This window comes from Strix uralensis, chromosome 6, assembly GCF_047716275.1.
Source record: "Strix uralensis isolate ZFMK-TIS-50842 chromosome 6, bStrUra1, whole genome shotgun sequence".
Taxonomy (NCBI): domain Eukaryota; kingdom Metazoa; phylum Chordata; class Aves; order Strigiformes; family Strigidae; genus Strix; species Strix uralensis.
Genome location: NC_133977.1, coordinates 29167092 through 29402830, shown reverse-complemented (window position 1 = coordinate 29402830; position 235739 = coordinate 29167092). Strand labels below are relative to the sequence as shown.

The window sequence follows — 235739 nt, the reverse complement described above, 5'->3', positions numbered from 1 at the left end:
CTAATACTTAAAAAAGCTAAGTGAGGAATATTACTTAGAGATGCTGGCTAATGGCTATATCAGTCTTCGTTAGTAGTCACGATTACAAAGTGCTGTACAGTAACAAGTGATTAATCTTAGGTAGGTGATGGTACAAGTTTGCTGCTGTCTTTCCTCCTGCAGCTGAATAGCATTCTTCCTTGGTTTAAGAAATTCGTACCACTAATTGCTATCACCGATTGTCCATGCTCCTAAATTTATACAAATTATTCCTGGATCTTTACAAACACAAAGAGAGAAATTTACATGCTTGGGGGTGAGGGTATCTGTAAGTGAATCAAAACCCTGATTTTAAAAAGGAAGCTGAAATTTCAGAAGATTTCATCCTTTAACATACCAAGCTATTAGGGGACCCAGGTAAAATGCCTTCACCTCAGCCCTGTCTCTTTGAAAACCGGAATAATCAATTGACCCGCTTGTCTCACAGGAAGATTAGGATGGTTAATAGTTAATGTTCTTACAGAACTTTGAATGTGCTGTGGTAGCAGCTTTTTACACATTTTTGAATTTGCACAAGAAGTTGGATTCAGCATGACTGCATAAGATGGCTGTTCCAGTTCAGGAGTAACAGTGACAGGGCAGTGGGGTGCTTTCTGTGTCTCCACTGCAGAAGACATTGCAGTGATGGGGCATTTACCAGAAGAAAACAAACCATGACTGCACAGAGCTCTTTATATGCCTAACTTCCCCTGAATTCCTGCTACCTGAGTCTGTATGGTATTACTCTTCAGCTGTGACTCAACTGCTTTTCAGTGTTGTTGCTCCTGGCCCACATATGCACTCTACCCCTTGCCTGCCCTTGTCCTGGACTTCCCAACTGCGTACGCTGCAGTTATGCCACCACTTTCGTCCCAACGGGGCTTCAGTTGTGCTTTGCTAGACGTGCTGTGCAAATACCTTTCGTGAAACTCTATTCCTTTACAAGATAGGACAAAGCTCTGCTTCCTGGCATGCAGGAAACCACCTCAGCGCTGTTATTCATATGCTAATACTGAGTCCCAGAGCTCCCATCAGTTCCACACACTGGGGCTCGGTCAGGTGGTGGGGAAGCTTCCTTCCTATCCTGCACACTCGTCTTAGTTCTTTGCAGGAGCTTACATCTGCTCTGTACGCATGTCGTAGCCAGTACAGTATCGACCAAACCAATGCTTTGCAGGCAATTTAGATATTTAAGGAACTTGCATTTGCCTTTGTTTAAGATGGAGACTAGCATCTCTTACACCTATTTTAACAGAAAGATGGTACCAAAACCCACCCGTGTTCCAAGATGATTTCACACAGTCTTTAATTTGCGAGATGAAGACTCTTACCTCCAGAGTTTCACACACATTGGGAGCAGTATAGCGCTCACTGTTGTGATCTAAAGCAACAGAACAATGTTGAGGGTGATTACTTGAGAGAGCTAGGCCAGATTTTTCATCTTCTATCTCATTTACTGTTTCCCATTTCTGCTTCTGTACTACTTCTGTTCATTCAGAACTTGGAATAAAAATGATTGTTTTTAGAGAACCTGTTGATACCTCTTTGTGAGGCTTTGTGAGACAGTGCCTCTGCATTTCTTGCCTGTTATGACAATGGCTTTTTATTTTTTTAATGACAAAAGCCCTCATTCAGAAATGGGTTTAAATCCATGCTATACTTCAATTACATCAATAGACCTACTATTCCTATTTAATAAAATACTTAGGCATGTGCTTTGGTTGTAAATGAGAGAAGTGCAGTGATATAAGACTTTCTCAGACTCAAGCATGTGCATACCTGTGATGCCACACTGTATTGCGAACTGCAGTTTTATTAAATTCCTTTCTGGCATTACATCTAGTATTCATGTTTCTGTGTGTTTTTCTGTAGACACACAACAGTGTATTTGCCTCAGATGAATCTCAATTATTCCATAATTTCAGCCTTACTAGGTATTTTCATATTTTCTTGTCCAGTATCATCTATAATTTTGCAACATCTCACTGCTCAGTATCATCTGGAAACATAATTAATATCCCATTTTCTTTGTCTCTTACTCCCCATCTCCTCCTTAGCTGAGCTTTTAAGAGTGAAAGATGCACATGTGGTTAAACATTTGTAACATCACATTTAAAAGAGCAGATGTTTCAGGGTCAGAACACATTCCTCTCCACCCTACCTCATCTATTTGCTGCTTCTGCTTAGGTCTTTTCTTCAGTGAAACTGGTTTTGAAGGAATTTTTGTCTGATTACGTCCTTTCAAGTGAAAAGCGAATGACTGTAGCACATAAGCTGAAAAGACAGTCCATGGCAAACATCAGACAATTGTGAAACAAAAGTGGCCAGACACACACGTTCACCACAATGAAAAATGATGACAAACTGTGTACATTTTAAAAGCTGGGATTAACAGCAAGCATCCACCTCTCAGCATGAGTCATTTCCCAGTTATTTCTGTGCTTGATTGGATCAGCACCAAAGCTGCAAAGCATTTGCGGGGCTCCAGGTGTGTCGCAAAAGGTATTCCCCTAGCATGACCCAGTGAACATCACATACTATGTGTAGCTGTGCATTTGAATGAATATATGAGCCATTTTAGCCAGGTGATATATGCTGAAGGCTGTTGCTTTGTGAACAGGAGAGGTGTCAGTCTCACGTCTATCCACCATTGTTCTGATCTCAAACTTACAGTTTTTTACAATCTTACAAATGTCAATAATTTCTTATGTCAGTAGGACTGCACATAGTAATAAACATACAGGCTAGCAACTTAATGCTTATGTTCATTTGTGCTTTGTGTCATTGTGAGGCAGAGCTGTCCAACCTTTACAAACCCATTAGTGACAGAATCTGCACCATTAGAGTTAAACAGAACTTGATGCTTATATCCATCTCCTGCAACGAGATTCATCAATTTCAATATGTGCATAGTTGTGTCATTTATTCTAACACTACACCCTAGGACACTTCATTTCATCTAACTGTAACCAGCTAAAATGTATCTAGTTTAATTTAAGCTGAGTCACCTAGGCTCCTTTTATAGTCAAAGAGAGAAATCAGTATCTCCAAAGGATGATAAAAGGTAAAACAGCTTCTAGAAACATCTCCCTTTCCCCTTAGCTACAGAGGGAGATTAGATGAATAGCTTAAACAGCTAAAGTTAAAAAAGCCTGGTGGGTTATGAAACCCACCTGTAGTCCATCTCCCTGGTGACAGTATGATTAATTTTCACAGTTCATTGGGAAGAAGCAAATCTGTCAAACACAATAGCACAAATGCTCATATTCAACATGTACATACCTACCACTGCTTTTCTATTGCTCTCATAATTGATTAATACTCTAGTCAATAATGCCTACGTTAGGTCTCAGCCCCATAAGTGCATTTCACTTCTCAGTTTTGTCATTAAAGAGAGATGAACAGCTCACCTGTTTACAGTTAAGCATATGCTTAAGTGCTTGCTGAGTTGGAGTCTATTATTTCGTAGTTTAGGTACAATTTATTCCCTCACTGCACAAATTGTTGTTACATCTTTTTTTTTTTTAATTGTTATTATTCTTCTTTTGCCAAGTTTGCCCATCTGGGAGCAGGATGTTTTCTTCATGATTCCTAATTTAAATGGGTATAAAATTTTACTTTTTAAAGAATGATTTCAGCAATGTATCCATTAACATATCTTTCTTTTTTCTAACTTGAACCTTTTAATTGTAGCTTGTGTACTTAGAGCTACAAGCTGTGATAATCAAAATGTATCTGCTTCCCTGCTACTGGTGGCAAAATTGTATAAAATACAATTCATTTAAATAAAATAATTTTAAAATTACAATAGTAGTGCTCTCTACCATTCATGGAACTAGAAGTATAGATTCTCTGTTCCAGTTACAGAAAAGATTAAAACCCAGTAAAATTCATTTTTGTTTCTTTTCAGCAAGGAGTTCTGATTTAAGTTTTAATTATTGGGGGTTTTTAAAAATATTTAGTAGATCTCAGTTAATTAAAGATGTTTATGGTAAATATAAAGATACCCTTACTGAATTCTTAAAATGTTTATATTCATACTACATAATGTTATTTGCAATAAATTATTCCAAGAACTCTAAAGCCATTCTCCTCAAGTACTAATATAACACATGATGGGTCTATTTCAATCGTGATTACCTGTTTGTATTCAAAGCTGAGGTTCACATTTTAAACAACCCCAAAGCCTCTGGTTGTTTGGATCCCTAGTCTTGTTCCGGCTCTAACTCTGGCCATAACACTACAAGTCCGTTGACCTCACTCATTGCCAACACCACTCCCTTGCTTTAATGACGTTAGTTGAAGGATTAATTTAAGACAGTAAATTCAACACCTTAAAAACAACAAACTACACAAAATATATTATGTAGCAAAATCTAATCAAGTTCTGACTCCAACCTTGCTTGCCTTAAACAGTCTGCTCACTTTTTATTTTCCACTGCAGATCATGCATTCTTCTGGGATGACATTCAGGAAGAGCTTGCAAAGGTGACTTCTATCTTTCCTTTTAACCTGATAACATTATCAAGGGTAATTCAGACATCAGTTTCACCATTATCTAGTTTTCCTTAGCATTCCTTTCTGACTGACTATATTCTCATGCAAAGTCTCCCTTTGTTCTTCCACAGAAAGGTGTTGGGAAGGATTAGGAAGTTTCTGCCATAAAAAGAATAAATAAAACCTTTCTAATTACATGTTCTGTCCCTTAAAACAAAAGCAAGATGATTTAAAAAACTTTGATTTAAAAATAGTGTCCAGACGGTATTCTCTCCCACATCTCTCAAACTCACAACTTCTGCTGAATCTCTTCACTATCTTGTTATGAGAAACAGAAGATGCTACCTAAGTGGCTCTTCTTGTGTCCCAAACACAACAAAAAACCCTAATACCATAGCACAGGGAAGGCTCCAAAGCTGAGAGCTTTGTCAGTCTAGTTCAGACAGATTCACCTGCTCAGAAAGGGGGAGAGAGGCAGGAAATAAAATGGCATTAAAATTTTGTCTCATATCTGACTGAAGACTGTCTCTTGATTACAAGCTTTCTTGAGTTTTTGAGAATTATGTGGTGTTCATGATATATCTTACCGGGACCCCAAAGCTTTGGCAGATTTTTCATTTAATTTCAAAATTCTGATCAAATTTCTTTTCCATCCATGTGCCATTTTGGATGCTTGATTCAGCTGCATGCATCTATTTTCTGTTTCCTGTCTGTGTGGATTTGGCCACCTCAAAGGCATTTTAGGCCCTGCATTTGTGACAGATTAGCTACTTTTCACTAATAAATGACATGAGTAAAGAATGGGAATGGTCCTTAAGCTTTGCACAAATATACTTTCAAGAAGATTACCAAAATTTCTGTGTTCCCCATTGTAAAGGAAAAGAAGGGATTTGGCACACATGAAACATATTTTTTTTTAGTTTTCTGTTATCATCAATCAACAAGGAGGCAGGTAAATGAATCGTGTGCTTGCTTTGGAAATTATTCTGAGAATTCTGGAAGCATTCTACTATTTATTAAAATATTTAAAAACTGGAAATTAATTATATACTCTGATAGACAGGCCAGTTTATCCCCTCTATAGCTATGGTAGAACACATGGCTCATCTGGCAGAATCATGCAAAGGATACCATATCAACATCACAAAACACGAGTGAAATCCAGAAAATATTTTCTATAAAACATACCTCCACCAGGTTTCACACTGGTGAGTGATAACCATACCAGCTAGACTTGTGTAATGGTAACAGTTGCCTCAGTTGCAGTGTCTTCCTTCTTGCTTCCCTTTAGCGATAGCCTCATTTCATTTCCTTGGTAACAAAATTGAGTGACTCCTTCGCTACAGATTATTTACAAGAGCTATCTCACCTTTGTTTACTGTAAGCTCACTATCATTTCAGATTTGTTCAGTTTTCAAAATTATCCAACTTGTTGCTTTTGATTTGATTTTTCAGAAAATGAGGATGGTAACTTTCTGGTTTGGACAAGTGCAGTTTTCTGCATGTATTCAATACATCATTACTATACAATCTATTCTAATTAATAATTACTGACATTTATAGCAATGTTTTCCTAGTCCTGGACCAGGACTGAACTGCAGAAAATACAACACAGACAAAAGCAAAAGAATTATTCTTACCTGTAGCAACTCAGCCATTTCCACCAGCTGGTTTTGTCAACTCTGTTAAAGACTTTGATAAAGATTCAGTGAAAAACAGTGAAGACCTCAAAAGAATTAAAAATCCACAGTAAGTAATTTAAAAGTTAACTATACATCTTTACAAAAAGTGCTCTCGAAGTCACTAGTTTTTATTAAAGGTATATCAGTAAAAATGTTTGCATTTCTAGTAAACAAATCTGATAGAGAAAAGCAATGCTTTTGGATATTATAGGGACTTTAAGGAATTTCTCAAAATATGCATGTGCTTTATTCTTGATGCCATTATTTGGTTCACACCAAAGGGTTAATTTCTAGTGAAAAGACAAGAACAGGCTCAAGAGAATTAAAGTAGATGTTTACTGTATGTAAACCTTCATGCATTGGAATAATTTATATTATCTAAATGCCAGCCTCATCACTCAAATAGTCCACCTTAAAAATAATGTGGGTCCATGCACTGTGATACGAAACCAGGCATGAAGAATAAGCCATTCTGAAAGCAAAAAGCAGACAATCCCGTCAAAATGGTTTTTAATGTGAACAGCTCTTTGCTATTCCAACCTGGATTCTTACCTAAATTCTAAATACTGTATTCAATCATTGCAGATATGTAGCTGTTTCCAGCCTTGGTAAATTACCAGTTTTCTTTTGTTCACGGACGAATATTTGATCCATGATTGACAATGGAATACTATAGAAACATAGAACTAGGTGTCACCTAGTTATAATTGATATATTTCTCTTCACGGATTATGTGACATTTTTACATGTCATTCAATGCTCTGACATCTTGAAGTGTCCCTGCCAAATATAGCAGAAAACATTTACAGAGTCTTAAAGTAAGCATCCTCGACGGTTTAATGAGTCACAGCCTTGTGTATACACATATCAGGGTCATCAGCATGCTGGAAGGAATAAACAAATGTCAAGCTAAATTTCGGTTTTGTTTTCAAACTCTGCTTTGAAATGAGGCAACTCTACCAGATAAACCAACCAAACATCTTAAATTGTGAAACTTTTTCTTAACGTGTCACTGTACAAGTGATGGAAATGCATGCTATTTCTACTACTTTACTCTGAAAGCCAAAGAACAAGTCTGGAAATGTTGCAGCATCTCAACGTCTTTACTAGGAATTTTACAATACAGCATGTCCTCTCAAACACCACCTTTTGGAATCATGTGAATAGGTTTCCAAACAGGAAGAAAATGTCAAAATCTGAATCCCAAAACCTCGAAACCAGAGAAGGGCAGGGAGAATTAAGCCATCGCTTCAATGTTTTCATGTATTTTAAGGCATTCATGGTCATTTCTTTCCCTGCATACTTTGATGATAGTGACATTAAGTCATAAGCTAAGAGAAGACATAAGACCTGATACTTCTGTCTTGAATATGGAGGTAAAGATAAATTTAGTTTCTATATTGCAAAAATGTGCTGCTTGGAAAACAACCAGACAACCTCCTACTCTTCCTCCGACTCCTCCTGATGTGTTGAATAGGAGCAGTAAGCCCCTTCCCTTGCACATGTGAGACACTGGTCCCTTTACTGTATGAAATCCTTAAATGCTTTGTTCTCCCCATTTATATCTCTTCATGCAGACTTCTTATAGCTATTGCAGGTACAGCCCTGACACTTTAAGAGGAGTGAGGATCTCTTTCCTGTCTAAAAGTGACAGGGGAATGTGGTCACAAGTGACATCACCTGGTTTGATATTTGGCAAAACCTTGCCAAAAACCAGTACAGTGATGAGAAAGCTGAGAAAGACCAGCACAAAATGAGGAGGCAGTCTCACATCTCCACATCCAAAAAATATCCCTTCCTACCATGCCAAGACTCTCCAGGTTTACCAAGACGTACATGGTAAACATTTAGCAAGGCAGGGAAGCCTACATTCCCTAGACAGAGCAACAAATATGTACAAGTCAGTAGCAAATCCTACTAATATACTACATCTACTCATAACCTCACAGGGGTGTGAGAATCCTAGAAAGCACACAGTTCTTCCCTACTGAAATTACATATTCCCATTGTATAGAGGAAGCTTTTTTTAAGGGGGGAAGAACCAGAAGGTTTGACCTTGCCATTAATGAAATGTGTCCTGGAGATAATTAATTAATTATCCTACCCACAAAACTCACAGCAAACAAGTCTTCATCTTCTTATAAAAATAACAGAAAATATATATATAAACACACACAATATTTGGTTTTATACCATATGGGATGGAAATGTGCCCTAGACATGTTTTGATAAAACTAATCATATCAGCTATGCTCTTTTTTTAAAAAAATATTTTACAGGCTCCTGATCATTGATACGGAAATGTAGAGACAGTTCTTTGTACACAAGTACTATTCCCCCATTCTCTTGCAATTCGAGGTTCCTATCCATCTCGTCAGAATGTCCAGCTGATCACAAAGCATATACTGAATCATTGCTGTCTTTGATACCTGTTTCTCTTGGCCTTTTGGTTACAAAAACACTAGTCACTAAAAGCACCAGTCAGCCTCACAGAAACCAACCAAGGAAAGTATCTTCTAGCTAGCAGTTCTTACCTTTTTTTGATTTGCCATCCTCTTAAAAAATACTCCATCAAAACATTAAAACATGACACAATAGGTTTCCTTGTTTTAGTTCTTCTTTACAAATCCCTGAGAAATAAATAATGGATTCTCACAGTTCCCTGGTCCTGAGGCTAAATATCACTCTTCCAGTCAAATTGTCCAGCATTAGGCTTCTAAACTTTAGATGTATATGTTGATAACCAATAAAGAACTGGAGGGTGCTTCCACTTGTTGCATTATTTTAAAGACATCTAAAAAATAATTAACTCTTTTCTCCTAACTTTTTTCTAACATTATGCAGTTGAAATACTAGTCATAAAAGTGAAGGAAAGGCCTAGGAAAGATTTTCTCCACTGAGAAGTAGCCAGTACAGTGGAAAAGCCTTAGGACCCTGACCTAAACCATCATCTGGGAAACATAAGATTATTCCCCATCCACCACACATTTTTCTGTCATTTAATTCATTTTAATTTTACCTGGATTGAACAATTGATATTTTATTGCTTCTTGTGGCAGAAACTCATTATAGATTACTATTTTCTGTGCCAGTAGAATGAAGATATTTGTAATTTTTTTCTAGCCAGATAATTCCATAAATTTCGTTTGCTCTCTCCCTCTTCCACAGTATTAGGTGGTGAAATGCCAACATCAAAAAATAATTATAAATGCACATAATACCAAATTATAGATCACCATAATTGCAGTAATTACTCTTGCATTCCTGTGTGGCCCAATGTGGCCCAGTGTCATGACAGATTGAAACATTAATCTCTACTATACGTTCGCCAATAATGCCATATCAATCAAGATGACCCAACATCAGAAGATGCAGAAAGTAGAATTCAATACACAGAAAATGTTCACTGTGGGCCTAAAATCTACAGTCTTGCAAATATACAAACATTAGAGACATTTGCTTTGGTAGAGTAGCATGGCTGGATTAGATCTTTCCTGCATCAGCTGTATCTCACATAGCAAACGAATCGATAAATGTAGCCATTCCCTGCAGTCTTAGTCGGTGAGGAGGTGATTGATCAACTGCATCATGGTACGAGTTAGAAAGCTTTACCGGTTGAGATTAATGTCTCAGAAATCTGCACAGTTGGGAATTTTTGTAACCACCTTTAAAATACAATATAGGATAAAAGTGAGACAAATGGCTGCCCACACTTTCTAGTGCTGATACCTATTTATATCACAAAACTAAACTGAGTAACAACTAGTAAATTATTATTTCTTGGATGAATTTGGAGCCTTCATTCTGTGTGAAAAGAATTGTGTGTTATTTCATACAACTTAATCTGAAAAGAACTGGTGTTTGATTAGTGTTATCATGATTACTATGCATTTATTATCTATGAATTTGTGACAAGAACATAAAAGAAGCATCCAGAAATGTGATGATAGTGAAATTTTGATTGCCTTTTCAGTGGTATCTTAGATGAAGATTCTTCACCAAGCCCTTCCAGATGTGTAACTAATTGCCCACATACTTTTTTGTAATCATCTCGAGTTAATGCTTTTTTTTCCATCTGGGATAAGATTATCTCTGCAGTATTTGGGAATCTTCAACCAAGTTCAACTCTTTACCCCTATCTGCATAAAGGAGAAAAAGACCTTAATGAGCTGAGCTAACTGAGAGTAAAAGAGACTTGTCTAAATGGTTTTTTTAATCTTCTTTGTCTACACCTGAAATTGTAAACCAAAGTAAGCACTAATTCAGTTAGAAAAACAAACAGCTGATAACCAATTCCGAAACGAACCTAGCTGCTAATGTAAACATGGCTGAAATCTTACGATATTACCTAAGAAGTTATTTGAGGAAATTTCTTAAGCATCCCTTCTTATCAGCTTCCCTTAGGTCCAGGGCAAAGGTTTCTCTTCTATCATAAATAATCATCTTTAATGTACGTTATAGATGTTTTACTTAATGGCACACCCTAGATTTTCCATGTTACAATTTCTTTCACCCTAAATATACTGATTTTTTGTTTAAGACTAGATTGCCATAATTGTGGATGTGTTGCTGTATTATACGTTTCTCCATCAACAGTTCCTCTAGCATGTTAGTTATGTTCTCTGTCTACAGTTCTTTGACATTTCCCATAAACACTTAAAAAAAATGGCCTTCATATGTTGGCATGCTTTCTGATTTTAAGAACACCAACATTTGCTGTTGGGAAAGATACCACGTGATGCTATTTTTCCTACCACTCGTAACAATTAGTTGCTTTTCTATGTTTTTTTTTTTAATGTATGTCCTATATGAAATACCTCCATATGGGCATCGCTTTATCTCATATTATTATACCTTTTTCAGTTTGTGTCCCAGCATGCACTTTAAAATGTACAAATCTCCCATAAATGCTAATATTCAGACAAGTGATTAAGATAACGCATATCAGGTCAGTTTGGTAATTGCCTACATTCATGTTCCTGACTCATGACAAGTTTGCTTAAATATTCTCTATTGCAGGTTATTGGCATTATTTTGTATTTGTCAGGAGCTAAGAGCCCCCACAAACTTTCTGCAGTTCAGCTGACAAGTGGCAACCTGAATGCAAATCCTCGTCTGCATTTTGCAGACAAGGAAATTTAACTTACTTTAAACGTATCCCAGAGAGCTACTATTGCTTACTGGTTTCTTGAAGTTGCCTGAGCAACTTGCTTTCTGAAAAAATAATGGTTAACTTGAGCAAAATTGGGCAGTTTCATAGCTCATGTCCTGCATGGGGGAAAGCACACAACTTTTTGCCTTTAAGAAAAATGTTTCATTCATATTTTCAAATTTTTCCATGTTTTCTTCTCAAAAACAAAGAAATAATGCAATCTGAACAATCTGCTCACACCTTTCAGCTTCAGGTTTAGCCACCAATTCTACATTTGACTGATTTGAAACAATAAAATGGTAAAAGCAGATTTTATCCTGAAAATTCAACAAATAATCTCTTGCAGTTGTTTATCCCTTAGATGCTTCCTTCCAAAATCCCTGACTCCAGCCTTCCTTTTATCTGAGTGAAGTGAGCTTCTTCAGTGAGCTTATGCTTCAATTTAACTGTTTCCCAACTAGATAAACACTTGGCAGCAAACAGCATGTTTCAAACATTGCCAAGATTGGTACAATACCCTTTAAATAGTGTCAAAAGACCTGCTGTTTACTGCAATGCAGGACTGAAATTTACCATAGTGCCTGAAACGCATAAAAGATCTCCCTCGATTATTTCCTGTTTTCTTTACTCTGAACTCACCCAGACTGTAATCTCTTCAGAGTAGGAACTGTCTTTATTTTGAATTTTGCATGATAACAGGTGGAGTGTCAAAGCTCAATGATTAACAAACTCAGTTAAAGATAAATCTCAGCAGAAGACATACAGGACTGCAAAGGCTGGATTTTCTCTAAGGAGGCCTACGTGCAACTTTGGACATACTGTACTATTAGTTATATGCAAATTCCCATTTTAAGGAAGCATATGCAAAAGATGAACACAAATTGAGCACATTGACACATACAAGGGCTAAGCATCCTTGTCAAATAAGTATAACAAAACGTCTCTATCTTTAAGAAGCTATAGTAAGTACATTGCTTTTAGATACAATTTTTTTTTGTTTTCATAGATAATCACGGATTTATCACTAAGGAATACTATAAAGACAGCACCACCTAGTGGTACCAAAACCACAGTGTAGTATTTTCTGTGGTTTCCTTGAAGAAAATTACTTCAGAAACCATAGGGGAAATTTTCAGATTAAATTATTTTTAAAATACCCACATGACATCTACATGATTTGGGTTTGGTTTTTTTAAATTCAGCATGAACATGAATAAATAATATTTGTGAGCTCTGGGTATACATTTACTTATTTTCTGTGTTAATACCATTTGAAAAGGAAAAAGATACGTGAATGTATTAATCACAGAGGATAAAATATATTTTTTTGTACATAGATACATATATCTATAAAAATATACTTCTAAAATGATGAGGTATTAAAATAGTTACTACTCACATCTTCCCACCTAACTTAATTATTTACTACTGCTGGTGTAAAATTTAGATCAAAACCTATATACGGATAAGAAATATCCAGCAACTTTGGACCTCTTCCCTAATATTTTCCAACACACATTCCAGTGAACTTTAGTTTATCTTGCTTCAATATATACAGTCCATGACACAGATGATCACCTTGCAAAAATCAGAAGGGCCCAATGTTTAAGACCAGTGATTGTATTGGCACATGTATTTACATCTGTCCTAAGTAGCTGTGCAGCACTGTGACTATAACTTGGTAGCATTTTAAATCATCTTAGTATCTGCTTTTCACATGATCCTGTAAATCCTCTATTGACACTTCAGGAGGTGAAAAACTCTCTCATGCATCTGCCTCCATGGGACCCTGCCAGTGCAAGCCAACATTGTTATGGAACACCAAGAATTCATGATTTGTTATATCCCTTCAGAGTCTTTCTCTGGCACACAGAGTGGAAGTTTGGCATTACCAAAGATGTAATTATATGATAGCATTTTTAAAGTTATGAACACTATAGAATCATAGAATTGTTTAGGTTGTAAAAGACCTTTAAGATCATCAAGTCCAACCATAAACCTAACACTGTCAAGTCCACCACTAAACCATGTCCCCTAAGCACCACATCTACACATCTTTTAAATACCTCCAGGGATGGTGACTCCACCACTTCCCTGGGCAGCCTGTTCCAATGTTTGACAACTCTTTCAGTGAAGAAATTTTTCCTAATTTCTGACCTAAACCTCCCCTGACAACTTGAAGCCATTTCCTTCTTGTTCTATCACTTGTTACTTGGCAGAAGAGGCTGACACCCACCTCGCTACAACCTCCTTTCAGGTAATTGTAGAGAGTGATAAGGTGTCCCCTGAGCCTCCTCTTCTCCAGACTAAACAACCCCAGTTCCCTCAGCCACTCTTCATAAGACTTGTGCTCCAGACCCTTCACCAGCTTCGTTGCCCTTCTCTGGACACGCCCCAGCACCTCAATGTCCTTTTTGTAGTGAGGGACCCAAAACTGAACACAGTATTCAAGGTGCAGCCTCACCAGTGCCGAGTGCAGGGGGACAATCACTTCCCTAGTCCTACTGGCCACACTATCTCTGATACAAGCCAGGATATTATTTGCCTTCTTGGCCACCTGGGCACATTGCTGGCTCATATTCAGTCAGCTGTCGACCAACACCCCCAGGTCCTTCTCCACCAAACTACTTTTCAGCCACTCTTCCCCAAGCCTGTGGCATTGCATGGGGTTGTTGTGACTCAAGTGCAGAACCTGGCACTGAGCCTTGTTGAACCTCATACAATTGGCCTCAACCCATCGCTCCAGCCTGTCCAGATCCCTCTGTAGAACCTTCCTACCCTCAGTCAGATCAACACTCCCACCCAACTTGGTGTCATCTGCAAACTTACTGAGGATGCACTTGATGCCCTCATCCAGATCCTTGATAAAGATATTAAACAGAACCAGCCCAAATACTGAGTCCTGGGGAACACCACTTGTGACTGGCAGTCAACTGGATTTAACTCCATTCACCACAACTCTTCGGGCCCAGCCATCCAGTCAGTGTTTTATCCAGTGAAGAGTATGCCCATTCAAGCCATGAGCAGCCAGTTTCTCCAGGAGAATGCTGTGGGAAATGCTGTCAAAGGCTTTACTAAAGGCTAGATAGACAACATCCACAGCCTCTCCCTCATCCACTAAGTGAGTCATCTTGTCTTAGTAGGAGATCAGGTTAGTCAAGCAGAACCTGCCTTTCATAAACCCATGCTGACTGGGTCTGATCACCTGGTTGCCCTGTACATGCTGTGTGATGGCACTGAAGATGATCTGCTCCATAACCTACCCTGTCACTGAGGTCAGGTTGCCTGGATCTTCCTTCTGGTCCTTCTTGTAGATGGGTGTTACATTTGCTAACTTCCAGTCAACTGGGACCTCCCTGGTTAGCCAGGACTGCTGATAAATGATGGAAAGTGGCTTGGTGAGCACTTTAGTCAGCTCCTTTTTTTTTTGGTATATGGTGCAAATAGCACACACATCAGGTGCCCAAACTGCTCTTGCCTCATCCCATTTCTCTTGTCCTCCCCCATCCTACATGCAGTTCACAGCTCACCTGTCCAGTTCCTTAACTTTGATCTCATGTACACTTCCATAGTTTACTTGGTATAGCCCCAAAGCCCCCACTCTGTGTGGCTCTTCTACTCCCCTTCCCCAGTCCTGTCCACAAACACACCTCCAAACACACCCCCAGTGCCTACTTCTCTCTTGTTCACAGCTGCCAGGCATGCTACTCTTCATCTTCACAGCCACATCAATGCTGGGGTATTAAAGGAGCTCATAAGTTATATTCACCATTGGCATACAATTTTGCTGGAGTTGTGACTACTTCACCATTGACCTCATAGATTCCTTCCACACCTATGTACCTACAAGAGTAAGAAAAAACAAAGAACAGACTGACTGAATACAGTGATTCTAGTTAAACAGTCACTTTACAGAATTCTTTTCACTGTGCTCCATCATTTTGTGTCTGGTTGCAGATTATTTTTTTTTTGTCTTCACACCATTTCTCACAGTAAATTTATTCTAAACTCTCATTCTTCTGATGGCTTGAAACTGTCTACACCTGTTTATTCACTGCTAGCTGGTAATATTTGTTTTGGGCAAGCATTGCCCTTTACCTTAACGAGTAAACACCTTAACTTGAAGGCATTTGAAGAGAACATTTATCTCCTCTCTCAATATTCACTTTTCTAGACTATGTGAATATTTTTGAGGACACATTTAGTCTCCTGCAGACATCCGTGTTTCTATGACCTGGTATCTAATCCAGGTGGAAGGAGTGTAATCAAGTCATCACAGTTTTGTGTCCAAAGAATCAGGTTCTCCTAAGCCCATGGTTACACAGCTTAGGTGCCAGGGCTTGATCTGCCAGCTTGTGGTCTGCTTAAACCACAGGGAGGCAGAGCAAAAAGGCATTGTAGTATAACCCTTTCTTCGCTCATAGAGACTTAATTAATCTGATAATCTTAGTAGTTGTCTTACCTGTTCAAATCAAACTGCAGCTTTCCTGAACACATAACCACACTGTACATAGCACTTCAGAGGCAGTCTCACCTATTCTTCCCCAATCTCTATCAGAGATACTTCATCTCATACATTCTAGACTGTATTTTTCATTATTCTAACACACTTGCAATTTCTAGTCATCTGAGATTACCTAGATCTTCCTCCACACATTTCATTTTCAACATGCGAACTCCTCAAATAAATCATTTTTATTCCCTACATACATGACTTTTGCTATTAAATTCCATTCCATCTCTATTACATTCTGGGTTCTGGGGTTTTTTTGGTGGGTTTTTTTTGTTTGTTTGTTTTTATATTTTATGCCTTCACGTTTTGTAACATTAATACTCTTCTATGTATTAAGCAATTATAATTACTCAAAACTTTACATTAGAATCAGTCTTAGGGTATTTCCTGAGTAACTTTGCCAGTAACTTTCTTCCAGAATGACAGTACTGTTAATATAATATTATCTCTCCTTCAGCCAGGTCATTACACACCTTAAATTCTTGTATGAATCCCCATCTTTTCTAGCTGAACTAGTAATTTCCCATGTAATAGTGAATCCTCCAGTTCTGTCCAACAAGTTAAAAACTTTGAGATGCTAAAGAAAAATGCAATTATAAGTAGCAATTAAAATGAGAACCATGACTTGTAAATTCTGCATAAATATTTTATTATGTATAAAAGGCAACTTACAAGGATAGATGCTCTAGTAAAACAAATCACAGGGCTTTCTGTTTTCATGAAAAGATTCAAATGCTTTAAAGAGCATTTTAGAATGCCTCTTCCCTCTTCTACAGTGATATATTACTTAGTGACTGATACCAAGTAGCAAATGTACTGCAACACAGCAATGGCTGGTGTTTCTAATGATGCCATGACAATGCGAAAAGAGAGCACCATACAGAATCCAAGTTCGGATTCATAGCTCTTCGATCCCCAAGTCAACAAAAACAGGCAGAGTTATGGAGTCAGATACTCAATCTGCAGACTTTTAAACAGACCTTTGCGATGTAAAATGGCTCTGGCAAATACAACTCTCTTTATTCTATTTAAAATGGGGACAATTGGAAATGACAATGGGAAAGAAAAAAAGGAAATAAGATGAAGTTCTGGAAAACAGCATCAGAAGGCAAGCTCATTCAAGGAAAAAACCCCCACAGACTACCTGTTTTCTTAGAGTACATATACATGCTCAATACAGGATTAACATTTTAAAGTCATCATGTAAACATTTAACCTTCTCACAGATCAGATCAATTTTGTTTAGTATTGTTACTTTATATACAAGATCCATACAAAGGAGATTTTTGATTTTTTTGTTTTTATTTTTCAAGACCTTGAAAAGGCACTACAAAAAGTAACCAAAATACCACAACGTGACTGTAGTAGTTTGCTCTGTGGAATGTCATGCACACCATTAAAAGTACAGGTGTTATTTAATCAACCTGTCTTTGACTTTTTATAGCTAGATGAGCAAAGAAAAGTGTTGTCATTTTAAAAACTGAGTTGCACATCTTTTTTCTAACTGCATATGTCTGAAAAGTTTACGATTATCAGTATGTAAACTACCTCACAAACAACAGTCAGAGCCTGACATGTAAACAGTTAACTATACATAATTACATAGTTAATTTCATGTTAGGATATGCAGGTTTGAGCATTGTTCAAGGCATAATATGGTCTCAAGGTATAAGGTTTCTCTCAAAAATGAGAACGTGAGTTATTGCAGCGATTCTAAAGCTTTCTAAAGACTAAAGTCTCATGCAAGAGACTTTTCTGTTAGTTGTCATAGGAAAAATAAAATAATAATTAAAAAAAAACCTTTCAGGTGTCCACTCTTTAATATGACACTAGAGAGTAAAAAAATCTCCAAATACTTCAGTAGTCACATTTCCATCCTACAGAAGGCAACTGTGCACCTGCTTATGGGTTCAGCATGTTATAATGACAAAAATGTAACAACTACTTCATTTTTATTATTTACATTTAGTTTTGGCATAATATTACCTAGAACAGTGAAAGTGGCTTGTGCTATTCCACTCAGCTTATGCTTTGGTGATGAGGACAATGTCTGGGTTCATAACTCTACAATGTGACATTTAAACTTTTATTTTTAAGATTTTTATTTTTAAAAAAAGATTATATAGAAACATTTTATGGGGATTATGTTTGGATAAATTTTTAATTGTTCTGTATTTTGAGTCTAAACCAAGTGACAAATTGTATTTCTATCTTTACTTTTCATACTACTGTATTAATTTTTTAATACACACAGAGTAAATACTTTTACAGACAAGAGAAAAATGATCTCATAATTTCAATGTTAGGTGGAAATTTTTAAAAAACACTGGAGAACAAGAAACAGGAAAACACAAACTCATAAATGCAGCTAATTTTCACATATTATATAGTAATCCTCTTGCTCTCAAATAAACTCACTGAGTAGCTGACTTTTATGACAAAGCAGTGTAACAAAACCACTGAATGATAGTGCCATATCTGAATTTAATTTAGGTTTTTTTTCAATGCATGTGTTGTTATTACTAGAAATCTTTACAGGTAAAAGGGGATTCCTAGTGCAAGAAGGAATTTTTTCAGTATATATTTTCATATGTGTAGTTATCTATTACAGGAGAGGTAATTTCTCTTATGTACTGCTAGAACTAGGGCAGAACATAATACTTGGTCATTTTACCAAATACCTACAAACCAGAGAACAAGCATGATTAAACATCCACAAGATGCAAGTCTGCTCCCATGAAAATCACACAAGTATTCCTAAAACATCTGAGTCTCACTTTCTATCAGAAAATCTCACATTGATGGAGTTTCCAGGAGTCAAGAGTCCATGGGTTTTGGCATGAACTGGTTCGGTTTTGGAAGAAATTTTGATCTCAAAATTCTGAAGCAACTGTGAATATAAACAGGACAAGTATTAGAAAAGTTGCAAAATTACAGATGAAGGTTAGACTTTGGAAAAGACAACAAAACAGACAGTCACAAACAAAATTTCTGTTGCCAGTTCTGTGGAGTTTAAGTACTGTGATTCCCACAGAGTAAAGAAAAAATAGTTGTTACAAGGTGAAGATTATAGTTAAAAATCTTCCTCCTCTGACTGAGGGAGGACTCAGCCAGTGCTTTCTGAAGAATTTCCACACAACTAGATTAAGCAGCCTGAGCTACCAAAGAAACTATGGCTTCTTTCAAACCTCGTGAGCTTCCTCTCTACATGTTTTTTATTTCACTTCAATATAAATCACTATATTCAATTATAAAACAAAGCAATAAAAGAATCCCAATCCCATGCATACATTTCTCTTCCTGGGCAGAAGGAAACAAAACAATCATGAGACAGCAACTGTCCAGCGCACGAAGTGAAACAATCGTAATTCAAGGAGTCAAATATTAGAACCTCTCCTGAACAGAATCACTATAATTCTATCACACAGGTTCTCTATACATTAAACCTCTATTTCCATACATGGAAAATACAAACATCCTCAACTTTTCCTAATACTAAATCTCAAACACTTTTTCCTATAAACCAAGCAATCTTCTCTTATCCTTCTCCTAGTAAGCATGATGAACAATGCATTGTTTTCCTGTACATAACTACCTTTTCAGCGTTAGATGTTTGATCAAATTTTTTTCTCATTCTTCTTTTTCAAACCTCTCATTCTTGTTATCCTGTCTGCCAAATTTCCTCCAATTTGACTATATTGTCCTTAAAATGCAGTGCATCAAGTCAGTTGTGTATCATTGTCTAGCTGAGGATTCACCAGTATTTGGTGAGACTGAGTAATTTAGCTCCTCTTTCTGACATACGACATGCTTGCTAATACTGGTAAGATACCCAAGAATTACACTGCCTTGTCAGAATTAACATCACTATTGTTGACGGATTTTTTACTATATCACTCCAGCCTGTTTCTACGGTACTAATTACCCAGTCAGTTGGTCAGCAATCTGTATTTATGCATTTGATTTCTTCTCAAGAGCGATAACTTGCAACTGTCCTTAGTGAGCAATTTTGTGTTGATTCTGGAACATTTCTCCAGTTTTTTGTAATTCTGTATTCACATCCTCTGATTCTAACTTAATTCATGTCAGCTTGGTATCCTATGCAAACTCTAAAAGTATTCTCTAATCCACCATTTACACTGTTAATGAAAATACCAACCTAAATCAAATACAGGACAGACTCTTACAGAATTTTAATTAAACGCTTTCCCAGTTCAACAGCAAATATTAGACAGCTACTGCCTCCAGCTATTTCTTTTTTCCAACCAGTTGTGCATGCATTTTATAGGTACTTCCATCTGGAACAGATTTTATTAATGTAGTTGTGAGAACAATGTATAGGATGTGAAAATACTTCCTGAAGTCAGAATACATGATTTACTTTACGTCCACATTAGGTAAGTGATCAAGTCAAAGAAAGAAATCAGACTGGTCTGAAACAATTTCTCTTTGATCAGTTCTATGCTTCATGTGTTTCTATTTTTAAATCACTTAAATATCGTCTTGATGCCTGAAAATAGGTTGTGTGCTATTTTGTTCTAGTTTCTTTCCAGAAAACAAAAGCAGTCTCTCTATTATGCTTCCCTGATCCTCCTTTTCAAAAAGATGCAAGTATGTTTGTTTTATCCAGCCGCCTGAGAGCTATCTCACTTTGAGTTCCGAAAGACAGATGCTAATTGTTCAGAGATTGCTCTAGGAGTTTACTTAAGGAAGTTCTAAGGCAAATTCAATCAAACTTTGCTGTCAATACATATAATGGGTCTAAATATTTTTATAGTTAAGTAACTATAAATAGTTTCCAAATCTTTGAGTTTTGATTGCACAATCTGATCTCAGTATTTGAGTTAAAGGGTGTCTTGTAAATGACAAAAAATGTAGCAGCTGTTGGGAAAGCTTTCTTTATGATATGAAGCAATGGAAAACAATATATATCAATATGCACTAACTACTTATATAACTATAAATTATGTATATCTAAAATGATAATAAATTTAGGAGAAAGAACAAGAAGGGATGGAAAACCACAGAACAGAAAAATTCTACTATTTGATATAACACTGGGGTCAGTACAAGGATATAAAAACTATTTCACGTCTTTTTAAGTACTGAATTCTTCAGAACTAAAATACTGAAACTGAGCAGGCAACCATTCTAATATACATTAAGAGAGACTTCCAATGCTTACAGAAACCTTCTGTACTACATCCATATATTTCCTTAACAATCTTACCTTTAGTTTTATTTCGTTTGTACTATAAAGATTTTTTCTTTTGCAATGTAGTTTAACTAGCATGCTACATTTCAAGCATGATTATTTTCAATATTTTAAGCCTTTGCAGGATGAGTATGCTAGACAACACTCCAAAACAAAGTTTTTGAGCACTCTAAGATATCCAGAAATGGTATACATAGAAAAGAATCATACCAATATATTTTTCTTCTTGTAATGCTGTCACATAGTTCTAACCTGAATCAGTGCAAGATGAATTTCCAGCTCTGCAATTCTTTTTCCTATACAACTTCGAATGCCATAACCAAAGGGGATGGAACCAAAATTGTCTACTCTGTCCAAATTATCTTTCCTCAGCCAGCGCTCAGGTCGGAACTCATTCGCCATTGAGAAATTTTCTTCGCTGTATGAAGTAGTATAATGACAGAGTGCCAGCTGTGTCTAAGGAAATAAATTATATTTCTATTTAGCTTAATTCAATACATATTAGAAAATTTAAAAAAGCATTTGTAATTACTGTAATTTCTGCAATATGAGGTGATAAAATTAAGTATCTTTGAGTAATTCTAGAAGAAAAAAGGATACCTAGAAAATCAGATCCCTTTCTCAACTGGTCAAATTAAATAATCTTAAAATTGTTTTAAATGTTGCTGGATATATTAGAGAAGATGCAGCGGGGAAGGAGATGGGAACAAAAGTCACAAGTATTGGTAACTGTCTCAAAAAGATAATATGAGAGGAAGGGAGAAGAGAGTTATAAGACAACGGAAAAGTTAAAAGTGAAGGATGGGAAAGAAAAAAACCCACACCACCTCAGGGAAAAAAACCAGCTGTAATTGATGTGATGAGGTTTACAAATAAATGCAGGGAGGGAGATGTGTGTGGAATAACATTTAAGCAAGCATATTAACAATTAAGAATCCTGACTGTTTTAAAATTACATTGCTCTAACACAGAAGTGCTGTCATTTAAAATGGAGCCATACAGTTCTACCGTGATCTCTGTGTAATCTTTGAAAGGAAAGATTCCTAATTTAAAAAGGAAATTAAACTCTTTCTACAAAGGGAATTAACAGGCAAATAATTAGAAAACTGCAAGAATAATGAAATTCATGCTTTTTTAATCCAAGTTGTAATGTTGCACAGAAATGTTATTAATAGACTCCACTCTCAAGAATATTAACAACGAGTCATGATGGCAAATTTGATTAGTGGTTGAGGACCCAAATCTAAAAAAAAATAAACCAACAACAAGAAGTCAATTATAAAATCCATATCCACCCATGTCATATAAATGGGTGTTATTGAAATACTTTGGTCTTAATGCTCTAGCTTGGTGAAATCTTCTGTAATCAATGAACTGTATACATGTTGTAAGAGATCACATCTCATACACAAAAATTAAACTGTGTTCTCTGCAGAGGACTGCAGTAGAACCTACCCCTTTAGGTATCAAGTATCCTCCAACGATCAAGTCTTTTTGAGTTACTCTTCCATTTCCTGGCAATACTGGGTATAACCTAGAGGCAAATATTTATGAGAAGTTCAACAGCAATAACTGATACAACTTAAAAAGTTAGGATTCAATTTGCATTCACAAATATGCAGTATGAATGCAATATGCATTCACAGCAAAAGGGGTTTTCAAAAGTACAGAACACCTTGGAGATTCAAAGACCTTGAATCATCTATAAGAATATGAGTAAAGCCTGAGAAAAGTTATTTACTAGTAACTGGATGTTTGGTTCATATCGGTATTTGGTTCATATATTTATTTGCTTTACACATGTACAAACATTCAATCAATTGGTCAAGCTGGAGATGCTTTAGCACTACTAGGAGCTGAAAAATCCTTGTTGATGCCTTCTCTAAAATCCGCTTACTCCCCTCACCTCACTATGTATGTTTGGTATAAACATATAAAAAAAGCATGTCACATGCCTTCAATTTAAGTCAAGAAGCTTAAAATTATTGTAGTGGCACTGCAAAGTACCAGTGTGGGGGCGGAGGTTCTTACAGTCCATCATACAGACTAATACTTAAAAGGCAAAAATTAAGCTTTCGATTGCCTACCTTAACAGACATATCTTACATATGTGATACTACTCCTACCATACTTAAAAACATTAAACATTATATAATATATCAAATTTCATTGCTTAGGCATCCTTGGACACTACTGCTACAATAAATAAAAGCAGAAGCAGCAAACAACAACTAAATACAAACATTAGCATGGACTCAAAATCCATTACAACTACATGGAATTAATTTTTTTAATTAATGATTGCAGTTGTCTGCTACTTACCTCAAGGTTTCTTTCAGCACAGCTCTAATCAAAGGCAATTTTGGGACATCATGAGCAACAGGAACTTGATCTTTCCCCAACTTATTGACTATTTCCTCATAAACACGTTGTTGAACCTCAGGGTGCTTTGCCAACAAGTATGTTGCCCAGGACAAAGTAAAAGAAGTCTAAGAAGAAACCACAACCATCATCATCAAGTCCAACAAGATTAGATTAAAAATAATTTCAAGCCAAAAAACCCAACCAGTTTTCAACTATGTGTTTTATATGTTTAAAGTTATAAAACAGACTGGCAGTGATTCACATCTGGACTCAATGGGATGTTGTCAGACTTCACCATCCCCTCCTTCATCCCTTTTCCATCTAAAAATCCCCCACATATCAAAACAATCCATGCTGATATTTTCCCAGTGAAATATAAAAAGCAACATAAAAATCAAATGCAAACAAAGCTACATAAATAATACTGAAACATAAACACTCTAAACAGCAATGGATTAAGTTAACCATTAGTTTTCAATATGTGAAATTGGTTGTTTTCATTATACAAGTTGAAAAAAATACATTTAAAAATAATTCAAGTTTCAAATTACAGTTTCACTTTTCTTCCCAACAAAAACATTTCACAGGAAACAAGATAAGAAGAATACTACTCAGAACACTACCAAGCCCTTTTAAGCGTATGGTGGTCTCCTCATAGCATCCTCACAACAGAATTGATATTATCACTGCTAAGATTATACTTTATCCTTTGGTAAGCAATGCCACCCCACAGTTGGCACTTTCTACCTCTTGAAAATTTCCACTTGACTGAAATTCAGCATCCTATTGAAAGCTTTCTTAAGGAAGCTCGAAGAGGAGCTTATATATTTAAAGTGGTCCCATGGCCCCAAAATGTTAAAATACACTCCCTGCCCATAATTAATGATTCTAATAATCATCAAAGCTCCAGAAAATAGGTACTGTGTGCAAAATCATTTTAAAATATTTTTTACAAAGGAAGAAACAGAACACAAGCAGGAGGCAGTTCAATTTGGAGCACAAGATGATTTAAAGCAACCCATCATCTAATTCTCTTTGACCTCAGCTGGAAAATTGCACTTCAGTGCACATTTGTGATTTAGGACACACTCTGAGAGCATGAACTCACTACACCTGTATTAGCATGGAACTAAGTAAAGTATCTCAACTCAAGTTTTTGTGATCCAGTATTTACCATTCATTTAACCATGAATCTCTCTGTTTAAGCTACCTGAATTTCAGGGACTATCCCAGTCAAATACTAGACAGACTCAGGACATTTTGCTTCTGCGTATGAGCTGCACCCAAGACATTAAGGTCAAGCAAATGGCCTTACTTGAGCCCATTTCCCTCATAACCATCACTGAAGAAAGAAAGTTTACCATGAAAAATGTGTTTTCGGTATTTCTGAGTAAGTATGGCAGAGAAAGTGACAGTGCAATCATACTGTTCCTTACCTGCGTTGTGCTTAGTATCTTAGAGTGTTTAATAGAGAAAAATTGTAACCTCTACTGTAATTTGCTTGAATTATTTTTAAATGTATTTTTTTCCACTTGTATAATGAAAACAACAAGTTTCACTGTTTACGCAGGCAACAGTTTTATTTTCAGCTTCTCATTCATTACCACAACAAAGCTTAAGGTTATAAACACTGTATGGGTAAAAAACCCAACTTCTGGAAATGTCATATTTTGGGCTTACATTTAAGATGAATTCAGAATGCAAATTCATCATGACGGTGACCTTTTATGCCTTGTCTTCAAACTGAGGTATAATGCTAGAAGTATCATTCTCGGAACATTTCTTTTTTTCTTCTTGTAATATTGAGTGGCTGTCCCTCACTAAAATGCAACCCTGTTCTCTTCCTCTCAGCTCAGAGGAGCTGGCAATTGTGCCAGCTCTATACAGAACTTCTCTGATATAAACACTGTTTCTTCCCAGGTTCCCAGCTCCTTCATAACCTCTTAAAAATTAGCACTGTTCCAGGGACAGCCAAAATGCTTTGTAGCCAAAAACTGCCTTACAATTTTGTTGAAAGCTTCTATAATCCTCTAAACCTCTTTCAGTTTCCATGATAAAAAGAGATCTGAAGTGACAGCAATAGGGGGAAAAAAAAAAAATCCCTCAATTTCTGTCTTGTGCTTGGAAATGAGGAAATCAGAAGTACTGTCCTCTCACAAAAAGATTGTTGCCAGCTGAGAAAGCTGAGTCAAATGGAAAGAGAAACTCTTGTTGGCATGAACTTGAACATTGTCCTTTTATTTTAATGAAAACTGTCACACACTAAAAATGTAAAATTAATGGTCTGAAAGATTAGAAAATGAATGGGATGAATAACTGTGCTTTACTTAAGAACCAAACATCAAAAAGCTCTCCAAACTCATAAGCCCTTGGGATATTTAACCAATGGAATAATCTTCAGCACATAAATAAGTTTTACATATGCTCTTTATTTTGGAATTCAAAAGTATTATTGTTGGGGATTTCTTTGTTTTCTTTAGAAACCTTACAAACTTTCTTAAATAAAAAAAATCTGAATTCAATTATCCAGAGAGGCTTTTTTCTTTAAGGCTACTTTAGTTTTTTACTTATTTTAATCTTTTCTACCATAAGACTATTAAACACAGGACTACACAGCACTTTCTTTATCAAATTCATACAGATTTCTTTAAAAAAATTGTTCTGTTATAATAATTTACAATAATAGTGTTCACTGATATTCTAAATAACACCATATACATTTTATATACAATACAACAACTCATTTTTATCTTTTATTCTTCTGGTTGCCATGCTGCAGTGAATACTAAGCTACACCGATTTCATATGATAGGAATGAGAGAAATGGAAGTTATATACATGACCTTAATGTTTCTTCAAATGCTCTAGATGACAAATCAGAAAAATAAGGAAAGATGGCTCCTTAAAATGCTTCACTAGGTGTTAACATATTGCATATATATTGAGCCCCACTACCACAGCTCTCTGCCTCAGACTGTATGTTGTCAGCACAAGCATGGGTAGAGTGAACTTACCTTACCCACATTAGTGCTGGCCTAACATCCCCCTCCTAATGGACTGCAGCAGAAACCAGGTATCTGATCCATAATGTGTACCCCAGTTGATGTAATTAGCCACATGTGAAAATCCTTTACCAAATTCTACATATGAGTTTACAGATTAATTTTTTCACACTAACTTTCAGCTGTCTTTCCTATTGTCATCTACCTAAAGAAGTACAAATACCAACCTGATATTCAAACTACTAAAAGAAAATGCATGAAATTCAAGCCGAATATAAAGACAAATGTCTGTTTAATAAACTGTGGAACCGACTCCCAAATGATGGGTTCCTGTCAACCACAGCTAGAACAGAACACTGACTTCGTTCCAGTAGAGAGATTACACAGTGCTGTAAGTATTTTCTATCGCTTTAAAGATGTCATGACTTAAATGTGTCAGAAATTATGTCCTTATAAACAACATAACCCCCCTGAAGATAGCTGTGAATGTTACTGGTTTACAAAAACAACTGTGCACAAGAGAAAGGATAACAAGCTTACTGTGTCCACTCCTGCCAGAAGCATTTCAGTCATATTGGCATATATCTCTTCCAAAGTAAGTTCCTTACTCACTAGGAGGTATGTAAGTAGCCCACCATTCACTACTTCTCCTTGGTCCAGCTGAGACTGAATAGTCTTCAATTTGTTGTCAACATGGATTTGACCTTTGGGATTAAAAAAAAAAAAATTGTTAACCCTCCATTTTTATTTTTCTTCTGGTTCCATTTTCAGTAATGACATTTCTCCCTTACACTACACTACACACCCAAAAAAAAAATTATATATTTGAATCTATTTTCTCAGGGAAAAGATAATAGAGTGCTGGTGGAGGTCCTTGGGTACTCCTGGTAAGGAAAGACTGAGCTGACAGGAACCTTGGTAGCTCACAGCATGAGAATGCTGAGCACAAAGAAAGGACACAAGAGACTACAGTTTCTGACAGGGAGCGAAGGAAGATCAAGGTCAAGTTTTTACGCCCACCTGGCTTGTTTTCTGATGACTCTGCGAGAAGTGGTGAACTCTGCAGAGCATGCTGCAACTCAGAACACAGAGGCTGCTACAAGATGTTAGCAGCAACCAGAAGGTCGAAGCCACAGAACTGAATTACACTGAAGACAAAGATGAGGAGCATCAGGTAATTACAAAAATTGAAAAACTTCAGTGAATGGCATTTTGAGCAAGTTCACCCACATTCCCATTTATACTTTACTGACTACAAACAGCATCTTCAGTGAAACAAGGGCTTTAAAAAGAGGAAAACTCCTCAGAAAGTTAATGCCTTGCAGAATGAGCTTACAAAAAAGTGAACTAGAAACAACATGTTCCTTTATGAAAACTCCACAAATACACACATCACATACAATGATCTTCAGCATTTAAATTCCTTTTTCACAAAGGGATTAAAAAACCAGACAAGTTTCAAATGGAACAAATTCCTCAAGAACAGTTTTTCAGCTGCTGTCAGGATAAAGCTGAAGTCTGCTGTTGTTTTTAAGCCACAAAAGGGAACATGAGTACTTTATCATAGGAAATAATTTAAAAGTGGCAGTGTAAAAAAGTGCATGTTTCACAGAAAACACACCTGTATGAGCATTAAATGGATTCCCTAATGTTACCACAGGTACAGATCAATGCATACTAAGAATTAAGCATATTAGGCATATTAAAAGTTAAGAAACTAAAGAATCTACCCTCAAGAAGATGTATACAGCCCTACCTAGACAGTGTTAATAAAATAAATCAAAAAATACGGGCAGCTTTCTAACATTGGAGAGGGAAAGAGGGTTCAGGTTTTTTTAACACTCCAGAATATTAAAACAAAATACATATTGCAAAGACAACTCCTTCTTACTTACATGAAAGCTGATTCATAAAGTAGCCTGAAATGTTTTATTTAGAAAAAAACATATTGCAGTACAGCAGTGTACTTTTATGTCAATTTATATGCTTGTACGTGTATATATAAACTTCACAAAGAGTTTAATTAATAGCTAGAGAATAATTTTTTAACTTTCTAGTCAGTTTTAGTGGTGATTATTTGTCAAAGTGCCTGACTGAAAATTTGCCGAAGTCAACAAAACTACCCTCATTAAAATTTGAGTGGCTTAAGATAAAGCCCTGGTAAAGAACTCGCTCCTGGAGCGAGGACTGGGTGCCGACACAGATGAAGACAAGTAAAAGAAACAGCAGTATAAAATACAGGAATATTTAAAGCGTACTGGTAAAATTCTTTTTCAGTAGAGTATTATTTAAAACAGTTCCCTTGGCCAGTCTGCATTTAATATGAAACTTACTTCTGCCACAATGTCTTCTTATAATTGTAGAAGAAAAATGCAGCAAGTCCTGTTCAAACACACACAGAACCTGCAGAAATACAGCTGAACTTTTCTACTACTAAATCTTACTAAATTTGAAGAGTCCATCCCAGGATCTGCAGAACTCTCTCCAGGGTTTTGGAATAAGTGGACGAAGCCATTTGGGAATAGCACCTGCATACATAGTGGTCTTAAACATACTAAACATCAACTCCAGAGCCTCAATATATTCAACAGTCTGCTGTGGGACGTTGTTTTCCAGGCAGCCCAACCGGCATTCATACAGAATAGTTGCCACACCTGCACATACGAAATCAAAGAATTTGCTATACAGATGCATATATACATACTAGTAATTTAAGGAATTAAAATGCTAACATAATGGAACTACCATCTAAAAATGTTTAGTTATTATTGCTGCAGTTGGAAGCAGATAAAATAGAAATTTAAAACACGGTAAAAAATTCCAGCTAAACATTGTAGCGAGACAGTGGTTACTATGTCAATAATGCTCAGCATGAGAAGACAGACAGGAATTCCACCAGAAGTAGAGCAGCCCTCCAGCATGTTTGCTGTGTTTTGCACTGCACCACAAATCCTGAGCCTGCTGTGTTGGCCTCTGAACACACAGGGACATACAAATCCAAAGACATTTCTGATAACTGGTGATAATGCAGGAGTTCTAGCAGTGGCTGTGTCTTTCTTCATCATATGCTGGTAATAAGCTAACAATGAGTAGGCATAAATGGATAAGGAGCTTGCACTCCAGACAGTGATTTTACTGCACACAGTATATACTCGGTGTGGTTCTGAAAAACAGCAAGTGTGTGACGCTGTTGCAAGTAACAATATTGACTCGTCTCTTGTTCCTGACTTGCTGTTACTACTTCAGATGTTTTTCTGCAGCATTGCAGGGATCCCTATTAGAAATACAATTTCTGCCCCCAAAGAACAATACTTAATATATATTTTTATTAAATTATTATTGTTCTTCTTCTCAATGCTGGATCATTTATTCCATTTATCAAGTTAATTCTTACCCATCCATTAGTGTCCCTGAAATCTCTCGGCTCAGTTTTTACAAACATACCCAAATTATTAAATACTAGTGACAACTTACCCAGAAACTACCCTACTGTAGCCAAAATGTTCTCTCAGTTTGACAGCAAAGCATTTTTTAATTACTTCCTCAACACAGGTTTCAAGCAATTTTTGCTCCCAACTTGCAAAATCTAGATCATATTACCCAGTTTATTTACGAAAATATCACCCAGTGCAGTGTAAAAAACATTCCTATTAACACAATAATCTTATTTAATGATTTTTCTAAAATCCAGTGGGGCAGTTGGGTAATTTAAAAAGGATTTAGATAATTTCTCAAAGCCATTTGCATCAAATCAAATCTTTTAAAATAAATTTTGTGCTTTTAAATTCCTTAGTTAACAGTTTGTCCACATCTTTCCAGGAAATATTAGAATAACTGTCAGCTAGATAATTAGAGTAACTGGTCTATTAACACTCTAGTATCTTTTTTCTCCGTTTTTCCTATTAAAAACAGGTACAATAGATAATGATGTTTAACCTTGATCTTGTCCTCCATTAAACTCTCCATAAATTCTCAAGTATGTGTATATGTGTGTGTATATATATATATAAAGAAACTGTTCTTTTTGCCTGTTCTTTGCTTTGTATTTCTTCTTTATTGATAAAAATAATTTTAAAATCTGGCTATTTTCAATTCACTCTTTCTTCCCTAATTTCCTCCCTGGGAAGATATTTTTCTGTGTCTTTTATTTCTCTTGTGCCTCTTTCAGCAACTGCTGGTTCTTACGCATGCTTTTGCTCTTTATATGATCCTTTAAAAAAAAATCTTATGCATTTGTTCCCTGAACATTTGACAGTCTAAGTTAATTAACACTGCAGTTCGTATAGGAAAAAAGTATGTGCCAGGCACAAGTTATAAATGAAAAGCTAGAAGAATGTGAAGAATTTAAACTAACCCATCAGTTAAAGTGAATCTGTAGGCTCAGAGTTTAAAATTCCATAAAACTGGTAACTCTTAGTTTAATGCCATTTTTAGACACTATTAATGTAGAACAGTCTCAGGTTAGTTTACCAGACAGGCAGCCAGCAATTTGATACAGCATCTTCATAGGTGAGCAATTTGGAAGTTCTTGCAAATCTCAAATTATTCAGCTGCCTGCCAGCAAAGAGCACCAATGTTTTTAAAAGACACTACATATAACAAGATCAGGTTGTATGCAGTCAGTTAAAGGAATGCATGAATATGAATCACCAGTAGATTTCTGTAAGAACACAGGAAATGCCATACTAGCTCGGGCTGAAGTTGCGCTTAGCCTTCCCTCAATTAATGCTAGCCAGTGGCAGATGATTTTAAGGCAAGCATAACAATCCCACACTTGGCATGTGTAGGCAGGGGAGAGAAGTACCTTTTCCCACATTAAGCTATGAACAGATAGATACATCACACAGTGATCTCCCACCTGGAACTTGGCCACTATGTTGTTAAATTAACATGTCTTAGAAATCACACTGTTAGAAGGTCAACACCCTTATTCTCGAGAAATTAATACAGAATTACAAAGTACTCAAACTGCTCTGGGCCTTGATTGTACCTTTTGCCTGTATACCAGCATTTTCACAGGAATTGTCCCTTAATACAAGGTGTCATCTCTTCAGGCTGTACAAAGGAATTCTACTGATATCTACTGCAGAGTAGGAAGACACCTGAATGCAGAATATCAAGCTTCCCTTTTCAGATTAATCATAATGGGGCACTAGGCATTTGACAAAAATGCCTAACCATAAGCACGCTGCTTTACACCCATTCTCTTTACAGATGTTATACAGCCTGGGCTTACCTTCCATTGAATACTTGAAGAAAACATTGTTAACATTGGTCACTGTTTCCCCATCGTCCTCTTGACTTCTGAGGGTGTGGATTCTTTTAATTAAGTCTGTGATAACTTCATTGACTCCTTCAGAGTAAACAGCCACATCTTTGGGTTTCAGAATTTTTTGCCTCAGTACACTTCTCATTTTTAGCCATTGTTCCCCCTCCCTAGAAGAAATTATTAATAATGTCTATACACAATTTTCCTTAACAACCATCAGCTGGGCAAGAGCTCCTCAATGAAACTGTTTATAATTTTTCATGTCAAATGAAAGCAAGTGGTGAAAAGAAGATGATAATGTATATTTGGTATTATGCTCATACATTTTTATTCGTATGTCCTCATTATGCATATCCTCGTTAAATTTCAGCGTTGCAATATGTATGTACATGTGTAAGTCAATCTCTGGTTTAAGTGACAGAACTTGTCCACTCAGTGTTCTGAATTTGACTCTACATTAGCATTTCAGTAGTAGTTAACACAAGAAATTAACAAAATTTTCTTATTAAAATTATTTTAAATAAATATTTGAATGGATAATCTCTAAAATTGCTTTTACCTAGAATTGGTGCTTAATTACCAAAGAAAGGTATCGCATTCAGATGTGACAAATCAACGATTTGAGCCAGTACCATAAATTCCATTACTGATACATTGCTTTGTTACCTTAATTCTAAACGTACAAAGTAATAGGATAGCAGACCTAGCTATAGAGAAACAATTTACAGCTAGATTCTCCTTTAGTTGAGCTATCTATTGAAATCTTTGTGCTGAAGACGAAAAATCTGAATTGTAGCATCTGCGTGCTTCATATGAGCAGAGTATTTGGGAACAATGGTTCCAGGGATACTTTTCAATTGCTTTATGAAGACAGGCAATTGTATTTTATGCATTTATTTTAAATTGCTATGTATTTCCCATTAAATTTTGTCACCTGGAGCAATGCTGCTGCAAGGTACAGAAACTTATTGGCCAGCAAAAGAATTTAATCTCTTCAACAGATATTTTCTGGCTATCTCTTGATTTAAGATCTCATTTCACAAAATATCAAGGAACTATTAGTTTGACTCTGAACTGCAGCTTAAGATTTGAGTCTGCAGTGCAATACATAATGCCTTTTGCCACCATGAAAGAAACAGACTGTCCATGCTCAGGAAATTAGTTTCCCTCTAAATAAACATCCTATGTCAGTGGGGACTGTGAGTAGTTCCCAGTGGCAATTAACCACACCCAGATGCACTGCCAGTTTGTACAAGCTTTAAAGACAGATAACTCTTCTAGAATCAGCCTCATACAAAAATATCTGTGGGGGGATGCACTACAGTGTGAATTTACCATACAGTGACTTCTCTGCATTACTCTACTGAGGCAGGACTTCAGTGAACAATAAAGCTAAAGCCAACCTGAGTCAACAGGTCAACACAGCAAACTGCCAAGGGGATGCAGCAGTCTAGATCATGTGAATTTTCCATACAGTGATTTCTCTGCATTAATCTACTGAGGCGGCACTTTGGTGAACCATAAAGCTAAAGCCAACCTGAGCCAACAGGTCCACGCAGCATACTGCCAATGAGATGCAACAGTCTGGATCTGAAGCACCACATTTGTGCAGCATTGTGCCAAAGTTTGTAAGCCCTGTTCTGTAATACTGCTTGCAGGTAGGTGAGTCAGCTCAGACAACTCTAGTTGATACACATTCCCCAAGAATGTTTTATGCAAGGTAGCTTACTCCACATTCAAACTACGCATCATTACCATCCCTTTGAAAATTTACAGCAGAACAGACAATTCACCATAAATCTCTACCCTCTTCCCACCACTAGACACACTAATTTGCCCACACAGAAAAGCCTGAATTCGCAGATGACCTGTACAGTCCTTCAGAATATCACTAAATTTTACAAGAAGATAAAGAAAATGAAGGAATAATAACACTTACGCAGAAATAAGTCCCGTGGCTCTCCCTCGTAAGTCTCTGTATTCCTGCCACGATTCCATGTTAGCTCTTTGTGGTGCTCTACCTTCTGCTCGGAGGACCTGAGCAACCATATCTCGATCTGCAATGGATACAACAAACTGGGGACCAAAGTGAGACTTGAAGATCTTTCCATATTCCTGAGTGTGTTTTTGCTACAATGTCACCAACAAAGAGAAACAGAAGTAAAGTATTACTAAGAAAAACTGACAATTTGTCATACAGTGAATCAATCTATCACATCTAGAATCTGATCCCCAGCCTTCCAGTCAAGGAATGGTTTGAAATGCCAGGAGAAAGCATCTAAACATTACTGTGAAATATTCAGAAGGAAAACAGAGAGGTCACACCGTTCAGGACCTCTGATTGAAAAGACCCAAAGCTCTAAGGCACAAAGCGTGAGTGAAACCAAACACTGAGAAGATGAAAGGACTTGGGGCACTTAAAAATACATCCCTTCAGATCAAACAGGTTAGAAAGAATGTGAAAAAATGGAAAACATGGAAGTAAATAGGGTGAAATTAACAGTATAATACAAAGATACAATAATTTACTTTCAATGTCTTTTGTAAATAAAGACTTACTCTACCATCTTATTCTTTACAAAAAATACTTATAAGTTTCTCACACCTAACTGAGGACGATGATAGCATAGCAGCCTAGTGAAAAACTGCATTCTGGGATGGCTTCTGCAGCAGTGAACTTTAGAAAGACACATTAATTCTGCAAAGGGAAGGAATGGTGTTCCTTCCAAAAGTTCTATGATTCAAGCCGAAGGCAAGCAATAGGCAATTAAGAAAGAGGATTGGAAAACATTAAATTTTGTATATATATAAAAAAAAAAAACACACAAATTTTTCCAGTAAGATTGCACTATCACTGTCCCATGAAATTTTACTGATTATTTCAAACAAATTACATTCTGACATGGTCATGAAATGAAACACCCAACTCCCATGAATTCACTTGGAGTAGAGGTACATCATCATTTTAGGGGAGGGGGGGGGGGGGGGGAAACAACCTGCAAAGGAGTTGTTAAAAAGATAGTATTAGGACTTTAGATCTAAGAAAGCTTTTAAATTTTAAAGCCTTTATTTCAGGTTAAAAGTAGCAAGACAAGTTAAACTGACCAAAGTTTAACTTTGACACATTATCTGCATCTAATCCAAAGACATCTGCTTGAAGAGTTGATTATAAACCAAAGATGTCTGATACAACTACACTAGTGAAAGTCTACTGTTGACCCAAGACTAACTTATGAGAAATATTTTTTTAATCAGTCTTGGTTACAGAGATGAATTGTTTAATTGCCAACAATAAGTTTAAGACACATGAATCGCTCTTCAGCATATGGTACCAAGTGCTTATAAAAAATGTAACTCTCTGCCTGGTTTCCAAATAAAACAAGAGTTGTGCAATTGTGGTCTCTGCCAGTCTCCTTTTAACTACTTTTGGAACACAATGGCCAATTTCAGCCAAGTTTATCGGAGAGTTAAAGGTCTCTTACAATGACGCTCTTATCAAAAATCAGCATCTAGATTCAAATGAGACACACATATTAGTCACCTTGGTGAGGGAATGCTACAGTAGGAACTCAACTGTTATCATTTCTGCTTGGTCTGTTACTAATCAAAAACCACATGCAGACCAATGTACGAACAAGCACTCCCAAAACCCAAAGTATCTCTTGCCTTGGGATATTTTAGGGATATTGAAACTGAACTTGGAGACAACTGAGGGCATGAGTCTTCAAAGGGAAGCATGAGTTGGGAAGTAAGTGCTGCAAGGAAAAGGCAGTGGAGTGAGGGGGTACAGGTCACCAGTCACAAACAAACAGGTTCAACAAATTTTGCTATTTATGGAGCAGCTTGTTTTTTTCCACCGATGGTGAGGTTTACATGGGAGGATAAACTTCAACAGAAAATAAATCAAGTGCCAAGCCATCCAATCAAATAAGTGAAATATTAGTTTTAAACCAGAAACAGACAAGGACAAGGCATTTGGACATCTCTTGCTTTCAACAGAATGATGTTCAGCGTATCAACTTCGTGTTTAAAGAAATGCCTGGAATTTCTCTTCCATATTTTCTATCACAACATATGTTTTCTTTCCAAACCTTAAAAATATTGCACTTCAATGTCTCACATACCACTCTCACACCAGACATTCTTTCACACATCATAAATTCAAACTGCCAGCATCCAAACCCTCCCCCCTCACCTTTCTTTTCTTTATACGTGCATAGCACTGATGAGACAGAAGAGATCTAACCCCATCAAATTAGAAATACTTTCCCTTTGTCATAAATGCTGTAGGCATTACTGCTTTGGCCAGGACTAACTGGAATCATGTTACTGAGAACAGAACCTCCTTTGTGAAAAAGCACTCGGCTTCCCCACCCCTTCTGCATATAGCGTACAAATATTTGTGTGCGCCGAAGGACATCGTTTAAGTAGCTGTGCTGGTTACCGAAGGGTTTCAGATTAATTCATTCCTGATGTTCACTGTATTGTTAAATTTAACAGACTGTTATTAATCCCGTTAATGCCTATTTGCATCCAGCGTGTATGCAAACTGGGCATCCATGACTTGTAAAGTGATTTTTGAGAGTCTAAACAGAATAAAAACTAGTATCATGTTACAGCTCCTCCTTATCCTTCCTCCCACTTTCCTTTTTATGAATAACATTCATTAAAGAAGAAAGTATCTGTATCAGCTAGTGGTAGTGAAAAGCATATACTGTTTACCTTGTCTTGTCTTCCTTTTAATATTTTGAATAATTTTCACTGTTTTGACAGTGAAAGAACTTGAATTCAATGGCAGTATTATTTTTAGTGTTATGAGACTATGGTGAGTGCCTCAGAGATTCTGTACACCACCACAGAGGTAAAGAAAAAAAGAAATGCAATGCAACAAAAAGCTTTAGCTGTCATGAAGTTTCATCTGCATGTGTCTTGATTAGCAAGCAATTAAGCTGAGCAATTTGTCATTAGCAATCTAGTTTGGCTGCCATCAAACACAGCACACACTGAGGAGACTAACACTTCTTTTTAGAAATCTAAGTGGTAAATACAACAGACAAACCCGAGCAACTTAAGTGAATTTTTTTTTCCTGTTTGCTGTCTCTTTCTGGGGTTTTTAGGCCCTTTGTAAATCCTAACTTTTAAGTTTTGATCTTCAAACCATTGGTTTGGAAGTTCTGTCCCGTTGTCTTTGGTTTCCCTTTTCTGTTTTTACTCCCCCCCCTTTTTTTTTTTTTTTTTTAATTTCAGTGATTTTCAGGCAGTGAACCTCTTGGGGTTGTCTGTGAATCTCTTCCTAGCAATCTGGCAAAGGTCACTAAGAAAAGCAAAATAATAAATGCCACATTTGAGGTATTCCCGAAGAGATGTGTACTGCCAGTGGAAAGCATTACAGATCCACAGCTGCAAAAGGGTGAAAACCACTGCTTTGCTCCCTCAAACACAAGTACTCAGTTTAGGATCACTTGGACTACACGGGGAAAGGGCCCCAGGAGATGCACTGTGACTTTTTAGGAATGAAACCCACATGTTTGGCAAGCAACCAAAAAAATTCATCTTTGGATAGAGTCAGCCTTATAGTAAGACAGTTGCCCATGCCAACATCCAAGAAACGCTGCACAGAGGAGGGCTGCTCGTTCGCCCAGCTCCTGCTGTCCCCAGCAAGGATAACCGCGCTGCGCCCACCTTCGCCGGGCGCGGCTGAGGAGGGGGACAGGCCGCGGCCCGCGGACCACCGCGGGCGCGGAGGTGCCCGACCCCAGAGGACACTTCTCAACCCGCCCTCCGACTTCTTGCTCCGTCTCCCACCCCACCGCGCCCTCCGGAGGTGCCGCCCGCCAGGTGACAGAGCCGCTCCCCGCCCTCCCTCCTCTCACCCCGCCACCAGCCGCCCGCCGCCATCGCGCCCCGCTTCCCGCCACCCGCCTCCCCTCCCCCCCGCCCCGGGCCAATGGGGGCGGCCAGGGGAGGGGGCGGCCGAGCCCCGGGCGGGCAGCGCCGGCTGCCGCCGTCGCCCCCCCCCAACTCCCGTCCCCCCCCCGCCCCGGGGAAGGTTTCGAACCACCCGCCTCCTGCTGAGGGAGGGGGGCGGCAGCCGTGGGCCGGCCAGCGCTGACGGCAGCGGGTCCAGGCGCATCTACCGCCCCCTCAGGGGACCTATATATGCGACGTGTATTTATGTAAGGGGAGGCCAGGGTAGAAGCGAGGGCTGGAGGGACAAAATGGTCTCTGGGCACAGCGGAGGAGCGCCGGGCTGAGCTGAGGAAGGGCAGCGGCCGGAGCCCCCCGCCCGCACCCCGCAAGCCGCGGCACGGCTGAGGCGGTCCCGGGTGGAACCAGCCCCGGGCGCCGGCACGGCCTCACCGGCGGGGCGGGCGCTGCGCTCCGGGATCCGAGGAAAGGAAAGCCCACATTTCCCGGCTCCGCCCGCCAAAACAAGTCCTCTGCAAGTCTGTGAAACAGCCCGGTTCAAAAAGACGGGGTTGTTTGGGGGTTTTTGTTTTTTGGTTTTTGTTTTGGTTTTTTTTTTTTTTTTCAGTCTAAGCACCTACCCGAAAGTTCAAAATACGCATAAAGATGAAAAGGGAGAGAGCTCACAGATGGGGGTGCCGGCTGGGCAGTCGCCCCACGCACGAGGGAGAGGGAGATCGCGGGAGCGGGGTGTCGGCGCGGCTCGCCAGCCGCGCTCCCCGCAGGCTCCTCACGGAAACAAAACTGCTACAACCTCCCGGCGCTGCGGGGACGGAGAAGGACGGGGGGATCCTGGGACTCCCGGCTCCCTCAGAACAGCGGCAATGCGGCGCGGCGGTGCCTGGCGGCGGCGCGGGTCACCCAGCCGGTGGTCAGGCAAGGTTTTGTGAGGGGAGAAAAAGAAAGGCTCAAGTAATAAAATATTAAATAGCCGAGTAGGCTGTACCTGGATTTCATGAATGCGGCCGAAGCCGTCCTTCCAGAAGAACTCGTAGAGATTGTAGAGGGTGTTGGGTCCCGGCATTTCTTGCAGGCTCTTCACCCTGCCAAGCTGGTGCGGGGTGGGCTGCAGCAGCTCCCCTGCGCGCCCCGAGCCGGCCACCATCGCCTCGCCTTTGTTCCCTGCCGCCGCCGAGTTGTTCTGCACCTCCAGGGACTGGCTGCTGGAAAGTTTGGGCAGTTGGTGAAACCTGCTGACAAAAATCGCATGGTAGAAGTAAGTTCTCTCAGATTCAAGCGTCTGCCTGCATTTCATCGTCAAAACTCTCGTGAAGAAAGACATGTCTTAATTTCAGAAAGGTCCACTTTGCTCCTGCAGCTGCTTTTTATTTCGTTGCTTTCTTCACTGCCTGCTTTAACTTGTACAAGCAGCACTTCTCCAAACTCTTACTGCATGAGCATCAGTTTACACAGACCATTATTTAACGCTCCCTCCCCTAGGGCTGGAAAAGGGGGGTGGGCCTGGGATGAGACTTGAATAGAACGAACCTATTATTTTGTATAATTCAAATCAGATAAATTTACCCATTAAGCATGCAGCCAAAGTTTAGGTTTTCCCTCTTTCCCCAATTGGTTTGGCAGAAAGCTCACATATGGATTATCCCATCTTTCTCCTTCATTAAAAAGGTGGGTTTAGGGCTATTTTTTCTGTGGCATTAATCAGTTCCCATGTTAGAAAATACTGTATTTCCTGCGAGAAGTTCTCTTAGTACCATTCATCATCCTGTAATATGAAAGGAAAACACGTCTGCATCCACATACAAATAGCAACAGTTTTACACAGTAACCTTACAAACAGTTCCTGCAAATTACAATATCCAGGGATGTTACTTGTATTGCAGAATGATTTATCTTTTGGACAGGATATACTCCATAAGCAGCTTGTGTCAGCTTTTGTAGAAAAGAACCAGTGCCCTGTAACCGCCTAGTGTCCCACCACAGTTTTTCCTCAATTCTGCTGCATAGATCTACAATCCCACACAGAGAGCTTGAGCTCCAACTTGTGTATCAATTTGTTTTGCACAGGTTCAAAAGTGTTTGTTCTGTCTTCATACATATTGCTGCATAATTCGAAGGTGTTAGTGATAATCTGTAAAACGTTGATTAGTTTCAGAAATTATGTGGAAGAGACCACCTTGGTTTTAACTGAATCAGAAGCTCAAGTAAAACTTGAGGACAGAGGAAAGTCTCAAGAAGGATCCACATTTCCAGAACTTTGTTATGAACAAACTGCTGGAAAAGTAAGTCTAGTGAGAGTCAAAGTTATTTGCCTTTGTTTTCCTTCTGTTTATTTTTCTACATTTATATTTTTGAGGCTGCAATCCATTTAAGTTTTGTGTACATGCTTAATTTTACCACTGATAACTCCACTGAAATAAATCTACCTCAAGTTAGACATGCACATCAGTCTTTGTAGATACAGCAGTAAGTAAGTAGGTATTATAGGAGTAAAAGGCAGATGGTAAACAGTCTTAAAATCTATAAAGTACGTCTTGGTTTAAGCTAGAATAATATCTTTAAAATGGGCTTCATCATAGTTGAAAGGGTCCAGAGAAAAGCAACAGAAAAAATCAGAAGTTTTTTTAAAATTACATAAGGAGGAGGTTGAGAGAATTATTTCATCTGGGAAAGATGACTTCCAGGAACACGACAACAGCCTACAGATGCGTACATCTTTTGTTAAAAGAAGATGCATGTCAGAGAGGGAAGACAGAAAATAGTTTGCACCTATAGATTTCTTGCTTAGATTTTCAGGTAAACCTTGCAATCTCAGATATTTTTGGGATATCTCAGATATTTCAGATAACCAGGGTATCTCAGGAAGTTATGTAATTGCTATCACTGAACTTTGTAAGAACAGGTTTGAGAAACATCTGTCAGGCACATCTGGGTATATCACAATCTAGGTTACCTCTGGAGTTTCCCTTCTCATCATACATTTCTATATGGTGTGGCTACATTATTTCTTTAATGTTTATCTAAAGATGCTTTGAGACACATAGTTACTCACAAAATATATACTTATGGGGAAAAATATTAAAACCAGCTGGTGAGTGTGAAATTCAGAACAACTAAGTGAAAGGCTAATTCCATGTCTCCCTTAGGGACAGTGGAGGACAAGAACAACAAAGAGTATCTCCCAGAGAAAGTAGATGTACTACGAGATGTCTGAGGGGGAATTTAAAAACAGCACATTTATTTATTTGACAGGAAAGATGCACACAAGTCCTAGAACATGCAAAGAACAATCCAAATTATTTAAAATCTGCACCATCTAAATTACATTTGCCATATTCTATGAATGATAACCACAAAAATTTAAAGGTATTGAACAACAGATGTCCCTAGATTGTAAGTCAACAAATAGAATGGAAAGAATAGGAATTGACTTTGTAATGAACACCAATATAATCCCTTAGCTATACATGTTAAAGGTTACATCAGAATTAAAACCAATAAATTCTTAAGCTCAGTATTAATACTTTGAAAATAATTTTTTCAAAAGGTATGCAGTAATTCTCCAGCTTTAAATATTATATTCATATTGTAATTTCTAGATTGATGGAGGGACTATATGCACCCTTCCTAAAAACTGCTGCTCCCAGCTATCAGTATGGTAGGTATTTTTTTATTATTTTAAAGACATACACCAATAAGATAGTGTAAAGCATCTGCTTCTATTAATATGCTAATGACATAAACTCAGATACATATGCTGTAAAGGTTACAGTTTTGCAACTGGCAGTAGCTTTCTCTGGCTGTACATTTTTGCAGTTAATTCCATATTTGGACCTTCACTCTTTTCCCACCATTACCTCTTTTCCATGAAAATCATTGTAGGAGAGAGTGTTTCTAGCCAAGCTACTTGAAAAAGAGTTTCAGAAGTTTTGCCCTGTAAGTACTTCACCAGAACAGTACCTGTTTTCCCTCCGAGGAATTTCTGGAGGTGGCAGTAGTCCCAGCATAGAAACTGTGTTGTATAACCCCACTTTCACTCAGTCTTCCAGGCAGTTTACTTATTGTTAGATTTTTGTTGGTTTGTTTGCGCTAAAATGGTCTGAAACACAGATCCCATTTAAAATAAACAGGTACACACTCAGAGAATACGTGATTTCAGTAAAACAGGGAGCTGAAGGCAGCACTAATTATCCATATGTAATTCACTTCAGAAGACACCAAACCACAGAACTTGGGTACAACGTGCAAGGCAGCAATGCAGGACAGAGAGTGAGCTGTCTTGTCTTTAATTGCAGCCAAGGCAGCTATGCTCCTTCACATCTGTAGCGTCTTGCAGGATTATTCATTACATAATTTCTACCTTGCCAAGCTGTTCTTAAATAGTTAATCTTGCTCACTAATACATCCTCCAATGTAACGGCTACCTATATACATTTACATATATTCTTTATTTACTGGCTCACCTGGTGCAGCATGTAAACCAGCTGCAGACATTCAGATCTCATTATTGGCAATCCTCAACAAATCTTATTCAATATTCAACAAATATTAATCAAACATTCTGCGATTACCAGCTATTAAGTTTATATATGCAGCTTATGCAATACAGTAAAGCCAATTTCAGGAAAAAAAATATCTAGCTATGTATTGTGCTAAATCTGCTGAGGAATTTGATGCTCTCTTTGCTGTCTGGATAGACTTTGTTGTTGCTTTTTAAGATAGCATTCAACAGAGGAAAGTCTGAGACAGTTTCTTCCATTATTCATATGCAAATATTTATTAATGTAAAAAAAATATTACAGGGAAATCTTAAAGTATATCATTAACTTTGAATAAGATTTTATACTTACCGTCTGTCTGCTTTTAAAGAAAAAGTGGAATGTATGTGCCATTTGAGAAGTGTCCTAACCAGGGAGTGCCTATGAGACACCTCCATTACTACCTACTATCTTGTATTTTTATTAGAAAGTGCCATCAGTGTTTTACAAACAAAACCAAAACCACCCCATCCTGAAGAATTTCCAGAATAGGTTAGAGGTGACAGCTGAGTATAGCAGAAAGAAATAAATGAAAAAAGCACAAAGTAGCAATGCATTAATGATGAAAATTGCTGAATTTCTTGGATATAACAGAAGAGGATTTAAAGGGGAGTAAGGATGCTGTTGTGCAAATCTGTATAAAGATCACCTTCCTTGTACAAAAGGCGGTGTGAGTGGATTGACATCCACAGAAACAAAATTTTTACGTAGTGCAGGTGGTGGACCAGTAGTAGGTCTGAGAATCAGTGGGCCTAAAAGGCTGACATACTGTAGTTCAACATAGGTAAATAACAGATGACAAGAAAGGTCACAAAACAGGTTATCAAATAACCCTGTTTTAATGTTCAAAAATATTTACAAATAATAGATATTTCTAGGAGGTTTGTTGGATGAAGTAGAAATGCAGAGCCACTACGAGATGCAGGCTCTGGTACACTAATGCAACACTACAGTAACTATCAATAATACTATAGTAACCCATCAGTGCGGGTACAAGTCTGGTTTTCTAGGTAAACTATAGAAAAAGAATACTCCAGACAATAGCCAAATCATATGGTAGTTAAATAGCCCAATACAAGAAGGGAATATCTATGAATGTAAATGAACACGTGGGCTACCACAACATGGAATATGTAATTAAACTATTTGCTTCTCTTTGTTGTGCTAGATCATAATTGTGTGGTTTTGTTTGACTTTCAAATTAGAGTTATTAATGTATGTATATGCCACTGAGGTTGCTGCTTTACTGACACACTTAGCATCCTTACTACTGCGAAATCCGAGTTGGAGGTCAAACTTGCAAACTGCAGCACGTTAAATGATCAACATCATGAGTAATCCCCAAAATTTATGCTACAGGAGATAGATGAAGCTCAAATACAGTTTCCTAGAGTAGACTTGAAAAAGAGGAAGAGTGAAGGAAAGAAACCAACAAACATTTGAAAGAGCAGCAGAGTTTTACATAGTGAAAGGTTTAGGGTGTAACCTAAACTGGTGGGGGGATCAGCAGTGCCTGATCCCATTTTCCTCCTGAATATGATCACAGACTTGTTTCAGGTAACAGAAGTCCAGTAGGATTGTTACAGAATTCCCAGGACTAATGGTGAGTGTAGTAGCCATGATATAAAACCTCCTTCCAATCCACATAAAACCACCAAACCATAAAGAAGGGAGAAGTTATGCCATCAGCACTAGCCAACCAAAACACATTTATGTGACTTGGAAGATAAATATTTTCTCCTGCATCTACGATCTTCCAGGGTGTATATTTATCAGACATCTTAACACCTACTTGAAAACACACTCACAGTTCTTTAAATTTAAACAATGACGTTTGTCCTAGCCTGTCGGTCTGTTGATTTGAAAACTTGTTTTATGTACCAGTTTGGACTTTTGTTATTTCAAACAAGTTGGAGCACATGCCTCTTCACAATAGAAGTGTTTCAATTTTAGTTAACTTTTGGTATGTAACGAGATCACAGTATAAACTAAACTTGACTACTGACAATTTAGATTGTGTATTATTTTTGGATGATAATTTGTCTCCAAATCCATAGTCATACTGTTCTCTCAGTCTAGACCCCCTAGTGGGGTCATATTAATTGTACTTTGTTACCCCCACTTGGTTATTTCTAAATCCATTTTAAGCTTGCCCTCCTCTTTGCATGAACTCTGACAAAGTTCAGTTGAAGCTTTCTTTGTGTCCTAATAACATTGGTATTCAGAGTCAATGGTTACATTATCATCTTACCAGGAATTCTGTTTTCTTAGAATTATTCTCACTTTTTACCAGTCTTAGTTATATCTGGCTTGTAATTATTTGAATGTTATTTTATGATATACAGTATAATAAATATTGTACTGCATGTTTTAAGTAACTGTTTAAATAGCTAACGCATCTATAATTTATGGAAGTAAAAGAGATTTGATCAGAGGCATTTAATTCTGCCCAAGTAAACCTCCAGCTAAGACTACAGATAGGCTCTTCAGAACATTTGCAAGGAAGAAAAAGCTGAAAAGGTGCTGAAATATCAGAAATGTAAACAAAAATTTTCAGTGCCTTTTGAAACATCTCTTCCATAGTCATGATTTTTGCCTTTTCTGATTATCCTCAAACCAATCTTCTGAAAGATCTTTTCAAGTTGTGAAGTTATGTCTTTGGAATTCTAAATGCTTTCTAAATTCCCATGTTTTTTGCTGAAAAGGGGACAAATTTGAATTTAACACGCGATGAGGTGAGAACAGAGCTTACAGGTAATTTACTATTGAAGCAGCTTTAGTTTAAAAGAAAAATTAAAAATGCTTCTCTCAATCTCTGGTTTCATCTACCATGTGACAACAGTCAAAATCTTAAATCAAATATTCTACAAAAAGAAGGTATTTAAATCAGAGCAAGCTAGACATCCCCAGGTGTTGATAGCTCTGTGCATGATTTACTGTTCAGTGCTTAACAAGAACCCCATGAATCGGCTGCAACAAATAAAGAATCCAGCTCTACTGATAGACTTTTTGTAGCGGGTTTATATTCTTATCCTATGTTTCTTACTGTGTACCACATTAAGTTATCCTGAGAACCACTCACCTTGAAGTCCCAAGTTTTTAAACACACTAGAAAAAAAGGTGCTACTAAAAATTATGGCCATCAGAAGGGCATAAGGAACCAGAGAAATAGAAACTGGGTGTAGTTTAGTGCTTTGCCGAGCTGTAATGCTGCTGAAATTGCCACTCCAATGTCACTGTGCCCTCTTAGTCTAGAAGGCCATCTGAATGAGTAATGATATCCTTCAAGCATTAAACCCTCCACAGACAGACACTTGCTGGTTTACCATGAAGATGAAGAGCACATAAACACGTTTCAGTATTGTAGCCTAACAGAAACACAAGGAACTATTAAAAAATGACAATTCCTCAAGAAGATTAAGTTTCCTCAGTACAGAATCCAGCCTAACTAAGGAGGTGGCCAGAGAGCAGAGAAAAGGCTTTTATTTCAGCAAGGAAACCTGAATTACATCCAAGAAAAATCGCACCTCCTCTGTCCACAGACTTCCAAGAAATAATGTACTTACCCCAGAGTTCACCTGCCTCTGCCATTGCTCATGGTCTGAAACACAGCTTTGCCACACCGATGTTATTTTGCCCCAGTTCAGCTGGAGCCCTACAACAAACAAATCCTTTCCGGGTAATCATCTAGCTATCACTGTTCATTTGCAAGTCATCTGGATCCATGAACTGTATTGCTCCGTGCTGCTGCTAGGAAACACACAGTGTTGTGCAAGCATACTCCCGTCGGGACAAAGGCAGCACCTCAGAAGGTTACGTACACAGCAGCGCAATGGCAGAAAGCAAGATTTTCTTCATGTGCACCATTTTCAAGGTAAATGTGGAGCTCTCAGCCATGTTGTTTCCACAGTCTACTTAGCAAGGGATCTTGCTATCCATTTGTGCAAGAGAAGCGTTGGCCAACAAGAGCGTCTGGTAAAGCATGTGAGGACCTGACTGCACTCCAAGAGAGCTAGGGGCCCCGATTCTTTGGATTCGGGCCTCAGGGCAGCGAGAGCCCACCACGCACCGCCTGGTCATGGTGAAGCATTACGGCTGGAGTCTACAGTACTGCTTCAAATAATGACGCCCACCTGACAAAACGTAGCGCTGAGTTTTGTGACTGCACAAGACAATAGAGTTTCCTAGAGAGCTGGGATTGCAGACTATTTCTGGAGCAGTCCTGTGGCCGTTGGGTCAGGAGCTCTGCCAGACTGCGGGAGCACCTCAGCACTGCCGCACTGCGGGAGTAGTGAGGGGCCAGTAGAAGAAAAGCCCCAGGAACCAGTGATGTTTCTTGGCGACTGACCCCTGTCTGGAAAGCAGAACTGACTGACCATATTCCAGTACAGATGCTGCCATACGCAGCGGCAACTGTTTTGTAGTAAGTAAATGCATACCAGTCTGCCACATGCAGCTACAGTCTGGAGTAATGGCAGGCAGTAATTACTGCAGTAATCATATCAAAGTAATTAAATCTAAAGTTTGAATACCAACACACTATTACAGAAGCATGGAGTCATTCTTACCTCATAAAATCATTATGCTTTATTGATGCTGAAAGTACTGCATCCCACACAGACCCATTACTTAAAAGAGTAAGATCATCAGTCATCATAGCAAAGATTTACGACATAACTACAGTGCTGTCCTAAATCCAGCTACTACTAGTGCCACAATTACAAAAATTAGTACTACTATTAAGCCATTTCCACATTTAGTAGGTTGGTTTTTTTCAAGTTTATGAAGAGTGGAGAACAGTTCCAAAGCAATTCTTAAAGCATCTTAGAGAGAATTATGCAGAGGGACGTGGGCTGATTTGCCCAGCTTTCCCATTGTCACAGAGTCCTCCCATTATACTAAATTATCATTTTTCTAACTCTTGCCACAAGAGCTGGTCTGAACTACTGTTAGAAGTAAATAAAGCTTTAAAACTGGGGAGAGGAAATCAGCACCAGAATACTGCACATTAATCTCTTCCATACAAGCCACTCAAGCACTGTCATGGCTGGTCCCAGTTTGTGAGGCAGAAGACTCAGAACAAGAGAAAGAACCAGGCATTATGGAGTAGGGCTCAGACAAAACAAAGTTTAAACTGAACCAGATCAGTTCTGTTTTCAAAATTACCTGACCCTGGTACAGAGACTGAAAACAAGCACCATGCGTTCTGAATTATGCTTCCAATATTTCTACATTCTCAATTTGTGAATTTATGGTAGTAAGAAGCAGAATATTTTTCTGAAGCACGTTTGTCATATAACCAGGATAACTCTACCATATACACTCCTTTCAGTACGGTAAAGATTTATACTAACCTATTTTGAACCAACAGATCAAGATCAATGTTATTTCATAGGTTGCTCCTAAAGCTCTACAAACTCTCAGCAAAAACCCACCTCATAATACAATACCAAGTAGCATAACCATTACAATATTAAGGAGATGTTATTTAAAAAGCATTCTTCTGCCACAAACCACACCCACCTCTCCTCAAATTTTCTAGAAACGCACTGCAGTCTTCATTAAGAAAAAAACCCCAATCTCAGGAATCACCTCTGCTTCCAACTCACCTTTTGACAAGTCAAAACACTTTTTGATTCAATAACTTCTGCAGTGACAATGCACTGTTTGGCACTTATGATGGTTTTATTGCATGGTTAATAAATAGAATATAAATGACAAGGGTAACAGCTTTTATTTCAGCTTCTCGACAGCAGCAAGAAAAATGAGGAAAATGGAGCACAGAACTTATTTGTATTTACTAATGCTTTACTTGATTTCACTTTGGAAACAGAGTCCCTCTTTCTCCTTGTCTTTGAACTCCAAAGTATTTCCAAACAGTTTGTTAGAATTTTAAGACAGGTTAAGTCGTAAGTATAAATTAGCTCCCAGTTTAAAAATATGATGTAAAGTGCTCCTATCAGGATTTGTTCAGCTCAATGAATGATTTTTATTTAAGCATTTTAAAAAACAGTATTTTGTTGGGCAGACACAATAATCAGATAAATAACATTTCAAACATCAGTACAAACTTCATTTACAAAACCTTTCCAGAAGTCTTCTGGAAAAGGGTCTTTAGCTGATAAAAATAAATTCTATTAATTACCCTGAAAAACAGACAGGTATAACCAGGATCCAGTCACTGGATAATATCTTTTCTATGGTAAGATTTAGTTCCTTTTTGCCTTTCACATTCACCCATGAAAGCACATATACTGCTAAGTAAATATGTGGCTATATAGATGCATATAAAAAAAGTCTTTTAAAGGACCTGTCAGAAATTTCAACTCCATATTTTTAGTTATGGAAACAGGTACATGGATCCACAGTCTTAGCAAAATGCACACATGAAGGGCATCATTTCCGGAAGCGTTTAAATAGTGGATGGATGTGTTTATTTGAAGATGCCTTACTCCGTGAAGAGTGGTATTCCATGTAAACCGTATCATCTGCTCCTGACATAGAGCTCATCGTGCCCGTACGACGTGACACCTGCAAGTAAGAGGAAAAAAAATAAGTGCTTGGTGTGTGATTAGACAGACTGACTCTAACCACTAAGTGACCTCAATGCCAAAAAGCCTTCAAATTTTTTTTCTTAAGAAGAATTTCTACAATGAAAGTCACTGCCTGCCACTCACGGTAAGTATACAAACATATGTAAGGTTTAATATGGAAAGACACCTTAGAGTGGGAATTCCTAACACATTTCAGCACAATGCCATTTAACTAAAAATTAATTACCACACTGTAGTTTGACTTTAACTTATGTACCAACAAATGTTTCAGGCTATTTTTTTTTTTTATCTGTTGCTGAAAGTGTCAAACTACTATCTACAATAATAGTACTTCTCCTGAAAATGAACGGAAGTGGCCCTTACGCTTCTGCCCTCTGGGCATGAGGAAATCAGGGCATGATTCAAGGAGCATAGTGCCACCACAAAAGGGTAGGTGCTGTGACATCTGTGCATCTTAAAAATGTTTTAAAATATTTTCATCGCTTGTGACTTAGAACATTTACTTCAAATTCTGTAACAATAGATCTGTCATCTCCTCCTTCAAATATGATGGAGAAGGACATGAATTCCACATCTAACTTCTTTCTAGTGCCCAACTACTCAAATAGCTAAGTGGTAATGCACCTTAAAAAAATAAATCTGTTCTCCAATGTTTCACAAAGACAGTAGGGCATCAATGATGGCATCACATTTAGAATTAGAATGGAATGGTCCGGTTCTGTCGCATTTGGTCATCCTTTTCAAAGCATTCTTCATTACCTGAGCTGACTTTGAACCATATTCTCCAGCGACTACTTCCTCCTCAGCATCCAGGTCAGAGGCTTGCAGGACTTTCTGGAGAAGCTGCTGCTGTTCTTCTTTGGATGAAAATGAAAGTTCTTCTTCTTCCATGCCAGCAAGCTTTGTTATTACCTAAGAAGCAGAGCACAGTACAAGGTGAGGGCTCTTCCTCCTCACTGTTAGCTATTCAAAACCAAGACAAAGATTTCTCATTCCATATCCTGTTGGAACTGCCTTTTAACTTTTGTTAATGATCTGAACAGCTTAACACTATGGGTAGCACAGATACATATAAAATCTTGCTAAGTGGTGTGCATATATACACACACACACATCCCTTGTTATCTTCCAACTGGAAATGCAAAATAGAAACCTTTGGGGGCAAAAAAAAAAACACGGGAAAAAAGAAAAACAAAAGCAAAGCTCTGGACAGAGAACGTCAGACAAACACTGTCCATACCAGCTTAACCAAGAACCTGACCAAAGCACATATAGGTCAGATGCACATTCAACTCGCTGCAAGGTTAGCTTCATGCTGTGGGATCTAGATTTGTCTAGATTAAGAACTAGTACTTTATATTATATTTAACAAAAATAATCCACTAGCCTTCCAGACACTGAGAATTTTAGCAATAAACATCGAGGAATATGGGAATAAAACCCCTAACAAATTGAGAGGTATGATCAGTTGTTGGGAGTCCCTGCCTCAACCTGCAACAAAGCATCATCAGCAGAGCAAAACGACTCCACGTTTGTGTACTTAGACACAAGGTAACTTTGCTGTTATGTTTGCTCTCTTTGAAACTCTTAGTAACTCATTTGATAACCATGGATGCAGGGCACATGCCATCTACTGGCAATATAGTGCCATTTACTCCATTAGCTGAAAAACCTCTTCCAAAGAACTGAAAAGCTCTCAAATTTCTGTTATAAAGCTTTACAATAGGCAGCTTGCTTTCTTAATTAGAAGTATTTTTAAAATTTCATATGAATTTTTCCTGCAGTTAAATGCATTCTGGTAAACATATGTTTATACATGAGAATCTCAGTTTTCCCATTAAGTTTCCAACTTGAAGAGGTTTTGAGAAAGACATTCTACTTGATTATGTAGTGTTTCCCCTCCTCATCTTCCTTTTTCAGTCTATCTCTTGAGCCACTACAATTAGATACTAATTGCTTCAGTAATCTGGGGGATCTGATCACAAAGACAGATAAAACAATATAAATACAGTTTAAGGCAAAACAAATCCACATTAGACACAAAGTACTGTTTTTGAAAAACAGGGTAATGAAACTCTAGAATGAATAATCACTCTTGTGGGCTGTTGACAATGGCAATTTCTAATTCGAAATGGATGTCTTTCTGAGAAATTTCCCTAAGCTTTAAGAATCCATTCAGGGGAGCAACCTGTCCTACTATATGGCTAAAGGAACACGGTGGCGTCCCCTTCTTGTTTATTTAGAAGCACATGTGTTATGATCATCTCAAAAATAAAGGAGTCATGAAAAGCAATTTTAAACTGCATTAGCCTGTTTCCAGTTGTGGCTGCAAAACAGTGCTAATGTGATTCATAGAACGGAAAGAGTTCCCACTGTGTCATCTTTTGTTTTAAGCTGTTCAACAGATGCCAAATTTAAAGTTATCCCCAATTCTTTGATAAAGTGAGGAGTTCTGCTACTGGTTTAAAATTTAATATACCCTACATTCAGTCTCTAAATAAAAACATAAGTAACTAAACTATCGTTAGCTAATCAAAAAAACCCACTAGATAATTAGACTCCAAGCAGTAAATTGTGATGACAAGGCTCCTATTTAAGAGTCAAAGACAAAATAAGTGATCTAGCAAAAAAGTCCTCTTTTTGATGCAAAGCAGAGAATGCAGCTTTTGAGAGATGGCGAGAAGAAATTAAGTCCTCGGAAAAAAAAGTGAAAACTCTTACCCTTTTAAAAGGAGTAATGAATTTTTAGTAATTTATGCATTAGGAACAAACATTCTGAAGGAGAGGACATCAGCACTGAAATAATTACCTAAAGATGAGATAGTCTCCAGATTTGGAAGAATAAGAAGGCAAACATGCTGGGGATGACATATACATAGTTGATCCTGCCTTGGAATGAAGAAACAGAATAGACGGTTTCCTGGAAGTTTCTTCCAGCCCTATTATTCTTTGATGCCAGCTATGGCTAAAGCTTAAAGTCTGGCAAACAGCAGAAAATAGATATTCTAACATTTTGCTCCTAAACTTCAAATAAAGAACATTCCACTACTGGTCAGCTAAAATGTTGCTCCAGATACTCAGCTGACACTTGCACTGTTTTTTTTTACCATATTACACCAAAACTCCTAGGACTAGGTGTTCCTTGCAAAACAAAATCCCTCTATTTTAGCCTCTTAGTTCTAAAATCCAATGCATTCAAATATACATAAAGGGATTTCTCTAATCTTCTTGGCTATAGCCACATAGATGCATTTTCTGTAATTAGTTGCAGCTTAGTACTGATCTATAATTTTGTCAAAATACATTCACTACAAAGCAAAACAAGGTTTTTACCTATAAAGACTGTGACATGTCTGTTTTGGTGTAAGGACCCCCTTAAATCTCTCTTTAATAGGCCAGTGATTACAGAGCAATTATTTATTTCAGCATAGCAGCAGTTCAGAGAGGTTTTACCCGTTGGGATGTCCCGTAGTGCCTGTATGCCTCAGGAGGAAAAGCTCTTGAATAGCTATGCTCAAGTGCAATCCCGTGGAGGCTGCTTGCCCTTGCACCCTGTGCAATCCTTGCATGATTCTGTCAATGCCCTAAGCATGAGCTTGTTCCCTAAAGGCAGATATGGGAGCCTTATCTTTTCTTCTTCTTCTCAGCAATGTTTCTCATTGGGAAGGCTTCTAATCAGAGCATTAAACTCCAGTTTTGTAAAGGAATAATTTACCTAAAAGCAAGAGCTGTCATGACACTGCTGCCTTTAACAACCCAATAGATGAGCACATGGGGCAGCCCATGGATTAAAAGAAAAATAAATGAGGTACACTGTGAAATCTATAAAATAGAGCTTTGGTGGAATGAGATTTTATGTTTGGAAGAAGACGACATATAGAGATCCATAATAAACCGAAGTACAAGGGATGATCAGTTTCCCAGTATGTCTGGAAAAAAGAGACATTAACTCCTTTACAAAAGGGAAACTTCTGACTCTGTTACATTGTCAACACTGCAACCGTTGTCTATTTTGAGGAGCAGATTTAAGTTGTAGGTAGGAAGATTTCTACTCTGCAGTAACAGTCTTTTCCAGCAGTAAATTCTGTCATTTCTTAAACAATTAACATTCAACCCAGTGATTTTGGTGATATACTTCATTCAATGCAGAGAAAATTACAAGTGGAAGGTCAAACTGTTGGTGGAAGATAAATAAGCACAGTCTGAAGACCTCCGTTAGCCAGAACAGTTTCTGCTAACACAGAGCCACCGTATCAACACGTCTGCATCTTGACTGATTTTCTGTACCACTGTAGGCTTTGGGCAGCACTGTGGAGACGGTGCACAAGATTAGTGTGTGGACAAAGATCCCTGAAAGGTATTTGTTTTGGAATGGGTTGGTAGACGCTTCAGACACCTAACCTTATGATTCCCAGAGTCAGATGTATGAATGTAGAGTGAATGAATCCTGCCCGTTATATGTTGTCATTAGCCACAATGAAAAAGATTTTCTCCCCGTAGCAAAATGCTAGTCTGAGACTGGAGTTCTTTGGAAATTACTTGTGATGTTTTGCATGTTTTCTGAATAGCTACTGGCCACTCTGACATGAAAACCTACCAACAATGCATAACCAGTATGACAATGCATAATAGGAGGCCTGCAGAGGTGAGCAACTGTACAGCATAAATATAAACCAACCATGCAAGTAACGTTCTGCTTCACTCCCCGGTGGGTGCTTGGTTTGAAGTTCAAATACTTACCTTTCTAGAAGCTGTGCTAAACTACTTGTATCTACCCTCACAGTAATACAGATGAGAAAACAATACTGGAAGTTCTTGCTTGCAAGCAATACTTTCATTAATACATTACACAACCAGAATTCTCAAGTATTTGACCTAATACCAACATGAAAGAATATGGAAGTTATATTCTTAGGCCCCAAGTATAATAAATAGAAGGGACAAGTTACCTTGAAGCTATAACCTTGATCTACAAGAAACCGTTGTCGCTTTGTTGAATATGCCATTTCCTGAGTGTCTTGGGATACAAGAGAATAAAAAAAGGCATTGTATTCCTCTGCAACCATGCCTAGGAGACAACAACACTGAGTGATTAGTCCCATTTGGAATGCTGCAACAAAGAACAAAAAAGGACTGAATACCGAACACAGGTGTTTAAATAAAGTTGTCTCTCCACAAAAATAATTTTCAAAGTTTAGCTGCACCCAGACCTTACAAAAACTGATTGACAAAGTACATGGAAAGAATGGAAATTCCTACTCTTGTTCTTAATAACTTGAGAATGGGCAAAAAGGAAAAAATGGAAATGTAGACTAACACAATTACACTGGTGCTCTGAGAAGAACTGCTAGGCAATGTGAAAGATAAAATTATTTTAAAGTCTATTATGTAAAGAAGAAGTAAAAAGTCAAGAGCAAGTATTGAAACAAATGTCAAAAAAATTCAATAGAAAAAGACAAAGCAAAAGTTTTATCAATGTAAACTGGAGTTTGAAGTGGTTTCACATTAAAGAAGGTGAGACAAAGATATTTAGCTAAGAAATCATAGCGCTATTTAAAGCCCAAGGATATACCAGGCTGAGTATAGTTTATTTTTTTAAACTTACAGTCCATAAGATCTATGACCCAAACAGCACTGGGTCCTCTTTTAAAAACCAAGGTTTTACTAAGACTTCGTTCATTCACTAACATGAATGTTTTTCATGTTTCTGTAGGCGTTTTTAAACAAAGTCTCAGCTGTAACAAGCATAAACTGCACATAAAATAAGCGTATGCAGATCTTAAATCCAAGTAGAAGGTATTTTAAGAATCATTTTTCTAAACAAAAAGCTCCTTGGTTATGCTTTGCAAGAACACAGCTAGTTGGAAACTAAATCCCATTTTTAAAAGAAAGTAATCTGCAGTATCAAAAACCTGCTTTCTAGAGACTTGCTTTTTAGAGTAGTGCTATGATTTTTTTAAAAACAATTTCATGTTGAGGAAATTATCAAGGAATGAAAAAGTGAAAGAACCACCAAAGAACAAAAAGTTCATTTTCCTTCAGCATTTTTTATCCTTTGGAAGTTTTCCCAACACAAAGCTTACTGACCCAGAAAATGCTTCATTTCCATTCAGTGGTATATAGGCATATTCTCTTTGACTAAAACATAATCCAAGGGCAATATAAAGAAGTGGCATGAACATCCAGTTTCTCTGCAGTTCTACAATACTGTGACCCAAGGCCCGCAGCCCAACACACGCTACATTTACCTTTTTTGGCTCTCAGCACTCGTCCCAGTCTTTGAGCCTCCTGTCTTCGAGACCCACCATGGGATGAAATCTGAATCAGAACATTGGCTTCTGGCAGATCGAAGGATGTGTCACCTACCTGTAACAGAGAAGCAGCCTCTGAGCAGTATCGTATTTCCATATGACATCAGCAAAGACTTAATACAAAGTACACCTTTGTGAGCTGCGATACAAAGATGTCAAATGGACAACATGCACATATAACTTGCTCTTAAATAAAGTTAACTCGGAAGATGGATACAGGGACACGCTGAATGTCCTCACTTACCTTGGAAATGAAAATAGTGTTGATTTTTGGATTGTGCTTGAAGTTTTGTAGAATTTGCATTCTTTCGCCTTGTGCAGTGGGACCATATATATAGGGTCTGAAAAGAACAGAACATATACAAATTAAATCAATTCAAGATTTCTCAATCATTTCTTATGAGGTACTAAGATACCATGGCAGGGAGCGCAGTACACATTTGAATTATACAAAAACAAACCAGACTTTGCTACAGCTTAGTTTACTTTTAGCTCGTTTGGCTCTTTATGGCATCTACCCGGTTGTTTGCGGAACCCTCTGCAGCAACCCAGTCTGCCAGAAATAAATTCTGACAGTTATAAATGTTTTGCAATTACATGCACCAGTGAAGCTGTATATCAACAGACTGAATACATTTGCTAAGCCTACATGAAAGACTGAAGGCAGCTGTTAAAATAAGAGATTTTTTTCCCTCAAATCTACTGAGTTAGCACATTGACAGCTGCAACCTTTTCTTACTATTTAAACACTTGAAAATCCAGGCTTCTCTACCAATGATATGCTGAGTGTCACAGGCTGGCTCCTGGATGTTGTTCTGGGAAAATTATTCTTGCTTTTGAAGTTAACTTCTTGCCACTCCTAATACCTTCTGGACCTACTGAACTAAGAACAAGGTCCCAAACATTCCATAGCCACGAGCAGCTCACAGTGGCACTTCACCTAACGTTTCTAAGGTTTGATGATGAATCACCTGGAACATCTTAACCCAGAAGGCTCACACAAACTCTCAGTCACCCACAGACTTCATGAGTAACTTGGGCTACTATGAATTTTCCAAGAAAATTTCTGGCTGTTTTCTTCCTGCCTAAACAGAGGGGTTTTTTTTAAAAAAAGCAGCTAGAAACAGCAAAGCCCACATAAAGAATGAGCGTGCATAGCCACTGCTTTTTCATCTGTTGCACTACTTTTCCAAATGCTCATTAACAAGCATCTCCAAATACCAGGAATCAAGTTCTACGATTTCTATTTTGTTCACACTTCCATACATTATTTCTAACACAAGGAACCAACCTCAAATGTTTCATTTAACTTTTAATATTGCACATACACAGGTGGTAGCTGAACATAAACATGCAGTGCACAGCACTAAGGTTTTGTATTCTTATCAGCTAATTCCTGTGTGTTGGCTCCTCTTGCTTTCTTCACTACAAACTTTATTCCAGTTTTTCTTCTAACAAACAATCCTAGTCGCCTCTAATCTAATTCTTCTATTTAGTGTATTTAACCAGATTTTTAGAAAAACACAGCTAAAAAATTAAAGTGGCAAATGAGTCAACTCTGAAACAATACTGTTATTATTCAATTAGTAGTATTCAGTAACATTTTAAGCCTTATTTGAAATTTCATTTAATATTTAAATTGTGATGATTTTAATCCCCAAGAAAACTTAAATGGAAGATTTAAACTGAAATTAAAGCATTTGTGAGCCTTCTGTTTCTTAAAACCACCAAGAAGGGGTTCAAACACATTTTTTAAGAACAGAATAACCTGGAACTCCTGGCTATCAATCCTCTATTTTATGGACCCTACTTGACAATAATTCATTAACACATAACTGAGTACCTTCCTGAACCTACAACATCCAATGTTAGACTGATTTTTTTTTTTTAAACGACTCCTTTTCCTCACTGCAAAAAGACATTTGAGGGATTTGCAAAGATAGATCCCTCTTCCATTAACTGACATAACTGTCAAAAACACAGAGGCACAAACCTTCAGAAACAGTGATTTAAACATATTAAAAACACCAGGAAAAAACAGTCAGCACATGAGCTATACTATACTGGCTGACAAAGCAAAAGCTGGCAAAACAGATTTGAATTCTGTGGCCCCAAAGTTATAGTGAAAATAATTCCTGTCATGTGCATGGCCTTTCCCTGCCAGTACCCAGGGAAAGGGGGGTAAGGGAGAAGCCGCAGAGCCACACAGAACATGGCCATCTCTCCCTCCACACAGGAACCCACCCACCCCACGTGCTTCACTCAGGTCACAGAAGTGCAGTGGGAACTGTCCCACTGCTGGGCCAGCACAGACCAGGCAGGCAGCCTCGGCCACTACTGCTGCATCTGCCGGGCTGCTCTCTCCTCCTTACACGTGTAATTCCTGCCCCACCCAAACCAACAGCTCCCTTTGTTTCAGCTTGCTCACAGCAAACTATGAGAGAATATTCTCTGGTTAAAATAAAGACTCCCTCACCTTTACGCAGCACTGCAAACCTCCTTTCTTTCTAACACTGACAGCCCTATAACCTGGAGCTCCATACATGATGTGAGGAACGGAGAATACACTCAAGAACACGAAAAGCAAGCACGTAATATTTCTTCAACTGGTTTTCCTGCCATGCTTCCACAGCAACTACTCCACTTAACAACTGCTGTGCTACTTAGCAAGCGCCCCCTCCCAGCATCGTCTTTGCTAAAGGCTTTTTTGTGGTGCACTGAACACTGCTAGAGACATTCCAGAGGCATCATTACGGCTAATCGCTGTCCAGACAGATTAAAAAACCAAGGAAAGAGACCATGGGTCTTGGAATTCATCCAGCACCATTAGCTCTGCTTACTGTTTGATGTCACAGCAAGCCAGCACAACACGGCTGTTAAACTACAGTCAAAACTGATCATGAATTTTGGGAAGTGTTAGGCTTGTTTGTGGTTTTGCTAAGAAGTACTGCTGAAATTCCTAGACGTGAAATCATACACAGTCAAAATGCCCCACGGCTTCCAGCAAGCAAGGCGCTATTTGGGCTTGTCAAAGAAAGGTTGAGGCCAGCTTCTATGCTTATTTTCCCCAATAATTGCTCTATACCTGATCCTGGCAAACATTCTCTCTGATCATCCCTCCCCAAATCCCACAGACACACTGATGCTAACCCCTCATTCAACTCTATTTATACAAACTTCTGTAACCACGCTCAAGTTAAGAGTCATTTAAGGTAGCAGAGAAGCTCATGGGAGCAATATCCTTTCATTTATCAAAAGATTACAGTAGCTCTAGGCAGTGCACTGCTACAGCACAGATTCCCCAAAAGTTTGTCTTAGGTTTTTTAGACAAGGTTTAGACCAAAAGAACCTGAAGAGGAATGTCTTGGATCCCAAAAGATCTTGAAAGATCCAGGGAGTGTCTATTTAAAAACCTTTGTCTCGGAGAAATAGGGAAAGCTACCATCTGTAAAGAAATAGTTCTAGTGATATTTTTAAAAGCCCCTCATTCTTCCACTGGCTTTTAATAATAATAAAAAGGATGGAGAAATACTAACAGTCTTTCAGAGAAATCTTGGATGAAAACTCCTCTGAGGCAAGTGCTAATCAGAGATTCTTTTCAAACAGTTCTACACCAAAATAATATTGCAGTGCCAATAAAATTCACCAAAAAAAAAAATACCCTCCCAAGCTCCTTTTTATATAGGAGGACTGGAGTTAAATCAAAGTATTACAAGAAATATCTAAAGACTCCTGAACGCTGTGAGATTACAATTTTCCAGGAAGGAGGAAAACAAGTGCCATTGTTGGTTGTGAACACTTACTTCCCAAGTCTGATTGCATACTCCTTCAATGCAAACACATTGTCAGCAAATACGATGATTTTATCATTCCGTCGCTCATGAAACTTAATCAGGAACTGGCAGGCTCTGAATTTGTTTGGGTTCATGGTGTACAGCAGTATTCGCTTCTTCGTTTTGATAGCTACATATTCTCTATAAAATTCAGGTGACATTGGGCACCAAACCTAGAATTAGAAAACATAGACACACACACACTAAGTAACCCTCTGTTATTTGTTTTATTCCAGCAGGAATTGAAAAGATATTTGGGAGATGATAATGCATTATGGCTTTCCGTATGGTGCAGGCCACAGATTTTAACACATTAACTTCTGTACCAAAATGCAAGCTACTCATTGGTGCAGTCTCCAGCACTGCCAAATGTTTAACATCATTAATATTCTGGCCTTCCAAAATGCTTTGGCAGTGAGATCCACAAGAGAAATAGGCAGTGGGATTGGGACAGGACTGGAAGATATTTCCTTTATGTTTCATACTTAATGATTTTACTGTATGTTACTACTTTTTACAGCGCAATAATTAAGGGAATGAACTGTGTAATCTCCCTGTCACAGCAGTCAAAGCTTTTCCCATAAAAATTAATTTTCATCCATATTCTGAAAGCTAAGAGACACATTTAGTCTTCATTACAGAACAAATTTACCAATCTTATTTTCATATACCCACAAAGGAGTGAACTTTAACAGCTGTTGAGTCTACAACTTCCAAAACACTAGGATTCATAAGAATCTTTCAATAGGTTTTCCTTAGCAATTATTTTATTACGTAAATACAGATCACAGTACTGCACAATTCTAGGCTTACTGAGATTTTTTTTCCTACTGTAGCATGAAGATAGAAGAAATTATGAAGTTAAAAAGTTTATGCCAATGCAATGATATTATCTATAGCATATAATGACACTCTACAGTGCATATAATTTAGAAGATATTCCTTCTGTTGTACATGGGTTATTCCCCCATATCCATTGCATGGTACAAATTAACAGAATACTGCAAAGAAAAGCCTCTTCCATAACCATCATTCAGCTAAGGAAGTTATGTGACAATTCACAGGAGTTTATTTAAACAACCTCAATTGTTCTGTACTGTTAAGAACTACTTTTTGTTTCAAAACGTTTTTTTTCCAGTGAGTTGAATGCTAGATGAGGCTTTTTTCATCCCCTGACTACATTAACAATAAATTTATGCATTGAATAGGCTCCACTGTTATTGTATGCTGTCTACATGAAAGAGATAAAATTGTTAAATCAGAAGAGAGTATTTCAAAGTGAGAATGAGATAAATAACATTTGATTGTAGTAAAATAATTCATCTATTGCTTAATGCCTCTGACTACATGGCAAAGTGAATATATTTTGATTTGTGTTTGCACTCTCTTCTGGATTTGGAAATGGGTAAGATCTACTTCTCACCCCAATGATCTTGTCATTTTTATATTTTGCAAGATGCGTGCTCCAAGCCAAAAACTTAGTAAGGTGGCTAGAAAAAAGAGTATTTGTAAATTACAAAACTCTGAAAAATACAGTTAAAGAACAGGTTTGTTCTCTTTTTTTAAACTTCTTTTAACTGTGCTGCTTGTTCTCTTTTAGAGCAGTGAAAGACTAGTACCTGCAATGACTATGACCTGCCTTATCAGACAGCAGCACTGCCCTCTCTTGCCACCTGGAAAGAATCGCCCTTAAAGAACAAACCAGATGTTTTCCTTGGCTACTGGGAATAAGCCAAGTTGATTAAAGATGCTACCTCTCAACAACACGTCAAGAAAATCCAAACAAATATGCAGTGCAGTTGTGCATGTATTAGACTTGCTACTTATCAGTCATCAACATTGCTTTTTTTGATTCTTTGCTTTTTTCAAAGTCTAAAGGGCAGTTCAGAGACTGAGAAGAGTTATGCTCCCAAGGCAGAATTAACCAAAGTGCCTAAACAGTCAAATTTGAATTTGCAGACTGGTTACTCTCCCTTCAAGCTAGTTATTTTCTAGATGCTCTTCACTTGCATTCCATTACTTAAAAATAGTTGTGGGTTTTTTTCCTTCTACAAACTCCAGTTTATAAAATATATAAACTATAGAATAGCTCACTTGCATCTGCATCTTTTATTCCAGTACCAGAGCTAGGAAGAAGTGCGTGAAACTAGCAAGACAGCAAAAAACACCCCAGGAAAACATTTACATTATGAAACTCCGTCATAAGCATGTTGTAGGTGCTAAAACTTTAATTCTATTCAATGGGAGTCTGGACAAGTTCTGAAAAAGAAACCCACTGATGGTTACACAGAAACCACATACAGCTCATAAATGACTGATGGCTTGGAGAATTAACAGATTTGTTTGCCCTGTTCTTATATGCTTCCCTAAGTATCTTCCTTGACAATTATCAGAGACAATAGACTAAGTTAGACCTTTAGTCTGACCCAGAAAGGTTACTTTAACATTCCAACGTGCCTGTGTGAAAGGTTTCCACTTTATCTATAACAGATTTTCCTCTCATCCACACACTGGAAAGAACAGAGGTCACACCATTATATTGTAAAGAAATAGTAAGATTCGGTCCTATGTTTTCAATTTTCACCTTCATGTATTCAGACCTGAAATACGCAGGTGTTTTCTTATATTTTTTTAAACTGTCTTTGTTTTAAGAGTTGCAAGAATTTTCCTCAAACAACTAAAGACTGTCTACCCACAGAAGTCTCTATAAAGCATCTTCCAGCATACCACCTGACATTATGCTCATCATAACACGATGTTACGCTACCACACAGAACTGAGCTTGAGGTAAGAAGTCAAGTCAGACAACACAAATGTCAACTGCATCCAACTAAGTCTACTGGAACCACTGTTCACATTTCTGAATGCTGACTTGGAGACAGCTGATCAAGCACCACAATCCCCACAAAGAGGAAGAGTGCTGAAGTCACTCTGAAGAACAGGTGGCTACTCCATTTGCCACCTGTTCGTATTGACCAGCGACAGCCTTGCCTAAGCTACAAAGTAAAGGAAAAGTCATAAGGGCACCTTTTTTCCCAGTTAAATACTTACTATTTTATACATCTTCCTTACAGAAAAAAGTTATAAGCATACTAAACAAACACTAGTAGTACCAAAAAGCAGAGCATCACCTCAGCACACTGGACTTTAGCAATGTAGCCACTGTTCTGCAGCTCCATCCAGTTGGCTTCATAGAGCTTTGGTCCGATCAGGAAGTTCAGGTCAACAATTTTATCATCTTCTCTGACCAGGGTAGCAGTCAGCCCCAGTTTACAATGAGCTTGTACAATAGTGAGCACACGTCTGAACATTTTTGCTAAGAAATGCAAGACAAATTTTCTGTTTACTTTCCTGAATGGATTTAGAAGACAAATACTGCAACTTAAGAAAAACACTTTCATCAACTCCTGAACACAAAGCAAGCACAGTCTGGGGAAATTTTACCCCATTTCATACACACTTCTAACAAATCTGTGTTACAGCAAAACTTTCTACTAATTGCAGCTTTAGTTTACATCTTCAGTGCACTCTGAAAATCCTAGTAAGCCTTCTGGTAAATTTATATTTTATATTTCCCAAAATAAAATTAATATATTCAGAGGTCACATGGCTTGCTTTAGGTCATATAGTATTTCATAGGAAGAAGTATGACACAAGGACTCTTTAGTATTGCTAGAGATCACAGAGGGGATTCTAAGCCTTAATTTTTATGAAACCAATAAAGAACAAAAGTGAAAGAACGGTGGCAGCAACACACTGCTTGGGTAAAATGGTAGTTAATCATCAAGATCTACTTCTAAAATCCATCATTTCTGCAGACACCAAATTATATTCAAATGAAATCATGAGAATGAGGTACAGCAGCTAACAGAATCCTGGGCGATATTTTTAGCCAGGATTACTCCACAGACACTTTAATACTACATTATGGCTTTCCAAGAGTATAGATCTCAATTACATAGTAATTTCAAATCCAACAGCTATTTCTGAACAGTAATCACTATGGTTACTCATATTTTATTGAGTAGAAATAGATATTAAAAGCTACCCAACAGTGCCGCTACATCTCAAAAGAAAAGAAGGCAGATGAATTCCTCTCCTGTTCAAATTTGCCTACATCAAAATTATACATATGTAATTCAGGTATCTTAAGAGCAGTTTATCAACCTACCCAGAATGAGAAGGCACTTATATTTTACACTGCCATTACAGAAAACACAGCGCCTAATTTGAAGGGTTTCAGAAAACTAATGGTCAGCTAAACTCTGTAGTATCAGGGGAAAAAAAACAAAAAAAGAAAGAACAAGGCAGTTTACTTGTCTCAAAACCCAAGGCCATGGGTTTACTCACTATATTAACCATGAGAAAGACAACAAAAACCCACCACTTCTAAAAGAGCAGAGTAACATTAACAGTGTGTATAACATGAAAGGTTTGCACACCGTTTCCTTACCAGGGATAGTATGTACTTCATCAAGTATCATAAGGCCCCACTCTTGACTTTTAAGCCACTCCATTACTCTTTCTGCTTCCCAGGACCTTTTAGTTGTGTGCCCCAACATGGAATATGTGCTGATAGCAATGGAACAGCCAATGGGCTTGTCTTTGGCATCAGAAGTGAACCGGCAGATCTGACTGTCGTCGATGGTGGACCACATCTTGAATTGAGCTTTCCACTGCTCTACAGACACTGCAGAATTACCAAGGACCAGGCACCGCTTGCGGACGGTACACGCAGCCGTCACGCCAACTAGAGACTTGCCAGCACCTGCAGGGGAAGAAGAGTGATGTTCATTAGTCATCTCTCAGATATCACTGGAGTAGGAGGGAGGGAAACAAAAAAAGAGCAAAGGAAAACAGGAAAACTGTGAGAGGATATGGAATGATGTAAGGGCATTCTTCATCGTTTTTTTTATAGTCTTGTATAGTCTTACAGAAACGGAGTATTCACTTCTGAAAAACCAGGTGGATTGTCTACTGCACACATTTCCTCAAGAAAATCATTGTAAACAATGGCTTTGCCAATTAGAAGCAATCCTTTTAATGCTTTCTTAATTTCAAAAGCATGTTAAATTCCAAGTGGCTACAGAAAGCTTCCCCTAAATGTGATCTATCCCACTGCCCCCACCAGCTATGTTCGTTCCCTCCACAGGAAGTCCTTAAACCTTTCCATTCCTCCTTCACGCTTCTTCCAGCATCCCTTACGCGCTCTCTCAGGCCCTCGCTGTATTTCCTATATGCTTCCTCCATCCCCAGCACCAAAGGCACTGGGACGCAGTCTCCTGTTCTCTCCCTTTTCCACTGTTTCCTACAGGTTGTCCCAATCATCACATTCCTTATTTCTTTCTCAAGAACTACTGTTTGAAATTTAAGCAGGTGTCATATTTGGAAGTTACTTTACTACAGATGAATAAAGAACAAAACCCCTAAATACCAACCCAGAAACTTACCACATGGCAAGACAATAACACCAGATCTGGCTCGCCCATTTCCAAACATCTTCCTTAGACTTTTCTCTTGATAGGGCCTGAGGACAGCTGTAGGTTTCAAATCGATATTAATATCAGGATTCACAGAATCATTTCTGAAATCATATTCTGCCAGCAAGGGGTACTCCAAATGGATACAACGCTTCTGAAGTTCTTCAATCATCTCCTGAGGAGGAAACAAAGGTTCAGATGGTAAATTCTCCACATCTGAATTAAAAAAAAAAAAAGAAAAATCGTTTTTTTTTTTTTTTTTAAACAAACAGCCAAATTATATATAGTAGCATTTGAAGTTAGATTTATTTTTTATGGTCGTGAAGTCTGCAAAAGTTAAAGTTACTTTCAAAAACTTTATTTGTGATCACCCCTGCCCCCCTCAAATATTTTAAATAACAAGTGATAGGAGACAGGACTATTTAGACAGATGGAAGAACACGACACATTAATCTCAGATGTGTTGTTTATCCAGCAGTGACTAAACTACACCCTGAAGTCCTGCAACAAAGAGCTCAGTAACAGACACAAAAGGTTTAGTGTGTTACACAGAAGGACCTACCAAAGCTGCACATCTCTTATCTGGAAAATCTCCATACCCTGTTAACACAGTTATTCCACCACAATGTCAGCTGATTCAATCACCAAGAGGTTGTTGGGTTGGGTTGGGCTGGGTTTTTTAAAATAAATAAAATAGCTACTAAGTTATCTTTTTTAAAAAATTCTGGTTTTCCCAGTAAGGCATCATTAGAATCACCAAGCCCAAAAACAACTTGAGAAATTCTACAAAAGCTCTCTGAAGGTCAAGCCAAGACTGCTCCAACCTCCAGCTACCCTTCTCAAGCTACGAAGTCAGAACCACCAAGAGTTCCTTCTACATGAATCACAAAACAAACAGGAAAAAAAAGAAAAAATAACCCCAAAAGCTCTGAAAGCAACAGTAGATTTGCCCTCCACTGGATTCTCACTTGTCCTGCACAAAACAACACTAAGCTGCACATGGGGGAACCTCCCTTAGTCTCTGGAGCCTTCCTCTGGCCTCTGAGCACTACGCCTTGTGAGCAGGGAAGGAACAACACTCAGTCTGTAGCCCTCTACAGAAGAGGAAGACTCTTAAGATTTTGGAAGGTAAAAGGAAAGAAATGTTAATGACTTCCAGCGAGCTCCCCTATCAAACAAAGAGCCACAGTACTTGACGTTAAGTTCTCATGCTTATTTGGAAGTCCTGGGCACACTCCCAAAAGCTACAAATGCGGAGACTAAAATTTTCATACTTGCTTGACTTCAAAAGACACTGTCTGTGTTTCCTCCTCCTCATCATCATCATCTTTGTCCATCTGTTCATAAAACTCAAATAAGTCAGCCGCGACATCTGGCTTAATCTGAGCATCTGCTCCCTGTGATGTGGACGGACCAAACCCACTTTCACTGGATTTGGAAATCTGAAATAGATGGACAGGAATTTTCACCAAGGGTTTCATTAGAGACACACTCCACCCCCATCCCCCAATTTGAGCTCATTAGGGAAGCACAGATCATTGCTGACAGAACTGAAAGCAACTGCTGATACAAAAAACAATAACCACTCTAAACTACTCAAACAGTTTATCCACTCTTAATTCAATAACTTTAAAACACGCCCAAACATACCGCTGATTTACTTGTGAATGTCTCTGTAATAAGCTCTGTTTCTTCACCCTCAGCATTTCTCAGGCGACAGTCTCTGATTACATGGTCTTGCAGAAGCTGCTGAATGACATCAGGATGGGTACTTTCCACAAAATACCTAAAATTAAAGAACAAAGAAAAAAATTTTTATGAACTAATGAACTGAGTAACTTACAGGAAGAGTGATATAGATGCTTAAATATATAACTATACCAGATGCACTCTCAAGTATCCAATCTTGGGGGTGACAATTTAAAAATAAAGAAATTATGGCAATCAAAATTTTTAAAAGATGCCTCATACCAAAAGCATCATGTGGTTATTCATCTTGCTCAAATGTTCTCTAGCATAATACGAGTGGGAAAACTCCAGAACTGCCTAGAGAAAGCTCTCACATATGTATCTTATTTGTGACATGTGACACAAGGCAATTTTTTGGAGACTGAATTGAGGTGAGTCTGTGGAAACACTGGATGTTGTGCTTTAAGGTCTTGCCCACAGGACCAAAAAAGCCTAAAAGACAAAAACCCAAAACCTCCAAAACACAAACCACCTAAAAATTCAAATTAGTGCATCCCAAAATTGTTTTTCTCCCTGGAGATTCATCAACACTGATGCTGGTTAGAGATTACAGTTAAAATATGAGACAAGAGAGACTTAAGTCTTAAGTGGCATGGAAGAAATCTTTTTCTCAGAAACACCTAGGAAGCAGACAAAAACCTGCTAGTAATACTAGCATTAGTTCTACGCAAAGCAGCAGGTTCAGAAAAGCAGCAGCACAAGCAGAGCATTATATTATAGTTCCAGGGCTTATCTGTGCCTGTCAAGACAACAGAGAACTTTGCAAAAGAAATAAAAGGAGAAAGAGAAAACAAAGGCAAGGTACAGACATGGGCTTTAGGTTTCTGCTGACTCCTTCCTTTCCCTCTCCCTATCGCAGAATCATAGGTTTAGATAAAATTGGTGAGCTCTAAACTAGCTGACCTCTCAAGATCCCTTCCAACATTATCCTCTAGGTTTAAAACAAATCAGATTCAACCCAGCAACACACACGCACCTCTTGCCAATGGATTTGTTTATCCTTCCTGAATAATGGATTACAAGTCAGAAAGCACAAGACTGAAGGACACCTTTAGAAAAACTTGTCTAACCTGGCTCACGTAGATTAGGAAAGAATGAATAAAACAATTGTCTGAAAACCTTAAGGATATATTGCAAGTCCAAGCAACACAGAAACAAACTAGAATATAAAATTTGCAATGTAGTTTTAAAAATGTTGTGATAACCAGTAGTAGCTCAGGACAGCCAAACTGAATTAATTGACTAACGTATTGAGCGCTTTCAACAACTGAAAAAGTGCTCTTGTATTGACAGATGCCACACTCAGCTGGGAGCTCTAAGACTCAACAGCTACTGAGACCACTCATTTATGCACAGCTGTGCATTTGGAGGACTTCCTCTGCCACACTAGTTAATGAAGAAGACACTTACCTGTTATGTTTCAGTACCAGCTTCACCTTCCCGTAGCTGACAGTACACAGCTATGAAAGAACAAGAGCAGTCATTAGGAATATACAAAAGAGTGATTCTACATTTGGAACCAAATGCTGCAATGCAGTTTAGGTCTATGTGGGGAAACGTGGTATGATAAAATGTTTACTCGCAATGTCGTTATACTTATGGAACAAACCTGAAAGGGTATTTTCAGAAGACGCACACATCATTTCACACAGATCAGTCACTGATATTCAGTTTTGATACCCAACTCCAATCTGCTTCCAAGACTGCAAAAACATACTTGCAGGATAAGGTAGGCTATGTTTTATAGCGCCCAGCTATTCCAGACTGCTTCCCACATTCACTCTTCTTCCAGAGCAAATCTGAAGAAACTTTCCCCACATACAATTTCTACTGGCTGAAAGCATGCACAGAGATGCTTGGGTACACGTTTTTTTTTTTAAAAGGTATAAATCCCACACAGAATATATTGTGAAAATAATATGTGTGCAGCAATATACTATAAAAAGAGACAAAAAATTAGATAAAGCCTCTGTTTTCTTGAAACAGTGATGGAATAGAATAAGAAGGTAAAAACAATGAACGATTAAAAAAATAAATCAATTAAGCAGAGGCAGCAGGAAAGTGTTTTAGTAGTAGCAGTAGATATATTTCCAATGCCGATAAAATAGTCTTACCTTGATAAATTGAATTATTCCATCTGGGACACCAGTTTTGCTCAGTTTTTGTAAGTAGTCTGTGATATCACTTGTTTGTAAGCCAACGCTAACAGCAGCGTACAGTGAGTAAGCAGTCAGCTTGTACTCGTGAATGTGGGTTGGTCTGCACACAGGCTCAGCAATAGCAACCAAAAAATCCTGTGCGTACTTGTAAACTGGAGAAAAGGCTTCCAGAAAAATATGGCCATCAGGAGCCTACAGAAATAAAAAAAATTGCTGAAGGCACAAGTGTTAGTTGAACAGAACCAGGAATTTCCTACAAAGCAGTCATTATGATATAGAGACAGTCCCCTATTTAGGGAGTAATGCATCACAGGGTTTCAAAATAAAACGTTTGCCCTAACGATAAGGTTACAAGAAGAAAGGAGACACAGAAACACACAACTTTTGTCTTCGGCAAGGGTCCAGACATTGATTTGTCCGTGTCTCTTCTATAGCCCTAAGAATAAACCACACCCAGATCGATGGAGCTTTTCCAGATGGACATGTTGGGTGTTTTTTCTTTTTTAATGCTAAGGAAAGGAAATTGCTTGAGCAGAAGCAAACTTCCAGCCCTATTCCCCTGAAACCAAACTCCTCATTTTACACTAATTGAATGGAGGAGGAAAGATAGCATTTGGGCGTCACAGCGTTCAGTAACAGACACCCAGCAGATGCTGGCAGGGCAGGCACCTCTTCTCTATATGCTTGTACTAGTGGCCAAGCCTTGGACAGGTTTATTAACGTCCCTTTCAGCACAGAGAAAACAGATGGTACCAGCTGCAGAAGATGAGACCAGCCTGTCTTAAAGCTGTTTCATTCTAACACACAATCCCCACCGCTGTGTCACAGCAACAACAGATCCCACCTGTGTCACGAGCCAATGCACTCGCTCCCACAAGCCGTTTCACATCTCCCTCCCAGAAGCACCCCTCCAGTCGATGGCGCGCCCACAGCAAGGGATGCGGGACAGAGAGCCGACCAGCGGGGAGGCTGCTGGGAGGGGAGTAATTCGCCCGGGCCTTCCGTGGGGCTCCCACGCAGGGGCTGGTGGCCTTACCTGGGGTGGCCTCACGCTGCTCACAGCCCGGCTGTGCCCGCACAGGCGCTACAGGTACCGCGCTCTCCCGCGCCGAGGCCAAGGCCAGGAGCACGCTCCCTCCACGCAACCCTTTTCCTTGGTGTCCCCACTTGACGCCGGAGAGCCCAGCAGGCTTTGCCGGACGGCCCGCGGCACAGCCCCGGCTTCTTTATGGGGGGGGGAAACCCTCAAACACGTCTCTGTCAGCTTCCCTTAAAACCCTACCGGTAAGGGACGGCCTTATCGGTACAAACCCTACCGGTGAGGGACGGACTGACAGCCACCGGTCACCCGCCCGGGCCCGCCGCGCATCCGACTCCCCGTCAAACGGCAGCGGGCAGGCGCCCAGAGCTCATGGGGCAGGCGCAGGCCCGAGGCGGGGGGCGCCCGCCCGCACGTACCACCCAGAGGGGCCGCGAGGCGTGGTCGGCCTTCAGGGGCATCTGGTGCCTGTAGTCCTTCGCCCCGTACTCGTCCACTTTGGTGCCGCTGTCCTCCACCTGCTTCCCCGCCGCGGACGGCACCGCCTCCTGCGACTCCTTCCCGGGAGCTTCGTCCTCATCGTCGTCGTCATCATCGTAATGGCGCTTCTTGGACTTCTTCTTATCTGGGAGCAAAGCCGGAGCTGTGAGAAGGCGGCGCGGCCGGCACCCCCGGCGGAGCCGCCCCGCCCCGCTCTCCCCCGGCCCCGCGCCGCCGGACCGCTGCCGGCCCCGGGCTGCCCGCGCCGCGCCGCTCACCCCGCTCCTTCCTGCCCATGGCCGCCGCGCAGCGCCTGCCGCCCGCCCCGGACGTCACTTCCGCCGCGCGGGAGGGGAGGAGGCACGCGGCGGGCGGCCCGCGCCCAGCGCCGGCGAGTTTCTGTTCCCGGGGCCGCCCCCGCGGCGGGGGGAGGCGCGGGCGGGCAGGACAGCGCGGGGCGGGGACAGCGGGCAGCCGTACCCCCACCCAGCCACCTCCCAGCCGGGGAGAGAAGGGGCCAAGGTGGAGAAAGGGGCTTTTCAAAAAAACAGTAATTAAAAAATACAGGCTTCCGCAAAGCACATTTTAAATTAGGAAAAAAAAAAAAGCGCCAACTGGAAGATCCGCATTGTTCTAAAGTACAAAATTCTTAAAAGAGAAATGACACTGTTGTCCCTACAGAGTGTTTTAATATATTTCTAAGTACAATTCGTGTCTGATTTTGGAAATACAAATACATTTCGAATGGTTAAAAACAAAAATTAAAAAAATATTTTGAACATCAGCCAGCTGAAAATATATTTATCTAGTAAATCATCTCTCAAAGCTTTTATATATTTAATTATTCTAACTAAACATAGTACCCTTAAAAAACAAGTTCATAAAAATGTAGAAATGAAATTGTGGAATAAGATTACTGGGATATATATATACACACACACATTCAATGCATACACAGAATTACAAGGGGGTTGTTTGTTTAAGTTTGGAAGGTTGTTAGACAAACGGAACTAGTAAGCAATGCTCAACTCCTGAGTTCCTCAACCAAGATAACCATAGGCTAATTTTTTAATTGTTTTTCTTTTTTTTTTTTTTTTTATACACAAGATATTCCATGTAAAGCAGCAACAGCAGTGCAGTTACTGGTAGCAACATCTCAAAAGTAATAAAAAACCCCATACATCCAGACAGTAGTACATTGCACACACACGTGATTCTCATACACCCATCAACAATTGGTCAGAGTATTAAATCAGTGTACAAATTAAATATTTCCAAAAATGTGCAAAAAAGTCAACGTTGATAGAAAAAAACACCTTTGTGTACATACATTACAAACTGTGCCCAGCATTCAACTGAGAGTAAAAACATTTACAGTGAGAAACTGATAGATTAAATAGAGAATTTAATGGCTACATAAAAATGTACATTAGATTGAGTAAATTTACAAATTTTTATTCATAGCTTCATGAAAACTAAAAGCCTACATTCCAATTCATCTAAGTCTCCTCCATGTATTTACAGTGATACTCCATTATACGACTCCTGCGAGGTCTGAGATGACAGACACTATGCTTTAATAAACCACTCCAATTTTAGGATGACACCCTTTTTTGACTGGTATTAACAAGAAACACTAGGGAACTGACAATCTAATGCCTGCTCAGAAAAGAAAATGCAATCCTTGTTTTTAAATCCACGTTATATAACCTCTGGGGAAAAGGATCATCTAGTTTTGGGGTAAAAGACATGACAAACCTCTGAAATATTTCCTATGAATATCCACTCTGGAGTTCGAGTATCCTTTTCCTTATCTCTCCACAACAGACCCTGACTTCCAACCCTCATCAGTGGACTCAACGTAAGGGCCGAACCATGAGATACAATTTTAATGTGCTTTAATCCAGTTCCTCTTTTAAAATAAATTTATGAAAACTAAGACTTAGCCAAAGCGTGACTGCTAGCATCAGTGCTTTGAAACATAAAAAAACCTCATTTCCTCCATCTCTTCTAACCCTCAAATACGTATATGTATGTATTGCTAGAGAAAACCCAAGGGTTGCTCCAGCAAGTGGGAAGCTGCAGCGTCCTGGGTTCAAGTGACAGGGCCCTGGTATAAAGCTGTACATGAACTCGCACCTTATTCAGGAGCTATCAGTGGCCACCACCTATGCAGTATTTAAGTTATGCCAGCTGGAAAGAACAACAAACCGTGCAGGCTAAGTGGGGTAAATAAAAAGAGAAAGGAGCTCCTTTGTTTCTCATCAAGGATTTTGATTCAGAAACCCCGGGCTGGTAGCAATTCTGACTGCTCCCTTTGGTGTGTGTTTGTGGCTCCTCCTGAAGGCAGCATCGACACCCCTGTAACTGTGGGTGACATTTAGCTGCCACATCAAGCGGACTCAGCTTTGAAATGTTCTCACTACGGTGCATAGAGCAGTTCAGATCATAAATCTGCTTATCTTCATGGCATTCCTTAAATGTCCCAAAGCTCAAACCTGGCTATAAAAGTCACCAGGTTTAGTCACCAAGCCTATGCATTCATTTTAGAACGACAACAATAAGATTGTTAGAGTTTTGCAACGCAAACTCTTCATTTTAATGCTGGCATGAATTTTGCACATCAAAACAGCAACTATAAATACCCAAATCTCTTAAATATGGGCAGTGTCTACCACTTTTTACTAGTACCTGCTTTATTCAGTTAGCAATAGCTTACTGATGGAGATATAGATATCTATAAGTAACAGTACTAATCCATGAAACATCAGTTTTGGCTATATGTATATGGGGATAGAAAAGCTTTGGTAAGTGTATGTGATTTTACACTGCAGACTTGTCATTAATGCAGGACAGCAAGTTACCAGCAAGAAAAAAATGATACTGGTTGGTAATACTTTTGCTTTTCCAGAAACACCATAGGGACTTACATTCAAGCACACAACTAATGCTTTTCTATATGCGTGACAAAGACTTTCAAGATGAAAAAAGTAAGCAATTGGTTATAAATAATGGTAGATCTGACCAATTTGCTCAAATCTCTGAAGCTGCAGTTAGACATTGCTCTGTATTTTCCAAAAGAATGGCTTGCTGTACTGTGCTGTACCTACAGGTGCTACGGGGCTTTCAGTCAAGACAACAGCAGGATTAGGATTATCCAAAAGGCACAGGAAAGCATTTAATGGGCATGATTCACTGAGAAATCTACTGATTTTCTTAGACACATCATATTCCTGTGTACTGGAAGTAAACAGCTTTTAATACAGTACCAAGTTTACATATGTACCAACTATAATTTCAAGTCCATTCAGAACTCTGCTGAAGTCTCTACAGTAAACCCAGAGTTGAGCACCCAGAGCTAGGAAGCTAAATCTCAACTCTAGTAGTATTTCTGTGAGTGCAGAAAAGTCCTTTTCCTGGTATGCACATCAGCGTGTGATCTCCAAAATGCAAATACAAAACCTTATTAGCACAGGAAGCCTTCTGGAAGTGCTCTAAACCCCACTTTTTAAAAATCTCAATTCAAATGTCTGCAGCAGATTATAACTAACATACACTTTTCAATGCAGTTGGGCGAATTCTGGTTTGGGCACTTTGAAAAAACCCACACTCTAAGACTCTTTTGGTGACATGGAACTGTATGATGTATTTCAATATGGTGTTCAAATACGAACAAAATTAAGGCATACAGATAAAATGGCACTAGCTAAAAAAACAACTTCTAATTTTGTTATACTGAAAGGACGGTTTAGCTACAAATCAAATTGCAAATCAAATTAAAATTTTAAGACTATATTTAAACTGTCAAGAAAAAAGTCTATGTAGATTTAACTTTGCAGTTATTAGATCCATACCTTTTTAAATTTTTGCATGAATATTTCTATCACCCAAATTAAAAATAAACAACGTGCTCTAACAACTGAAACTTTCAGTCGTGCTCTAACAGGTCTGTTAGTTACACCTTTCAAACTACAGAAGTAGCTTGACTTTTGTTAGTTAATACGTGCAACAAACAGAATAATAAAATTCATTAGTAGGTAAATCCTTTGAAAACACACACTCACTGTGAACCTCGACCCATATTTCTTGAGAGCACAGCTTCATCGTGGCATTTAGAGAAAATCAAAACAGTATTGTTTTCACTGGCATTTTCTAGTAATTGGATTGAACAGTTAAGAGCAATTTATGATTCTGAAATGCTGGTATCTTTGTTAGTAAAATATCAGAAGTTGTGAGCAAGGATCTTATCTCTGCCACCCTCCTCCAATGGAGTTTTAAGTATGCAATTCCATGCGCCCTCTCAAGTTCTAGAACTAGGGTTTGTTCAGCATCACGCTAGTAGTCAATGTAAGTGTCTTACAGACATTGTATACAGACCTACTACATTATATAATGCAGCTTGTTTTACTACATTACCCCAGTAGGGGATAAATATTAGCTAACCTTTTGGTAAAAGTCTGATTTAGATTCAGAATTATTTCTAGCTCGAAAATTTACATTAATAATTACCTAATTTACTGTAAGTTGCTTAAGTCAGTGGACAAATTCTCCATAGGGTGAAAAAAAAAAAAAACCAGCTCAAGACTGATCTTGGTTAAATTCATAAAATTTTACTAGAACCACTGGCAAATGTCCTCTTCATTTATGAAGCACCATACTTACACTGGCAGCCTTCTAGTATGTCAAGGAAATTAAGGAAAAAGCATTCTGAAAATTCTTTTTTTCCTGGCTCCAAAATGCTTACTGTTGTCATGACTGAATGCCATCTTTAGAAAAGGCATAAAAGCAGCAAATTATTCAGTAATTAAAAATCACAATGAGGAAGTGATATTGCAATATACATGAGCCAGCACTGTCTCACAAAAAGGACACATTATAAGAAAACTAGATTCTGAAAATTTTCAAGCTTCAGAGAGTGCAGTTTCTTTTTAGGATAGTATATTTAAATGTTACGAACGCTACAGATAAACCTGGTTACATTTTCCCTTTAATGTCCTTTTTTGGTAATATAAAATTTCCTTACCTTTTCATATATCACTGTCCACTACTGATTTTTATATACATTTTCACCTTGGTTTTAGTACCTTCTTAATCTGTTTGAAATCAATCATTTCAATTATATGATCTTTAAATTACCTACATAAACTATTAGGCTCTACATTAAACTTCCCATCCCTGCTGTCACTAAATTTTGCTTATAAAGCAAAGATCCTTTACAGCAGAGTACACATCAATTCTTCTTAAAGGCTGCTTTCATAGCTTTTATCTAGTGACAGAGAAGCAAGCTGACTTCCCTTTCAGCCTTCTAACTTTCCCTGGTCTGACTAGTTCTTCCCATGCTCAGAAAACCATGCACAGTTGTGTACCCTGACTGAGAAAATTATAAGCTGGGTAAAATCCTCACATAAACCAAAGAAGCCACCACTCTGTCTCAGGAGAGACCGTTTCAAAAAAAAAAAAAAAAAATTCAAAAAAAAAATTCTTACTCCACTACAGGTAAAGTGATTAAGATAGATCCATACTCCTGCTTATGCTCTGGTATAAAACTTGAAAACAGAATAAGTTCAGAAATCTCATGAGTGAACTACCATGGGAATGGGTAAGCTTATTGGTCTATCTCCATGCACTTCATAATTCTGATAGTCCTCTAAAGATGCAAAAGGGGTAGAGCCTTGTCAGAGTGGACAAGGTTCACAGTACCAGCCCGCTCTGCCTTTACAAAACAATAGCAAGCATTAATGAATCATCCAAACCAGTATACATTATTTCAGTTCTGTAGTCCAGTAGTTTATATCCAAATGCCCTTTTAAATTATTTATGTTGTGTTCTTCTACAAAAATATGAGAGTTTGACTTCTCTGTTGTGAGGAGTCAGTTATTCACTACACCTGATCAGTACCTGGACTTCTCAATTGAGAAGCAGTATTTCAGAGTTTTACTTTTGTTCTTTTATTATACTCTTTCAGAAATGGAAAAAGTGATTAGTGTACATTTTATGACAGTTGGAAATCTGACAAACACCAATCTTCTGAATTATCAGGCTGGAGTAATCATGCTCATGTTATTTAATTGCTGGGTCTCTTTGCACTTTTGGCCTATACTTCGTACAATCTTTTGTGCTGTGCCGCCTTCTTCATGTGGATTTATCATTGCTACCTTATTAAAAATGTAACTGGAGTTCTATCCTTCTCAGCGACTTACTCCTGGTGTTAAAAGATGTTTAACTTTATTTCAGGAATTTTCAACACATCCTAGATGACTGAACTGTGTTACTAAAACAGGCTTTTTTAATGCATAATGGGAAGTATTTTATATTATTCAGGCACTTGATGTTGACATACATTCCATCCTAGCGCCTCTTGACAGCTTTGAAAACACTATTTCTTATAGCTCATTCCGAATTAAGTAACTCATATACTGCACAAGGATTAGTCACTTCCCTTCCCCCCCTCCAAGCATTCATGGGATTGTGGAGGAGAGTTGACTCTCAATGTCACTATTTTTTTTAATCTAAGATAACCGTCTCCCTCCAAGCTTATGCAACAGAGGTTCTCTTTGGCAGATACAGCAGGAGGCATTCTCCTAACTATTTACATCCAACAGCTGACCCTTGTCTATTACAGAAATTTTCCCCTTGCAGTATAGTATTCCTAGGAGTGTGGGTCCATAATCTGTTTACCTGTAATTGTTTTCCTATTAAGATAATACAACAGTTCTACACCAAAATCTCTAACTAGTACATCAGTGTTGAGTTCTTTTTTGTTGTTTTCTTTTGGTCACATAGAAGTACCGGTTAGACACGCTGCTGTACAAAGAGTTCTAAGTTCTTCCAGCTTTATCATTAACTCTCAGAATTGTGTGTTCCAGCTTAAACCATAAAATCCAGAAACTGATTAAAATGCTAAAATATAGTAAGAACTTAGAACTCTCTGCCACAAGTACCTACAATATAAAGAATCACAGAGAAGTAACCGTCTTGTCTTTTAGCTGCATGTCTGTTTTTCCTTGCACCCTGAGTCAGTCAGCGGTGTCAGAAAAAGTCACACAGTTCCTGACTGTCCAAGCATTTGTCTTTTTTTTTTTTTTTTCCACTTTAAATAAGGAACAAATATGTACTAAAGTGCTTTATCTACAGGAACCACATCAGTACATTATAGAAACAAAAAGTTCTAGTCCTGGTGGGAGTGGGGGAGAGAAGATTCTCATTTTAGATACAAAATTTAGATTGTTTACAATCTAAGTGAAACAAAGATTCAAGAGAATATTCTCTCTCTTGTCTTTTTCTCCTTTTTTTTGTAAAAAATAAAAATAAAAGTGCAGTCAAATAGAAAATAAATGCAGTAGATGCAAGCTGAGTTGAGGCAGGCTGTTAGTGATAGTGTGCAAACGTGTGTCTTAGCAGTTCATCTGCAAACGGTCGCAGCTTGGCCTCGATAAAAATCCGTTTCAAGAAATCCCGAGCATGGTCAGAGACATGAGGTGGTAGCTGGGGGTTGGTTGGCTGAGTGGCAATTTTAAAGATGGCTGCCATTGCTTCGAACTCTGCCCACGGGGGCTTCTCCGTGAGCATTTCTACCACTGTACAACCTACGCTCCTGAAACAGAGGCAGAAGTGAAACAGCAGGTTACAACAGAGTCATGCCCTTCCAGGAACAAGCAGAGAGATACTAAAATACCACAAATAAATAGCATCCACTTAACTCTAGAGAGCAACTTCAACGGTACAAAAATCGCATGTACAGCTATACTCTTTATCTCCAAGTTACATAAGTCACTACCTACACCTTCACTTTATTACTTCACTGGGCCAAAAGTGACTACCTCAGTGAAGAAACAATTAGATATTTCTGTAGGCGATACCAACTGCATTAAGGCACTGCTGCTGTTCAGTGCTCAGCAGGCTGATACAGGCCATGAGCGCTGCACAACCCTTGTACCCAAGCTCTTCAGATACCTGCAGGATTTGAATGCATGCAAAAGCTTTCTCATTCATTAAGGCCTAACAGAAATGCAAAGCAACAGAAATGCTTTAAGTCAGTCTATACTGTGTATTTTGCTAGCTCATCAGAAATGCACGTTACCACCAATGAATAATGCACAAACATGACATGGAAGTTTAAAACCATTCTGCAGTGGTATCTTCCTCTTTTAGGTAAGGACACTAAAAATATACTTGGATTGCCAAACAAAATTTTAAGATCCTAAACAATCTTTCTATACAAAGCTTAAGTTTAAAGGATTTAGGAGGGCAGAAGGGCAGGCATATGGCCACAAAAACTTTGTTCCGTATGTCCTGCAAGATCAGCATTCTTCCAATAACAAGTGAATGATACTGCAAAATGGAGAGGCTGAAATAATTTTCTAATTTTCAATAAGTTTTATGTTTTTTCAAGATGCCTACAAGAAGTTTTATGGTTAGACAAGGTACGTTTCTTTACACAATAAGGATTTACTGAATGACACAAGTCCAGCTTCAGTACTTTTTCTTAGTTTTAACCAGAATTTTCTCCAAAAAAATATATATTAACCTTGGTACAAATACTTGAAAGTTGAACAAGTTAACTGCCTGAAATCTGTAAGGTTGTTCTATTATTCAAGTATAGCTTGAATAATTACTAAGTGATCTGAAGTAGGCTAAATTAATTTCTCTGACATTAAAAGCATGGCCATAGGTTGGATATAATATAGTTCCTTTTTAAATACACAAAGTGTTACTACTCCTGCATATCTACCGTTGCCTACCCATTATTTTGTGTGTTTAGAGATCACCTGCAGTGCAAGGAGTCTAACTGCTAAAATCATCTGTCCATTGGGCTGGAGCTATGTTAGGCTATGTCATATTACACAATGTATCACAAACATTTATTTTTGAAAATTACCTTTCCCCCTTAAATCTCAAATATTAAATAAACCAAGTGATTTTTTGATACTTCCCATTTAAATCTGGTTAGTTAATTCTTATGTGCTCATCTTTAAAGGACAGCATTTCATTTTCTGCCTTGCATCAAAGGTATTTCAGTGATAGAGTTTCATTTCAGGACATTGACTTAACTGATGCTTCAAAGCTTCACATGTTGCTTTCATCCAGTACCTCTCCAGGATTTACAAAGAGTCTGGTAATCTTAACTTCACCCAAGTTTGGTTCAAAGGATTCTCTTAAGATCCCTAAATCAATGGGCTGTGGAACTGCCAAATGAAAAATTCCCAAATTTCAGTCCAAATATGACTGTCAGTGCTCACATGTGCCACGTTCTTCAGCATAAGCCCCAGAATGAAACTCCAACTTCAGATAACAAACACCTACATTCTCTGTTGAAACAGAGCCCATTCTGAAATGAAGATTTTTTTTTTTAACATACCAGATGTCTGCTTTTCTGCCGTACCCTTCTCCACTAATAACTTCTGGACTCATCCAGTATGGAGTTCCTGTGACAGACTTCATTCCTGTACCAGAGAGACAGATAGTCTGCAGTCGTTTGCTGGCACCAAAGTCACCGAGCTTCACGTTGCCTGCTGAATCTCGCAGAATATTTGCTCCTGGAAGGAAAGGAACACAGTGTTACATTCATGAAAGGCCTATTAACATTTTGGTGTGGAAAATGGATAACAGAACTCTGTTTGGATTCAGTGGTACAATGAAAGATCAGCCTAGTATTTCAAGCCAGAGAATTTACTCTCTGCTCATTCCTACTGTTCTATTCTGAGGCTTAGAAAATAATGAATTGTACAAACAGGTTTGCATCCTAGGTCTTTTCCAGGAAGTGCCAGACACTTTGTAAAGCCTTCCTGACAAAATAAGGAATGTGCTGTACAAGAGAACTAAAAAGAAACAGGAAAGAAGTTTCCAAACAACTGAAAAAGTCTTTAAAGACCAAAAGCAAAAGAGACTTTAAAGCAAAATCTCAAACTGTGTTAGAGATTTGTTCAAAACACTTATCTGCATAAGCATGTACAAATTGACTGTGATAGCTCAACCTTTTTTGGAACAACACGCTATTGATACAAAGCGACAGGAAAATTGTAAAAGTTTTAGGGAATACAACAGCATTGTGTTCAATACATCTATTTTGCATATCACCATCTTCCTACATATTCATAACTTGCTTATGCAGCACTTGCAAGCCACCAGTGATCTATCTGCAAAAAAGTAACTACGCCTGTTTCCACAGGTTTCCTGGCAGTAAAATGGAAGAAGTCAGAGTCATTCGATCAGGCAAGTCACCTCTGCCAGTCATTTCTTGTACCAGTGAAGTCCTGGGTAGTCTCTACATAACTGATGAAATAAAACTGTAAAAATAACCTTTCGAGTCACGATGCTTTTCTCTCCACATTCTGTCTATTTGTAATGACATCATCCTTTGATATATTCAAAACTATTAATACTAAGATAAAAACGAGATAAATTTATCATGATTTTTTTTCAGACAGAGACTACAGAAACATTGTTGCAAGTCTGCCAGAACATCAAAGATGCTTATTTTTTTTCCCCCTCAAGTTACAACAGTGACAGGAATAAGTGATGGAAAGAAATCTCATTGATTTTAAGTCAGTATTTTGGCATTTTAATCTTACATTTTAGTGCTTCACAAAGGACTGGAAAATAATCTGTAGTAAAGAGCACTAAACTGTGCACAGAACTATCATTACCTTTAATATCTCGATGGACAATCATATTACTGTGCAAATAGTGAACTCCTTCCAAAATCTGTCGCGTATATTTACGAGTCACATTCTCTGTGAGTGCTCCATATGATTTCAGTTGGTCTTTGATGGAACCCTATGGCAAACAAGAAGTATAAAACACTAACACTTCTAGAATCACAAGTAGGCTAATGCTACAGTTGAACTTCAATGAAATTTATGCCAGAAATGTACACATTTAAAGTTGCAATACTCCTCTAGATCAACTTAAAAGCACAGATATAGTTTTACCTCCACTGAGAAAAATACAAACTTTGACAAGAAATAAGCTGGACAGAGAAATGACATGCTGAAATGTTAAGCTATTAACTTTAAAACTGTCAAGCAGTTGACTAGTTGCAGCGTGATGTACCGAAAAAGAGAACAGCAGTACTTTCATTCAAACACCACTCTCAGCTTTTGTGATGGGTAAATGGTGATAAAACACATACCTTTCACCCTAGTTAGTTTATACTTGGGAAGAAAAAAGGTAGTCAAGAAAAAAACACCACATGCTGGAGAATGGTGCTTTATGTAAAAATTAAGAGGTAAGCAAGTCTTGACTTAAAATAACATTAAAACAAGAATTTGTAACTATTTTTTGTAACCTGACTTTGTCATACAAACTGCTAAGGTTACTTCTGTGACACTATCCTCTAAATATCAGAAAAATTCAAGAAGCTCCACAAAAAAAAGTCCAGAATTCACCTAGAAAAACAAGGAAACAAACAAAAAACCCAGCACCACCACCACAAAAACCCTCACACACTGCTCAGTAAAGTAGAATGCTGTAATTATTCAGAAATACAGAGCCTATGTTTTTATACAAGCACATTTTATTTAGCTTTGCTGACCCCACTTGGTGAGAAAATGAAAATCTACAGTTTTCTGATCTTATAATATTTCTTAACAAAACAGTAGAAGAACAGTTCAGCATATACCTAGGTGCCACACAAAAAACAAGCACCAAGCTACTTTTTGTTTTCCTGAAATAATTGAGCACTTGAGATTATGTCTAGAAAACAGCACAAGCTGAAGCGCAGCAAAAAAACATTGAAATTCAGGAAGATTCAAGAGTTTATTAATGATAATATTGTCTTTTCAAAGACATTGCTGGGCACTTCTTATGCCAAAATCAAACACAAAGAATTTTTCTACAAACCACTGTGGAATTCTGAAAACCCAAACAAATAATGGAGAAGATAGACTGCTGTAAGCACTTGTCAGTACCCGTCTTTGGATATTGTTTTTAACTTGGACATTTCCTTAATATCTGTGTGAACTTCTGCAGAAGCTGTCTACGTGAGTGCTCGTCACACATTGTGTAGAAACGATGGATGAAGTGGACTGGCCTTCTTGCTTACCCCAGGCATATATTCCATGAATATAGAGAGTGTTCTTTCTGGTGGATCTCTCAAGAAGCCGTAATACTGAACAATTCTTTCATGCAGCAGGTTTTTCAGCAACTGAATCTCACATTCAAGTGCATTTACTTCCTAGAAGGAAGAAACAGGCAAGATCTACCATGCTTGATGAGGTAATAATAATGTTTCGGATTTGGATTTTTTTAAAGCAGGTCAGTATGTACATATTGAAGAGTTATGCAAACTATGTAACAAAATACTCTTGTAGCTTTTGTAAAGTTTATGTATTTTATAACAAGAAAATATCACCATTACATTGAGGGAAGTAAAAAAAAAAAAACTATGGCTTTTCTATAAATTGACTTTGGGACAATTTTGCTGTTATTTCATTGTTTCTCTTATTTTGAAGTTATGTTTGTTTCAGAGCACAGCAGAGATCACAAGTCGGTGATCATTATGCAGCATATCACCAGCCTCCAACTGATAAATAAATAAATAAATCTTTCTAGTGGGATAATTAGCATGAATTCTTAACTTTTCAGGATGACAGACTATACTTTAAAAATGCCCTTGAGGACCACTTAATATTGTAATAATGAAATACAACAAAGGAAAACATTAACACATATGGTGCTTTCTCTAGAGCTATCTGAAATACTTCCTGTTTGCAAAATTTTTAGTAAGATATTTTGAGATAGACTGTACAGTAAGATGCTGGAAAAATATTAACACACGAAGTCAAACTTGACTGGATTCCAAATTTCACCTAGAAATCTTTCATCAAAACTTACTTCTTATCCACCACAGACTATTACTGATACCCTTGCACTTCTGAGGTTAGAAGGAAAACAGATTTTTTGACATCGAGAGGCACACATGACAAAATGTTATGGCAAGTGAGGTCACAAAACTGTTGCTACAGGAGAGACTATTTTATATTTACAGCAGAGAGTATTTTATATTTAACATTTCCAAAGCATAATCAGTTGTTCTGTTACATTTTAAAGTAGCAACAACTACACTAGAAATCTACAGCACAAATGATTCTTGGCTTTTTTTCCTTGATCCTACATCACTAGTAGCAGCAACTACGACTGGTAGCCACTCAATTCTGCAATCATGCTTACACCCATTGTTTCCCCGGCCTTGCTCCCCACAGTGCAGAACGCAGTCCTAATGCAGGAAAAGTAATAATTCTTTTTCCATCCTGTAAAAAGCAGCAAGTATGGTTTTGGAAAAAAATAAATAGAAGATTGGTGCTACTATTAAATAGTTTCTCTCCTCAAGTGCCCAGTACTTAAAGGAGAACAAATTAAATTTCAGAGAGACAATAAACTGACAATGAAACTTTTGCTCCTCAGAGAGAAATACAGTAACAGCTGCTAGCCCTCATATCCAAAACCAAAAGCAAATCCCTCTAAAAGATAAAAAAAGATAGGAATCTCAAACTGTCTTCCATAGCCAAAGTATCCTCAAGAATTAATTTTCAGGAACACTTAAATTACTACAGATTTTTCTGTTTATAAATGGAACTTGTTCTAATTCCTATAAGTATAAATAATTATCTATTTCAGAGCACACTTCATAATGGATTGTTTAATTTTAGAGTCTGAGACTACACCAAATTAAGTTATGTATGCTCACTGCATAAGGATATGTCTGAAAATTTAAAAAATGGGATGTAACACTAAAATCAGGTAAGTAAACACTCTCTGAGGGACTAACAAAACAGGATTCCTAACAAGGACATGAGAACACAACATGTTTTAAAACATCATCCTGCTCAAGGAAAGGAACGTCAGTGTAGTCTAGAACACATCACTTCAGCAGAAGCCCTTTACAAACTGTCTCTTTGGTATCACTTACCTTGCTGGTTTCTGGACTATCAGGATCAAACTGAACTTGTTTAACAGCCAGTTCTCTTCCAGTATCAGCATCGTAACACAGATACACTCTGCCAAATGCACCTTGACCCAGCAGTTTACCAAGTCTCCAGTTAGTTGGAGCTCGTGGTGCTGAAAATATAAGTATGTTTTGGTTTTCAAATGAGCTTGTTATTCAGCTGATCGAGAAAAACTGGAATACACAGAAAATAATTTTTAAACGACTACTTTTTTCAACAACAGACACTGTGTGTCCTAAACCTCCCCACATAAGTTACAAAGCAATAAAGCTTCCTGTAAGATGGAAAACATGAGCTACTTGTATTTAGTCACAAAATAATTTGTGGTAGATAGACATAAAACAACTAGCAACAGCTAATCTGAAAAACAGAAAAAGCATGTTAAACTTAGTAACATTTTTTTAAAAAATCGAGTCATGATTAAAATGTACCAGCTACTGAAGTCATCGTAAAGTATATTTGCTCCTGAAAGGCCAGCACAGATATAAAGCAGTACCACTTAAAGTCTACAATTTATCAAAAAACTTGACCAACATCTTCAAAAACAAATAGTAACTGCAACCTACATAACTCTTGGTCCTCAAGAGTGTTAACAAATCATCAAAAATATTTTTACAGTGTTTTGTTATCACAGATCAAATTCCATGTGAAAATCTACATGAAGGTTGGCACAGTAAACAGTGAAAAAAAACGAGCACACAGTCTTGCCTTTTTCCTATTAGAGACATAAAAACATATTATTCAGTTGCATGTATTTTGATGACACACTTAGTTTTATGATATACTTGAAAGTTAAGAGTTTTACAGTGGAGTTCAAAAAATGCCTTAACTTACAGCGACTGGGTGGGCTGATGTCCATGACTGACAAGGTAGGATTGTCTATGTCACTTCCCCTCCTCCTCATTCGGTTATCTTCATATTCTGGTGTAAAGACGCTGCTTCCACTACTGGTGCTCAGTGAGTGATCAGTGGGACTGAAACTAACTGGTGATCGGAAGCTGTTCCCCTGAGTCCTTCTGGCTCTTGGAAAAGTTTTACGACCTTCAACGATAGGCAAAGAATATTAATGTTACACTACAAAAAATACTGCTATGCAATGTGCATATGCAAATACTTTATGAATTCCACATAATGCAATTCAAATCTTCCCCAGTGTATGATAGGATGTAATGATCATGAAATTTACTAGTTTAACTTTCCACCTAGGAGAAAACAAACATTCATCACAGATGTATGTAAGGATTAGACTGAATCTTATTATATATTTAAGTGACCAAAATTGGGACCAAATTCTGGAAGTGTTCTGAAATGTAATCAACATGCTTCAGAAACCTAGAGGGCTGTGAGAGGAGAAAGGAAAATGCCCTGCCTCTACTTTTATTGCTCTATTAAGGTGTAAATACCAAATTCCTGATAAATAGGGCAGTAAGAGATATGTTTATATTCCAGTGGTGCCCAGGCTGGCATCTTCACCCTGTAAACTAATAAGAACTAAATGCAGATAAATACCTACACATGGAGCAACAGGAAGACCACAAAAAAATATATTTAAAAAAAAAAATTAAAAAAAAAAAAACCACAAGCAATGCATAATTCAGAGATGCTTACAGCATTAGAATTAAAAAAAAGGGCACTGATTTTCAAACAGGTTAATTACAACCAGATGACTAACACAATTCATGTTAATATATTTAGATAAGATGAACATTTTTAGGTCAGCATAGCTTGATGAATTTTCATTCTACAGAACTCAGAAATAGCTGAAGGAGTCTCTGATTCATTAGGTATTATACTAGAGGAGTAGTACCCAGGGGACTGAAGAAGGCAGAGAAAAAAATCTTTGAAAAAGTGAACTCAGATTTATATACTAGTCTGACCAATTTAAATTCCAAGAAAGATATGCAAACAAATTATTAAGCCGTTTTATAAACCACAGAAGATAATAAGGTTATAAACCAGTCATAATTGGTTTGTCACATGTAGCTTATTCAATTTCCCCATTTCATCAGGACATTCTCTTAAGGTAACTAGTGAAGTGTTGCGTAGACCCATTTACTACATAGAGTATGCCCAAGACAGATTCAGAGCAGTTATCAGTGATTTCTCATCAAAGTGGAGGATAATTTAAGTGGACACCCAGAGCAGCTTACCTGCAGTCCACTTCCATACACTATTTTAACTCATGATGTATATATGATAGAACATAATACACTGAAATATTGCAGATGACATCAAGTTAAACGTGGCTGGAATTCCATTTAAAGATAAAAATCAAAATTCACAATGATATTAGTAAGTTGGAGATGATTCAGAAATCAACAAACTGAAATTCAGTAAGGAAGTACAACATACGTACTTAAAGAGAAATAAAATGCAGAAACCACAAAGGGTAAAGTAATTGGTTGGCTAAAGGTCATGTAGAAAAGGATATAGGAACTATAATAGACTGCGGACTGAACAGCAGTCAGTATGGTGACTATGAAAAAAAGTAAAGTGTCATTCTGAAACGTATTAACATTACTGTTACATACCAAGTTATGGTTATATCCTATGTTATACATAAAGCGGCCATGAGAAAACCTTCAGCTAGAGTACTCTATCGAGTTTCGGCCACTACAAGAATGAAGAAGAGGCCAGAAAGAAAAAAAAAAAAAAAAAAAAAGAAAAAGAGGCCTGAAAAAGTGTCTGAGGTAAGACTTATGGCTTGAAAGAAGAAAACTAAGGACAGAAAACAGATGTGTGCGTGATGCAGTGTTATATACGGGCAGTGACCAATTTTTCACTGTGTTAAAATGGAGTAACTAGTTACTAGTTTCATTTGCAAGAAAAATGATTTAGAAGACAGAGAAAGGTAAGTTACAAGATAAGCTATCTTTGAAGTTAGTTACATAAAGAAAATGAGTAGCTCTTCTTTTAAAGTCAATTTACAGGTTACTTAAAAGTCAGTGTGACAGATCTTTGCCTCTTTAATACTGCCTTAGAGCAAGGGTCTGGACCGAAACTGCCTTGCAGCCCTTCAATTTGGTATTTCTGTGATTTCTGTAACAGAATTCCATTTATTGCTGTGCTCGTTCCATACTGCAAATGAAACCATCTGGTCTTTGGAAAAGTTTCTTCTTAACACTTCTGAACTAGTGCTTGACACACCCTCAAGTTAGACAATCCTTCAGCTGCTCCTCTTTCCTTCCTTGGGAAATTTAACATGTGTTAAATTTACATCAGTGTTATTACTGTCCAAATCAGTTTTGTCACCACATCAGCAGGTGTTGTCTTGCATTCCAACAATTGATTTCACCAGCTAATTGTTAATTGCCAGTTTAAATCACTGCTCTTCAATTTTATTTACTCTTTTATGGGAAACTGTTAATAAGGAACTCCACTGTGTTTGGGTTTTTTAAAGCAAAACAAGAAATGACAAACTAACTGACATACCCACCTTGGATAGAAAAGGGTCACAAAGGTCAAAAGCTTACACTGGATGACGCATGCATGGCCAAAGATAAAAAAATATTTTCATAGCCATGCATATGAGTCATGAATTCTGGTAAGACTGCTCAGCAGCTCTATCAATCATTAGAAGTTTAGCAAGTGAGTTTGGGGAAAGAAGTTAAGCTTTCATCTTCTTTAATATTTTAACTCATTAAGATACTACAATCTAAATTTTCTTCTTCACTTTTTAACATGAGAAAAACAGACTAATAATGTAGAACTCTTGCAGTATTCACACTTACCATCATTGTAGTCTTGTTGATGATATGAAATATGGTATCTTCGGGGATAAGTCCCCCCCTTTCCAAATTTCTCAAATATTGGGATATCATACTCTACTAGAAAATAAAAATACACATTTCAAAATTTAAAATGTGACAAGCATATACTAAATTAATGTTTGCTATTATAAACAAACATAGGGGAACATATCACAGAATATGCTTCACATTGAAGCATCAGAGCATAAAAGATTCTAGAACAAAAGCCACAAATGTAACAAATCACAAGAACTGAGAAGACATTCTGCCAAAAGTTCCAAAGGATCAAGAATTCAATAGCTCAAGTGGTTTGTAACCCCTGGCTTAAAAGAGTGTCAGAGGACTGCAGCATGCCTAATTACTGGAGTTCTAAAAATAGTTTCTAGAGGAATTCTGGGAACCTACAGTTCACCAGGAAAATTGTCAGAAACTATTACAAAGAATAAAATGTAAAGATGCATAAATATGAAAAATTGATGAATGAGTCAACACAGCATGAATTACTAGAACACATCCAATAAGTCCTCTTTTAAAAATTATTAAAGGAGAAAAGTATTCATAAGATAAAGGGAAAAGTCTCTCATGCATAAATAATTGGTTAGAAGATAAGTACATAAGATGGGAGTAAATGGTAAACAGTTCCACAGGAATCTGGGCTACAACTCATGCAGTTTAATTATGCATTAATTCTCTGGACAGAACAACAAATAGTGAGGTGACAAAATCACTTGGAGAAATAAAGCCAACAGAATAATTACAGAAAGCCCTTAAGAGTCTACGCGACTGGACGTTAGAATAGCAGATGAAATTCAATGTAGGCTAGTGTAAAGGATTGTGATAAGAGAGTTCCAATAAAGCAGCAGCTGAACTCTCTGTATTGGCTAAGCAGCAAATTAAATGCTATAAATCATTAAGATACACTAAAAAAAGTTTTGGTCTACTCCATTTCCAAGGATTTAGTAAAACTGGAAAAGATTTAGAAGTACAAAGATGATCAAAGATACAAAATCGCTTCTGCATACAGAATGTAGGCCTCTAGACTAGAAAAGCCACAGCTCAAAGGAAGCAAAGAGGCCTATTTAAAAAAAAAAAAAAAAAAAAAAAAAAAATCACAAAGGGCACCCTTCTTCATAAAACAGTAAGTTGCACAACTTCTTGTCACAATATACCATTTATATTGAAAAACTTTATACAAGTTGAAATAGGGACTGGAAGAATTTGTGGAAGGAAAAAAAATAAATCCATCAAAACACAGAAGAGCATCTTGCATTTGCAGAACCCTTAAGCCATACATGACCAGGAATATATTCCGAGGAAGGAATACTACATGTTCCTCTACAGAAGCCTGGCACTGGATGCGGCAGGAGAAAAGACTATGTCAGTTGGACATTTTTGCTGACTCTATATACTATTCTGGTTTTGTTACACATCAAATTATGACAATAAATGTTGAATATGGAATTCATGATTCTTGTCTATCCCACTGTTAAAATATCAGAGCACCCCACAGGGCAAGACCAGAAAAAAATAACGCAAGATCATCTTATTAGAAAAACTAACTGTGTTAAACAAATGCAAGTAAAATAGATGAAGATTACCAAACTAATTTCTGACATTTCCAACATTTTTGGTATTTTATCACTGCCACCTAAATGCTTCTTATACATAGTTTTATTTTCATTTAGAAGTGGTGCAATCTGTTAAACACTCTAGAATCTTTAAGAGAAAAAACACACCATCACACAGTAATCGGCATAAAGCTTCATAAACAAAATAAAAAGAAGCCTTGAAGTATATAATAGACCAAAAAATGCAAAACACCCCAGATTCACTGGAAGCTTAATTATTCTTCAACAGCAAAATTCTGTAGCAAGGCATGTCCATGAGACACACCTCAAAGCAATTCCATTGCACTTCATATCCTGAACCAAGCACAACAATTTGGATTCAAGCCAGCGTTGTATGAAAACAACATTAGTGGTGATCATTAATTTATGGGCACAGCACAGTAGTTCTTCATCCTTTCACTTTGCAGTGCTTTCAATTACAGAAGTCATGAGCACTTCAAAGTGATTCTCATTTCACATAGGAGGAAATGAAGGCTCCATGTACTGATTCTGGCTGGGATAGAGTTAATTTTCTTTGTAACAGTTCCTATGGTGCTGTTTTGGATTTGTGACCAACAGTGTTGATAACACAGGGATGTTTTAGTTATTGCTGAACACAGCATCAAGGCTTTGTTTGATTCTCACACTGCTCCACCAGCTAGTAGGCTAGGGACGCACAAGAAGCTGGGAAGGGGCACAGCTGGGACAGATGACCAAAGGAACATCCCATACCATTAATGCTCAGCAGTAAAAGTGGGGAGAAAGGAGGAGGAAGAGGGGATGTTCAGAGTTATGACATCTGTCTTCCCAGGTAACTGTTAGGTGTGATGAAGTCCTGCTTTCCTAGAAATGGCTAAACATCTGCCTGCTGACAGGAACTAGTGAGTAAATTCCTCATTTTGTTTTGCTTGCACATGCAGCTTTTGCTTTACCTATTAAACTGTCTTTATCTCAATTCATGAGTTTTCTCACTTTTACCCTTCTGATTCTCACCCCCCATCCCTCTGTGGGGGAGTGAGCAAGAGGCTGTGTGGTGCTTACCTGCCAACTGAGCTTAAACCACAACACCCCAACATTAAATAAATTAACCAAGGTTATGTGCCAGCTTAGAGATGGACATTACAGTCCAGTTTAACAAACTGTTGTGTGCCCCTATCCACTGCATCATTTCTTTTTTTCAGAGAAGCAGATATGTTATACCACACACACAAACAGTGATGTTACACAGAATGCTCTAGAAGAAAACATTTGTAAGATCTTATATTTCATTGTATCTTTTACTGTGTACATTTGGATTGGATTTTATTGGTTTGTATTCTACTACCATATTAAGTTTGTGGAATATAATACCTCTCAGTGTAAGCTTCCCTTCTAAGCCCTATTTATTAGCAAGAGCCAGAGTTCTGGAAAACTAGTATGTCCAGTTGTCCTGGTTTCAGCTGGGATAGAGTTAATTTTCTTCATAGGAGCTGGTACAGCGCTGTGTTTTGGGTTTAGTGTAAGAATAATGTTGGTAACACACTGATGTTGTAGTTGTTGCTAGGCAGCACTTACCGTAAGTTAAGGATTTTTCAGTTTCCCATGCTCTGCCAGCAAGCAGGTATACAAGAAGCTGGGAGTGAGCATGGCCAGGACAGCTGACCTGAAGTAGCCAAAGGGATATGCTCAATATAGAAATGGCGGGGGAATTGGCTGGGGGGTGGATTGCTGCTCAGGCATCAGGCAGTGGGTGGTGAGCAATTGCATCGTGCATCGCTTGTGTTTTTTTTCCTCTTTCCTCTTTCCTATATTCCTTTTCATCATTATCATTATTAAAATATAATTATTTTATTATTATTATTTTATTATTATCTTTTATCTTAGTTAATAAACCATTCTTATCTCAACTCATGAGTTTTATTTCCCCCCCCCCCCCGATTCTCCTTCCCATCCCGCTGGGAAGGGGGAGGAGTGAGCAAGTGGCTGCATGGTGCTTGGTTGCTGGCTGGGGTTAAACCACGAGACCAGTGATTTTGCCTACCTGAGAATTCCTGATGATTATCTGGATAGCTCTGTGCTCTTGGCATCCGAGATCTGGGATAGTTGTCTCTGGAAATATAAAAATATACAGCATCTAAAAACTGCTGTTAATCTAGTACTTAAACGTTTAATCTTACTGTCTCACAATTCTTTATGACTGATGAAAATTTATTGCTATACAAGTTCCTGCACCTGTTATGTGGAACCTAATTTTGAAAATCAAATCTAATAGGTATCAATAATAATTCAAGATCAGTAACAATGGAAAAGCTTGCTTATTGAGCTTAACATAGTAAGAAAGCAACAGATTGTGTTAATGAGCAATGATATTAGTAAAAACATGAATTACAAATAAAGCCACAAAGGAGACTGTCATGTTTAACACCTTTATAGCTAAACACAAAAGTTTATAGACTGGCAAAATCTCTTATATAGCCTATAAAAACTCTTGAGGAAATTTAACCAAAGAAATGCAGAACCTCTCAAAGTATTTCCTCTTCTCTCCATGAAAGCCATAGGATTAAGAGAGTAATTTTATTGAGTTATAGAATGATGAAGAATTTTTTGGTTCTTATATGATCACATTGTTTCTTACCTACAGTTGGTATGTAACTCCCAGCCACCAAAAGGAATGGATGGGATTGCCAGAGCAACCGATTACAGTATATTTCCATAAACATACCAAAACAATGTCCTCCTTTTTCTGGTAAGAATTTCTCTAATGGGTAACAGAAGCTAAATGGAGACACAAAACCTACATCTTTGTAGGAAATATTTGAATAAAAAAAAAAAAAAAGGAAAACAAACTAAGTAGAGATGACAAATGAAGTAAATAAAAAACAAGCAAAAGAAGTTTTGAAGAAGAAACATTCTAAGTTGAATTAAGACTGCTTTGTTTCCCCTTCTTCCACTCACCCCTACCCCACAAAAAACTAAAAATTTGGAAATTTGGTAGAATTTCTATCCTATGAAGCTACATTAAACACCGTATGTGTATAACCTATCATATTCCAACCACAGAATACTTTTCACGTCTATTGTTTTCTTGCTTGTGAAATGGAGACTCAATATTTAACGAAAAAATTTATTTCCTTGACCAAATGTATTTGTGTCCTCAAATCACATATTCTCAAATGAAGTGGTACTATGGACTACTATAGTTCTGATTAATTGCCACAGGCAATGATTTCCAACTTTCTACCTTTCTACCAATTAAAAAAAAATTTGATTAGCAGTATTATTTGTATAGCAGTTCCAAATAAGCGAGTAGCCAATCTGCACAACATAAGACCCAACATAAGATGATTAGCCCATCTGCACAGCATCAGAATCAAGGTTATTTGCCTGACCAACCATAAGCCAAACAGGAGTAGGTTCTGTTTGACTTACCTGGTGGCTGAGAAACTGTGGACAGTGACCCTCTCAAAACACATATATCTCCTAACAGGTCAATCAAAACAAATCTCCAGACCCACCACAGTACACACCGCCTCTTGTTAACTGACAGGTTTAAACAAAGAAAAATAAGTGGAAAGTCTGCAACGGGGAGAGGAATGGACAGTTATTGTGAAGAAAAGGAGGGGACTGTCTGGTGAAGTCTTTAAATGATTCTACCCTCGTTCTTGAACTGGGTACCCTCTACCTTGGAAAAAGGAAGCTTACATCATATAGCAGTACCTAAAAAATGTAAATCTGATGGGGCAGCTCACTGCCACGGAATATACTTCACATATATGTAAGACTGGCAAAATTTAGTAAAAACTTCAGTACATTTCTATAGTATCTGAAGTCTAAGTTTTTGTGTTTAAAATGTAAATTATTTTTAAAAAAGCAAGCTACTTCTATTTTCTGTGCATGAGTAAGTTTCAATAAGATTTTATAAATGTTCTACAACTTACAGAAGAATTTCTGGAATAAATTCAGTAATAGCTGTCACTGGAGAGTTATTATACGTTACAACTGATACATTATGCAATCTAATAAAGATAAATAACAAATGTAAGTAATTTTTACCCATCTAAAGGGCTGTCAAGTGAGGGACAGCTTCCCGAGCCAGAGTTTTCAGGACTGCTCAAAGACAATGGATCCAGCATCTAATGAATAACAGAGAAAGACCAACAAGTTCAAGATTTTTTTAAAAAAAAATGCTTGAAGGTTTCTGCTTTGAAATACCTAATAAAAAACAAAAACAAACCAGAAATATTAATTACTAGAGAAAAAGTTAGCTGCCATAGTTGAACCTGCATTGCATTCTGCAATCCTGAAAGGACTGCATCATCTTTCTCACATCTAACTAGAATATAGTTAAGGTACTTAATCCCCTATCATGCTTTGTACATAACAAGTTGTACTGCTACATTCTTCCTGTATACACCATTGTCTCTTAATATTACAGCAATATCTGCATGAGTAGCTTAACAGAGTAACAAAAATAAGGCCTCTACAGAATAAAAAGCTGAGATAGTTTTAACAAATGGGGATTTTGTTGTCATCATCAAAGAAAGAAAATCTCAAATATGACAGATTGTGATGAAGACAATTTACATCATCTCTGTAGCAGCTTGGGTTTGGCCAACTAGCAGTCAGAAAACAGCTGAAATCAAATGCTGTAAAAAGCTTTTAAACATTTATCTCTAGTTAGGACTCCAGGAAAGTTGCACAGAATTTTAAATAAAACAGAAGAGAAAATGGAAGAAGAAAGAGGGAGAATGCATGAAATTTATAAACACTCTCCCTTTCACCCAAATCAAAATCCTGTTTCAAATAAAATAAACTTTCATGTGAAACTGAAGTGTACAAAAACATCAAAAAGATTTTTTTTTTCCCAGAACACTTCTGATGACATAGTAATCAATGCCATGAGCTGTGTGAAATCTGCCATGTATCAGTCTGAAGAAGTCAAAGCTGACTATCTAGGTCAGATCTATTACATAATAAAAACAAACATCAACACTTTCTCTGTTTCTCGAATTCTAATCCAGAGTAAAAGAAATGGATTGATAATCAAGAGTATCCTCTTCATTACCAGCTATTTCAATTGGCTGTCATTCATTTTGTTTATCTTGCGCTACCAACCTTAAAATCCTAAGTTTAATGACAGACAGCCATCACTCCCTACTCTTTTGCAGTAAAGCAATCTGAAATGTTTTACAGATTTATTTTTCAGAAGAAATAGAAACAGAATCTAAATTTTGAATTATTGAATGTGACAATTTTACCAGCCTGCCTCTCAAAAACAGACTGGAAAGCTCATCTGTTGTCTTAAAATGGGCTCCTTCCTAAAATAACATTTGTTTTGGTATATTATATAACATCTATTATTTTCTATGAATTGGACACCAGTCTTTTGCTGTAAATTAAGTAGTTACACCTCCAATTTTTATGGTGTGTGATGTATCTTAAAGGTCCTGAGCACATACTTTGCTCAGCACCAGTCAAGGACTTATTAAAGAAATAGCATCCAGAAAGTGAATTTGCACTCTGCAAACTCAGACACTTACATGAACTCTCTATTGGGGAGGACAACATTTACTATAGGTTCAGCAATTACATTCTCTTTTCTCATGCTGAACAGTGGGTCCTGAAAGGGAAAAAGAAAGCCCATCTACTGCTGTATTAATTACCTCTATAACTTAATGCAGTATGGACCAACTGGCAGACCATGACCCACTTCTATCCAACCCATCATCTCTTCTGTCGAGAAAGTGTGGGGTCTGCTGTCAGAATGTGAATAGCTGTGCTCAAGGAGATCAACAGGAGAGCAAAGCCCTCCACTCCCAAATTGCCTTCTTGTCTTTGTGGGGCAGGCCATGACAGGCAGCGTGGTCAACACTTGCCAAGGTGATGTGGCAACTTAAGGGAAAAGGAGCAAACAGAGATTGTGAGTTCCCAACATCCAACCTGGCCCCTGAGGCTGTTTAGGTTGAACTAACCTGTTTCTATGAAAGTAAAATTCCTATATTTAAACCCTGCTGACAGCTTACACAGCAACATGCACATGACAGGTTATATGTTTCTTAAATACTCTGAAGTGAAAGGACTTCCTGGGCCTCAGAGATCATCTGTCTGTCTGACCAGTCAGTGACCAAAAAAGACTTTGCCCAGGCCAAAAGCAATCATTTCACTGAATGAATCCAGGCCCGGGCTGGATCTGACCACGTGGATATGATAATGAATAGCACCCTGGTCTGGAAATTAGGAGATTCAGCCTCTATTCCCAGCTCAGTCATTAAAATTGTGCAATAAATTGCACAATCTCTTTGCCTCTATTTTTATTCTATCATCTGTCTCTCATTTAGACAGCTCATAAAAACCATTGCCTCTTGCCATTTGTGAATACAGTGCCAACGTCAACAAGAACTTGTTGTTGTTGCAACATGGACAGTGGGATTGATTGCACCCTTGGCAAGTTTGCCAGCGACACCAAGCTGTGTGGAGTGGCCAACACACTGGAAGAAAGGGCTGCCATCCAGAGGGACCTGGACAGGCTGGCGAGGTGGGCCCCTGCAAACCTCATGAAGTTCATCAAGGTCAAGTGCGAGGTCGAGGCACATGGGTCGAGGCAATCCTAAGCATAAATACAGGCTGGGTGACGAGTGAATGGAGAACAGCCCTGAGAAGAAGGACTTGGGGGTGTTACTGGATGGAAAACTGACTCTGAGCCAGCAATGCGGACTCACAGCCCAGAAAGCCAACTGTGTCCTGGGCTGCACCAAGAGAAGGGTGGCCAACAGGTCGAGGGAGGGGATTCTCCCCTTCTACTCCACTCTTGTGAGACCCCACCTGGAGCGCTGTGTCCAGCTTCGTGGCCCCCAGCATCAGAAGGACTTGGACCTGCTTGAGCAGGTCCAGAGGAGGCCAAAGATGATCAGGGGGCTGTAGCACTTCCCCTGTGAGGACAGGCTGAGAGAGTTGGGGTTGTTCAGCCTGGAGAAGAGAAGGCTCTGGGGAGACCTTATAGCAGCCTTTCAGTACTTAAAGGGGGCTACAGGAAAGGTGGGGAGGGACTCTTTATCAGGGAGTGTAGTGATAGGACAAGCAGTAATGGTTTTAAACTGAAAGAGGGTAGATTTAGATTATACGTAAGGATGAAATTCTTTACTGTGAGGGTGGTGAGACACTGGAACAAGTTGCCCTGAGAAGTTGTGGCTGCCCCCTCCCTGGTAGTGTTCAAGGCCAGGTTGGACGGGGCTTTGAGAAACCTGGTTTAGTGGAAGGTGTCCCTGCCCATGGCAGGGGGGTTGGAACTAGACCATCTTGTAAGGTCCCTTCCAAACCAAACCATTCTATGATTCTATGAACTTGAGGTGATTCAGGTACGTAGCATTATTTTTTTTTTTTTCCTCCTTAAAATATATCTTTCTCCACTGCCAATCTGTGAGCCATTACATTCTCCCATCTTTTCCTGCTGTTTTTAAGGGCAATTTTGATATTCAGAGAGCAGGATTTGTCCCACACCAACAATGCAGGTGAATAATGAGAACAAATAGCATACATTTGTGATCCTCACACAACGTGACCATGGAAAGTATTTCAGAGCTTATTTATACCAGACCCATTGCCATCTCCTTGCCTCTTCTTCCCCAACACGGTATCAAATGAGTCCAAATAATTCTGACAGATCCAAACTCTTCTTTAAAACCTCCTTTAGTTACCTGGGCAAGTTGTAAAACTGGTCTTGCTTACGTATCCTTCTCATTAAAATAAAGGGGTTTGTACTTTCTAATGTAGACATCTCTTGCTGTAATTTATATCTATCACTGCCTGACTCAACTATCATGGAAATTAAGAATATTATCCTTCTCCTTGTAGCAACATATTTAAATAATTGAAGAGACTTAGAGAGAAAAAACAGGTTCTACAAGACTAAACAACCACAGTTATTTTAACCTTCTCTCACAGGTCACGTTTTCTATGGTTGTCATAATTTTTTTAGCTGTTCTTTCCAACAATTCCATATCCTTCTTGAACAACAGTATTTCATAAATCAACCTAACAAAAACTTTAATTTTAATAAATCACACAGGTACCTGATCCATACTTTCTGGAATGAATTCTCCCTCACTGTTGATACTGGTGAATGACCCATTTCGGGCTACCTGATGCAGCTCATCTGGAATGTATCCTGGGGGAGGTGAACTTCTATCACGAGTATTAGAACCTTTTGAAAGAAAAGGGCTAGTCAGAGTCTCTTCACTAACACAGAATCCAGGGGCTTTATTCAAATGCTTCATAGGCACTGAGCCTGCCTGAATCACTTATTGCTTTAGAAACTTCCCAAATGCCTGTGCAATACAAGACTTACATATAGCATTTAAAAACCTGTAATCCAGGAATTATGAAAAATCTGCGGCAGGGTTGCCTCAATGGCATTAAAAAGAATTTTCATTTTATATGAACAGAAATATAGTTTGCCCACACATCTAGCTAGGTAAATTTCTTCTTTTGAAAAAATTAAAAATCCAAACCCTTCCACCTATGTCAACTAACCCTTTCCAACTCTGGAGAATTTAAGTTTTTCTTTGTAGAGTATTATATCTGCAAGAACATGAATATCTCTGTTCATAATAAATTAAGTAAATTGTCTGAAAAATTATTCATTAAACTCTCCAGTTTCATAATTAAATTTGGAAGTTAACATCACACCAAGTTTAAAACATGAATAAGCAAAAAGGTTTTATCAATGACAAAATAAGTATCTTAAAACATATGCTTGCACATTAAGATTAAAAAATATGGTAGCCCTAAATTGAGCAAGGGAACGCACTGCCATATAAACAAACAGATTTTTCAGTAACTCATTCCTGTATCTGAAAATAAAGGGGAGTACTAACATCAACATTTTAGGATACCCATCAGTTACCTCAAATAATTCTACATAGATTTATTTATTTGTGATTTTTTTGGTTAATTTTCTTTATTATATATTTTAATATATATTAAAAATATATATATATATATAGGACTTAAAATTCAAAATCCACTCCCCCGAGTGCAAACTCTAGAGCCATTGACGAGTAAGAGAAATTCAAACAGTCTGTGTTGAGAGCAAGATCTTGATGAAGAGAATATTACAGAAGAAAAGGTTTTCCCATTAAAACTTTTGAAATATTTAGCTTACCTATTACAGACAGTCGCCTTTTTCGGTCTGTCACACCAAACACTGTATTATCTAAATCTTCCAGTGAGGGCAAGGGTTCCACGTTATTTACACTGGGTGACTGAAAATGCATTCATATTAAACTGCAGCTACTACTTTATACTCCTGACTTGTGAAGAAAATACTTCACAAACTTTATAGGTTTTGTGCAGAACATTCCTTTTTTTCAAGCAGTTGAAAAGAAGCTTACCAATTTATATCAGAATTCATCTATTTTATTAGCTCATTCTTAATATTTAAAAATAATTTTCTATATGTACTAGTATACAAATCCTATCAATACCACGGCTGTGATGTGTTAGACAATACTAAAATTACTCTGTATTTAGCCTACAGTCCACTGCTACTGTTTGCTACAATAAACATTTAACTTGTCACAAAGGAGTGTCACCAACATATGACTTAAAGAACAGTTTCAAATAACTACAGTTACTTAAATTCTATGCGCTTCTCAAATTTGTACCACATCATCATTCTATTAAGGAACACTTTTCTACCACTGTAAGGAAGGCAAACAAAAAGAGAGGAACAGGATTCAGGAAAAAGTTAAAACCAAGTCAATACAAAATGCTAATAGATGCTTAAAGTGAACTGAATAAGCAATCAGTAATATTTTTAATTGGAAAAATGTAATCTTTAAGAAAAGATACAAATTATACTTTAATATGAAAACTGAGGAAAAAGACATTTAGCATGTCAACTCATACCTGTGTATTTCCATGTATTACAAGCAATATCTTGAGACTCTTCATATGAACACTACGGTCGAGCAGTTCAACAGCTTTGTCCAGGTCATCCTGTGTGGTTAATGGAATTACAAGCTACAAAAAGGGGGGGAAAAAAAAGGTCTTAAATAAGACACAAGAAAGAGATGAGGAAGTCAAGTGCAGAGAAACAAATAAACTGATGTTATCTTTCCTTTCATTCCAAACAACTTGAAAATAAAATGTATTTATTGATGCCCCAAGTTAGCACTAAAACATCTGACATTCAATCTTAACTCTTCCTTCAGATGCCTTCAACAGGTACAGTATGGTGGAACAAGTCTTCACAATGAAGGAGTAACCATTTTATATATGTACAAATTAATATCCTACAAGTTTCAGAGAAACATGTGCAACGGTGTCTAAGATAAATAAAAATAAGCCCGATTGTATAGAGAATAAAGCACATTTTTGTATCTCACACTGTTATAACTATATTTGTTTGCAGCTGCATCACTAACAGAATTTCTCCGTTGAAAAACAGAATTTGCTAAGGAAGTGTATCAGGCATGATGTGATCCACATGGAACAACTGCAGTCCTCACTAGAACCTTACTTGGATCTAATTAATTAGAATTAACTTGGCATACATGTATCTTTAAAACAGAAAATGTTACGCCATTAAAGTGAACTTGATATCTGAGTTCTATAACAAACAGAATTGGGCTTATGTTTCAGCAGTGTAAATTACAACTTCTGCTTATAACAAAGGAACACTGCAATATCTATTCTACTTGTAAATAGTCTCAGTCAGTGATGCTCAAATACAACATCAGCTGAAATACAATACTTTTATACAAAAAAGAAGTGAGAATGAGGGAGAAAGGTCTTGGCAGAAAATGAGCATAGTCTTCATTTTAAGTTGCAGTCTTAATGCTAATGACAGGTTATTACCATGATATTTCTGAAAGGATGATTTGCCAACTAGTACAGAAGTCGACAAGCAGGAAACCTGCTCAAATGCCTAAAAATCTATCAGAGGAAGGAGCTGAGGCTAAAGCATCATGGACGGCCATTTCTTCTGACCTTCCTAGTCTCAAAAGTTGGAATTCTTCCTTTTGAGGATCAGTTTCACAGAAGTGCCTGGTAAGGTAGTGAGTCACTAACAGCAATTACAGGCATTTTCTTCTGCAAAGATGCAGATTAGATACAGGAATTAATTTGTGCATAAGCAAGCATACAAATAATCCTCCGTGCACTTTGCTGACTCAAGGCAAAACCCCGAAGTAACTCCTAAGAATGGATCCTGCACCTGTACATATACTTCCTATTAATAATTCCATCTCTACTTCTAAAAGAAAGGCAGAACTAATATTGATCAAACTTAAGTGGCTTGACGGTACTAGCACTGTTCCCCAAAAAAACCTTTGTTAACCAGCCACTTTAAGAGGAGCAACAGTTAAGCCTAGTTCTCCAATCCAAACATTACTAAATGCAGCATTCTAGCTATTACCCACAAGATTAATCCTTAAAGGAAAAAAAGTGTACAAGAAAGGGTAAATGTTAGTTCAAATTTACAAGCACGACAAAGTTCAAAGAGGTAAAGACTTTCCCAAAGTCACGCAACAGGACTGTGGCAAAGCAGGAAGACAATTTACCCATTCCCAATAAAGTCTGAGACATAATTCAGTAAGATACGACTCTTCTCATAAAACATTTCACGCATCTCCTACCTACCCTAAATTAGACAAACCTTACACATTCAAGAACACACACATTGGAAATCTAGGGTTTTGTCACAGGAGTGGTTTTCACTGCTTATATGAGCAAATTTCACCCTTAAAGTAATCAACATACAAGTCACTGATAATTTAGAACACACAGAATATTACCTCATTATTGCTGTAATGTAAATCCATAGTCTGTCCAAAAGCAACTTTAGCTTTAGCTGCAAGATCTTCAAGTTTAACAGGCCTTGGTAATTGCAGGATTCTGAAACACAATTCAAATTATAAAGAATTTTTGTCCATTACTTATGAAAATCTGGCAACTCATTATTAAGAATGACCTTAGAATTAAATTTATTACTAAGACCAGTATAAGAGGCTATGCTTTATTCACTATCCTCCATATTTTGAGTCATTAAAAAAAGACAGAAAAGCAGTGTAAAAGTTACAAGGGATAATCATATTATGACTATTTTACTTGCTTGCACATGGCTTCTTTCTTAACTTAAAGCTTTGCATGCCTCCATTATAGAGGCAATTTTTTAGAAACTTCTAAGATTTTCTACTTCAGAAAACAACAGTGGAGTACCACAGGCTGACAAGCATAAGCATCAGAACAGAATTACTCCTAAAGCCCTCACTTTTTTGGAAATCCAAAAGACTATCTTATCTGAGGAAGGTAACGAAATATCACCATCTTTACCATAATGAATTACACGCTCAAACTGCTGAGTCCGTCACTAACTGTGCTTCAAGTGTGCTCCTGTAAGAATGGTGTGGCTGTAGGTCAACAACTCAGATTTTCTTTTAACTCAATGTCTTGTCAAACCAAATAGCCCAAAATGCCTGTAACTGACCTTTTGCTATAGAAGACTATTGTATTATCTGAGACACAACACCATTAAACAAAAAAGGTTTTTAGAAGTGACTAAGCTAGTGAGGTACATGCAATTCACATTCAAAAAAGGAATAGCACTCAAATTTTGTGAAGCAAAAAAATTAGCAAAGGGTAAACATCCCTTTTAGCACTGTTTCAGTTGGTTTCACTGGTTAGGGAACAATATTTATCACTGAAATGAGGCTAGAAGCGAGGCCACTTCCAAATAAAAATTATTTTGAAAAAATAAAATCTTAGAAAAAACCCCAACACTAATTCTCACTGTAGTTAACAATTTGTTCAGCAAGCCTAGAATTCTGCCCATCATAGTGCACAATCCTTGATATGGAGTGCCACATTCACTACTGAGAAACTCTGGAATCACTTCTCTTTTCTACTTCCCTTTTTAAAAACTATCAAGAAAGCCATTGCATAACTTATTTTTCTTGCATAATTTCATTATTTTATCTTTAGATCTACATGCTCAGGCAACAAAAGTACTATAACTCATGCTGAGCAATGAGCCTGAGCTGCCCAGTACCCCTGGGCAAGCAGGCTCAAGCTACTTGGGACAGTCCAAACAGAGCTAGGCCCATCAGCACATAAGCTTGGGAAAGGCATCTTTTCCCACAATTACTTTATACTTGTATTCATACTGATTAACTTAAGTGCACTGTGACAGTGAATTAAGATAAACTGCAAAAATGCAGTGTCTGTGCAGACTGGAGTGAGTAAACAGTTCTCTGTTTTAAGTTCATGCTTCCGCTTATTTCACAAGAAATTACTAGGTAGAAGAGTCCTCAGTTTCAAAGATTTTGAAAAGACTTATTTCATCCAAATTACTTATAGCACTCAACCATTACTGATGCACTGTTACATGTGGTGTTCAGAAAAGTGATAGAAAGAAGCTGAAGAATGTTATTACCAAGGGAACATACTGTTATTTAATGTAAAGAGAGGGCACATACTGTAATCAGCATGGATACACACTGATCCTATCTCACATCACCCTAAGGACTGCCCGTAAGTAGCATAGGTTTCATTCTGAAGCAATCTTTACTTAAGGCATTTACCATTTCTATTGATAAATAGTGTGACCAGGATATTATTTCCTTTTTCATTATGTATTTTCAAAGATCTTATTCTATAACCATTTCTCTGTAGGTTTATGCTTTCAAAAAGAGACAGACAAAATGAATTGTCTACAAAGAAGTTCTGCATGGAATTGTAGATTGACTTCTGTAAAAGCTTTTGAGCAGCCATCAGAACAGAGATATATAGAGACAGATATTTGTATACTTTAAGCATGTACATAATTCATCTCTCTTACACAAAATGAAAATAAATTTTGACTGATTACTCAAAATTATCAATGAAAACAACCCAATTATGAAGTCTAATACATTTTCTTATTACAGTTCTCAGATTGGTTCCTCCAAAGTACAATCCAATATTGAGCCTTATGATCCAGGCTTCTTCCTCTGGCTGTTACAGTAACAATATATTATCATGCATTTATTATGCACATGATGCAGCAAGAAAATTATTTGCTGGTCTGCTCATGTTTGAGATCTATGCTAATGATCTAAGTAATTGTTCTAGGCTACAAATATCTATCTGAAGGATAAACACATGAGGGATATTACACAGGATGTAGCTACAGTAAGATACTTCCGCATTTATGTATACTCAGAGCCCACATTTTAAACAGATTCATTCTCCTTAAATTGTGTTCATATCAAAATTAAAGCTCAAACCAAATACACGCAGATATCTGAAACACTTTGAACAGTTTGAAACTTTATGATCGGAGCCCAACAAAATTCTATAAATAGAAGACAAGACTGTTTCCTGTGTTCCCATCTTACCTTTTTTCACCTCGATGTTCAAATTTGACTCTAACATCATTCTGTAAGAAAAGAGATAAAGGAACCACTATTAGTTTGTTACTACCTCCTTTAAGGAATGCCACGAAATCCCATTCAATAGTCTTACACCAGAAGTAAAATCCTTAAACAGTCCATATTAATTTTCTGTCCTTTCCAACATACCAAGCTACTTTTAACAAGCTACTTCAAGTGAGGTATCTGATAAAGGCTTAAAGTGTGTAAAAATTACAAAAAATTTTTCTGAAGTACAACTAATGCTTCTGTAAGTAAACACATTATTTTCTATCAATATATTTTAATATTACAGCAGATTCATTATTTCAAATTCAGCATGGGACTGATTACTAAAGAATTCTCTACCACGAACTGGCAGGTAGATTTAGCTATTATAAGAGGTTTTTATGTATACTTTGGAGCTGAGTGTTCCAGGCTCAAGAAACATATCTTGTTTCATAAGCATTACCATAGAAACCCACACATGTAATTAAGCCAGCATTCATGCAATCAATTCCCAACAACAAAGATACCTGTAAATATCTGCAGTTACATGGACATAAAATTGTGTTGCAAAATCATAATTTTAAGAATCAAATTGTATTAGCAGCTATTGCAGGAAAAAAATTAATGCCTTCAACCAGAGATTTTATCCAAATAACAATGCTGTATCTTCCAAAAGAATTACTTGATTCACAAGTGATTACTTTCAAAATTCACAAATTTAAACAGAATGACAAACCACTACCACATTTAAACTCAGAAACGGCTCAACTATTTTTCTTCTAACTTTCTAAACATGTATTATATTCAAGTAATTTTGGATCGTATATGCATATCACTACAATGTCTAAAGTCACAGCTCAGAAGTGAGACATGACAGTAGCAAAGCACCCCTGTGTCATATACTGAACTCTTTCATTTTGTGCTTTAAAAGCTGTAAAACATTTAGCCATTGGTTTTTGACAGTTTAAGAGCCAAATATATTCAAATACTTTGAGCTTTAGCAGATTAAAACAAGACTGCACAAACTGAAGTTTCATGAAATATTGGACTGTCAATTAAGAATCCAATCAAATAAACATACAGTTAACTCAACGGGGCTATTACAACAATTTGGGTAAAAATCTACATCCTCTCCTCTCCTAATCTCACTATACAGTAGTTCACGTCTACCAACTAAGTATGTACTACTTTTCCATCTGTGTTCAGTATCTGCAGAACAAAAATACAGCTGAAAAGAACTCACATTTCCAGCATATGAACAAAAAAAAAATTGAGGCCAAATGTGCAGTAAAGGAGCTTAAGTATGATTTTGCTGCTGTATGCTGACATTCTTTAGTGTGATACAGCTGACAACTGGGCAATCTAATATACCTATGAAATTCATTCTAAAGAAGCATTCCAAATAAGAGATACTAACACACACTGATATTTTAAAATAGTCTAATACCAAACAAATAATAATAATATTAAAAAATCTACATACAGTGTCAAAATATCCCTATAATCTTCAATTTATCAGGATCAGAGTCATACACTGTATGCATGCACTATGATCTGGTCTGAAATACCACCATTTCATTTTGCTGCTAATTTAAGAACATGAACAAAGAAAATGGCAGCACATGTAGGAGACTAATAGCTCGTTCTGGTATGCTCACTGGTCTGGCAAGAAAAATAATTATAGAAGTCACAGCAGGACATTCCGTGTTCAATAGGTTAGTAGGATAGTAAAGATTACCTGTTTTTTAGGTGAAGATGACTTTGGTTTTCCTGTTTCTTGCTGGGGCAATACAGGACGACTGGCCTTATGAAGCACAGCCAAATCCTGCATGATTGAATTCAAAGCTTGCTGCTCATCTGCTCACAGAAAACATACCAGAGAAGTGTAAATGACTGTTACATTTGAAGTGCATTGCTGTCTCATTTCACAATTAGGCAGGCATTATTCTAAAATCTAAAAGTCCAAATGACACTTCAATATATAATTGCCAATTAAAAAAAAATACTGCCATGTTGCAAAGGTTTTTATTTTATTTATCATTAACAGTGTTAAGGAAATAAACAGCTTAATCAATAAACACAGTTAAATGGCAGTTTTAAAAGACTGAAGTCATAACAAAGATTGACAACTCTACAGAACCACAGGCTGTATTAATAAGAAAAGGGTGGGGGGAAAAAAGGTTTATCTGCTTTGTTTCAAATAATGTCAATGGATGAGATGTTAAACTAGAAATCATACTTTGCCCCCAGTTTGTAAAATAAAGAAAAAGAAAAGCAAGTACTTTTGAATCATTTTTCCTCTGTCCTGAACAGGTACAGTCATGCACATAAGAAGCATATATAAAGTCCCAGAGGAACACCTCCACTGTCTGGGCATCTGCTGACAGCCCACAGAGTAATTTAAAAAAACCCAACAGAACAAAAAAACCCAAAACACCACAGAACTTTTCCAGGACAGCAAATGTAGGGGTTTTTTAGGGCTGACAGGACTAATTCACAAGGACAAACAGAAGCACTGAACCTAGGGGATAATTTAGGGGCAGGAGTGCTACGCAGCTTAAATTTCAAGTTCACACAGAATCCTAAATCCTGATGATCAGCTGCAGCTGTGATGGCCTCAGGCCATGCTAGACAAGGTTTGCCCTGGCACTGGGATGCTCCTTTAGACAGGAAAGCACTTAGGACCTCAAAAGCCTGAACATACATCACTAAGGGAAATTTATTTGTCACTAATATTTTGCATTAATTCCTTGCCACAGCAACAGTACTATACTCAACATGCATCTAGAACACTGGATAACAAAATTTATCTACAAAGGTGTTGACTGCAAGCCTTCATACTACTTCACAATGGATATGTTTGTTGAAGAATTCATTGGTAAGTGCTGTGATTTACAAAGGACAGTATTTCTCAAACATGGACCCAAGTAAAACTCAGCATTAAAATCAGCAAGCAAGCATGCCAGGTATTCAGCAATGATAAGAATTCCTTGACACTCTGTTCAAATATAATCAAATATATTTATCATATCAGGACATTGTGGGATTTCAGTGTTCTAATTTAATAGATTCCTAACAGATCAGAAAGCTCGTCTGAAAATGAGTAACTTTGATCATCACTCAAGCTGTCATTATTCATAACTCTACTAAGATATGCAAATCTATAAAAGCAAGTTTTACTAGCAATATTTAATGGCAGAACTGAAGGCATTCTTGCAGCTCAGTTATTCCTTTCTCACACTAAAACACATTTCAAAACTTGCCACAATGAAGAAAGTTAAGCTATTTTATCATGTTATAGCCTATTCTAGTGCTCAGCGATAAAAAATTGTTATTTTAGCAATTATTTGGAAGAGGTTTAATTCCCAGTGGTCACTAGGTAGCATATCTCAAACAAAGGAAACCAAAGCATTGTGGAAAAGATCTAAAATTTACTGAATATCCAATATGACTCAATAGTCATTTCTCTCACACAAAATGCTGGTATTAGAAATCAGAAGAGTGCTGCACTCCTAGATTCAGCTACTTTATTATTAAGCATGAGCTCAAGAAAAAAAATAGTGTAACAATAAAAGATAAACAAATGCAATACAAAAATGTGTGTGTTTTGGTTGGTTGGTTTGTTGGGATTTTTTCTGAGAGTGAGCACTGGTAAGTGATTACAATAACAACATGGTCTACTCATTAAGAAGCATGTACAACTTGAAAAAAATCAACATCCAATATAAATGTGCTACGTATTTACAAAAACACAGTTAGATCTACCCAGTCCTGGCTTTGCACTGCAATGACACAAGACAATACAATAAAATTATTTAATACAGACTTCATGGGGATTTTTTTCCCCCAATAGCCATTAATATTTAGAGCACAGTAAATATTGCTCAGTACCCTAATACCATGATTCTCAAGTTCCTATATGTGGATTTTTAAGTTACCACATAGTAAGGGAAAAGTGCTATATTCCAATGGAAAAAAAGGAGAAATATTTTGAACACTAGCAAAGCAGCTGAACACCACCTTTCATGTAGACATTACATTGAGTTACACAGCCAAAGCACACAGTTCCTAGGAATGGTATTACATTAATGTTTTTAGTCTTCAATAGAAATTAAAAGTATTCAAATTAAATTTTTATACACATTACACACAAGACTTACCCATAATGGCAGTGAGCCTGAAAACTTGAACTTCAGGGAAATGGTTGCTTCACCAGCATTATTTTATTTCCTAAAATGAAAAGCCAAAAATCCACAATTATTGAAGTTGTCAAAGCCACGTAAAACAGTCAACTCTTCATTGTTTACAGGCAGTTTTTCTGATAGTCTACATATCAAATATGCATATAAACTACAAATAAGATTGCTTATGTAGATATGACATGTGGAGAAAACAGATACTGTCTCCAAATCCTCACTGGGCTCTGAGCAACATATATAGACTTTCAGAAGACACTAAATACTCTAGACTTCAGCTGATTTTAGCCTTATCTACACCCCAAAATGATGATTAGTAGCTTAATTGGCCGTAACACCGTGCTAAATGGGATAACCACTACTCCAGATTATTAAGTACTGATTCTTTTTCTACAGGTTCCTGTATCTGGTGTTCAAAGCTCTGTATTCAAAACTACATATATATAGTTCCTATATATAAATATATATGAAACTCATAGCACAAATCAAGAGGCATCAATACCTACAGGTTCTGTAAGCTAGAAATTTTCAATTGGTAAGTTTTTTTTCATCATAATTCAAGAGCATTACATGGATATCTCAACACTCATGAAAGCAAATGACTCTGGAAGACAGCAGGTTTTAACTTTTAATATACAACATACAAGTTACCAAGAAAAGTAGAAACATAGGGGGCACATTTATGAACAAACCCCATCTAACACAGTATTATGAACATCAGCCAATTGAAAAAAAACAATTATTAAGGACCAATTACAGTAAGCTTTCTATGAGCTGCTATTAGGGAGCTTAACAGCAAAAAACTAAAGACATATCCCTAGACAATGAGATTTGTTGTAATACAGGCTACCACAGGAAGAATTCAGATTTTTTAATGCAAGATATTAGAAGAAAACTCTAATTTCTTAAGCAGTCACTGTGACCAAGTAACGAGAGCTTACTCCCTCCTTCCTTTTCCTGACTGCAGTGGACCATTCATCTTTCTGACTCGGAGCCAAAAGATCTACCCTACTCTGATAAAACATTATTTCCCTCTAAGTTCATTCAAGGAGCTACACCAACAGAATATGACTCACTCTTTTTTAAACAGAATTTGTTTTCTCATGGTTTAGTTCCTTGTCAGTGCCAAATGACTCCTGACACCAGCACAGGGCCACCTGTGGGAACACACACGGGAGGTGGGCCAGCTCTTTCAGCACCAGCCAGTCAGGCTTCTTTGCTTGAATATTCTGTCAATTTTCTAGCTAACACCAAACTAATTAAAATTTTCCAAAGGATTTCTAAGCATCTTCAGTTAGGCATCTAAGAGTTTCTGGCACTGTCTCTTACATACTCATTTCATGAAAACAGCCTTTTTGAGCAGCATTCATTTCACCAGTGGAACTAGGAAGCTTTTTTCAGGAAGAAGTTTGGACTAGAGACCCATGTAAAGGTCTCTGCTGTATACTGCCTTATACCTACATATCAGATGAGTCATCTACTATTGTCTATTTCAAGCTCCATAATAACCAAGAAGAGATCAAGCTTTTAAAGAAAATCCAGAGGTCCCACTCTGCAATCAGAAGTCAGTTCAGTTGAGAGAGCATGCAAGAGAGCACTTTAGAACTAAAATAAAGCTGAAAATATGATTCAAGTGTATTCAGTTACATACTCACAAGTCTATGGACAGCCTCAACACAGTACCTTAAACACCTTCCAAGTATTGTGGGAAAGAAACTCCCATCGAATGCTTTGTAAAGTATTAAAGCCTGCAAGAGTGTGAGTGTATCTGGCCTGGGCTGCCCCCAGTCTCAAGATACAACCCCAACTTTTACTACTAACATGGTCTCCAGCCTCTTGATGCCACCACAGTGGGAAAGAAAAATCTGCTTCAAAAGAGTTAAAAAATAAAAAGCTTCTCTTGCTCCATAACAGAAAAGAAAAACCTTGAAGATACAAAAGAAAGGGATTTGTACTAATCTTTGGAGAGGAAAACAGGGGCTGAATTTTCATTTATTTACCGAATAATAGTAGCCAAGATCACTCAAAATAAGGACAGAATTGTCAGACCTTGCTCCCTCACAAAATGCCAGAAGATCTGGTTTTCTTAGCAAACTGGAATTACCTTTATAGCCGTAAATATCACAATTAACTTTTTTCCCCATGTCTGATCCTCTGCATCATTTGCATCACTAAGAGTCAAAAAAGCAAAACATAACGTATATTCAATTATTTCCTACACTATTTTTTTTTTGTATCAGCAGTAGATTTGGGGGATCTTCCATAGAATTATTCACTGAAGTGCTTATAAAACTTTTGTTTCTGTATTTGATCCAACTGTCTTAAAATGAAAGATAATGTCACTTTCATAAAATGTCTGATTTAATTAGCTGTCTTAACACATTAAACATAAAAATGTGTTTCATGACTTTGGATGAGGTACTTTTGTAGTACCTCCTTGTAAGCATTTCCAAGAAATACAAAAGATCTGTGAGGCATTTTAAATCTCTGCCACACTTTAAGAAAACAAGAACAAGTTATATGTCCAAACAAAAATACCCCAGATGTTCCTCCTCAACTTAGCCGAAGTAATCAAACGTGGAAGCTCAAGATATTTGAGCTACAGAGCTCATATAGCAGGCAGGCTGAAGAAGAAACATCTTAGGAAACACCTTCTGCAAGTTCCTCCAGTTACAAGAATTCATTCTCTAGTATTAATCTGTGGTATCTCTCATTAGAAGAACATAAGCTAATGAGTGAGCATGCATTTCTTTTCCGTTCCATTTTCACAATCATTAGAAGAAATTTAAAAAAAAAAACCCTAGAAAAATTAAATTTCTATGAACAACTTCTCACTTTATCATCCCTTTTAACCAAAATTCTTTCTGTTCAAATATAAAGTATAATTAATCATCAACTAAACATCTTAACAATCTTTCTGTTAGCATTTAGTGTCATTTCAAAAATAAGCTAACAACATTAAAATTTCAAATAAACAGGTGACCCAGATGAAACTTTATGAAGACTTCACCTTTGCGAATTGAGAAAACACTTCTGGTTTTAACTGCTCATTTCTGCAACAGACCATAACAACAGGGTGGTGGTGGGGAGAGAATAAAAACAAGCTGACAGAAATCAACATTTTTTTAAACAAAAAAATATACATTCAGTAGAAAGGGAAAAAAACATACCCTAATCCACGGTTACAAAGTAGCATTAGCAAAGCCCGCACACACACAGAGTGGATGACAATCCAGGACGAAAATGAAGTGAAACAGAGAAAACTGGAACTCAGATTCAGAAGTAAAGGCAGCAAAACGCAAGAGCAGATGCAAAGGTGGAATAAGATCATATCAAGGTCTTGCAGAGAGACACAAGCAGCTTGAATTTGAATGTAATTAAAGAAAGGATGACAGAGAGTGAATTTCAAAAAGGTGATGATGTGATAAGAGTAGCAAACAAAGAAGAATATCCTAGCAACAGCATTTTGGATATAAGGGTGGAGAGATGCTGATTCATATTCATGATTGGCTTCCCATCAGCCACCTTCCACAGGGCCTGAAAGTCTTTCAGAATCTGAGAAAGCTGCTGAAGGAAGAAAATATCCAGGTGATTCTTGGAAATTGTTTTTAGCTTTCTCATGGCAAATTAAACAAAGCCTGAGGGCAAGTAAGTCATGCAGACAATAATCTAGCTGTTCAAATACTCTGTGCTAATTGTCCATATGCATAAGCTTCTCCTATAATAAATACAAGAGGGTTAGGCTGCCTCTTGCTTACTGAGACAGAAAAGTACACAAACACTGGCATACATATTACATTGTCTCTCATGACTAATTTGGTCACATTCAAAAACTTGTAGCCTAGAAAAAAAAATAAAGCTTTACCCTCACACAGTAAAGGAAGAAAGTAAGCAGATGCTATATGAGGTGAATATTTATTAAGTGAGCTAGAAAGTGCATTTTAGATCTGTGGAATATAGAGATACATAGTGTGCAGAAATGAAATGGTTTCTACAGCATCCAACTCCGTAACAAGTACAATTTTAAGGAGTAAAATTAGCTATGGCTACAGTGAGAGCCATAAACTAATTATATGAGAACAGTAAAGGTAGTATATAAGCACATAAGAACATAAGCCAGCTTTCATGCTGCCTCTTATGTTAAAAATCAAGAAAAAAAATACAGTGAAGCAAGTAATCTACCTTCACCTGATTTTTAAGAAATTCAGACTTAAACAGTAACCCTTTACCTACATAGAAAGGTGCCTCACACCTCTGGAGTCCAAACCTATTCCAATAGTGGGGCAGAAATCTCAAGGATATCAATTCCCTATAAATTTTCACTAAAATAAATCAGTTTGAGAATACAGAGTTCCCCATCGTTGCACCAAAGCAAGATGACACAGTGTGAACTCAAAAGAAGAAAGACACACTATAATTATTCCCATCACAGGTAAAGATTAAATTGGACATTATACTATATTAGGCATAACCAAGTTAAACCAAAATGACAAGAAATCGCTATTTGTTACCATTGCTATTCAGAGACATACTTGTCTATAAAAAAAAAAAATAGATGATACAAAGAGCCAGGTAAACATGAAGAGTGAGCATTCACAGGTAATTTTTCAGACTGTAGAATGGATAATCAGAATATAAAGTAAGACTGTAAAAATTTATTTCATAGCAAGAAGAATGAGCCAGACAAAATGGTTTTATCCCCAAAGTGTTACTTTTAATCAATCAAATGCTTGGTCTCACACAACCAATCTCTTATAAATCACAGTAACCAAGGCTGACAAAACCTCAAGTGATCACCTAGTCAAATATGACTATTTAACCTTTAACTAAAATAATGTGTAGCACTGCTCATCATGGGTTTTAATTTAAAATCAAATAAAAATAGTGTCTGTGAACAAGACAGCAAACTGTAATACCTAAATCTGAACTTCTATAGAAGAATTTTTCATAGCTCAAAGCAATTGTTGGCATAAATGACAGGAACTTCCATAGTGTGGCAAGTATAGAAGAAAATTCAGTGTTGTTACAAGACATTAGCAGATACCTAAAAGAAGGTAACTCCATAGAAACAAGTGTAAAGGAGAGGATTTTATATGGACATACAGACAAGTGAACACTGCGCAAAAAGCCACCCTTTTCAAGGAATATGAAAGCAGCAGCAGTAACACAAAATCATAGAGGACAGGAAAAAAAAGAGAAGGAAAGAGCAGTAACTAGAAAAAAATTTAAGCAGGTAACAGAAAGGTCTGTTAATAACTGGAGCCTAACAATAACACATCAGACGTGGGTTCAGTTTAGAAAAATTCAGATCTTTAACATATTGTAATAATACATAAGAAAAGGTGTTTACAGGGAAAGTAAAAAAAGAGAAAGATTCAGTCAATCCAAATCAAAAGCCAATAACACATTGATAAGGTAACATTTGGAAAACAAAACAAAAATAGGACTCAGTGGGTCAAATTTGGAACATCAGAAATTAAGTTTAACTGGTGAATAAAATATCAGAAATATTCTTCCTGTCACAGTACAATGGGATCTTTTAAAATGAAAACATATTGGAGGGAAATTAATGGATAGAAGTTTCTTAGAGAAAAAAAACTTTAAAACATTTGATTCCAGCCTTCTTTGCACACTTCTCGGAATCTTAAGGTCTGAAAGATGGCAGGGAGAGATCTTGCCAAGGAACAGAACGCCAGTAAGGACATTAGCCACAGAGCAGTAATATTCTTCTCCTTAGTTCTTCCTCCCATGTGCCCCCTTCTATTCTGAAGCACTTTCTTCCCCCTTTAATTTATCCTAATAGTGAGATTAATTGCACTGGACAGGATATACTGAGAGGGTCCACCTAGTTCTGCTGTGCTAGGAAAGACTGGCAAAACAACAGAACCAATCAAGCTCTGCCAGCTGATGCCCCAGAGCAAGGAAAAGAGACACAGTCTAGAACAGCATCTCTCACAACTAGGGCAGTAATTCAGGACTGCCTACTTGTCTGGGACTTGGCATCAGACAGAAACTGTATTTCCCTCTATTTTTCCCCCTACTGCTTGCTTTTCCATAGTTACCATCATTCAACAATTCTATCCTGAACAGCTGAACTAAACCCCTCTACCACTAGAATGACTGTTTGATAGAGTAACAAACATGAACACATCAAATATTCCTTTGCAGAAAGAGCACTTCTGCCTTATTTCCTGCAAAAGTACTTGGGTTTATTTTTCAAAATATTTTAAGTCTTGTTCTGATTGTATGTAACTTAGTCACTATACTTCTAAACTTTGCCCTACATCTCTTGTAATTAAACCAGTTTATTCAGAACCCCAAGCTATTTTAACCTACTATTCAGAGACCAAGCAACCTTAAATGCATAGTACCATGAGCCAACTACCTCTATCGGCATAATGGGCTTCATAAAACAATAGCACCCAACTCAAAGTTAATGGACTTTCTCTTTTTTAAAAAATATATTAAGGGAAAAAAACCCCAAACCTCAGATATATGTGTTTTACTGAATTTAGATGGTGAAATAGCAAGTGGTGACAAAAAACAGGAAGAAATAACCAGCATCCATTTTTTGTTCTGGTTTTGAAAAAAATCAAGAGGATGTATCCAAACCACAGCACAGTGTTACTGGAATAGAAATTTCACCATACACAACAACAGAGAGATAAAATGCAGTATTTGTAATATACTTCAGATCAAACATTTTAAATTAAAGATCCAAGGAATTATAACAGTCTAAGATTCTTCACAAGATTAGTGGTTCAGTTTTCCAGACCATTCTTGCAAATATTTGGAAATACCTGGAAAACAAGAAGATTCTAGTGGACTGTAGAAATAACTGAGAAGGATAAAGGAAAGGGTCAAAGAGCTGCTGTTTATTTACCTCCAAATCAATTGAGAGTAAAATAATGTAATAATTAGCTCGGTTTCTACCATGGAATGAAAAGCAAAAACACAGTAAATGCCTTGATTTCAAGGATTATTATTACTGCCAAGCAAAATATGGCTTCTTGAAATTATTACAGATTAGTTAACAGAACTAACTACAGCAATTGCCCTACTTAGATTTTTTCCAACATATTTGACTAAATATCACACGACATTTTAATTATTTGCTTTAAAGTCTCAATTAACTAACAGGAAACTCAACTGATGGATTAAAACAAAATATTTGGAGATCCATATGACTGTTTAGCAGAAAGTATCAATGAACTTGATTCCTAGCGCAACCCCCTACAGACTGGCAATGACCAGGTAGGCCCAATGAGATATACAAACTACAGCTTAAGAGAACGACCTGAATCGCGTTTAGAAACAGTCACAGTCCAACAGAATGTATTCAAATACAGTTAAATATTTTAAATACATATAATAACTTATTATGATTCCCCCCATTTAATATTAAAAAAATTTATTAAAACATAGTAAAAATTAAGAGTTGAGTTGCATTTATGGTGCTACAACTAACAGGACTGCTTTTTGAACTTTTACTCTCCCTGCAATCGGGAGTGCACCACTCATAATTAGAAGTTGTATTTTATGTAAGTCTAAATATTCTGTTTTATTATGTTTATTCAATAATGTTTTTGCATTGAATGCATTTTGACATAAAGACAATCATTTAGGAAATTGAAAAAAAGTTGCAGCTGCAAGATTGGACAGCCTTAAGAGACAATTCAGGAGAATTATTAAATCACAATGTATAATTATCTAACATAGGTGCAATACAAAATTAAAGAGGGATAATGCAATCCTTGTGTGCATAAAAATGCAGTGTATGCAGAAGCCATCTTGCTTCTGTACACAACCTACAGATACACTGTTCAGTGCAGAATATCAGAAAGACTGCAGACAGCAAGTGTAGGATGGCTGAAGCATCAGTACTTTTATTGCTATTAGGGATGTATCAGGTACCTCTACAACATGCAGACTTGAGATTTCTTAAACTGAAGACTTTTAAAATCTTCCTGGCAAGCAAAGAAAGTGAATTTATGTCAAATTTAGCACACAAGAGCACACAGACTTACCTCGTCTGTACAGCTACAGACATGAATATAGTATTTGTTTATTTTCTGAAAAGAGTGGTTACTAGCTGTACTCCTTCCAGAGTTCAATTTTAAAAAAACTCCAACAAAACAACAACAAAAAAACAGACTTGCATAAAATAAACCTTCTAATTATGGATGGTGCCCTCCCAGTTACAGGAAGGATAAAACATTGAAAAGCAGTGCTGTCAGTTCTAGCACCATAAATGCAGCTCATCTCTCAAAGTACTTTGAGAAACAGACTTCAGAATGAACTGAAGGATCCAACATACCCAGTGACAAAAATAAAACTTGATCCTACTCAGATTAAATCTTTAGTTCCTGCTGTTCTATAAACTGTAATATGACACATTCATATAACATTTATCAGCTTGATGAACACTGATCTTGACTTGAAAAAGCTAAAATGTGCAGGAAGGTTTGAGAATGCAAGGGCACAGTTTTTAAGGATTGTTCTCATAAAAATGCAAAGTAGCAGATAATTTAGTTCAAGATGAGTTTATAGCAAAATTATGCTTTTGAGATAAATATCTTAACACTTACAGCAATATTGACAAAGAGTAACTGTAGTCTAGGAAAGCTAATCTCTCTACACTTCCTTTACAGTTGATAGGGAGAGATAAGCATATTTAGAGAGTTTCAAGGCACTTAAATGCAAGTTTCCTGCTTTGAATGAACCTCTTCTTTCCAAATGGTATCAAGAGCCTCTATTGGCTAACCCTTCACAGCTTCACTCCACTTCAAGTACACAAAAAAGATAAGACTGTAATTGGTCTCAAACAGAAAAGCATCTACTTTCCTCAACAAGATCTCTTTCTTCACCTAATTCAAGTTTTATAGAAGTTCTCTATTTCCTGTATCTGTTATTGCCTCGGCAGCAGCCAAAGCACTGACAGCTCATTTCTTGACCTAACTGAAGAATGAGTTTGCTGATACATCAAGCAAATCTGCCTTGAAAGTCATGATGCTTTCTTAAGACCTGTTCATGATTCCAAGAAAAAAAAAACCAAACCAAACTATTATGAAAAAAAATATACATTTTAAATTGAGGAAGGGTCACAACAGCTGAAACTTGCAGGGACATGCCACAGTGACGCCTTGCAAAATATTTTAGTGTTGCCAATTTTGCAACAGAACATACTGGCTCGACTGCTCATACTCCTTTACTCTTATCCAGGACCAGATTTTCTCACAAAAGTATGTTAAAAAGTAAGAGACACAGTTCACTGGGCTACAAATAACTGCATCACTGCCTCCAAATCACTCTGGCGTCTTGGAAATTTATCACCACCACCATGGTGGAAAGTCTCAGAGCATCACAACACTAGCAAGAACAAATTCCTTACCATTAACTAAGCTATATGCTACAGAAACTGATTCATGCTATTCAGGTCATAAAAATGTTTAAGGCTTACTCTGTATATTGAGGTAACATTATAGTACCCACAAATACAAAGTAAAACACGTCTGTAGTGTTGGTAACTTTTTCCTAATTTACTATCTTACATGACACTGAGTAGCCCCATAAAACGCTTCTCAAAGAAAACAAGTGTATGAAGTTAAGCCACACAATCCAATAAAAGAGCCACTACAGCAAGTGTCATAATCAGATGTAGGTGCTTCTGTTTCTCCTTTGAAAAATCTCAGTGGTACTTTTGGCTCAGCACCCACTGCTGTCATTTGGAGGCTCCTCTGCTGAAGCTGTTACAAGTAGCATCAACGTTAGTTTTATTCCAAACTTATGACTAGGAAGTCAAAATATTTGTGAAGAAGGGCTAAAGGTGTTACAACGAAAACCATTCCCCACTATAAATGTAACTGCATGTCCCCTATCCAAGATACTACAAGGAAGAAAACTTTTTTTTTTTTTTTTTTTTTTTTGTATCACAGACAGTTCACAGCATATACCCTAAAAGAACACTGTGTATCTCTTCCCTGTGACAGAATTCAAGATCACCAGTTAAGTCAAAGAACGAATTGTACACAGTAAGCAAACTTAATCTTACCAGCACTACTGGTATTGGTGATTCCTACAATCTTCACAACGCTAAGAATGGAAGACTGTGCTACAGCCAGTGACAAATAAATGAATTTTAAGAGTAACCATTCACTAGAAAAGTAAACCTATCACAAACCACTTATAATGTATGACTATTATTCTTTAAGCAAAAATAAAGTACATGAGAAAAAAAGCAGGCTTCCACAGAAACTGAGTATTGCAAACAAGTGGAACATTTCAATTAATGTATGAGAGCAATTACATACAAATCATCAGTCAGATTCTGCTTTTGAGAACATACAGAAGAAAGCACATCTTTAAACTCCAGGAACTAGTTCTACCCTTTCCAGTTCATCTTCCAGTTCTGTGACCATGATGGGTTGAAAGACGACTATTTTGGGAAATAAGTCAGAGAAATAAACCCATTCCCCATTTCTATGGGTAGTTTTAATATCTACCTTCAGGTGCTAAACCCAAGAAACTTTGTTTTTCTTCAGTATAACCACCACATTTGATTGACAGCACCTTCCATTCAGAGCAGAACTCACTGATTTCACAGTTGCAGCAGTTGTGAATTTTAATCACAGCTGCAAATCACACCATTATCATTTCAAATCAAGTACCAAAAAAACCTGAACACAACTATACATGTGAATCTTTCTGATTAACATGATCTGTCTGGCATCTTGCTGTGACACCAGCAAGGACAAAATCAAATTCTCTAGGGGCATTTTTTTGTCTTCGCTGTGAAGACATCTCAGTCTCATTTGCTATACATCTTCCAAATTTTGCAACAAATCAAGGACGAATCCTCCTCAGTGAACAGCCTTCATACTATCTTACTAATTCCTCAAAGCACAGTTCCTCTTGCACACTACATAAGGCAGCAATACAGTAAGGGAATCCTGAGTATGGTAACATAACTATGGTTTTTCTCATGTTCTTCCTACCTCGTCATCACGTTTTCCCAACCCATTAACACACCACCACCTGAACGTTCTGCCCAAAATGCCTTTCCTGGCTTACACTTCAGTATTCAATACCCCATGTGCTCTCTCCCAATCATAACACAAATTAACTCTGTACATTCAGTCAGACATTTCTTCCATTATTTCTATAATCAATAATAAGATCATAAAATGCAAAAGAATCTCATAATACACTAACATGGAATATTTCAGTAGGATAAGACATTCATGAGCCATACAGATTTCCACACAGCACAGAAAAAACACTCCTGAATCAATCTCCAACTCAAGATTAAAATGGTCAACAAGAACAAGCAATAAATTTAACCAGGGTGCCGCACGTACGGGTGAACTCAGACCTCTCACACTCAGAACCATACAGAGGGCTCAATAATACCACTGAAGATGGACAAGTGTGTACTTAATATACATTAATGGAAACTGAGAAAACCTTGCATGCATGCATAGGTAACATGCAGTATGCAAAACCCAAAGTCTTTTTATCACAGGCATAATATGATTGTGAATCATTTTTGTAGGCAGCAGGTCCAAATGGACAAACTTGGAAGTTTTTATCCATATTCAGTAAGCACTGTTTTTATACTGGATGACCCACATAGGCCAACACATTAAGATATTACTGAACTATCAAGTACACAAACTCTTTTTCACTTTGTGCATTGGTAACAGTCTTTCGCATCCTGCGAACCAGAAAAGAAACACAATCAACTCAATTCCTCATAATAACATTTAAACTAAAACGTAACAATAAAAACCTAGCTTCCTCAAAACAGTCAAGAATCAAATGCAAGGACACAAAGACAATGTATCCTCATAAGGTTTCCTTCGTGCATTTCCCATAGCACACCCCTTTAACAGTGGATACCAAATCATTACAATGACATCTATGATGCTACATAATTATACTTTTCCCCTCAAGTGATAAAAATTTAAGAACCCTCATAAATACAGCTAATAAGGTAAACTAGCTACAGACTCAAAAGTTCCAGAGGAAGGATTACTATGTACATGCCCACATCTGATCATCATCTTTAAGGCTACAGTTCCACTGCCAAGGTTGCATTTCTGTCAAGGGAGTAGTCCTGCTTGTCTACAGTAACTGCTGCTCTCCAGCTGATCCTCAGTGACAAGCAGAAGATCCAGAGCAAACAGATGATCCTGCTGAAAAGATTTATTTTATGTTTTAATTAACCATTAGCATACCTAACTGATCTCACACTTACACAGCACCAATACCAACACAAAGAAGTGAGCAAGAACCCATGCTAGAACCACCCCTCTTGGCCACTGCGCAGATTCAGATCTTTTCAAAAGATCTTTTAAAAAATGGCATGTGTAACACAGGGATTCCAGGGAACTACAAACAGTTAAGTGTGACCTATAACAAGTGAACTAGAAATAATGGACATATGGATAATTATGATAAAGCAGGGAAGAGTAGATATGGCTGTTCCAAAAAGAGATCCTCACTTTCAAACCTCTGAGTGCATGTGTATAAAGAGCTGAACTCAGTCGCTCTCATGGTCTACTTGGATTTCCAGTGCTGGAAGTCCCGCCAAAGCCTTTCTTGCATTCACAGCATAAGAAAGCAGACCCTTGCATGAATAAATTGGTTAAAATATGGACAATGTAGGATAGACATAGGTGGTGTTCTCACAAGGAAGGAGGATACCTACCAGTGGGGCCCCACAAGAGTCTGTGTTGTTCAACATATTCTACATTATCCAAGAAACAGGTGTAAAGTGAAAAGTTTTCTGACACTACTGTGCCTATCAATATTATGTTACTTAGGAGAGCAAGGAAAGGGCTGACTACAGTAGAGGAAGTGGTCTTCATCAGACTAGGGGACTGAGCAATAAAGCAGATGATAGCCAGTGCAGGTGAATGAAGTAACACAAGTTGGGGGGCGGAGGGAGAGAAGCGGTTATAACTTTGCACATAACAGATCAATGGGCTTTGCACTGAATACTGCCAGCACTCAGAAATGAAAGCAAATATTAGGAATTATTATAAAAAAAAAAAATCAGTCAAAAACAGACCACTGTTTGCTCATCTTGAATATCACTAGCAGTCCTGGGGCCTTCAGCTCCAGAAAAGGATGTAGCAGAATACAGCAGTTTCAGAGAAAAGCAAAAGGCACAATCAAAGGCACAGAATGGGTTCTACAGGGGAAAACAAATAGGCAAGTTAGGACTCTTGGTTTCAGAAACATTTGGGTGCAGGAAAAAAAAGCGATAAAGGGCTACAAAATCATATGAGGAACAGAGATATGGATTGTTATAACAGACAGAGATGGATTGTTTGGTCTCTTCCAAAAGAAATGTGGCACCAAAGGAAACCAGTACAAGCTAAGTTGAAAAGAAAAAGAAGGTCGATTTTAACACAACAAATAGCATAGCTGTAGAATTTCTTACCAAAGGATATTTGGATGCCAGACATTTAGCTGCATGCAGAAAAAGGACTGGCCAAGCTTGAGGATAAAAATCCAAAAGTTACTAGCTACATAAAACCCACAGATTTAGAAAAAACTTTTACTGAAAATAGTTAAGGATTGAAAGAATATTCAAACTAAGTATTATACATGGTTGCCCTGTCTCAGTCGTTCATAAGCATTCATTCATGCTCACCATTGGAGAAAGAATACTGGATTATCTTTTGTTTGATTTCATTATGGATTATGATTTTTCCTAAAACTTGTCAGCCACTTCACCATTAACATTTAAATTTTAATTTGAAAGTCTCATTTGGTATTCATGATAGTGCAAATATCACAGCCACAGAGCTTTAATAGATGTTCTCTAAAGGAACTTGCTGCAGTAGCTTAAGAAGTCATTCATTACACTACCTACTTCATCCCTGCCTGAAGTTACTGCATTTACTAGTACCAGCAGCGCAAGAAATGCTTTTATAACTACTACTTTATACCCATTCAGTTATCATCAAGCCGTTATGGAAAAAACAAAACAGTGCTTGAAGATCTGGGGTTTGCCATTCCAATTGATTTAAAAAAAAAAAAAAAAAGTCTCATGCTGGAGTTACAATAATTATGACACTGCTAAAAATACACAGTCAGTGTGAAAGAACAACAATTAAATACAGGCTGAGCTCTACCAATCAGTTTTCAGCAGTTAGATTCAAAAAAATATTTAGGGTGACAATTCTCATGTTCTTCAATAGAACATCTTATTTTCTTTAGATTTTAGTCAGAAGTTTAATTACTGCTTGTGTCAGTGGTTCAGTTCTCTTTTGTGTTTTGTTCTTTTTTTTTTTTTAATTCAAACAACAGCTTGATCCAGATGTTTTCCAGTTTTCAAATCTTTGTTCAAAGGTGAGACTATAGTTCCCATTGTTACCATTTTGGTAACATGGCATTCAAACTGTTGGCATTTATAGAACTCTCTTGTCTAAATTATTTAAAAGTAATTTTCAGGATAGGTAAGAGGTAATCAACACTGAATACTTGAATACTTTTTCCTGAAAGAAACTAAAGGCCTTCTCTAATAATCATTATTGGTGTCTGTTTCGGTTTTTGTGAAAGCAGCACTGCTGAAAGAATCACACAATTTGTCCCATCTGTGATCTAGCCTCAAAAATTACGGATAAAATAATTTACATAAGTCAGATAAAATGCAGTAAAGCCAGGGAACATGTTGAACACATCTGTTTTGTAGCTGGCTCTGCAATTCTTCCAATAAAGCACGCCTATAGAATAAAAATTTCTTCTACTATGTCATTGGACTGTGTGACATATCAAAAAGGCAAAAGGCTTGTTCAGGTATAGTTACACTGACAGAAGTTATCTTAGCAATAAAACTTACTTCAAAGACAGCGCACGTATAAAATAGAATGTTAAAGACACATTTTTACTAATAGAAGCTGCATCTAACCCTAGCAAAACTTGTTCTCAATCAAGTTTCCTCTTGTAGAGCAGACTTACGTTCAAAAGCCACAGGGATTGTATGTGCTGTGAAAGAGATGTGGAATAGCGGAAACTGCATACTTTCCTGTAGAATAACGTATTGAACAGTAATCCTGTTGAGTCTAGAAATCCTTAATATAAGAAAACTAACCTGAAAATGATTGAATTCAATACAGTATAAGGTTCTACTCTTTGTAAAGATAACTCAAATTCACATATATGAAGAGATACCTGATTTAAACACTAATACAAGCTTCTGTGTTCACAAATGCAGGAGCCAAGAACCTGATGTTGTTGGAAAAAGAAAAAAACAAAACAAAAACCAACCTACCTGTGCACACACACCCTAGAATGACATTTTAATAAGGCTGTCATGTTACTTCTGCTGCAACTTATAGAATAAGTTAATTACTCTGTTGCTGTAAGACTGTATCTGGGGAACTTTGAAAAAGATACAGGCCAATCACACAGAGCCCAGTGAGAGTTAGCAACAACAACAAAAATCCTGAGAAAACATGACCTGTGAAGAAAAGGCCTGTTTGCACAGTTTAGTAAAGAGAAGTCTGAAATCAAAGGAGACAGAGGAACAGTCTTTACATTCGCAAACAGCTGGTGCAAAGAGTACAGAAATCATCATCCTGCATGAGTAATAGTTGGACAAGAACTAACTGGCTTAACCAGCACCAAGACAGAGACTTAAGTTAAATATTAAGAAAATCCTCCTAACTATAATGATAGTTATGTACTAGCTATAAATAGACCAGTGAAGAGGTGTGGTATTCCCCTCTTCTGAGTTTTTTAAAGAAAGATCAGACAGATGTCTGTCAGACATGATATCAGTGTATTTGCTTCTGCCTCAGAGTAAGGACTGACCTCATGAAATCCCTTCCCTTAGTACTCATCTATCATTTCTTCATTTATCCAAATAAGAACTGTTTATTAGTGTTATTATACCTGAGCTTCAGAAGTACGGTATTTGCAACCTAAACATTTGAAACATTTTCATTTTTTTAAATTGCTGTTGTCAGACTGTTAGTGTACTTATTCTCAGGTTTTTTTCCTCAAGATATCTCTGTTTTGGCCTTGCTCAAGTAAGTCCAACTTCAAATGACCTCATTAAGCTGGGCTCTAAACTATGCCACATGTGTATTTGTGGGTCAAGTGTCTCTAGAGCAGTGGTTCCCACAGATAGAAATCAGTGCAATATCCTAACACAGAACTCCATCTTTCCTTCACTTATTGTTACCAAACCTTCTGCAGCTTCTCAGAAAATACACTTACGGTGAACAGATTAAAACCATCTCAGAACAAACTGTAAACAACCATGTTTAGTCTAAGAAATTAGGTTAACACAGAGCCTTAAACTGCATTTCTCTTTATTACCATATTACTAAATTAAGATCTCATGCCGAGATCCAGAAGTGAGAATCACAACTAATCCATGGCATTCTGAACATGTTCCCACTGCCCAATTATACATTTACAATGTTATTTTGCAAAACACGTGCAATTATAGCATGCATGATCTATTTTGACCTATTTCTTAGCATTACAAAATACCAGAATATTAAAATAGAAAATTAAAATCTTCTCTCCCACAGAAAAATTAGTGTGCTTAACAGAACTCACTGGTTTATTTTTTACCTTTATAAATTTAACAGTGTCAGTTCTATTTCAGAATTTTAAAAGCTTAAATTTAGAAATTAAATTTTCAGAACTGCAAATTTAATTGCTTGATAATTAGATAAACATAGGTAAGGTCACTAGTCAATATGCCTATTTACATTAGTTTGTCATATGTATGAAAATAAGCTCTGCAAAAGTAACAGGATGTATTTAATTACATTAATCGGTCACTTTTTCATCATTCATTTTTCTCCAAATAGTAGTCTAAACAGAGGATAATGTTAACAGCAAAGATCTAAAAAGAAAGTATTAGAAAATACGTTCATTACTCCAAACCAAATGTGTACCTCTCGATAGATCAGAACACCTCTGGCTGTTTGTTTGGTGGGAGAGGGGGAATCAATGATGGAAATCACTCTATTATCATTCTCAAGTCGCATTTTATAAGAAAACACTATTTTCAGTTCAGAAAATGGTCAGTTAGAGAGCCACTGAACAATCTGTCACAAAAATAAATGACATGTTAATCCATGACTTTTGACTTAGTTTGCTGATGTAAAAAGTCAGCCTGCAGTAAAGTTAATATAGATGAAAGACAAAAAATGAAACTTAAGATTGCTAATATGCAAAGCTTTTTTCAAGAAGTTCTCCATAAATACTTATTAATAATGACCGGGTTTTAAAAAAGAGTAATTCTGATTTGTACCTAATTATTAACACTGTATTTTAGGAATTCATAAAAAAAAAGGTAAAAACTATAAATGTGAATTAAATTTACAGCATGACCTACCTTCTTGCTCTCTCCAGAAGAAAACTTTATCTTTATAATAAAACAGTCCTCAGCATTTAGCCTCAATCAACTTTAAATTCCACAAGTCTGCACATTGACTAGCTTTCCTAAGAACTACAGCAAAGAATCACTGACAGGACCAAATGTGAAAGATTACTTTTACTATAAATTATCTAGTTTATCCATGTAAAGCAAAAAGCTTCCCTACCATATTAAAAAAACAAGATAACGCTCTTGTTACACTACGTTAATAAATTCTACCTGTCGCAGATATCTGCCTACTCACATATTCTATATAAGCTCTCAAGATTACCAAACACCACAGCTATCTGAGAAAAAAGTTTCCTCTGACCGTTTAGAAATCTCAGCAAGCCACAACAAGCAATTCAGAAACATCTGTTTTCTTCACCATAGTCTTCCATTAGTGTCAGGTAAACCAGACACAAACTGACATCAAGACACTGGCATCAAGACAAACTGTACAGATTTTTCTCCAGCAATGAGTCAATTTGACAAACATTACCTTGCTATTCTGCTTTATCAAAATACAATAAAACCTTGGGAAAAAAATCAAACCAATTATATACACCTCATTATCTGAATCAATATTCGGGTTCAATACATTTCGGTGGCAATCATGATGGAACACAGAGAGTAAAGAAAGCAGGAATTATAGCAAGTTCTCATTTTTAAATATATTTCTGAAGAAAGCAGTTATTTAAAAAGCCACTGTAAGCTAAGGCATACATGAAAGTAAGATTTCCTCATACAGTATCTGTTATTTTCAAATGACAGTGAAGGATTTAGCCATAGGGTAGGAAAAAAACCCAAACAACCAAGAAAATTCTTCTAAGGTTTTTCAGTGTAGCGTAAGTACTAACTCATCGCTGCCCATTCCCTTAAAACTATCCATAAGAGAATTCCACAGGAAAGGACACTTTCTAGGGTATTCTGCTAATAAGTGCAATGCCACGAGAGAATCCAAGATGTTGTGCAAGACAAGGATGTAAGCATTCATTCTGCAAATACTACGTCTTTGCCATATACATAACAACACATTTCTGAAGGCCTCTTACACCCTGCAACGTGCTGCATTGTTTAAAGAACTGTTATAGCTGAGAAACATTTTCTGCATGAACTAGAAATCCCCCTTATTTCAAGGCAGGCTTCTATTACCTTTTACTACCTTCTTAGAGGACACTTTATGACACAATATAGCTTAGAAGTGCTCAGCTTATTTAATGCTTTGGTCTTCAGTAATTCCACAGCCAAAAACTAAAACCAGATCTACGAAGCAAGAAAGGAAGCCAAAAAAAAAAAACAAACCAGCAACCTCGTGGGTGCTGCAATGCACCTCAAAAGCAATAAGAGAAAAAATAATCCAACGTTCACTTTTCCCCCCGACAGAAATATCTCGCAGAATCTGACCTACATACCCAATTCACAGCACTGCTATCACTGCGGAGCAATTTAAAGACAAGAGACTACGGCATCCGTATGCAATCACAGGAAGGTTTACGGTGACATATAAATGTTTGTAGAGCTCGTAAAATCCTCCAGAGTCTGCAGTTGTAACGTACATAACGAACACGTAGCCGTCCCCCCGCCCCAGCACCTCAAAGCACTACCCCGCCGCGTACCGCCATCTGCACAGGGACGGTGCTCCCGGCGGCTCCCAGCAGCGCGGTTCCTGCTCCCCCCCCGCCTCGGCCGGGCACCTTCTGGATGCCGACGCTGCCTCAAGCGTCCCCCACACCGGCGGCCCCTCCAAGGCGCACTGAGAAACCCGCCCGCCGAAGCACACAAGCATCTGGGCGGCGAGGGCCGCCCCCCGCCCGGCCTTTCCCAGAGCCGCCCCCGCCCGCCCCGCCGGCACCGACCTGTGTCACAGCGGAGGCCGGGCGGCCGCCAGGGACCCCCCGCGCTGCCCGGCGGCGGCGGGCGCAGGCCCGGCTGGGCAGGCGGCGCGGAAGGAGCGGCCAGGTTTCCGGAGAGGAGCCCACCCCCCCCGGAGGAGGGGGGGAAGGGGCCCGGGGCCTGCCCGCGCCGGGGCACGGCGGGGAGGGTGACAGGAGGCACCGAGGCCGGCGCGGAGGCGAGCCCGGGAGGAGGGGAGCGGGGAAGCTGCCCCCGGAGCGCTGACGCCGCAGCGAGGCCGAGCCGCGCCCGGGTGGGGGGTGTGTGTGGGGCGGGGGGGGGGGGGGGGGGGGGGTCCCGTCAGGCGTGAGGCGCCGGCGGCCGCCGCCGCCGCTTCTGCTGCCAACCGAAAGCTCCGCCTCCCCCTCCGCCGAAACTCGTGACGTCCGCCGCGCGGGAGGCGGGAGCGCCAGACGTCACCGCGCCGCAGCGTCACGGCGCGCGGGCGGGGCGGGAACAAGGGCCCGCCTCTGCACACGCGCACGAAGAGGCGGAGGCGAGGGGGAAGCCCGCGCCGAAGGGCAGCAAAGGCGCATGCGCACCAGCTTCCTCCACTCCCCCCCCCCCCCCGCTCCGCCCCGCCCTTTTGAGGCCTGGGGGACGGCGCCTCCCGCCCGGTGCGCGAGGCCTAACGTCGCCCAGCGCCGCGGGGAGGCCCGAGGCGGCGCTAGGCCCCGCCTGCCCCGGTGCAGCTGTGGGGAAGCGCTGCCGCCCCGCCTGCTGGTGCGGTGGTGCCGGGGGACGCAACCGGGGCGCCGGTAACGTCCGCGGCGGCCTGGCAGGGCCTGGGCCCTGATCGAGGGCCGCGCTACATTCTGCCGGGCGATTTTAAGTTAGGCCCAGGCCCTTGCTCTTCGGCGGTCTGTGAGCCCCGTTGTTCACGAGCAGGAGGTGAACGTTCACCTCGGTACAACCGTGTTTCCTTGCCCCTGACATGGTGAGCAGGCTGCACACGCTGTTTAGGACAAAAAATGCCGCTCTGCCGCCTCCAGGGTGCCCGTTTCTCCCAGCACAGGGTGACAGTTCTCTGCAGGAGCCACCTTCTTCCCTCAGGAAGCCAACACATGCCAGGAAGAGGATGCTACCCTCAACGAATCAGAGAGGAAGCACTCCCCAAGACACAGCAATTACTGCTACCCTCGACTAAGTAGCAGATGACTGTAAATATTACTGGGGTGCTGTAATTAGTTTCGTACAGATTTAAAAATAAGCTTACAGGCATGAACCGTTGTGTACAAGATGCATAAATGACCTGGTATGTTCAGCAAATTCCCTTCTGTGACACGCCAACAGGCAATGCGGGTTCAGAGAGTCGCACCGAGGCAGCGGTGATCGGTGCTGCTGCACCTGACTACAGCACCGTGAGACCAGCGAGACCAGCGGAGCTGCCACCCACGTGCTACGTCCTGGCCCTGGGGACAGAGGCATTTAACCTTTACAGCAATCAGGGGTTTGTAAAGCCTGGACAAGCCCTCAAAATCCACCCCAAACAAGGGTTGGGGGCTTTTTTTGGCCACCTTAAACAAACCTGGGAAAACCGACTTGAACTAAGCTTAAGATTTACATCATTATTATAGGTAGATATCATTACACACAGAAGGTCTTTCAAATAGACAAGTCTTCAGTGGGACAGGACCCCAAGCTGCATACCCAGGCAAGTAAACTTTCAGTGGGAACCACATATGAAACTAAAAAAAAAGAATTTAAAAAAATTGCACATCAAGGCCCACAACTTGAGTATTTTGAGATCTTCCATGGAAATAGGATGCAGAAAATGATAAAAACAAAAACTGTAACCTTTAAAAAAAAAGGAATGAAGAGGACTGTGCTAAAGAAAGACTAACTGGTGAAGCATATCCAAGAAAGGCACAAGGCTCTGAATCACACTGATTAATAACCCCAGAGCCAACATGAAGAAGATGCTTCCCTCAAAGCGAAGACACTTTGTTCCGCAGTTGCCAAAACTGTCTGCCATGTTCGTGAGACACTTGTCGTGACCAAGTGTCTATTTAGAAAGTTAAAAAGGTGACCTTTTCTGCTAAATGATAGGGAAAGAGCCAAGAAAATTGCTGACTTTGTGTGATGCTCCTGCACCATCAAGCAAGATCAATGAGCCACAGCTGCTTACACAGCTTTGAAAACACATCCAGTGTTTCCCTCACCTTAACGTTCCAGCTCACGGCCATTTGTCAGTTTTAGCATCTTGCAAATGGATTTCACTGATGGAGGAAGGGTTAGTGAACAGTAGATTTTGAAGTTAGAATTCGTTCACTACAGAAAAAGCTAGTGAGGGTTGTGGAAAAATCATCCCACATTCCTCTGCCCATGTGGTCCTTCGTATTTCTGCACAAGGCCCACATGGCACAAAGGCTCGCACTGCACTATGAGCACCATCCCAAGAGCGCTTTGCAGAGGCGATGTACGTCCTGACAGACATCAGCACTGCTATGCCATAATCCCTAAACCAAGAGCACCTTCAGTACCAGGAGCAGGATGAACAGCTAAATGTTGACTTTGAGATAAATAATACCTATCAACTCCAGGGACCAGCACTTACAACACTGGCTCACACCGAGCTCAGCCCAACTCCAGGGGCATGGTTCTGAGATCACGTGTCATGCTACTGGAGCAAAATAAAGCTTATAGGAATAGTGATAATAGTGCTGATATGGAAAAGAAGAGTATAAAAATAGATGACAGAAGTTGCAATAAAGCATATTAGTTATTTACGCATTCAGTACAAGCCCTATACAGGCAATGGAAGTTGGGAGGAGCGGGGATGGAAATTATAGGGTAAGCACATCTTAGGACAGTCTACTCAAGCAATTGACTGAAATCTGGCAGTGTGGCTCTCCCTGGATTCCAGAATCGATACCTCATTGCAATAAGAGGTTCTCACCTTCTAGATGTATTGCTTGAGGCTAACAAGTGCTTGTATTAGTTAACACTAAAGCCATAGCTTCTAAATACTAAATGGAAACAAACCAGCCCCTTTTCATGGCCATGCCATCATCCTCCTTTTCCTCTCCCTTCACTCCCTCCACTTTCTTTCCCTTCCCATCACTCCCTCCTACAGCTGGCACCATGTTAGCACGTTTTGAAATATATCCAGAAGAGGATCTAGTTTAATAAGTGATTAATGTCAATATTTTTAATCAAAAGAGGGGTTAACTGGCAAAGGAACAAGCTGCTGGAGGCAAAGCAGATAAGGGAAGTCAAAACAGCTTCTTTTGGGAATAGCAGTAGCATAAAGTTTGTGATGCCAACATGTTATAACATGATCAAGAGTCCTTCCTCAACAGCAGGAGGGCCAATATTCTGTTTATAAATTCAAATCCAGCTCACATACACTGAGCAAACAACAGTATTATTTCAGGCCTTTGCTAGTCCTACCTGTCTGCTATGCTCCTCTGCCTTTCCATGACAAGGAAACACATGCCTGCATCTCAGTAGCACCATCACTGTGAGGCTGATGCCAGAAGATTGGAAAAGCAAATAGCTTGGGGAGGACAGTCCTAAACTTCTGCTGGAAGATTTGTAAGAGGCTTCATCTTCCCCCCTAGCAACTGTATTTCTTACCCAGATTGGAATCTCCCATCATACTTAGTATTTTGCATTTCAGGACACATTCCCTTTGCCCAAGACATTTAAGTTAAGCTCCAGAACAAAACCAAGAGCAGCCAGCTATTGACTTATCTATAATACTTGAAACAGACCAAAGTATGTGAAAAATACAGTAGTCATTCAGGTATGGAGTTGCTTCTCTAGAAAAAGCACACTATAAATGAGACTGAGCAGCAGTACTGATAGGTTTGTCTGCTCCAACCCCATCACTGAAGTTTATGAAGCAACTCATTTACCTTTAGGACTCAGCCATATTCAGTAATCCAGGACACAGGCACTGTTGACTTCATTAATAAGATTATTCCCCTAATGTCTACATTACTCAGCCATTTAACACAAGTCTGCTATTCGAGATGGCAAGAGTGAAACAGGAGATGCTGATCAGAAGTATATGAAATATTGGCAAATAGCATGCTTTCTTAAACATTATGCAGGATATTCTATACACTATTCAGAAGACTAAACATAGTCATAAAAGCTTCTATTAAGCAACTGTTGCCTCATATTTTTCATTTACATCTTAAGACAGACAATGGACTTTCCTGCAGAATGACACTGCACAGACTACATTCCTTGCAGCAAACATGATGACTGTTAATCTTTAAAGAATGAAGATTTTTACAACACAGACTTCGTTTTACACTAAGCAAAACCCCTGAATAATCAAACTTAATTTTACACTAAATAAATACCCCGAATAATCAATATTCTGCTTAACACAGAGTATCTGTAAAACACAGGCAAGTACCGTTGATTCCCCTTCATGGAACTGCACTGCTTTCATAAATGTAAAGTTCTATGACACATATTCAGATATAACAACAGACAGTGGAGCAAAGGAGGAGATGATAAGAAACTATTTATCAGTCACATGAATATCTGATAAGGGGTAGGCAGAATTGGTACAGGTTTAGCCAGAGGTAAATATTAAAGCAACTGAAAAGAGATTTCTAACAGAATGGTAAATGTAACTGTCATTCTGACATTCTTCTCTTTGCTTATTACAACTGTACAGTGCAGCAAACATTTAAGTTTCAGTGTTTAGTCAATAAATCTCCTTGATTCCTCCTAAGGAGGAATCCTTAGCCGTTCCTTAGCCCTTTTCACACAGTCACATTCACCTCCCTTGTAAAATAAAAAAAAAATAAAATTAAGCCCTGTTCTCTGAACTTCAGATACCTAAATCTTATACAGGTCAAGGATGTTTTTGTTACCACACCCATTTATTTTTTAACCTCTCAATGCCCTTTGATCAAGTGCTGTTATTACAACTGCGTAAGAAGAGCTTTGCTACAGCTGATATTATCTGCAGCAGAAACCTGAAACATTCATGCTGCCAGCTGACACAACACTGGGTTTCTGCAAGGCACTGCAAAACTTTTAAAATAATTTTAATCTGCATAAAAATGGACTGAAGAGACAATGACCAAAATAAAACCTCTGTTCTGAGAAGTAAACATTTCATGGTCTCCCTGCTGCAAGAAAAAAAAGTGCAAAACAAAAAAAAAAAAGAAGAAAAAAAGGCTGTGATCATTGCAAAACCATTACAGCAAAAGAGTTACTATGCTAATATCCAGTATAATATGATAAGAATTTTAATATTGTGCACAGTAAGCCTCAACACATGGGGGACATTAGCATTATTACTGAAAAAAGGGCAGACAAAACTGATAACACCGATGTTTCCCCTTCTCTTTTGAAGGATGTATTTTTGTGTATTCTTACACCATACTTACCCCTAGAATATTTTGAGTATATTCCCCTATTGCACTAAGGTGCAGCACATTACAGCTCCACAATGCTGGCTGTTCCAACTCCTTGCCAGGGAAAAAAGCACACACAGGAACAAGCCTCTTCTAAAGAACTAGCTTAGATCTTCTTAATACATCCATTGCTTTGCTGGAAGTTGAAGACAGCAAGGTCAAGTAAAAGTTCTTTGTATTCAGTGCAAGCAGAAAGGTTTGTTACAGTTCTTACTTGTGAAGGAGTATATTAACTGCAGACTGAACATGTCTCCCACACAGGAGAATGCTCACCTTTCTCATGTTCCATTTCACTGAGTGATGCATTTCACCCATCATTATGTATAAACCTCCCCTCTTTATGAATATTCAGACTTCAGCAAAGTTACAGAGGAAATTTGCAACAATATAAAATAATTATTTCCAAGTTTATGCTCAAATCCTGTAGAAAACAGTTCTGGGATATAATAGTTTAGTTTTATCAAATTACTTCCATTACACATCAAATCTACAGTCTACACATACCATAGCAGCTCACAGTCAAACATGAAGAGAACGTAAATTCCACAAGTCTCAAGCCTGTTCATGTTTAACCTTCTTTTACAGAAAAATGTTAAGAATGTAGAAATAATCTCTTAACAAACTAAATAATTTCACTTAAATGCAATGGGCTAGGCTTTTAGAGCTAGTTATCTAACAGGTGCATTTTCTTCCAGGAATTTTCTTGCTGTGTACCCTGAACTAATATTTGCAATGATCAGAATATACCTTGCACAAGAGGTTTGAAAAAATCTGATTTTATCTCTGTACGAGTTTCTCACAACCACATAAATGACCACCCAGTTACTAAGGAAAGAGGATATATCAGAAGGAGAAGCATTTTGGCTCATACCCCTCCTCCCCCACAAAACTGGCATTCAGATTTTTGTGAAAAAACAATCTACACGTACCTGTGTAAGTTCCCATATTTTAATGAGAGACACAGAATTCAAACACCTTTGCAGAGAACATACAACTGGCAGATACTCTTCCATTCAATCCAAAATGAAGTATTAAAGAGGTCACTTCTATACCAGCAACCTGATTCCACAAATTTCACTTCTTACAGCAACCACTGTAACTTATTTTTTGTATTTTGATAAAAGTTATGAGACATGGGAACACTTGCCTTAAAGGGAATTTTAAAAGTAACGACAAATGTAGCCTCTTCAAGTGACACACTGAAAGATTTCTATTTTTTAAATGGAATCTCTGCATTGACCACAAAAATCACAACCTATTTTAGAGACACTGATAAACAAAATTGTGCTAACATTGTAAGACAACACAGTATGAATAGAAAGCATTTTAACTGGTAAATGAAGGATTCCAAGTTTCTCCTTTAACAGTATAGCATACTACAGAAAGCACTGCAAGATACACCACAGCTTGTGCTTCGAGATTTTGCATGTTAAATTGTTGAATCTATACTGTGTTCCATCACTGTATGTTAAAGCTTATTATCTGATGATTCTATTATCAAATTTAAGTTGCAGCCAGCTCAACTCCATTATGTCATTATATCTGCAAACAATTCAAAACATTTCCAATATGGTATGCTACATTAGTATGAAACATTAATAACAGTATTCTGCCTTATTTTAAATTATTTTCAGAGAAATACCTACACAGTCTTTACAATCATCATTGAACACTTGGTGTGTGGCTGAACAGAAATAGTGTAGAGCTAACAGCTACCTCAAGGTTAGAATAGAAGGATTCCAAAATATTCCCTCTCTGCCCGCTTCATGTCAAAATAAGTATTTTTTTAAATACACTTCTGACTGAGATTCATCATTACTTAATGCCTGTGCAAATGGAGAATTTATATTTTATACCTTCCCTTCCCAAAAGACTAAATGTTTTCAGGGCAGTGAGTGTTTTCAAAGAAATTCCTATGTACAGCCTTTCAATTTTTAAATATAAACCAATGAAAATCAAAGCACTCAATGTAGTTATGTATGAGCAAAAAAAATTACATTACTGAAATTAATAAGCCCCAATCACAAAGCAAGATTATCAGCAAGTGTGCAACTGAATAAGGTGAAATCTTTTACAGCTTTGGCTTGAGCTTGCCAGAAAGCAGCTTTTTAAGCATTTCAGAATTTTTTCCTTCTGGTGGTGAGGGCCATCTGTCATGATCTGAGGAAAACAAATAAAACAACATACTTAGTTGATTGATAAACTAGGGATTTTACTTTCGTGTCCTCCCATTGCCCAACTTCAATCACTTGAAGGGCATTATTTTGTAGCCCGTTTCTTACCGGGTATTTCTAAGATCTGGCTATATAAACTCTGGCCACCATCCACGACCATGGTTATCCCAGTTATGTAAGAAGCAGCTGGAGACAGTAGGAAACACACTGCAGGCGAGATCTAACAAAAGAATGACAATTTTAATCTTTGTTAAACTGCTGGGAATTGTTCATGTCAAAGACGCTTGTAAAAATTTTTATAGGCAAGACATAGCAACGTTTCCTACTCAGTAATGAAAACCGTAACAGTCTTAAAGCCATCTTCCCAGCCACAGACTTCAAGTACAAAACAGATGAAAACCAGTAAGCTCTCAAAGATCAGCATCAGATGCCAAAAATCAAACAAAAAAGTTGACCAGTTTATCAAAGATGGACGTTCTTGGTGGAAGAGAGCTGAGTACTTTTAAGATACTCTTATTTCACATTAATATGCATTTTGACCCCCTGTTGGAGGTCAACCTTTTCAGAAGCTAATGTCTACTATGCAACACTTCAGCCGTAAGAGGCATCTAAATCAAAGTTTCAGTGTAACAGTGACTACTGGTTAAGTCTCCCACTTGGCACTACTACACGTTACTAAAAGCTTTTTTTCTTTTATAATATTCCATCCTAGTGCCTTTTTTGATCTCCATATAATAAAGTGGCTTCAAAATAGAAACACAGAAGTAGAAATATCACAAATGTTCTGAAATACGTTACCTCCTCAGGAACCGCTGACCTCTTGGCAGGAACCTTTGGTATGCTCTTTAACCACATCATTGCACCTTGTTCTCCATAGTTTGCAAGAGCAGTTTCTGAAAATACTAATCCCTATTTTAAAACAGAATAGTAAAAATTAAGTTCTCTTGCATATGTTTAAACTGTGATCATTGTAAAATTGTGAAGCTGTCATTACTGGGATTTTCTGTGGGATTAAACAATCTAAACAACACTTGAATGCAAGATTTTAAATTTAATGGAATAGTATAATTTATACAAACAGGTAATTTGGCTGCTATCCGCATCTCTATTCAAGCACAGTAAGTAACTCAGATTATTCCAATTCTTCACTGTCACTTCAATAAAGTGGAGAGTATAAAGAAGATACTCAAAGACTGTTCTGAAATTACAAGCATTTCATATTAGTTTACAGCAGAAAACTACAAAGCCCCAGGAACAAGCTCTCAGCAGTTTCTTGCTATCTGCAAGAACACTAGATTGAATTCTAATTGTGAAATCTGTCTGCTTCCATAATTCACAGTAAAATCAGACTCTTTACTTAGCTGCTATAGAAACAGAAAGGGGTGACTGTCTTTGCTCTGATGATTATACAGTCCAATTTAGACCTGAGAGAGAATATGAAGGATACAGCAGTGGGAACACAGGGTTACACAGATGAGTTATGGCAGAAACTTTGGGACTCAGGTTTACAATAATAAAATCTGAATTCATCCATGGAGTATACGCTAAGATTTCTCTTCTAAGATGTCCGTGAAATGTGAGTGACTATATTCTGGGAGCTAAGGAAGTAACTCACATGTGAAACTATTTTTTTTAGAACGCATGTTTCCCTCTCTATGTACCCATTCCCTACAAGTTACTCTGCTCCTGTAAGGCAGTAAGTTTTGTATGGTTACCATAGACCTAGTGTGTCCATGAAGGTGACAGAAGTATTACTGTAACTACAACATGGATTTTTGTTACCAGCATAGTAATAAAGCTAGCAAATACTTCCGAAAAACCCAAATCACTGAAGCATGTGCTTGTCAAAAAGAATTTTTGACATGTGCTATAAAGTATAATTAGTATGATTCATCAGGTAATTAGCATGCCTGAAAAATATATTCACATAATAATGCTGTCTTAATTACTTACTTCCCCAAGACTTGATAAATCAGAAAAAGGAAATAAACAGGAAAAGCAAGCCAGTAGATCTTAATATTTAACAAGTCTCCAGATGAGTTAGGCCTCACAGAGGCTACATAAGAGCCACTACCTGAATGATCATCACATGTCTGCCATTCAGCATTCTGTGCTACACCAAAGAAAGTGAGCCAGATGTTTTAGGACAAGAGGCACAACAGGATATACACTCATCCTACAAAGATAGTAGAAAGATCCTAGGGACCAGTTAAACAAATCTGACACTTAACTATTCTGTGAGATAAGGTAAATTCTGACTATAGAAGTAGCTGGACAATGTTTACCTTTCCTCCTTTGTTTTCAAGGGAGTAAATGTGCAAAATAAATTGCAGTTAAGAGTGAAGATTACACAAATCACAACAGATCACACAATCTGCAGCACCATGCACTAGAAAATATATCTGTTCTTTTCACACAGTTATTTGAAACAACTGCTACACGCTACCTACTTCCTCAGAAATGCATCAGGCATATTTTAGCTGACCTGTATAGTGGTTTCCTGTCTGCATATATTTGATAAGAAAAAAAATCAGAACACACATTTTTACATATAGTTTCTTTGAGACAAGGTCCACTCCAAATAGAGTCTTTTTATGCCTAAAACTAATCTAATTTAACATGTAGAAGACAAAGTAAAATACATTACGTGACACATTCAGAGACTTTCAAAATAACTTTGTAAACACAGGTGGAAACCATCAGCATACCCAAACCTCAAATAGAAAAAGTTTTGTGAACTCAGAAATAATGTAACCATTACTGAAACACAAATCATTTGGTAATTTTATGTCAAGGGTTTATAAGACAGGTCAACTCCTCCCAGGTATCATTTCATTTAAGCTAGAAAAAATCCAAACAAGAGTGCCAAGTCAACACAGAAAGCTAAAGGAATTTTATCCCACATCCCTGGCTTGTCCTCCACACAGTACAAAACACTCTCAAATGACCTGAGGAACGTAGATGAGGGAATTACAAATAAATAAATACATAAATAATCCACGAACAGTTACAGGCAATAGATTTGAAAATCCTTTTTGCTCTGAAAGTTTTAACCATGCACATGTATGATGACTAAGTTTAATCAGATCATTTGCCATCACTTACAGGAGCAACACTGTTGATTCTTACTCCGCTGTGGGCCCATTCTAAAGCTAAAGTCTTGGTCAGGTTACTGACTGCAGCTCTTGCAGCTCCTGTATGCCTATTGAGAAGAGAAAGCAAAAGAAGCATCTGTTCTCTCAGCTAACAGTGCCCAAAGTTAATTCTACTGCAGCCTCACTAGGGCAGTCAGAGTAGCTTTCTATGGCTTCCTCTCTTTCTCTCTCCCTCAGAGAGATATTTTTCCAGTTTGTAAGTTTGACCACAGCTTCACAGTTTAAACAAGCTATGCTATGATCGTCTGTCATTTCTGGAAATACTTATCTCTTCCCCAGCGTGACATGATGTCAGCTACATTCTACTGCAGAAGCAGGCTTATAAACTGAAAAAAAATTGGGAGACAAAGTTCAAACTGTGTAAAACTATGAAAGGTAGGCTGCACAGGTAGAGCAACACTTGGAAGGTCAGTGGTCTGAAAAATAGTTTAGATCTTTTGACAAACATGATTAAAATAAGCCATTATTCAAAAATTACTGTAGGTGGATGGAGATAGAGACAACCATAGGCAGAGTGATCTCATACACCTTGCTCCTATAGGAAACTAATCTGAAATGATTATAAAGCTTGAACAAATGCAGACAAAACTACTGCAGTGATGAACAGCAGACAGTGGGACTCAGAGGAAAATAACAGAATTTAGTTCCTTTAGCCTAGCAAAACAGACTTCGAGGATATAGATACAGAACCTTCTCAAATACCAGGGAAGGAATAAGAAAAACTTAAAAAAACCCAAGTTATTCATACGTTTACACCTGAAATAAATACCCTCCAGGCACACTATGAGCAAACAAACTTGACTGGTTTTATGTTCAAAATTAATACTTATGAAAAACTGTATCAGGTAATTTTTGGCATGAGTGGTGGCTGGACTTGTAAACTCAAGTCTTTTTCAATAGTACATTTCTAAAACAAATATCAATTCAACAGGAATTTAATTTGAAAGTAGTTTTGTCCATACGTCTACATTCACACACAACAGTTATTTGGGAAACTTTTTTCCACTGTTATTCAGAATTAGGTTTTTTTATCTCTTGGTTCAACTCTCAAATATCACTTCAGCCTATTTGCCGTTGGCATTTCAACCAGAAAACCAGGGTGGAGAAACGCAAGTAACTGTAGCTTCAGCACCACCCTGTGGATCTCTAAATTTATTTTGCCAAGAACAAGCTAGTGAGAAAATATTCTGCTGTTCCTTAAAAATTTTAACTTTTGAAAATTTTCAATCCTGAATCAGGACAAAGAGAGGTAATGTAACATTTGCTCAAATTACATTTTGATGTTTTCTTCACTAGAAATTCAGTTTAAAAATTTTAAAAAAGGTAGTTTCAAAGAAGAAATTCAGATTTTTTTAATTTAAGAAACTGTCAAAATGCTGCATTTTGACAACTTCGAAATTTCCTTTGAAAAGAAAATAACTGAAACAATTCATTTTCTGAACATTATTTCTCTTTCAACAAATTTGAACTTTTTTGAGGAAAAGTTGCAAATCAGAAGATTCCTGTCACCTCCATTTTGAGCATAAAGAAATTTGAACAAATATAGTACGCATATGGATACGGAGAGGATGCTGCATGTTCATGCAGACATCTGTGATCACTTGTGTCAGTATAAAAGAACTACAAACACGGTAATACGTTTGTACTCAAGGGCCTTCTCCCAGTCAAGAAAAGAGCAAATAGAACCACTTCTCTGCATCAGAGACCTTCTCCAAGAAAGACAGTTACAAAGTGAGAGTAAAAAGGAAAATGGGAAAGGCAGACATTACCTGACCAGAAGGACAAAGCCAAAATCTGGTAACATACTAGAAATTCTCCTCCTACTCCCAGTCCCATAACTTATTACACCATCAAGACCTGTAAACTGACGTTAGAAGAGGAAAACAGGTGCCAACTTCTTGCAAACCATCCAGAAATTTGGAGAGAGAACAAGTAAAAGTTACATTTCAGTGCAACTAGTCCCACTAGCACACCATTTTCAGCGAAAGCTTCACTGGCAAGTCTTGCTTCATAGTTTCTTACAAACAAGTTGACAGAGACCAGAGATGCCATTTGTACTGAATTAATAAGAGATCCCCACACACACAGCCAAGTGATGCTACTGCTCTCTCTTGACATAACCACTGGATTTCTATACTCTGCCGCTGCTCAGTGCCCACCTTTCTAAAATGAAGTATTTAGGAGCAATTAGTACTTCTAGGGGAAAACCACAGGAAAATGTAAAAATAAAATATATATATTACGACATTCCAGGAAACCCATTTCTCACGGCAGCAGTAATGTTGACAATGACTCCTCCATGTTCCTGCATCCAGGCATTGTACACTGTATGAAGGAGGAAGATAATCTATAAATATCAGCAGAAATGCATCAAATGAACTTGCCAACAGGACCAAATTTGGAGTCTTAACTCCAATTACACTACACATTTCCTGTGCAGATTTAAGTAAACAATCTGCTCTTTGTACCATAGCCTCACCACTGGATTGCTGATAACAGGTGTGGTCCAGGTAAGGCTCAATGTTTGTCAAGCCGCCTGTTGGTGGAAATCAAGATTTCATGCTTCCATGTAAATTACTTTAATTTCCACATTCCCAATGCTATCTGAGAATCATGTATCATACTTAAATTTAACTTTAAATTTACATCCCTGATGGGAGAGAAATCTCTTCCTGTGTTACACACAGTGAATACAGGCCACAGAAGCTAAGTGGTTTTCCTATGGTCTTTTAAGTGAGTATCCAAGCCAACTACTCCCCAAACCTGGCCTTAACCAGAAGATCGTACTTGCCTAAATGTATGTTTGTATACATGAACAAATGCAATGTACAGTTTAATGTAAAGCTTTGGATGAGATCCATGTAAACAAATATCCACTATCAGATAAGTGTGAAAAAAGAAGGTAGGGAATCTTTACATTTCTTGTCTTCTGGCATTGCTGTAAAAAACCAAAACAAATAATGGAAAAACACTTAATGTTCAGTCCTTACCTGATTTGCAGCAGTAGAAGGTCCCTGTCAGATTTGTGTCTATCACAGCATTCCAGCCTTTAGCACTGATGGCTTCAGAAGGACTTGCGAATTGGCCCCCTCCATTATTCACCAGAAAGTCAATCTTCCCATGCAGACTCAGTGTAGACTTCACCAAAGCTTCTACCTGAAACAATGTCTGTTAGTGTGGTATGCTGATTAAGCATAACCAAATTTCATTCTCAGACAGTATTTTATCTCTCATATCCTTCTCACACATAAAGAGGAGGTACCAGCCTTCAGAGAGGCTGGAAGATTGGTGTGACAGGTTTAGTCAGTCAAGAAGGATTGAGCTGAGTCCATGTTTACTTATGAAATCTTCCTGGTATAATGCAGGTGCTATCTAAAATATCAGCACTGAAAGAAGAAGAGGGTTTAAGCCGCCAAAGGCTTGTAAAAATAAACACATACAAAAGCCTGCTACTTAAGACCTACTGAGAATCTCCTGACATTTTTCACAAGGGCAGGGGTGTTCACATCAGATGCTGGAAGAGTTCCATATAATGTAGCTACTGTTTTTTTCATCTGACCCATACACATGAGCATTTTAAATAGAAAACATAAGTCATCTTGTGAAGTTTCAACATTCCTATCTACAAGTTTTGTAGATTCACTAAAGCTCTGACATATAATTTGGCAACAGCCAATCTTCTTATGCAGACCAAGAAAGTTTGTTACCCTACAAAACATAAACTAAAAAGTTCTGGAAATACTGCAAGTTGTCTTCTTTAGCAAAAGAAAGGTGAATATTTGACTAAGCAGATACCTTCTGTCTATAAGCAGGATGAGCACTTATAGCACTGTCTGGCACTATTTATCTTTGGGTACTCTGAGAAGGTATTAACAGCAAATAACAATAGACGTTTTACTTAAAGAGCTGTCAGTGCAGAAAAGCAGTGGCTTGAATTCATATGGAAGGAAAGAGATTCTGAGAATCTAAACCTAGTTCTAACACTGACCTAATCTGAGCTACAGGCTGTAAACTAAGTCTCTTGCATTTTCTTCTGTTTTGGAAGTACAACAGGTTTGCCACACACTCACACTAAACACAAGAGAATTTCTGGAGGGAAATGTATTTCAAAGCATTCAAAGATTTTACAGATACCAGAGCTGATGTATTTTTTTCCCTATTACAAAACAGTAATAACAACTCTAGAACAACTGCTTAATAATTTAACCTTCATCGCAAGAAACAGGGGAAATGGGACAACATGACTGTTTCCTGCTTACATTACCTATCATAACTAGGTAGCACACACCAGTTATTCCTACTCAAGCATATATAAAAAATTAATCTAGCATCTGTGGTCAAAGAAAACATGGACCAAAAAAACCCCAAAAACCAAACAGCAGGAGCGATGCTGCTGCTGAAACAGATTTGACAAGGGGAAGGATCTCAATCAGCCTTCCTCTGTATTGAGTTAGCAGTAGGAAACATCAGAAATACAAGAACAAGCAATGCATGATTTGTTGTTGATGCCCCCTCCCTGGAAGTGTTCTAGGCCAGGTTGGATGGAGCTTTGAGCAACCTGGTCTAGTGGAAGGTGTCCCTGCCCATGGCAGGGGGGTTGGAACTAGATGATCTTTAAGGTCCCTTTCAACCCAAACCAGTCTATGATTCTATGATCTGTATCTCACCAAGAGTGTCTCCAACTCAAGTCTCATAAATAGTTGCCTTACAGCTTTTGCTGTTAACAGTTCAGGATGGTTTAACAGGATAGTATGGACCCTGTAAGGATGCATCTCTCCAAAGAAGAACACCTAAACAAACATAGTGACTGAAGCCTGACTGAAAAACAGATGCCTGCTGAGAAAAAAGGTCTTAAGAAAATAATTTTGATACCTAAATCACTATTTTCAAGTTCTGAATGTCATCTTGTTCCTCATATCAGTTACTGAAGCTTTTGGGATCTGAGGAAAAAAAAACACCAAAAAACCAAAACATCTGTGACAGCAGTCCCAAACCCACAACTTGTGAGAACCACCATGCCAGAAAGACTTCCAGGTTTGCTCACAACCAGAGAAAAGTAAATTACGTCTCGCTAGGCAGCAAAACTTATGCTTTTCTCAGCTATATAAAACTCTTCTCCTTGTCAGCTTGAGAATCTTGCTTTGAATATTGTTCTCCATAAGTCACTGAAGTATGGGCTCATTTATGGAAGAGAAATGGTTTCAGTACAAGGAATGCTTGAACAGACCAGGGCTATTCAGGCTGGGGGGGGATGGGGGGGAAGAGAGAGAGAAAAGGAAAAAGCTAAGAATCGTAAAAAAAATCCAACAAAAGACAAATTAACAGAAGAAAAATCCACTGAGAAGAGACATTACAAGTTTTCAATAGGTGGACAAAACCTGCTATGACATATCAATTCAAAATGGTTCATATGTTGTATCTTAAGAAACTCTGTTGTTGTTCCTACTTGTTACACCATATTCCCAGGGCAATAAAAAAAACAAAACAAATGCGTATCAGTTCTGCTTTCTGAAACCCAGCAAAGGCTATCAGGCTCTCCAGTGACAGCTCAGATGGCTCCAACCATCGCAATCTTCACAGTGTCTTCTGTGTGGTAGAGAAAGCATCATTGCAGTGCTTCTCCCAATTACAGTAAACATGGTGACAGCAGCCACCAGCACAGTGAGAAGAGGGTCTGGTAAAACACATTTAAATCACAGTGAGAACTAAAGATTCCTTTCTATTCCTAAATTTTAAAAATCCACATGCAAAGAACTTCATAAAAAAAGCTAATAAAGGCTCTTTCTGGAAGCAAAGCAAAACTGCACAAGGTAGAGATAATAGTTTGTTATTCTGAAAGAGACCAAAAAGAACAAAATCAGGCACTTCAGACATAACGAGAAGACTGGAGCTCTTCAGTAAGGACCTTTTTTGTGTGACTGGAACTCAAAAGTATTATGCAGTAGCAAACTTTCAGAGATAACTGAGATTACAGTACTCGCCGACACAGAGAAAAGGGACAAATGTGCCCACGCATTCACAGGTCACCTTGAACTTGAATAAAACTCAACAGGCAAACTACCCACTACAGAGTGTTAGAGATTTGCTATTTGGGGACCAGAACTAGTAGACATTCTTGCACAATGATAACAGGTATTTTTACTTTGTGTTATTGCTATGTTATTTTAAAGTATGACAACAGGAATCTCTTATTCACAGCTCCCCACCAAGCCATGGTCTTCCACTACAGGCATCACAGAGACAGGCATTACGTATTTATAAACCAAATGAGACTCTGCTAAGCTATAAAGTTTATTGGAAAAGGAAAGCTACTTGTCAACTCAGACACAACGTAAGTGCTAAATAATACTGTACTGAGTCCGTTTCAAGAAGTCTTGTTTGTCAGATGTTCAAGTGATAGGTTTTACCCTCAGGGTCTGGTCCAGCAGCAGTCTTGCGAGTCTTGAGTATGAAAAGAGGACACTGTGCACAGAATTACAAATTACTGATTTCAAGAACAGCAGCCTACTAGAAGTACAAGGTTTTATCTTCCTCTTACCTAGATATATCTTCTACTTATTTAGATGCCAGTTAAAGAAGTGTTCATCCAGAGCATATAGCACAAAGGCTTTACAATGGTAACAGGTTCCTCACATCTTTCTTTCCCCCATCAATAGATTTGCTGTAGCTCAACATTTAAGACACACAAACACATGCTTTCCCTTCAGAACACCTACAAAGATAAATAGAAAGCTCTTTTCATATGGAAAAAGGATGGGGTGTCTCTTCTCCACTCTAGCCACTGTCACATTGAGGCACTGGAATTAATTAGATCCTTGGAATTTGGAAAAAGCTTGGTTTGAGAAGAGACACACACACACAGAGCTGTCTGGCCTGCATCTCAGCAAGAGCAAACTGACCTGCTGTTGTTATATTCAACACATTATGTGGGCAGTCCTAGAAAATATCCAAATAATTAGAATCACTTCAGCTTCATAATTACTAAGAAGCAATAATCATCACTACATACACTCCAGACCACAGGATAAGGGACAGGTGCACGACCACTGCTTCAGGATAAGGCCTCATGAAGACAGAACATAGAAACCCCAGGTGCTCTTACTGGCATCCCAGAACCCTCTACTCTTCCATCTTTAAAAACAAACCAGGTTTGTTATCCTTTACAAAACACTCAATGGAAAACTAGCCAAAAGCAGCAACAGCAAACTCATGACAGAAATAAGATTGACAGGTTATGCAGTGGTTGAAAATCCTCCATCAAGCAAGATTATTTCTTGCATGTTAAACGAAAAGTAAGCTTTGCTAGAAAGCAAGAGGGCCTCTGAGAATGAAGATTAAGAGACTTAAAAATGTGAATTCATTAAGCTATTCCCATGATATCTGCCATCAAGATTCTGCAGCAATTAATTTACTGCAGCTTTTCTGACTCTTCCTAGGCCAGAAAGAGCTCTAACAGACATACTGCACTATACAATGAGGGATGAATCTTCTAATGCTTGAATTTTACAGATGCAAACTAGAGCATGCAAGAGGAATGTGACATCTTCAAAGAAGTTCAGTTACTTTAAGATTTGCAGTAGGAGGCAAAAAAAAAAAAAAAAAAAATCATCTGGCAATTCTGAAAGCACTTTCATCTTTCTTAGATCCCCTCTACTCAAAGTCCCTCCCTCCAGTTTGGCTGATTATAAAATTAAAAGCAGGACAAAATTCATAGGGGCCTTTAGAGAAATGCAGAACAATTGATGGAGATGAAGGGATGAAAAAAAGAAATAAAAGGCATGGCACAGCAAGAACAGATGGCTTGTTCCTACAGGTGATCACAGTGGCTTCCTTTAAGAGAAATATTTACTCTTAGAAAGGTATTAGTGAGATGTCAAAGAGAAGGATATACTAAATGAATTATGTAGTTCAGGAAGCTTCCTGGGCTTTGTAGCTTGTGATGGATCAGTTCTGACATCTAAGGAGGCTTGCACTCCTAAACTTTTTTCCCTTGTTGAAACATTTATAAGGTTTTTCTCCTTCACACATTCTTTGGTACCTGGTATAAGAGCTGAGAAAGATGATGTAACAACTCACAGGGAATACTCACAGGGGCTGTTCTCTCTACCTAACAATGTGCTTCCATGAATTTCTGAGGTAAATACTCTTTACTCATACTATGCTGAAAGCAGATAATGAGTTGTAAAGTTATTAATGAGTAGCATTCAGAGCCAACACAGCTGTACAAGTCTTGTTTCTTTTGGGAGAGAAGCCAGAAATTTAAATGCACTTTCACCCCATCTTCCAATGCAGACAGTAAGCTGCTCCTGTATTTGTGAAAATGCTGAAGTGAGTTATATTGCTGTGTTGCCTCTACTCAAGATTTATCTCTTAGTCTAGAAAAATCCTTCACTACATCTTTTATTGATCCCTGTTCCTAAGACTCCAAGTCCCAGGCACTAGATTTTAGATTAAGAATGGAATAGGTTTTGAAAGTGGATGTACAACATTCTTTGAATAGAAGTAAAAGCCCAAAGGTACTTTTCCTATAGTCTCCGCAAGGCAATCAAGTGCAAATTAGGAAAAAATATTCATCATTGGTGCTCTTAGCAAATATAATAAATAAGCAATAGTGAGCAGTGGGCTGTGGAAAATCTGCCACATCCCTCAGTTCTAAGCTCTGACAGTTTTTAACAGTGTAAGTTACCAATTGTTAATTTGAGTTTATCTAGCTTCAACTCACAAACACGAAGCACCTAAGGAAGTGCTATCATCACTACAAACTTAAAAGCTGAAAACATGATCCACACATTTCTGGTCCAATACTAATTTTAGAAATTAAGTAACAAGTCACCAGGATTTAGCAGTCTTTGAGAATCTCAGCATTAAAGAGCTAACAGAGGAGGATAGAGCCAGAAAACGAGAGCTAAAGAACAAAAAATCACAGGATGTCTCTAACCTGTAAAAATATCTGGTCTTGGAGATGGGCCTCTGGAATGGATAAATATTTGTTTAGTGGGTACACTTAAGTCCTTATGTTAACATGCAACAGAAACTGCATTCCTTATTCAAAGCTTCCACAAAAGGCTTACAAAATTTTCATAGTGATTTTTTTCTAAATAGGACTTCAACAGAAAGAAGAGCAAGCAACTGAAGAACTGATGTGAGTCAAACTGTAAGACTGAGTCGATGACTGAAAAATTCAAGACTGAAGTTTAATCTACCTTATTCCTCTGAACCCCCTCTTCAATAGATATGGATCTGAAATGACAATGGTTTATGAGAACTTCCACTGGCAGGAGACACCTGATAGAGGCTTCTCCAGTATCATATGAAAAGTTCTAAGAACGTTCTGGTGTGTCTGTAAATGAGTAGAGCTTAAAACTAAACTGGAAACAAGACAATTCTAAGATGAAACTGCAGGGTAATACCAAAGACAGAAGTTTCTCCACATACCAACATGGCTACCGGTAACATAGAATAATGCCTAAACACTTTACACAGCACTATAAAAAAGGCTTTAAAAGCACCTTCAAAAAAGTTTCCAAAGCCATCTAAGACTGTTTTGTTAGATATGTATTTAGCCACACTTAATAAACAGGAAACAAAGAAGGAATGGCACTTTGTTTAGTGGAGATTACCTCATTTCACCATCCAAGCCCTCTACCATCTCAGAACACTGCAGCTCCCATTAAATCATTTTTAAACTGATGCAGAAATAAGATTCACCTGCAGAAGGTTATTAAGCATCCCAGAGTACTTTCTGCAAGAACAGTGATGTGAAAGAAGGCTTAAGCTTTTTCTCTCCCCTTAATTGTTTTCTTTCCTGTAGCTTTAATCATGTAAGTTGCCCTCTGACATCTGTCATAACCTATTACGTTGCACTGCTGATGCTAGTAAATACAAACCTAAAATTCACTGGTAGGTGAAGTGACATACTGCATAGCCCCAGGGTTCATCTCCTTCAGAAAAGAAAGTCTAAGTATATCACCATAAATATTTTATGGCATGAGCTGTTCCATGAGGGAATAGTTTTATTTTTTTATTTGCTTTATGATTGTATATTAGGATATTTCCAGAATCTACATAGCTACTGAAAGCCGTTAATATTTCTTTAAGTTATGCTAGAATTTAACAGAGACTTTGAAAGGTTAAGAAAAATGTGGCAATCAGTGGTTACTGGAATATTTTCTAGCTGTCTTCAGTGAGTTAAAAGTCCAACCTCATGCTGGACTTTTAAATGTTTAATAACCCAGATTAAAAAATTAGGAGGTGAATGCAGACTTCTGAAAAACCTGGATTAAATACTTTTGCTCTTTATCTTCCATTTTTTGTAATACAAAGAAAAATGAAAAAACTCAACTGGGATAGTAATAGTTTGAAATGAGGCACACCTCTAACTGTAACCAAAATTTGAAACATGGCTAAAAATAATAGTATCTGTGGGGTTTTCTTCCTTTAATACAAGCAAAACTGACAATGCAGGGCACTTCTGTCAAGTCACAAGCGTTGAGATTCCATGCTATGACTTCCTGTTTGAAGGAACTATTCTAAGGTCTCCATCTTCACAAGTTAACGCCCCCTCACTGCTGTCACAGAAATGTGACACAGAACCATGGTAAGTGGGCTCCAGCTTGGCTGTAGAACATGCCAGTTCCAAGGCCTGCTTCTCCCAGAAATAGCTGAAATACCTATGCATTGTGAGAAAAATATTGTGCCATTACAAATGCTTTCTTGCTTAGGTGGCTAACAAATGGTCTTCCCTTGAAAACACATCTTTAGATCAATTTAACAGTGCTTTACTGCACCTTTCCCCCGATCTAAGCCACTTTTGAGAGGGCCTGAGGAGATCTTTGGAGATCTGAGAATTTATATACACAATATGCTTTTGAGATGTTAAGCCCCAGAACAAATTCACTAGTCTTTACCTCATTTTCTTCGCGGATATTGCACTGTATGGGAGTCACTTCGGCAGGACTCATGGAAGAAAATGTATTATTCAGTTCTTCTGCAGCAGCTTTTAATCGGTCAAATTTACGAGAGGCAATAACAACACTGCAACCTTTAGAGACAAAATGAAACATCCTTTAACACAGTTAAAATTACACTTACGCTAGGTTTTTAACAACATCATGGAGATATCTTGTAGGACATGCATTTATTAGTCACTGACTAGAAAACAGTGTTGCAGTTCTTGCGAGAGAGAAATGACTGATGTCGGTGCTTCTTAGCAACAAGATCCCACTGTGCCAGGAAAAGAGCAATCAAAAAAATGTCCACAAGGTTCCCTCTCCTTCCTGCAGAAGGGAAGATAGCCTGTGAGTTGCAGAGTCAGCAAAGTAGCTGTCAGACATCACTTTTGCTGCCTCTGCTCACAGCTGCCTCATCTACCAATTATGCGATTCAAAGACATTTCAGCAGGTCTTGATTACAAAAAAAAAAAAAATGCTTGCTCCTAAACCCACAGAAATAATCTTACTGTGTGTCTGGCTGTAATTTTGACAAGCAGTGAGATTTTTAACCCTACAGAGTCTGAAGGAAAGGATGATAGCCTCATGAGATTAATTCCTATCAGCAGACTACAGACAGCAGGAACAGAGGCTTCCCCATGGCACCGCCACACACTGCAGAATCCTAGCTCAGAAAGGAGAGGAAAAAAAATAGTCAGGAGCTCAAGCCTTCTGTTTTTTTCAGCATCTGGAGGTGGAAGGACTCCTTCTACAGAGAAGAACAATGCAGGTGCCAAATGGCAAGCACTCACGCTATAACCAGTCCAGTTTCTTCTGTCACACCAGTGAACTCAGGACAGCTTTAAGGCTTCAGCAATTGCTACTACACAGACTAGAACAGACCTCACCAAATTAATCCCTAGTGCAAATCCAGTAGGCATGCAATTTCATATTATGGATAAGCAAATTACTACTTTCCATTGCCAAGCAGGCAAGGGGGTCTTGCTCCCAGTTCCCTCCTTCCATAATCTCAGCATCCCAGCAGAAGCCATCCCTTCCTTATACCAGCTCTGCTGCTCATCTGCTTTAACATAAACCAATTCAACACCCTCAACCAGCCAAAAAAAATGTTAACATCTTGCCAGGTGTTTTTTTCTTTGTTGCTATTTTACTGAGCGGAATTTGGCCTCTCGTGATTAAACAAACACCAAAATCAACTCAAAATAACTAGTGGGAGTAAAGAGCAGCAAGCTGTTCTTTTGGCTCAGGCTGTCTTGTGAAACTATACATAGAACTAAAAAAAAAAAAAATAAAAAAAAATAGAGGAGTTGAATTCTTCCAGAAGGAAGTGTTGCAACTACATATCCCTAGGAATAGGAGCTTCACCTACAATCAGTGGCCATCTTAAAACTACGCATGTAAAGATATTAGTCTCTGACTTCTGATTTTTTAAAGTAAGAACTCCTGTCACTTGCACAACCACCTAACACAGAGTTCATAAAATGGCACACACAATTACCAATTCACACAAAATACTATATTTAAAAAGCTATATTTATCAACTTAAGTGCTGATTAATATACACACTGATAGAGAATAAGGTCCAGTAAAAGGCGGTATTTTTGCTAAATATGCTAATTAGGGGAGGGAGAGACTCTAACTCACTGAGGAACACTTGGTACCTACAGTACAAGCTGACACTACTTTACTTTTCTTCACAAATGACCAAATCATTTTCTGATAGGGTCAGGGGGAAAAGGGCACAAGTTTCCAGATGAAAGGTTTAAATCTGTCCAGAAGGCTTCAAAGGAGACTGGTTATAAACACAATGTACATCATGACTGGCATTTTCTGTCCAGCCAGCCCCCTCCAAAAAAAATACAGCCTAAAGCGCAAGGTATACATGGAAATAGTTCCCGGTCATCTTGTCAGGAGTAGCCATCAAGTCTGCAGGTAAGGAAGGTTGCTCAGACAGACTTAAGCCATAGCTCTTTCTTCATTTTCTCATGCATGCTTTGTAGAGATTTGCAGACTTGTTTTCTATTTAGGATGTTATGGACACACACTTTTGTTATTTGTATTTTGCTTGAGAAAAATAATGCAGATCAAATTAAGTACAGTTTTGAGGTAACTGGGTAGTATCATCAACCAACAGTGTGGTGATGCTTAAAAAGCATCTCTTTAAGGCAGCATGTAAGGACACCTTAAAAAAATGCTTAGTTCCCCAGTAATACAAAGGTAGCAGCACTAGCCCTCACTTTGGCCCCACAGAGCAAGTGGAAAGCTGGGGTGACAAAGGCTAGGAGAGGCAGAGATGTCTCCCACCACACAGTCTTAACAAAGAAAGCTCTTTACTACGCAGTGAAATGGCATGGTGCACATTTCAACAGCCCAAACCCTGGGGCATGTGGCACCATGAGGCACAATGCTAGTGCCAGTATTTTGAAGACAGTGAATCCAATAATGATAATAAAGATTATCCAAAACCAGTCTGATGCTGATGAAACCTAGCACTTAACTTGACACCTGCAGAAAAGGTATTGCAAGGTGGATGACTCAGAAGACTCCTTCTGCTCCAGATTTTACCCCTTCCCTGTAATCAGTACAGAAAGAAAACCCACAAAGCACAGACTGAAGATATACTTTAACTTCAGGACATTTCTCACAAGCACTGAGAGAGAAGCACCATTTCTCTGAGTTTACTGTGCAGACAACAGTTCAAAACCATACTACTCCATAAGACTCGCTTCAACAACCAGCTAAATCCTCCAGTTAAGCAAGAAGAAAACTTAAGAGGGAACACGAGAGAAAGGGTCTGGGTTTAACATAGCCTCACTTCGACCGCCGTATTTAAGATAGCTCATCTTTTAAGTGCCAGCGGGTCAAAAGACATAGCCCCACATCAGCCTCACCTCGCTCTCCCCGCTATTCACCGAACTCTGTCACAACGTCCCACTCATAAAGTCCTCACACACCCACCCCCCCGACCACTCCCTGACCTGCCCCCTCAAGCTCCCTCCTCCGCCTCCACCTCACGCCTGGCCCAGCGCCCTCAACACCCACCTCGCACAGCTGCCCCCCCCGGAGCTCCCCGCGGCGCCCCCCTCCCCCGCGCCCACCTAGCGCCAGCAAGTCGGCGGCGATGGCCTTGCCGATGCCGGTGCCGCCGCCGGTGACGATGGCCACCCGCCCGCGGAACAGCCCCTCCGCCAGCAGCCCCCGCGTCGCCGCCATCTTCCCCCCCTCACACCGCGCCGTGCACAACGGCCGCCACCGCCCCCGCCACGTGACGCGCGGCCCCGCCCGCCCGCGCTGGGGCTCAGCGCCGGGGACGGCGAGCGGGCGGCGGCGGAGCGGTGCCGGCGGTGCCCGGGGCCCCGGCGAGCCGGGTCGGTCCTGCGGCACGGCACAGCGCGGTACCGGGGCCCCGCGGGCGAAGCCGGTGGGCGGCAGGTAAGGGGGGCGGTTATCCACGGGTCGGTAACGCCCGGGTCTGTCCCCGCGGTGGAGAGACCGATGGCCGCACGTTCAGCGCCTGGGAGGGTCGGTTCCTCAGGGAGCCCTGGTGCTTCGGGGTCGCCTCTGCCGGCTGGAGCCTCGCAGCAAACCCACCGAGCCCCTGTCCGTGGTCTTTAAAGGGAGGGGATTTCGTGTTTTTCTGTACCGTTTCGGGTCACCTTCCACAGCGAGGCGGGAAGACACCCTCAGGAGCGTGGGGCGTGGAGCTCCGGCCAGTAGAAGTCGGTGTAATGCTCTAAAGGTGACATAAATAGCAGAGGAAGCTGCCGGTGGTCTCCTGCCAGGGACCCGCGGACGGAGGATCCTCTCTCCAGGCATGGACTTTGTTGGGAAGGGCCCTTGAAGGCTGAGGTGATACCATTTACCGTGCCCCTAATATAGCCATTTTGTGCTAAAATGCCTTTATGATGGTTTTTTTTTTTTTAACTTAAAATCATCCTCAATAAGTTCAGTATTAATTATTCAGTTGACACAGAAGGCAGCCAACATTATTTTTCTTTCTATCCCCCAGTGAAGTGACAGAGCATCTTTCTCCATTGCAGGTGATTTTAACCAGCAGTGATGTGCCCAGGAGCATGTGTGTTCATGTTCAGTATCTTTCCAGGCATCTCCTCTGTCTTTTTCAATAGAAGAGATGTTTGAAAGTATATCTCAATTTTGAGCTGTTATTTTTGCAGGGAAGATGGCTAATGTGAGAAGAGTGAGAAAAAAAATAAAAATAGACACATACATAAAATGGGAGAATCATTGAGTCTATTTTGGTTTTCTCATTTGTTAAATGGATTGATTTATTTATTTATTTTCCCAAAACATGTTCTAAGGTTTGTCAGAGACAATTGTAAGATAACATCTTTACCTTGAAGTTCAGTGTATTTCAAAGGAAGCTGTATACCCTCCTTTAAGTGTAGGAAAGGGGAGGCATGGAGAGGTTAACCGTGTGTCCAGACTCATTCCGCAAAGGGTGACAAGACAGGAATGGAGTTCTGCATGGTGACTTAGGCCAGTGAGGCAACCATTAGACAAAGTTGTCTTCTGGGTCGGTTAATGTTTGCAGAATACTTTAATATATTAAACTACAGTATTACTTTCTGGAGGTAAAACGTGAAGCACTATAGGTGACACTGCAATAATTTTTTTTTCCCGCTTTTAATTATCTTCCACAGTCTGTGGACTCCACAGATCCCTGTTAACTGTCTCTGGCTGCCCTATATATCTTAGGCAGGCTGTATCAGAGCAATCATTAATTAATCTCAGGGAGAAGCACTCGTGTGTGCTAGTGAACTAGATCTTCATATTCCAACCTGTGTGCCATCCCAACTGAGCTGCAGGCCACCAAGGAAAATCCAGTGGGCCTCTATACTCATATGACTTGCTTGATTTCAGTGTTCTTCCTGGAGAGCACTATCAAATGATTTTTCTTCCCTATCTAGATAAATTGCTTGGTTTCTGGAATTTCTCAATAGCCATAGAAATGCCAGAAATACGGGGCTGAACACATGAGTTAAGGTTCTGTGAGTGATAGGTGGGAGGAGAAAGCGAAAAAGCATAAAGACTGGAGAGTAAGGAGATGAGAAAAGCAGACATCCATTCCGTGGCATTCAATGGAGGGTAGCCCCTTCTGGTACAAAATCTATCTACAAAGAACAGAGCTGAGATAACCAATGCTCACAGATGTTTTCAGCAAGGCTTTTATTCACTGTCCTGTGGGTTGCCTTTGAGCCAAGGATTCAAAGTGTACCTTTGTGTGAATCGATTTTACTCCAGTGGTTGAAATTCAAAATTATTTAAGCTGAAAAGAAGAAAATCTTATTAACTAAAAACAATTTTAATCTTCTTCTACACTTGCACTTTCTTACTCGCAAAGGAATGTTCATTTTCTTTTATTGGTAGCATTAAAACATGTTGGTCTGTCACTACATGCAGCCATAGTGGTAAATTCAGTAAGCAGAAGGCTCTTCTTACATATTTATGTTATTCTATAAACTTAACGTTCAGATTCTTGGGTTTTGTGTGTTAGGAAATAGTGTCTGATTAGACAGCTGATTTTTTTTATTTTTTTTTTTTTTTCAGTATGTGTCAGCTTGCATTTGGAAGAAAATAAATCTGCATTTAAAGCCTTGGAGTCTTCATTTGCATTTTTTGAAGTTAAAAAACATCTATTTTTTTTTCCTTGGTATATCTATCACTCAAAGCACTAACCATTCAAAAATCAAAATGACACATTTAGGAAAAAAAATTAATAGTTTTTTTCCAGTTGTCAGCTCCTTCAGAGTTGTGGGATTAGCACATGTCCTTCTTCAACATCTACTTTTTTATTTATAGATTGAAGAGGAAAAACTAGATTTCCTGTTTTCATAGCTCCCAGATTGTGTCTTGGCTTTGAATGAACTAGTTCAATTTGTTGAGATGAATAGGAAACTCTGCGTTTTCAGAAAAGGCTACTTTTGTCAAAAGCTGATTTTGTGCTTTGCCAGCCTATGGCTCAGCTATTCAGCTGATGACATCTGCCAGTCTAGCATGCTGCCATGCTTTAAAAATCCTGGCAGTGTTATGTACTACCTTAATAATTCCTTATAGCTTCTGTCCTCCCAGGGTCTGTGCCCTCCCATAGCTCGTAATCCCTCTTGGCCAGGGGGAAGGTCTCAGAGTTGTTAAATACCAACTTGATGTGAGAAAACAAGAGAGAAACCTCCGTGGGATCCAAACCCCAGGAGAGGTATCCATGGGGCCAGCAGTCTCACACGGAGGTGAGAGCAGAGGAGATTTAATGAAAAGCGTCTCAGTGCCAGAAATAAAACTTTAAGGTCAAAGACAATTTCCAACAGAGGGTTTCTGCTAGTTAGTCTTCAGAAGAAAAGCAGGCTTGCGCTCCAGCAGCCTCTGCTTTCCCAGAACCCCACTCTTATGGATGCTCCAGGTTCATATATTTCTTCTTCTGGAATATCAAATTGCATAAAGTTTAACAACAATAATTTCTCCCCCTCCCCCTTATTACAAGAAATGCCTGGATTAAGCCAAAACCAAATGAAAACCAGTGTGAGTTTCCTTACTCCTCTGGACATTTTTGTGGAATTACGCAAAAGGCCTCTTTGGAAATCCCTACTACTTTCACCTCCTGTCTGTGCATTCTCTCCTGAGGCTGTTTTTCCTTTCATCATCTCTCACCGGCAAGCGAGAGCCTTTCTGTTTCATGGCTTCTGGTTTCCATGTCACAATGCGTCTTGGTCAGCCCCAGCTGATGGTCAGGCTCTCTGGTCGATTCATCTCTAGGGACTTGCCCTCTGGAAAGGTATTTTTCTCTCAGTGGTATCTTGGGGGATTTCAGTCTAATTAGGAGATAATCAGGATTTTACAACCTTTCATCATTACCCCTAGGAGTTTCATTTCAGTGATTAAAAAAAATACAGGAGATATTGAAGACAGACACCCCACTCAAAGCAGAGTTCATAGTGGTGCAAGATGCACAGTATCAGCACCAAACAGTTTTAAACTGGTACATAGACGGATTTTCTAAATAATCACACAACCCGCTAATCCCATACTAATGATACTGAAGCATTCACTTGTCCGCAATTGAAAGTGATGCATTTTTAATACCCTGGCATCACTGCACTTGTATCTGCACTTGCATCCAATCGAGAGTCCCCTGAGCCAGCTAATTCCTGCTGCTGAAGATACTGTCTAAATATCTTAGATTATATTTACTGTGCAATGCATTAAGCAATCCTGAATCACTCCCATGGGAATCTTCCAGTTCTCTGTCGGTGCACTTTGGCTCTTCAGCAACTCCTGGGCTGCAGCCAGGTGTAACTTTGAGAAAGCTCTGATGTGAAGCCGCCAAATATCTTGCCTAAATAAGAACCACGGGGTGTAGTTTGGTGTCGGTATTTTTCAGATAATCCTTTCCAGACTGGATTTACAATTGACTGTGTTTTCCATTGGGCTGCATGGCTGCAATTTCTTGCTCTCTAATTGCAGGTATTTCTATGTGTGGTCTCTCCTCATTTTGTCAGAGTGAAGCACTGGGGTGCTTGATCTTGCTGGCACAGAGCAGGGCAGGAAGGGAGAGGAGACCAAGACAGTCAGGGATCTTCTGAGTAGAAAGGGAAGGAAAAAGAGCCCAAGGTACCAACACAGGGTCCTAGTTTTTAGTTATTGTAAAGGTCAGGCAAGAGTCCGGCATGCATTAAAACATCCTGGTGAGACCACTGCATGATTTCCTAAGGAAAAGAAATGGCAGTCTTGTAATCCTTCACTGAAATAACCACCTGCCAGCCAGCTCTCTAGCTAGCTAGGACTTCTCTGTCTTGTGTTAGTATGAGTGCTTCACACCCACCACTGGTGCTTCGTGGCTCTGTGGTCTTCAGACATAGCAACTCCCAGTGTTTCTTACCTGCACATGTGTTTGTGCATACGCTGTGCAGAGGTGTTTGAACTCTGGAAAGTAGAGTGAGGGGCTCAAAACTCTGTTTTCATGTACTACGTGCTTGTTCTGTTATTACTGTCTTCTAGGCATCTGCTTGGATGCCTAGAGGAGGCACAACACCGGTTTGACGTGTGGAGCAATCTCCTAGTGTATCTTCCATTCCCATTTAATATTGAGGATTCAAACTGAGAATGAATCAGGTATTATACCAATAAAAATAGATGCTGCACTTGATCCCAGCCTAAGGCCACTGCTGTGGAGGCAGGATGCTGGGCTCAAGTTGGTGGGACTGACTTCATTTGGCTGTTCCTATGGTACAGTGTAATCCATCAGTGACCTGGTGGATGGGGTGGGAATTACAATGGGCACCTGCTCTTTCAGGGTGCAGGATGGCCTGCTTTGGCAAGTGCAGAAGTGAGGGGTAGAGCAGAGGAACAGAGAGAGCATGTCTCCACTTCATTGAGATTTTTTTCCTACAAGATTTAGGGACTTCTGTTGAGTTTATTCAAGATTCATTTCTAAACCACTTGGTTTGCTTTGAAGATTTCAAACCAAGCTCTATTTTCAAGTCATTCTTCTTTTAAAGCCTTGGTTCTCTCTAAAGGCTAATGTGCACATGCCATTCATTGACATTTTTAGCATAGTATAATAAACATAAAGAAACAGATCTCCCCTGTGGAGGCAGTGGGAAGCTTTGAGTCCTTTGTCTCAATTTGTCTTCTATCAGTCAGGACAAAGAAGTGGGGAGACAAAGGTAAGACAGCACTTCAGGCTTTTGCTCTAAAAAAAAGCAGATCAGTACAGTTTGGGGATTTTTAAAAAGTGGGTATGCAAGAAAATCAATTAGGCATTTCATTTAGTATAAAATAAAAATGCTCAGCTATTCTTGTATGCTGTTTTCCAGCCTTCAGTAATACTGATGTACACAGCAGTTATTATTCTGTGACCTTTGCAAAAGTTATGGAACAGCAGAGGAAAATAAAAAGAACTGATTCATAAAACAGATACTCTGTAAAATGTCCTTGACTTTTAAAAAAATCAATGATTTAGTGATACGTCAGAACACCTCTCTCTGCTACCTTTTTTTGTGGTTTTGGCTGTATCTGTAGAATACTGTCAGCAAGCATTTGGGTGTCTCACAAAAGGACATCAGGGAGAACAAGGGGCCTGAACCACCCAGCATGGCACTGAGAGCCAGCGAGCCCTTAATCCACACCCAAGCAAGTCTAGTCTTGCTGCAGCTTCAGCTTCGGTGATGGTCAGTCCATGCTGGCCGACAAAAGTCTGGCTCATTGTGCCAGCGGGATTGATCCAGAAGCTGCTCAGCAGTGTCAGGCAGTGCTGGCACTAATGTCACCTTCCAACAGTTGGGACCCGTGTGCCAGTGGTAAATTGGAAGGTCTGTCGGCGCTTGCTTGCAGAGATTTTGTTGCTTGCCCACTCGTCCCTTTGCTTTTAGCTTGAGTTTTTGGCACCCTCTGCTCCTGAGGGAAAGACATGGGGCTGGGGGTTTTTGGTGGCATGACTCATCTTACTACATTATCCCCTCTGCTCTGGTGCTCAGTGCCATCTCTGCTTTGGGCAGCTCAGCTTGAGGTCTGCTCCTGCTCGGATGCAGACCCAGAGCATGGTCATTTTTCTTATCTCTCTCTCCAAGAAATGAAGCTTGTGTATTAAGCAGGGAGGGAAAGACGGGTGTGATCTATGAGCTTTGTCCTACCTTGCTGGGATGGCATAGGCGGATGTTTCTCTTTGTGTCTTGTGCTATTGTTATACAGACACTTAATGCAGCCTTGCAATGGGCCACTGCTATGAGGGGTAGTTTTTCTCCCCTTCCTTAGACATTCTTTCCTCTAGGGGTAGCTTCATAGTGAACCTGATGAGGGAATCCATCTGGCTGAAAATACATTTTATTTTCTTTTAAAATGCAAAAGGGTTATTTTCAGTGAGATAAATCCCCCTGTCAAGCTCACTGCAAGCTGCACAGATGCTAGTACTGATAGGGAGGGGCTGTTCTTCTGACCTTCTAACATGTCATTCATCACAGCCTTGAGTATTTGCTAGATTCAAACAACTGTGTAATCTAGTTTGAGCTATTTCACCATAAAATGGAGACAGACACTGTCCTCTGTTTCAGCAGGGTATGGTGAGGATGCATATGTGAAAGATCACATGGAGTCATTTAGGTATTTAAAACAGATCCAAAGCTGTTGAGGAAGCCCTAGTGTTTGTCCCTCTCCCAGCATAAGGTCTAAATTAAATATGCTTTCTTACAGAGGTCTTGCCACATGTTTTTGTAGTGTCTGGGGCTGCATGTCCTGCATTAGACCAGTGGGTTTTGTCATAACATGATTGACTGACAACAGACAGATCTGCCCTGAACAGCTGAATGCATCTGATACCATCTATTTTTCATGTGTACGACCTGCCAGCAGATAACCCCTTTAAAAACACAAGGGATTGGAAATAATCCTTTGGGTAACATGCATCCTCAGAAACATGCACATGCACAAAATCAGAGGCAGGGTTGGTTGGAGAAGGGATTGGGGATGGAGAGGCTATGGAGTAAAAGGAACAGGCAAAGGAGGATCTGTGCTGGGGAGCTCTCTCTCAAGGTGTGTCTCTGGGGTAAATTTCCCCTTATGTCTTCCTGATCCCAGGTAACTCTCAGTGCTTCTAAAGCACAGGTTGTTTTTTGTTTCTGCAGATGTGAGTGAAGATACAATGCCAGTTCTTCTTATGTGTTGTACATTTTATGTGACTATAAAAATAAAAATTGATGCTCCTTACTGCTTACCGTCTATTTTTTCCTCTCATGTCAGCTCTGAGCAGTCATAAAAAGGTTACTTGTGCTGTAGCAGGGATTTAAGATCAAGGATTTTATTAGCTTGCAGGAAGGCTCTTCCTTCCTGTCTGCATTCAAACCGGATAATTTCTCTTCTGTTAGCAGCAAGATCAAGTGCTGAAAACCAATGGAAAAAAATTCCTTTGACCTAAATGGTGCAAGGCCAAGCTTTTAGGCTCCTGCTTTGTGTGTCAAAGACTAATACTGTCATGGGAAGCGTAAGCAGCAGTAGCTTTCCTGCATAGTAACAGAAGACTGTGCTTCTAAAAATTCCTCTACAGAGTGTTTTTGCAGAGCCGCCTCCCCAGGGTTCTCCATCTGTTTTCACACGGAGATTAATAACAAATTGTTTGGCTAATAAACTGCTCCCTGCTATCTCTGAAATTTGGCCATTTTTTCTTTTCCTTCCCTCCCATGGACAGTTATTAGATTCTTGCCTGCCCCTGTGTTCCCACATGGGAGACATCAGTAATATGAGATGCCCAGCAATTGTCATGCTTCAGCTCCACAGCAAGGCTTTTAAGGGGTGAAGATCTCAGTGTATGGCTGAAAAAGTTGGTGCTGTGGACAACTGTGTAGTGCTGAGGGCTGGCCTTGTTCTTACAAGACATAAAGAAAAGGAAGAGAGAAAAAACAAGCTTTGTATACACTACTGTGATTTCTGCAAGAGCCCATTTTTCGCAACTACAGAGAAAATATTCCCAGGAAAAATGGGACTGGAGCGTGAACCTGTTTGATTCACCAGCATCCCTGTGAGATGTGGGGCTGATGGTGGTGTTTCCAAGTGCTCTGTTCAGAAGGTTTGGACCATGTGGCAGAGGGTATCCCAGCTGCTCCATTGGCAGAAACAAATGAGAGAAGAATAAACATCTACTGTGAAAAGATTGGGAGGGATTTTTGTGATCTTTCAATCTGATAGCTCCCTAATACAAGCCACAGGACTTCCCCACATTAGCACCTCTTTTGGTCAAGTACTGGTGACCAAACTGCTGCCAAGATACCCAGTTCAGATTTGGAAGTTTCCAGTGATGCGACAACTCTCCACAGCCCTCTGTGATGTATATCAAGTGACACCTACCCACTTTGTTAAAACACCTACCTTACATCTGCCCTGTATTTGTATCTTTCAGCTTTTTATCTTACTGCATCCTCCTCTGCTGGATCAGAGGGATCTCCTTCACCATGTTTTTGTTTCTGGTGTAGACTGACATCAGATTTTACCTCCTTGTGCCTTAAACAGAATAATCTGGGCTCCTTCACTTCCTTGTCCCAAGGGCTCTGACCCAGCCACAGCAATGGGGCCCCCATTGCCCATTCCCTCCCCTCTTCTCAGCTCAGGAGCAAGAGAGGAAGAAACTGAGCTGCCACCCCTTGATAACTCTGCTGTTTCTTTCTAATTCACGTGGCAGTAGCTGCTGTAGTGGGGGTGGGAATGTCAGACATAGCAAAATAACTAAAGGATCATAGGCGTCTTCCGGTCATCAGCACCCCACCTGACTGGTGAGCACAAGAACTGGACACAGATTTCCAGTGCCTATCTGTGACAGATTCAAAAGTTACATCACCTTGCTCCTCCTTGCATAGTCAAGGTTGACATAGTCCTTTAGGCTTTAGCATCACACCGAGAACTGACATTAGCTTATCATCTACTGTGAGTTTAACCAAGGTCACAGCTGGATAAAGTTTAAGAAAGAAAACCACAACCACAAATCTTTGCCTGTAGCTTTGTGTTATTTTTAAATGTTACTGGCAAGTCATCCCCTTTTCAAGGCAGTAGGACTGAGTGTGGAACTACAGCCAGGAACTTTGGGAATCTAATCCCACGTCAGATTCTGTGTCTCCAGACTTTTAGTAGATCATCCCAGCAGTGATGCTTTTAGCTTCTCTGTGGCTCCAGGCCTGTTTCCTCCTCACCACCTCTGGGAGGGGAATCTCACAGTTGTCTCAGGGGCTCATTAGGCTTCATCAAGTGATTTTAGGATTTCATAGATGCAATCCTATTGCATCTATTCATAGATGAAGCTTTATTGCTGATTCTCAGAGAAAAACTTTAGAGCTTATTGTTCCTCCTGGATGAATTTACTACAAAAAGTGAGTTTATTCCACAGAATAAATTTATTTCACTTCCGCATAAAGGCATTTTTAAAAAAACATTGAATGGAAGGTTACGTGAATTCCAATGTATATGAAGAGATCTCGGAGTCCTGCCGATGTTAACACATTAAGAGGCAAAGCTTGTTACTGGAGTTAAAAGGGGGAAGTGGAAAGCAACGCATTCTTGGTGTTTCTCCATTCTCTAGTGAGGTTGGACTTTGGAATGGGAGGAGAACGCACAGGCAATGATCTTGAAAAATCCCCACACTGAACCATGCTTATTTGGTACACCAGACTACAGCGATCATCATCACTGCCCCTCTTTGTTCTTGCTTCCCATGATCAACAGTGGAATAAACTGAGTTGCTTCTATGTAGTTCTAAAGTACAACTTGACACTGCAGTGAAGGGAGACTATTTGCAGTAAATTGTGTATTTTACAGAGCTGTTTTCCAGTATGTCTGCAAATTTAGGCATACATTTTTGCATGTCAGGTGTAAACTGAGATGGCAATCTAAACAGCTGTTCCCAGCCATGCTGCAGAGCTAGCCAAGATATTCCCTGTCTAGTGATTTAGAAGTAGTCCGACTTCTGGGGTATGCTGAATCTTGATTTTTTAAATTCCATTTTATGTACCTTCTGATCACCAGGGAAGATTTATTTTCTATAATGGAAAAAATAATCTGAATTGTTGAGTTCTTCAGAGCCAAATAGAGCCAACTGGCCACAGTTTTAGGTGTTAAAGTGATACAGTTGTGTGCTTGTGTGTGTGTGTGTGAGTGTACAAGGTATAAATAATGGATCTAAAGTTCTGCAGAAAATTTCAGAACAAGCCAGCAAAATCTTATATCTGTGGGAAGACCAGGACCATACTGCCAAATCTAAAAATGCTCAACTTTTTTCTAGCATCTGTTCAATTAAAACAATTTCCCCAGCATTGTGTGGGCTATAAATTATGATAACTGTGCTTCTTAGTTTCCTGTTAAAGAGATGACTCAGATACAACTTAATTATTGGTCATTTGCATTATTTTAAATGTAAATGTTCATGTAAATGTTCAACAGAGCTCTTCAGAGTTGTTAAAATGTTAATCAGTGTACTCAGATTTGTACTAAATACTTCATGAATACTTGGCACAGTCAGTTTCTTAAATGTTATGAAATCTGAGAACGATTAATCTTGCATCTTCCACGTTCATGGAGCAGGAATGGTCTGCCTTGATGCATGTTTAATTATATGTTTTTTACTTAGGCAGCTTTCCCATAGATAACAGTGTCACTTGATATTGCTGTTAATTTTGCTTGAATGAGGAGTCAAAAACTGAGCCCTTATATTTGTTACAAAGATTTGTGAAGACCTGGGGTTTTTTTTCCTGCACAGTCAGAAGACTTTGCTGTGGTTTCCAATTCTCTCCCTCCCAGTGAAGTCATCTTAATAATAATTTTGCTTTAAATCCACTGTATATACTGTATTTTTCAGGTTTGACAGCACTACATAATGCTAAATTGGTAAGGTTTGAAACATCATTCATTTTTACATCATTAGATTACTTTTATATCCTTGCAATGGGCAGTAAATCAGAGGACACTCAAAATGAGAAAGGCTGGCACCAATATAGCTGTTGTAATGCAGGATGAGCGCAGTGCTCCTGCTGCAGTTGTCTCTAATCTAGGCCAGCCCCTTAAATCAGTCAACTTATTTTTCATCTATGATTTCATTTCTTCATTCTCATGCATGTGGGCCAAAACTATTGTCTTCTGTTTGCTTTCAGCATTGCAGAGGAATGTTAAATTCACCCAGTAAGCTGTTCTTGTTTAATCTCTTCTCATAAATGCTAATACTCTTTCATTTTCCAGTAGCTTTGGTTTGTTATATTTAAAATTGGAACCTGAGAATCAGGATTAGGTGATATTATGAAATATGTATCCATGTAATAAAATTGATGTTCAGGACAGTAATAGGATCTTCAGATGGCATTTAAACCAGTCGGAAGTAACACTTTATAGGAAAATTCTGGTAATTTTTTCTACTTGGTGAGAAAAATACACTTTTTCAGCCTTCTCTCTTGTTTTAGGCTGGGAATGGAGTACATAGTGTGGATGTCAGCAGTAGGACATTTTACCAAAACAAAGCTTCCATGGGACCATTGTCTAATCAATTACTTCTAAGTGCAGGAGCTGTTAGATTGGAAATAAATGCTACAAGATGCCAAGTGAGGTGCTTGAGAGCAGCAGTGGGATGGAAGAGACCATGCAAAAAGAGAGCAAGTCTGGAAGCCAGAGCCCTCACCGTGGCTCCATGAGAAGGGCTGTGGCAACCACTGTCACCTTTGATGGGGAAGCCACTATGGACCGGAGGAAAAAGAAGAAGAAAGAGTCCCGTCCCGAGTCAATAATAGTCTATCGGTCAGAGAATGAGAATAAGGTGGAAGAAGAACAGGCGGATGAAGAAGGAGGGGAGAGGAGCGCCGAGGAAGGCTCCAAGTTCCTGGGTCAGTCCATGGCAGATGGTATGTATTCCTGGGAACACCCACTCTCCATAAACTTTTTTTGATGCCAGCATGTGCTAAGGTCCAACCCTCTCCAAGACTGCAGGCAAGGAGAGCTTGAGTTCATACATGAAAACACTCTAAAAATAAAAGCATAACAGGCTGATTTGGGGTGTTTCCTGCAGTTCTTTGCAGAGTTGGTTGTTGCCACACTCAGTTTTAAATGTTTGTGCTGGTTAGGGTTGATCCAGAAAAATGTTGAGCATGTTTTAAGCTTGATGTTGTGATCAAGCCCCTGCCCATGCCTAAAACAACTGCCTGTTAAGTGAAAGGATAGAAGCAGATGGTTTCAGTGGCTCTACCTACGATAGGGAGTTTTACTCATTTCTAGGATTTGCTGTTGCCTTCTGTTTGCATATGCTCAGCACAACAAGGTCATTGTGGGGCATCTTGGAGCCTCTTCCACTTCTGATGTCTGTCCTGGATACCCTTGCAGGGAAGAAGTGTGGGAAGCAGGTACTATGGCTAATCCTCTTCTGAGTCAGCAGTGCAGGCTGAGAGGGGCTTAAATATGAATGCATGCTCCTGGTCCATCAGCCACACCAGATTCCCCCATGATCTCAACCCCTATCCTCATCACTTATCTGCTGCCTTCCTATTTTTGTGGGCCACTTCAAACTGGTTAGCCTCCTTTTACGAGCCTCTGAAGACCTCCTTCCAAACTAGTCAGAATTAAGACCAGGAGGAAGCATATTTTAGCCCCACAGAAGAGTTTATGGTCAGTACCACTGCAGGGACCATCCTAAATCCATGTCACTTGGAAGCTAAGGCAGTCTGTGACTTTAACATACATTCCAACACTTTCCGGTTTTGTGCCTTTGTTGATCCCTTAAAATGCAAATATAATTATATGAGAGTTTGTGAGTTTTTTCTAAACTTTGAAAATTAATTTGGATTGAGACACAGTGCAAATGTAACGTGAAATATTAGCAATTCAAGTATAACTCCATAACTTAGTCACATTTACCTAATTTATCTAATTCACCCCAAGTGTCCACACTGTTCAGGAATAAATCTGTGAGGGTACCAGAGAAAATAGGCATACCATTTTTGATCCAGTTATGCTGTCTCATCTCTTTCTCATATATTCCTGCAGCAATTTCCCTTCCCATATTGTCCCTAGTGCAGATACTGGAGTCTTCTCCCTTGTGATTTCTGTCATCTGGAATTCCTGTCTTCTCCCTCATTAGCTCTTCTTCCATTTTCTTCTGTGATAATCTTCTTTATACTGCATTGCTTCTTGCATTCCATGTTTTTTTAATTTAACTAGAACTCCATGTGCACTATCTAATTGTCTTTGGGAGTTTGGGGGATTTACACAAAATACACCATACAGAAAATAAATATAATGTAGATGAGTTTATCTGTGTTTGTAGGTGCCTGGAACATGCCTTTAGACAGCCGATATGTCACCTTGACTGGAACGATCACCAGGGGAAAGAAGAAGGGTCAGATGGTGGACATCCATGTCACACTAACGGACAAAGAACTGCAGGAACTGGCTAAGTCAAAGGAACCTCCTAAAGAGGACGTACCTGAGAAGAAGAAGAAATGTGATGTTGGGCTGGACAGAGGACCCCACATCGTCCTCTGGACCATCATCTGCCTCCCCATCATTTTTGTAGTGTCCTTCGTGGTTTCATTCTACTATGGAACCATTACCTGGTACAACATTTTCTTGGTGTACAATGAAGAGAGGACCTTCTGGCACAAAATCACCTTTTGTCCCTTTTTGATCATCTTCTACCCAATTATAATTATGGTTCTGTCTTTTTCCCTAGGCCTGTACTCGGCTGTGGCCCAGGTAGCATGGTCCTTTGGGTACTGGTGGCATGCTGTCAGGGATATGGAGAAGGGCTTCTGTGGCTGGCTCTGCAGCAAGCTGGGTTTGGAAGATTGTTCTCCATACAGCATTGTCGAGCTGCTAGATTCTGACAATCTCTCAGGTAGTCTCTCTGGCAAGAGCTCTGCGCAGGGGGTTGAGACCTCGGTAGTCTGAGCCTTTGTGCTGTCTGACTATTTTGATCATATGCGAGTGGTTTTCACCTAGAAAATAACACACTGATTTTTTTATATATATATATTTAAACACAAACTTAATGAGAAAAATATTGGGTTGGGAGTGCTCTTTAAATGTCACAGAATGCAAGTGTGTTAGCTTCATGTGGTCTGGGTGGGGAGGTGCATTGCTCTCCAAGGATTTGTCATCTGTTTTAGCTAGTTACAACTTCTGGGAATGGTGAGAAAATCCAGGTCTGTGGGGCTCAGGCTGTTTGTGGAGTGGCAAAGATACATGCTGAAAAGTCCACTTCTGTAAAGTTAAACTTCACTTTACAGGAATAGGACATAACAGTGACCTGTTGACCTACTGAAAAGAAGTCTCTACTCGGGGAATGAACTTCAGGAGATAGGAACCCATTCAGAGGTGAAGGCTAAATTGCAAAATGTGTGATGTTCCTACAGTTTTCCTAGAAAGGGTCCTTTTCCAGTCCTTCCAACAAGTACAGCAAACTTTCCAGGTAGGCTAACTGCTTAGACACTGTCAGATTTTGACAAACAGGCCACTGGAATAGTTGTGCTCAGCCTTTCACTGGGAGAGGACAGCATAGCCTCCAACAAAGGCACATGAGCTCTACACTGACCTGAAATGCACCCATCACATGATGGAAGAGTAGAGCTTGCTCTGTAATGCAGTGCGTGAGGACCTGAGAGGCCTGTCACCAAGCATGCTCAGGTGACTGTAGGTGCACAGATAGGTGTTTAGGACACACCTGCATTTGATCTCTTAATAGGCACACTGGTAGGAAGGAGTGGGCTATGGGAGTCATACACAGTATGCAGTGCAAACAGTTGCATTATAGGGAAGAAACACCTGAGGAAGGGAGATCAGTTTGCATGTCACTGCAATGCAGGTGTGGAGCAGCAGCACCTGTGTTGAGGGAAGTGGAGTTGAAGGTGCTTGGGATGGGAAAGTCTCACTGAAACATTTTGTTTTTCAAGTTGCTCTTACAGAAGAGCTGCTGGATGTTCCCTTTCAGAATGGGAGTGTCCCTGAGCCCCTCCCTGTCTGTTAGTGCAGTGCAAACTGCATGAGTGCCTCAGCTCTGGAAATCTGTCCCCCACACACACTTCCTGGTTAATTATATGGAAGAGCAATGGATTATACATTCTCCTCCCCTCATGTCTCATTTTCATAATTGGTTTCATCCTTTTCGGATTTTGCATGGCATCTTAGTGGGCTCCCAGACCAGGCTGAGGTGGCCACCATAGGCTGGAGAAATTTTAATTGTCTCTTTGAAAAAAACGACTAGCAGAAAAGTTATTTTTCTTGATTGACTATTGGCATTTTGACCTAAGGAAGACATGAGGTAAACAAGAGGTATAACGGACTCTAATGGGGACTGAATTACATGTCTGACACATGATTAATTTTCTGAGTGCTCTAGTTCAGCTGGTGCTGCTAGAAAGTCTGGCTCAGCCCTAACCTAGAGGAGCGCACCATTTGCATGCGTATAGGTAGATGATTTGTAGTGTGCAGCCAGTCAGGCTGCGCGGTCATTCGTATCTGTATATGTGTTTCACTTCCCCAGCCTCCCTACCAGAGGGGGAGCTGCTCTAGTTTTAGGATGGTAAAGAGAAGCATTCAGAAGCTGCATTTCACAGGAACTAATGCTTTGTGTTGCATTTCAAGGATGAGCTTAAGACAACACTGACTGTCCTGGTTAGGACATCTGGAAACCGGTGATGTATAAACAAGTCCATCTGATCTTCTAGGCCTGACACTGAGAAATAAGTAAAGTCCCTGCTGCTTCGTTGGTCTGTCCCCTTCTGGGAGGTCCAGCCAAAGCATCCTCATAGTGCTGGCTTGAGGATTAACTGTGTGAATAGCGTACGAGCCAAATATCAAGAGCAGGCTTGGCCCCACTTCTTTACTGACAAAGCAGAGGTGCTCCCTGGGCACAGGTACAGCCAGGCTGCATTTGCTGCATCCTGATGCACAGCTTTCAGATTTTACTGGCTAAGTCTTTAAAGGCAATGACCAACTTCCAGCAAAAAATAAAATAAAATACACCCCAACCTGTCAGGCAATGGCAAGTAATTCAGTGGGGTTCAAAGAGGCAGACATATGGCTGGAACCAGTTGAAGCAGTGAAATGCCTTTCACAGGGCTGTTTCAGTCAGGGAGCTTGATATGCCTCAGAATTAATAGAGAAGCTGAGGATAAGTCATGCCAGTGCTGACAGTCTGTAGTGACCCAGCACAGCTACTCTGCTTAATACTCATCCACATGGAAATCGCAGGCTCCCACATGGCTGGAGGGTGGGAAGAAATGATGATTAACAAGCATTAATGGGAAGGAAGGCCTGCTGGCAAGTGTTCTCACGCTTTGCCTAGAGGGACACTGCTGGCATGAAAGGAGTGGATTGTGTATCTTGGCCCCAACATGCAGCAAACAAGTGGGTTTGGGAGAAGGATGACTGGCAATTGTGCATTGCTGCAGAGGAAGAAAACCCAATTCAGCTGTCACTGCCAAAGAGCAGCTGTTCAAGCCTAGACGAAAGGCTGGGGTCAGTAGCACAAAGAGCCTTCAGCTTAGAGGGCTTGAATGGTAAATACTAGCTCATTACAGAATACAGCCATGTGAAATGTCTGCTGAGCTGCAGGATTTGCTTTCAGGATTGCAAACAGCCTGCCAGAGTGGAGACAAAACCAAATCTGTGCCTCTTACTGCTATGTAGACACAAAGGAGCGTCAGAGAAATCATAGTACCCTCCCTCTGCCATGGCAGCTACACTTCTGGGTTTGGAGGCCACCTTTTTGGGGATACATCGTGTGTTTTCTACTTCTTTACACTTAACCAAGCTTGCCTCTGCTCCTGCTGAAGTCAGGGTGTTCTGCCATTGATTTTGGTGGGGGCTAGTTTAAGCTTGGAGTTAGTTTTGGTGCTATTTGTAAAAGTTTTATTCAAACTTTTCTCACAACAACTCTGGATAGCTTTCTCTCTTGCCCATTATCCCCTGGAGTGGTTTGCCTGCTACAAAATATATAATTATCAATTGTTGTAATAGAAAAAAGCACAAGTTTTTGTCTTTGTTCTACCCTTGCTTTCAGAAACTCACAGGTTATTTCTGCTTATGTGCCACTGTCAAACTGCAGGGAATTCCAGTTATTCTGATTGTTGAGTGTGTTTCTGGCTGCTCTAGTCTGGATGGGTTTTTTTTAAGTAAAGATAGTGTGTTTGCTGATTGTTATTTTTAATTGCATTCACTTTTCCCATCCTTGCTGGCCTGGGTGGAGAATAAAGATATATGTGGCTTTAGAAGAGTGTTGCTCTCATGCTTCTGCTTGGCTTTTGTGTTAAAAACAGTGCTCTGGGGTAGACACAGTCATTCTATGCTGATATTTGGTTACAAGTCTTTATCTTTGAAGACCCACTTTAAAGTGTGTCTGAAATGGGTCTCAGTTTTACCTGTTGTTAACATGTACCTACCCAGAACTGCTATATATCTGGGCTCTGGGATCTTCTTTGTTTTTACTTCATAGCACACAAATGAAAACTTTTGATTTAATTTCACTTGTTGGGTATCTGTTTGGCTTTAGCCCCAAGGATCTGTAGGGAGGGACACACTTCCATACCAAAACAAGAAGTACAAATATGGTCTGTGTGTCTGTGACTTGGAGGTGCTGTTTACAGCTGTACTGGGAAGATTTCTTACAACCCCTAAGTACTCCAGACATGTCTCTCATAAGTCAAAGGAGAATCCACCAATACAGTTCTTCCAGGTGTCTTAAATATTAAATGCCACCCTCGGTGCTCTCCCACACAGTCTTACTACAGTCCCACCCTCCTGCTAGCACAGGGCAAACACCTATTTGACATTTTCTTTCTTCTAAGGAGATGCGGATCTTTGGATAACCCAAATGAAATTTCTAGCCGAGGGCTAGCACAGCTTCAGTGAAACAGCTCTTCAAGCCAAAAGGCTACCTGCAGGTGACTTCCTCAGACTGGCAGTGCTGTGTCCATCACAACAGCTGGAAACACCAGGAAGGTGCTTTTGGTGTGATGCCTGCTGCAAACATTGCCAAGGGAACAGGATTCCCTGCATGGCGGATGTACGCTGGGGACTTCCCACCTCCAGTGAAGAACCTGGTGAAGGACACTCAGCTTCCTGGTGTGGCAGGGTGGGATGGAGGTAGTGTGCCCAGAGAATTAGCTCATAGGCCTTTGCAGTTCTCACCTTTGAGGTACAAGGTAATCATTTTATAAGATAATGGTTAGCAGTGGAAGAGACTCCTGTTGAAGGCCTTTGCACCAGGCAAAACGCACCACGTGTTTCGCTAGGGGAAGAGAAGGTGCTAATTCCATCTGCTGACTTACCCATCCCATTCAGTTTCTTTGAGAACTGAAACAATCACAGCATAAGCTGTGCTTTTAACCACAGTTTGTCTCTTGAATTCACCCTTCTAATCCCTCAAGCCACTGCTTTGAATCCTGAGGCCGGGATCCTGCGATTCCTCACTCAGACTATCAGCAGGGGCTGCTCTATGGACCCATGAGGCCACCCCCACGGATACCTTTTCGAAGCTGCAACCGTTAGTTAAGAAAAACCACTCCAATCTGCTCTTGCACACTGAAGCATGCAATTACACTAGTGTTAAAGAGAGAAAATAAGGATGCACAGCCCATAGTCCTGCATAGTGATGGACACAATTGTGCTCAAAACTTATGCAAGCCCTTTTTGTCCCAGGCAGTGAATTACCTGTGGGATCAGTGCCCTTCTTGCTTCTTTCCAAAGACTTGTCGATGTGGAGGCAGTTAGATTAACATGGATTCATTTCTGGGTAGATTAGTCCATCCAAATGTATTCACTGTATGGAAATGGGAACTCAGAGAGAGAGAGAGGTTGAAGCAAATTCAGAGGGCTAATCCACTTGGAAATGCAACTTTTCAATTATTTTGGCAAATTAGAAGGAACATCATGTTTGCTTGTCTTAACTACTAAAGCATGATTTCTCTTCCAACAGGCAGCCACTTCATGATGAGGGAGGGCTTGTGGTTGTGTGTTTGATCAGGGTAAATTGCCAAGGGGTTCAAAAAGCCCCCTAAACATCCTTTCACCTAAACAGGTGAAGTGTGACTGCATGTGAATAAGCAGCCCAGAGAAACGAGGCTTGAGGGGCTCTTGTGGATCCCCTTTGGTCAACCAGTTCCATTAAATTTCAGTCTTCCTAATTTCTTGTCATTACACGGTAGCTGAAGTCTGTCAGAACACATTAAAATAAAGAGAATGCCTGAGTCAGGCCAACAATGCGTTTGTCCCTGTGTTTAAAAAATGCCCGTGCTTTTAGTGTGCTAAAACATAAAAACTTCCCCCAAAAATAGAGAAGCTAAAATCTGCTGTGGTTTGCATCCATTGAAATTAGGTATGCCATGGATGAATTTGACCTGGAGCCCTCTTAAGACACAAGGTTTCTGCCCAGATATGATCTCCCTACCTTAGGGCTCCTTTTCCCAACCATTTCTTCCAGCTGTAAATTTAACTTCACAAGAGAAAAAAGGATAACTACTGAATTTGATAGCATGTTCTGCCTGGCAAAGAGGATAAAAACCCACCTCCCAGGCAACATGCTCCCTCAGGGCTTGGTTTATTACAAGTTCTTTCATCAGTAATGTATATTAAGACCAATATATTTCAAGGTGCCTTTGACTATCTTCATATGCACGCCAAATCCTTTCTGCTCTTACAGTGATAAGGTAAGTGAATCAATTATTTCTACTATGAAATAACAGCAAACTGTCTCATTGTGATATAACACAAATACAGCTTAATTTATTCTAGCCCGGTTATCTGAATCACCTGCAGTTGCAATCCTAACAACCCCAAATATTCAGTAAACTGAATGACTTGTACAATGTCAATGCTGGGCATGAATCCAACAGCTCCTGGGGTAGTAAGCCTAAGGAGAGCATGTTTTTTATTCAATCTTTCTTTCTAAAATACAGTACTTATCCTAAACTATAGAAGTGTCATCTTCTAATGTCTTTCGCTATGATGTATTTAAATATATTTGTAGTGAGCTGTCCTTATAATTACAGGCAATTACTAGAATATCCTTCTGTCCTAAAGGAGATTTTCCTTAACACTTTAGCATGTAAAAGTTGTATGCAGAATTAATAAACACAAACAATTTCAACCTTCATTAATTTATTCAAATGAGCTCCCCTGTGAGCAGAAATGAGCAGAAATAATTCCTAGTATCTGCATGTGGTAAAAGAAAAAAAAAATGAATATTTATTACAGTAAGCAGTATCATCCCAGGGCACATGTAGTGTCATTGCTAAATGACATCTCTGTTCTCACCAAGTATGTGTTGGTAGAGCTACCTTTAGTGACTCAAAGCAGACAGTAATGCTGACTCCTCTACAACGCGATTGCACACCGCTGAAGCAATGAACTCTAATATTGAAACAGGCTCTAAAGCAAAAGTTTCATGGGGTGGTGGTGACTTCAGCCAGCCCCACGATCACAGCAGGATTGCTCTGAGGCTCCAATTCCACCCTAAAATTAAGTCTCTTTTGATGGCTAAATTTGCCATGTATTTCAATAGAAAGTTATAAAAATTTTAATGTCTGCCTTATCTAGTACAAAAAAAATGCAGAAGTCAGCAGCTGTCATCTTGATGACTTCCTTCCCACCAAGGAATCCCTGCAAAAAATAACTGACAGGGAAAACTTGAAATTATTCTTCCCCTGCCTCTACGTCTCACACTGTCACATATCTGCTAGTGTCATGGGTTAGCATCAATTTACACAAATAAAACCCAAATTTAATACATTCTTCTTTCCTCTCAAATAGCAGCTCCCTCCTTCACACTGCTGCTGTGTCCCCCGAAGCTGTACAAACTGGGAAGTCACAAGAATTAAAAGCTTTAAAACATGACGTTCCGTCCTCCATGTTGCAATGCTCCATTTTTAAAGTGTGTTAAGGCTGATTTCTCTAAAGATCCAAACTTTCATCCTTTCAGTCTGATTTCAGTCTGCTTCCAGGTGCAGGCAAACAAATAGGGATTTAAAACGGGATCCTCTCTCCCAGCTCAGAAAGAGCCTTGTTCAGCAGATGAAGACTCTCTCCATCCTCTCCTTCAAGCCAGTTGGATGGATAAGGAACAAAATCCTGTGCTATGAGGATTAAATTGGACCATTAGCCACTGCGTGTGTGTATGCATACATGCATGATGCTGGTGGGGGGAGGATACTAAAGGCTTATCCTTGTGCCTCCACAAAGCAAATCCTTCACACAGTGAGTTATCCCAGCTAGCTTGTCCGGAACAATCCCGCTGCATGAAAGCGCTTTCCAGAGATGCTGAAAACACAGCTGGATTGCCAATGGCTGCAAACAAAGACTTACTGCACAGAGAGATGTGAAATAGAGAGAAAGACTGTGAAACAAAGCGCGTGTGGAGAACAAGATGCATGAGATTCTGCTTCTGTGATAACCCAATCTGAAATAGCAGTCAATACAAGACTTCTGGGCAAAATGTTGTTTTGCTGTGTCCTATAACACAGTCTGCATTTCCCCCCAGTTTCTAAGGTGGTATCTACTTTGTACTTAATACCTATTCCTAAAACACTGGCTTTAATTTTTTTCAAATGCTATTTGATTCTCTTTTGCTGGGCTGTTGCCTTCCCCAAAATGAGCATATCTGACATGAACTCTGGTCCTCTCCAGGAACCCAGGTGCTCTGGAGTTCAGTTGAGTCAAACTACTTCTATTAATTTTAAAGAAAATGAGACCCTGCACTGCTGATAGTCCTCTAAAATGTAATAAAGAAATCATCTGTTGTAATGGATTTAACAACTAATCCAGAAAAGTCTGTCAGAGTTATTTTAAGAGGAGAAACATGTCAGGTTTTTGCTGACGCGGAAGTCCCGGACACAACTTAGATGATCAATGTGATCAAGTTGTGCCACTTTATTAAAGGCTACACAGCAATTTATACACTATCACAAAGCTTCACGCGCCACTATCTTATTGCTAATTGGCTAAAGCTACTTGTTCACGCGCCCTTTTGCCCTCTATGATTGGTCCCGGTGTGGTGTTCACGCACTGCTCTCCCCCCAGGTAGACCCCCTGTTTTTGACAGTCCACCTTCTTTATCTTTTGGCCAGGAATGTAGTTTCTTAGGCTGTCTCGGCCTTGCTTATGTCCTTGAACACAGCTGCAGCTTGTTGTTACAGTGAGGCCCCTCGGTCTGGATCGCTCATGATATGTCCGTTGTTTTCCAGCATTCCACAGGTTTTCAGTTATTTAGGAGTGGGAAATATTTCACCTCTCGTGATACCAGCCTGAGTGGCCCTCGCACCACCTCCTCCAGAAATCCTTTGTCTAAGCCACAGATTTAGAACTGATGAAAACATCATCCTAAACGAAAACTCAGATTAATAGATTTTAGATGTAGGAAGAAATTTTTAAATCTACTTTCCAAAAAAAATTCAAGTATATGTATTTTTTTTTTTAATTGTCTAATTTCTGCCATACGTGTATGCAGAAAATCCTCTGCAGTTTGGTGGTGCTTGCTGGGTGCATGCTACCTAATGCTGCAGGCTGTAGCGCTTCCTCCAAGTCTTCCTCTTAGTGAATGGGGTCGTGTTGCCCTCCAGTGGCTGAACTGAAAAAAGGGGAAAAAAGCCCACTGCAGTATTTTTTTTCTGCCTTAGAAATGCAAAGTCTACATACTGTGAAAGTGCAATGGCAAATACTAAGAAGTTACATCATGCCAATTTTTAATATATTTTTATAAAATGAATTCCTCCCTCCCTGTTCCTTAAGGGATGCAATCGGAAGCAATCTTCAGTCCTAGGAGTTCATGCTATTCTTTCTCTGGCACACCAGGCTTATACAGTGGGGCATGGGAAAGCATTTAATGAGAAGCCAATCCAGCATTTTGTTTTGCCCTTATATTTCAAAGTATGGCCAAAACGCATTTGCACAGATCGTGGAAAGCAATGTCTCAATAACACATACCACTGTAACATGTAAGTACTTCACATAAATACTTTTTCTGTAATAGCATGTGACATAAATGCTGATAAACTTACATATGGCAACAAAGGCGCAAGGATTTTAAAAGCTACAAATGTATACGATGTCTCAGTAGCCCTCTGAGATGCCCTGCAGCTCATAATTTCAGAACATTTAGCATAATAAGGCATTTTCTGTGTTGAAAGTGAAGTTCCTTTCATGAACACCTGTGAATGCTCAGCACTTAGGCAGATCTAACTGAATCTCAAACTGAGCACTAAGAAAATGTGACTCACATAACCAGTGCCCACTGGTGAGAAACTTGGGTTCAAGTGATCTGTAAATCAGAACACAGGCAACCTGATAAACAAAACCAGAAAATTCAATTCTTAAAATGTCATTCAGTTACCATAATCATAAGAATTCCCTCTTTTGCTCTGTCTCCAAATTTTTGTAATAAATGAGGTAAGAATCTTACTACTCCCTTAGTACACAGCCTTAATTTTATCCCAATATGTACTGAAACAGGCCATGACATTAAGGAACAAAAAAAGTACCTGTTCCTATAGTTGAACCTGTATCATAACATATAGGCACAAAGTACTTGGTTAAAGTTGCAAAAGAAACTTCAATGTCAGAAGTTCCTCCCATTTAGGAGCTGCCCTTTTACAACTTCAATATCCTCTTTACTTCTTAAAGAAAAACACACTAAAGAAATAAAATGAAATTCCATTATACAGACTCCTCCTGACAGCTATATGAGTTTCAGCTGAGCTGAAACCTTTGGCCCCACAGCATATGCTTCTGTCTTTTGAGCTAATTAAATAATTGACAGCTGTGGAAGATTGTCCATTTACAAAGGTCACCTGCAATCAGGCAGCAACACAATTAACACCAGCAGCAAAAAGTGATTCAAGATGAAATGGGAAAAGTCAGAGTGTGTTTAAACAGGGGAGATGTTTTCAAATCAGCTGAGCCAGGTGAATTTCATCCAAAGCAAACGTAAAACTGGCTAAAGCAATCTCAGGAGCATTAATGATTTTCTTTGAAAAGATGGGTGAGATTACAAATATAACATTTACTTTTAAGAAGGTATGAGGGAGTGAAAAGATGTCTGGGAGTTATATATTATTCACGCTCCAGTTACTAGAAACTAGCATAAGAAATAATTAAACCATTTACAGGTACTTGGAAAATAATAAGTAAGAGGGAAAACATGGCTTTTTTTTAAAGACTAAGTGGTATCAAATCATCCTTCTTTTTCTGATAAGGAAACAGACTTTTTGGATAGGAATTATTTATCTTGATTTTAATAAGGCTTTAATGCTGTTTTAAATTACATTCTCATAAGCTGGCTAGGAAGCTGTTGCATATTTTGGTGCATAATAGCTGCAAAAGCAGCTAGAATGTTATATACAGAGCTGTGGCTAGTGGTTACTCCCAGGTGTGGCCATCTCAGGCTGAGCACTGTTCCTCCATGACTTGGCTGAAGACAAAATGCACTTATGAAATCTGGAAATGACACCAACCTGAGAAGAATGGCAAGCACAATGACTGAGAAGATTAGAACTAAAAAATGATTGTTGCAAATCTCATAAATGGTTTGAAAGAGAAAAACCAACAGGATGCAACTTGTTAGATAAATGTGCCATTCTGTTTATTGGCAATAACAAACAGCAGGTGGAAGAACTACTGGATGGGCAGCAATTCTGCAGGACAGTATGTGCATTGTACAGAAGTCTGTGATTCTCAGCATGACTCTGATGTGTGAAAAAGGTAAATACCACATCAAGAAAAAGGGTTGTAAACAGAGTTGGCTTGTGACTTCATGCTTTCCCTCTCTGTGGCACTTCATAAGGCCAGTGGAAGTTTACTTTTCCTGAGAAATGTGTGTTAACTGCGTAGTCTGGAGAACAGAAAGGGACTGGTCAGAGGGAAAGAGGAGGCTGTAAATTCAGTAGGTGAGGTGGGGGTCAGTAAAGAGGAAAAGCAACAGCGAAACTGTCTTTTGGGAGAGAAACTATGAACACAGAGCCTCAGAGTCTTTCAGCTCTGTGCAGAAGGATTTGTGGAGCCATTTCTGAAGTATTCCCTGTCTCCTCTGCGGTGGTGTGGGAGTAGGAGTTATGGGTGTGCTGCTTTGAAGTAGTTTGTGTATCAACTGTGATCCACCCACTTGCCACAGTTCAGGAGCCCCTGAGCTAGAATGTGCCTGGCAGGACACACCCCAAGTCAATATACTCTTATAACTCATTACCTCTCCTTACTATGTTTTTCTTCTGTGTTTTCAGGCAACGTTGGATGGTGTGGTATAATCCTTCCTATTTAGCTTTCTAATTTTCCTACCACAATAATTTTCTAATGTTTCCTAGTAGACTCATTCCCTTCCGTTGCATGAACTAAACTGAAAATGGACAAGCAGGTAGACCAACAGATGGGAACTGTTAAATCCCCAGAAGGATTTTTTAAATTATTTTTCAGTTTATTAAAGGCACAGTTTTGTAATGTGCCAAGTGTTCATGAGTCGTAGTCAGCTAGAGGACAAGCCCTGTGGACTTCCAACTGGTCCTCAAAGTCAAAGACCAGTTTTGTTTAGAGAGTGAAACCAGTATTTGACATTTTTTCCCTGCAGGTGTATTCTAGAGAAGCAACTAAGCAAAGACACTGTGTTAGGCTTGCATCTCTTGGGAAGGACCATCAGGAATCACTAAACAGATATAATAAATACTAGTGTTGGTCTGCACCACAGTTTTGGCATGTGCTTGCAAGCAGGTGTTTGGGAAGACCTCTTGGGAGAAGAAAACTGTGCACACCTCATGAAGCCCAACGCAGGAGGATGCTAACAGATGTGCTTCGAAGCTGTGCTTTGCTTTGGGTGCCAATTTCCTGTCTACTTCATCTTTCAGCTTGCTCCCAAGCTTGTACTGGTAGAAATACAAAGCTGATTAGTGTCACAGTGTCCTTGTCCTGTTTCATTTATCTCTGTAGGGAATTCAGTTCATAATTCCTCAGTTTGCGACTAGTGTCTGCTTCTACATATGAACCCAGGCAAAGAATAGGTAATGACTGTAAAGTTAATTCTTCTGTGGAAAGTTCTGCTTCATGTATCTATTTCAATAAAACTATTGGGCTAGATACCAGATGGCTACAGTATTCCTTATTCTACCAGGCATTTATCCAAAGTTTTACCCTGTGGGCAATTGCTCCAAAAGGGAGAAAGGCCAAGTCATCTTTCTACTTTTACATGGAAGCCATTCACATTTGCTCAGAGCTGGGTCCCAGCTGCAGCTCTCTGGATAATACATTCCTTCCTGTAACAAAACAGGGAAGCCATTTTCCTTGCTGCCTTGTAAAGACATCGACTGAAGTTAATCACAAGGCAGGCCCCTTATACTTCCCAAGAGTGTACTTATTTAATCCAGGCTTAATTTTGGGGGAGGAAAGAAAATCAACCAATAAAGGAATAAGCAGAGCAATGAGTGAGAACCTCACTAGGATTGAGGTCTGACTCACTTTGTTGACAATGAGATTGCAGCTGATCACTGTGGATCCTGAGTCCTCTGAGAGGTCACATATTTATTATTTATACCCAGAGACTGACATTCTGTAAAATGGAAATGGCCAATTAATCACAAGCCTGTTTTGGCAAGTGTTTACAAGCAAAGATCTTCAAGTCATAATCCAGGCTAACAAAGCCCCAGTGCCCGCAGATGGAGTTGATTAGTCAGATCTGATGATTACCTATAAGGGAGCCCTGTGCAGACTTGTGAAGGAAAAGGAAATGGGGATTAAAGTTTGTTTCAGAAATGATTAGCCAGTTTTCCTTTGAATGGTGGAAATAGCTCGGAGGAAATTTGGCTGCATGAAGGTAAGAAGGGGGGAATGTTTGGGTCTATTGTTTGTGTATTTTGCTGAGTGTTGTAAGACCCCATTTATGCTAGACTGAGAGCTACTGTGTAGGAAGATCACAGATGGAGTTTCATGGTTAGAGGTGCCTCCAGTTTTACTCAAACTTTGTAAGGGAATAGGGTGCTGTACCTTAGGAACAAACCTTCTTGCAAAGCAGAGGTTCCTAGTTCATACCCAAATTAGGTTTCTCTAAGTAATGTTTACAATTACTATGTAATTATAGCTATGAAAGTTTGGACCAAAGCCTGGGATTCAGCCTTTATGTCAAATCTAGGATTTGGAGAGGACTACGAAGGGGTTTGTGTCAATATTTTGTGCCAGCAGTCAGGGCTGGGGTTTTACTTGCCAACCCTGTCATAAAAATGAAATGTTCATTGATTACGATGCCTGGCAAAATGCTTTTCTGCTGGTGTGTGAAAAGTCCTTGCTGATGAAGTTGATCAATTCTTGTTTCTCTGCTCTTCCCATTTGTGTGTGTGCATGTGCATGTCTCTTGTCTTATGCTTAGACTGCAATCTATGTCAGAAATCAGTTGGGGTGGGGGATTGCCTGATTGCTAGCCTAAGGGGGGCTTTTGGTCCGTGGCGAGCACTCCTAGTGACTAAGATAACATCCGGAATAATAATAATAATAGTAAGCAGACCTGATTTCCTTGGCTGATTAATCTGAAATCTACTTAGAGACATCCAGGAAGACAACGCACAGGTTTCTCTTGCAGTTGCTGACAGGTTTTTTGTCTACAGGTTTCCCAGAAAATGTTTGTCACGTTGCCAAGCTGCTCTGTTCCTCTGATACGCAAAGTGCTTTGAAGAGAGAATGCCTCAATTACCAATATTTCCAAAGCATGGCAATGTAGCAAGGAGGGAAGTGGGATTTTTGTCTTCAGACATCACTTAATATAAAAAGGAAACACTTGTGTTTGCAGGGTCAGTCTTCTGGTGCAAGGTTTTTGAAGTGTTCATGTGAGATTTACTCTTTTGTAGCTATACTAATATCACCACTTTGCAGTCTGTTTTGAGAATAATTATGGATAATAACGTGGGTTTTGAGATACACTGAGAATAGAAAGAATACTGGTAATAATATTCTCAAAGGATAGAGGGAAGGCAATGCAGAACAAGTACTCAATATATATGATTAAATATTTGTCATTCTCTATACATGTCTGCTGATGATTTAATATCCAACAGGTGCCAAGATATGTGATACAGCATCTCTTATAAAGCAGGCTTCAGTTTCATCAAAGAGCCTGGATGTAATTTGAACGAGAAATTATCTCTGTTGTTAATATTGGGAGAAATCTAGTGTGGTACCAATGTTTAATAAATCATGCCCCACTGGTGATGCAGGGGCAGAATGCGGCTTATTAAGACCCTTCCATCCAGCCCAAAGCCCTGCCCAAGTGGGGAAGGGGAATGGCTGCTCCCTCAGCAGATGTGTTCTGGGGGACTCCCGGGCAGTGGGGGAGGAAGCTAGAGAGCCCTGGGCAGGCGGGCCCGGTGGGGTGAGGCAGGAGAGGACAGGAGGGCCTCTCTGGCCCCAGACTTGCCCAGCTGCTGCCTCTCCTCAGGGTTCCCAGTCCACCCAAACCCCACTTGTCCTTGTCTGTCCGCTGCTCCCCCTATGGCCAAAATCGCAGATACAGTCGTACCTGTGAGATGTGGCACTTTGAGGGGGGCTGGCGGGATGCCCTCAGGAGAAAGATGAGGAGGGCACCCCACATCTCCCTTCCCTCTCACGCAGCTGGGCCGCATCCGGCACAGTCACCCCCTGCCCCGCACCAGCCTCCGCCTAACTCGAGGCCGTGTCTCCTCACAGGGCCGCGTCACCCCCTCCGCCGCCGCAGAGCGGGTGGAGGGACGCGTCCCCTCGCCACTGCTGGAGCCTGGGGACGGGGCAGTGCCGGGACGGGCCCCCCTCGGTGCCGCCTGGCTCCCGCCCCACGGAACGCGAGGCGCCGCCGCCCTGTTCCCGGGGGGACGCGGCGCGGAAAGGGCGCGTCGCCGGCCGGAGCGCTGAGCGCGACGCACCGCGTCCCGGAGTGAGCGAGATGGCGCGCAGCGGTAAGGTGAGAGGAGGGAGACGAGAGGGGGGTCTTCCACCATCCCGGCAGCCTCTGGGCACTTCCCGGGCCCGGCCCGGCCCGGCGGCGACGTGCCTCGGGGGTGGGGTGCCATGGAGGGGGTGCTGCCCGCTTGGGTCCGGCCGCGGGAGGGGGGACGGGCCGTGACCACGGGTCCCTCACCTGCGGGCCGGAGCCGCCCTTACCCGCCTGACGCGAGCGCTGTTTCGGCTTTGGCCCTGGGCGGCCGCTTGTGGCGGTGGGTGTTTGCATTACCCTGTGCTCGCTGTGGGGGGCTTCTGACGGCGCCTCGGGGCTGTGCCGGTCCAGTTTCGGTGTTTCTGTGAGCTGAACACGGCCGGGTCGCTCATGCCCAGCTGAGGGCACTGGCTCTACTGCCGGTCGGTCAGCGTGGGGCGGCACCGGCACGGCGTGCCTTCGGTGGGCTGACTCCGGTATTAGCAGCAAACGGCACAACAGCCGCGGCTGCAAAACCCGTCTCGGAAACCGGGTGGCTCCTCCCTGTGCCGACCTCCGAGTTGCTGCTGGTACGAAGCTGCCTCACTCAGAGGGAGTTCAGTATTCCCCTCCCGGGGGCAGCTGTGGTTCTGAGCGCAGTGCAGCTACCACAGTAGTAACTGCCATTGCTGTTGCTAAAATAATAGTAGAAATGGTTTTGTCCTGTTAAAAATGCGGTTTGTTTGTTTAAGGAATCTTGTTGGTGAAAGCTGTGTTAAGGTCTCTTCTGATACAGGGCAGCGTAGTATCTTTTAAACGCAGGTTTTGTCTGTGCTACAGGCTAAAGTGCTGCTGTAGCCGTATCTCTCTTGGCTTTATTAGAACTAACTAGCTTCAGCACTGAGCGGTTAGAGATAAAGGCAGGCTCATTCTGTTTTCGCTCTTATCAGTACTTGAGCAAAACAGGTAGTTACCTCAGGTGTGACGATGTTGTCCTACAATCACACATGCTGAGCATCTTAAAAGTGTTGCTTAGTGTACTGCACCTGAAAATGACAGTACTGAATGCTCAGAGGTGAGATGCACATGCATTAATAACAGATGAAAAGACATATAGAGGAGGATTACCAAAAGAGAGACCTGTCTTCTTCCTGAAGGAGGATTTTACATATCTGAATAGGCACGAGGTTTGGAGTTTGCTGCCTTCTAGAAGAGCGTGTTAGCTCTTGACACTTGATCATTTTTTCTTAAGCAAAAAAGCAGCTCTTCACTCCTAGACTTGTTTGGTTTCATTGCTGTCATCTTGCCAGCTATGAAGAGCATTTTACCTGTTTTGGACTGCAGGATTAATTCAGCTGCCAGCCATCTTGTGTCTTGAGGCGGGACAGCAACAAGCTGAGGGTCTGCAGTTGCTGATGCTGGTAGAGTAATTCCTCAGACTGTCAGGTGAGCAGTACCAAGGCTCTTGTGAGAACTTAGTGCATCCTAAGTTACTGCCTCTATTCCACTCTGAGCTTCTGCAGACCTAGCTGACTCAGAGACATTAATTCCTGGCTCCCAGGCAAGTCACCAGTGAAGGCAGGATGAGGAACAGAGTGCTGAGACTTTAGTATAACTTGCTGGACATCTTGTGGAGCCCTGTTGCTCAGCCTTCTTTCTTTCTTTCTCTTGTTCTGTCCTGGGAGGATGCAGGGAGTTAAACCAGGGTTTCTTAAAATGGCAGGGGAGGTGCACAATATTTTCTGGGAAAAGAAGGATAAGAAAATAGCTTGTGAGCTGCTAATACAGACCATTATACAGCTAATCTGGACAAGTTATTCTTATAAACTTGATATTAAGAATTATCTATTTGGGTGACAAAACCTATCAAGTTTTTTTGGTTGATGTTTAAAAAGGTACTCAGAGTTATTTGCATGGCCGTATGCAAAAGAGCTTATACCAACACCTTTTCTTTCTGTTCATCCCTTTTGCTTTGCAAAAGCAGACTATGCATCTGGTGTTGCTTGACAGTCTTCTGCTTTATTGCCTATGTCCTTTTGGCAGCTTCGCTTCTTAGAGAATTGGATGTATTTTGTATTTTGAAACAAGGTAACTGGCTCCAACCTAGGTAGTACCTAACTTTCCTGTGTTCTGGCAAGCAATAATTTTTTGCAGACAGTGTAATTTATGATACTGGCAGTCCACCAGGTAATATTGTGATGTATATTTAAAGAACATTGGTTTAATCGGTGACAATACAATTGATCTGGCTTTTTGTCAGTGTCCTTGGAGATGCAGGGCATAATTTTGCTGAATTCCTCTTGTAGCTTCATTCAGCTGGATGGTAAAATTACTCAAGTTGATCAAGGTAAGTATAGTCTGTGAAAGAACTTTGGAGGAGTTTTGCAAGAGTTGCACAAGAGAAATTACTAGAAGTAATTTTATTCGTGTACTAGTTTATAAATCAATTAAAGGGAAGACTTGGACAGTGTTAAATATAGATCAGTTAAAGCGATGATCAGAGATGCAAACATATATGCTAGGTTCTGGGGTTTAAGCCCCTAAATTGAAATCAAAATCCATTCTTCTAAGGCATTAAGAGCATAGCTGCACACCGAAGAGGCCTCCGGTACCATAATGTTCTGGCTCTCCCTGGAAGCTGTAGGAGTGCTGTCATTCTTACCATTCTTGCACTAGAGCAAAGCGTGCTCTCTACAGCTATTATGAGCTACTACGGGGGGTGGATGTAGCTGTAGAGTTTGGGGAACAAGTTTGTATCTCCACCTTGTTTTGTGCAGATATACTGTATTGTGTTGTGCTTGTAATTGTCAACCAGAATATCTCTGTTTTATTTCATGGTGTGGAGGAGCTTTCAGATCCCTGTTATGTTCACAGGGTTGTATAGAAATTGCCCATCTTGACAGATCATTGTGTAACATAAGATTTTTTTGTATTTTTCACTGAGATGCCTGGAACATGGTACAGGATGAAATGATTCGCAGTTCAGTGCAGTTCTAATGGTTCTGTCATCCGCCATTTTCTCATATTAACAGTTACTGTAAAAGAAACCAGTAGTGATGTAGTTTGATTTTTAGGTTTTGTATGTACCCTTTTGAGTAATTGTGCTTATATTGGCCCTTTTGTATTTTTATTCATAGAACAGAATCATAGAATGGTTTGGGTTGGAAGGGACCTTACAGAACATCTAGTTCCAGCCCCGCCCCTGACACCTTTCACTAGACCAGATTGCTCAAAGTCCTGTCCAGCCTGGCCCTGAACACTTCCAGGGTGGGGCCAGCCACAGCCTCTCTGGGCAACCTGTTCCAGTGTCTCACCACCCTCACAGTAAAGAATTTCTTCCTTCTATCTAATCTAAATCTACCCTCTTTCAGTTTAAAACTGTTACCCCTTGTCCCATCGCTACACTCCCTGATAAAGAGTCCCTCGCCACCTTTCCTGTAGCCCCCTTTAAGTACTGGAAGGCCACTATAAGGTCTCCCCAGAGCCTTCTCTTCTCCAGGCTGAACGACCCCAACTCTGGCTGGCCTCATAAGGGAGGTGCTGCAGCCCCCTATCTTTGTGGCGTCCTCTGGACCCGCTCGAGCAGGTCCATGTCCTTCTGATGCTGGGGGCCCCAGAGCTGGACACAGTACTGCAGATGGGGTCTAACAAGAGCAGAGTAGAGGGGGAGAATCACCTCCCTTGACCTGCTGGCCACACTTCTCTTGGTGTAGCCCAGGACACAGTTGGCATTCTGGGCTGCAAGCTCACATTCTGGCTCATAGTCAGTTTTCCATCCACTACTACCCCCAAGTCCTTCTCCACAGAGTTGCTCTCAATCCACTCATCACCCAGCCTGTATTTGTGCTTGGGATTGCCTCAATCCATGTGCAGGTCCTTGCACTTGACCTTGATGAACTTCATGAGGTTTGCAGGGGCCCACCTCTCCAGCCTGTCTGGGTCCCTCTGGATAGCAGCCCTTTCTTCCAGTGCATTGGCTGCATCACACAGCTTGGCATTGCTGGCAAACTTGCTGAGGGTGCCCTCAATCCCACTGTCCATGTTGCCAACAAAGATGTAAAACAGCACTAGTCCCAACACTGACCCCTAAGGAACACTCACTGCTCTTCACTTGGACATCAAGCTGTTGATTGCAATTCTTTGAGTGAGACCATCCAGCCAATACCTTATCCACCGAGTGGTCCATCCGACAAATCCATGTCTCTCCAATTTAGAGGCAAGGATGTTGTGCGGGACAGTGTCAAATGCTTTGCATGTGTCCAAATAGATGATGTCAGTTGCTCTAACCTTATCCACCAACACTGTAACCCCGTCGTAGAAGGCCATCAAATTTGTCAGGTACAATTTGCCCTGAGTGAGAGCCATGTAGGCTGTCACCAATCACCTCCTTATTTTCCCTGTGCCCTAGCATAGTTTCCAGGAGGATCCACTCCATGATCTTGCTGGGCACAGAGGTGAGACTGGCTGCTCTGTAGTTCCCTGGGTCTTTCTTTTTTTCCCTTTTTAAAAATGGGGATTAAGTTTTCCCTTTTCCAGTCCACAGGAACTTCACTGGATTGCCACGGCTTCTCAAATAATGATGGATAGTGGCTTAGACGCTTCATCCGCTAGTTCCCTTGGAACCTGTGGATGCATCTCATCAGGTCCCATGGACTAGTGCACTTTCAGGTTCCTTAGATGGTGTCAAACCTGGTCTCCTACAGTGGGTGGTTCTTCGTTCTCCCAGTTCCCGCCTTTGCCTTCTGTGACTTGGGTGGTGTGGCTGGAGCACTTGCCGGTGAAGACTGAGGAAAAAAAGTTATTGAGTGTCTCAGCCTTTTCCATCTCCTGGGTAACCAGGTCTCCTGTTTTCTTCTGGAGAGGGCCCACATTTTCCCTAGTCTTCCTTTTATCACCAACATACCTGTAGAAGCTTTTCTTGTTGCCCTTGACATCCCTGACTGTCAGGATTCAGTACTGTCTTTCCTTTCTAGGCAGCCATAGTGCTGTGCCTGGATGTAGGCTTCACAATGAGCAGTTCTGCCCCTGGTGAGGAGTCTTCACTCAAACAAGCCAAGAAGATTATGATGAAGTTTGTGCAGCGACAGGTATGTGTGACTTTACACGGGATAAAAAACTGTTAAAAAGGGAGAGGAAGCAAAAACATCTGTGAAATATTTTCCTCATTTACTAATAATTGAAGTAAATGAGAAATGAGTAAGAATTAGTCTGTTTTTAAGCAGGAATAACAGTGCACTTTGTTTCAGCTGTACTTTTGTGGATGAGATGTGGCATTTGGAGTGGTCACTCTTTTTTCTTCAAGACAATAGAAACTTCTAGTGAAAAAAAGTATTTTTTTCTTTCTCTAAAATGTTTCAATGTTTTTAAGTTCTACCACACTGGAGACTCATTTCAAGGACTGAGTCAGCCAATTTTACTTGTTTTATCCCAGATAGCCTCATGTCAATCTGTTAGTTTAATTATATCCAAATTAGTGAACTCTGTAAGATTATATTTTGGTAGGAGAGCACTATAAAAATAAGAAAAAATAAATCCCCTGTATTTGAAGTTGTTTCAAAATTAGTTCAGCTTGCTGGAGTCTGCCTAACATAGCTGTGTATGAATCTACCTGTGGTTTTGTGCCTGTTTTGTATTTTCTCTATTTCCAGGTTTTTGCTGAGAGTAAAGATGAGGTTGCTGTAGTTTTGTTTGGCACTGATGGTACTAGGAATGACCTCGCCAGTGGGGATCAGTACCAAAACATTACTGTACATAGGTCACTAATGCTACCAGATTTTGATCTGCTGGAAGACATTCAAGATGTGATTAAACCAGGCTCTGAACAAGCAGACTGTATCCTTTCGTTGTAGAGCACTTCTTGAACTGATTCAGCTATATAGGAGACTAGGAAGTTAGTGTTGTGAAATGGGCTCAGATTTGCCTCTGAAGTTTTAACTACCAGAGTTCAGCTAATTTGTGGTTGTAAATTTGTTCAAAAGCAGATTAGCTGCTTTTTGACATTCTTTTAGGCTAGCAGATGGAATTTTTGCCTTAGGGAATCATTGCTTTTATGAAATGTTCTGGTAATTAAAGAGAACAAAGATAGCAATAGTATATTTTTTGGCCTCAAATAAGGCATGTGTTTTTAAAAATAGTGTTGCAGAACTTCGTTTATGCTTCTTCATCAAATAAAAATATTATTTACAAAATATGTCAGCAGAAGTACCAGAAGCCAGACAAAGGAGAATAGAAGTTTATCAGATTGATTTCTATATAAAGTATTTCTTACGTTGACAAATGTCACTTGCTGGTTTGAATGTTGTTCATGTTTGAACATATTCTGTTGTTAGTTGCATAAGGTGAAGAATTTTAAAAGAAGGCAATCTATATAGTGTCCCTTTCTGTGTTTCATTTACATATTGTTCAACTTCCTGTGTTGTCTTCTCTCTTTCTGGCCATAAAATGATTGATGTGAGCTCTATTCAGGCTGCCAGAGCTGTTTCAGAGAAGTGTGCACCCAGTCAGCTGTATCTTAGAAGCAGTTATGTTCCTTCTTCGATGGGTGGGTAGGTTTGTGTGCAGTGATAAAAATATGTTCCCAATGAAAACGGTGATGAAGAAGAAACTGTCAAGAGATTGCCAGATGCAGATGTTTTGAAGGAAAACGTGCCTGAGAAAGTGATATGTATTGAATGTACAAGTAAATTTTGTGTGTGGACTTAAAGTAATGTTGTGAAGATTAGATCGCTCTTTCATTGGACTTGAGCCTCCTCATTGACAGTTAGAAGATTGGGCTCCGAAGCAGTCTTTTTACTGTTCCATCCAATAAATGGGGAAGAGATAAGATCACAAACTAGACGAGTTATGTAGGATCCTCTTGCACAGCAGATATTTGAAGAGTACTTGTCTCAAAAAATTGCCTGTTAACTAAAATGCATGCTTGTCAGTGTTTGGGAGGGGGTGAAAACAAGATTGTTTCGTAGGAAAACAACTTTTGTGACATGATTCATGTTCTAAATGAGATTTTTCTTAAATTTGCTTAGTTCTGGATGCAATTATTGTATGTATGGACCTGCTTCAGAAGGAAACAATGTGAGTATGTAACCCAAAGCCTCTTACAGAAATCTGACCTTGCACTTTGGAGCTAATCTGATTTCTTGTCAGTATTACATTTACAGTATTGTGTATATATGGAAAATGCTTTTTTAAAAAGAAAAAAATTAAAACCAAACAACACTATGGGAGTCTGTCCTTGAAGAATTCCCAGGAGACATATAGCTTCCCCAGACAATCTAAGAGCTTTCTAGTGCAACTGGGAGCTTTGGAGTATATTCATGAAAATATTCATGCTGTTATACAAGGCACAAAGACTTCATTTAGTGTCATGTTTCTTGTGATCTATTTTCAAAAACATTAATTCAGATGTTAAAATGCATAGGAAAGGGCTACCAAATTTATAAGGGTGATGACATATTTTACAAAGAAAAAAAGAAAACAAAACTGGAAAGGTGAGTTTGTTCAGCCTAATAAATTAAAGGCTGTTGGAGGTAAGGTGGCTGTTTGTAAATATGCAGGCTGTGGGAGATAAAGGTGCAGTAGCAAAAAACACTGTTTAAGAAAATCTTGACGTAAGTGTTACAAAGTTGTCAGTGAACGTACTTAGACTGGAAATGTGACTGTTCCTAACACTCAGTGAACTGATGGTCCAGGGAAAGGAAGATGACCTGATTTCCTCTCAAAACAGAGTTTGAACATGTTGTTAAAAAGATTATACGATCTAATTGTGAATGCGGAAGACTAGACTTAGTAATGCAATTCGTATTTTTATGAATAAAGTCTAATTGTCATGGAAAGCTGTATCAATTTAACAGTTGAAACTGAGTTGTGAATTAAAATCAGTGTATTCATGGCAGTATAACCTTGAATACCTATGGAGCAACTGCATTTGTTATCTTGTGTGTAAGTTGCTTGTATGCACCAAACCCTTTGACTTGGAGTTTACCTTCAGTTGAGAAAATACTATTGGGTAAAAATACAAGAAAATGAATATCCAGATAAAAACTCTATTGGTTTAACTGTATTTTGTTCTGTTGCTGACAGAACTTTCTGATGTTTATTGTTACTGCTTCTTAGCATATTAAGTAGGCTTGAAAGTCCATCTTATCCAATGAATCTACTGAATTAGCTTACTAAAATGGAACCCCCACCAGCCACAGTAATTTAAAATACGTTTTGCATTTTCACAAGCACAGACTTACAGCTGCAAAGGAAATATCCAGTATAATCAATAAACAACAAAGTATTTTATTAGCATTTAATCTACATAAGTGAAAATTGGCACAATTCCATTCGTTTAGATGTAGTTAGTGATCTATACAGTCACAGGGCTAGAGTCCTCAATTTTAGGAGGTAGGAGTGAGTAGAGGGGATCATATAAAGATAAAAACTTACCATAAATAATGTGACCAGTGACAGAAAAACTTCTACCAAGTAGGCTTGTTTGCTTTGGTTTTTTTTACAAGTATATTACTTCGGTAAAGCTTCAATTTTGTGGGGAAAGAATTAGAAAAAGGCCTTATAGATAATATTTCTGATATATGTAAATGTTCTTGTTGTATTTTAAGAGGAAAGAAGTACGAGAAGAGACACATTGAACTGTTTACAGACCTTAATAGCCCTCTCAGTGAGGATCAGCTGGAAATTATCATTGATAACTTGAAGAAAACAGGAATTTCACTTCAGTTTTTGTAAGTATGGAAGTGGCTGTTACACTCTAAGTAATTTTTTTTTTAAAGGGAAATTATTATTCTTTCTTAATAATGAACTTGAATTGGTGAGTTGGTGATCTGTTGGTGTATTGTTTCTATAGAGGTGTACCAGCATGTAATATGATGGTTATAAGTACTTCTATCAATTACACATGCCATGGATGCAAGTTATGAATCAAGTTCCATTGATTAAATGATGTGCAAATACATGTTAAGATGATAGCTTCTTCTCCAGTTAAGCTTACAGCTTAGAACCAAAGTCCAAAATGGAAGACAGAAGATCCATATAAGCAGAGAAGTGAGAAACAATGAGCCAGAAGTAGCCTCAGAACCAGTGGTTTTGTCACAGCAACAGCCTAGATCCTTTTAGGTGAGGGAGTTACTAGGAAGAAATAATAAGGTAGTGTTGCAGATGTTTATAGCCTGATTCTGGTGTCAGTAGGAAAGCAAGTCTGGAGAAAAGATTCACAGTGATGGGCTTGGAAAATGGAAGTGGAAAATGGAAGCAATGTCTTAAATGTTATGACAGGAATCCCTTGGCTGTCTTGGTATAGGTATAGGCATTGATCTGAAGCATCAGTGGTGGTGCTGAGATCTGTATTAGTTGTTGCACATGATGGTTACATAGGCAGCTATAGGCCTTCTAGTAGGAGTTTATTTAAAAGCAAAACTTTGTGTAAATGTTAATGTTTGCTGTCTATAACAGGTAATTTTACAGGAGAAAGTTAAAGCCGGAGTTTTACTTCTGACCATCTTAATATTTACTTTCACTTAGATCCAGCATTCTGTAAGGAGCAATGTTGTGAACTTGATAAATTCGTTAAAACCATTTGCAGACCCACCTGCAAGATAACAGAGGGTTTAGGTAGGAAGCTTGTGCTTGGCAGAGGCTGAATATAAAAATGTCAGACTACTCTAAGGTTCTGTCTACACAGCAAAAGAAGGTATGCTTGCAACATGACTTGACATGCCCCTTCTAGCTTACTTGAGCTATTGTTGGCACTGGAGGCAGTGGAGACACAGCACCATGTGCATGCTGCTAGCTAGAGTACATCTTACAAAGACCTGGTATTTAGCCCCTGCTACCTTGTCTCCATACCTGTAGTTTGCTGTGCAGACTAACACAGATGCTACCACCACAGGTTAATGTTGCTGTTTTATTCCATGAGATTTCTGATACATCTTTACATTTTCTTTGTAACACAGCGAAGGAAAAGCCCCATGGCTATTAGAAGCACTAGGGAAAAGTTGCTGTTACAGCATTAGCTGCAGGTTTACACCCTGTCTCCCAGTCACATAAGCAAACAATGCTTTGAGAAATACATGTACAAATACAAAGTACTCAGTATACTGGTTTAAAAAAAAATTCTTGCTAAACCTTGTCCTTTTGTTATAACCCATGCTTCCATTTCTTACACCCTGTTTATTGATTAGGTTGTGGCAGATAACAGGGATGAAAACCAACTATCAAGTGCCAAGCACATGCTGAGCACTGTGTAACTTTGGGTATTACACAGTTCTCATCACAGGAGTCTCTAAGCGCTGTATAATGAAAGTAATTTAACTTTTATGTATCAGAGGTTTGAAGCTTTTTGCTCTTGTAACAGCTTTAAAATACAGTTTCTCTTTTTGTCGGTGGATGCTGCTTTCTAAAAAGGTACCAAACACTTTGCTGAAGTTTGATCTTTAATTCTGCTGTATGTGATATTGTTGTGCATATTGTTAACTCTGCTTATTATATGTTGCTCCACAGATAAGTTTAGTGAGGACTAATGAGGTGAAAGTAAGGTAGAGATCTCTAGGCTCCTTTTTGAAAACATAATACAATGCTAAAATCCTTTTACTTTGTGGAAATGTGGTAAAAGGTATCATGGTTCATTCAAAATTGGATCAGATGAAAGTTTTGAAAAATCTGCAGGCATTGTCAGGGCACAGAGTAGAGGATCTTACACATCTCTTTTCTGTGATTATTATACTTAGTTAACTCTGTTATATTTTGAAGAGCAGCAAAATCATTTTATCTGTAACCCCTGGCTAAATTTTTAAATCTGATTCTTGAAGTGAAGGAAGATGTATCATCTTCAGTCAGAAATTCACCTAGTGTTGTAAGCTATTAAAATTTCAAAGAATAACATTTATTCCAGATATACCTAATAGCCCCACTGCAGAGAAAGTACCATTTGCTGGCATTTGGAGCCGAGACAGAATCACAAGCCTGGAATGGCCTTTAACAAGTCATCTAGAGCAATCCTCTACTTTAGACTGGGTCAGTTGTATGTATGTCATTGCTGAACAGTGTTTGTCTAATCTTTTTATAAAGATTCCCAGTGATGGACACTCTTCTATCTCCTCAGGCAGTTGCTTTTAGAGATTATGGTTTGAAATGCCTTTATCAGGTTTTTGAATATCTGACCAGACTCCATGATGTGATTTGAGTGCAGGCTGAATATGAAGAACCGATTGTTCCCTTCATTTCTGCAACAGCCTTTTATATTTAAGACTGTCTTGCCCTCTGACTCCCTTCTCTACAGGCTTTGTCGTGTTCGATCTTTTTTATAGATCTTGTTTTCTAGTCAGCATTGTCTTTACTCCCTAATCCCTTTCTGTATGTGGACATCTTTATTGATGTATGATGCCCAGAACTGGTGCAGCACTCTGGTCATGATGTTACCAATGCCAACTAGACCTGAAATACTGCTTCCTGTGTTTTGCAAGCCATGTCGCACTTTATGCGTCTGACTGCAGCTAGATAGAAATTGTTGATCCTGATACAATTTTTGTTTTGTTTTTAGTTAGTTAATTAAGAAGAAAGTCAAACTAACTACTTGTGCTTGTGTTCTTAGTCTGCCATTTCCAGTGGATGTTGATGAGGGAAGTGAAGATACAGGTGCCAGTGTACATTCTCATATGCGCAGAAACTCTTTTCCAAGAAAGAGTTTAACTGAGCAACAGAAGGAAGGCATTGATGTGGTGAGGAAACTGATGCATACTTTGGATGAAGAAGGAGGGCTAGAAGAAATTTATAGTTTCAGGTAAACTTGACTAATCCTCTTTATCATACTGTAAATTTACTTTCCAATTTCTTCCCCAAAAGACGAAAAGAATTAAGTGATCAGTCGCTTGGCTTCCAGTTTCACTGAAGTCAGTGAATTTTATAACACTGTACACTCAGTCCCTTTCAAACAGCTTTTGCAGTGGCTTTTAGAACAGGTAGAAGAGCTTAGAGATTTCGTGGAAGATGAATTTTCTATATCTGTATTTAAAGAAGAAAATCAGCGTTCATCCATCTTTAGTGTTGGTGGATTTTGGAGGGAATGTTTCTATAAATGAGATTTCAGAAGCATCTTTTGGAAAGAGTTGGAATTTGTGACATAGTTCAGGCAGAACATTTGCATTTAATGGTAGCCTTTGTTCCTCAATCACAGACTTCTTTTAGCTCACTAGTTTATCTAACTCCCACAAATGTTTTGGGTGATGTTTGTTGAATCCTGCTCTTTAATCACAGACGAATGTGCCATTGTGCCAAATAATATACTTTTTTAGCAGCATTCCTAATGCAAGAGTTGAAAGATGGTTTTTCACTTCATTTCCCCAGTGAAAGAATAAAAATATATTATCATTACAGTTTCTTTTTTTTGTGTTTTATGAACTTTTATATATGCTGTTTAGGCTAGAAATATTCAAAGTAACTTGTTTTACTCTAGCAGAGTGCCCTGAAAATAATGAGTTCATTAGTACTGTATTAAAAAAAGAAAAGTGTCAGAAGTTAATTACCACACAAACAAAATCCTGTTAATTGAAACTGGATTCTTTATTACATCACCTCCACTGCAGAAAACATTTTACCACTTAGAGAGCCTTTTCTAATTTGGGTTGTTCAGCTAACTACATGCCCTAATTGGGTGAGCACAGATGAATGTAAAACGCTTAATAAGCAGTTGTGTAGTTTCATCACAAGACCTAACGTACCGTCTTTAAGCCCTAATGTCAAACCATCAAAAAAGCTCGAGATGGGAATAATCTAGCGTACCACCTCTTTTTTTCATTCTCTTTACTGACAATAGTTAATGACAAGATTATTCATACAGTTTTTCTGATGCTTTATGCAGTCTAAGGTGAAACAATTGGACTCCTGCGTGTCCTTGAACAGAGTATATTGTCTGTAATATTTTATTAGAGTTCGCCAGAGTTCATTTCTGTTTTCCTCATTCCTTCATTTAGAGAGAGCCTGGAGCGTCTTTCAATGTTTAAGAAAATAGAAAGAAGACCTATGGCTTGGCCCTGCCAGCTCACTATTGGTTCTAATTTGTCTATAAGGATTGTGGCCTACAAATCAGTAAGTTCATAAAATCTATGTTTTAGTGTATTTTGGCAGCAAGTTAGGTGCAGCTGCATGTTTCTTCCTTAAAGCTAAGGAAATAAAAGATAAAACAACATCCAGAATAATTATGGTAGAGATTTTATGTGCGTAGAAGCCAGTACATCTAAAACTGTGGTTTCCACAGCAACTTTAACTTCACCATATTGTACACATATGTTAAAGAACTAAAATTCATGATGTACGGAAATAGAAGTAATTGCTATCTACGCTGTGACACTTAATGGTGTTGAGGTTGACGAACCTGATTAAGAATGCTGTGATTATGTGAATCCATTCGACATCAGTGATATGTCTACAGCTCAATGAGACAATATATATTTCGTAAGCCCTAGGCATGAGAGGAATTATGCACATGTGTATGTAAAATGGCGGGTCTAAATGTTTTACCAGCTATTGTTTCGAATTGCATCTATTGTTATTTCAGACTTGGAAGAAAAGGTGTAATTTCAGCTTGTTTGCTTTATACTCTTTGGCAGAGCTTGTGCACAATCTATTTCCCTTATAGTTTATATGGGTCCTTCACACAGTGCTGGGAAGAAGTAAGTGTATTCAAACACAGAAAATGTGCAAAATTCCAGTTATTGCATAATTAATAGGTAACTATATAGTGTGGCAGCATTGATGGATCTGGTGAGGTGGAGATTAATTGGTTTGTTGTTTGAACACAAAACTAAGAGTCTGGCCAATATTGCAAGGTTTCATGAAGATGTATTATGAATTATATCTCATGTCTGAGATATAGGCATACTGGCCTTGAAAGAAATCTCTGCTGCCAGCTTTTTATTTATACTTATTCCTTTTTTTTTTATTAGGATATTTTGACAGACCTGTACAAATATGCAGTAAGAGTCCCCTCCCAAAGGTGTTTACACGCAAAATAAATTAAGCTTGGGAGAGTAAGGAACACGAACCAAGTGACTAGCCTGAGGTCTTAACGGCAGTTGGATCAGAGCTAGGAATAGACTTGTGATATCTACTGACGTAATCTATTCTGTCTTTCCTGTTTTCTGCCCAGTTCTCCACTTTTCTTCTCATTCACTAAGTATGAAAAGTAGAGAGAAAAGAAAGGATTTTTCTTTCCCTATAGTTGGGAAACGTTCACTCATTGCAAATATTTATTTCTTCTTTCTCCTACCAGTCCTGTAATGCAGCTGGGATCTTTTTATGCCTTTTAGGAAAGTTGCAGTAATATAGGGTATTTTTATGCTGTACTGTAGTAAGCCTGATACTAAGCTTGGGCAATCAAGCTGAATGAACATTGAGTCGTCTTGTATCTTTAACATGTATCTTAACACTTTGTAAAAAACATTTATGTAGGAGGAAGTAAAATACATAGCAAGCAAGTTACATGTTATCCTGTGACTAAAAGACTTCCACAAATGACTTAGCCCATGACTTTAATGAATAACCAAGACAAGTACGTGCTCAGTATGACATAGTTCAGGTGTTAGGTCTCATATAGCTGAAACAGTGTGCTGAAAGCAGTGGGGTAGCAGTCAGAGATGCATATTAGGGGCTGTCATTGCCTTATGGGCAAAATAATGCAGCACTTGGTCTAAGAAGTTTTTGCATGTTCTGCTAAGCACTCTGGATCCCACTGAAATGTTAAATGTTCCTTTTCTTTGAATTCTGATGTAAAGATCACAGAAGAGAAGGTGAAAAAAATGTGGACAGTTGTCGATGCTAAAACCCTCAGAAAAGATGATGTGCAAAAAGAAACTGTTTACTGCTTGAATGATGATGACGAGACAGAGGTTCAGAAAGATGATACTATTCAAGGTATGACTTTTTTTATGTGTACCCTGAAGACAAACCAAAGTTAATGCCTTGTACTCTTAAATCATTTAGTTTTAAACTTTGAAGCCTAGCTGTGATCCTAGAATGTAAGCTCTCTAAGCTGAAGGAACACAGAGACTTATGTGAGGCTCTTTGTCTTCACATATTCTAAAAATTCTTACTTTTGCTAGTAATAGGAATAATAATAATACCACCAGGTGGAACTTGGAAGGCACTACAGCTTCCTAAACTCTATTCTGTGGAGGACCATACCTCAGTTCTGTAGCAAGTAGTGCTGCTACCTCTATTCTGTTTTCAAATCATCAGTTGTACTGATAACATGAATACTTTCATAACACTGCTTTTTTTCTAGATAAGCAACTGCTCTAGATATTCTACAATTGGGGAGATGAAACCATTAAAGGAAGGTTTAGTGTTCAAGTGTCTATTAGCTTTGCTGTTTAAATTCTGTAACAGGTTCAGTCTGAAGTAGTGGCATGCAGAATCCTTCTTTTATAACCTTCAGCTTCTTTCTGAGTGGATTAAATTCCTTGGAAGACTAAAGGCCCCAGAAACAGAATGAAATAGTCTACTTTTTAAAAATGGAGTTAAGCAAATATGTTTAAGTTTTTGCAATTGTATAGATGTATTTTTGTTACTAATTTTTTTTGTCTTTGCTGTTTCAATCCCACACAAGTAGGGTGATTGTATTAACTATAAAGGGCAGAACTATTCAGATAACAGCATAGAAAGTGCTGTCAAATAAATAAAATAAATTAAAAAATTTAAGAAAAATACTGTATTTTTTTATTTACCCTCTTTCAATTGTAGCAATGATAGGTGTTTTGTAACAGTAGCAGATAAAAACGTCCCAATGACAGTGTGATTTTCTTTGTTTCTTTAAGCAGAAATGATAGTTAAAAGCTAGTAGTCTGCTTATGTTTTATAACTTCAAAACTTTTAGTAAATTAAAAAAAAAAATCCACTTTTTATAGTGAATATATTATGAAGCATTTGTGACCATTCTCTGCTGATGTCCTGACTGCCTAAGTTGGTGAGTGGGTGAGCAGGATACTAGTAAAAAGAAGTGATGAACAGGTCAAATGTGAACAAAAGAGACCAAAAATTTCTGTATCAATGGTGTGATATTTCTTACAGTTAAAGAGCTGATGATGCCTCATGGACTTATATGGACCTTTTGAGAAATGTCATTAATTAGACAATACTTTGCATTTGAAGCACCCATACTAAAATTTCACAGAATCATTCAGGTTGGAAAAGACCCTTGGGATCATCAAGTCCAACCATCAGCCCTACTCTACAAAGTTCTCCCCTACACCATATCCCCCAATATCTCATCTAAATGACCCTTAAACACATCCAGGGATGGTGACTCCACCACCTCCCTGGGCAGCCTATTCCACTGTCTGACCACTCTTTCTATGAAAAATTTTTTTCTAATGTCCAGTCTGAACCTCCCCTGTTGGAGTTTAAAGCCATTCCCTCTTGTTCTGTCACTAATCACCTGTGAGAAGAGACCAGCACCAACCTCTCTACAATGTCCTTTCAGGTAGTTGTAGAGAGTGATGAGGTCTCCCCTCAGCCTTCTCCTCCTCAAACTGAACAGTCCCAGCGCCCTCAATCTCTCCTCATAGGATTTATTCTCCAGGCCCTTCACCAGCTTCGTTGCCCTCCTCTGCGCTTGCTCCAGCACCTTGATATCTGTTTCATATTGAGGTGCCCAAAACTGGACACAATACTCCAGGTGTGGCCTCACCAGTGCAGAGTACAGGGGGACTATCACCTCCCTACTTCTGCTGGTCACACTATTCCTAATACAAGCCAGGATACTGCTGGCTTTCTTGGCCACCTGGGCACACTGCTGGCTCATGTTCAGCTGTTTGTAGATTAGAACCCCCAGATCCTTCTCTTCCAAACAGCTCTCCAGCCACACCTCCCCAAGCCTGTAGCGATGCATGGGGTTGTTGTGGCCCAAGTGCAGGACCTGGCACTTGTCCTTGTTGAAACTTATCCTGTTAACGTTGGCCCACTGATCCAACCTATCCAAGTCCCTCTGTAGTGCCTCCCTATCTTCACGCAGATCGACACTCCAGCTTAACTTGGTGTCATCTGCGAATTTACTGATAATACACTCTATGTCCTTATCAAGATCATCAATAAAGATGTTGAACAGAAATGGTCCCAACACTGAGCCTTGAGGAACACCACTTGTGACCGGCCTCCAGATGGACTTAGCTCCATTGACCACCACTCTCAATTTCTTTCATCCCACCTGTGTGTTTGCTTGTAATTTTCCAAGAAAATATCTGCATATAGTTTTTTCAGCCAGGGATTTACCTCTTTTCCTTCTACTTTATTCACACCTGAGGATATCATCCGTAGTCTGTGACAGTATAATAAAGTGATGATGTTACAGGGAGAATATTGGCACTTGAGGTGGGGGAATAAGCAGTTGGAACAGATGATACCTCTGAGAAACTAACAACTTCCTATTTTGTGGAGATATCCCTGTAAGGCATGGGAAGTAAACCGCAGAAACATATAGAAAGACCACTTCTGCATACAAGAGTGTTTTGGTTTTCCATTGTGTGTGAGGGTGTATCTCACCTCCACTGTCAACACATTTTGTCCTCTGAATCCCTTTCGGTGTCATTTCCTGTCCATGATTTGTGGTATGTTTGGGTTTTTTTGTATTACGTTTGCAGGGAGTGTTGCAGTCTATTTGCTGAAATCTATTCTGATTTGCTTAAATCTATTCTGTGAATATAACTTTGTTGGGCAAGATGTTCAGTTCCCTTATTTTCTTTCCTGCTCTCTACGAGAGTAGCTGTGTTACATAAAATGATGTACAAGGAGTGCAACTGCTGTTTGTGAAGTACAAAATGTGTCTATGGAGTGTGTGGTTTTTTTGTTAACAGGGAAAGTGATTTGATGAGCGTGTGTGGAGTGTAGCTGTGGGGCATGCATGCATTGTTAAAATATTCAGAGAGCTAATTTCGGTGTTAGAATTGAAGGCCCATATGCTTACCAGATGCTCTTCTCTTGTTCTCCAGGGTTTCGCTATGGGAGTGATATAGTTCCTTTTTCCAAGGAAGATGAAGAGCAAATGAAATACAAAACAGAAGCAAAATGTTTTTCTGTTTTGGGATTCAGCAGATCCTCTCAGGTGCAGTACTAAACTTCTTCCCACTCAACTTCCTGGGTTGTTCAAGACAATTGATTTAAGTTTGAATTCACTAAAGTTGTGGTGTTGTACTGGATTCCAGTATTGGGAATGGGGGATCTGCAGTCAGGTGTACAGGGGTGACTTATTTGCTGATTCTAGTACATGTAAACCAGTATGTAGTCTTGTGAAGGAGAGAAGCTCATAAATGTGGCCACTGGGCCCTCAAGCGAAGCCACAGCCACTGAAGTCGGATCTCTGCAGAGTGGAGACAGAGGTACTGTAGTCTCATTTCATCTCACGAACTTAGTGATGCCAGATCTGCAATAAAAGATGGTCTCTCTTCTCTGCAGAGGCCTTTTTTGGGCTTTGTCCAGCCACAAGTGTGTTCTTTTTAACAGAAGAAGCCTCTCAACATTAAAGAAATGTTTAAGAAAGCCTGAGAACTGACTGCATTCATTCTCATTTCCATAAGGATTAGTTTGTGAATTGTGACTTGCTTCTTGTTCCTACTATAACAAAAACTAAATGTAGCAAAGACTTCATAGAACTTAAGGAGAATTTCTGAATGATGTTATCTTCATTTATTTCAATGAGATGCTTGGTATTTGTATGCACTTACCTGTATTTGTGATAATAACTTTGCTGTTCGTTTTACCTGGAAGTTGTAAGAAACTTAAGTTGAGCAAGTACCTTAATAAAAGCTATCCAGCACAAGGTGATTTCCTGCAGAAAATCCAGGACTTAAGCATTAGGAAAGCCATAGGCAAAGGCTTAACAAAGCCTTCTTGAAGCAGGACACATGAGGAGAAAGTACAGAGGTGTGAACACCAGTAATTGCTAGAAATGTTAAAGCTGCTCCCACTCTTTCTTCTCCAGAGTATTGCACAGGGTGACTGAAACTTTACTGCTCTTGAATGTCACTGTACCCAGTCCCCTTGACCACTCAAAACTGAAAGGAAATCATAGGGCAGCTCTGCACCTTCTGTTCTTAAGCTCCCAGCCCTCCTACTCTTCTTTGAAATGTCTCACTGCCTGAACAAAATAGAACCCTTGATAAAGGCTGAGAAATCATTACCTTTACCAGGAAGGAAAGATGCTACTGAAATAGGAAGTATCTGTGGGAGCTTACTTCCAAATGGATGTAAATAAACATATTTTTACTTTACAGTACAGGTGGCACAGAGACCCCTGCATGTTGCTAGATATGCCCTTAAACTATGGCAGTGCAGTGGTTCACGTTATTAACTGAGGAGCCACGAAGTCATGTTGATGTATTGAAATGAGAAGCCAGCCTAAATGGAAACTGTAACCTGGGTGCTCCTTGGGGTCATTCAGAACTTAAGGTTGTTAAATAACATAGGAACTTGTGTACTGAAAGTGATTGATTGAGGAAATATATCATACTTGGGCTTATATGCCCTGAATTGGCCAGGGCAGAGAGATATTAAGGACTGCTAAATTTTGTACAAGAAACTGGATCTAACAAGTGAAATGTTGTGTCTGAACCCAGTGTTTCAGTGAGACAGTTCCTTGCATCTTTTCATGTGTTATTAGCCTACAGATGAGTCTTATTGTCTTCATTTAATTCTGTAAGATGTATTTTACCATATGCAATGTTTTCTTATGCTGGAGGCTGGCCTCCTATTTTGACCTGAAGTCTGACTTTTACTGAAAACAAAGTAAGAGGAAAACAGAAGAATCATGCTCTTCTGAGCTGTTATTTTGCATGGATTTTTTTTTTTCCACCATTGGTCTCACGTAGTGTGGAAATACCTTCAAATACATAGTTAATTAATTGTAGGAATATAATCAATTGTAGGAATATTTTTGATTCACATAAATATGCCTCAAAGAATTAACAAGTTGGTTTTATATTTTTTCAATGCACAAAATATTTATTGCTCTTGATAATTTTTATGGTGTGCTTCTCTTGTCTGTGGATTTCATAACAAATAGGAATTACATCTTAAATAAAGTGTGCTCTGGTCCTGTAACTAAAAGTGTGAGTAATTATGCCTGATAGTAGTTTCATAGACCTCAATGGAATAAAATTTTTCAGGTGTGATTGCAGGATTAAAATTACACTGTATAGATATCAGGAAGTTTTCAGCTACAATGGGAATTTTCAAGACCCATGCTTTCCTTATGTTTTGGCTCCTGAATGTTATTGTTTGGAATCATAATACTGACACTATTCAAATGTATGTTTTATATTAAATTGTTTCTTTTAAAAACTTTGGAGAAAAGCTAATTTATTATTAACTAGAGAAACTGGAACAGCTCCAAATACATAATTAAAGAAGCAATAGAACCACCTTATATTATTTTTCTGAGTTACATCCCTCAGGAAAGAAGATCAGAGGCTGCTTAAACTTTGATTTTTAATTTATAAGCAATGCCATGTAAATCAAGAAATAATACTTGAAAATATTACAAAAGGATCTTTTTTCTTCCCAAACAAAAAAAGGTGTAGTGATACACACGTGTCTTCCTGAGCTTTTTAAAAAAAAATTATTTTAAATTTTATTTTTTTTTTTTTAATTTCCTGAGCTTTTAAAGACAGAACAGCAAAGAGTAATAGCAGATAGAATAATCTGAGTTGAAGATTCGTGCTGTAATACATTGAACAGATCTGCTCTGGTGCAAGTTGTCATTGTCTTCAACAACATTATCGTAATTTGCTAAATAATGAAACTCCAGGTTAGTTTGGAGGCAGTGTAATCTGAAGAGATTTTTTTTTACTTAACAAAGAAAGATCATTTTAACCAGTGTTCATAGTAGCGTGCAGTCTTTGTGACAGGTTTTCCACTATTGCAGTGTTTCTCTGGGTGTGTGTCACAGCCTCTGTAGCTCCAGCTATTCCACCAATGCCTCTGGACGAAACTGTTTGTTGTTTTGGGTTTTTTGGGGGAGGGTCAGCCATGCTCATGAACAGCATAAACTCTGCTAACAGAAGTGCTTCTTTGCCAGCCCAGCTGTATATACTCCAGCTTGCTGTATTAAGGATGTGACTTTTTTCAGCTCCTTTTTGACGTATCTTTGCTAGGAAAATTTAATAGCATAGAGGTGGTGTCAGTTAGGTTTAGGTCTTTTGTTCACTACTGTGGTTTTCCACACTGACTTTTGAATTACTGCAGTATTACTCAGACTGGTAACAGCTGCAAGTACGTAGTCTTTCATTCCTGCTCATCAATAGGAAGGTATGAGTATATCCTGCTGAATATGACTGAATATTCATATGGAGTGATAAATGGAGATATGAAACATATACAGGGCTTTAACTTCTATGCACAATAATTAAATTTTGTGGTTTCTCACTTGTGTAGTGTGTTAGTTGTTTCATAATTTAACTGGTCCAGTTGCATTAATGACACTTTCTTTAGATCAGGCTAACTGTTGACCATTTGAATCTGTAGATCCAGAGGCATTACTACATGGGCAACCAGGTTCTGAAGGTCTTTGCAGCAAAAGATGATGAGGTAAGGTGAACTGAAGTTTAATGCTGAAGGTGTTTTGCTGTGGAACAGAAAAGAATAGTAGTGGCACTTGAGATTGTCCTGTCTTTCCGTGTTAATAAAACAAGTATTTTTAATGCAGTTTACAGAAGTCTTGTTCAATTGCCCATTAGGATGAAAAGAAGTTGGATTAGACCCCAAATGAATACCATATCTCATAAATAATGAGAAACTGGTAAATACTATGTTTGTGCAAGGGCATGGGGAACCTGGAATTGGTGGTTAAGTCCATTCTCATGCAAAGTAACAGTGTGCCCTGTGACTGTGTTGTTTAGAACAGTCCTCCAAATTATTTTAAATATTAGAGGTAAAAACCTCCCTGTAGTGCTCTGATGTGTTCCTTTAAGAGTCTGACTTCCCACCCTTTCTGTGTCTCTTGTAATACTTCTGAGAGCTCTTCACACTTAGTGGAAAAGGTGAGACATGCTGGATCTAAAGTTTGCTCAGCTCTGAATGGATCCACTATTGTGATGAGATCTGACCTTTCTGCTTGTTCATTTTTTGGACATAAAAAATACTTGTGTTGAAGTTATAGCTGAAATGGGAACTAGTCTTGACTAAATCAATGCTGTTGAATTCACTGTGAAAGATGTATTTCAGCAGACTAATGATAAATTGCATGACTCTCTAGACCTTTTTTTTTTCCCCTCCCCAGAATGCAGCTGTTGCTTTTTCTGCCCTTGTTCATGCATTGGATGAGTTGAAAGTGGTAGCTATAGTGCGATATGCTTATGATAGAAGAAGTAACCCACAAATTGGAGTAGCTTTTCCATATATTAAGGATGCATATGAGGTAATTTTTCACTCTCTTTCTGCAGACAGCCGTCATATTGATGCTTTACAAATACCAATTAAAATATAATCCTATTTGAATCATATGAATTTGCAGTGTTGTGTAATACCAGAAGAAACCAATGTGACTTCAGAGTGATTTTGGAAAATAGTACTAAGTCTTAGGACAAGGACATAATAAATAATTTTAAGAAAATTCCATAGAAAATTTCCCCATTTTCCATATGTGGAAAAATAATGCCATATGTTTCTATGAGTATCCTCTATATTACAGATTTAAAGAATACTGATTTTTATTTCAATAATATAGTAATAATTTTGTTTTGTTATCCTAGAAATCTTTTTTTTTTTGGTATTTAGAAACTATGTGTAATCATATAGTTATGTAGTAAGTTACCACTGCTTTCTTGCTGTGTAACTACCTACCTCTCTGTGTACAATCCAAAATTGCACTAGATTCTTTTGTTTTCTTAAACTCTGGATTTATCTCCAGGTTGCTTGGTAGTTCAGAATTTGATAGTTGGTGTGGCATTTCAAGCATGTCCAACTATGCCATTGTCATTAGGTTTCGAAGTCAACTGGAACTGAGGGGAGGAGTTCACAGCATTTAAAGCTGCTGTTTAAATTCATATGGAGAGTTAGGAAGACAGTAGTATGTTTACTTGAAAAGGTTATTATAAAAAACAGGAGAAAAAAATGAAGTCTGCTTCTTAAGAAAAACAAAAAAAAATGGAAAAAGTTATGTACACAGCAGAATCATGGTTGAAATATTTTTTTTTTTTAAATTCTGAGAGACCCAGAAGCGACACAGTATGTCAGAATTTTTACAGCATATGTTTTCGGTGGTCTTACGTACGAGAGACTATTGAAAGAGCTAAATATGTATGGCATGGCTAAGCAATGACGAAGGTGGGGGCAGGCACAACAACCTTCAGGCTTTTGAAGGGTATAAACATAAAGGATGGAAAGCAATTATTTAGGGTGGTATGAACTAGAGGAGGTATTTGAATAAAGAAATGAATAGACTGAGATTGTTAAACAAAATCAACTTCTGACTTTGAAACACAGTAAGGTATGATAAAACCTCCCAAAGCAGCAAAAATATAGGGGCTATTTAAAGCTTGTCTAGTTGGAACTCTGCACAAGAAAAAGGGATTGAATGACCTGGGAGGTCTTTATTCCACCAGTAGAAAAATGAGGAGTGTAGCCATTGCTATATTGTAAAATAATGCTGTGTTTTATTCTGCTTAAAACTGTGTTGCTCTGTAAATACTTTATTTAAATATTTTGTTACAGATGGATATTAGATTTTAGGATTTTTCTTATGTTTATATTGCCCTGATAGGCACTCTGGGATACTTTGGATTTTTTTCCTCAGGCTCAGTTGTTTCTTTCTTTCACCTTGCTCAGTGTCTCATCTACGTACAACTACCCTACATGGAAGACTTAAGACAGTATATATTTTCATCCTTGAAAAACAATAAAAAATGCATTCCTACAGGTAAGATAGTCTTACAGGTAAGATAGTAAGTACAAAGTAACCTACTTGTCTTCCTTTAAGACACTCTAAAAGAGTTAGAGTATTTGGATTTCCAATGAAAACACAAGCTTTGTCATAATTTTGGTCTAAGAAAAAGCCCCCAGCCCTTTGGGAATACATTATGGTGATGACATCTTGAAGTGTAAAGCCTTGATCAAAACTTTGCCAGTTTAGTTGCAGGCTGAGCAGACTTGAGGTCCTGTTAATTGACTTCTGTTTTGGGTTATGGGATTATTAGTCTCACAGGATTTCTGTCATAGAGATCTGAGATTTAGTCCTCTGTATCCTTGTATCTTTGAACTAATTTGTGAGACTAAATGGCCAAACCTTGTGGGAGCTACAATATGATTAGCTAGCTAGAATCAGAATAGAGGCATTGGCTCCTTTCGTACAATGCTGGTCCTGTAGCCAGATGCAGTATGACCTGTTAATATAATGTACAAAGGCAAAATCTGTATTTTCTGTGGTGTGGTGTTTTTTAAAGCATGCACTTACTAGTGTCCAGATTCAGATGGAGGCCGGTGTCTTTGGAGAGCCATAGAACATGCAGCCATACAAAACTTGACTTACTGTTCTGAGAATTTTGCACAGCAATGAGCGTAAATGGATGTAGTTTAAAATCCACTCCCACTTCTTTAATTTGTTATGAGATCCATTGAATGGGCATCTGCACTTCAGGGTATATAAAGCATGCTGGGTTGTTTCTGAAACAGTTTCTATTTTCTTGCCTGGAACCAGCAGTTTGAGAACAAATATAAAACCTGTCTTACCAAAGCAATAGTTGACTATCGTGAACTGTGATAATTTGCAATCATAACTTTTAAAATTTATATTACACCATTTAGTTTTTCAAGCCAACTGTTCTCCTTATTTTCTAAGTGGCCTATAAACCTTCTGTTGCAAATAAAAACATCTTGAAAAAGAAGAAAAATGGAAGCAGAAAGGCAGCAATAATTGAGGTCTTGGGGGAAAAAAAAAAGCTTTATGACTTTACATTGTAGTCCTTAAATAAAGCAGGGGTTTATTACTGTGTCCACTATCCATATTCTTCATTGGCATGTCTATTTCTGCAGTGTATTCTGTGGCATGTAATGACTTGGTCAAAATCTTGCATTGTGAAGTGAATCTTCGTTTATAAATTGTTTCAAGAAATGCACCCATCTGCAAGTGTATTTAATTTTTCTTTGTATGTAATTGCTGCCTTAGCGGATCAGTTATCTGCTGTTGACTCTTTGATTGATTCTATGAATTTGATTTATGAAGATGATGATGGAGAAACTTTTGAGGACCTGTTTAAGCCCAGCAAAATCCCAAACCCTCATTTTCAAAGGTTATATCAGGTGAGATGAACTATATGTTATTTTTTAAAAACTTCTTTGGTAAGACTTCTCACCTTTCTGTCTTTCTCTCATTTGCATTGGAAAGATCTGCATTGTGAAGATGGAAATAGAAATTATTTTGCATTTGAGTATGGGGTAGCCAGTGATTTCTGGCAGTGATTTCTGTCTCCGGCATTGATTTTATTCTTAAAATTACCAGTTTTCAAGAAGCAAGGGAAATTACACCTGTGCTGAGGTGTCTTCAACTGCATCAGTGATATTCACAGGCGCCTAGACTAGACAAGTTAAAATTTGCTTGGGTGTCTCAACACTGTATTGCAGCGATCATGGTGTGTACATAGGCTCAGTCTTCAGCTTCTGGGCAAAGAGAGAAATTGACTAAAAATCAGGGATCTCTTTAGCTTCTCATTCTGTGTCGTATCAGATCTTGAGCAGTCACTCTTCTGTGCGTTATTGTGTCTAGCAGTTGTTCCAAAACAGATCAGTAGTAAATGGTTAACATTGTTGACATTTAAAATATTCCATTTGAGTGTCTGAGCTGATGCATTTTATGGGTGAGCAGAAGAGTTCACACTTCTTGCAGTTGTATTAAGCTGTCTACATTTTGATTTACATTCCTTTCATATCATGAAGATTTTCATTGCAACTGTGAGGACGAGAGACTTAATTATACATTGGAATTTAAGTGTTCAGAAAAATGACACAGCAAATTCAAAAATAAGGAAAATTATATTGCAGTTTATGCAGCTGCAGAATTGCGTTGTGTACAGAACCATGGAGATATACCGAGTGAGTGTGTGATTTCACTCTGAAAATTGACTAAAAACGGTATTATAGCAACCATGTTCATCATATCTCAACAATTCCAAATGAATTTTTTTCAGTTTAAAATTAGGAAGAAGATGCTTTTTTAAATTAAGAAAACTTACCCTAGCTTCTAAAAGCCATGCTGCCTCAGTATTGTCAAAAGAATCAAAGGATCTGAAAGTCATATGTACGTTTCAGGAACACATATAAGCCCACGGTCTTCAAATCCTACTCTGATTGACACCTGAAGAATTCAGTGTTCCCTTCAAATTCTGCCAGTCATATTGACAAGACAATGTGTAACTCAATGCAAGATTTGGTCAGAAGAAGGTTATTGCTGGGCAAGAGCTTAAAATCGATTGACCTCTGCATGACTTATATTTTAGGAAGTGTTGTAAAGCTTGCTTATTGCAAAACAAATCTGGCTTTGCTTGTGAACAAAACACATAGGGGATAGAATTTCCTTTATTACATTGCTAGATACAATTTTGCATTCTTTTCCTTCAGTGAATGTTGCCTATCAATGAAAGATGTTTCTTTAGGTGTGCCATTTGTCTTGTGAAACAGTATGATGGTGTTGTCCCAGCAGTTGGGTCAAGTGCTGCTAGAAGAGAGTAACTGGGTAACTCGCCAATTCCCTTAGAGGATAGTAGGATTTTGTAAGGGTGAATGCTACTGGTGGAAAAAGTATTTATTGACCGTTTCAATGTACTTGGTAGTATACGGTTCCTGTCCACAAGGCTTGCTGTTTATAAAGCCCTAAATTACTGTCGTGGATGAAAGTATTGACACGGTAATGATTTACTAGGAAACCTAGACTTATTAATAACTAACAGCAATTTATCATTACAAAATAATTCAGAAATGTTGAGAGAAAGAAAAGCGACTTATTTACAGATTCTAAAATGACAAGATTCACACTAACTTACTTAACGGTACCTTAATTTATACATATTTACATGCACATACACAAAACAAACAAACGCACACAGAGAAACAAAAGTATTTGGATCCAGTAGAATGAAGTACGTACCCAAACACCAATAAACAGAGAAAGAACGGGTGAAAGAGAAGCTAGCTCAAAGAAAAATTTCCCTCTTCTCGAGTTTAGAGCAAATACTCCCAATGCCTTGGCATTCCTCAACGGGCAGTAATTGAGACTCGAGCAGGTTGACTTTGCCCTGGCCTTCTGTCAGCTCTGGCAGCAGACAACACCTTAAGGGTTTTGATACCTGAGAGGCGTCCCAGCTCAGGGGGAGATGCTGGTCACAGACCCGCTGCGATCCAGGAGAGCTCAAAGGGACTCCCTTGTGGTCGCAATTTATAGGGTCCAAGATAATTGACTTTTGTCAGATACCTTCTGGTGCCTTCCAGCAGTTGCACAAGAACTTGATGAATGTGCAACTCTATGTTAGAAGTCCTTATCTCCACAGATTGGTGTATAGCTCGAGGGGAGGTGGGTGGAATCACACCTAGCACCAAGCAGCCCAACAAGAGGGGCAGGGAGGGGTGAGAATTGCACCACCACAATTACCCCTCCTTTTAGTGCTTTCTTTTGGCCACGCACAGCCCCTTTTTTTCATCTTGGTTACAAAACTTCTATTAATCGGTATAAATTGCAGAAAGATTGTTCTCTCCTTTGCTGCAGACATGTTCCAGATTCTTAATATTTTGCTCTTGGACCAAGTGGCACTACTGGTTCCTTAAGAACTACGAAGAAAAATTATACATCGTCTTTTGAATGTAGCCAGTAAATTGATTGGGCTGAACAGGACCTATAAATGGTTTGGAAAAATGACTCTCAAGAAAGGATGAACTCCTCCTTCATTTCCTTGCTTTGTTGCCTCATGAAGATATTTGGAATGATAAGTGAAAAGAGCCAGAATTTAATGAGAAACAGCTAAATTATATCTCTGGAAGTAGTGGTAGGCATCAGGAAATGACAGAGTGGGTGGAAAGGAGTTGCTGATACTTGCTGGAGTGGAAGATGAGGAATATCCTATATCTAGAGTTTCAACTTTTAGTCCTTGCTTCCAGAAAAGCCGAAGTGAACTTCCATAGCTTTTGTGGTGGCAGACTTCCAACATTCAGTTGTTCCTCATACGTACAGGGATTTGAAGCACATAAGACGTTTGGGGAACGCAGTACATCTTATTTGATAGCCAAATAAACAAATTGCTCAACAGCAATTGTTCTGTACTGAGACAGACCTGGGGGAAAGGTTTATGGGGATGGTGACTTGCAGCATCTCATAGTTAATGGGATCCAGCTGCAGAGTCTGCATCTAAATATGCTGTAATGGCTCTTGTTAGGCCACATGTAAGCGACCTTAGAGGACTAAGCTCGTTTATAAGTGGTTGGACTGTATGGTTATGTTCTTTCAAAAAACAGAGCAACAGGGGGACAGGAGGTTGCTCATGGAAGTGTGTAAGAGCTTTCAGCAACAAGTAATCTTATCTTTGGTTGAATGTAGTAGATCTGTTGGGAGGCCATTTTTAAATCATCACAAACTGGGTATAAACTGAACTCTTAAGACACTTGTGTTGGGATTCAGTTCACACATATTTAACCACCCAAAAGCTAACTAACTATTGTAAGCTGAGTTGTCCAAGTCTATTCCGTAATCCATGAAAAAAAGAACCTTGGGAAAGTAATTGAACCTTCTTGTTTCAGCTGTCATAAGTACATGATAATTGTGGTTGTGTAGAGTGAGTAGGTGACTGGTGTAGACTAGATGCTTATCTTTTAGATAGCTGAATGTGTTTCCCATGTCCTAAGGCTTTAAATACTATCAGGTTCCTGTGGAATTTTTAGATTTTCTAAAGTATGTTTTTAGAAAAGTATGTTCCTAGATGCTGTGTGCAAGGGAACAAGACAGATGCTTTCTTGCTGTAAATTCCTGCCTATTCATGCATTTATGTCATTGCTTGTCATGGAATTAATTATGAGAAAAGCCCACTTCGTTACCATTGACAGTATCTTAGTGTGACCCCTGTTCCTGAAGGCTGGCTATATCTCTAGCCTGGAAATGTAAGGAAATTTGGAAGAGCAAGGAGGAGCTAGTACATTGCTGACAACATGCATGCGTAGAATGGTGAGTTTGGAAGCCAGTGGCAGCGTGGGTTGCCTTCCAGCCGGTGAAGGTAGGAGTGGTTCTTGCTGGGCACAGAAGGAAGAGAAAGCAAGGTTAAAAGCAACTGGTTTGGGATTAGAGGTTAAGTCTGTTCAACTTCATCTCCGTTTAGCACCTGAATTTTGATGGTACCTGCAATCTCAGGTTTCAGAGGTCATCTACTCTAAAAACAAGAACAAGTGGAGACTGTGGCTACTCAGTCATTTCTTGCAGCTGCACATGGAGATTTCAGATGCAAAAGCCTGAAAAAAACACTCACAACAGGGGACTTAGTTTTTTTTTGCTTTGTGCGTTTAATTCAGTTCCCTAATGTTGTTTTAATACTGGGTCTTTTTGTATCACAAGAGCCATTACTGCAGCTTCCAGCAACATTTTTACTCTCTTTCAAAATAATTATGCCTTAAATCATTGCAAGTGTTTCCAAATCAGTAGCCTTGTATGACTGCCTCCTTTTGAAAGCATGCTCTAATATGGATTGGAATCTTAATGGCAGCGTGAAAGCACATCAGTATTGATGTGTAGCATATGGTCTGTATTTTATTTATTGGCAGCTTTTCAGCATGAATAGAGGATTTTGTTTGCTTAGGTTTTGTTTTTTAAATTAATGTCATGTCTTGACAGCCAACAGGGCAGCAAATCTCTGCTGTGTTCCTAGTTTACCGAGTAGTTACCTTCACACTTTTATCTAATTCACCCCGTGCAATGGGCTTGGAAAAATTATTCTCCCATGTACATCATGTGTTTCTATGTATGTGTGTGCATGCACTGGTATCTGTGTGTATATATATGCACATACACATACATCTGCTATCCCACACTTCACAACATTGAAGAGATACCTATTTTGTTTTCAAAATTCTCAATGGAATTTCTGTAGCCTGCCTCATTAACCTCATCTCTCACCCTCTGCTTGGCTCCCTGACTGTGTGCACTGTCTTTACACTTTGGTGAAAAAGCCTTCTCTTCTGTAGCTCGTACCATCTGTTCCAACTTTGATGTACATCTGTCAGGCCCCTTCATTCCATCACTTTTTTCAAAGTTAATTTGCAAACATACCTATATTCTAGGCCTCACCTGTGCTCATTTAACTTCTCTCTTTCCATTTGCTCTTCAACTGGTGAGAATTTCTCTTGTATACATACTGAGTTTTATTAACCAAGAAGAAATATTTTCTTTGAGGGACAATAGACTGTGACGATAACTAGAATACATGGCTGGGCTATATATCTTGTTGCCTCATTTTGGAATGTATAGAAATCTCTCCCATGTGACTGTTGTATGATAGAACTGCATTTTAAAGGTAAAGTGAAGTTAAAAAGCTGAATAGATGCAGGTGACTCATTCCTGAGATTTTCCTAATAATTTTCATAGAACTCATTCCAGTGAATATGGGAACACTCATCTGCATCAGTATTCTTGTTTAATATCATTACTAATCTCCTTAAATAGCTGATCATAATATGACTTTCAATCCACTTGTGAGCTGGAATATTTGTCAGCAATATAAAGGCAGGTTTTTTAATATGGAAGATAGTTTGTGTGTACCATATGATGTCAGGCATACAGGCATTATATCAAAAGCACAGAAACTGAAAGTTTTTCTTTGCTCAAATTGTTTCTTGCAGTGTTTGCAGCATAAGGCATTTCACCCCAATGAGCCATTGCCACCAATTGAACAGCACCTTTTAGAGATGCTGGAGATGCCCTGTGTGGTAAAAGAAAGATGTCAGGCTCCTCTTGAAAAAGTAAAAGCACTTTTCCCCCTAAAGGAAGTTGGCAAAAAAAAAGAAGAGAAGACTGCTCAAGATATCTTCAAAGACAAGTAAGTTGGAGATGTATTATGAATTTTTTTGAAACTTTTTTTTTTACACTTCAAATAGTTTTTGCTGGATGAAGCAGGCTCAGAGTCTTTTGAACATAAGATAATGAGTTACACACTGCAAAAATACTGATGGGTGGAGAATATTGTGGTACCACAGTATGTCTGGGGTATTTTGTGAATAGTGGTGGTCTTACTGTTATGGGGCAAGACACACCAAGAACCAGTCTGTAGCTTCCTCATGTCTATATTTGTTGTCACAGAATCACAGAATCCATCAGGTTGGAAGGGACCTCAGGAGGTTTCTTGTTCAAGCTGCTGTTCAAAGCAGGGTCACCTATGAGATCGATCTGAACTGGTAACTCAGGGCTTCATCCAGTCTGGTCTTGAAAACAGCCAGGGATGGAGACTGCATATCCTCTCTGGGAAACCTGTTGCATTGCTTTCTGTCTCCTGGTCAAATGGTTTGTCCTGCTGGTAGTTATAAAATAGTTCAAATTAGAATAACAGAGGTCTAATTTAGTTTAGAATAAATGCTGTGGAGCTTTAAATTAGCTGTAAAGATAAGACTTCCTTCTCAGCATGCTTGATTTAGGTTGTTCTGTAACTTTCATTTTGAATACCAAATCAAAACAGCTTCATTATCTGTTGTGCAATAAATGTGGATGTCTTGGAAAATCAAACTATTATGAACTCTTTTCTAGAACATCTATTGTCTGAACAGTTTTTAAAATAAGATTTTGTTGTTGTTGTTATTACATATACTGTGTTTACTTTATTTGTGCTGCATACATAAAGAATAAATACTTAATTCCTACTTCATTGGTAGTCACCCCAGCCAAATCAATTTGCTCAAACAAAATCTGCTTCTTAGAGCTTACTTTATTGAATGCCTATAATATAACTAGTGGGTCCCCTGTGATGTTGGAGAGTTCTCAGCTCCTTCTCCCTCCCTTTTGTCATTTTTAGTTCAGTCCTTTCAGTGCTAGGAACAATGTCTTTGAGCCATTTTGAGGCTTTGCTTAGCTGAGCTGTCATATATCCTTTACCTTGGGTTGGCTAGAGCATGATATCTTTGGGAAGACATGACACAGGACTTCACATGTTACTGCTCTGGAATAATGACAACATTTCTGTATACAGACTGGGAAACACCTTGCTTTTGATTTGGTTCATTGCTCTGTGTGCCTGTCTTGCCTTGGTGTGTCTGTGAGTTCATACTGATTAAATTCTCTTGTCCTTGCTCTGTGCCCCAGTTTCTCTGTGTGTTTCCATACATACATACATATATGTGTATTAAAAAGTGATAGAACCAGTTTTTAAAAAAAGGCAAAACTTGGGTTCAAACAAGCTACAGAGAGAATTTAAACAAAAAACAGTTTCCAATTACTGGTAGTTGCTTAAAAATATTGCTCCAAAGGCATCAGTTTGACAAGCAAGAAGGAAAGCTATTTTGTTTAAAAACTGGTTTCTTTTAGAGGGGTGAAGAAAGCACCTATAAAATAATTGATATAGAAGTTGGTGTAGGCCTTTAAAATTATTTTTAAAAAAGATCTGTAAGGGAGGCAAAAGGATACAGACTCAACTATGCAAAGAAGAGTGAATGGTAATAGCACTCAAAAAAAATTGGAAAAAAAAAAAAAAAAGTATTGCTGTAGTAATGAATGGGAACAGTAACATTCTCGTTACCGCAACAGAAGTGTTAACTGTATGGCTTTGTTCTGTGTTTGGGGAAAAACTGAGTAATATAATTAAATCACTTGATAAAGTATATCACTGCAACAATGACTAAGGAAAATGTTAAACAACAGATAACATTCACCTTATTAAAACTATCAGATCTAGATGATTTGCACTAAAATGTTTTGAAAAAGTCGTCTAGAAGCTCTCTTGACCATTATTTTTGTTTTCTAAAACTGACTTGTGTCTCCTATCATCATATTGACCAGATACATCTCTACTTAATTTTTAAGGTCTAATGGGACTAAAGCAGCATAGATATAGGTGTGATATCTTAATAGAGATTTTAATATTCAGCATTCATTTGTTTCACTCTTGCTAAGCTCTGTGTAGTTTAAAAGGTCCAGGAAAATGGAAAGCATTTTACTTTTTCTTTCTTAGGTTGGCTTTGGAGAGGCTGTTACCTCATCCAGCTTTGCAGTATATGAGAGGCTTCTATATAAATGTAGAAGTGCATGTTTTAAATTCATCTTGTATTTTATTAAAATTTCTCAAATAGTAGTTGCACATTTTACAGTTTAAAAATACTGCTAATCAGTGCATTACCAGTAACAGATTCTAAATGTCAGATCCTTGGCTGGTGTAAATGGATATGGATTCATTAGTTTCTGCTGTACTGCGCTGGTTAATGACAGCTATAGATTTGGTCCTAGGCAGTTAAATGCAGCAGGATCATTTATGTTCTCCTCCTTCCTCCAATCCCAAAGCATTCTGAATCAACAAAAATAATGCAGGAGGAAAAAGATTTGAAGACATTGTAATTGATTGCAAACACCTTTGGAGAAAATATTCTAAAAGAGAATTTTCATTGTTCTTCGTAGCTTTCATCAAACCACATCAGTATACAAGAATTTTGGTTCAAGTAGAAGTCCTAAACTGACTGGTGTTAGGGAAGTATCAGTTTCTCCATTTTACAGACAGGCATATCAGCTGCCCAAAACAATCAAGCAACTTGTTCACGGTCAGCCAGAAAGTCAGCAGAGTTGAGAATGGAACAAGGTATCCTATCCTTGTCCTGAGGCATAACCAAAGTCGTCATTTCTCATAGAGCGATAAGTAAGGTTATGCTGGATGACAGGAGTTGCTGAGGAGAAGGGATTTCAGTTCAGTAGTGACAAAATTAAGTAAAGGACAGAGGAGACGACTGGAACAAAGTGGGATAGACACTAATTGTAAAGTAGAGGAGGAGTATGCTATAGAAAGTAAAAAGGAAAACTGTACAAGTTCTTTCTAATAATTTATTGTTTCTGTAACATGCAATGCAATTTTTAAAATCAGTTCTAACCTTGTAATATGTAACGTGGCACCTAGTCAGGGATCTCTGAATTTGTCCCTACATCGTCAAGCGGTTTCTTCTTTTAACTGCACTAGTGGAATTTTTAAGAAAAACTTTTTACTTTGTTTTGAGATTCCTTGAACACAAATACTGCTGTTTAGATCTCAGAGTAGCTTTCAGTCATTCTTAAACTGAAATCGAATCTTCTGTGTCAGTAGCCTGTCACATTAAGTGGCACAGAACGAAGTGTCTGATTTTCTTCCGCTTTTGTGATTACCTGGATTTTCTTCTGTTGCCAAGATGTGCTCTAAAGTTTGGCATGTTAGGTGTTACAATCAAGTTCCTAGTTTGAATGTACATCTTGGTATATGTTACCCGTGAGGACAAAGCAAGACAGTATCTTAAAACCACAATTAGCTTTTTAAAAATAACAAATAGTCCTTTGAAAGTTCTTACATACTTAATTGGGTTTGTCTAGCAGGTGTTGATTGCTCTAGGTGGAAGTTTATAAAGCTGTCATGTGCTGATGGAGAATAAGGGTCATTAGACTCAAAAGCCTCTGTATAAACAGGTTTGTGGTAGCTATCAAGTCCAAGACAGGAACTAGCAGGTAATAGCTGAAGAGTAAATTAATTTCTTACTTAAATGTTAAGTTTTCATTGCCGTTTCATGTTTAGAATGAATCTGGTGAGAATATCAAATGTCATGTAATATACTGTAGGTCAGTAAATCGTATACTCAATATACAGGTTCCAAATAAAGTGACTGAAGATACTCTGTATTCAGAAAGGTAGAGAAAAGGTGTATAAGTAAATTTGCTCCTGAAATAAGCATGAACAATCTCGCATCTTTAACAAGTGGTGTCCTTGCTTTATGCTAAGTTAAAGTTTGATCTCTGTTTCTACTGTCTGCCTTGTGCAGCCTATAGGGAAAAATGAGGCATGGTTTAGTGTTAATTTTGGAACAGTTATATAATGAAGTTTTGTTCAGTGTATATTTCATTAATTTACTTGCTTCCTAATCAGTAGGCAGGATAGTTTACTTCAAGTGTTTATATTAATTTTTGTCATTCTCATTTGCAGCAGTGAAGATGGACCCAACCCTAAGAAACCAAAAATTGAAGATGAGGAAGGTAGCTTTAGTATCATAAAACTTGCTGAAGGCAATGTCACCTCTGTAAGCATATTTTTTACAAATCTGATTATTAAAGGGGAAGATTAATCTAAGTGTATTATAGTGAATGTGCAGAATTCCTGATAAAAGGAGGGTTTCTAGCTGAAACATGACTGAAATACTGTCTACTTGTAGATTTGAGACTCTCTGCTAGAGATGATAAAGACAACTTTCTCTGCCTTTAGGCATATGTTAGCACAAGTTTCCATCAGTCTTGGATATTTTAGGACAAAATTGTCCCCCAGTGTCTAGAACTCTAAAAGGCAAGCATGAGGCTCTGAAGAAAACAGAATCTCAGAATTGGGGTTCAGTGGCTGAATTTTGTCCTTGCTCTCTTTCATATCATCTGCACTGTAGAAGCTAGCTCTGTATATTTAATCAAAGGTATTGCTGTGATTTTAGAGACTGCTGTCTGCATTGGTTGGGGTTCTAAATCACAAATTTGGCTTCATCTTGCTCCTAGGTCTAACTTAATTACAGATGTGTACATGGGTAGATGAAGCTTGTATCAATACTGTGCACCTTCTTTGATTTTTCATATTACAGGAAAAAGTGATTTAATATTGAGATAGCTTCACTTGTTTGCAAATGTGCTATCCTTTAAGGCTGTTTTTTTAAATGCATGATTGATATTTTAAAAAATATTTAAAACCTAAAAAGATTTAAATATTCTCTGCTCCTAATACAAGTTTCTGATATTTACTGAAAGGTGTCATTGCCAGATTTAAAAGAAACACAAAGAGACCAAACAAGCTTATTGAAAGATCTACAAATTACTTGAGAGCAAAACATAAAAAATTCAAATAAACTTAGGGGAATTTTGATTCCTGAAAGGAAATTTTAAGCAATGCAATTTTTTTTCTGAAAGTTGTTGTATCCATTTTTCAGTAACTATTTATTTATATTTGACCTGGTTTTAGTTCCTTTGTAAGATTTCTGCATTTTTATGCCCATTTAGAGCTTCAGCTTTAAGATGTCAGACTGGGCCAGAAAGGATAGATTAATTGAGTGTGAGCTTTTAATTTTGAGCTTCCTATTGGAGTGGCAAACCAATGATACCATACCCGCGTGCCTGGGAGCTCCCACTCCTCATTAAGCGTCTGTCAAGATTAGTGAGAGGTCTGTGCTACAGAAAGTCTCAAAGCTGAACTAGCAGATAACCTGAATTACTGTGCTTCTGACCTCTAAACCCCAGAGAACATGGTCAGTTTATAACAGTGCAGCATGGTAAGTGTAAGTTCATGTTGCTCATGTCATAACTAACCTTTGCTAGAAGTACTGCGCATTAACACACAATGTAAGACTTGCATTTTCTGAGTCTGCATGCAGAGAAGTGTAGAGTTTCTGTTTTCTTGTTAAAATAAACAGAAATTTAGAGATTCTTGTTGCCTCTCAAGAACTAAGAGATGGAATTGGCAAAGGATTGTATCATTTTTGAACCTTTTGTAGGTTGGCAGTGTTAACCCAGCAGAAGATTTCCGAATTCTGGTGAGGCAGAAAAATGCTGACTTCAAAGACGGTAAATTACTTTTCTCTATTAATTATATTAAATAGCATCTTCAGGGTTCAGTAAATGCAATCCATTTGTCTAAACATAAGTTTCTAGTGCTGTGTGAGATGCTCTGGAGTTTACTGCTTAGCCTCTCATGCCACTCAGCAAAGGTAGGTGTCACTTGTAAATCCCACAGCAATACTTGTCTTTCTCATTTGAAAGTCTCAGATACCTGTGTTTGTGTAAGATGGCAGTAGGTAACTACACTGAGGCATCTCAGCAACTCCTCAGGTGGTTCTGACAGAAGATCCTTTAGTACTGACTTGACTGCCATATTCAAACTGAGTAACAGCTTCTCTGGCTTCATAGGATTTTTCTGTCTTGAAGTGGAGGGTTGTTGGCTGCGTGTGGTGTGAGAAACCTGTCTTCTGCAGTCTATTTTGTTCTGTGAAGAAATAATGTGATGCCTGGTATTTAAATCTTTACATGGAAAGATCATTTCTCACTGCTTGTTGTGAGCAAAAGAAAGCACAGGTGAATTTAGGGTCTAATGAACAGGTAGTATGTGACTCTCAAAGATGAGAGGAGGCTCTGTGTGTGCTGCATCTATTCTCAGCCTACAGGAAGATGGGGCTTTTGATGCAGAGGCAAAGAAGAATACAAAGCACAGGTCAGCCTCTCTCTTGCATGCCCCAGGTCTGAAAATGCGGTGGAATTTTAATTTGTTTGTATGGTATTTTCCTACTGGAATAGCTATACAGAGATATATGTAATCCAAAAGTATCTTAAAACAAATGCACAAGAGGGCTGGGGTCCTTTTTTCTTTTAAAGGGTGATTTGCAGATTGTGGCAAGATAAACCTCATCTGCCAAATAGCCACTAATGTAGCATTTCTTTTCAAAGAAAAAGATTTACAGAGGTGCTGAAGTGAGGTGCTAGGTATTTCAACAAGGCCTTTTGGACATTTTGAAGAGGATGTTCAGTAGTATATTGATTTGTGATGAAGTCTGTTAAAGCCTACATACCTATTTTTCTCCAGAATTTCCAGACCCATAAGCCAGCTAGTCAGCTTTTTACATGGATTTTGCATTAGATCCAGAAGACATTGTTTATTGAAAAAATATTTGGAATTGTGTTTTCAAATCTCAGATATATTGAGATGCAATTTAAAAAAGCATTGTACGATATATTAGAATACAGAAACTGCGAAACAGTTGACTGCTTTGTTACAGTAATTAATTTTATCATGTAGGAAAGCTTTAAGGCAGAAATAAGTATAGTGATTACCCTTGAAGATGGTTTAACTAAAGAGTACTTAAATATGTCCACTTGGTAGCTGTGCTGGAGATAACTGCAGTACATGTTTGGATGGCTTCTGCAATTTTGAGCAATCTGCTTTTATTTTATGTGTGATCTGCTCTGTAATTATAAGGTGTAGTTAGACAGAATGTAGTGCAGTCACCCATTTAAAGGAGAGATAGAAGCCACTATAAATAAAAACATGTTCTGCATATTACTTTTTTCTTCTGCATAATCCTTTTTCTGCTTTGGAGCATTTTAGGTATCTTAATACATAAAACATTACAGGCATGTTTTTAATGGCATGCTGTATTGCATTCTGGTTATGTAAATAGTAAATTCTGCCTTAAAACTATTCAGTGGTTCTAAGGGGGTTTTTTAGTATAATTGTATATGATATTTAATGATGAAACTTTTTTTTTCACTCTGCTAGAACATGTGAAATGTAAAATGACTTTGCAGGAAAGGATAATCTGTGACATTCAAATAGTCTATTGGGGAAAAAAAATAGATTTTCTGTGTCAGAATGCACACAGGAGAACTACTAAGTTACATCCTGTTTTGCTTCTTTCTTATATAAAAAGAGCATCTAGTCTTGTCTTCCAAACTGTGAATAGAGCCTACATTCTCATTTTAAAACAAAATAGCAACAGAGTCCCTCCACAGGGAGGAGAAACACCTTTCAACTGTTTGATTGGGGGTTGGTTTATTTGGTGGGGTTTTCATCATCAAAAATGAGTACCAATGCATCTCCTGCAGTGGCTTCACTGGGATTTGATGATCAGGGTTTGTGCCATTCATAGGAGAAGCCTAAGTGCAAGTTAGCCTGTCTCTGACGTTGCGTCCCACAGCAGACCAGAGCAGGAGAAAAGATGCATTTGCCGTTAGTGAGAGCTGGGTCACTAATATGTAAATATGTATTTTTAGAAAATCTAAGAGTTTCAAATTGGTAAGAGTCTTACGGCTAGGTTTTCTGAGACTGGCAGCTCAATTTCTGAAACAGTAATCAACTTTGTTTTTAATTGACATCTGTGTAGTTTATTACAGTAGGGCCCCACTTACAGCTTATGTGATGAGTTATGTGTGATGGTGTCAACTTACTAGTTAATGTTGATTCTCATGTAACTAGTCTTGTGTTTCCCCTCCAGGTATCTTTACTTTCTTATTTGCATTCATGTCCAGAGAGATGTCATTTTATGCAGGTCTTATTTTGAGCAGGTTATAAGTGCAGAGTCATCACAAAGATCAGTCTTCTGATAACAGCTTCTGACATTTTTGTCAATGAATGCAAATAGAATAGATTAGTTTGCCTGAGTAGAATCTAATCGTTACTCCCGAGGATGTACAATGAGTTTCTTCATTGTTGTGGCTGCAAAGAAGATTCTCAAATGCAGTGGGTGCTTGCCATCTTTTTAATGACAAAGGAGTAGCCACTTGACTATCAGTTCATCCTGTTGGACTGTTTACAGGTTTCCATCCATGTTGGCATTTCTGGAGAGCAGGTGTCTGATATGGTGTGTTGTATTTTCATAGGCTTCTGTAGAAGATAGGATGTCTTAGTGGGGAGTAAAAATAGATACTGATACATGCATAGTTTTTTCTTTGTTTTGTATATTTTCTGTGAGTGTATAGGCCAGATTTCATTGCATCTTACAGGACTCCTATCTGAGAACATGACATCTGAAGTCCTGTAGTTGAAAGAGTTTTTTTTTTATTTTACTGATTGTCAGTGAACAGAGAAATCTGCAATGACAACTGTAGAGTTTATGGACATAAGAAACAATATTCAGAGACAAATTGTACCAAACTCTCATTTTTATATTTATAGCAAGTTTGTTAATATTTTTATTTCTAGGTATTTCTAGAAAAATAAGAGTCAGTAATTACATGTGTAGATTTCAGCAAATATTCTCTTGTGCCTGAGGTGTCACACTTCCACCATGTCATGTAGATAGCTTCTTAAGCTGGTTTTGCACTGGATGCTTTGTATGCTTAAAAGAATTGTGTCATAAATAGTTGTGTGTAAGAGATTTGCAGTGGGGATTTATTACACAGTTGCAACGAGGATGATGTTTTATTACAATATTTTCTGTAGAAATGTGTGTAGTTAACTACCTTTCTAGACCTAAGATAATTTTTTTTTAAAAAGTAGTATTTACAGTTTTTGTTGGCATATGTCTTTGCAGTTCATCTGCATTTTTATCTTACTGGATGTTTTTGTGTATTTTGGAGACTATTCATGCTCTACTGCTAGGTAGGCCAAATGCGATGACTGGTTTGACGAAGATGGTTCAGTCATTAGGAAAGTATTTGCAAACCAAATACTTGAGTATATAAAATCACTTTGAAGTTTTCTGTATGTCTGCTTCACAGAGAAGATGAAGCCAGATTCGTCTTTGAAGGGCGTAGTGATCGGATGAGACACAAAACTTTGAGTTGCAACAAACAGAATTTAAATTAGATGTTATGGGGGGAAAAAAGTAATAAAAATCACAATGATGGTAGTCCAACACAGAAAGAAGGGGCCAGAGAACTTGGAGACTCCATCTTTGGAGCTACTCAGAACTCAAGTCTGTGGAGCACTGAGCCACCTTATCCCCAGCAGCCCTGGTTTGAGTGGGGATTTGGGCCATATATCCTTCAGACATCCAGCCTAAATAATTCTGATCCATAGCCGCAGGCCATTTAGAGAGACCATTTCAAAATTGAACAGCATCTCACAGGACACTGGAGTAGTTCAACAGCTCTTGATCTTAAAATTCATATTTCTTGACTTAAAGATGAAGGAAGTCCTTAAAATTAAGACAGTTTTCATTTTAGAATCTCTTCAGTTACAAAAATATACTTAGCAGTAGTTTAAAATTAATTATCAGGTGGTTTAACTGATTTGTCAGCGACTCTGACTTTAAGAACTGTCCATGAATGTAAATCATTACCACCACCAGTGGATAAATCAAAAGATTGACAGCAACAGAAGTCTTTTGTCTATAGAAAGAACTATTTTTTAACCTGATTTTTTTTTTTAGGGGGAAAAATAAAAATCCCCAAGGAATTGAACTTGGGCTATAATACAGTTTTATCTATTCTGTAGTTTGGTTGGCATAGTAATCAAGACAAGGACTGAACTGAACAAACATGAAAATATAACTACACTTTTGTACTGTAACTATTCAGAGATAAGTGATTATAATTGTTCATGGCATATTTCACAAGAAATAACAGCACTGGTGAATGGATTTTAGAGTAGGGTATGCATCTGAATGCCAGTGAAGAAGGGATTAAATCCTGTTGGAACTAAAAGACCTTCTAGTCAATTTTTTTTTTTTTTCCTGAAGTTCTCCAACCTTTAATCGCTGTATTTGTTATCTAACCAATCAGGTACAGTAGAAGGAGGAGGCAGAAGATTAAAATTTCTTGGGATGTTCTGCAGAACGTGGTGGTTATTAGGAGTGCTGGAATTCCAGTTTATGCAAAATGTAGAAGTTTGTTAGTTCACTTCCTTAAATGTGTTTGCGGGATGAGGAGAGTTGGGAGAGAAGAAAAAAATGTTGTTACTACACAGCAGTGACCTGAATAGGCTGTCAGTTTGTAGCTCTAGGACCTGCTCTTCAAAACCCCAATGCCTGAGATTTGTCTGGGACACATCAGAGTTAATGTTAATATGCACAGCTTAGTTAAATAGACATCTTTATGTAGAACATGCCTTTCTCCAAAACCAGGGAGATCTATTTTTTTGCAGCACCCAAAAACAAAGATTCACACTAATGGAAAGGCAAATGACAGGCAGCAGGAAACCAACGAAGTTCTCAGCCCTAAAAGTGTAAAGGAACAGAGTCTACTTCAGAGAACTTCCAGTTATAATCCTTATCTACTGTGTCTGGTATTGGCTTTGGCCCCCTGAAGTAATTTGGTAGTCTAATCAGAATACAGGAATTTTATCTATTTTAGATTCATCAATCATTGGCCTGTCATTTAAGGGAGACCAAATGGACAGACCCAACTTTAGCAAGCTGTTTCAAAATGTTAGAAGAATCTGACTTAAAATATTGTTGCCATGTAACCTGTTTCCTGCCTATATTATGGTCTTTCAGTGCCTAGTAAAACATTGTAGGGTTTTTTTGGTTCCTTACAACAGATTTCAAAAGGAGGCAGTTCACAGCCAGTAGCAAAAAAAAGTCTTTTCTTCTGATGCCTGCCAGTGCAATCAAATGGAAAGGGATTTTAAAAAAATTAAATGCAAAAGAAAAAGTAGAGTGTCTGATAATTTCAAACAGTATGCTGGAATCATTCTGACAATAAAGACTTTTATTGCACCCTCGTAGTGCCTGGGGTTTTAATTTAACACATCAATGAAAAGGCAGCGTTTAAAAAAAACCACCACCACCACTGAAAACACCAGCAGGACTTGCTTTTATTAGTGCAATTCGTAAGAAATTAGAACATTTAATGAGAAAATCGTTAACCATGAAAAAAATGGACTGACTTAACTTGGGGAGCTGAAGTAGTGAGACTTCAATTCAGTTTGTCAGCTACTGGTAAAATAAATAGAGTGAGCTGATCACCTCTGGAGCACTAGGCACTAGCACAGTTTCTTGTGCGATAGCTGCTGTTGGACAGAACCATTATGCGCCTCCTTTTCTAGAAACTCTGTAGAGTCAAAAGCTAGTGGAAGAATATCAAACATGTCTTGTTTTGCTCTTTTCAGAGATGTTGTCCTTCAGATTCAGTTCAAGTAGGCATTTTATAGAACATAAATATAACTGCTAGTGCCGTATATGCTTACAGTGAGCAGAGTGGAATACAGGATCTAAATTATGTCTGCTTTTCAGTGTGTTTGCTTATCCTTGTCTCTTCCATCACTCTAGCAGATGATTTTCTATGTTGATGTTTCCATGGCTGCAATACTTGGTGACATCTATGCCCATAACGTTGGAATGTAAGATGGGCTATAGGTCAGGCCAAAGGTTCTGCTAATCCAGTAACCTGTCTTTAACAGTACAAGAACAGGACAGGCAGGTGCTGTGACTTGTCCAGAATGCTTCTCTGCATTCTATTTCTCGATGGCAACATCATCTTTAATCTTCCTTTAATAGAGTTCCTCTTCTAAGAATTCTAAGAATTTGTTCAAGCATTTTTTTTTAAGCTATTAAAACTTTTAGCGTCCCACAGCAGCCCATGGTAAAGAGGTTAACTGGTTTTGTTTGAAGAGGTACTTTTTTTTTTTTCAGTTTATTCTTAACCCAACTCTTTGCTCTTGTTTTGACAGAGACAGTGGACTATCCCTCCCTATTCATCCTTTTCAGTGCTTCTGAGTTTATAGGTCACTGTTGTATCCTCCTCACCCTTGTCTTTTCCTAGGCTGAGGTGTCTGTCAGAGGGTAAAATTGGACAGTTCCTCACCTGTAATTAAACATTAAAGAAAAAGTACTAAAATCCAGCAGAATTTAGTTGGGCTTGCAGAGCTCTTGGTAACATTTTCACTTGTCATGTGTAGAGTGTTTTACAGCCACCAACCTTTTAGGAACTCAACAGTGAGGATGAAACCGGTGTTCCCCTTCTTGTTGGTGCAAGTCTCTGCTTCTCTCTGTCAGGCATACACAGTTTACAATACTTACCTCAGTAATCATAAACAGCATTGCCCCTATGAAAAATCATCAAACTACCTGTACAGAAACAAGTTATACCCTAATGTCAGTAACAACAAAGTAGTCTTTTAACTGCAATCACCCTACAGATGATGTTTTGACATTATGACTCCTTCATTGTAAATTTAACACTTTTATTGAAATGTGCCTGTATTTCAAAGGATGTTTAGGGGATCTGCTTGTGTTGTAGAACATGGCCTCTCTCAGCTTTAGGATCCCAGATGTTCTGGTTTTACTTTTGATCAAACAAGCTAGGCCAGTGCTTTTTTTCTTGGCTTTCAGGGAGACACTTTTGCCTTGACCATGCTTGGGTTTCTTCCTGTATATCTAGCTTTTCTGGAGAGGCTGAAGTAATTGTCAGTAGCTTGGATAAGTTATCAACTTGAGTAGCTTGAGGTGGTATGAGTATGATTAACTCTTTAGATACCTGTGGAATAGAAAAAGAGAGATGTAAAGAAAAAGGGGGGTTTTTTGCCTTGAAAGTATGTGTTCTTTGATTTATTTATTTCTCCTTGTTTTTCAGTGAGTCAGCAGTTGATAAACTGCATTAATCAGTTCCTGGAAAATAAAGGTTCACAGTACTACATGAAAGGCATCAATTGTATCAGAGTTTTCAGAGAGGAGGCCATTAAGGTAATGTTAATATGTGAAAACTCTCTCAAATTAAAGACATGATGGGCCTATTTGCTCAATTGGAAACTTAATAATTTATTGCTGCAGCAAAAAATTTATTTGTAAATTAAAATCTGTTATGCTGTTTGAAAGTTTAGAAACATATTTGCATTTTATATTTCTTTATTCTTACTGGAATGGGGACTAGCTTCTTTGGTATTATTTGCTGTTGTTCATTTTCTTCTACACATAAAAACCAGAAGGCCTATGACCTGATGCTTGTAAAAGAAAAATAAGCAATCCTACAAATTTCTTCTTCAATAAAGCCAGTTACAAGAAAGTCTTTCTACCTTTCTGAAAGACAGTTTTTGTGGCTCACCTTACCTTGGAACTCTTGGTTTTAGTAGAGATAAAACCCCAAATCTGTGGTGACTTTTGTGTTCACCATGTTAGGTGACCTCATGAAGAATTAAGTTTGCAGTGTTTTTTAATATTTTAAATATTTCTTGCTTGTCACTGTTGCTAATTTTTGCAGCTGTCCGAGGTGCAGTGCTTTAATGATTTCCTGCAGGCCCTGAAATCAAAGGTGGAAGATAAAGCCTTAGCTGATTTCTGGGAGATCGTGATACAAGGTAGGATGGCATTTAAAAAAAAAAAAAAAAAGGTATTTCTAGTTATATTATCCATTAAGTAAGAGAAAACTTTGTTAGAAATGGGACATTTAAACTAACCCCAGAGCAGCATTTTGATATGGTTCATTCCTGCAGCCTGTTTTAAAAAAAATTTAAAAACTTTCATGTTGCAACTTTCTTTTTTGCACTAATAGTTTCATATCAGCAATATTCATAATGCCTTGCCAAGTCTTGTTGAAATGGTAAATTGTGGAAGAAGAGAGACAAATTAAATGTTACAGTGTAAGGAGAAGAAGATACAATTTCAGCTGAATTTGAAAATAAATGGAAAAAACTCATGCAGCAGAGATATAAAAAGATTCTTCCAATTTAAGCTTCAAAAAAGGCATAGATAGCATTGAAATATGTCACTGATCATTTTGTATTTAAGCAACCTGAAAGACAGAATATGTGGTAATATGACACCTACCTATGATTAAACTGGGAGATACAAGGCAGTGCAATTCTAAAAGACATTCAGAGACTACGCAAGTGATAAATAAAGGAACATTTTTCACAAATACGAAACATGATGGACTAAAAAAATCTTTTACGTCATACTCTTGCTTCTAATTGGAACCAGTGCTAAGAAAATCTGTTAAATGCCCAGCTGTATCTCTTAAGGGTGCATGCTATAAAATGAAATTATATGCTTTTCTATAGCACCTTTCAAAGTGACAAACTCCAGACATTCTGTAATGTCTACTTCATCCAAGTTTTTCAAAATACAAGATGGGAATTTGTTTAGCAACCCAAAACAACAGCACAAGACAACACTGAAAGAATATTACATTCAGTAGTATTGTAGGGGACCTTCTCTGAAGAAGTTTGAAAAAACAAACCAACAAACTCTGAAAGTAGGAAACCTGGATCTTCCAAAGCCATGCTAGAGTAACTTTTAATTGGTACAAACCAGAGTTTTTGACGAACAAGTGTATTTTTGAGAGGAAAAAAAAATTACAGAGATGATATTTTCATACAAAGTAGATTATCTTCTTGTAAGAAGATGATAAAGGCATGGTGCTTTATCCATAACCTAGCTGCAGTCACTAGGTAGCTGAAACTGCTTTTTGCTTGCTGCTATCAAAAGCAGAAGTCCTGTTTTCACTGCTTTTTGCCACGTGACCCATCCCCCTCTTTTCTACCAGATGTGGCATGCACTGGGCCTCGTTATCAGTGGTTGCAATCACCAAAAGAGGATGGATGTGAATTAATGCATTAGTGGCTCAGGATCAAGGCAGATCTGTTTGACAAGTTCACTTTTCTCATGAAACCCTGCCACGTCATTCTATGGGCACATTAAGGTGGCATTACACTCGTGCTGCTGCTGAAACCTTTATGAATTCTTTGCTCTCATACCCACAGCTGCTTTATTCAGACACAAGCATTCGTGTAGCCAAGTGATGAGCTAGACTGGAAAACTATTGGGGTAAAAAATAATTGAGATTTTGGGGGGAGGGGGTGGTGGGGTGTGTTGCTGCACAGGATGAGTGCTGGCATAACCAAGGAGCAAAGTGAGGACGGGACCAGCACTTTGGTAGTCAGACTGTAGGTAATCATAGCATAAGTGTTTGTATGTTAGGAGTTAATTTTTCTAAGGACCTAAGAGCATGCTGTGAATGACTAAAAGTATAATTTCTGATGGATTTTCAGCATTTCATCTGTGATCTATGATTTCAGTGTCTCATTAGTCTGATTGTCATAATATTAGCAGTTTCCTAAATGGATACTTCCACAAGCTTATGAATATGCTCATTAATTTATTTTTATATCATAGTTTATATCATAGTTGACTCATTTATGCAAGTCACATTTTCCTTTGAGCAATATTTTTTATTTTTGCTGGTGATGATGACACATTCAGAAGTTAGAATTTGGAAGACTTTTTTCATTTCTAATATTAAGTGCATTTTTGGGAAGCCTTCTAATGATATTTTTATACCTCTTATTTTTTTAGACAGAATTTCTTTGATCACTAAAGATGAAGCAGAGAAAAGTTTGGTGACTAGTGAAGAGGCTGAAAAGGTATCATTTTTTTAATGAGCATGTATTTGTACAGAGCCCTTGCTGTGGAACAGAAGGTTCTTTCCTATGTGGGTAAATCTTCAGGTGAATGAAATAGGATCCATATGAAGGAAGAAGAGTGTCCTTCTGCCACACAATTGAAATTGCCCTAATTCAGAGCAAAAATAATTCCCTAGCATGTACTAGAGCATTTTGCTTTAATTGGTCTTTAGAAAGTAACATATATTGACATAATTATCTGAAATTACCCTCCACAAAGATTAGGAACTTCAGGAATTCAGCATAGTGGAACAGCAATAGACTATTTATATATGCAAGATCACTGTTTGAACTTCATAGAAAGAACTGTGATCTCATTGTTAGCACGTGAGTTCAAAAATCAGGATACTTTTTTGTTTAAAGGCTTTGTGAACCCTAGCAACGTAAAGTTGTTATGACTGGCTTTCACCATATATGCACAATATCGGTATTTTCTACTTTGGGCAGCTCTTGTGGATTGATGGACATCCTAGGTGATGCTGGTATTATTACTGATGATCATATTAGATCCTTTTGGAAACAAAGGTTTTGGAGTATTTGCAGGTATTATTTCTACAGAAATATAACATTCAGTAACTGCAGTGATGAATGAAGGATGTCACAATTACAAAGCAGTGAATTCTAACAGGCAGAATGGTGCCTTCTGTTTGAAAGAAAGCAGAATTCTGAAAGAGTTGCTGTCAAAAATTGTATTTGTGTGGAGAGGGTAAGATAGACATTCTTGTGTCAGGCTGCTAGCCGTGATTTTAAATAGCTTAGAAGAAAGAAGGTCCTTGTATTACAGATCCCTGAAGGTAAACCTGTGGCTAAAATCACTAAGTACTTTGCAGAGAAGCAGCTTTTCTAAAAAATGCCACATTGGTTTTCACAACTTCCAGGCCTTATATTAGCAATAACCAGAAAGGGGTTATAGAAGTAGGTTCTCCATGAGCGAATTAATGAGCAGGTAAAAGGTTGTATTTTAGAAACTGTTTTTTTCATCTGTAACAATTTACCTCAAGGTGAAGAAGGCACAGAAATGTCATGAAAATGAAAAGCTAACAAACTAAGAGTCCAGAAAGCTAAGCAAATGTGCGGAGTACAAATGACAGAATATAATGTTTTTTGTAGATGTGAGGGACCTACTGGCTGTTTCTCATCACACATAATTGTATGGAGCAGCTTTTTTCCCCAGTGGTGGTTTTAAAGAGTATAAGTTTTTGTTATATATTCTAAATGCTATGAATTTACTTGGAAACTTCCTAAGACAATATTTTTCTTGAGAACTTCACTTTCTAGTCTGAAACTACCATTGATGCTCAAAATGCGCTAATGCTGTGTGAAATAGCCACTATTTCTTAAGGAAATATCTACTAGCCTTGAAGACCTTACAGCATACCGTTGACTTAACTGTGAGCTTGTGGTGGCTAAAAAATACTGTGCCTGCATAGGAACGCAGCACAAACTATGAAGTACCAAGGACTAGATTTACAGCTGCCAGGGTAAGCTGGAGTAAAACATTTGTAGACTGACTTCAAAATTACTTTTCTGTCAGTCATCCAGATGTTGCAGTACAGGACATTGTTCTGTGATTGATGGAAGGTCCTACAACAGCCATAACTTCCCTTTAAAAAAGGGGAATAAGAGTGTTTGCATGAAATCAGCTCTGCAAGAGAGTTCTCTAACATGGCAGTTACCTTTAACTTTTAGAATAAATGGGTTGCATCTCTTTGCTAACTAGGCAGTTGGCAATCCCACTTACTCATTAGATAACCACCTCCTCACGCACTCTCCAGATCCAAAACCAGAACCCTGATTTGCCATTGTCTTTCAAGGGTTCATGACTTTTACTTAAGAAACTGGAAGACTGCATATTCTTGGAGTAAGATCTGTGGGGATAGAAAATTTTATCTTGAGGTTATGGGGCTGATCTAAAATCTAGTCCTCCTTGGTCCAGTTTAATCCTGCCACAGGTTTCCTGTGTGATTCAAAGCCAGCATTTTCCTAGGTCTATAGTAGATTGCAAAAATGGTTCATTTGTTTCCTATACTGAAGGTGATAGCCTTGTTAAAGGGTTATATTGAATCTTTAAAAATATCGCACAATAGAGTAAGATGCAAGTTTTCTTCACCTCTGTAATAGGTCACGTGCAAGCATGTAGGTCAAGGAACTGGCTCTCGGTGTTGGTCCTATGTGACACAAAAAGCCTTTTCTCTTATGTGCAGATCGCTAGCTGATAGCAGTTTCAGGACTGGTTTGGATATAAGATTTCAGGTTTACAGGGTTACTCTTTGAAAGGGAGAGAAAGACTTATGAGGCCGCTTATTAGAGAGGTAACACATAAAAATTTTCTTTTTGGTTGAGCTACATTATCCATGCATATTTTCCTATCACTGGGAAAAATGGTTTTAGGTAGGTGGGTTTTTTTTTCCTGTAATAGTGGAGGTACTCTTTTTAGAGCATGAGGATGATAGGTTAAAAGAGCAGAAATGTCAAGTGATTTTTCTGGTTGCTTTGGGGAAGATAATGGATTTCAGTGCAACTATTATATGTAATTTGCTTTTGCATAAATGTAAAACAGGTTTTGGAAAAAAAATCCCAACTTTAGATGTTCAGCATTTGATGGAAACTTCAGGTTTCAATTTATTGCAAATCTTCATCATACATTTCTTTAGCTTTTAGCTTTCTTTACTTAATTTAATGTGGGAAAGCTAATTTTGAAATCTTTGAAAATGTGCTACTTTCAGAAATACCATTTGACTCTTAATTAACTGTGTAAAATGAAATTTGATCTGGCACAAAAAGCCTCTCAGAGCTGACAATGTCATTAGCTTTCAGTTTCATAGTGTGTGCTTTATATTACTACTAGATTGAGAACTTTTCCAGCAAAAAGGGTACACAGACATACGGCATTTTAAAATTCTAATTCCTTCTGGCCCTGTCACCTTCCTTTTTTTTTTTTTTTTTTTTTTGGCAGCTACAAAATCTATATGATAAGTTGAATTCAGCATATTAAACTATGAGTGTTGTCTGTGGGGTAAGCTTTCTACATTCCTCTTGGATGTTGCTGTTCAAGTGGTAGGAAAGGTCTGACCTTTGGGTAGTGAGGCAACTAGGCAGAGGTTGTCTACATCCTCTTGTTAACCAAAAGCAATGTATTTGCTTTTCATCCTAGTGGATGTGATATCTGGTACTTTCCCACAAATGGGATGCAGCAGGTAACTTCTCAGTGGTTTTTACCCCTTGTCTAAAGCTGACACTATTGCTCTAGAGAAGGATCAGAACATTTTATTTATGTAAAATATTATTTAAGCTTTTTACAGTGTAAGTGTATTGTCTCAGAGATTGGTGGTGCTCTGATAGGGATCCCATGGCCTTTTACACAACCTCTGTGGCTCTTACAGTTGAAATCCTCAAGTAAACAGTAGCTTGCTTTCAGAAGCCAGCTGTTTATACAAAAGAATTGCATAAACTCTAAGCAGGTATTTAGAGCCTGTTTAATGTGGCTATTTTCTAACTAGCTGTTCTCATTCATCATCTAGAGTTATAGTGAAGTTTTTTCTGAATTAAGGATGATGGAACTCAAAGTCATGAAATGTAACTTTTCTTCCTCCTCAGCTTTTGCAGCCGTTTTTTTTATGTGGGGAAGGATTTTTCCTGTATACTTTTTCTGGTGCATTTAATAAGAAAAAGAAAATTTATGACTTTATAGTAAGGATATTGGTAAATAAACTGTAACTAAAAGTTGTAGACAACTGGATACTTTTTAAGTAAGAGTCCAGTATTTGTATTTTTTTCCTACCATTCTAGCTAAGGTTGTTTTTTTCACGGTTAGGCTAAGAGAAAAGTAATTTAGAGGTGGTTGTACTCCAGATATTATCTGTATGTTTGATTTCAGTTATTATAGTATCTGAGCAACTTACCTTTATCTTCTGTTTATGAATGCAATGCTTTAAGTGAAGGGCATATGGTGAGTTGTATCAGCAGCTACGGCAATAGAATTTTACATAATGAATTTTCTATTTTTAAAGACTGGCATTCTAACAGTCTTGTGTGTTTGAGGTTTTTTTTTTTAAATTGATGTCTTTGTTCATTTGTTAAATGTTAATTGAATTAAATGGGAAACTTTTAAGTTCCACACAGAACTAGAATGTCATACTTAAGAAATCTACTAAACAAGCCGTTGGTCAGCTTACATATGTATTCATGTGGACAGTGGTGGGGCTGTTCACTGTCATTTAGCATTTTGTAGCTACACACAATATTACTTTTTAAATTATGTTTTTAAGAACATAAACATGGCCATACTGTAATGGACAAAACTTCTGTTTAGCCCAGAATCCCATGTTTGACAGTGGACAATTAACAGATAGGTAGGAAAAAGTCTACCGTCCCAGGCTTCAGCCACTCATGTCTCAAGTACTTTGCTTGAGATTGTTTCTGTGGACTTAGTAGACTTCAGAGGATTTCTCTTCTGTGAACTCCTCAGCTCCCCATGAGACTAGGGACTAATATTTGCAGCATCCTTATTACAGGGTGTTCTACAGCTTAACCATATGTTGTCTGAAGAACTGTATCCTTTTGTCTGTTTTTCAACACACTTCACCGTAACATCCTTTAAAAGGAAGTGATATGAAATTTCCTGTACTTTTAAGATTATTTTGAAAGGTGGAAACCAGAACAAACTTCCTTCATAATTTTTAATTGCAGGTGGATTTGTTTTGATATACAAAGGAGACATTTTGTTAATTTAACATTAAGGGTCTGAGTTTTGTTGGTATCATACATTTGTATTTTTAGTTCTTGGCTCCAAAAGAAAAGAAAAATGAAACTCTGCCTCACACAGATGAAGGTGGTGATGTTGATGATTTGGTGAGTACCATAAAGACATGATGTGACTTTACAATTAAACTGTAAATGAAAGGTGCAGTGAGACAGAGCAAGCACTTCTTAAAGCAGTAGATTAAAGTGCATGGCTTAGAAAACACCTAAGGAATTGAGTCAAAAAAGAGCCACATGGAATGACTTGCTATTGTAAAACATAACCAGGTGTGTAATTTCATGATGGCAAATACTATGCTATGTAGTAACATGGGCGTTTACACAGGTTAAATGTGTCCTCTAGTGTGTTTCAAAAGAGCCAGTGAGGCTGCTCATTTGGTAGCAGATTGTTATAATTTACTATAATAGCATTTGACAAAGCTTGTAGATCTAGAACAGCTATTTATGTGGGTTGAAAACTGAAAATCATTTTTAAAAAGATGTTTTAATCTTCTCAATTAACCTTTTCTATATAGGCTTGATGAAATTCAAGGATTTCAAGAGGTTTTTTAGTAAATATTTCAGCCATTTTTTACAGGCTGAGTCATTACAAATCTGTCTCCAAGGCTTAAGCTGATGGTGTAGACAGTTTTAAAGAATCTTCAATAGTAGGCAGATTTCTACTTTTGGACTATACTTTTTAAATCTATAAATTGCACATGTGATTATGTGAAGATGAGATTTTTATGTTTGTTTTTGTACTTTATAGCAGCTTAGTATTAAGTGCTGTGCACTCCGTTTATGTTACATGACAAGGATTTCTGAATTTGCTTTGTTTTCTAAGCACTAAACACACATAAGAAATAACTTGAATTCAATGCTGCTTCTTCCAAATCCGTTTCTTCTGTTTGCAGTTGGACATGATGTAACTGGACAATGTATGATGACTATACAAGCAAGTTTTGGAAGAGTCCTGCCTTTGAGATGGGGCACAGGATGCTGATGAGAAGACAGTATATCCATCTTTATTTTCTTGAATGAGAGCAGGAGTCCCAGAGACATTTCCAGTTGGTATAAATGTCAACTGACTTTTCAAAGCTAGAACAGAAGATTGAAATAATCTGAAGTATTTGTGAAGTAATGGTACCTTTAAGGCATCTCTTTTTTTTTTTTTTTCTTTAGCACACTGAATCTAGCTTATCCTTGGTATTACTTTCAGCTAAACACTACTAAATTTAATGAGAAACTGCGCTGGTGACTGAAATTCTTGTTACGTTGCCTGGAAAGGAAGACAGAAATGTCCCATTGAGGTTACCAGGTAATGCTGAATCCTTAGTGGAGGTAACTCCATAGCATTATTGTTACAGAAGGGAAAAAGTCTCTAATTTCATGCTTTCATCCTATTAAAAAAACAGATAAAAAAAACCCACAAAGGCTTATGGGAAAAAATTCTAGTCCAGGGAGTCACAAAGTAATAGTTTGAAATACACAACAGAATCTAAAGCACATCATAAAGCTAAATGTGCTGGTTTTGCCACACTGTACCCAAATCAGTCATTACGGTCACCTCTGTACTACAGGTTCTCTATCCTGTCAGCTCAACAGCAGCTCAACACTCTGTCCCTTTCTGTTATACATTTCCAGTTCATATGCTGGGATTTCTAATTTTTTTTTTTAGACTTTCAGCTAGTACAGTTAATGTAGAAACTCCTGATGCTAAAAGGATGAGTGAATCACTTATCCCCATTTCATACACTGCAGATAACTGCTAATACAAAGTGGAAGAATCCATGAAAGCTGTACACTGACACCTGTGATAGAATACTGATATACTGATTCTATCAGACACACTGATAGAATACTGATAATAGTAAGCATTGATACCCAAAATGGAGTAGTGTCTGCACAGAGCAATCCAAAGTAGTCAAATACTGCTTAGAAAGAAATACTCAAATTTGATTACAGATCTAGAGAGACACTAATGACACCTTCACAGATGCTTGTTTGTTGCAGCCAGATTCATTCCTTCAAAAGCTGTTCTTTCACTATTGAAATTGTATAAACATACTGTGCAAAATGGTATTGAGGTCATAAAAAAGAAAAAAATCATGAGCTGCAGTTAAAATTGTTTTGAGATATATGCCTTTATACCGAACAACAGCTCCTGTGTGGGAAACAGCAACTCCTTTTTGCCCCTACATCCCTACACAGCGACCTGCTCTCTCCTCTCTTACATCCTGTCCTGACTGAGTTCATGCAGACTGTCAAGGGGTTTCTCAAATACAGCTGGCAGGGTGTACGTGATCCTTCCAGAACTTTAGAGCATTTATGTCACCAGAAGATATTTTTCTGAACTGTAAATAAGAAATACTTGGGTAGTCCATTATTTTGAATGTCTTTAAAGGCCAATTTATAGAGTATAATACTGTCTGGGTTGGAGGGGTTTTTTTTTTTTTACATTTTATTAATTTGTTTTATTAATAAAATATTTTAAAATTTGCTTTTGTCTTCTTCAGAACCATGTTTGCTAAAATAAGATTATTAATTACCTGTGCAGTACCTAAGAGAGACTATGAAAAGCCCCTTCTCTGGGCATACAATGCAAACACTGAATATCAAAATCCCTTTACAGAAGCCAAGTCTAATTACTTGTTCTATTCTTTACAAACTCTAAACTTCACAACACCCCAATAAAATAATTTTTACCATTTTGCAGAGATGATGGGAAGTCTTGGTCGAGACCAGACAGGATATGGAATTTGCAAATCAAAATAAGGATTAGGGCATTCTGTTTCTTTTGAACCAGCTGACTGCATTTTTAGATGGTATTGTTTCTGTCAAGCAATAAATATTTAGTTCATGGAATATTATTTCATAGATCATCTTGTTACCTGTACAGCACATTTAGTCTTAGTATGGCAACTGGGTTGCTAGTACTGAAGAGGAGAATAAGAATTCTTAGAGGGCAAGCAAAGTGTCTTTCATTCTGCCCAGCCTTCTGGGTATCAGTCATCAGAAGCTTGTG

The 235739-nt window shown here is 38.6% G+C and overlaps 6 protein-coding genes across 25 annotated transcripts; 2 read left to right on the top strand and 4 right to left on the bottom strand.

Moving 5' to 3' along the window:
- Positions 1-16494: 16494 nt before the first annotated feature.
- Positions 16495-46002, bottom strand: CYP27C1 (cytochrome P450 family 27 subfamily C member 1). 8 transcript variants are annotated; one of them, XM_074872311.1, is made up of 10 exons: positions 45742-46002; positions 38626-38872; positions 33652-33842; positions 31680-31879; positions 28888-29097; positions 26984-27147; positions 23400-23566; positions 22533-22611; positions 21330-21533; positions 16495-18752 (listed from the first exon to the last, which is right to left on the bottom strand). In XM_074872311.1, the coding sequence occupies exons 2-10, from the start codon at positions 38782-38784 to the stop codon at positions 18636-18638; spliced, it is 1491 nt and encodes a 496-aa protein (XP_074728412.1). In that variant the 5' UTR covers positions 38785-38872; positions 45742-46002; the 3' UTR covers positions 16495-18635. The 8 variants fall into 8 exon arrangements, with proteins under 8 accessions (XP_074728412.1, XP_074728411.1, XP_074728414.1 ...); XM_074872310.1 differs by having other exon boundaries at positions 38626-38869; XM_074872313.1 differs by having other exon boundaries at positions 27056-27147; positions 38626-38869.
- Positions 46003-47839: 1837 nt separating this feature from the next.
- Positions 47840-70141, bottom strand: ERCC3 (ERCC excision repair 3, TFIIH core complex helicase subunit). Its single transcript, XM_074873524.1, has 15 exons — positions 70059-70141; positions 69720-69925; positions 68217-68453; positions 67513-67562; positions 66004-66139; positions 65628-65795; positions 64324-64528; positions 63327-63641; positions 62005-62189; positions 58844-59046; positions 55285-55381; positions 54978-55095; positions 53679-53797; positions 49489-49641; positions 47840-48706 (listed from the first exon to the last, which is right to left on the bottom strand). Exons 1-15 carry the CDS (start codon positions 70075-70077, stop codon positions 48572-48574), a joined length of 2346 nt encoding a protein of 781 aa, XP_074729625.1. The 5' UTR covers positions 70078-70141; the 3' UTR covers positions 47840-48571.
- A 308-nt stretch (positions 70142-70449) lies between these two features.
- Positions 70450-127182, bottom strand: MAP3K2 (mitogen-activated protein kinase kinase kinase 2). Of its 4 annotated transcripts, none has more exons than XM_074873536.1 (17): positions 126902-127182; positions 107618-107687; positions 105196-105314; positions 103437-103477; positions 100857-100956; positions 98968-99081; positions 98222-98321; positions 97131-97261; positions 93115-93194; positions 91103-91170; positions 87458-87553; positions 84561-84767; positions 83690-83838; positions 81824-81955; positions 80427-80556; positions 79139-79316; positions 70450-77374 (listed from the first exon to the last, which is right to left on the bottom strand). In XM_074873536.1, exons 2-17 carry the CDS (start codon positions 107619-107621, stop codon positions 77149-77151), a joined length of 1875 nt encoding a protein of 624 aa, XP_074729637.1. In that variant the 5' UTR covers positions 107622-107687; positions 126902-127182; the 3' UTR covers positions 70450-77148. The 4 variants fall into 4 exon arrangements, with proteins under 4 accessions (XP_074729637.1, XP_074729640.1, XP_074729639.1 ...); XM_074873539.1 differs by having other exon boundaries at positions 87458-87550; XM_074873538.1 differs by lacking the exon at positions 126902-127182 and adding an exon at positions 126458-126476.
- A 6077-nt stretch (positions 127183-133259) lies between these two features.
- Positions 133260-151820, bottom strand: PECR (peroxisomal trans-2-enoyl-CoA reductase). Of its 3 annotated transcripts, none has more exons than XM_074873521.1 (8): positions 151702-151820; positions 148562-148695; positions 140645-140822; positions 139898-139979; positions 137605-137701; positions 135298-135408; positions 134608-134719; positions 133260-134485 (listed from the first exon to the last, which is right to left on the bottom strand). In XM_074873521.1, exons 1-8 carry the CDS (start codon positions 151814-151816, stop codon positions 134397-134399), a joined length of 918 nt encoding a protein of 305 aa, XP_074729622.1. In that variant the 5' UTR covers positions 151817-151820; the 3' UTR covers positions 133260-134396. The 3 variants fall into 3 exon arrangements, with proteins under 3 accessions (XP_074729622.1, XP_074729623.1, XP_074729624.1); XM_074873522.1 differs by having other exon boundaries at positions 139901-139979; XM_074873523.1 differs by having other exon boundaries at positions 140645-140810.
- A 70-nt stretch (positions 151821-151890) lies between these two features.
- On the top strand, positions 151891-169335 carry TMEM169 (transmembrane protein 169). 3 transcript variants are annotated; one of them, XM_074873518.1, is made up of 3 exons: positions 151891-152035; positions 163540-163974; positions 165390-169335. In XM_074873518.1, exons 2-3 carry the CDS (start codon positions 163671-163673, stop codon positions 166010-166012), a joined length of 927 nt encoding a protein of 308 aa, XP_074729619.1. In that variant the 5' UTR covers positions 151891-152035; positions 163540-163670; the 3' UTR covers positions 166013-169335. The 3 variants fall into 3 exon arrangements, with proteins under 3 accessions (XP_074729619.1, XP_074729620.1, XP_074729621.1); XM_074873519.1 differs by having other exon boundaries at positions 151917-152035; positions 163522-163974; XM_074873520.1 differs by having other exon boundaries at positions 151938-152035; positions 163640-163974.
- An 11588-nt stretch (positions 169336-180923) lies between these two features.
- XRCC5 (X-ray repair cross complementing 5) lies at positions 180924-235214 on the top strand. 6 transcript variants are annotated; one of them, XR_012629503.1, is made up of 22 exons: positions 180948-181013; positions 185939-186052; positions 186614-186797; positions 187988-188036; positions 189569-189691; positions 192556-192744; positions 193934-194048; positions 195734-195872; positions 198944-199056; positions 202473-202535; positions 203227-203364; positions 204774-204864; positions 206110-206243; positions 211809-212005; positions 216101-216194; positions 217641-217710; positions 225151-225260; positions 225775-225871; positions 227868-227935; positions 232754-232825; positions 233629-233785; positions 233897-235214. XR_012629503.1 is itself a non-coding variant. In XM_074873513.1 (21 exons), the coding sequence occupies exons 1-21, from the start codon at positions 180996-180998 to the stop codon at positions 233641-233643; spliced, it is 2193 nt and encodes a 730-aa protein (XP_074729614.1). In that variant the 5' UTR covers positions 180948-180995; the 3' UTR covers positions 233644-235214. The 6 variants fall into 6 exon arrangements, 5 of the variants coding, with proteins under 5 accessions (XP_074729618.1, XP_074729614.1, XP_074729615.1 ...); XM_074873513.1 differs by having other exon boundaries at positions 233629-235214; XM_074873517.1 differs by lacking the exons at positions 233629-233785; positions 233897-235214 and having other exon boundaries at positions 180924-181013; positions 232754-233600.
- Positions 235215-235739: the final 525 nt, after the last annotated feature.

Excerpts from the sequence above, each read along its gene's own strand:
- TMEM169 (XM_074873518.1), top strand. The coding sequence starts at position 163,671 with ATGCCAAGTGAGGTGCTTGAGAGCAGCAGTGGGATGGAAGAGACCATG. Across the intron at positions 163,975-165,389 it reads GGGTCAGTCCATGGCAGATG|GTGCCTGGAACATGCCTTTA; the intron begins GTATGTATTCCT and ends CTGTGTTTGTAG.
- XRCC5 (XM_074873517.1), top strand. Across the intron at positions 188,037-189,568 it reads CTGCTTCAGAAGGAAACAAT|AGGAAAGAAGTACGAGAAGA; the intron begins GTGAGTATGTAA and ends TTGTATTTTAAG. Across the intron at positions 227,936-232,753 it reads CTAGTGAAGAGGCTGAAAAG|TTCTTGGCTCCAAAAGAAAA; the intron begins GTATCATTTTTT and ends TTGTATTTTTAG.
- MAP3K2 (XM_074873536.1), bottom strand. Across the intron at positions 84,768-87,457 it reads TCAACAAGACTACAATGATG|GTCGTAAAACTTTTCCAAGA; the intron begins GTAAGTGTGAAT and ends CTATCGTTGAAG. Across the intron at positions 77,375-79,138 it reads GGCAGAAAAGCAGACATCTG|GAGCGTAGGTTGTACAGTGG; the intron begins GTATGTTAAAAA and ends CCTCTGTTTCAG.
- PECR (XM_074873521.1), bottom strand. The coding sequence starts at position 151,816 with ATGGCGGCGACGCGGGGGCTGCTGGCGGAGGGGCTGTTCCGCGGGCGG. Across the intron at positions 140,823-148,561 it reads ATATCCGCGAAGAAAATGAG|ACATTGTTTCAGGTAGAAGC; the intron begins GTAAAGACTAGT and ends CCACACTAACAG. Across the intron at positions 137,702-139,897 it reads AATGGGTTTCCTGGAATGTC|GCATACAGGAGCTGCAAGAG; the intron begins GTAATATATATA and ends TCTTCTCAATAG.
- ERCC3 (XM_074873524.1), bottom strand. Across the intron at positions 64,529-65,627 it reads TGTCTTTTGAAGTCAAGCAA|GAGATGATTGAAGAACTTCA; the intron begins GTATGAAAATTT and ends TTTCCTCCTCAG. Across the intron at positions 62,190-63,326 it reads TGAAGTACATACTATCCCTG|CAAAAATGTTCAGACGTGTG; the intron begins GTAAGGAAACGG and ends TGCATTTCTTAG.
- CYP27C1 (XM_074872309.1), bottom strand. The coding sequence starts at position 38,961 with ATGTCTTTCTTCACGAGAGTTTTGACGATGAAATGCAGGCAGACGCTT. Across the intron at positions 23,567-26,983 it reads TTCTGGCAGGAGTGGACACA|ACTTCTTTTACTTTGTCCTG; the intron begins GTAAGCTTGTTA and ends GTTTCTTCTTAG. Across the intron at positions 21,534-22,532 it reads GATACTTGATACCTAAAGGG|ACACAGCTGGCACTCTGTCA; the intron begins GTAGGTTCTACT and ends TTATTTCCTTAG.